The sequence below is a fragment of the Enoplosus armatus genome, chromosome 14, assembly GCF_043641665.1.
Source record: "Enoplosus armatus isolate fEnoArm2 chromosome 14, fEnoArm2.hap1, whole genome shotgun sequence".
NCBI classification, from domain to species: Eukaryota; Metazoa; Chordata; class Actinopteri; order Centrarchiformes; family Enoplosidae; genus Enoplosus; species Enoplosus armatus.
This window is the reverse complement of record NC_092193.1, coordinates 3,850,909-4,117,500: the sequence shown is the minus strand read 5'-3', so window position 1 is coordinate 4,117,500 and position 266,592 is coordinate 3,850,909. Positions and strand designations below refer to the sequence as shown.

General features: G+C 41.2%; 6 protein-coding genes across 14 annotated transcripts in view; 2 read left to right on the top strand and 4 right to left on the bottom strand.

Moving 5' to 3' along the window:
- LOC139296758 (contactin-associated protein-like 4) overlaps positions 1 to 25,686 on the top strand; it is an 81,497-nt gene extending 55,811 nt beyond the window's left edge. Inside the window, exons 14-24 of the mRNA XM_070919260.1 lie at positions 1,769 to 1,931; positions 3,461 to 3,588; positions 4,253 to 4,423; positions 6,436 to 6,654; positions 12,854 to 13,093; positions 15,112 to 15,336; positions 17,127 to 17,260; positions 19,167 to 19,254; positions 22,286 to 22,504; positions 23,940 to 24,011; positions 25,490 to 25,686. Coding sequence (XP_070775361.1) covers positions 1,769 to 1,931; positions 3,461 to 3,588; positions 4,253 to 4,423; positions 6,436 to 6,654; positions 12,854 to 13,093; positions 15,112 to 15,336; positions 17,127 to 17,260; positions 19,167 to 19,254; positions 22,286 to 22,504; positions 23,940 to 24,011; positions 25,490 to 25,686 — 1,856 coding nt within the window. The remainder of the gene's footprint in view (positions 1 to 1,768; positions 1,932 to 3,460; positions 3,589 to 4,252; positions 4,424 to 6,435; positions 6,655 to 12,853; positions 13,094 to 15,111; positions 15,337 to 17,126; positions 17,261 to 19,166; positions 19,255 to 22,285; positions 22,505 to 23,939; positions 24,012 to 25,489) is intronic.
- A 41,753-nt stretch (positions 25,687 to 67,439) lies between these two features.
- LOC139296330 (nucleolar and coiled-body phosphoprotein 1-like) lies at positions 67,440 to 80,762 on the bottom strand. Its single transcript, XM_070918691.1, has 16 exons — positions 80,759 to 80,762; positions 79,979 to 80,118; positions 78,407 to 78,462; positions 76,082 to 76,251; positions 75,771 to 75,931; positions 73,757 to 73,972; positions 72,927 to 73,052; positions 72,544 to 72,634; positions 71,017 to 71,084; positions 70,750 to 70,825; positions 69,724 to 70,347; positions 69,363 to 69,528; positions 68,673 to 69,073; positions 68,313 to 68,380; positions 67,993 to 68,037; positions 67,440 to 67,577 (listed from the first exon to the last, which is right to left on the bottom strand). Exons 1-15 carry the CDS (start codon positions 80,760 to 80,762, stop codon positions 67,999 to 68,001), a joined length of 2,406 nt encoding a protein of 801 aa, XP_070774792.1. The 3' UTR covers positions 67,440 to 67,577; positions 67,993 to 67,998.
- A 5,097-nt stretch (positions 80,763 to 85,859) lies between these two features.
- On the top strand, positions 85,860 to 93,183 carry LOC139296463 (arylsulfatase I-like). 6 transcript variants are annotated; one of them, XM_070918870.1, is made up of 10 exons: positions 85,860 to 86,033; positions 86,648 to 86,787; positions 87,494 to 87,643; positions 88,104 to 88,178; positions 88,269 to 88,443; positions 89,569 to 89,805; positions 90,159 to 90,305; positions 91,259 to 91,363; positions 92,543 to 92,659; positions 92,761 to 93,183. In XM_070918870.1, exons 1-10 carry the CDS (start codon positions 85,860 to 85,862, stop codon positions 93,181 to 93,183), a joined length of 1,743 nt encoding a protein of 580 aa, XP_070774971.1. The 6 variants fall into 6 exon arrangements, with proteins under 6 accessions (XP_070774971.1, XP_070774969.1, XP_070774968.1 ...); XM_070918868.1 differs by having other exon boundaries at positions 92,525 to 92,659; XM_070918867.1 differs by having other exon boundaries at positions 92,516 to 92,659.
- A 9,258-nt stretch (positions 93,184 to 102,441) lies between these two features.
- Positions 102,442 to 124,147, bottom strand: LOC139296060 (enhancer of polycomb homolog 1-like). Of its 3 annotated transcripts, none has more exons than XM_070918342.1 (14): positions 123,811 to 124,147; positions 116,526 to 116,685; positions 113,832 to 113,977; positions 113,367 to 113,573; positions 112,680 to 112,828; positions 112,217 to 112,364; positions 111,215 to 111,379; positions 110,389 to 110,478; positions 109,845 to 109,993; positions 109,143 to 109,579; positions 106,403 to 106,548; positions 106,204 to 106,342; positions 104,782 to 105,163; positions 102,442 to 104,135 (listed from the first exon to the last, which is right to left on the bottom strand). In XM_070918342.1, the coding sequence occupies exons 1-14, from the start codon at positions 123,961 to 123,963 to the stop codon at positions 104,063 to 104,065; spliced, it is 2,544 nt and encodes an 847-aa protein (XP_070774443.1). In that variant the 5' UTR covers positions 123,964 to 124,147; the 3' UTR covers positions 102,442 to 104,062. The 3 variants fall into 3 exon arrangements, with proteins under 3 accessions (XP_070774443.1, XP_070774444.1, XP_070774445.1); XM_070918343.1 differs by having other exon boundaries at positions 106,427 to 106,548; XM_070918344.1 differs by having other exon boundaries at positions 106,427 to 106,548; positions 109,350 to 109,579.
- Positions 124,148 to 130,782: 6,635 nt separating this feature from the next.
- Positions 130,783 to 151,703, bottom strand: LOC139296890 (integrin beta-1-like). The gene is made up of 16 exons (XM_070919453.1): positions 151,418 to 151,703; positions 141,452 to 141,518; positions 140,876 to 140,961; positions 138,145 to 138,367; positions 137,675 to 137,845; positions 137,349 to 137,587; positions 137,027 to 137,182; positions 136,699 to 136,794; positions 136,447 to 136,536; positions 135,936 to 136,076; positions 135,471 to 135,673; positions 134,898 to 135,136; positions 134,588 to 134,810; positions 133,404 to 133,636; positions 133,011 to 133,177; positions 130,783 to 130,901 (listed from the first exon to the last, which is right to left on the bottom strand). The coding sequence occupies exons 2-16, from the start codon at positions 141,516 to 141,518 to the stop codon at positions 130,836 to 130,838; spliced, it is 2,400 nt and encodes a 799-aa protein (XP_070775554.1). The 5' UTR covers positions 151,418 to 151,703; the 3' UTR covers positions 130,783 to 130,835.
- A 7,673-nt stretch (positions 151,704 to 159,376) lies between these two features.
- On the bottom strand, positions 159,377 to 226,349 carry LOC139296008 (neuropilin-1a-like). 2 transcript variants are annotated; one of them, XM_070918258.1, is made up of 18 exons: positions 226,259 to 226,349; positions 225,174 to 225,348; positions 205,595 to 205,776; positions 198,354 to 198,581; positions 193,395 to 193,565; positions 187,658 to 187,824; positions 179,396 to 179,551; positions 178,255 to 178,399; positions 175,687 to 175,862; positions 175,330 to 175,485; positions 171,777 to 171,921; positions 167,327 to 167,509; positions 166,707 to 166,751; positions 163,698 to 163,835; positions 161,715 to 162,016; positions 160,806 to 160,902; positions 160,518 to 160,562; positions 159,377 to 159,920 (listed from the first exon to the last, which is right to left on the bottom strand). In XM_070918258.1, the coding sequence occupies exons 1-18, from the start codon at positions 226,347 to 226,349 to the stop codon at positions 159,646 to 159,648; spliced, it is 2,877 nt and encodes a 958-aa protein (XP_070774359.1). In that variant the 3' UTR covers positions 159,377 to 159,645. The 2 variants fall into 2 exon arrangements, with proteins under 2 accessions (XP_070774359.1, XP_070774360.1); XM_070918259.1 differs by having other exon boundaries at positions 166,707 to 166,745; positions 226,259 to 226,331.
- Between the last annotated feature and the right edge of the window lie 40,243 nt (positions 226,350 to 266,592).

The window sequence follows — 266,592 nt, the reverse complement described above, 5'->3', positions numbered from 1 at the left end:
CAGGGATTTTCTTCGCTTTCACAAATGACTCAGACATATTGATTATTTGGGATTAGTTTAATACCTTCTCCTTTTGGAATGAGTATTGAGTTAGATCAGTGTTTTCTTTGTTTAGTCGTGTTTTCTTGTGCTTGTATTGACTCAGAGGTGGTGAGTATTAGAAAAAAGAGGGAGAATCACTTTGAATTTCCATTGACTTTGTCTTGGTAGCAGTTAATGCAACCAGCTTACGCTTTCATGCAAAGTCCCCGTACAAGAAAAACAGAGCGTCATTCAGCGTAGTCACGGCCAGACACATCAGGGGCATCTGTTCGTTTGATAACATTCAGTTTTTAGCCATGCTATCAGTATGACTCTAGGTTTGTGGACCACTTTGGTCCAGACTGAAATATCTCTATAACTATAACTACTATAACTATAATAGTTAGATTGGATGGATTCCATGAAATCAGGTCAGGTTTATGACCAAATACTTGCAAAACAAATGCTAATATGCAAATCTAAGATGGTGAGCATGGTAAACATTATACCTGCTAAACCTCAGGATATTAGCATTGACATTGTGAGCGTGTTAGCATGCTGATGTTGAGCATTTAGCTCAAAGCACCGCTGTGTCTTGTTAGTCGTATTTGAGCAGAAAAAAGTGCTGAAACCGTGAGTCAAATAATGGATTAGTCATTTATCAAGCATTCTGTTGATTGTTATCCAGTGGACATTGATTAAACTATTGATTGTAAGGACACATCTTCAGAGTCTCTCTCCTGTGGAACTACAAAGACTATATAAGAGAGACATTTCAGTGGTGAAGCAACTTTTTTTTGGGGGGGGGGGGGGGGGGGGCGGGGGTAGTATGATGGATGAAAATAGTGAAAGTGGTGGAAAAGGAAGAATGGGTCGAGACATAGAAGTTCCATTATAAACTCCCTGCTGCTCTCTGGGAAAATAAAGAAGCGCTGACTCAACAGAGACCTTTCCAATCACCTTCTCTCACTCCTCTCCACCGACACACTCTCACCGTGTGAAATACATTTTTCACTGTGTACTATCATCGTCCTCCATCCAAAAACAATATATTCAGTGTTAGGGGTAGGAGCTGGCGAACATTATGCTTCAAACGCTGCATTCATCTCAAGAGGCCGAGAGGTGGGGGCTCTTTCCATATAGCACTTTCTCACAGCCCAGTTCATTTTTGGACACAATACATCTTATAGTATTTCCAGAAAAAGTGCATCTGTGTAACTTTTGTGTCCTGCAAGCATCTTTTGGTGCATTATGGACAGTAGAAAGAGGGTGTTTTGTGAGTAGGGGTTTCACAAAGTTTTGACCAGTGAAAATAAGCTGCATCCCTCAGATAGATTGTTGTTTTTAGAACCTGAAGTTACTGATTACACCAACAACTGATGAGCCGTTCTCCAAGCTTCATTTTGTTGTAGAGGAATGGGGAATCTTTTATGGCTGTAATCAACTTTTTTGCCAAGAAGAATATCTGCTGGTGAAGCAAAATCACATCCATCAAGGAAATGACAAAACTGTGAGATTTGATCATCCATAAAGCATCAAGCTGAGGTTTCACTAACTTTAACTTAGCTAACGTTTTGACCATCCACGTATGGGTCAGGTGTTTTGGCTCTGTGGGAAATGATTGGACGTCTCGTGACGGTCAGTGTTGTTGCTAAAAGCTGAAATTGACTGAATAAGAGGTGACGATAACACGTTGTCGGACATCAGAGACGTTAAGAATGTGTTTGCTCGTGTGTGTGTGTTTCAGAGGGCTCTCCGTTCAGCTGGTGGCTCGGTGGTCCCGGTCCCGGTCGTGTCCAGGCCTATTGGGGCGGAGCTCAGCCGGGCAGCCAGCAGTGTGCCTGCGGCCTGCAGGGCGACTGTGTGGACCCACAACACTACTGCAACTGTGACGCCGACCGCATGGAGTGGTACTGAACTTTATAAATATGCTTTATAAATGCTCATTTGCTCTTGTTTATGTCTTTATTTAGATTGAGGTAGTCTCAAACTATTCTCTGACACACTGAGCGAAAATACTTACATTATAATGCAATCCAATATTACAGCTTTGCAATAGATGTTATCTTTGTAAAACTGTTGAAGATTGTTGTTGAGGTGATGATTCCACGGGTCATTTTTATGACTAAGTATTGTTGTGTTGGACTGCATTGTTCTCTGTTGCACTTGCTTTCTAGAGGGTTTCTTACAAGTATACTATTTTATTTAAAGTGCTGGTTTGTTTAAAACTGTTTACATTAAACGTTAGTAAAACATGCAACAAATATTTACAGCAAAATTGTAAGAACAATCACAAGAATTAAAAACGATACATCAAATATATAGAGACACGCTAACTATGACACATTTAAATGTTGAAACAGATGCGATTGTCAGTCTTAACTCGATGTAAATCAATGACTTACAAAAACTGTGATTTTGTTTAGAAGAAATTGAATGTGATCTGTTGTTGTGCATGGACACGAACTTAGAGCTTTATATTGTACCACCCTCTTCACACTTCAGTGAATTCAGGCGTTTGCTACCTGTAAGGAGGGAAAACTAGGTCGACTGGGAAGAACAATGTCTTGACTATTTGTTATATTGTGACCGATCCTACTATCTTCTTCACACCTCAGCTCCTTCTTCCTCTCGGACCAAACTGTCAAACTGTTTTTACACCAGGCCATTCATCAGATCCTCGAAGCTGTGAGAATGCGTCCTGGAAAATTCTCACCTGACAGCAAGACACGACACCTTGATTATCAGAAGTGCATAAAGCTGAACATGGGTGTAAATGGACAGAGCTGCTCACTCAACTGTCTGTCTGGAGGGCTCTTTTGGAAAATAGCTGTCACAGAAATTGGCATAGATGGAGTGATGGGCGTCAGGGTGGCTGTGATACGACCGGGCTCCTCCTGGAAAACTGTTGTGATTCAGCAGTACAGTTTGTGTCTGCAGGCAACTGAGCATAATTAAGTTATTTTTTCTTCGATGATTTATTTAATTGTCCTCCTTCTTCTACTCACTCTTCTCCTTCCACTTCCTCTGCTTCTGTTTCCTTCTCTTCTTCCTCTTACTTCCTTTTGTTCTTTTTCCATGTTTCCTTCTTTTGCAACTATTCTCTCTCTCAACTGCTTCTTCTTCTGTTACTCCTCCCTCCTCTTCCCCCTTTTCTCCTCCTCTTCTTCTGCCCATCTCTTTGTCCTGTTCTGCACTCCTCTTCCCTTTGCATTTTTCCTCTCTTCACCTCTTTCTTCTCCTTCTTCTTCGTCTTCTTCTTCCTCTCTTCACCTCCTCCTTATTGTTCTTCTTCTCCTATTTTCTTTTAATCTAATTTTACTTCTTTCTCTGTTACGCCTTCCTCTTCTACCCCTCCATCATCTCCTATGCCTTCTCCTCCTTTTTCTTCTTCATCTCTGTCCACCTCCTCCTCCTCCTCCTCCTCCTCCTCCTCCAGGGCTGAAGACTCAGGCCTGCTCACCCATAAGGAGATCCTCCCCATCAGGTCTCTGGTGCTGGGCGACATCCAGAGGCCGGGGTCAGAGGCCGCCTACAGGGTGGGGCCGCTCCGTTGTCATGGAGACAGTAAGTCCAGCTCTGGTTGCCTGGTTACACACGATGGAGAGATGACAGAAATCTTCTGGTTATGGAAAATACTGTCACCTCTTTCCTGTTTTGTCCAACTGATGTAAGAACTCAAATGGGAAAATAGGTCAAATCTACATTCAGCAAATCAGCCAGTGTTTGTTTGTTTGTTTTTATAAAGCACCAAAGTGAAAATAGTAACTCTTTATTCCTGAGAGACTAATTCCTCTCAGGCCTATTGTTGATATGGAAATGCAGGATTAGGTGTTTAATGTTTCATTCCACATGCCAATTACGTGGTACATGAATTCTTCTGAGTACAGTACCTCAACATCTAGGAGCTAATTATCATTAGCAGAACTGTTGCTAATGCATATTTCCTTTTAAGTTTCCACACTCTGATACTTTCTTCTCATTAAATGCATTACAAGGTAAATCAAAGTAGCACGCTGTTTTTCCTTCTCTCAATTATTCGTAATTACAGCCGTTCTAAATCTACCCGAGCAGATAGATAAATAAATGTTTGGCATGATTAATCAAACAAGACGGCGTAACAGAAATCCTACCCTTGTGTACGCTCATTAGCCGAACGCGTTGCCTCATTTGCTTGCTACGTGATTCCCATTTAAAGATCTTGACGGTGAGGTTTCATTGTGTTTCTCAGAGAACTTCTGGAACGCTGCGTTTTTCGACAAGGAGACGTCGTACCTCCACTTTCCCACCTTCCACGGAGAGCTGAGCGCAGATATCTCCTTCCTGTTTAAAACCACGGCCTCCTCTGGTGTGTTCCTCGAAAACCTGGGCATCAAAGACTTCATCCGGATCGAACTGAGCTGTGAGTAGGAGCTGGAGGGTGAGGATTTAATCTGGATTAGAGGGATGTGTCAGTAAAACCTGGAAGTCAAAGTCTTAAACTGGATCTGTGTAAAACCCAGAGGTTACAGACTTAATCTTTATCAAACTATCCTGGAGGAAAAATATTGTTTATTTTAGGTTGAACTCAGCTGTCTTGACCTTCCTGTTCCAACTTTAACACAAAGTTTAACAGCTTAGTCTCACACTCGACTACATTAACCACTCGACACTTGAACATTACACCCATATGTGACTGTTAAACATGTAATTTCAAATCTGTGTGCGCTAATCTGCTGCTATAACAACCTACACTCTTCTGGGAAGCCACAATATCCACACATTTTTTGGAACCTTTGGAAGATTTGTTCCCATTCAGCCGCAAGAGCTTTAGTGAAGTCGGCCACTGATGTTGGGAGATCAGGCCTGGCTCACACTCAGTGTTCCAGTTCATCCTGAAGGTGTTGGCTGGGGTTGAGATCAGGGCTCTGTGTAAAGCTGTTCCACACCAAACTGGAAAAAACATTTTTTGTGGAGATGGCTTTGCTTCAAGGGTGGTTTAGGTGCTGAGAATGAGAGCGATCAGAGATCAGCTCTTCTTTGCTTTACTTTAGGCTCCTGTCTTCATTGCTTGGACAATATTTTCAGTTTCAGCTCTCTGTTTTCTGCTTAGCTTTCTAGCTGTTGCCTGACGTACATGACAGGACAGCAATAACCAAGAGGGTATTTCTTTACTTTATGGGTACAACAACTTCGTGGCTGGGTAGGTGTTATAACTTTACAGCCCTTCTTGGCGTGTTACCATTTAAAATATGGCAGATATACCCACAAGGGTGTTCTTTACTATGCTTATGGTTGCAGCTAGGTATAAGAATACGTGTTCATGGGCACACAGGGTGTCTGGAGTTTAGTAAATCTTGTATAGATGCCTTGAATCAGTTGTTAGAGTGGTTGCATTTTGAAGCTCAATCAGCCCATTTCACTGGCTTTGTTTGATTTAGTTTGCCGTTTTTGTATCGTGCTGCATTTTGCATTTTCATAGAAGTGGGATTTGAAGAGACACAAACACAGAATCTAATACAGGGACACTGCTGCACCAACAGCCTCTCTCCTCGGGGGAAATCATTGTCAGTGTGGTTGTTCCAGCTGCCTCAGATCGCTCTGTAACACTGAGGCTGAGCCCGAGAACCATTTCTAAATGATGTTACCCGACGATGCTGGGATATTGTTTCATCTTGTATCGCGAGCTGAGCAGACCACTTGAAGTGAAACCCGAAACTTCCAGATTCTGTTGCAGAAGCAAGAAATCATTCATTCAAAATCCCATTAACAGTTGTAACGACACTAATTATTAAAAAATCCAACCTTGGAACAAAACCGTTCTCAACAGTGTGTCGCGGGGCTCGCGTCACATGTGGAGATGAGGAGGATAGAATTTGAAAAACAATCAAATTTTGTTTTCATTCAATATTTATGTCTCAGCTGCCTTTAACAAACACCATTTCCCATAAGCCCCAGACGTTGTAGATGTTTTTAGACAGCAGAGATCACAGATAGAAAGTTGGAAAACTGACTTTAGGGGAGAGTGTTGGTGAATTTTGTGCATATGGACGAAACAAAGTTGTGGTGACGTAGTACCCATGCTGCGGCGCTCATAGTTTTTTCATGGGAGCCCTGTAGTTTTTTTCTATGCTAACAAAGTCAGTCTGAATCTTTAGGTGTGATGTGACTTTTCCCTCTGACAAAAAACACGTATCTCTTGTAACGAGTCGTTTAATTTTAATTATGTTAAAAGTGGTCTACTCATAGTCTACCGGCCTGATGATTTACTCATTCAATCCTGACTCACACCATAATTCTCTTTCGTTCATTGATCCTACCTCTCTATTCTATTTGTTTTCCTCTTTGTTTGCCGTCTTTTCCATAAATCATACCTTTACCTCTGACTCCCCTTTCCTGTCTCGTCTGTCTCCTTTTCTTCTTCCCGTCTATCAGCCTCCACTCGGGTGGTTTTCTCCTTCGATGTGGGTAACGGGCCGCTGGAGGTTCACGTGGAGTCGAGCGAGGCCCTGAATGACAACCGGTGGCATCGAGTCCGAGCCGAGCGGAACGTCAAGGAGGCGTCGCTTCGATTGGATGAACTTCCTGCCGCCACACAGGAGGCTCCTGCTGACGGACACTTCCACCTGCAGCTCAACAGCCAGCTGTTCATAGGTGAGGATGAGACACATGTGGACAGTTCCCTCATTAGTACATTAGTGTATATATTACATCTTCTCATTCAATATCTTCTTTGTTCTCCATTTCTCCAATTTATTGTGTTCAGTGTTTTTCTGTCTGTTGGTTAGAGTCCAGCTGTGACAGATGTTCCTCTTTCCTACTGCAATTTGCCATTGTTTGGCATATTTCTGTATTTGTGATTGATGCACCAGTAGTTCAGGCAGCAACACTCCATTTTGTGCATAACAATGAAGCCATGTGAAGTTGAATACCAATTAACAGCATGACACATACTGCTTTAATATAGCTCTGACTGTCATTGTTTTGCAGGAAGGCAGCTGTGTGCACGTCGTGTCCTATATTTAGGACCACGTGGAGGGTAACAGATACAGGACAGGATCCGCACACTGGATTAAAGCTCCCAAATCTTTAATGTTTCGATCGTACAGAGTGTTCATCAGGCAAATGGCCAAGATATACTGTATATCGACCAAAGAAAACTGATTACATACTGGTCATGTCACAGTGAAGTGATCAGGCAAAAAATATACATACAATAAACACTTAAAATACGACCCTCCAGATACTATCAAAGACTGAAATACTTAAAGTTATAGGAATATAAAAAAATGATATATACAAAATATTTTTATATATACATACACACATTTCTTAAAAATAATGCATACATGATAACATGAACGACTTTTAGATTTAATATCAGCCGAAACGTCTATCTAACCATTGGATATACTCTTTAGTTATACTTCTGTATCGTCATTTCAGGTAAAGAGAAAGTGCTGCTGTGGCTTTACAGAGGAGAAAAGGTAGAAAGCCCAACTCCTCTGCTTTGAAACAGCTGTTTCACACATGCTAAGCTGTTATTGACTAAATGCCACCAAGTGGTGCTAAATATGGAAGATGCCAATCTGGCACATTTATCAATACGGGGTTTGGCACTGCACCTCTCCGTGAAAGCTCAGCTAAACCTACGAGGCAAGTAAAGTTAAGAAATCAGTAGCACGTAGTACAGGATGTCATCCTCCAGACTGTATCCTCAGAAAAACGCAAAAAATATTATCTATTTTTTCACACATGCTAATCTATTATCGACTGAATCCTGTTGTTTAATCAGCAGTATTGGATGTGAAAGGTCCTTAGTGTGTATGTCTAATCAATAGGGCTTCTACTTCCTCTTCTTCCAAAGCCCTGCAGTGTAAACTCCCAACAGACTGGAATCCAAACACAGTACGGTTCATACAGTCCTATATACTTTAAAAGGAAGAGAAATATTCTGTTTTAAGGTGCTGAACTGCTTTTGGTCAAATGCCATCAGCTGCTCAGCACTACTGGATATGAAAGTGCTGAGTCGACGGTTTCTGACCACTGATCAATAATCACATTTAATAAATAAGCACGCATCAGAGAGTACTAGTGTAGTGTATGATGTGATTTCTTGCTGTGAGGGTCTTTAAATACTGTGTAAATGAAGCTGAACCTCTTAGTGGTTCATTAAGCAGTCATGTAATTAACCCTCTTTAATACGAACTCAATCAATACTGCAGCCCTGTTTATCTCAACTCTTCATCAGTTCACTTCTATTATTCAGATTCTCAGGAGAAAACACACGGCTATTATCAGGTTTTATCGTCCTGCAAATATTGTGCATGTCGCTTCATATCAGTAAACACACACTGTGGAGGGAAAACAAACCGACAAACGCTGATGAGACTGGACGAAGGTAGAAGCAGCAGGGAAATCAAGGTGAACATTGATTGGCTGAATGTGTTTAGCCAATAATCCGCTCTGAGGTCACCGCCATCAGCCTAAACCCGTATGTGTTTACCTCTGAATTATCAGTGCAGTACACTGGAATAAGTCTGCTAGATTTGTGTGTTTGAATGGAGATGTGCTGGTATTTATCCCCAGATTGGTTTGGTAATGGATGTTTGTAGTACGATGTTCTGACTTGTCTTGTTTTGAGTGGAGCGGTGACTTGAGCAGCATCGAGATCAGAACTGTTTGGAGAAAGCAAAAGGTAGATTCCTGTGACTGCTAACGTGTACCCAGCATGCTGTTGGGCGGTGTAACAGTTACAGTAATAGGGGTCCCCTCTCTACACACTACACAGTAGTGTGTACTACACAGTGTGTACTTCACAGAGCTGTTTTTCCTCTAGCATCAAAATTGTAAATGTTCCAATACTGTTATACGTTTTATGATCATCTTCCCTTCAACCTCAGCTGTACTTTGTGTTTTGTGTTAATTTCCACATGTTTCTTTGACATGCTAAAGCACTAAACTAAGGTGGCAAACATGCTGAACATTACCTGCTGAACATCAGCATCGTTAGCATTGTCATTGTGAGCATGTTAGCATTTCTCTCAGTACAGCCTCAAGACACAAGACGAGATACTCAGGTAATTTTCTTAAACAGAAGATTTATTATTATTATTTTATTATTATATTATGAGTAGTATCCTCGTGACTAGCATAAAATCTTGATGTGTAAAATTGGTGGAGAGCTGAAGGAGATGTTTTCATTTCTGTGTTTGGGGCTCGTTGTGTGACTGTTGGCTCTGCAGGATTACTATGTACATAAAAAATATCTTACTGTGTACAATTCACAATTTATTCATGAGCACACAATCCCTCCCCGTAGACATACAGTATTTTAGGCAAAAATATTTAAGTTATTTGGATTCAGCATTGGCTTGTTTAAATTCATGAACCATCGTACCACATGCATTGTGTATACACCAGTCTTGATTTATAAAGCAAACTGTTCCATTGTTTGACTCATAAGCCGCTGTGTTGGTTTGTATAAATTCATAAGCCATATTTCAATGTACACTGTATTTACGAGCCATAATCCTGCCTTGCTTTATACGACAGTGAATTCCATCGTTTTGATTAATAAGCCGTGTTATTGCCTCGCATGGATTTATAATCCACGGCATCGCTCATTTTCCAATTCCTTTATTGCTGTTTGTATTGTAGGTGCTAGAAATCCACACGCAGCAATTTTGAGTGAGCTCAGCAATGAAAGCAGAAATCGCTTCCTTTGTGAAGGTTTATAAGCTATTATTTTGTCCTGTTTGGATTGTTAAGCCTTTGTATATTTGTGCTGCATTGCTGTCTACCAACTGACGTGCTCGACACAGCGTTTTCTTGCTCTCTGCCGCCGTGTGCAGACGGAGCACCCTCCTGCACGAGGATTTTGAGGATTCCTTTGATCTCCGCTTCACATATCCCTCGAAATGCGGCAGTATTGACGTCAGATCATCCTGTAGTGATGTAGTGCGAGTCGACGTTAGCTGTTGTTCTTTTGTGTTTCATTCTGATCCTCTTTGCAGTGGCATCAAACACAGTTTAGTCACGGAGTTTAGTTGAAAACCTGCCTGTGTCGAGATATCTTTTGATTTCAACATCACGAATCCTTCACATGACAGTGAAGCGACATCAACACCAGAGAAAACTGGTATCATTGTTATCGACGACAGAGGTTTCCAACCCTTGGACCGTGGACAACTATATGATTTAACATCAAAAGCTGAATATTAATTAAATCATTTAACTCTATAGGCTATTATATTTTATTTTTGTTGTAATTTCCTTGAACTTGGTGCATTCAGCAGTGCACAAAATCTGCGTGTGAAAACTACCTGAGTGTTTTTGAAAGGTCTGTCTGATTCTTTTTAATTTAGTAAGTAACCACAAAAACACGGACCTGTTTAGTTTCTTTTTATGCTCGCCAATTTCTTTCTCTGTGTCTCTCTCTCTGTTCCTCTCTTCCTCTGTCATTTTCTAACTTATATCAAGGCTTATTATTGTGTGTTGTGAGGATCATGTCTGAGCCAAAACCTGCATAATTTGTGAACACGGGTGCAAACCTGCAAAACAGATTTGGAGCGCCCAAGTCTAACTTGATCTTACAGTGTGCACACTGATGGAGTGTAATGACCCCTTGTTCACAACGACATTGTCAATATATAAACAATCTGTGGTGCAAAAGAGGGTTGAGAACTACCGCTGGAGCATGTTATTTTCCTGTGAACAGCATCAGCAGATGAAGTTTTGGATTCGTTCTGTCTACGTTTTTCTTTCCAAACTTGATGTTGAGGCTTGAAGACTTTGATCTCCATTCCACTAATTGTTGTGTCCTCATGTGCTTTAGTACACTCATCTCACGTTGAGACACTAGAGGTTGTACTGCTTGATACGAGGTTGAAATGCTCTTGAGGGTCCCACTGATCTGCTCGCTTGGTCAGAGGTGGAGTTTGTCTGCATTTGGAGTCTTTGATCCTTTGATCTCCACGTCACAAAAATCCCTCATTATGCTCTTTTAAGTGTTTGCTGTAAGCAGTGTGTCCATTTGATGTGGAGAGAGTGTAATCCATGCTGGAGCTGAAGAGCAGCAGGATGTGCGGTTAAAACCCTCACCACTCTGACAGCCTCCCTGTTAGGAGGGTTTGTTCTCTGATTTGTTCTCTGAGGTGGTGGTCTGCAGGGATCTGTCTCTGGTCCCTGCTGGAATCACAACTTTTACACACATAATGCCATGTTAACCCTTCTAGCAATGCAATTTCTGCATAGATGGCAGTCGGTGCACTCCCAAGGCTCTGATGGGACTGAGACTCTCCGGGTTAAATCAACATGAAATATCTAATATCTAGAAAATATCTTTTTCTTTGATAAAAAAGTTAAAGTTACAGCTGATAGCCGTAACACAAACCTACAGTACCGTTAAATTATCCAGACTCCTGTGTCTGCATGTTGAGGAACACTGAGGATATCATTTAAAGAACACTTTGAAGTAGTAAAAAAATACTTCTGGTCAGAGGTATTAACTCTTTTAGTTGGTGTCTTTACATTTTGAGAAGAAAGTGTTCACATGTAGAAAGTGAGTGTTCAAGTCGAAGATTACTTACTATTGTTACTGCGCACAGTAATTTAAGGTCAATAACTTGAGTATCTTAAGGTTGTTGTTCACACTAGCATCAAAAAGCAGAATTCTTGTTTCAGCTTCATGTTTCTAGGAGTGGTGCTATCAAAGTGGTTCAAAGTGTGGTGATTTGTGGGTAACTGTCTGATCACATTTACATTTTAAAAAGGTGTTTTTATGATGAAACAAACTGAATTATTATGCAGAAAACTAACTAAGTGTGTTACACTTGATGTGATTATGACACTGATTAACATACAACAAGCATTTACATAAGAAGTGCAGCCATAATCAAGTACGGCCATATTACTAGAGTGCATGTGAGGGCCGTCAGTGTGCCACCCCCATGAAGGATTATTTAAAGATTACCTGTTCCAAGGAGGACAGTTTGTCAGTCTCCTGAATCTTAATACCTAAATGTTGGACAATGATTTTCAGTGGACTTAATAAGGATTCATAGTTTTGTGTCAGAGGAAATGTTGAGGCAGGTTTCATATCCTGTGTTGCTTCGCTGGCTCAATAATTCATACGAGTCAAATCAGAGCGGAGCGAGGAGGCCGAGAGGAGAGTCTAAACGAAGCTCAGTGATTTATTGGTGTGAAAAGCTGCTGCTGCTGAACAATAGGACGTTGTCAGCTTCAAACTCTGAGAGCAAAGAGCTGCCAAGTTTGTGCTCTGAGCACAATAAGAGTTTCAATCTGTGATCTTTGCAGAAATGGGAGGTTGTCATGTTTGAACTATGCGAACAATAGGGGACTGTGTTACATCTCAGAGGGGAATGTGCAATGTTGAAAACGGAGTTTGATTTTTGAAGAATGAAGTGAGCACATGCAGCATGTCCTGTTAGACAGGCAGACAGACAATCAGCCTCTCATCCAATGAGCAGCCAGCGTGAGATCAGGCAGACGGACAGCTGATGAAAGTTAAAACTGTTTTCCACCTACAGCTTGTTGCCTCATTGTTGTGTCACTTCATCAGAAGAGTGTTGACAGTTTGGAGCTTCTGGCGGAGCAGAGCGACATGTGGATCTGCTGTAGATGACAGAAGGAGGAGAAGTGAAAAACTAGTGAGAAAGAAAACATACGGCCTTGTCAACACACAAAGAAATAAAAGAAAGGCTGGGACAAAGAGGACAGAGTGTGCTGGTGTGTTGGAGTAGATCCTTAGCTGTCACCTCTTTGGTCTGGGAACGAATGTCTAAAATGTAAATGCTCGTGCTGACGTCCTTCCTGTTTCCTGTGTTGTCAGGAGGCACAGCGTCCAGGCAGAAGGGCTTTCGGGGCTGTATTCGCTCCCTGCAGCTGAACGGCGTCACCCTGGACCTGGAGGAGAGGGCGAGGATCACACCCGGGGTTCGACCCGGCTGCCCGGGTCACTGCAGCAGCTACGGCTCGTTCTGCCAGAACCAAGGCCGCTGTGTGGAGAGAGTCAACGGCTTCCACTGCGACTGCGGCTTGTCAGCCTACACTGGAGTCTTCTGCCATACAGGTGCACACATATGAAGACACGCTGAAGTAAACAGTAAATGTGCCACCAAAACAGTTAAAAGAGGCTAAAAAGCTCTGCAGAGCTGCAGGGTTTGTGATAAGTCCCTGCAGGTTCCTGAGTACTAAAATCACTTCATATTAAACATTTGGATTCATTTTTAATATAAAATATATTGCTTAGTAGATTTTTTAAGTAATCTCAGTTTTTAAGTTTTTCTTGTAATGTGGATGAATATCAGTAACCCACGTCTCCACGACTTCCATTTGAATCCAGTGTGTCTGTATGTTCGAACACGGGCCTCCTGGTCCTAACCTGTCTGTCCGCGGTCAGTCATTGGCTAGCCTGACGAACCCACTGCTGTCTTTGTAGTCTTTGTGACCATGAATCCAAGCTACAAACTTGGCCAAAGGGACTTTTTAAAGTATTTGATATTCAAAAGTTGGGATTGTGGGTGGAGCATGCCTTCAGTGGTGCCTTGACCTCCCTGTAGTAGACGTGTCCAACCACTTTGTAACATGCTGCTCAGTGTCACTTCATGCCTCTGTCCCCGCCTTCTGCTTTGCATGCACTGCAGTTTGCTCATATATCTTCACAGCCAAGGTTAAAGCTGTTTGGATGTCTTGTGTCAGCTTGTAGTTCTTTTAGGAGAAACATTTTCTGAGTCTCAGTAAAGATGATAACTCTTTTAGAGCATATAGGAGGTTATAATTGGATGAATTACCTCAAACTTCTATGGAAATACAAATGAAACTATGAGGAAAGACAAACTCCACGTGTGGGCGTTTATCTGCTGTTGTCTAAAGGTTAAGGATCTGTATTATTTCACAGAACCTTTTATTGCTTTTACTGCACTTCAAGAAACACATGAAACCACATGACATCAAAGGTTATGTCAAATAGTGTCTGTTTGATGTGTTGGAGTCTATTTTAGCAGTTTGTTTGGTGTTAAGTCATCACATTGACCTTCATGCCTTCCATGAGTTCAATAACTTAAGTGAGATCAGCCATTTCAACTTCTTTAAAAGGTCTCTCTTAACCCTCCTCCCACTGAATATCGATATCTACTGTACCTACTTATCTGCTGAGTCGCGCTGAGTCAGAAAGCCACTTTGTATTTGATGCCTTTGTGAGTCACAGTGACGCACTCTAGCTGTGTTTGATATTTTAGAAGTTCCTCTCTGTTTCCTGTTTGAGAATTAAAGCAAAGACTCAACAGTTCTAAAGTTTTCTGTAATTAGTTTCAACCCTCTGCAGATACTGAGAACATCTTTTTATTCTCCTGCTAACTAATCAGACGTGCAGAGTCGTTCCGACGCCTCCCTTGGAGGTTCATTAAAGTTTGCAAACTCTGTAAACACAGTCTAAATATATGTGTTGTAACATCCCCTTGAAATTGATAAGTTTACTGGCAAAAAATTTAGCACCTTGTGGAACGCAGGAAAAAAAAAAGGTTTGAAAGTAGAACGTGTTCATGTAGGATTAAAAACTTAACTGAACTCCAACACTGAATAATGCTGAAACAATTGCACAGTTGACAAAAAGTTAATCTATAATAACTTTGATAATCAAATAATTGTTGATGTGATTCAACAAAAAAGGAAATTAAATAAGAATACATTTGCCGATTAAGCTTCTCAAATGTGAGGATTTTCCTGCGTTTCGGTTTCTTGAAGTGTTTTTCAGATAAAGCGATCGTTTTGAAGCTTTGGGTTCTGCTAACTACTGATGGGTATTTGTCATTAGTTTTTACATTTTATAGACCAGGCAGTGACATGAGTAACTGAAAGAAAACAGCTCGGGGTGACGTGTTTAATTGGTTAACGATATTTATTAATGTACAATTTCTCAGTCAAATAAACTATTAAAGCTGCAGTGAAGGCTGGAACATGTTTATCTGTGCTGCTCGTAAACAGACGTGCGTGGTGGATCCCAGTCAGGAGCTCATGAGTTTTATTTTCACAACACCAAGGTGTATATCAACAAACAACAACAAAAACAACCTCTCGCTCTTCCTCCAGAGGTGTCGGCCAGCTTCAAGTCTGGGACGTCCGTCAGCTACACCTTCAAGGAGCCGTACGAGTTGAGCAGGAACAGCAGCGCCCTGCCGTCCTCCATCTACTCTGACATGACGCTGAGAGGAGAGAACGTCTCCCTGAGCTTCAGGACGAACCAGAGTCCTGCTGTGCTGTTCTACGTCAGCTCCTACTACAGAGAGTACCTGGCCCTGCTCATCAACAAGCACGGTGAGCAGGCTTTTATTTTGAAGGGGTTTGTTTATGTGGCGGATGTTCGAGCTTGAGGTGGAGCGTCTCATCTTGATTTAATTCTTCTTCCTTTTTAATGGCCTCCTCCCCTTTTTTGTGGGTTTCATTCATTTGAATACTGTTTGAACACGATTATTTAACTGGAGGACGTTTGTACTGTCGTTTCTTCTCCTCATCGTTCTCTGCAAGTTTCTCGCTCCTTCGTTCACCTTCAAGACAATAATGTTCCTCAAATCTTCTTTTGAGTCTTTTCTCATTCTTCCCTGTAATTACTCCCCTTTGCTTTGCCTCATTTTCTCCTTTTTTGTTCTCTCCTCGTCTTTGTCGACAGTTTTCAAACCTCAGAGGTTACGAGTCTATTCAAGAGAGTTTCCTTTTCGCCCCTCTTCGTCTTCCTCCCTCAACTTTTTTCAATTACTTTTCTCTCTTCCTCAGCTCCTCCCAGCGTCTCATCTTACCTCTCCTCCCCTCTTCCTCACATACTCTCTCTCATTCCTGTCATCTTCTCCTGATATCGACCTCTCCTCGTTTCCTTCTTCCTCTCTCCTCCTCCTCCTCATCCTCTCCTCTGCTCTGCAGCTTTACCAGATCTGTCAGGATCTGTCAGGATCTTTCCTCTCTCTGGATTCACCCTGTCAGCCTCTACTGCCTTTTAATCCGTCCAGCCGGGCCGGTTATTATGTTTTGTCTCAGGCTGGGAAAAAAGGTGTTCTCTGGTCTTATCACTGAGACCTGATGAGTGATGCTGAGGGAATAAAGGTCTGCTGGGCTGCTAATGGGTGGCGGGTCAGTGTGCCGCTGAATAAAACAGCAGAAAACTTGCAGATGTGTTTTATAAACTTTGAAATAATCATGTTGGGAGTTTGGCTTTTAAGAGTAGTCGGAGGCACTTTGAATTTAAAATGACATTTTCAGCATCCAGGAGTCTAATAAAATCAGCACTTTGCTGCTAGATTAGCTGTAAATGGATTTCTCCTGGTGTTAATGAGTCAGAGAAAGCTGATGGACAGCAGGGCATTAAGGTCTCATTTTGACCGTGGAGTCGTCAGGTAGATGCACTTAAACTGAAATGTCCAATTAAATCCCAGAGAGCTTTCTCTTGTTTGCCCTGAGATGGCTCATTTCTTTTTACCCTCGACTGCAGTTACACCTCTTCAACCCAAACACAAACTTTCTACTTAAGGCATCTTTTCAAGAATGAATTTGTTATCAGCGCGGCAGCAGGTAGCTGGAGGTCCTCCTACAATAACTAATAAGTACTTCACATTCACTCATAGGAAAGACTTTAATATATAGCCTTTAATATATTAATTATTATGTTTATGTACACTAATATAATACATGCTATAAAAAACGATGTTTTGGAAGACGAACTGTAATTTCATAGCCCTCTCTAAAGACATCAGAGGCCTTTTGTTAAATCGGCACTTAATGTTCTGAATATTAGGAGAATTAATTAGATTTAATTCGATTAGTTCTGTTATTGAAAGGGAATTAGCTCTCTTATCCTCATAACATAGAAATGTTAATTATTAGAGCAGCCTCTTCTTTAAGATATCCAGATTTTTCTTTGAAGGATTAAATGTGTGTTTACCCTGTTGGCCAAGATTACGGGACATGATGAGGCCTATTTCAGGAAAAGATCATCATCAACTTATCACGTTTGAAATGATGATGATGTTTTATTCGTAAATCTCGCTCTTTCAAACGTTGCTTCCCTTTGTTGTGAGATCTAACATGTAACCCCACGGTTTGATGTGTGTGTGAAGATATGCTGGAGGTGAGATACAAGCTGGACGGCAGCAGAGATGCTGAAGTGTTGAGGAGCAGAGTGAAGAGTCTGGCCAACGGACAGCTGCACACCGTCACCATCAGCAGACTGACAGACTCTGTGTCTGTGCAGGTAAAACCACCTCATCACTTCATCACGCTCTTGTAGCTAACACCTCAGCAAACACTTGCTCACGTACACAGACACAGCTTGCTTTGGTTTGGTCTCCATCAACTCATTAAAATGTCTCGCTTTTTAGCTGCTGTTCAACACGTTCCACTTTCTTCTCCAGCCGCCCACTAGCTTTGTCTGTCGGCTGATTGGTGCTGGACACGTAGCATAAACTCAGATTGACGGAACTAATTGGCAGGAAACAGGCAGTGTTACACATGGACTCAACCACACATTAAATGTACTGTAAAGGAAAAACAATGAGCCAAAAGACACTTAAAATCTCTGTAAAGCTGCAGAGTGGGATGTTAATTCTCAGCGGTTTCTACGTGCAACTGTTTCACATTACATAGAGTCAATTTATTCAGTTACAATATCAGAAATATTACTTAATGCACGTTTAAGGAAATGCACAATCTCCATTACATAGCTTCTCTGGGGTCGACTATAGAGATTTCTCGGCATGTTGGCCTTTTTGGATAAGAAATGAATCCTGTTAGTCACCAACAGTCTCTTTGTGACACTTTCATTTAAGTTCCCCTATTTGGCATTTATAAGCAGTATACGAACAGCACTGTATATACGCAAATATAAGGACATTTTTGTGTGTTTATTAATCTATATTATTTGTCAGAAATGATATGAAGACATACATTATTACATCTGCATTTCACTATATTGTCATTAATTATCTGTTTACACACCAGCTTCCACTTATGGGTGCCCACAGAAGGAGTTATAGTTGTTTACAGATACACAAATGAACATTTAGCGTGTCTGCAGGTACATTATAGTGTATTCTAAACAATTTATTAAATCTTTATATACTGCTTATAGATGCTAAATAGGGTGACTTGAAGTGTTTCCGCATCTTTTTGGCCTTCAAGTCTGTTTTCTTTTGACTTATGTACACAAGTGCGTACGCTGTGTGTTGGACTGCAAGTGCAAAAGTAAAAGATGCAGCTGCTGCTTTTGTGTTGCTGATGTGCTGCTTTCACTTCGCTGTCGGAGTAGACAAAGTGTAAGGCTGCCAAATATCAACCTTTTTCCATCTTTGTCAAATGAGGCGCCGATCTCAAGGGCAACTACAGTGACACGCATACAGATGCACACACAGGCTGTCCCATCTACTCCCTGTGTGCACTGTGGTGCACTATTGTGATATTCCTCTATGTGCTAAAGCCCAGTCAGCAGTTCAGCCACCAGCAGCTGCTGTCCTGGACGTCGGTACGGCAGGGCAGCAGGGACAAACTACACATTAGAAAACATTTCAGATGAAATATGAAGCATTGTAATCGTATCTGGATCTACTGAATCTCTTGTTAACAACAGCCCCGGATGATATATGAGGTAAACTTCATCTGACCAGGAGCCAGCAGCCTGAGTGTCTGTATAATTGTCAACACCCTGAGATGAAACACAAGGTGACCTCGTCTTGCAGCCTCCTGATTCACTGTGTTGCGAGGCTCCACAGTATGAAATATGAGGTGCATCTCATCTTATCAGTTTCCATCATGTTGAATCATTATATCTTACTCTAAAGGCATACGGGGGCACTTTGGTCTGGAGAAAGGTATCTCAACAAGTATTTACAACAGATTTACATAAAATTGGGTGTATTTTGACTCCCAAAAGATACGTCTTAATGTTTCTGGAGCACGTTTACGCTCCCCACGGGTTGAACCCTTCCCATCTTGGACTCTTTTTTTTTTTTTTCTTCTGTCATCCTCAGGCCAACATTAAGACATCATAAGATATCTACTGCAAGGAGTCTGCAAAATTAGACATTTTCAGATGCTACACTTTGGGGCTTTAACATTAGAACTTTTTCCCAAAATTAATTTAGAAAATAATTCTCCTCTTTCAGCTCGACCAAAACGCCAGAGAAGAATTCAATCTGACATCTGACGGAGAATTCAACACCATCAAGTCGCTGGAGTTGGGCAGAGTGCACGGTAAGTGAGGAGGCAATAAAAGCAGAGAAAAGGCCTTTTTAGTTAGAAAGCGCTGATTTACACTTATTTGAATAACAGCTTTAAGATGTTTGGCTTCGTCTGACGCAGGGACATTTATAGAAATAAATGTAGCTGCAGCTGTTTGCTCCAAATGGAAATATTATTCAAGTTATCTGAAGAAGTGTGAGGCAAAATGTAAGAACTCCTTTAGTCTGAAGGTGAGTCTTCTATTATGTCTGTATTTAATTTCATGAGAGTTCAGGATTCTGAGCCGGACAGTTCAGGAGGTCATATAGCTGCTGCAGGAACAGAAGTTTAGCTACTTCGAGTATCTCTAATCTTAACTAGACCTCACAGTTAACTGCTGCAAAAGGCCTGAAGATGGCTAAATATTATAGCCAGCTACAAAACATAAGCAAGCTAACATGGTAGGTGTATTGTTGCTAATAGGCCTTACACTCATTCAGTGGCTATGTTAGCATGTCTATGTTAAGTAAGTTATCGACTTGTGGCAAAGGCTGCGCCCAGATTCCTTCATTTTTAACTGGTAGTCCATTATTTAGTGTATCTGCCATTAATAACATAATGTAACTACATTGTATTCATCAGTGTTAATATTTTTAAAATGGGTGAACATCAGATAAATCAATAAGGTAAAACATAATAATGCAAACCCACAATCTCACTATGAAATGCTCGTTTGCTTCCTCATCTTTGTGCATAGTTCACTCCAATTATGCTGGATGGATCTATGCTGGTTTCCAGTTAGCTGTCAAAACAAATCTAGAAGAGCTTGATGCATAATTGATTAGTTGCTGTGAATATCATGTGCAGCACCTTTCACGTTCTATTATAACCAGGAGAGATAAAAGGAGAGACAGCGTTTAGAGGCAAGTACAGATATGTTTAGCATCAGTAAATGAGGGTCAAGTTAAACTTTTTAAGCCTGCAAGAAAAACTCACGCTCTGGGAGGGTTAAACCACATCCTCACTGAGCCCCTGTGTGTAGTCCCAGACAGGGACCTGTAACAGTCGGGGTGAGGCAGTAATTGCCTGCGTCATGACTTATTCATGTTCTCTTTGAGCGGCTCCATCAGAGACGGACTGAGATATAAGCTGTTAATAACATGAGGGGCTGAGAGGCCGCCGGCTGCAGGCTCGGCGCTCCAATGAGACGGAGACACAGCAATTTAGAAGGAAACGCACTCAAACACACTCACTATTACAAGTAAAACATGAGGCTGCTACTAAATAGCTTTCATCAGACGCATGCATCAGGTAACACCAAATAATGACCTAAAGAAAATGATTAATTTTGCACAGATACAAAATATCTATAAGTGTTCTGTTCATGAGTTCTGTGAGTATTTGTTTTATTCAAGAGGCCCTTTACTAGAATATTTAAAGCAATGTGTGTATTGTGGTACTCTAAATAAAGAAAGAATGGCTTCATTTATTTGTTTGTTTATGTTTTAGGAGATTTCAGAAGATTTGGATTGATTTGCACACACGCATGCATGAATACGTGTTATGTGGGTGTATTCTTTATTTATTTATTTTATTATTTCCAGTGCCTCTGCCAGTGCTAAAAAGTGTAATTACTTGGGAAAAGAAAACCAAAAACATATATATTTTGAGCAAAATGGTCATTGGTTTCTGCTTTTAAACATTCTGTTGTTAAATAATTCATAACCACTAAATGTACAATATAAAATCCATGTGTGGTAGCAAACATGGACAGCGCATATCTTATCAGCTCGGTGTGTTTTAACCCCGTCATGTCAGCATGTGACCGGTCCTCCCCTCTGTCAAACCAGAGGCGGCAGAGAGTCAGATCAGGATCAGAAAAGCAGCAGGAAAGTGGATTTTCTGTCGTTTCCTGCCAACCCTGTCATCCATCAGCCTTACTAATGGACCCGGAAGGAATACAGAGAGACAGAGAGGGGGCAAGAGGTGATGGAGTGAAGAGTGTATCAGCTGAGAGGAGCTTACAGGCTGCAGCAATGTTTCCTGCTGCTCTCATCAACATGCAGATGTGTTCTGGTAAAACCACAGTCCCCTCTCTGTCATCTGAACAGACACTGATGCAGCTGTTTACAGCGGTGATGTCGGCTTTCACAGCTGCTGTTTACACTGCTGAATGATGAAGGGGTTTAAGTCAATAAAGTGAACAGATAGAGGTGAGAGTGCACATCTGTGGAGTGATACATGCAGACTGGAAGCTGAGTCATTGGCAGTCTGTCTACTGTAATGAGGGCGTGTGTGCGTGAGGTTGTGTGTGTGTGTGTGTGTGTGTGTGTGTGTGTGTGTGTGCTAATCATTAGAGTCGATGTGCTGCCACTATTGTTCCGCTCTGATAACAAGGGAATGTGAAGCAGAGTCAATGAAGCTGTCAGTGTGTGTCGTGGATTATAGGGCGAGCCATCCTATTGGTTGACGAAAGGTTAAAAGTTCAATCACTGGTACAAATAAATAATACGTTTTATTTCTGAGCTCTTTGTTTAACAGTCAAGGGTTCCAGTTAGTTCATGTGTTCTAAAAACCACGTTGCAAAAAACACTCACTGGATGAAATATCTCCACTTTAATTAAACAAATGAGATGTGGACATGTTCATTTTTAGAGGCATATTTTATTACCGTTTTCCCCTGTTTCCAATATTTGTGCCAAGTTAAGCTAAAGCAGTTGTATCAATCTTCTCGGCAAGAAAGCAAACTTCCCAAAAAGTCTTCTTTTAAGAAATTGTCACATGATTCATGACATGACTTCTAGAAAATCATAGAAACAAATTGAGTTTCATGGGAAACAATTGACAGCCACTTTAGTTTTATTATTATTATTATTATTATTATTGTAATAATTCCTTCTTCCAGAGCAGTTTTGTATTGTCTCTTGGAACACATGGCAAAAAATTCATTTTTAAATCTGATGAAGAAATCTGATTGATGTTATGGATCCAATTCAAGACAGAAGCCGTTGCTTTTGCTTCTGCTGGATTGTTCAAAGCCTCCGTCTCCTCCTTCTCCCTCCAGAGTCTGACGAGATGGATCCAGACCTGGCCAGGCTGGCGTCTCTCGGTTTTACCGGCTGTCTGTCGGTGGTCCACTTTAACTCCATCAGCCCTCTGAAAGCTGCCCTGCTCCACCCGGACACCAGCCCCGTCATCATCACCGGACCTTTAGTCCAGTCCAACTGCGGCTCCTCGGCTCCGGCCAATCCCTACGCAGCAGAGAACACACACCACCTGTCAGGTAAGAGGGCAGGTTTGTAGGTTAGGTTAGCTTAACATTTGCAGTATTGTGGGAGAGAGTTCATGTATGATTGGTTGTTTCTAGGTTATTTAGGGTGAGAGGAGATCTGTTTTGGGTTTAAAAGCATTCAGTTGTCAGGAATTTTAATTTTCTTTGGCTGTCGGCAGGTGAGTGGTAAAAAAAAAATCATTCTTAGGATTTTCTGTAAGGTGATATTTTTTTACTGTCTAGGTTACATTTTCCGTTCTGGGATTCTTCCAGTCTTCCACGACACCGCGTCTTGACCTTTCTTATGTATTCATTGCTATTTTTTGCTGATGCAGTGGTCTGTGTTGGTTGCCAGTTTCTTGAACTGTTGTCTGTGCTGAACCAACATGTTCTCACCATAAACAAGGCTGGATTACCAACCGGGCAAAGCTGGCAACTGCCCTGAGGCAGCAGACACCCAGGGACCCTACACGTCCCAGGTTCACAGTGTGTCTGTTGGTTTCTGGTTATTTAATAAATTACAACTAGACTAGAGTATCGATTAAGGTGGGCGCTGCATTTTTACCCAGTAATGTGCCCATCGATAACTCGAAATGAGTTATTTCAGTTTTTATTGTGCGTACATGCTGCATGTTCCCAAATACTATAATAAATTGTGATTATTCAAATTACCACAAACTTACACCTGCAATAACACCTTTTTTTTGGCCACTTGGGGGCAGCAGAAACAACTTGTGAACACAACACTGACAAATCACCAATCACAAAGTTGATACTGCGAACTTGTTAGCATACAGTTGCTTATTTACACATCCAGCAGTTATGGAGTTACGGTACACCTTGCCTGTAATGTTCGTGATGGATCAGGTTGGCTGAAAGACAAAAATAAAATTTACATGTTGAACTGTGCCACTGAAATTATATATGTATGCATAGAAATGTGTGAGGGTGTTTTCCGTTTCCTTCGCTCACCCTTTGTTTCTCTGTGTGTATCTGTTCTTGGTAGGAGCTGCTATTTCAAACTGTATAATGAGCTCATTAAGTATGTACACCTTGTTGCGGAGACTCATGACAATGTGCTTGATGAGATAATTAATCGGGACCACAGAGGGGAGTTTCCACGAGCGCTTCTTTCCTCTGGTCTTGTTTTCATCCAGCTTGATGTTGCCTTAATAGAGTCCTTTGGAGAGCTGCTGCTGTGTTCGCTGTGTCTGCTCTGAATGATGATACTGTGATGTTTCTGTCCTTGGCTCTCTCTCTTTCTATTCTGACCCGTATATATTTTTTTTATTATATTTTTTCGTCTCCACATCATTTCTACTTTTCCGTTATTCTTCTCAACACCTCCTCTTCTGATTCTCGGTGCCCTTTGGTTTTCTCATTTTCTTTTCTTTCTTCTATCTTCCCAACTTTTAACTTCTTCAACCTTTCTCTTTCTCTGCTGTAGACCAGTCCGGTTCAGTGGGTTCAGGTCAACCTTTAGTCAATGCCATCAGGACTGACTCGGCTCTGATTGGAGGTACTGTCACCTGTTTCACCTCTTTTTATTATGTTTGTATTGGACTGTCGGAGTCAGAGATTGCGCTCAATATTTAATTGATAAGCAATATTCTGCCGGAAGCCAGCAAAGGTGATGTGATGGGCAAAAGATTTAATCAAAAGTAAAACGTTTTTGCTAAATTTTTGCTCTTCTGCCCGTCAGATTGATTCAAAGTGCAGATTAAATGGTTGCTATAAGCGTGTAGATAGAAAAAAAGTGAGAGAGTCAAAAGTCATTTAAAAGTGTCCATTAAATCTGGGTGCACAAAGGACGGCTGAACTAATTAAACCTCCGCTGAAATTACTTGCTGATGGAGAAACTTTCACACTCTCTTAAAATGCAAACTAAAGTAATACAGTGAAAAATTGATTTCAGCTGTATTTTGGAATTCCAATTAGATTAAACTTTCTCTGGATAATGAAATGTGCTGAACAGAAGAATCCAAATATGTGAAATTATGCTCACTGTGTGTTGAAGTTAGATTAGTAGAACAACCAGAGTGCAGCAGGAAAGTACTGTCATACCCAGGGGAGGCAGAGATGGGCAGAAATCATGTTTCGACTTCACAGTAGTTTCACAAAGCTCTGTGACCGAAGTCCACGGTGATGGATTTACTTTAGCCAGTGTGTCAGTCACAAAAGCAACAAGGCTTTGCAGGATTCAGAGAGATGAACACACAGATGTTTTGTAGAATTGTGTTTTCCCATCTTCCACACATCTTTAAGGTTCAGTTCATTTCACTGTACAAGATCTAATTTTAGAGATTTAAAATCAGTATAAGTCAGATAATACATATTGTTGTCAAATGTATGTTATTCTTGTCTGATAAAGTAACAAAGTGTTGCAGCTCAAAGTGATTTGAAAACCTTACGATGCATTACCACAGCACCATTATGTAATGTGGCAAAATATCAAGTGTCATTAATTAATTCATGTTTTTAATTCAGTGATATCAAGGAATTTATGTCCTAAAGACATGCGTTAAATATACTTAAAGTAGCTAGCTTAGCCCAAAGTAGAAATACACCTCTCCAAAAGTATCTTGTGTAGTGTCTTGTTAGCTAGCAAGCTAGCCACTAATACTTCCAACAGTCAACCTGAGTTTTGATTAAGAAAGGCTGCAACTTCTTGGGACTGTGTGCAGTCACTGCGTCCAGCTACTTCTGAGAAATAGCTCACAGGCTAAGCTAACTGCTTGTTAAATCAACATGTGTTGTCTCCACGTGTTAAATGCTCACGATACAACGTGAAAGCTTTTTAGTTGTTGGGAAAGCACTTTTTATGGATGTAGGCTAGCCTTTTCCCACTGCTTTCAGTATTTGTGCTAAGCTAGGCTAAACACGTCCCAGAGCTACCTGTGCTAAACTCACACAGATGAAATTAATATCAGTCTTCTCATCTAATACATTTTCCCAAAATGTCTGAACATGCCAGAGTAAATGTCCTCTACCTTGCAGGTGTCATTGCAGTGGTGATCTTTGTGATTGTGACTGTCCTGGCGATAACTGCCAGATTCCTCTACCGGCGGAAAGAGACGTATCGAAACCAGGAAGTGAAGGGGGCCAAACAGGAGGACAGCCCAGATTTCCCTTTCAACAACCAGACTGACTCCCAGAATGTCTCCGGTGAAAACCCAAAGGAGTATTTCATTTAACTGGAGGCCTGATGACCTGATGAACTGGCGGTTTTTGGAGCAGAGGTTGCAGACGGGGGGCATCCTGCCACGCCTCAGGGCTTTACACTGAACTCGGAGCCCCTCAGACACTTCGCTGGAGGCTGTGGCTCCACAGAATATGGAAAGCAGAAAAGGAACAATGTGCACAGTTTTGTCTTTTACTGTATATAATGTACATACTGATTCAAACAGGCGACCGTGTTGGACTTATAAGGTGTTGATATCCTTGTTTCAAAAACTGTAAATATTCAAAAACATAAATGTGGAAGTAACGTCTACAGCAATCTCTAACTAATGTCACTCAGTCATATTGAAAGGCTGCAAAAGCTCTTGCTGATTTTTGTTTTTATGGGTTGATTTAGTTTTCAAACACAACTATTTTTCAGAGAATGAGGGTGCTTGGAATCGTGACTGGATCCATGTGGCTGATGCTCTTCTCTATGAGGATAATGAATGGATGTTTGCTTAACTGGAAGTGGAAATGTTTGTAATTAGGCCCTCAGGAAGAGTACTTCCATAAGAGTTTGTGTTCGGTGGTTTGTTCATGTGTAATGCCTTTTTGTTGTGTGCAGTGCTTTGGGGGAGTAACAGTATGCACTCTTTAGAGGCTGTGGAGCCTCAAAGCAGTACACTTGGAATATTTGCCCGCATTGTCAGAGTCCTTGCAGCCTGTATACACCCACCGAACACCAGGACATTGATGATATTCTAACACCATTCGGCACATGAATTAAACATTTTCACCAGTGATTTTCTTCCAGCAACATTGAGCTACCACAGAATTTTGGTGTTAACAAGTGGCATCTTCAAAGTCGACGTAGTTTTACTCTGTCCAATCACGCACATCGCCACGAGCACATAGCGCATTTGTACCGTTCGAGAAATGACACACTGTGGTCTGGCAGCTACTGGTCAAAAGACTTGGAGACTTTTTATACAGTAGGGATTCATTTTCCACTTTATGTCCTTTTTTTGCTCGTTTCTCTCTTTTTATACTTAGTTCTTTCTTTCCTCTCGTTGATTTTTTACATTTTCACAACAATAGCAGGGAACAAAAAACATCCATGAGCGTTGAACATTGTCAGTTTCCTATAGTTTGCAGGCTTTTCATAAGAGGCTTGTACAGGTCGTTCACTCTATTATAAAAGTTTTCTCCTCCCTGCTGTATGCTGCCTGCTGGGAGCTTCCTCTCCCAGCTCTCTAAATGTCTCTGAACAGTAAAGCTTTTAACAGTGACAGCGGCACAGACTTTATAACGCTGTGGCTGTCTGTCACCTCGTTCACTGCACGCAGCGACGGTTAATGTGTTTTTTTGAAATGCTAATCTGCTTCGGTCTGACAGGTGGATTGTGACCGGATGGAAAGCAGAGAGATGATCAGGAGGAGACAGACAGATAATCCGAGAGACTGAGTCAAGCAGACGTGGGCATAAAGAAAACAGCCATTCTGATATTAACACTGAAAATGAAGGATATCCCTCCATGTGTTAATTCAGCTCATGTGTAAAGAGTGCTGCTGATAGAGGGAGGATGAGGAGCAGAAAGAGGATCGACAGCAGCTGTTTATCAAAACACACACCGCCGTCTCTCTGCAAGACCCCACAGCACAGATGGGATTTTAATGACAAAAGTTACTAAAACTTCAAAGTGCATTATTCATCTCTTTGTTTTCCTTTTTTTTGTTCCCCACCTCACAACAGCTGAGGCCAAGCATTGTTGTTTGCCACATCTTTGCTTCCAGAGAGACGTAGTGACTGTCCTCCATCCGGCAGCAGAACTGACTGCAGTGCAGCACTTGATTGCTGAGAGGAACTCAACAGGTAACCTTGACAGCCTGATAATCTCAGCAGACTGAGCGCAGCTGGAGGACGCTGCACAAGAGTACAGCAAATTTAAATGTTTAACAAGATCCAGAGGAGAACATTTTACTTTTTCAGACGGTGTCCACTGACAGGGAGGTGTTAACGTGAGCAGCGACTGTTGCGTACAAACTACTGGTTTGATCTTCAGCCTCAGTATAGTGTCATTGTGAACTTTTCTGTTTTGTCAAACCATTTTCAGGAACAGAACATCACAGCAGTTTTACATTTGAACCTCCTTATTCGCTCCTGTATTCTGAACATTTAAAAGATAAAGCCAAATCATCCACACGTCTTCATGAAATATTTGTTTTTAGTGACTCGCTGACGAAGTGACTACTGACATGGTTATGGTTAACTACTGTAACTGGCAAGCTAACCGCTAACACACTAGCCAGTCAGGAACCTGCTAGCACTACTCAGTCACAATAGCTCTCAGAGCTTCTTTCTATTTTCTATGTATTTTGCTGCTTACTACCCGCTAGTATTGTGTTCTCCTGAGTGTAACTACTTTCATTAAATAAAAGAGTTTTTGCTAACTGCTTGCTAACTGTCACTTAGCAAGCTTGTTAGCTCGTTTGTTAACGGGACAATAAGTTCACTCAGTTTATTCAAAAGATTCATTTGTACGTAAACTCCTGTCTCATAACTGTCTGCAAACTAAATAAAACTGGAGGGTGCAACACGGCTAAGCTACAACAGCTTCCACCATTTTCGACTCTCCAGCTCTCCATTCCCAACTACTAACCTACAATTGGTCGAATGCTGGTGAGACCGGGCCTTAAGGCTGGTGATGTTCTGCAATTTTCTTATTGTCTTCAAATCCCACTTGACTCAGTCCCACATAAATATCCTGCTGTTGTAAATACACTGTAGACCTCTAAATGTGTATTAATCCACTGCTGAAAATAGTCCCCAACAAATGCACTATTTCCTGCTGTTGAAGTAACCTTTGCTAAAAACTACAGTGCCCTGCCCTTCTCTTTTTTTAAAGTCAAGCTATATATTTATGACCTGCTTTTATATCTTACATTTACATCTTCAGTAGGAACCAAAGGCCACAGACAGGTTAGGGAAGTCCAATCCTGCATTGTTGAATTTGGGCTTTTCATGGGATTTGTTGACAATATTTAAAATGATATCGAATAACGACAGCCTTAACCTTTAAGGAGTGGTTTTTCTGGACAGACAGTGGTGTAGTTTCCCTCTGACAATGCACTGGTTTGAAGTTTGTTCAGTGTAATTGTAGTGTTGGTAAATAACAGTGATGTGAGTGTGAGTGACATGCCATAGAAATTTACTCTTATATTCTGGTTGTTTGGTTATCAACAAAATCCTGTTTGATGAAAATAAATAACTATATGCCTTTTTCAGAACATCATGTTTTTCATTGTAACTGGAGTTTTTTGATTCATCAAATGACTGAATGTTAACAGGGGACACTAATTGTGCAGTTGGAGCTTGTGAACCAATTTACATGTTTGAAGGCCTCTACAGAAAGTTGGCATGTGTCTCCGCAACAAAATGAAAGAAATTACACATTTGTTGAAGTAGGATTCTTTTAAAAAAAATGAAAACCACTGAGCTCTTTTATTTCTTTGTTAAACCAAACTGACTCACAGCGAAGACTTCCCCCTCAACAACCAGGACAATTTACATACATTTGCATCTTTTATATTTGCTCCTTCAAACCGCGGTGTGGGAGGATACACATCTGTCAGTGCTGGCATTTCTGATGGCTGTTAACAGTCTGCAGACCAGAGATGAGGGAAATATGTAAAGCTGTGAGGAGCAGAGGACGTCAAAGTGATTCTCTGTGAAGAGCCACTTAGCCTCTCTCCCTGTTTAAACACTCAGATGATTCAACTGCCACAGATCAGTGATCCCTGTTTGATCCATTCAAATCTCCTCTTATTGGTTGTGATCAGAGAGAAGATGTGAAGCTGATGGCTGACATCTTCAGCATCATCGGTGATATCAAAGAGTTAGTGAAGAAAACTCCAGCATCATAAGGATCAACTAGTCTGCTGCCAACTGGAATTTAAATGTGATTCAGTCTCATCTGTAGGCACTGCAGTGTACAGTTAATGTCTTTGATAAGGATGATAAATGCCACGGGGATGCAGCTCAATTTCTTCCACAAGTAAACTTTAATATATCGTTCTAGTTTAACCTTTGAAAAACCTTTGATGTGCTGAATCAACAGATTTCATCTGCGGTGGCATTCATGCAGCTCATGAGATCATAAGCAGCTCACTTCTTTTTATTCCGCAGAGCTGCCTCCGTGTTGAAATGACGCTCTACTAACAGTCTTGTCACAATCTCGTCGCCGTCGTGCCATACTGCACCTTACGTGCACCTCTTTGTGCCAGTAGCGTTTGTTGAGTGAAAACCTGAGTGACAACGCTAACTCATGCTAATGCTAGAGGCGAGCTTTGCTCATAGCTCGTCTGTTATTGCTGTGTATCACTCTATCAGCAGATATATGCAAGAGAATGTAGTCAGGTGTAGAATAAATGCACATTAACAGACTACAGCGAAGCCTGATGCTCGCCATGGTGACACAGAAATAGAAAGCGTGCTCAGACCAGATACCTCCATCGTCATTCGTCCTTGATGGATTCTCTTTTCTCCTCCACTTGGCATGTTGACCGTTTTGGTGACTTACTGTAAATCCCTCAATGATTCACCTCTGCCTCCTCTCAGCCACATAAACAGCAGCTTTAAAAGCTGTGATCGCTGCTGTATCCAGCTGTTTTAGTGGCTGTTGGTGATTGTAGCAGGACAGATCTGCATGTTGATGAGAGCAGCTGTGGCTTTGGAAGAGGTTTGTTTTCTTGTAATAAAGTAGGTATGCTGTGATCTCGACATACCCCCAAAACTGTGTTGTTATGATGCTCTGATGTGGTTATCACGTATAAACAGTTATGTTGTAATGTAATGTCCACATGATAACAAAGATAAAAAAGAGAATTTGATGATTACAAGAAAACAAAACGTACAAGTGACGACTCTCTCTGAGTGTCAGAATGACGCTAACACTTCTGTTGTGTGGCTGTTTCATTATTGAACAGCTTGACGTAGATGGTCTTCACCTGCTGACCTGCATTATTTAATGACTCCTGCAAAACCCCAAACTCGCCTTGTACTCTATGTTTTGTTTCTCTCCCTTCTAATCTCTTTCCAGTGGTGGAATATAACGAAGCACTTCCTGACTTATTTGAGTATTTCCATTTTACGCAAAGTTATACTTCCACTTAACTACATCTCAGAGGCAAATATCGTGCTTCTTACATCTCTACATTTGTCTGACAGCTTTATTTACTAGTTACCTTTCCCAAAATGAAAAATAATTCCTCCATCTTCAGCTAAATAAACTATTTAAACCCCCCTTGGATCAGATGGAAAGGGCATCGTCACAAAGCTGAAAACAGTTGGCTTTTTAGAGATGCGTGGTTCTCACAGGACAACAACGCTACAAACACATGATGATCTTAAAGAACATGACACATTGCTGTCGATAAAACTACCCAACAGTATATAAGGTAGTTCAAATGAGCTCAACCTGAAACATCCACAGCATGAAAATGCAACAGACACATTAATGCAGCAGTAATTTGAATCCAGAAACATCTTATATGATATAACACCTTGATGGGAACCATTTTACTGCACAATGAGTACTTTTACATTTCGCTGATAATACTTACACACCTTTAATGGTAGTGGAGTATTTCTACAGTGTGGTATAAGTACTTTTACTTAAGTAAAGGATCTGAATACTTCTTCTTCCCTGGGCCTATTGTCTCTCTCGTCAGTCGGTCCTCCTCCTCTCCCCTCGTGGTCAGCAGCTCTCTATCTCATGATGCAGATGATGTTGTTGTTTACTTTGCAGGAGGAAGTCGAGCTCCTCGTCAGCAGCTTCTCACAGAGGAAACAGGACGACCCCGCAGGATTCATACTGACTGACTCACCCGCCGCTGTTCATCCACAGGTTTCACTTATGAACAATGATTAAGATCCTCTGTCACTTTATTCACTTTGGTAAACGAACACACTCAGTATTAACTGCTGGCTCTGTAGTAATTTTAATAAAAATGTGCTGAATCAAATTTAAAGATTAAGATTAAGATCTGCTCGAGTGTGTTAGAAGGAGAAACGAGATTAGCTGAATAAATAAAATCACCGAGACCGTGAAGAGGTTTGAACTCTTGGCATGCGGCCGCTTGCACTGGTGATGCAATGTCTTACATTTCGTTTCTAGATTAGACTCTTAGATCAAAACTTCATATCGCAACGTCTTCAGGGAAACAGCTCTCAATGGCACTGAATGAAAAACTAAATTGATTCTTTACATGTTTTATTGAATATATTCCCACACATACAGTCTGAACAGAGCAAGCAGACCTCTGTGTATTCACCACATGTTATTGCTCACTGTTGCAGTGATATTACAGTTGAAAATGATTCCCCTCTTTACACCAGCGAGTATTGAAAGTTGTAATATGATTCAGTGCCTGTCTCTGCGCTCAGTCTCTGGCTGATTGAATCGAATCACACTCTGGTGTTCCTCACAGTGTGGGTGGGCTGAATAATCACCTGTGGGCGGACAAACTAACAGGACCACTTAATGGAAAACGCCTTTACTTATAGATAACTACTGGAAACACTGCTGTGTGTGGAGATGGGAAGTGGGAGGAGCAATTTCAGGTGAAAAGTCACAATTATTTTCCCCTCTGACAAAGTTATGTGACTCACAGTTGGAGCTCTGCCGCTGTGTGCAGGGTTTGAAACTCTCCTGGTTGAATCATCAGTGCAAAAGATTAACAAAAGATTTGGTTATTTCATTAAAAAAAGTCATCAAAGGTACAAGCCTGTGTAAATAAAAACTTAGGGGTTGAATGTAACCACAACTCCCATTTTGGCAAATGACCCCCTTTCCATTTCTACACTTTTGGTAAGGTTTAGGCAACAAAACTACTTGGTCAGGTGTTGAAAAAGATCATGGTTTTGGTTAAAAGTTAACGTTGAACTACTACTTTGGTGCCTAAACTTCACCAAACTGAGAACGTTTCACAATGCTAACCCGGTGTTGAAGGCAAACTTCTGCTAATCTACCAGGAATGTGCGCTTGCCAACGCAGCGCCTTGCTGGATGACGTCACTGTGCAGCAAAAGTTTTACCTGGTTCAACGTTTTTGCCGGACGACCCTGCCTTGACTCCCCTGTTGCGTTGAATTGAATGAGATGGCGGTGTTATTTCATGCAGGGCTGAAGCTGGTCTGAACGTGGCTTGTTAAAGAGCCCGTTCACGGCTCTGTTCCTACAGGGTTCGTACAAAGTCTGTAAATTTTGGAAAATGCTTAATTTTAACCGTTACGCTCTCAAGGCAGTTGGAGAGCACAGGTTTTGATCTCCATAGAGACATTATGATACCAAATCCAGTGCCTCACAGTGGTGACAAGACTCCAGGAAGTCACTACACCAAGAAAAAGCTTCAGCACGTAACTCTCCATGAAACCAGACATTGTCATTTCTACCTCTCTGTTTATGTACCAACTAAACAAACAAGATACAACTTATTAAGGAATCATTTAATGAATCAAAGCACTGCAGCAGGACGGGGCTATCCAACAACACCAGGTCCTCCAGCGTCACGTCAGATTAAATTCATCACATTCATCTACGAGGTTCATGAGACATTTAGCAGATAATACTCCTTCGCTGCTTGGCTGTTGTCTGTGGAGACATGAAGACATTAGAGGATCTCGTCTCATTACACAGCAGTAGAGTAATAGTAGAGCTTCTCTCCATGTTTTGTCCTGACGCTCTGCTGGAGGGAAAAGATCTCTCCTCTCATAGCAGGCTGCTCGTAATTATCCAGCCCACCTGCAGTTTACAATCTGAGCGGCTGTGGAGATGTTCCTCACTGTGGAGTTTGAATTCCATCAGATGAGTAATTAGATGGCAGAGTTTGTCCTGCTAATTATCAGCCCACCTACAGCATGTAGGAGAGAGGAGAGTCGGTCCACTATCACTCCCCTCCTCTTCGCTTTCATTCATTTGCTGCAGATCTAATGAACGCACCTCGTTTCATTCATGTGTGGGTTTGTTAATTGAGATCAGACAGTTAACAAAGACGCCTCGACTGAGCGGCTCATTACAATCAATTAGCATGCAAGAATGTGTTCTCTTGAAGGCCCAATCAGTCATTTTCAACCACAAACATCACAGTTTCTAATTCAATCACATCTACAAATACGGTTCAGTTTCAACTTCAACCTCACAAAGCTACTGAACAGTTTGTTTCCAAAGGTCAAGAGTGAACTGACATGATCAAAATTGATGCATTAGATGTAGTTTTTGAAGACCTGTCAATCTATTTGTGCTTTAATCATAATCATAATCTAGTTCAGGGGTGGCAACCGTGCCTGTTTGCCTCGTGAGGCGGCAGGTTACGTTAAATCTCCATCAGCTGATAATGAAGCAGCAGCAGGAGAGGAGATGCCGTGATAAAATTTCATTTAATCTTGCCTTAACCCCTCGGCCCATCAGGCCACCCCACCCCACATGGTGTTTTGTTGTACTTGCTGCACCAGCCAGCGCTCCCCAAAGGTGATATGTGCCGTTTTGTGTTCCTTCAGCCATTGATCACTCCTGTATGAAGAGGGGGAGATGTCATCGCGGAAATCAAACCTGCGCTGCGCCTGCTCTAGTTAAAGCTGCGGTTGAATGAGCAGGATTACAGATGGGTTTCCTGTTTGCCTCGTCGCTCGCTGGCTCTCCTGTTGCAGTTTTACATCTGGAGTGTTTTTCCTCAAAAGTTGAACTATGGCTCAGTGAGACAAAACTCAATGTATTTCAGTGGAGTAATGTGAGTCAAAACTTTCCAGTGGGGCAGAGGAGTGCTGTGACATGGCAGCGTTATATTTTGTCAGGCGAAAAAATGTTAAAAACACTTCAACTTGTAAGACTTTTTGACTTTTTTTACCTTTATTTCTCAGCTAAAATCAATCTGGGAACATTGCGGTTATGCATTTTAACAACTCAACCCCCAGAACTTTTAAGGTCATGCATGTGGTCAAACTTCCTTTCCTTCTTGCGATATCCTGTCGTGCACTTTGCATTTCTCGAAAGCTCCAAATTCCCCAAAGCTACGAGTCACACCTTCCACTCAGATACATGAGTAACGCATTTCTGTGTGGAAAGATTTTTTAACGTCCTGCTTTGCTACTGAATGTAAAAATATGTTGTTGGGGGACATGAGCCATTTATGCAACAGCAATACTACACAGCTACACTACAGCAGTGGCTAGCAGCAGTTTGTTACAGGCGCAGGAGGATGCTGATACAAAAGAAAACTCCATGTTCAGAATGTATTTATGACCTGTCTTTGCTCTCCTTCACACTGAAGACTTTACCTGCTTATCGGAGGGATTTAAAGCTGGCAGGCAAAAGTTTTTTGGAGACAAAAGATCTTAATTAATTGTTGAGGTCGTCTGGATTCTGCTGCGTCGAAGGCCTGCACCCTCTTCCTCTTCCTCACAGCTCTCCAGCTGCCTGATAAGAGCCTTCAGAGGTGAAACTGAAGAAAATCTATTTATTATTGGACAGGGAGGCTGTAAGGTGGCTCGGCCGTGATAACTGATATGTATCGGGATGAACACTGACAGAGAGGAGAAGCTGGAGATGTTTTGGAAAGAGAAGACGATGAGCGTGAGGATAATCCTTTTAAAAGTACACGTCGTCTGCAGGCAGCCATGTTTAAAAAGTTGTCCTCCAATGCTGTTATTTCTCTGTCGCAGATTAGCTCTGTTTCTACAGGGACAGTTATTTTCCCATTAGAGATTAGACCGGTGTTATCTCCTATTAAGGAGGAAAGGTGGGAAGAGTCCAGAGTCAAGCCGAAGCTGTGAGACTGGAGAGCAATCTGATAAATATTCTCTGCAGACCCTCAGAATTTCTGTCTCTCTCTATCTTCCACCTTCCTCTGTCTGTCTTCTTTCCTTTATCTTCCATCCGCCCTCTTCGATCTGTTTTCCTGTCAGGAGTCAATCAGAGACGGCTGACAGCCATCAACGTGTCCCGGAAATTCAAGATTAGCATGTAGGGAAATTCTGTTAAACTCTCTCATCTTCAGCACTTTTCATTCAGACAGTCTGACAAGCAACAACAGCTAGAAGTGTTTATAACTGACTGCGTGGAAAACTCATCCACCACATCTGGTGCTGTCAGAGTTCAAACGGATGATTGGATGTGTGTGAAGAAAGAAAGAAATTAACAGGAATGTACAGCAAACTGTGTAAACTTGAACAGATGTGTAGCCAGCAGCCATGATTCAATATTTTTAATATTATCAACAAATAGCCGGACTGAAACCAAGAATGAATTGATCCAACTAACGAGTATTGCCTGTGCAGCTGCCTGATATAGTCTAAAGGATTTGAGTTGCTTAAAACAAACCAGTTTGTACGAAGAACTGTCCAACCACGCAGGCAAAGATCCCTTCGTCATAAAGAAGAACAAGTATCGAACAAATGGAGATAACAGCAGACACGTTCAGACAAAGGCTTTCACAGCGTTGCACTTTGTGTGAAGAATGTACAAAGAGAGCTTGAGAGAGAAGTTCAAACCTCTGCACACCAGGAGAAAAGCTCAGTAAACTTGTTGGCGGATTATCAGATTGTCGGTTTCGGGAAGGTTACTAAACCTCCCAATTCAGTGCTCAGATGTCGCAGGAGGGAATTTCAGACGCTGTTTGACTCTATTATCACCGACATATGGTAATAATGCATAATGGACTACTAAACACACGAAAGAGCCATGTTGTTGCTTCAGTTCATGTACTGATCTGCGCCTGTATTCAAAGATTAAAGCAAAACCTTGTCAGTTATTCTGGATTCATTCGTCAACTTTACGAACTTAAAAGTATTATGAACATGACGGAAACGCCTCTCTGCTATAAGAAGCACCCATTTCTCGTTCGCAGCCTCGGTTCATTTAAAGCATCAGCTCCCTCAGCTCTGTTATAATAACGTCATTTAGAAAAGATGCCTCCAGCCGCCTAAATGCCAATTTTCTCATGAGCGCCCTAAATGACTTGGACTCCGTCGGCGCGATATGCAACGCGCCCCACCTCAGTTTCAAGTTTTTAAGAAGGTGTTTTCAATCATACGTAATTATCCCAGTAAGCAGCCTCCATTTTCCTCCAGGTGTCACCTAAGCTGCCCCATTATAACGATATCATGAGGCTTTCTCCAGCTAAAGTCGCCCATTTACCCCGTGGCACACCTCCCATTACACTCGGCTACAGGCTGACATTTACAGAAGTCTTCTATTTGTTGTTATCTCACACACAGAGACGGTAAGCTATTTTCTGCTCAGCGGGGGCCTCCATCTCATTCTGTCTCAAATTACTGTCTCTTGTTTTTCTTTCCCTCCATCTTATTTCCCCGTCAGTCTGACTCTCTTCAACTTCTTTTTGTTGTTTTGTTTTTTTGCACACCAATTTCACGAGATTAAAATGATTTCACCAAGTCGGTGTGAAATCACACTCGTAGCGGCAGCGGCAGCATGAATTGATCAATTTAACTTCAATTTACCTTTAATCCAGGTGACATGCAGAGGAACAAAGATGCTTTGACAGCAGCCTGGCATGGCGACAATAGACGCCGTTACATGACGTGTGTTGTGTGTTTTGGTGCCTGATAAGATGCTCAGAAAACACTTTTATTAAACCGAGCTACACAGGAAATAAACTCTGTGAACATGAAGACAAATCTCTGAGGTAAACATGTTTTGTTGTTGAGACAGTGGGATTTATATGTCAAACCTACAGCACAGTAAAGTAGATTATGGTCAAGTGTTGCAGGAATCATTAGTGTCTTCCAAAGCCATGCAGAGCAATGTATTCACCCAACAACAAGGCAAGAGAAATGTTTTCGGTAAATTAAAGCCAGTTAAATGTCTACTAAAAGGAACATGAATAATGTATTTTCCAAAATAGATCTATTTAACCTGAGATGGGTTTTCTGTATTTATTTGTTTGTTCACGCGAGGAGCAGCAGGGCTGAGTTAGAGCTGACAGCTGCAGTTTAATTTCCCCACCGGGCAGATTTTGGTTTCAGAAAGCGTTGCTATCCTTCTTCTTTTTTTTTTTTTTCATTTATTGTTTCATAATGTAGGCGTCGTGGAGCCCTGCGAGACTGTAACCTTGATTAAAGGCAGCACAAATGACTTGTGGAAAAGTATAGAGCGTGTTTAAAGCAGCACCGGACCAGATGGTGAATAGTTTCATCAATACGTACAAAATAACACCAGAAAACAGCCTATATCACAATGAGAAGCATCCCATCCCCACTAACTCACAGCTCCACCTAAACCCCGACTCCCTCGTTGAAATTCAGGAGTCCGTGTGTAGATATTAGTGAGGAATCCTCTCCACATACCAAGTGACAAATTGAAAGTTAAGAGAGAAAAAGCAAACAGCCGTGATTGAACGCTCCGTCCACAGGAAGCTGGAATCACCGGTGTTAATCTTTTTCCCCTTCTCATCCGTTTGGCGTCGTTCAGCGTAAAGCTTCACCGGCAGGCTGAGATTGTAACAACACACAGTTATCTGAGTGGTGACATTAAAACATTTCAGTTTCTGCAAGTTGGAGCTAAAACCAGTGAGATTCGATTCCACTTTAATGTCAAACGTCTTATCTAATATATACATAACAACACACAAACATTCAACCAGACGAAGAGACAAATAGTTACCACAAACACACAAACAAGCAACACTTGCAAATATAATCACAAATCGTTTAATTTATTAAGTGCAACCGTGGAGCTCTAGACATCCTCTGATAACAAAATGAGATTCTTATTAATGTTTTATTGCAGATTTATGCAGAACTGATAAATGACTAGCTTTGTTCATGCATGTGGCTGATTGTTTGGTCTAGCCTTGTGTGTATTGTCTTTGTACAGTACATGAAATAACACTGATGTTACTGATCTGTGTGTTTCACATTGTCTTTGGTTCTTTTATGTCTCGTTAAAAGTAATATTCAGTTAAAAGTCATGTGTGGTGGATAGAAGCAGCCATGATGACTGATTATATGATTTCTTTCTATACATATGGTACATGTGGTCGTGGTAATTTATTTAAAACAACAATAAATATATATATATATAAATGTGTTCTCTTGTTCTCGCTCTTGTTCTCTCGCTTCCATCTAAATCAGTAATGAGCGATTTCATGTAAATATAATAAATATAATTTGCTTGTGATCCTTTATAGTTAAAGTTCAGCAGGTTGCACGTGTTTAAGCAGTTTAAGACACGCAGGCTACATCATTAGCGTCTTTTTAAAACTTTCTTTTATAGGAAATAAAATTATGAATATTTAATATGTTGCTGGGGGTTTTTTCTGTAAAGCTCTTTGTAACCTTGTTAAGAAAAGGTTATTATGATATTAATTATTAATACTGACCTCTTGGGCAGGGCTGGTTTGGGAACAGCGCTTTAATGACATTAACGTCTTAAAATACAAAGATTATAATATCGTGTTTTTATCATCAGGTCCGTAATTATATCCATATTCATTTAATGCTGCACGGCGCGCTGATGGAGAGTTAAAGTCACAGCAGATATGAAGGAATTTATCTTGGTGGCATCAGAGCAACTTAAAACCTGTCGTATCGGTGCATCTACACACCACCCACGCCGTGTTTACATACATCATAATTATATTCACCGCAAACAGCACAATGCCCCCCGTTACACCATATTACACCCTCTCTCTGGGCTGTAATCACATCCATATTCAGAGCCCACCTGGATCGATGTTCTACTCGTCCTCATTGACAGCGGGCAGCGAGCCAGTCGGACTCGGGGTTAAAGGTCCACTGCTCTGTGCCATTATTCACTCTGTGTCCCTGCAGCTCGTCACCGATGCTGTTTATGCCCCAAGGTCAGAGCGCAGTGATGGATTATTAGTTTACAAGACTTTGAACTGCACGAGACAGAGACGGATTTCGGTAAATCAGGAAAAGGCTGTTTTCTCTGGGATCTTTCACGCCGAGAGGCCGAGTGAAAAATGAGCTCAGCGTGCTCCTGAGTGGGACGATGAACCACAATCTGTATCGCTTTGATCATCGTGTTCAACAAACGTGCAGGAATTTTGTCTTCTGGTTGAGACATTGAGACACAGTAAACAACACACTGTACATCGTACAAACAGAACAGCACACACTGACACGGAACAAGACAAATGTAACGTATATATAAATATATGGTTGGGAGGTGTGACGTATCGAGTTATTCGGGGCCTTTCAGAAATATTTGATCCAAAAAATAACAAAGAAACATGAGTATCAAGCGGACGTCGCCTACCTCAGTGGCTCCAGATGTTTTTGGCTTGTTGTGACCCCTTAAAAAAACAAAGTGACGTCTACCTGCAGCTCTTTGTCACAGGTTGCATTCATCCTTCTCAGGTTTATTTGAATCATTTTTAGAGATATGGTGAAAAAAAAGGTAAAATCAGAGAACGACATTCACTTGAACATGTTTTCAAGTGTTTGCTGAAACAACTGATGGTTTTCCTTTTTACTGTCTTCTCCCATTGCATCACGCATTTGCACAGCAGGACTGTCAGAGTTTACTTTAGTTTGCTGTCGCAGAAGATCTTTGCGTGTGAGCTTCGGTTTGGTTTGATGCTGGAATGACGGTTGTTTCTTTATCTGGCTGGATGATGAAGTTAGTGTCAAGCAGCAGCTGAAATACTTGCAGCAGCTTCTCCACCAACTGAGCAGAAAACTCCTTCAGTACCCGTCCTGTCCTGTCCCTCCTGAAGCGAGACGAGATGGAGACTCTCTGTCTGTCATCATCACCAGATGATGATACGACTGTTATCAGCCCTGTCGAACGTTACATAGAAACTATTGCGCTGGTTTGCAAGGGAGACGATTAGTCTGAACATGTGTCTTCACACCCATTCGGTTCTTCTAGAACAACTCAGCCTGTGAGAGTGCTGTTTTACAGTTCTCTTGGTGATCCACTCCTTGGTGTTTGGGTGTTTGGTGTTTGATATTGCAGTTTTGTGAAGTTTGGGTTCTCTTAAGAGTCAGATGAATGATCAGACTGAAACAGCAGAGGCCCAGATATCCTGACTTTTAGTGTCTGATAAGGGTCCAGTTCCAAAAACACTGGATCCTACATTTCCCATAATGCAACTGGATAGTGTATTTTCATTCTACTGAGGCACTCTTTCTGTTAAACCTTCTCTAACTGAGTAGTACTCCTCGTAGTGAGTAGATTGAACTTCATGTGTAAAACTGTTGGATTGCCCCTTTAAAGCATTGAAGTGGAAGATTGTCTTCAGTCTCCTTGGCTGCAAATAGAAATAAGAATATAAAATCCTATTCACATGTGATGGCTGTGTGAGGAGCTCTGTTACTCCTCACCCTCAGAGATTCTCCTCAATGCCGCCCCGTTTTTTTTCATTGCTAAATAACTCATTAATTCAGCCTTGTTTTGCCTCAAAATTCATTTGGTTCTTGTTTACGGCGCTCTTTGCTCTCGACTACGATCATCTGTTTTGTGATTGTTTTGTTTGAAAGGTGCAGGAGAATCTCTGGGGATTCACCTGGGAAGGAAAACAACAACCTGGTTTTGCCGAGGGCTTTTCATGTTCAGTCACGGCTCGACTGAACACACACCCACACAATAAAGCAGCTTGTTACATCAACCCTCAACGTGCCTCCTTGTTTAACGGGGCTGCTGCGGTTTGACTCTTGTTTTCAGCTCCGGTCTTGGGAGGTTTGATAAGAGTTGGCACGGCTCAACGCTCCTCTGGGTTTTCGCAGCTCTAAAAACAGTTTGATATGAACAGGAAAATGACTGCAAGATCAGAATTGGGTTTATAGAAAGAGCAGAAGAGTCGGGAACATCTGCACAACAAAACCTACACCATCCCCTCAGGTTTCACAAAACACAGCACAACAGATACCTGGTGTCAATCTGCGTCCTGAAGCTCCACCCGGGAAGATGACGTGGCGCGGTGACTTTCAAAAGACACTCAGCTGTTAGTCATCGAGCACCAAAAGCCGACCCGGCCCATTAAGCAACATAAGCAGCTGTTTAGGATCCACACCTGCCGCCGAAGGGCCTCTTGAAAGGCGGCATCATGATGCAGACGTTGGAACTAATATGGCCACATGCTGCGCACACCTGAGACTCAAGGAGACAGAGCTCTGTCAGCATCAGCTGTTACCACTCCTGTGTATTCACAGGAAAAATGAAAAATCAGCTGGTAGTTGGAGGGTGAGTGGAGCTTTGATGGATGAGTCATGCAGACAACCTGCACTTCCACAGAGATGTTGGTACAGTTTGTGGTTGTTTCATTATTCTGACTCCATTGTTGTGCTTCCTCCTGCTGCCATGTTTCACTAACCTCTGATTCCAGACCCGGCCGCTCCTCACCCGACCCATCTCCTCCTACAGCACAAACTCCCCCCGTCAGCATTCAGATTGTCGGTATGCTGCGTCATTTCCTTCTCTTTCCATCCTTCTGTTGGTTTTGTTTTGCCTGAGTGAACAACCTCTTGCTTGTATTTTGCAGACGGTGGACTAATCCAGCCACAATGCAGGTTGTGACAGCGGGGATGAGGTTGGGGTGTTGCTCCAGGACTGGGGCCCCATAATGGGTTCACAATGGGTCCAGCGTGACACAATAGGTGTTTTGGGACCAAGCAGGACTCCCTGAGAGGAACTGCCTAATGGGGAGCTCTCCCGAGAACTATAGACCTTTTTTACTGTTCGCATTCGCACCATGTCCATGTTTTGTTCAAATGTTTAAAGCTACCGTTGCAGCTAACGTTTTACACAGGTTTTTAAAAATGGCGGTTTCGGGTGCTGCCTTCACTCGTGTGTTCGACCAATCAACGTACACTCAAGGTTCCTCTTGTGCTGGGAGGAGCTACAAAAGTCTCTCAAAATGCCGTTCTAAGCACTACGATTGCTCCTAGTTCTTGCAGTGCGAACACAATAAAAAAAGGGGGAGGGGGGCAAAACGCCTATTGATACCAGGAAGCTGCACAACTCTCCTACTTCTGGCTCCTTCGCATCCCAAGATGTAAATGTTTACAATTATTTTTACATCATTTACTTTGTTAATCTTCCTTTTAAGAAGAAACTTGTTTCCAGAAACCAAGGCACAGGCCAGCTGCAGTCATATCATCCTGTGCTACAGCAGTATTTTTCATCCACTGGTTCATTTCTGCCTCCTCTGATCCATAAAAACCAGAGAAACCACCAGAGCAGATGGCTCAGATCTGCACATACATTATTTCATAATCACATTCAGCAGGAACATCAGCCGTCTGACACCAAACCACTTTCTCTGCCCAGATAAAAAGTGTCATGTATTTAACACGAAGCTGGAATCTCTTCTCATCACGCGCACACACACACACACACACACACACACACACACGGCTAATTAGAGGGAATAAATCCACGCATGGCTGAAAGAAAACACCTGCAGTCATAATGAGATCCGATCCATATTCATTTCAACATCGTTTGGTTGTTTATTCCCATTCGCAGCAGTCGGAGATGGCGGCTCTCTTCATCATGTGTGAAGACTCATTTCATTACCTGAATATTAGACCTGAGCCGACCGGCCCGTCTGCAGGAGCCACAGATCCTCCGTGTTCGGCTACTTGATTTAATGTCCAGCAGGTCAGTTGATGTGCTAATGGCAGTCCTCTGTGACACCAACATATATCTGTGCAGCAGCGCACTGCAATACCACTTTTCACCTGCACACATTGATTTCTTGACGTATGCCACTTAAAATGATAATATGCTGCAACTGTGTGTTTGGCAGATAACCACTTTTCCCCAGACTATAATGCTGGTGTGCCACTATTGTTTTAGCATCATATGCTAATGGCGGTATGTCGTTGCTGTTCAAGCATATGGCAAACAGGATCTTCCACTTCCACTTCAAACTATCAGCCACGAGAGGCAGCAACGAGCCCGCTTCACACTTGAAAACAAACTCCGACAAGCCGCACAAACGTGGGCTTTGTGTTTTATCGAACATATTTTGTAACTCTGTGTTTCAGGTTTTACAAGAGAAAAGACTGCAAGGATGAAGATTAACTGGTTAGTGTTACAAATGCATGTCTGGTTTACTTTTCCGCCTCCGTTAAAAAGCACAGCTGCTTCAGGACCGTCTCCCACACAGTGACAGGGTCAGACCGGGCCAAAGCAACAGAGCGGTTATAGTCTAACGCACACTGTATAACACCACCGGTAGATCTTTACAGGCCACTTTAAATCCTCCTCCACCCTCTGTTAGTTTACACCGTCGTCGGCTCATTTTTCCATCTGATCCAGACGGCCGGATGAAAGGCAATCACTCTGCGGCCGGCCGGTCTGTGTTTTCAGGTGAGAAGGTTTCATTATGTTGATTTCCCAGGAGCCTCACATCTCCTCGGCATGGCTCTTTGTTGGGTCGTTTCTGTTCAGTTTCTCAGACCCTCATTACTCTGCAGCCTAATACCAAAACATATGGATCAACGAATGATTCTGCAGCTCCATTTATACCCTATAATACCTGTTATTTCTCTTCACTTTTCTATGATATCATTTATTTATTTATTTCTATTCCTCGCTGCTGTAAAAACCACCAGCTGCCATTAATCGTGAGTCTAATCGTGTGTTTTTTTTTCTTCACGCAGCCTGCAGTCTGTCATGGCCGCCTCTTCCCAGAAGGCCGCTGGCTCACAGCTTGATGCTGTGTCAACTCGCCCACCACCCACGACTCTGCATGCCTCGGCCCCAGAGGCTCATGGGTAATCTGTTAGTAAACAGAAGTATCTTGATCCATCGTTTGACATGTCGCCTCACTAGCCAAGACCCCAAATCCACTCCCACTCAGGCTTAATGAACTGTTCACAATCAGAGCAAACAATTACTGCTGATGATTTTGTCTCTATAATTATTATTAAAAAGCTCTTTACAGTCCTGAAGCCTCCGGGATTCAAGAGGGAAGTAATGGTGCTAATGAGGCTCAGTGTAAGTGCAAGTAATCATGTGAAAGACAGATTTAGTAAAATCAAAATGGGCTTTTGAAGGGATTTCAACAAACTGCTGAATGTTAATGTATATTATTTAAACGTCAAATGATTTGAAAAGATGACGTTGTTATTTTTCAGTCCAGTATTGCCACCTCTGCGGTGTGTATGTGTCTGCTTCACGTCTTGACTTTTGAAAAGCACATTACATTTCAGAGGAGACTCTAATCACCGCTCTCCGCTCTCCTGAAGATTGTCTCTTTGTTCCTCTGTGAGTGCGAACGAATCCGAGCAGCTTGAAGTGATCATAATCAATTCGGCCGAGTGTTTTCTGCCAGCGCGTCGTCGTCAGCGCACAATGTGCTGATTAGGATCGACTAAAACACACACGGATATGACAATTATTCCTGTCTTGGGTCAAGGATTTGAAATGAGATTTCTGGAGACGTTGTGTCCTCTCAGTGCTGACATGTAGACGGTGTTCTCGTAACAGGTGGCGACTGACCCAGGAACACTTAAAGGAACAGTTCAACATGTTGGGCAATGTGCTTATTTGAGTTAGATTAGAAGATTGATACCACTTTCACGTCTGTACAATAAATATAAAGCTATAACCAGCAGCTGGTTAGCTTAGCTTAGCATAAAGACTGGAAACGGGGGGATACAGCTAGCCTGACTGTGTGAAGGTTACAAAATCAGCATTTAGCTTAACTCAAAAAATGTGATTAATGTGATTATATTAAAAGGTAAATTCCACATAAATTAGTCTCTTAAGAATGATCTTATAAGGATTTCTGAAAGCAGTAAAAAAAGGTCATGGATGTTTAAAAACATCAACAGATCATCTGCCAATACTACAGAATGTCTCTGTAACGTTTAAATTTGCTTTTTACGTTAAAGTCTCTTTTTTGATTTTCTGTCCTGTTCTGTTTTATTTTTGGTTGTAGATAAACTTTTTCTTTATATGTTGATGTATAACATGCATATATATATATATATATTTGCTTTCATTAGTTTTCTCTTTCTGTGACATGATAGTGTCATGTGTACTTATGTTCTCTAAGAAGTGGCATCGTGGCAAGAACTTTTACTTTTTTGCATATTTTGTTTCACCGCTAAATGATAAAGTGCTTGAGAAGTTAATTGAAAGTCATCAAATGTCAATCAGCTGTTAAGCTCTGTGTGCTCTTGGACACAAACCAAACATAGTTGTCTGAACTAGTCTGATAATTACAATAATACAGCACACCATCTGTGTTCTGGAGCGTCGCATAATGTGGAAACAAATCTATCGAACATGCAGAAAGTCAAAGGCAACTTTTAGATCTGGATCACTCGACTTAATTCACATGTTACATCAGATTGTCATTGCCACAGAGGCTGTAAAAGTACAAAAGATGCGTTTGATGAGTTCAGAGGGTTTCAGGAGCTCGGCGAGGCCCGTCAGTCGACCTGGTCCTGGAGGCTGCCGGTCTGTCCTCGTGCTTCACCTCCTCCTGAGAGGATGATGATGAACAATGATGTTTCTCTGGATGCTTTTTCAGATTTGTTTTGTGTGTGTGTGTGTGTGTGTGTGATTGTGCACATTTCGACTTGACATCATGAGCCACTTTTGGCCTTTTTTTTTTTTTAAATACTGGATTTTCCTCAGTTGTCCTCTGATGTGACCACAACAGGATCACATTTTATCGTCTTCACACATTATTTTCATTTGTGAGCTGAATTTCTTTAAACATAAAGGTGCAGCAAACTCAAAAAGGAAACACTAACAGCAAACTGTCGGAGGCTTTGGGAGCTAAAATTAAATATAAATAATAATAAATAAAAATATCAGCTATGAGCCGGTTGAATCCTAACGTGATGTGTTTCTTCACATTTTGTTGTTTCACATCTCATAACGTCGCATGTCAAAAACTCTCATCTCCTCAAACTCATTTCTACGAAAGTTCCTGCAGGTTTGAAAGAATATGTTTAGTTTTCCGTTCATGAATCCCTCCCACTGCATCATGCCAGCACACTCACTATCCTGCAATTAATTATAATTATTTTACGTGCATTAATATAAAAACCATGTTTTTTCATTCACATCTTTTATCCTAATAATTAGACCGCTTGCAAATCATTCATAGATATGTAGTTGTAGAGAATCCTAATTAGAATTGTAAATCAGCCTTAATGGTTGAAATACTTTCAATATTTATTGCAGTAATTTGCTGTATTCCTACTTTGATTAATACGTGTAGGAAAGTTTTCCAATCTCCAGCTGACCTTTTTTTTTTTTTTTTTACAGTTCACATATTTTCTCTCCCACACATCTACGTTTGTTTTAATAAGCAGAACAATACCCAGACAGCAGCTGTAGAAACTAAATGTATCATCTTAAGGTTAAATTAGCATAATATATATACAGTACAGTGCTGCTTTAGTTTGCCTTAAGCAAACACTGATTATAATTAGAGATTCAAATTATAGTTTCTGCTGGAGAAGAAGAAGATAAAGGGCTTATTATTTGTTTTTGTGTGTTTGGCCTTGAGCTTGCGTGCATGTTAATTTTCATCACAACATATTTACTTTTTAAAAACCCGACAGGAAGCTCTGCAATAAACCTACACGCTGCCTGTTGTGTAACGTTCAGGGAACGGCAGACGAGGAGGAACGCACGGCTGGTCTGATCGCTCTGACCCCGCTGCTCTTTGCTAACCTGATAATGGATCATCTGCACGCTCGCAATGGCCATGAAAGAGAAATTAGACTCGCAGAATGGAGCCATTTTAACTCTGCAATCTGCATAATGGACTTGAAGGTGCTGAAACCTCTGACTGTGACTTCCTCTCTGTCTTGCTTCACTTTCTTTTTTTTCTTTCAGGCTGCAGCCGGCTGATAGCAGGCCTTCAGTCAGAGAGGACGGAGCTGTGATGTTTCTATCAGCAGACAGACGAATGAGTGAACTTCCAACTGTGAGCCTCTGAAGCCACATCAGCCCTCCTCCTCCTCCTCTTCCTCGCCACTCTGCCCTCTCGCCTCCTCATCCCTCCTTCTGTCAGCCCTTGTCTTCTTGTCTCACTCTGACTCCTTCCTGCTCTTATACAAACTGTTGTCACTCCTTGAATGTCTTCTACTTCTCTATCATCCTCTTTAACTTCCTCATTGTGTGTTTCTGGAGCTGTGAAACTTTTTCCCCATTAATCATTTCAGAGTAGATCGCCTTGTCCCGGGTGTCTGAGTTTTGAGTTTTTGGCTGGTGGTTGGCGTTTGGGTGACGCTGCTGTTCAACAGCCTGAAGTTGTTTGTCTGATCATCGGCACACACGTGAACTGCCAGTCAAAACATTTTACTGATTTTACAGCGTTTTGGTTTCAGAAAAGTTGTAAATACACAAACATTAGAACACATATGGAAGGAAAAGGTATAAGAAAACCAAACGGTTTGCTTTTTAATAGGTCATTAATTACAAATGTTTCAATAATCTAAAGATGTCCTCTACTTGCGTTAACACACACTCTGTATAGACACACACACAAAAAGGAACATCTTCAACTTTAACATCAAAGTCTCCTGACGTCGTCAGCTGACGCCGTCTCCTCATCATACATCTATATACGGCTCGTTTTCAACATGTTATATGAGGTTATGGGGAAAGACTGTAGTCGTGGTTAAATATTGAAAAAGTCAAAAAGTGACTTGAAGCACGAGACACAACATGTTTACTGTAGAATTAACATTTAACCAAATCTTTACTTAACCTTAACCAAAGTCCTTCTGTTGCCTAAACCCAACAACACGTCATGACGTAATCCAGGCAGGAGTTTCCTTCAAAACGTATTGTCCACATCTGCAAAACATCTGCTGCTGATGCCAACTAGTCTGGGTTCATCTTTGTGACCGTTCAGTTTGGAGATGAGCTAGGTGGTCTTGATGAGCCTTGGTGGTCTTAATTCTGTTACTGGTCTGAAAAAGTTCAACTCATAAGACATTCGTAAATCTGATTAAAAGCATTTCAAATAAACCAAAGTTGAAACACGACTGAGTGAACAGTCCTCAAACCACAAACATTTTGAAAATGTGCATAAATCAAAAACGTTTATGTAGAAATGCACATCCACAAACAAACCTGGCACACACATTATGTACTGTGACTGTTAGCAACATGGTGAGTGAATCCTCAATAGAACAAGAGCGTACTGCTGGAAAGATGGGAGTTAAAAAGGAGGGGAAGGGAATTTAACTGAGGAAAGGAGGAGGAGGAGGAGGAAGGCAAGGGGGAAAACTAGTGGGTAGGAAGAAGAGTTGATGTGAGAAAGTGGATGTCAGTGTGGAGGAGAGAAAGAGAAAATTGACAGAGGAAGAGGAAGCCGGAGAAAGACTGTCAAGGTGAAGGACAGGAACAGTTTTACTTTTCCCTTTGTGTAGCTCCCCAGAGGATCTCCACTTATCTCCCCTCCCCTCTCTCTCTCTCTTCTCTCAGCATCAAATAAAGATTCCCTGGTGATGTTTCTACCTCCCAGTTCTCTCCAAGTCATTTGACATTTATTTTAAGCCTGAGGAGAAACTGGAAAACGTACAACGTTCACTCCACCCTGAGCTGAGTCTGGATGTGGCGCCGGGTCCGTGTGTTTGAGCTTCCTGTCATCATCCTCCTTCCATCCTTTACGTACTTTCTCTCGCTCACGTGCAACCCAATCAGAGAGACCAATCTGCCAACGTCTGCAGCATTTACGCCCACAGAGAGGTAAAGAAATGGTCCCAGTTTGGAGTGGAAGAACTTGACTGGTCTGCACAGAGACCTCAACCCCCATCCAACTCCTGTGGGATGACCTGGATGAACTGAGCCGGGTCTTATCACCCAATATCAGTGTTGGACTGAAGTATCTGTACAACTGTTGAGTGGATCACCATAACAGGTTGTACAGATATAAATGGTCCCCTATTTCTTCCTCTAGCGCCACCAAGAGGTCATATTTTCACTTTGTCTAATCGTTTATGACTTATGACTTATGACTTACCTGCAGATCTAAAAATAAAACACTTTGTGTTTATTGGTAATCAACAAATGTCTCATAATATGTCACACTCACTGAGTTTACAACTAATTTCTGTTCTTTTCTACCTTCTTAACTCAATCTTGAATCTCTAACACAATTTCAATATCAAGTAGAGAGAAATTCCCTTTTCTACCAATCAGTCATCAGCAAAATTACATTAATTTGTATGGAAATGTTGCAGATTGTTGCTTGATGTTACCTGCTTTCATTTGTTTTTCATGGTTGTTGCTCAGGTGGATTTCTTCTTCTTCTTCTTCTTCTTCTTCTTCTTCTTCTTCTTCTTCTTCTTCTTCTTCTTCTTCTTCCAGTACAAACCTCTTTAAATGATCAAATCCCTCCAGGGCTTTTCTTTGTTAATGGAAAGCTTCAGCAGATCACTGATACAAATTCCATTTAATTACGGGTTTTCCCAACTATTCGAGAAGTGTTTCCCACTTCTCTAATGCTGAGAAAAGACAATGTGATAATGGATACTGTGATATGTTGTTGTTGTTGTTGCCCACATTGTCTTTGTTAAATTGAGACAAACACGTAACAGTCATGCTGTCTTCTCCAGTTGAAGCAATCACGCTAACTACTCCTGTTGTGTTTGCCAAATGGAATCAAAACGTGTGTTTTCTAAATGCCACAGAGCTGAATGCCTCATCAGAGGACAATAAAAGACATGCAAATAAAACAGATACATGCTGCTAAAGGAAATGAACAGTTTCATTTCAGCAGGGTCGTATGTGTCTCGTCTCATCTCAATTTAGGAGGCTCACACAAACTCTGTGAGTGTTACTTCCTCTCTGGGATTTCTTCTGTGTGAAAATTAAGTCAGAAAATGCAAAAAAAATCCTTTCTGGGTGAAGATAAACCACATCAGAGGCTCAAAACAGCCCTTCTGGAAACACAAACAAGGACGAACGGGATCTGATTTGGACAGTCTGGGGACAAATGAATCACAACAACACTGAGGTATCCTGCAGCGTGTCCTCTCTGCCTGACCTGCACTGATGCGGGTCAATGGGCGAGATTGTTTTGTGGTCACAGGGAGAAGAAAATAAAAACAGAGTTTGGAAACTTGGGGAGAAGCTCTGCGGCCGACTGTCAGAGACACTAATTGGTTTTGCTGCCTGAGGTGGAGACGGAGCGACCGGTCAGCTGGATCCACGGCTGCAGCTGCAGGTGATTGACAGTTTAGGGGGAAGAGACGGAGCTCAGGCTGAGGCGGGAGGCCGGGCAGAGGGTGAGGACCGGTGGAGAGGCTTGTTTGGTGGCCAGGACGGTGCAGAGGTCTGGGATCAGGGCTGGAGGTGGGCCAGAGGGCTGATCTGGAGCCAGGAAAGAGTCAGGATTAGGAGCTCAGTCTGTCAGCAAACTTTAATTTCACTTAAAATTTCAGTTTGGAGCTTGAAATGAATGAACGTACTGCTGAGTGTTCACTAAACTCTTCAAATTAGATTTCTGAAGAAACATGATTAGCATATTAGCAGACTTTCCAGGTTTGAACCCTCCAGAGACTTTTGTTTCCAGAGGAAAGTTTACAGGACATGATGGAAGCTTTCTGTGTCTCAGACGTGACATTAAGCCGGTTGTTCCCTCTGACAATAATCAAAACAGCGCTAAGCATTGGTCAGAGGTGGTAAATATAATAAGTACTGATAAGTATGATACGTATTCAGATCTTTTACTTGAGTAAAATAAGCAATACTGCAATATAAAAATACTCCATCACAAGTAAAAGGAAACGTATGTATTATTATAAGTATTCTTAGCTAAATTCATTCTCTGAGATTTCTGCCTCCAAGACAACGGTGAAGACAAGATAAAGACAATAAAGGTTGGGATCATTATAGACTGCAGCAGTCTGTGAGCAAGAATTGAAAGAGGAAGATGCTAAAATGTGTTAATGCATGATGAAACTTAAGGCGAGAGTAGCAGAGACGGCAAGGGAGAGGATATAAAAGGATTGCTGGAAAGAACAAAATGTAAAGTAAGATTTATTTAGGTGTCAGTCATAAGTCATAATGTTTCACACTCCGGTCCAGTAGGTGGCAGCATGCAACTTCACATGGGTTTGTAGCCTGCAATGAAGACAGAGAAGGAAGAAGACGAAGAAGAAGGAGGAAGAGGAAACACCTGCCTGAAAGGACCAAAATCAGAAAACTTCAAATGTATCTTCTACTCAGGTGCAGTGTTTTTGCTTCTCATTGCACTCTTGTGATGAAACTGTTGAAATGTTCATGTGTTGAATTGAAGACGGCTGCATTTTATTATGTCTTCATTTGTTTGAGAAAGCATGTGCACGGGCTTCTGAAGAGAACGAGAATCAAATCCGTTAGAAAAAGGTTGCAACTTTATGGTGGCACCAAACACGCTGGGTTTATTTTTCTTTGTGTCTCTCTTTGAAAACCTTGACATCCAAAGAGTCGAGTGAAAAGGTCTGTGTCCCTCCTCTGGGACAGGTTCACTCTGAGTTTGGGCTTTTAGAAATGTCTTGATGGAAGCTTTCTATCTTTATCCTCGATTTTGTGGGGGTTTGAAAGAGGGCTTGAGAGAGCTTTTTTTTCTCTTATTTGGTGACTGTAGATGTTTTGTAGCTGGTCTGAGGTCAGTCTCCTTCATGTTTGGCCTACAGAGGAGCTTCCTGTCAACTTTCAAAATCGCAGAGGCGTCTGAACTGATGACATTCTGCCAGGTCCTTTCATTTTTATGATTTTCTGTCCATCTGTGGACCACTCATGGAGCTTTTACTTTTACTTTTCTTCTGGTAAATAACCTCCATGTCAGGCTGTGTCTTTGCTCACTCCACTTTTGAAATACCTGTTTCCTAGAATCCAGAAGCTAAAATCTCTGTTCAGTTGGATAGAAAGAGTGAGTTCTGCTAAGTGAACTAAACATTACTGTAACTCCACAACGGCAGCAATCTGTCTTTCTTCCTCTCTTGTCTCCTCTCACCTCAGGCTGCGTTTGTAATATTCAGCTCACTGTACTAAAATCCAAACTTTGCCTCTGGTCAGGATAACACGGTGATTACTTCAATAATTTAATACTCCACCAGCTCACTACAAGTTGAAACAGCAAACTCAGGATTATTTATATTTTTTCCTTCAAGGTACAAGACAGATGACGAGTCTTGGAGAACATTAAAATTATAAATGCAACCTCCAAAGTTCCCTGAAGTTACACGATTAACTGAGACAGGGAACATTAGAATATTTGATTCCTTTTTCATAAAATGAAACCCTGACGGAGAACACCGGCAGCAGGGATTTACTTTGGACCGAGTGACAACAGCAGGACGTTAAAAACAACACTGAGCTGAGTGAACATGAGAAAACAAGAGGCTCTGATCGCAAAGGAGGGAGGAAGAGTCGGTGTGAGGCCACGGGCGAAGGAAATGAGGGATGAAGAGGAAAAGATTACAGAGCTCAGCGAGCGTTTGATCGACTGTGAAAAAAGATGTTTTCAATTTACTAAATGATGCCGGTGTCAACAAACGTGGTGGTCCTATGATGTCACGCATACTCATATTTTAATAAATCCTGATTGGCTGATGGTATGCATAGTTAATGTGTAGTCCTATGTCCACTCACTGTACTTTATCAATACTGCTTTCTAGCGACCCATTACAACAAACAATAACACAACAAAACAAAACAGTCAGCTGGTCTGAAGCGTTCGGTTTGAGAGCCTGTCGACTAGTTTGTTCCCTTGTAGGCTTGTCCAGCTGATAGTGGCTCTATAATGCCGCAGGCTGCTCTTGAATGCAGCATTTTTGGCTGCAGGGATTTCCAGGTGGGTCCCACCTGTTTAGAGCCCTTGTGTACGACCTTGTGGACCTAAACAGTTCTGTTAGGTATGGGGGGGGGAACAGTGTTAGTACAATTAATTCAGTGCTGTCAATATAAGACATGTGCAGAAGTCTTTTTAGCAGTTTTTAAAACAGAAGTTGTGTTACATTGGGGTAGTGTTGCCGCAGTATGTGTCAGAATTGTTAAAATCCTACACATAATCTGGTCTAACATTCATATGTGTTCCTGTATAGCGTGAAAACCCTGTTAGTGATGTTTCAGAGGGAATGTTTTCACCCAAACAGATCGTGATGTCGGTGTCTTAATGCAGTTAGCGCGGTCGGGTCATCATCACCTGTCCTCCCAGGGGAAAATAATGGTGATGATGCAAAGCCTCCCTGTGGTGGCGGGAGTACTCACCTGAGATATTAAAACACTCCCATCGTCACTGCACCACTAGACCACAGCTCAGTCTGCTAAAATAAACCCTGTCTTTAATTAGCTTTTTCTAATTTACCTCCTGGGTTGGGGGGGGGGGGGTTAATACTCCCAAAAGAGCTGTGAGGTGAGACGACACGCTGATCCCAGAAGTATTTTTATGACTGTAAATAAGTTTTCCTCAACATAGTAACACAGAAGTCTCCTTGATTTGAAGTGTCATCTTTAGGCACACAACACAACAGAGTTTTAAACTCTTTTCAAAAAGAGTTTTAAAAAAGTCACCTTATGTTTTAACGTTCACAAACTCTTTGAAAGACAGATATTTTCTAATGCAGTTGCTCATCTTTTGTACCAAAGATTAAAGTTTTATGCCCATCTAAGCTTTCGATGTGCTCTAACTGGCAGACAGACAGTGAACATGGCTTTTACTTTAGAGACACTAGATACCTGAAATAACTGCCCCCGCTTTAAAAAATATGTTGTCATTAGTTTCTACATTATTGCATGATAGACAGTGAAGCCTGCCACGTGTGATAAATCTAAATTTTCTTTTTATATTTCGTTGTTGTTTGGCTTTTCCTCACTCCTTGTAGTCTTCCCCTTCCACTGTCTTCGTTTCTGGTTTTCATCTCCTCTCTCTGCGTGACGAAGCCTTTGACTCTATAACTTAAGTATTAAAGTGTGCAGAAGGGTGACCTGATATCCCACAGTAAATATTCATTCATTATTTCGTCAGAAGCAGCTTTCTGATCCACAGAAAAAAATAAACCTTTGATTCTTCCAGCTATTATTACAGGTCAGTCTCCCTTCCCTTGTTTAATCTCTCCTTCTGCAAAATACAACTGACACGTCCCTTTTTTTAAATTTTTTTTATTTTTTTTTTACTCTTGAGCTCAATTTTTCTACCCTTGTGTCTCCCTTTGATAACATTTACAGGGAAATAAGCCGTTCGCTGCAACACATACTCATAGGATTCACATTTAAAGATGCTTCAAATCATCTTAAAGCATGAAATCTTCCACCGTCTCCTTTTCTGCTTCTGTATTCACAGCCCTGGTTCAAGGGTATTTTTAGACAGCTTGTCAAGGACAATCCCACGACTGTGGCCAAGTAGATAAAGCTCTGCAAACGTTTACACTATTTTATAAAGTAAAAATACTTTTACTTTGTCCTTGGCAAGGACAAAGACGAACCGTCGCTGACAGTGTCGCATGCAGGGTAAAGTCTTTGTGTCACTGCACCATGTTCAACACTATGTCTTCCACTTTGTCTTCCATCCAATCCTCCTGGACAGAAGATTGGTATCGTCTTACTGACGGTGATATTGGATGATTTCTTTTCTTTTTTTTTACAACACAAGGCAATCTGCTGCTGCTTTTACTGTCCTGCTGCAATTGTCGCAAAATTGATTTTAGTCTCTGCTGAACAACAATGCAAAGGCAGGCAAGAAGCAGGCAGACAGGTTGATTAGCTTCCCACAAAGGCAGACAGGCTCCCTGATCTCATCTCGTCCATAAAAGAAAGGACCATTACATTGAAAATGTATAGGAGAGGAGACGCACCACAACAGGCCTGCGAGTCTCACATTGCTGCAGCTCAGGGATTATTCAGAGAGACGGAGGGAAATAAACAGGTTTTATATAGACCGGGCTGTCAGACAATGATCCATATATACAGTAAATGAAATGTCTGGAGGGCTGCGAGGTTCTGATAAAGGGTAATAACATACATACTGTATATATATATATATATATATATATATATATACTCACATTCACACACAGGTACAGATATATGCATAAAACACCCAACACATATTCCCAAACCGGCATGAGTAATCTATCACTCAGGCTCAGGGGAGCGCAGCGTGTTGATATGGCTACTCTACTATCTGCCCATTTGAATAGAGACTGTGCCGAGAATCCCTACACGCATTAGTCTATTTATACAGCAGAACATATAGATCGAGCCGCTCCGCCTTCCTCCACCTCTGCCAGAATGATTCCCACTCAAACCTCAGCTCGTCATAAGATGATTTATAGAATATGGAGAAGTGTTTTCACTCATAATGTTTTTGATGATTATTTGCAGTCTTCTGCTACTGTAGGAAGTAAAATAATCTCAATATGGGTAATCAATTAATGGCAGCAACTGTGAATCAATTGATCTGGTTTTCTTGATTAATCCGTTAATGGTTTAGTATATAAAATGTCTCCCAGAGAGTGTGATGTACGTTCAAAAGACACAAATTGAAAAGTGAGGGCAAAATTTACTTTGACGCTCTGAAGCGATTTTAGCCGAAAAACGGACAAAGAAAAAGTGATGCAGTGTTTTGTCAGATGTTTGTGGACGTTTGATGTATAAATGTCTGTGAAGGAGATCTTTTATTGTAGTTTTTGATCCCTCTTGTGTTTGTCCCTCGCCTTCAAGATTATAGGAACAAGAATGAAATGCTGCTTAGCACTAAGTCACATAAATTGTTGGAGAAAGTTGCTTAGTGTTTGTTGATGAGCCAGCTAGCTCTTTAGCTTGTCAGAAACGACCACAGCAAGAAATGGTGAAGGCAATGTTGCGTGATTTGTTTGCTTCCAGTTGTTCTTTGTCATGAACCGATGATCAAAGTAGTTGTTTGTCCACCAACTCATCGATTAATGGACTTACTGTTTTAGTGCTAACTCAAATGTTCTCCAAACTCAAAAGTAGTATACTTAATCTTTTAATAGGTGACCACCAGAAAAAGTAAAATCTCGTATTCTTGTACATCAAGCTAGAAAGCAGAGGTTCACTGGTTCACTATCCAAAACAAACACTGCAGTCAGATAATGACTTCAACCACTGGAGGTCTACAAAATCAAGATCTGCAGTAGGAAGGGCATGACGAACTGTAATCTGAAAAGTAAATAAAGCTGTCAGACAAATGTAGTGGAGTAAAAAGTGCAATATTTGCCTCTGTGAACTCTTTTCTTATGAGGTTGGAAAAGTAGCAACTCCAGCACTTCTTCTTCCTGTGTTGCAAATATTATGAGCTACTCTGCAAGACAGCATCAGCTAAATGCATGAAATGTAGACGGAGGGGATCCTGTCTGCATCGTGATGGACGAGGCGACTAGAGAGAGACAGACGAAGACAAACACAGACAGATATAGACGGAGGCAGGCGAGAGAGCGAGCCGGGGGGGGGGGGGGGGGGGGGGCTGAACTCAGCGAAGCCGCAGAGGAGCTCGTGACAGACAGACTGTTCCTCCCTGCTTGGCTGCTTTAATGACAGGCAGCAAACTCATTCAGCAGGACAAACAAATCACTGGGACAAACCTCAGCAGGCATCTGCCACCAAGCACACACACACACACACACACACACACACACACACACACACACACACTGCTCCCTGCTGGAAAATCTATAACTCTGCCAGGGTCTTCCAATACGAATAAAACTGCACACATGTAAAAAGTGAAGGGTTAGTCCATCCCTCTGCTTCTGCGGGGAGGACAGGGTTTCATAATAAAAGAATATAGAGAAAAGGCAGAAGAAAAGGAGCAAAAGCCAAAGGCAGATGTGTGTCGACTGCAAACTGTTTTTTTTCTCTTCTTAATGTAAATCCAGTCAATACACCTTTCAGGTCTCTTGCTCGGGGATATAATTCAGCTTTTATGGTTTATTAGACTGCATGAGTTTGACTTTAAAAGAGTATTTGCACCAGATAACTGAATGTTTTGGGAATTACTTCATAATGGTCCATCTGAAAGGGAACCTCTATTTTATAGCACTATGATGTATTGAAATAATTCAAACTACATTACATAAGTAACAATTAACAATTAACTCACAGCTGTTAACTCACATCTTAGAATATTTTTATATACAAAAAATAAAATTCAGATTAAACCCATTATGTTGTCTTTTATTGCTACACTTTCCTGATAAAATGTATGTTGCGACTCAGTTTTTGTGATGGTTAAGGTCACGACTCGTGCACGATTATTGTATTGAAAAAAAATACATAAAGTCAAACTACAGAAATCGTTTGCTAGTTTATGCTAACTACTGCCACAGAAGCAAAGTTTGTCACTGTCTTCACTGCAGCAACAAACTGGAGATAATGCTAAATGCTAGTTAGCAGCTGCGAGCTAATTGGCCTGAAAAGGTAACGTAAAATTAAGGAAACATTAACATAACGTTACGGTGGACGTTAACCAAGCTGACTAATGATAATTTGCTAATGCTAATCATTGAATGTGAGTGCGGATCAACTTAGGATAGTCGCACATTTTAGCTAACTAGCGGTCAAACGCATTAATTCATGGCCAGTTGGCAGCTAACATTAATGTAAGGTTAATTACAGCTGTTGCTAACACGTCAAGCTAACTGGAGATAACTAGCTAGCTTGTGGTAAGTCCTATTATGATTACTCAAATGATTTATCATTTAAAGTACTTATACATCAATACATTACTTAAATAAAAGTAGAGAAGCATTATTAGATTGTCCATACTGATGCTTCAATGCAAAAGCAGATATTTACTGTTGTAGCTGCTACTTTATATACATATATACATACATATATATATATATATATATATATGTCATAAAAATGAAAAAACACAAATATTTTAGAAATCTGTCAAAAACTTGTTTCAAACTAAAAATTGTATTGGTATTTATTAGGCAAACTGGAACAACTAAATAGTCCTTATTCACATATATTAACCAAAAATCTTAATATTTTGTACGACCTCCTTTGGCCCTGATAACAGCTTGCATTCTTGCAACCACAAAACAAATGTTTCTATTCAGGAATGCAAGTAAATAACTGTAATTTGGCATCTCAATCAAAAAATAATAATGTGCTTTACTATTGTTTTTGTTAAACAGTAAATTTGAGAATTCATGGATAACAACAATAATTATATTTTAGCATTAAAGATATCATTTTGATTAAAGAGCTTGGCTTGCACATACTGGTGGATTAACCATTACAGAAACATCAAATATTTTGGTAATCAGCAATACTGTTAATTTAGGGCAGCGGTGACAAACAACTTACACTGGGTGGTGGTCTAATACATTTGTTAAGCACTGTATATGTTGATTTTTTTCTCCGATCATAGACATCTGAAACGTGACAAGGGGTCTCAAACACTGCTTTTATGTCCTGTATTTTGTGTATATATGTTTAAAAATCTTAACCTGAAAAGTAACTAGTAATCTGTCACATACATGTAGTGGAGTAAAAAATATTTCCCTTTTGAAATGGCGTGAAGTAGAATTATAGGGTGGTCTGAAATGGAAACAAGTACCTCAGTACCTGTTTACATTACATGACAGCACCCACACGTCATTCACATTTGTTATTTGTTTCCTGTGTTATAGCTGTTACATGTTAAATTCAAATGTCTGCCGTTTATCCCGCTGGTGGAATATTTGCTAAATGATTGTGCAGGTTTTTGAGATCAACTTGTTATGGAGCCACTACCTCTTTATACCCCCTGTGTCATGTTTCTTTGATAAATTAGATTTTAAAGTGTCAGTTGTCAGCATGTGTGAGCTTATTCCTGTTTATAATTTGCAGGTTGAAGGAGGAAAGAGAGAAAGAGAACAAACCTACAACAACTTAAACTTTGACTCTCACACACTTCCTTTTTAATATGGTGAGAAAATACAGTTAATGTCTTGATGTTTGTTATCATAAGCGTTTACTCAGTTTTTTACATTATATAAACACGTCTAACCATTTGGTTAATTAATAATTTAACGATTATTTCTTCATTAGATGGTTAAAGAGTGAAAACCTGAAAAAACTGCAGTGCTCTCAAAATATTTGTCAAATCAATTCCAAACTTATTTATATAGTTAATTACAAACCCAAATTGCTTGGAAAAATAAATAAATAAAGATAAAAGTTTAATTAGTGTCATGAAAACAACAAACAAACCATCAAACAACTTGTTTTGGCCATACAGCCTTCGTCAGCGTCGGTATTGATTGACAGGTGTGATGTGCTTCTGAGCATCCCAACTAATTTTGACAAATAGCTCCGTGTGTGCGACATCACAAACTGCAGCGGCGTGAAATGAGCTTTAATTACCGCCAGTTATTACAGCTCTGACGTTGTTTGTGCTTTGTTTCGGTCCAGCGGACGCAGACTCGTTTGGTTTGTAGATGAGCTGAATATGTTGTCGTTGTTGCTGAAGGTGAACATCCTCCAAACATCTGTGTACGATGTGCGTAGATGCATCAGTTGTTGTTGAGATCTGTAAGTGCTCCAGCACCTGCTTGACCTTCTTCTCTGAATACGAAGCTGTAAGTGACAGACGAGACGTGATCCGATGAATGGAAGTATGAATAGAACAGGAAACTCTGTCTTTATATTGCTGTTGGATTCAGACTCATAATTATCAGGTTCAGATGTCTGATGTGTGAGTGTAGAGCTCTTTGGTGGGTGCGTTGGGTGGTTTTACCTGCGGTGTAATCAGCCTGCAGCCCCTCTGATCCAAACATGATGAACACTTTGTTAAAGCTTCATTTCATTGTCACTCCGAAACCTCCGTGTAGAAAAGATCCCACCAGGAATCAAGAAAACTATGCTTATTTTCTAATCAATGTTTCCACATTTTTGAAGTTAAACAACAGTCTTTGAACGTGGCAGTAATGATGTCATGCTGCTTGGCTGAACATTACAAACCTAAAACTAAACAGATATAATACTGCTGCAGTATTCAAACATGTCCAGTCTAATATACTGCTGACGGTCTGTCTCTGTTGAATAAGACGCGACAATAAACGTCAATATTTAGTTTAGTCAGATGTTTACTACGAGGTGTCGGGACTTCATTTCATCAATATCTGTATCAGGACAGAACACACTCGGTCATTAGATGAACATGTTGTCTGGCTTTATATTCAGAGAGTGTAACATTAAAGAGAAACTTTACAGTAAATCCTGTGGAAGTCCAGAAAGGTAATAATTATAATTAGACGATAATAATTTATGTTTAAAAAAGTAATTTTTCTGAACTTCAGGCGTGAAAAATCCACTTTTCTGTGTTTGTTGAATTCAACATTGAGGTAACATTATTAGATTATATCAATTAAGGCTGCTAAGTCAGTTAATCAGCCAATCATTTTTTAGATTAATTGATTGCTACAGTTTTTTCATCAGTCGACTAATTGATTCATTATTTCAGCTCTACCATTAATTGATTCTGGTCCCAGTTTATAGTATTTCAGTTGTTTGGTTTGTTTCGTGAAAATGACACTTGAATGCCGGGATGAAAAGCCGGCCTCCACAGAGAAGGAGAGACGCAGTAATCGTTTAAATACGTGGATAACGGCAGATAAGGTCTCTCCTGGAAGGCATCCGTAGCGTTGCAGTATATCTCCTGTCCAGATGATTGTCGGATTGTTTGTTTCTGAAAGTTCGGGGAGAGCTTCAGATGCTGACCCACGTTGGCGCATACTGACACCTTTAGGCTCAGCTATAGCTGTCAGATAGCTGAAGTGATCAAGGACCCTAATCAGAGTTTAGTGTTTTTTTCATAGCAACACTTGAAAGCTTCAAACGTGCAGATGTTCAGAACGGTAACATCCGCTGCAGTCAGCAGCCTGGAGCTTCTTTACTAGTCAAATCCTTCATCTTTATACAATGCAGGTATTCAGGGTCCCACTTGAATGCACATAATGTAGTTTTCTGTGGACAAAGCCATTATGAATATTCCTAATAACTGTAGAAAGGCTTCCACTTGCAGAAAAACCCACCACACTACATATTTATGCCTTCATTGTGCTGCAGTTTGCTTTGAGTAAAAGCAGCATTTGAAAGGTTCATTATGAGCACACAGTTTTATTACCTGGATATTACAGTAGGAGAGTTTTCTTCTCTCTAAAAAATGTCTTTCTTGTCACCAAAGGGAAAACTTACACAGATGAAAAAATAGCTGTCCTAATACTTTGGTCCTTTAGCGCTGATTGAAGCAGGAAGTGTTGTTCAGTGTTCAGCAGTAAAGCTCTCCTCGCTCTGATACAACACTTATCTCTGCTGGCTGCTTCTCACTCTCCCACCTCCCTCTCTCATCAACAGTTTTTCCTGTATTTACACATAATTGCTTTTCTGCACCAAAAATCATTCGTGCGGATAATCTCTCATTTGTCTCGGCGAGAAAAATGAATGTTAGATTACATAGATTTACACTTTAATGGAGCTTGGTGTACTTTACAGCACACGCGAGCCACATCCAGGCTGCTGTGTGTGCTTCTGCAGCGCGGTTTAGTGTTTTCAAATGATCCAAAACTAATCGCATTTCCAATAAATCACCATTTGAAGCAACTAGGGTGATAACAGTGAAGTGAAGAATATTTCATTGTTCCACAGAAAACAAACCTTCCAAACAGTCTCCAGAGATCCAGCTTTACACTGGAGAGACTTTATTTATAACTATCAAAAGTATTAGTGTTACATCTCTGACCAAACTTCAGCCAATTGTCCCACACTGTCCCAAATGCATTTAGTGTAAATAGTATGTAATGTAAATACCATGTGTTTAAAATCACACACTTTAATATTTATACCCACTTTGACTCTTGAGTAGGTGGCATTTGCAGATTTCCAAAGATGTTTCTAGTGTGGTTGATTTTCTTTTCGTATTTTTCATTAACATCACTGCGTCCAGCATGTTCCAGCTTTTACACACATGTTCTTCCTCATCTGAACAGTTTCACACGTGTTACACACAAATAGAGCTGCAGCGATTACTCGATTAATCGATATTTCTATCGAAAGAAAATTAGTTGCCAACTGTTTTGACACTTGATAAAACGCTTCAGTCATTTTAAAATGTAAAACGTTTTGTGGTTCCAGCTTCGTAAATGTGAGGATTTGCTGCTTTGCTGAAGAGTCTTTGGGTTTGGACAGTTGGTTGGACAAAAGAAGCAATTTGAAGGCGTCACTTTGGGCTCTGGGAAATTGTGACAAGCATTTTTCACAATTTTTTGACATTTTATAGAGTAAACGATTAATTAATAATGAAAATAAACTTTGGTTGCAGCCCTAAAGTATTTTGATATATACTATTTGCAGAATATAAGGTCTGAATATAACCTGCACTGCAAAACTGAGTCTTCTGTTCTGGCTCATTTTACATGATATAGCTGGTGACAGAAGCCCCAATATAAGCAGAAAGATATCAGTTGAATCTTTTATTTTAATCTATTGAGGAAAACTCATTAATGAAAGAAAGAGAAGCTGCAAAACTGATTCAATGTCCCGTAACATTGCTCTTTCTGTCATTTTCCGTCCCTTTAATGGAAACATTTGAGAGCTTCGACCTTTGACATGAAATCAAGCAGCAGCTGTCCTTCAAGGAAAGAAGGGGTTAGAAGGAGGTTTTGTTCAGTTATTGAAAAGTGGTGCTGAAGAGGCGATTCACTGTTTGCAGATCTGTGCGCAGGACTGAATGTGCAACATCTGATACACTTAGAGAGGTCGAGTGGTGCTGATTTGCTGCTGTTTTCATATTTTTCAAGAGATCTAAACTGTGGAAAAACTGTATTATATTATCTGCGCAAATAACTGAGAGTTCTGACTGAGTTTGATTTTGTGCTTCCTGCCTTAAAAACAACCCCCCCAAAAAATCATGATGTGAAATATAAACCCTTTTACCCTTCAGTTTATTTCTGTCCATTAACAAGGTCACAACCTTTAAAGCGATCAGGTTCTAACCAAATATCAGTCAAATTCAATATTTTTAAATATACATATGAAAATCAGGTGCAACTAACAATTATCTGTTCATCTGCCGATTATTTTCTCGTTGGGTGTAAAAATGTTAATCACAATTTCCCAAAGCTCAAGGTGACACCTTCAAATGTCTCGTTGTATCTGACCAACAATCCAAAGATGTTCAGGTTACTATCAGAGAAGGCAAACGTACACATTAGAGATTAAACAGTGATGTTTTTACGTGTAATCGATTCTGAAAATAGTTGCTGGGTTTACACGGCCGCCGCATCGGCTCTCTGTAATTGTATATAATCACATCCAAGAACGGCTGTTAGCATTCCTGCATCAGCTCCAGAGCGTCGCTCAGTAACTGTGCTGGACTTTGTGTCTGTGTGGGTGTTTTAATGCGGAGATGCTGTGGAGGGAAAAGAACACAGAAAGTCAGTTTCATAAAAAGTTTTGAGGAGAGGTTTTGTGAATTTATAGAGTTGAAGAGAGGTCACACGTACAGTATGTAAATTCAGTATACATTCAGGTTTAAATGTAGTGGAAAACACAGATTACCCTCCTGAAAATGTCGATGATCAACGGCTTTCTTTCTTTTTAGTAACACGGGAGAAACCATAGCGCTGCACAGTCCAGGAGAGATTACTGAGCGCTGACCAGGAAATCAAACTGAAGGTACTTTTATTCATTTGAAATAATATAATTATAATCTCTGTTTTAGGAAAGTTAATAGTTCAGTCTGTCAAAATGAGCCAGTAGTAATTATTAAATGAACCAGTCGCTCATCCTTTGTGCAGTTTTACTTCACGGTGAATACAAAGCACTGTTGCATGAGCGGCAGAAGCAACAACAATTAAGTGATAAACATTCATTTGAAACTGTTTGTTGGAACAAAGACTTCATGTGGACCAGCTCCTGACAGCAAGAAAAAAACATTTGAATAACTAATGTGAAAATGTTTTAGCGTTAAGTCTTTGTGTGCTGTCGCGTTACAGAGATCACTGTACAGCTATACGATCCTTAGTTAGTGTCAGTGTTTCCAACTGCCTAGACAAATGTCTAAAACCATTGCAATATGATATAAAACTAAGGATATCTTGAACCAAAATATGTACTGTGTTGTTCTCTCATAGTTATTGCCTACTGTGTGGAGGTATGAGGAAACACATATAAAACCAATACTAATTCAACCTTCATGCTGCAGAAGAGATCTATACGAATTGTAAATAAATCAGATTATTATGAACCAACCAACGCGCTATTAATCAAATGACGTGCTTTGAAATTCAGTGATCTAGTAGATCTTAAAATTGCGCAGATAATGTACAAAGTACAGAGCCATTTACTTCCTGACTGTATTCAGAGGCTGTTTAAAATACAAGAGCGCCAGTATAAACGTAGGGGAATAGGTTTGTTTAAAAGATTAAGGGTAAGGACAAATATAAAAAATAGATGTGTCTCTGTTAAAGGGGTAAACTTAATAAGAATGTGTACCTCACTTTGCAAATTAAAGAAAATGTTTCTAAAAAATAAATATGGTGGTAAACAAATTGAGATAAGATAATTGTTGGGTATTTTGTTTTTAGTTTAAGTTTTTTTTTGTATAACTTAAATATAGGAATAAGTTATGTAAAAAGGGTAGGTGAAATAAGCTATAGCTTCAGCCTACACCTTCTCGGTCAACTTTCGGTTTTATATTTATATGTGTATTCATTATGTACTACGACCGAAAAAAACATAAAAAGCAGCTAGCTACAAAATGCCCTCATATGAGTGAGCAAAATAAAAATAGTCGCCAAGCTGCTTTCTCATCAAAATCAGTAACTAGAAATGTTCCCTTAAACATATGAAATTTGACATGTAGACTCTTAAACATGTGTAAATGATTTAGTACCGAAAGAGTTCTGCTACACAGAAAAGAAAGTGTTCCCCTCTACTCTGTAGTCACATGAACTTTATTGTTTAATTTCATGACAAACCAGACTTGAAGACTGTGAGAACAAACTGTTCAACATATTCACATTTCTGTGTTGTGTTTCCGGTGAGAGGCGGTGAATACCACAGGTGCGTCAACAAACCTAATTTCTCCTCAGTGTTGTGAATCAATATCAGCTCTAAACTACTTTTACTTTTCTCTCTTCTGAAGCTCAGAAACTCTCCAGTTCACCAGTGTTTGGTTTCAATATTAATGTACGGGGGGTGTAAAGTTTCAAAATGTTGGTTTCTTACAAGGAGTCTTGTTTTGTTCCAGTTAGAAATGAATCGTTCAGTCAACAGCTTTTCTTTTTTTTTTAAACAATTATAACGGGAACAAAAAAACTTACTAATCTATTTAGATATCTGTATTGGATCTGAAGTCTGTTTCTTTTACAAAAACAACAATTCTGCTGCTTTTTTTCAGGGTAGACTGAATGAATTATCAGTGAATTACTTTGTGGTTTGTGACGTAACTGGTTACAATAATTCAAATTACTTGTTTGACGGCACAAAATCATCCAAATCACTCAGTTCAACCATCAAATCTTAATGTAATAATATAATAATTCATTACAGAAAGCTGTTAAGAGTTTTATTTTCTCTCACGCACGTTGGTCCTGAAGAACAGCAAAACAAAGTAGAGAAAGTTGTTAATATTCCCTCCAACCAACACGATTTAACGAGATGCACAGTTAATAGCTCATGGGATTATAAAGAAAGACCGTGTGTAAACAACAGAACTCTGTAAACAAAACCAAGTCTCCAAATATAAACAGACTTTCACAGCTTTATGACAGAAAAGTAAAAACTAAATCGTCTGTAACTTCTTCCTCAAAACAAAACTGACTAACTACATTTTTTAACTCAAAGCAAAAACACACAGAGACACGTTTAACTATCAATATCAGTAACACTTACTGACAGAAAACTGTTCAGAAACCAACATGACCCGTCTGGAAATGTTTCACTTTCTCAGCTCGTTCCCTTGAAGCTCATTTCAAGCTGAAGTTTGATGTGTGGACTTTCCAGCACAGTGTACCATCAAACCAGCAGAGGTTACGCTACTGATACTGAGACAAAGAGGACGTCCCTTACTGTAATAACACATTCAGTGTTGTTCAATTATGTTTCCGAGAAGACAGATGGGCCTGACTCATTATTTCTATCACTTCTGATGGGATGCAGCTTTGAAAACACAAATATTTCTCAGAGGCAGAGAAGCAGTAATAACTCGGGCTGCTTAACCAGTTTGACATTTCATAAACCAAATAATTAAGAACTTTACTGAAAGAGCAAAGCGACAGATTCAATCAATAAAGTTGTTTGCAGCACTATTTATAATCCTGTTTAGTTCTTCTTTGATTTAAATCAAACATTTAGACTAAAGTTTGGCTTCTGTTCTTGAATAATAGAAGAAATGTTTAGAAAAAATAAAACCCCAACAAATTTGACAAAATGTTTTGTTTGAAAGTTTTTCACACCACTGCGAAAACTAAAGATCATCAGTTATCAGAAGTAGCTCATTGGTTGAATTGAACTTAGTGGGCGGAGCTTCCAGTTAAAAGGGAAAGCTCTTCAAAGGGTAGGAAGTAGTACTAGAGAAGAAATGTCAAAGTTTGAGGTCATATATAAACAGTGTATCCATTGCATAGTTTGTCCGCCAGTGAGACGAGGCCAATATCATCATCATCATCGAGCTACACCAGTTCTCTTTTCCCCCCCAGAGCTGCTCTGCCTCTGAAAACAAACTGTAAAAATAAAAGTCAGCTGAAGGGATTTGAAGTTGTAATCGTGTCCAAACTGCAGGTTTATATACGTTGAGTTGTTTTCACAGTTTTAGAGCAAAAGACAGTGAAACATGAGGGACATCTCTCAGCAGTCAGGAGTAAAGGCACAAACATTAAGCAGATTGTCACGTTGTTTTTGGGGCTTTCAGGTCCGAGATACTGATGTCCACTGATGTCAGATCAGAGAGCACACTGGGGGGGTGAGAAAATCATTAGTCATCACTAAAGCAAAATAGATCTCTGTGCTTAAATTAAAATGAGGAGGACGTAGCATGATGTGCTTATCGTGTACAGAAACTTTTTATTTGACTTTTATCAGTCATGTTTTTCTTTGTTTTACTGTGATTTCATGCATTTCAGTTTTATTGTGAAGAAGTTCCCTGAGGGTGCCGTAAAGTTTGCACAGAACTAAAGCAAATGTGTTTTAAATCACAGGTGAGATGATCCATGAACAGTCTCGCTCCACATAGAAAAATACTCTTATTGCGCTCGAAAATTTGCAGAAGCCATTTTTAAAGGATCCAAGTCATAATATCACAAAAAACCCCTCGAAGAAACAAGCATTTCACTACCTTCATACTTCATTGTTGATGTCGTAGCAACTCACCCAGATTTAATCAGAGGCGATCATCTTTTTGGAGGATTTCTTTTTCTGGAAAATAAATTGCAGAAATGTTAAGTGCTTCCTCGTGCACATTACCGTGTGAGGAAACTTGTTTGACTTTATAGTGCCCTACAGGGTTGTACTCATAAAACATGCTCTAACACTTCAGTGGCAACATGTTTTGTTTCTTGTAAATCTGATGTTTGTTGGTCACATTTTAAACACAGGGATAACAACCCTTCGCGGTCAAAAATGTTTGACTTAAACTTCTAATTATTGTTGTTGAAGTCAGGTTAGTTTGTCGTATTTCAGCTGTTTCTCACCGTAGAAGAAGTTGGAGGAGTGTGTTCGTCTGCAGCGGCTTCCAGTTTCTCCTTTAATCTGTTCTTCTCTGCAAACATCAACATCAGCACATGGTGAACTTATGTGTCATCTTAAATTTCTACATTCAGAAAGAGTCGAAGAGCTGCAGCTTACTTTGACACTTCTTCATGTTAAATTACACTTTCTAAAGATCAAAAGCATGTTTTCGTCAGAGTAAGAAGAGGAAGACGTTTAAAAATGTCTGCTCCCATTTAACGATTATCTCAACGATTAATCAATAATGAAAACAACGGTGAGCTGCAGCCCTGTGAAAAATAAAACTCATTTTTAAAATCGGCAACAATCAGAAAGTCTCCTACTCTTTTTCTTTGCAGATGCATCTTGGCTCTCAGTGATGGGAGTTGAACCTCCTGTCATCTCCTCGCCTTTTCCAGCCTTCATCTTCTTTTTCTTCTTCTTCTTCTTCGCTTCCTTTGAAAGTGGAGACGAGTCAGCTTCAGGAAGCTCAGCACTCTGGCCGCTCTCCACACCGCCTTCATCATCCTCCTCCTCCTCCTCCAATCTCTTCTTTTTCTTCTTCTCTTTCTTTGTCTTTGGCGGTTGGTTTTCCTTCGAGGAACTCTCTTCTTGTTCTGCGTTTATTTTCATCTTTTTCTTCTTCTTCTTTGGTGTCTCGTCCTCCAGGGAAGAATCAGGTTGAGGTCTTTTGGCTGGTTTTGGTCGAGGCGTCTCCTCCGCTGCGTCTTGGATCCGTTTTTGTCTGAAAAACAGTAAACTTTCGCTAAACACACAGCATGCATTTCTTTTCATATTATAACGATTTGAAATTAGTTTCAGTTGTTTAACTCAGTTGTTTGTGTAACTATTTCAGTACTGAAATACATTTTAAGCTCCATGAAGCTTCTATACCTCAACAATCCTTATTGCTGTTATTTCATTAAAATGTCACCTTAACTACGTTCACTTACAACAAATGACGAAGTCGTAACAACTGTGAACATAATGTGAAGTTTTAAGCTTAAAGATGCCGAAGACAAAAACAAACTGACTTCTTGCTTCCTGCTGCAGTGTCAGTCTGTCCTGAAGTGATGCCGCTCTTCTTCCTCTTCTTCATTTTCTCCTCTTTCTTCTGGAGCATCAGTCTCTTCCTCCGGCTCAGTTTCTTCCTGAGACGTTTTTTCTTTTTGGCCGAGGAGCACTGAGAAGAGCTTCCGTCTAAAAAGAGGAGAAAGGAACGAGAAAATGTACAAATCACTGAATTTCTCCGTAACGCCATGACAGACGCAGGCGTGACTCAGTGTGAATAATGTCATTATTCCATCACACTGAACATTTCAATCAACTAACACCAATGATTACGGGTCAAAGCCAGCTTTCTTTGAGATATTAAAGTATATTTTCTGACTCTACCTGTGGCCCCCAGCTTCTTTTCTGCATCTTCGTCGCCCCCTGCTGGTCCTTCGTCACACTGCACCTCCTTTTTCCTCTTTTTCTTCTTCTTCTTTTTCTCCTCTGTTTCTGCCGGACTCACAAGATCCTCCGCCGTCTTCTCCTCCTCCACTCCTTCTGCCTCGATCTGCTCCTCCTCTACATCTTTTACCTCATTCTTTTCGTTTTCTGAAGGAGTGACGGCAGTTCCCTCATCTTTCTCTTCCACTTCATCTCTCTCCCTTTTCCTTTTCTTAGCCTTCTTCTTCATCTCTGATGAAGTGGCCTGAGACGTGTCCTCCTCCTCCTGCTGCTTCTCCTCTTCCACCTCCTCCGGTCTCTTTTTGTCTTTCTTTTTCTTCCTGGCAGTCTTGGTGGAAAGAGGAGTATCACTGGGTGAATCTAAGGTAGATGCGTCTGTACTCAGTGTATCTGCAGCTGGCGTCTCTACATCCTTTTTGCTCTTCTTTTTCTTCTTCTTGGGCGTTTCGGCACCTTTGCTGGACTCTGCAGCCTCCTCGGGGAGCAGTTGGCTGGTTTCTCCCTCAGCTGCATCACTATCTTCGATGTTGAGGATGATGGAGACCTCGGGGTCGACTCGCTCCTCTGCGGCCGCAACAGAACAGAAAAACACATTTAAGATTTCTTTCTTTCCCTTTTTGAAAACGCGCAGCACGTAAAGAAAGAGACACGTTTCTAATGTTGTTGCTGTCGTTCCAATAAAGCAGAAATAGTATCAAGAAAAAGCAGTGAGTCTTATAATCATTGATACTAAGTTTACAAAACAACATTACCATCATCTTTTTACAAGACAAACATGAATGGCCGTAAATACAAGAAATACAATATTACAACCAACTTTTCAAAATAATTTCAAAGTGACAAATCTGTAAGATCAACCGCAGATAAAACTAAAATTAGTTAGAGATGTGAGAACACAGAATAAAGGTCCAACATGGCGTACTAGAGAAGAGTTGTGCAGTGTGTTTTAATTTTTAACTGTGTTACCAGTGATGTGGACGTCATTAGCGTCAACTTGGTCCTCAGGCTTCAGCGGGGCTGTGAGGTCACTGTCCTCTGACCTCTGAGTGAACGAACACACACACACACACACACACACACACACACACACACACACACACAGGAGAGTCAACACATACACTAACTGATAACTAATTATTACTGTACATGCTCTCTGTCCTGGCTCTGTGAGGCCCAACAACACTGTAAAGTCTACATTAGCCCACAACAACAATAAAAAATGTTTTGGGGTACCTCAGTTTTCTCCTCCTCCTTTCCCTCCTCTTCCTCCTCTTCCTCCTTTGGATTTTCAGAGTCAGGGTCTGAAAAAGATGAAAACAGTTTCCATTATAAATACATCCTTTATTAATCCTTCATCCAAACTACTGCTACTCCAACTCACAGCAGACATTTAGACAAAAGCACAGGTGGAACTATTTAATGATGCCTCTGATCTAGCAATAATTGCGATGCAGCGATTAGTAATGTATGTTAGTTACAGCTGAGTTTGACAAGTCAAAATGTTCATTCAACTTTAGTTTCTTCACCAAAGTCATGAATTAATTTCAAACACTTAAACGCACACTCATCGCTCCAGTTTGCTTAACAAGCTGCGACAAGCTTAACTTTGAGAAGTTAAACAAGTGACTGACGTTGTGGAAAACTCCTCTGAACAGAGCTGCCACAGCCGTTTCTCTGAGCTTTGGCAGCAAACCTTCAAAGTCTTCACAGGTTTTGGCGTTGAGTCAGAGTTCCTCCAGGTAAAATCTTCAACTTTATGTCTCACTTTCTTTTCTGTTCCCTTTTGCTGCAAATAAAATTAAACGATCCAAAAGTTCTGCATTTACACAGCTACACACAAAGTACTGCCCACAAAAAGGAAATTTAATACGTTTCTTTTTCTCTTGTATAAAATGGGAAAAATATGTCCGGAGTAAAACAGAGCAACTGCAGCGTGAGCCTGTGCCGAGTAGGAAAACTTAAATCGTGATTCACCTTCGAAATGGCATTTCAAGATGGGTGGATAACTTTTAGAAAAGTCTGTTTATCCAAATTAAATACAAAAAAAAAATGTGCTCATGAACAAACTGTCAGCTTTCACAGTGACTATTTTGTCTGATAAAGGAGCTCCAATAAAAATCGCAGCGAGTTCTGTGAATTATTCACAGTAACTCGGACTTTCTGTCATTGAAGTTGAAAGTTGCACAAATGAATTCCACTCATCTTCACTGTATTGGGGTGAAGGCAGAAATCTCAAACAAATACATCAAATCAAACTGAAACTATCTGCATGTTTACATCCCACATTTATCACACAAACGATTAATCAGGAAAATAATCTGCAAATTAATTGATTGTGAAAATAGTTGTTAGTTGAAGCCTTAAAATATTTACTTGATGTTCAATGTTATTGATTTGATTTTTTGACTTTTATGTGTTTATCTGTGCAACAACAGGAAATACCATTTTAAAATCTATTAAAACCGGAAACACCTGGACACCTGATACTGTCTTGATTGTCGAGCATCGTTTCCGTTTTTATTTTTCCTAATAAATGATGGAAAACGATGATGTACTCCTTCACCAGCAGCTTTGAAACCTGCTGCAGAGGCTGTAAAGAGGAAAACAAAGAGCTGCCACACCGAACCCTCTGAGCCTGTGAGCAGCTTCTTCACAACAGCTTGTGATTCTCGTCAGTGCAGTGAGAGAGAGACAGAAAAGATGCCATACATAACATGTAAAGAACAACCTGGGTAGCGGACGTCCATTGGTTGTGCATACCTGCAGGGGGCGGGGCTTCGCTCTCGGCCGGCTCGTCATTGGTCTCCTGAGCCGTCAGGTCGGACGTGGTGGGCTCAGCCTGGCCGGGCTTCTGCAAGAGGAATCAACAGGTCAACAACAGTCTGCAACACCAGACGAGAAGAGTTTCTCACATGGTTTCTTTACTTCATTTGTTTTTTTTCCTTCCATGAACCAGATTTGATTTCTAGTCAGTGTGAACAACAAAAATCTGCAGTGAGTTGCAGGTTTTCCCAATTCTGATTTAAACGATGTGGAATTTGCTTTATTTAAATCTAATATAGTTATTTAATTTAATAAAATAAATACAGAAGGACAGAAAGGATAAATATTAACAAATATATCACTATTAACCAATACCGCACCGTTGCAGCGCTGCCTTCCTCCTCTTCTGCCTCCTGAGTGGAGGAAGGCGTTTCCTCTGTTTGATTGACAGCTGTCTGTTCGAATACAGAGGTTTCATGTGTGACCTCAGAGGCGGCTTCTGTCTCCTGAGGAAGGAAAACAGACCAATTTAGGCGGGATGATACTGACACCAAATACAAATATGGTATGGTATTTAATCCCAAACCTCAACATGCCAGAATATTCTTAGACAACTTCATGACTCAGCATAGAAGAGCTACATGCAGCGTTTCCTACTGGAAACTAAACAGCCCAAAACGCAATGCACCTCAGCCAGTCGCTAAACTAGTTTCAGATGTGCAGAAGCTGAGCTGGGGGAGCGGAGGCTCGGCTGTGCCAGGAATCAACCAGTACTCCTGTTTTTATGAGTTGTGGTTAAAAGTGATTAACATTTCCGCTCATTTGTGTCCCTTTCAGAGCAGTTTGGACGAGAACATCCAGTACAGGTAGCCATTAAAGACACCAGCAGTTCAGCAGCAGTTATGAATGATAACTATGTGCTTGCTGATGAATAAAGCAACATGAATAAAGTTACAGAAAGGTTGGAGTGATGTCCTCTCCTGTGCGAGGGTAAGTGACAGAAAGCGCAGGTGTTGAGAGCAGATAAATATCTGATCAAGTTTCATTCCTTGGACAGGTTGCTCGACTTCAGTTGGAATTACAAACTGCCAAAACCGATAAAGATATAAAAATGTTGGCAGCGTTTTAAAGTAAAAGTTTTTGGGGTTTGTTTGTTGGGGGAAGGATCTTACACAACCACATACTTTGGATTCAGCCTCAGGTCACTAACCTGTTTTGGCTCATCGTCGTCCTGTTTATGCTCCTGACTGCTCTCGCCATCCAGACCTGAGGCCACGGCTGGATCAGGGGCCCCGAGCTGATCCTCAGCCTGATCAGGGGCAGCTTGTCTGGAGTCGGGTTCAACCTCTTCCTCAGAGTCTGACGAGTCGGAGCTGGAACTTTCTGCCTCGTTAGATGCCTCGGCAGACACTTCAACGGGAGCCGACTGTAAAATATGTATGAGCGGGCGCTTAGCACAGCACATAACAGATGTGTTCGCACGACATTTTCTCCTTTCCCAGTGGTCAGAGAATCCAGGGTGTCTGCTGGTTTCAGAACGCCAAATTCAAGACATTGGAGTGTCTTTTTACAGCTCCCTGTGATGGGATTTAAAAGGACAAGACTGACAATCTGTTTTGCGTTCGTCACTTTCTGACTGCCCTGCCCAGTCAGGGGGTTCCTACTGAACATGTAAATCTTTAAATATGACTGTATACATCCAGTAACAGCTGGGAACTCTTAGCAAACGTTACTCAAACTACAGTAAATGTGCTCTTTTGGACTATTTTCAGTGACTTACTTACAGCAGCAGGACGGTGTGTGTTGGATTTACTCAAAATAAACTACAGTGTGTAATGAAGGAACACACTAATGTGTTTTTAATCGTTTTTTGGACAACAATGGAGCTCTGTGGCACAGAGGAATAAAATATATGAGTGTTTGGAAACACATGATACTCGTTAGTTGGATCAATTCCTTTCCAACTGAACATTGTGAAACTACTAATCAAAATGTACAAGAAAAAGTATCTCAATATGTTTGGCAGATTGTATTACTGTTGTCCTCTGCATGTGGGCCTGAATTAATTTGACCAGCTGGTGGTAGGAGGACAAAAGAGACTAAAACAAAAACTGTGTGTGCTTTTAATTCTGTTCAGTAGGAGCATCTTTATTGCGTTAGATCGCTGCTGTAGTGTGGAGCTGCATTTGTCTTAGCACAGAGAGAGAGAGAGAGAGACAAATCTGTAAAAACCGCAACTCTTCTGCCGTCAGACACAAAGCAAAGTAATCAGGTTTAGTAGCGAGAACCACAAAGAGCCATTAACACACCGACAGAAACACACAGAGTTTCTGTCCAAACAGCATCATTATCTACTGCATCACTGGGCCAACAGAAAAGATCAGAGACAAGACACACACACACACACACACACACACACACACTTGAAATAACAAACGAGCAAACTAACAGATACGGGACAGACAAGTAGACATGAAATGTGCCTGTGAGTATTTCATATAACAACAGTGGAGCTACTGTTCATCTATCAGCACGTTATTACAGTGACTGGACAACAGCTATGTCTGTGTGTGTGTGTCTGTGTGTGTGTGTGTGTGTGTGTGTGTGTGTGTGTGTGTGTGTGAGAGAGAGGGAAGTGGTTTCCTGCTGCTGCAGAAATGTTCAAGACTAGTTACTATGTGCCACTTCTGTTTTACTGTCTTCACCCTCATTTATTCGATCTGGTATATTGTAGATGTTGTGGTCGCTTTTCACTCTGCAGCCTCCTTATCTAGTTTAATTAACTTTCAGATGTTGGATCTTTGGATTATAAATCTCTTTTTCCATGAGATATTTTACTTTTATCTAATTTTCTTTGAGGTCTCCTTTGGAAGATGTGTGTGCTTTATTGTAAAAACTGCGACTTGTTCTTTTCTGTATTTGACAAGCGAGCCTGATGAAGCAGACAGGGACCTTACTATAGTACACAACCGTGCAGAGGTTTTCAGATTTTCATGTAAATATTGATATAATATTGTGAATATACAGATACAATTATTATAGTTATAATCTGATCCAATACTTCTATTTACCTAAACGTTGATTAAATATGTATGAGGTTGAGGGAGGGGACGGCGTGACTCTTTCCTTTCTCCGCCCTCCACCCAAACGTCTGAGACGGTTCAGGGATTCAAAGATCTGTCAAAATACACTGTTATGTGTCAAAGGTGATGCTCTCTGCTCACCTCTTGCTCTGTTTTTGTTTCCTCCTCCTCCTCTTTCTTTTCTTCTTCTTCTTCTTCACTGCCAGACGAGTCGGAGCTCTCACCGTCTGAGTTTGTCGTTTTGGTTTCACCTGCAGGATTCAGCAGCTGCTCAGAGACCTTCTCAGAGTCTGTCGTGGACTCTGAAACAGGGGCACAAACTACATACGGTGGTTTAGGGGAATATGAAAATGGGCAACAAAAAAAAATAAGGCACAATCTTAAAAGAATAATCAGTCAGCGAGGTGAATGAGCCGGTACGACTGTAAAGGAAAAACAAAACAAACACTTACTATGTGGAGGTTTGGCATCCACATTATTTTCTTCTGTGGTGTTGGAGAGTTTGGTGTCTGCGCCCTCTTCTTCTTCACTGGTGGCAGGTTCTGCTTTGATGGTCTTCTTCTTCAAAGTAATGGAGTCTTCTGTCTCTTCTGGCTTGGCATGATGAGCGAGGGAGCACAGCCTACAACACACACACACACACACACTTTATTTAATTTGGAAACACCTCAGGTGATGTCGAGAGACTGGAGAGTGATCATACAGGTAGGACGATTTTCCTATAATCAGGTGTTTATTTTAAATTATAAAATATTGTCCCGATCAAGTGTTTATGGTCCTGATCCAGATCCAAGTCCTTTAATACTGAATATCTGCTGATACTGAATCCGATCCGAGTCCTTCAACATTAAAATTTCTGATACAGTTGTTCCAATATTTCTATTAAATATGTATCTGACACTTTGAAATAAAACAGCCGCTGCCTTCTAAATTTGGCACAACTTTTTTTTTCACGAGCTTCTTGATCCAAATACTGAAGTCCTGATTCAAACCATTAAGTGGATCAGCTTAATTTTTCACATTCACTCTGCTGTTCTCTGGCTGAGTGGAGCCCGGCTCTCATCGAGGAGAGCAGCACTGCGACATCAGCAGGCTGAGGTCAACATCACACAGCAGAGTTCAGTAAAGAAAGGATCGTTTTTTGACTTTCAGCTTTATTGTAGATGATACCGATGCATTAAAGTATGTCCGGATATCCCAAATATTGACTATAAGACTATAAAATATAAAGAAGTGGGGTCGTTTGACACTCAAGGACTAGACATTCGTGTATTCACAGAAGGTGTTCTCCTTGAAAGGAGTGCGCACCGGCTCTGTTGCATTATGGGTTGTTTGTTGCCTTGTTGTTGCTAGGTTTAGTTTGTGTAGCAACGACGTGTCCCAAATCCATACTACATATTAATTCTAAGCAGATTTAATATGTAGTATGTTCAAATTGGAAGAGTGACAAAATAAAAACTACTCAAAGCAGACAGAATTCAATGTAAATATGATTGATCTTTGAGTGGTGTTGATAGATACTATTCTCCCACAATGCAGTGCACAAAGGAAATGGAGGAGCTGCTCACAGCCGCAAAACAAAAATAAATAGTAGAGTTTGTCCTTCAGTAGTGTCTGATGGTTCATGTAAAGTGTTCTGGGGGATATAAACTCCTGAAAACAAGTTGAAAGATGTCTTTACTGCAGAAACTGACCAGAGACCAGATCATCAGTCAGGCAGCAAAGAGTTAAAGATGTCTGTGAAAGTCATGATGGAGGAACTCAAAGAGGAGTGTGAACAATGTGAACAACCAGGGACAATTACTCTGACATGTGTTTGTATGTGGCCGATGAGCAGAAGGAAGAATTAGCTCAACTTGAAAACTCACTTGGACAAGCTACACAAATGTGTCTTAGTTCACTTTTGCCACAGAAAAGGCTTCGGAGATGAGCGCCATCCCCTCCTTGGACTAACTTTTCCAATTTCCAGTTGTTGGAAAACAGGATTTCGTCTTATATCTGGGACGACCAATACGATCGCCATCGACTGGCTTCGGTTTGTTTTTTTTCAGTGTGAGATTCACAGTGAGAAATCACAGACACGAGCTGAGGTCATTCATTCCCGTCATTTATCCGCTGCCCATTTAATCCTTTTCAGGGTGGCGGGGATTTGAAGGCAATCCCAGAATGCACTTGGCAGAATGCCAGGCAGTCATTCACAAGGGGAGACACACACACACACACACACACACACACACACACACACACACACACACACACACACACACACACTGTACTAGTCACATCCGGTTCATACAGACAGTTTGGAGTCTCCAGTCCACCTAAGCTGCGTTACCTGCTGAGTTACTGTGATCCTAAAACAGTGAGGTCATAAAATCCAAAGACAAAAGACGACCGCAGCAGTAACTGATGGTGGCTGAATAAAAAACCATGAAGAGCTGATAGAAGTTCACAGCAAATACAAGATACTAATACTAATATAGATACTTTATGCTCCCATAACAACCACAACCACTTTAGGGTTTTTTTGCTCTGAAAAACTGAATTGGATCTATGGGTCTCGAAAAATAATGATCTTCTATTTTTTAGTTCTAATTCTATATTAAAAATGGGCATCCAACGCCTAATTATATAGTAAACAATACATGCACTTCTAATGTACAGTATTAATACAGTGTATATTCAATACATATTAGAGTTACATATAACATTTGAGATGATTATTCATTTTTAAAAACTGAGGCTAAAATGTATGAAAGAAAAAACAAAAGACTTACTTCATCCAGCCTGTGTAGATATCATGCAGGTTGGAGCTCTCCTCTGGTGTCTCCACCTTCACAAACACGAACAAACAGACACATTAAAACTTTCCCAGTTCTCACCACCTCAAAGCCACAGTTTCTGACTGAGGCCCTGAACGTTGCGTCTCTATTCAAGTGGCTGTACAATATTCCTGTAACGCAACTATACTCTCATAGATAGATGGAAAAAAGAAGAGTCGAAAGGGAAACAGCAAATTTCCTGTGGTTCAGGAATGCGTCCACTTTGATGCCACAAGCTCCTGGAAATGAATCCATGCAGCAGCATAACTTCAAAACGAACAACGTGAGACCTGGGATTCAAAGTTTGGATGGTGAAACAATATTTAAAGAACAGTGCCTCTGATGATGGTGAACGATGGTAGTTGCTGACTATACTGTTGAGACCATTTATCTGTATTGTGGTCTCCCTAAAACTCTGTCAGCAACTTTTAACGATGACATCTTTAGCCTGCGAGCCTGAAACCTGAAACCAAAGCTCAAATTTCACCATAGCAGACAAAAGAAACAGCAAACTTGTAATCTTAGTTCATGTAAATGCAGGAAAAATGGGGTGAAAGTGACATTATGTTGGATACATTATTTAAAAACACAACTATTTTTGTGGCTGAAGAAAACACCGTGAGGTTTCATCATCTAACCAGCCTTTACAGTTCTTATTATAAATTAAGTTCTGATTGACATTTGGCAGAAATGATTGAATTTAACTGGAAAAAAGAATATAAAGACATCAATTGAGCCGTGTGAAGCCTTTTTCACAGCCTCTGAGTGTGCTTGGTTGCATCATGACAATGCATATGCCTTCTGGACTTTTTAGGGTTGCCACTAACAATTTTTGTTATCATCATTGAATCCAACTATTATGTTTTTGATGAATCATTTGATCATTTGATCTATAACACATCAGAAAACAGTGAACAATTTCCATCACAATTTCCTGGAGCCCCAGGTCAAATGTCTGGTTTTGTCCACCCAACAGTGCAAAATCCAGAAAGTATATAATGTATGACACAATCTCACATTTCAGATCCTGGAACTACTTCAATTACTCCAGACTATCAATATAGTTGCTGATTAATTGTATGTCGATAGACTAATCGATTAATCAAGTAATCATTGCAGCTCTAAGACATTTAAATAAAAATTAACAACTTTTCTCACTAAACACGACAAAAATGTAAGGAGGTCTTGAATGGGGTGTCAGTGTGCAGCAGCAGGCCTGCAGCAGGGCTGTTTTTATAGCCACGCAGCTCCTGTAACACAATGTTCTTTTCCTCCAGGAGGCCTGAACAAGGAGCCATGTGCTGAAACACACTCACAGAGCTGACCTGCAGCTTACTGACTTCAACACTGGAGCAAAAAAACATATTGAAATCACATTTATATTGAATTCTGGATCTTATATAACTCAGCTCGGCTCAAGAAATAGCAATCAAAGAATTAACAGAAATTAGCGAAGCAGAATCCAGTCAGGTCGCTTCTAAACTGAATCCGGCTGTAAATATTGAAGAATCGGGCCAAACTTCTTACCTGAGTAACGTGTTTTTGCAGCACCTTGGCAGCTTTTTGGTAGCCGTGCACCTTCAGGTGCTGGTAGATTAGAAGCAGCAGAGCGTCGTCCTCCTCCGAGGCCATGCTGTCCGTCTGGACCGACTGACACGACTGGAAAACTGGACGAAAACCGGAAAATTATTGAGGAGTTATTAACAGTTCAGTTCATGCTCGCTATTCAGCGTGCGGCCATGAGCGGTGACGACGCCCCCCTCGAAGTGCATCATGGGAAGTGGAGTTTTTTTGTAAAGGGCAGCGTGGACATCGACCACAAAGGCATCTTTTGAGATGAGTTGTCTTATTGACATGAAGTAAAATGGACAAATGACACATCCTATAAGAATATTAGGCCTATGGAAATGTCATATAAATATCATAGTTACAACATAGAAAGAATAATATATATATATATATATATATATATATATATATATATATATATATATATATATATTATTAATGCAAGCAATGCAATGCAATGTCTTTGAAAAACATACATTGAAATTAAAGCTTATGAACTAACCCCCTTAAAATGACTTTAGTTTGTTAAACATCCTCTTATCTCATCATTATTACATTAGTTTATTGGTTTAATCGGAGGCTGATGGCCTTTGCTAATGAAGCAAAAAGCAATTGAACACTTTTAATCAGATTTAAATGTAAAAAGAAAAGTAAGTACATCCATTGTACCACCTTTTGTTTTTTACTTTTTAACTGATTTGTAATTTAGCAACCCTCCATGAATAAACCCCTACATACCCATGATAATAATCAGGAATCCTTTTGGCATTTAAATGGACAATTAATATTGGTTCAATAGAGAGATCAAGGACATTAAAGGGGCCAAAATAGTGTGTTTCAAGTATGGGCTAACTACTGTGTCTTTTCTAAAGGAGCTACGACAACATCTGGCAACATTCCTTCATGTATTGCTCACTTCCAGTGAATCAGGCCGTAAGAAATCACACACCACCTCTGTCACTGCATTGTTTGTTGGAAACTTGGAGCTGGATGCACTGCAGGCTGGGGAGGCTCTCCAAGACAGGCAGGGGGTCCCACTGCAGTCCAGACTGTTTTAATTTTTCAAAAAGACAATTTGTTTGAATAAATAACACATGTCAGAAGAAATAGTAAGATCTAAAATGTTGTTAGAAGAAATCCTTCCTCCAGGACAGAAACACGTTTTCCTTCATTCTTTCTGCCTAATTTTAGTTGAGGTGTTTTAAAGAACTGTCAATCATCCATCCATCAATCATCGTTAAAAGAGTCACAATTGGACAACAGGATTTCTGTTCATAACTTTCAAAATAAAAGCACAGACTGAGGAACTAGCTGCAACATGTCTTGAGTTTTTTTCATGTCCTTTGTGCAGCTTGAACCAAGTGGAGAAAATAAGTGTGAATATAAAGCGGTGGATCCTTAATGCTGTGTTTTCTCCTCCAAGCTCTCCTCTGATTACCTTATACCATCTTCTCAACCTAATATAATAATCAGGGAATATAATGTAGGTGTTAACATCAGGGCTGGGTATCACAATACACGACCTGAAAGTAGATTTCTGTTTACCTTACTTTAAGGAATATAAACATGTTTTTCTTAAACCTCTTTTTTTTTGTCCAAAAACAAGCCGCTGTACATAAACTGTCTAAAACTAGCAAATGTTCTGTTTCAATCTGATCAAAGAGCACACAAGATTACAATGCTGAACATAAAGTGCCAACTTTTGGTACTTGACAGTTTTGGACACCTGCTGCTATGTACACATTTCGGCCAACACCAGGTATAAAGGTCTGATACCGAGCTCTACTTCTGACTGAATGTTTGGAGATTTAAACTGTAATGGAGACAATGTTGTTTGCCCTGAACACCCCACTACCTAATCTGTATGTACATTTATACATCTAATATACTTGATTGTGTTAATTGACGCACATCTGCACAGCCACTTCCTGTCCGAATACATGACTTTCTGTGAGAGACTGTTTGATGCCAATGATGTACTTCACGTATTTCATATTCTTAAAAAAAAATGTCTTTCCTTCTGTATGCCTATATAAATATACATTTTAGTGAAAGCTCAATTAACACCATATTTCTAATTCTTTTTCCTTCACTTCTGTGACTTTAACCCCTCATAATGATGCTGACAATATTCTTTTATTTAAACATTTCTAATTGACATGCTCTGAATGTTTACAGTTTGTTAATTAAGCGTGTAGGAATTCATTTTTTGGCACAATTAGAGCTGTCATTTCCTGATTAATCTGGCCTGTTTCCGGTCTCACCCTAGTTTGTCTCTGGACGCCTTGATGCAGTTTAGCATCTGTACAGTAACATTACGTTGCGTAAAGGGAGAAATTCCTGGTTTACTCTGGAGTGCCAGCTGGCTCTTCTGCCTGTTCAACAGTCCAGCCTGCAGTCACACCGCTCGGCTGATGTTCTGTCCGTGGTCACACAACCACAAGCAGGGAAGCGCGTTACGGTGACAGTAATCACAAGACACAAGATATATAAGAAGGTTTATACTATATAACGTATTGCCGTTAAGGCTGAGGGCTTTATTACCGTTTTTCTCCGTGTCAAGTTACACAAATAAAATCTACAACGGCGGATGTTAAGAAATGAATCCTTCAAAATAAACCTGTTACCGCTGTGATTGATTTTACACTAATGAAGTGGGGCTATTGTGCCCTCCTAAGCCAAATTTACATATTTTGCTAGTCAAAATATCATCTGACATGTTGGCGTTTTATTTAAAACACATATGTTATGCTGTAAAAATGCATGATTTCAAAGACAATGTCTTAAACCAAATCAAACAGTCGAAGCAAGCCCAAAACCAGCTAGCAAGTGAGATAGCCACAGCTAACTGATAAGGCTAGATTTACTCCCCTAGACTGAAGTTGTTTTGAGGAAGAATTTCAGTAAACTGATGTTTCTGTTAATCCAGAACAAAGCCATAAAGAATGAAAAAATATATATAAGAGAGAAGTAACTGAGTTTCACACTAACGTTAGCATGCGTTTAGCTGAACTGCGTTTTTCTTTGAATGTTAGCTTCCTAGCCTACAAGGTTACCAGCTAACTTCAGACGATAGCTACCCACCCACCAAGATACGCATCTCATGTAGCCGTAATGTATTTATTATTTCTTACTTTTGCGACTTAAACACAGACTATCAAACGTAAGCAACATCCATGATAAATAAAAATGAAAAAAGCGGATTCTAGAGGCAGAAACTGGGACTAGCCTATGCCGAACTAGCTAGGTAGCTAAGCTAGTTCATTGGCTAGCTAACCTGGTGAGGGGCAATTATATACTAATGGAAGAGAGAGGGGCGTTAAATTCTTTTACATTTTTGATGAAAGAGAACATTAATGCTTGACATTTGTCTAATTTCGGGAACACTTGACTATGTGTCACATAGGTCGTTACTTTTGAAATATGATAACTAACATGAGTGGTTACAGGTCAGCTAACTGTTGTTAACTGTTAATTTGGGACCCTGCATAGTAGCCTACAACTGTGAATGGAGCTTTGTTTGTTTCGTTTTATTGGAAAAAATATATTTACAGCGGGAAAATAATTTCATTTAAAACCAGATTGTTCATAATACACACTGCCCACCTCCAGTTTGGACCCTGCCTTAAAAAGCTGTAACACGTTTCACGTTTTATTTTGACAGGTCCAACCGGTAGTGTCAGCGCGGCACTGTGACTGGTTTGACTTTGGTCGTATTTCATTGGGAGTGTGGACGCTCAGACTGAAGGAAGGAAGGTTTTGTGGAGGAAACTTGAGGACATGCGGCGTCTCCTGCAAACTTTACTCAAACCAAACTTTCCGCGAGCTGAAGAAAGACCCGAAGTGTGAAGAATGAACTGAAGAGTAGCGGAGAGGAAGAGGAGAGGAGGCGGGAGAAGAGCCGTTCACTCCCATTGATCCTGTATCGAGGTATTGATTTGGGCCTGGCTTTGAAATAACACACCTTGTTGTGAGGGATAGATGTGCATTCAATTAGAAATGTGCTGATTTTAAACATAACGTGGAGCTGTCTGGATCATTTGCACCTGGATGAAACTGTGATGTCAGATTTGAAAATCCAAATGAAAACTATGATATTGATAAATACTGCATTCCTAACAGGGTTCAGTCACATTTTTAACTTGATACAGTCTGCAGACTTCATCAAAACAAATTTTATGCAAGACCAGTCTGTGCTTGCATAGTCTGAACTAACACACTCAAGGCTGTCACAGGAAGGGAGTTCATGTCCACCACACACACACACACACACACACACACACACAAAGTAGAGGTGTGTGTCCTGTGCTGTTGCCATGAACACCAGTATCTCATCTAATGGGAAACCAGTTCAGACATCAGTAGTAATGGTCACCATCTTTGTGACCATTCAGAGCTGAGACAGCTGCTTTTAGTCACGTCTTCCAGATTAAATCAACATTGCGTGCTGCTCTTGGCTTTGAAGTTTGTAAACATGTCATAGATTATACAGATATGCACAACCTGCTTTTTTCCATTCCTGTCACAGAATAAAACTAAACTGCAGGTCAAAGTGAAGCGTGCTCTGGGGAAAAAAAGCATTAAAGACTGTAAAAATACTTGTAAAGTCTAATGCAAAGCAGTTCAACGGCCCTGAAACATCCACCATGTTTGAGAAGCTTAATGTTCTGTTGTGGTCTTGTTTTGGCTGTAGGGTAACTGTTAGTATGTTGTGGTGTTGTATTGAATTATAATATAATGTTGAACAGAAGTATGAAACACTTTGTTCTTAAATTTGAACTTTTGTCTTTTTCCTGTTGTCGTAAATTGAATATCTTTGGGTTTTAGACTGTTGGTCAGGCAAAACAAGCTGTTTGAGGTCGTCACCTCAGAACACCTCTCAGAACTTGTGGAGGTTATTTTTATCTAATTCTTTCACATTTATTGACAAATTAATTGACAGAAGAATCAAGAGTGACAGCATCTAATTCATTTATGCCCTAAAATCCATTGCAACACCAGAACAAACTCCGACCTCAACAGAAATGGAGGACAGTCTCAACAAAAAGTAAATATTTTAATACATTTCATAACAACATTATCAGAGAAATATATTGAAGGCGAAGTAGGCAAAACTATGTACATATACATGTGTATGTGTAGTAACACAAGTGACACTTTAACGTAATGCTTCCCAACCTGCATATTGTGTTAAAAAGTGGGAAGCCGGGTTAGTCTACAAACTAGTAACTCTCCCTTTAATCAATGAGCAGAGCTTCTTTATGCCAGTATTGGATTTCACTTGATTTGACCGTCAATGTGATCAAGTAACTTGATGTGTGACAAAAAGAGACATCCGCTCTGGTTATAAACACATTAACTGTTGCAGAAAAATGACTATATCATGGTATTTATCAATATCACCATATACAATGATATATACAGAAATAGAGGATTTTATCCACGTTGCACATTCCTATACTGTGTAGTGTAAGAGGCCACAGTAAAATGCAACAGTCCCGTTCAAAGGGATCTGTTTCTGCTCTCCGAATAACATTTTCATCACTTTTTATTGTCGTGATTCAGTTCCAAAGACTGTAAATGGTTAAAAAGACCTCCTCGTGGTTTTAGCTCGCTCTCTGCACCAGATGGATGTGCTTCAGATCACAGTTACAGCCAAGTTGGCAAGTCCATCTCAAATGTGGTTTTATGATCCACAGTTCGTCCGCCAGTGATGGCATGCTTGTGTGAATTTGTGCCGACTCAAACATTTTTAAGCTCTACTTCCCTGGTGTTTTCTTCATGGAAGTTCTTGCCGCATTGTTACGCTTTGTTTTGTTGCAGGGCCGCTGCAGTAAAGATGCAGGCTGCTGCTGCTCTGACTGTGCTGAGTGTTGTCTTCAGCCTGGACTGTCTGTCCGCTCATCGGTCCAAACCAAACCAGATACAGAAAGACAGAAACACTCAGAGCGATGAGACAGAACCGCAGAAGAAGAACCAGCCGCACATCTTGTTCATCCTCATAGACGACCAGGTGTGTGTGTGTGTGTGTGTGTGTGTGAACGTCTCTTCTTAAATCAATATTCTTGGATGATCACGTCTCTAGCTGCAGTTACCTCTTATACATAACAAGACGCTAATCTGACTACAAGACCTGATAAGTATTCAAAATACAGTGTATTATTGATAACTGTTCATATGAGAATTGATAATTTCCTACATATTTGGTGATGATATTATTCAAATTATGGGTTTCCAAAAAGACTTAATTTGTAATTTAATAGGTTTATAAAGGCATAAAATTGGACAAGTCAAAAGTAAAGTCAATGTATTTATTTATGTAGGAAATTGGGCGTAAATGGAGGCTGGTAGCAGGACGTGATCAAAAACTGTCGGCCTCTCTGATTCCCTCGACCTCCTTAAAGTACGTCTCTATCGGTTATCTCAAAAGAAGGATGCTCTGCGTGGTGGTCGGAGGTGTTGGGTAGGAATCAGAGGGTCTGTAACCTTAGTAACAGTAGAAATACTTGCCCAAGTACTGTTTAAAGCATCCATGTTAAACCCTAACCCTTTGTCACCACAGATTGGTAGGCCACATGTTGTGTGTAAATGATCTAAATCTGAAACATTTCATGTCGTCTAAATCAGGGCTTCAACGACATCGGCTACCACAACCCGACCATCAAGACCCCCACTCTGGACAAACTGGCGGCGGAGGGCGTGAAGCTGGAGAACTATTACGTTCAGCCCATCTGCACGCCGTCACGCAGCCAGCTCATCACCGGCAGGTACAGACGCCTCTTTACTATCCGTTTGTCCATCTGCCACATGAAATACTCCGGACTGCAGTTTGACACCACTTGTTATAATAATGTCTGTCAGTGCTACGTTTTATGGAGCAGCTTCATTCAATTTGAGCACCGCTGAATATGAGTTGGAAGGATTTGTTCTCGGGCTGCAGCTGATTTTCCATTAATTTGTTGATTCAATTTACAGATATAAAACTAAGGAAAATAGCACATCCTCACATTTTAGAGGCTGAAACTGTTTCGCTTAAAAAATGTATTTAAATCATCAACAATTATCTAATCATCAAACTTGTCTGTCGAATGACTAATAGACTAATAGACAAACTGTTTCAGCACTAATTCATTCTCTCTCTCGTCTAATTTTACTCTACTTTTTTTGTCAGATTGTTGGAAATAATTGCTCCAAATCTTTTTACAGCATGCTGTGATTATTAGTTCAAGACAAGGTAAGACTTTATTGATCCTCAGGGGGTTAATTCACATGTTACAGGAGCACCAACAGGCTAAAGAATGAATTAAAATTAAAACTCCGATCTGTCTGACACAAAAGACGAATAATCTGATTATAGGCGACATAACTGCTGTGAGGATGAACGATTCACTGGTTCTTCTGTGAGGCCAAACAGCAGGTCCCGTGTCAGCAGTTAGTCTGGTACAAAGCCAATAACAAGTCCTTTTCTTCCAGATATCAGATCCACACGGGACTACAACACTCCATTATCAGACCGAGCCAGCCGAGCTGTCTGCCGTCACACATGGACACTCTGCCTGAGAGGCTCCGCGAGGCCGGCTACACCACGCACATGGTGGGCAAGTGGCACCTGGGCTTCTACAGGTATTGGATGAATAAGACCAGGAGTTTAATTACTTTAGAGTTATTAAGATTATTTCAAATTCCAAGTCAACCGAGCTCTTCATCTGCTCATGGTGGATATAACTGCTCATTGCCAACTACTTGGAAATATGTGGGGGGGGGGGGGTTCAGATGCTGTTTGATCATCTGACAAGCAGTGTGGTTAAAGCATCCAGACACTGAGTCTGGGTCTGTAACCTCTTACCACCCACTGTCCCGCCTAGAACAGCACCGCTATGTAAAACCTTTACAAACTGCTAGTGCTAGAAAATATGAGCGTGTCATACATACATGTGTATGTACACAGTGTTTGAGTGGAAAAACAATGAAAGTAAATCGAACTAGAGGAAAACGCCTTTATTGCCTGTGTAAGCAGCTTGTGTATAAGAGCATCATAGAAATCTGACGCTCGGTTTACTTCCTTCTTTCTTCTCTCTTCCAGGAAGGCATGCCTGCCCACCAGAAAGGGGTTTGACAGTTTCTTTGGTTCTTTAACAGGAAGTGTGGATTACTACAGGTAAAGGTGTAGGATGAGTATTATTGGAATTAACAAGGATTGATTAGGATGTTTGTCTCCAGTATCTCACATTTCTCCGTCTGTCCACAGTTATGGGTCCTGTGATGGCCCGGGGTTGTGCGGGTATGATCTCCATGACGACGAGGGTGTGGCGTGGGGCCAGGAAGGGAAATACTCCACCACGCTGTTCACACAGAGAGCTCGCAAGATCCTGGAGAGTCACGACCCCACAGACAGGCCTCTCTTCCTGCTGCTCTCCCTCCAGGTATCACGCTGAGGTTGGATATCAGAAAAATGTCAAGGAAAGCATCGGCCTGAAACAGAACAAGGGTTTTTTTTCTAAAGCTGCCATTTTGCTATTGCAATGTCCAACAAACATACAGGGAGACAACTGTTTCATCTACAAAATAAGTCAAACACAACACAGCCTGACATGTGTTTTGATGCTGGTTAGTTTATGCCTGCGTGTTGGGAGTCAGAGATGTTGGAATAACACGGAGGCCACATGAAAGTGTTTGTTTGTCTCTGAGCATCAGAAACGTATTTTAGAGACTGTTTGACTATTTAATGAGAAGCAGGCCACACAGAAACGGTTAAAAGCCTTTAAACTCAAAAGAGTGACATTTGTTGATTGTTGATTTGATCTGTTTTGTTGCAGGGCCGAAGTTTTGGGCTCAGGGGTTTGAGTGAATGTAGCTGACGGCAAAACAAAGGGATGTTTTATTTGATTTTTCACTGGTAGGGAGAAGGAATCCCTGAGTTACAACGTATGCACCATGAGCGAGTGTTGTGGGGCATTCTGGGTAAATGAAGAGGGTGAGGAAAGTGGGTTAACTGAACCAAATTACAGAATTTTATCTCAAAATGTTGGTAGGATTATTTTAAAAGAGTATTATACAGTTTCATATTGTTGGCATATCTAAAAATAAATGTACTCTCCCTTTAAATCAAATCAGAATCAGCTTCGTTAGCCAAGTATGTGCACGCATACAAGGAATTTCACTCCAGTTTGTACTTACACACAGTCCAAAGAGCAATTTACAGGAAGGTAGAAAAAAGACAACCAGCTAAAAACAAGGCTGAACAAGATGAACATAAACACAGACCTGTTATGTAGGTGGTTATATACAGTATATGCATGTATACATGTCTACATACAGTATATACAGCGTGCTTAGATTTATATGTATTTATAAAATGAAGTATAAAGCAGCTGATCATATAATATTAATGCTGATCACACTTTTAACTAGTTTTAACAAGAAATCAATTGTGGAGGGTTGGCCATTTTCATCACCTCTGTGCGTTTTACTTTGAAAAGCGCTCTGTATTTATTTAAAATGTACAAAGTGAACGCGTATAAATACACTGTGTGCATGTTTTCCTCCAGGCAGTTCACACTCCTCTACAGACGCCCAAGTCCTACATCTACCCGTACCGTGACATGGCCAATGTCGCCCGCAGAAAGTTTGCCGCCATGGTGTCCACAGTGGACGAGTCGGTCCGAAATGTCACCTACGCTCTGAGAAAGTACGGATACTACCGGAACAGCGTTATCATCTACTCCACCGACAACGGCGCCCAGCCATTCACAGGAGGGAGCAACTGGCCGCTGCGAGGCCGCAAGGTCGACATGACTTCTAGTATTTATCAGTTTTACTGCTTATAGTCAGACGTCAGTTATCTTCAGTGTTTCATGAGTCAACATATGTAGTTTTGGCACCATAATATAAATGATGCTGTGAACATTAGTAAGTAGGTAAGTGAGCTTTATTTCTATAGCACTTCTTAAAACAGTAGTTCCAAAGTGCCTCACAGTTAATAAAAATGCATAATAGCATGAAAACAGCAAGTAAAATACAATTTATAAAACTGGAACAGACTCAACAACAAAAGCAAAGCATAATAGTACACAGAATAAAACATATATTAGCGGTACATAATGGAGATCTCTGCTGACTATCGTGACCGTGTTTCCAGGGGACGTACTGGGAAGGTGGGGTCCGCGGAGTGGCGTTCGTTCACAGCCCCCTGTTGAGACGCAGGAGACGGGTCTCCAAAGCTCTACTGCACGTCACCGACTGGTTCCCCACTCTGGTGGGCCTCGCCGGGGGAAACATCAGCCATGTCAGTGGAACTCAGTACTTTGAACAACATATGCAGTGAATTTTTGCTATTTCTTTCCCTTTTTAGCACTTTTGACTTTTGATGTGTTTTTGCTTTGTATTTTGTTGCATGTTGTTGGCTCTTATGTTTGTCATTGATGCGGCTCTCTTAGCCAGGCCTTTCTTTTTAGTCTCACAGTGAATACAAAAGTGCATTACTGACCATTTTATCGTGCCGTAAAACAGACCAGATTCAGGAATGCCTTTCTCACCCCGGCCACCCAAGCTACCGATATGAGCGACCACCAGACTATAAGGCTTTTCAGGGGACACTGGATTTAGGTTGTGTATGTTTTACTCTGCTGCTCTGTGGAAACTTGACTCGCTCAGTGTCTCCCACTGATTTCATATTAATGCACAAGTTTATTTGTTGTCACGGTTAGAGCTGAATGTGGAGCTCCATCTACATTAATCCCAATTCTGGCGTCGGACTTTACTAAAGTTCAGATTACAGCGCTACAGTAAAACTGTCTGTATTTAGTATCATAAATAAAGATTAATGTACTGTTGACCTATTATGATAAGTGCACTATTTCCAAACAGTGGCCACATGGACGTTTTGTGTTTTAGTTCAGACATAAATTAATTTTATTGGAAAGTCAGAGCAGTCTGTGTACAGCTCCCAAAGAGCTTTGTTGGCTTCGTATGCAAGTAGGTTCACTGCCAAAGCAGATAAACAAGGCTATCTTGGCTGCAATCAAGACGGTATCTGACTAATCCAGAGACTCGATAGCCTCTATTACCAAAGGAAATATATCATTATTTATTCCTGTGTGGTAAATGTACAAGTAGAAACACGTGGACGGTTACCATGGTTTCACAGTAGCTACTGGCACACATAAGAGGGACCTCTCATTACTCTACATATGACTTTGTATTGTCTGTGATATACATGTGTATTTGTTTCCCTCTCAGAGCCAGGGCCTGGATGGTTTTGATGTTTGGCCCACCATCAGTGAAGGGAAGGAGTCTCCTCGTCAGGAGATCCTTCACAACATTGACCCTCTGCACAAACCTCCTGTTCAAACCATGAGCTGGGACGCCGACACAGAGCGAGCCTCAGGTAGGAACCAAAACAAAAAGAAAAACATCAAAAGTCGTCGTACTCAAAAGCTACGTCAGAGTCTTCAGTCCCACTTGTGAGATTAATTACAAAACTGCACACATATGGCAACAGGTTGTCAACCGGCAAAGGTTTCCGCTGACGGTGGTGAATAGTAGATAGATAGTATTTGTTGTAATGTGTATCTTTAGAGGAAACAGCATGGTGATGCTCAAAAGTGATCAAAAGGGGAGTTCAAAGGCAACTGTTCTTACGTTTGTCACGGAAAAGTACAGTTTTATTTCTAGACCTTTGAAAAAGCTTTCAACCCCATCTCAGGGTCATTTATAAAGTATATTCTGCTTTTAGCCATGCTAACGGTGTGATTCCACGTTGGTGATCCTTTCACTTTTCCTCTAGCGCCATCGTCAGGTCAGATTTTTAATTTATTTCTCTAATTCTTTACTTTGTGACCAAATACCTGCAAAACTGATGATTTTCCCATCATCAAAACTGGAACAATGAAGGAATATAAAAGTCAAAGGAAGTGAAAGGAGGATCTTACACAGCATCAGCAAAGGTTGAAGGAGTGTTTACTTCACATTTCTCACTCGTACTCAAACTTGTGTGTTTTCTTTTTGTCAGTAAGCAAATCGAAAGGCCGAGACCCGGCCTTTAAGAAGCCAAAGAAGAAGAAGATCCTGAAGCAGCAACAGAAGCAGAAGTCAGCGTTCAAGCTGAAGACCACCAAGAAACCTCGGACGTTTTCCCATCATGCTGCTAAGCCTAAACCCAAACCTAAATCCAAGCCCCTTCCCAAACCGAAGCTTAAGCCCCTCCCAAAATCAAAACTCAAGGCCAAAGTCTTACCTCAGAACCAGAGACATTACAAACCACATCTGAAGTCCCACTCCAGTGGTGCTCCATCAGTGTCAGGAACGTCTCGCCCTAAATCTCAGCCTCAGATCCAACCACGTTTAAAGTCAAAATCCAGGCGGACCATATCCCAGAACCTGTCACGGTCAAGACCACCTCAAATAAAATCCAAGACGCAGCTAAAATCGCATTTAAAGTCAAAGTCCAGGCGGACAATATCCCAATACCAGAACATGTCCTGGCCGGGGACGCAGCACCCCAAGTCCCATCCAGCGCCAGAGTTAATACTCCAGTCATCCCAGCCAGTATGGGACACATCAGTCCAGGCTGCCATCAGAGTTGGAGACTGGAAGCTGCTAACAGGAGACCCAGGCCATGGAGACTGGGTCCCCCCACAGGTACTACAACACATTTAGACACATTTTAGTAGGAATATTTCTACTCCTCTGTTTGAAATTGATCATGAAGAACATAAATAAATGCACATTCTGATCCTCAGGTACTTCCCACTCTCCCTGGTCCCTGGTGGAACCTCGAACGCGCCGCCTTGACGCTTCACAAATCCTCCACCCACAAAAACGTCTGGTTGTTCAACATCACAGCCGACCCGTGCGAGCGGCTGGACCTGGCAGACCAGAGACCCGACGTGGTCCAACAGCTGATGGCCCGACTCGCCTACTACAACCAAACGGCCGTGCCGGTTTATTTCCCGCCCGACGACCCTCGAGCCAATCCCAGCCGGCACAGTGGAGCCTGGGTACCCTGGGTGGACGAAGAAGAGGACGAGGAGGGAAAATATCACGGAGTGTACAAGAAAGGTCGGAACAGTAAGAAGAAAAAGAAGAAGAAGAAGTGCCGGCTGTGCAAGCTGCAGTCGTTCTTTCTGAAACTGAATACCAGAATGATGTCCAATCGCATCTGAGGCGATCGAGAGACTTTTTTTAAATGTTGTTTGTTGTTTTTACGTCGTTACATCTTCACTTCTTAAAACCAGAGAAAAAACGTGGTCTACTACATTCAGTCTCAAACATGTCCGTTCACTGGCTTCACTTTCGTTCTTCTAAACGTCAAACTGTTCATTTCTTTTGTTTTCAAAAACATTGTGACGATGTCAGAAATGGACATTATGGCCATCAGTGGTGGAATGTTACTGGAAGTACATTTACTCACTTACTGTACTTAAGTGCAATTTTGAGGTACTTGTACTTTACTTGAGTATTCCCATTTTATTATACTTCTACTCCACCTCATCTCACAGGCAAATATTGTACTTTTTACTTCACTGCATTTGTTTGATAACTTTAGTTACAAGCTGATTTGCAAATTCAGACTATTAATTCAAAATATTATCAACTAATAAATGATGATGTATGATTGTAGATTAAGCTGCCCAGCAGTATATTAAGTAGCTGAAATTAGCTCCACATTTACCAGCTGCAATATTAAAGTGATGAACACATTAATACATCGATAATTAGAATCCAGTAATATAATATATGTACTCTGAAATGGCTCATTCTGCATAATGTGTACTTTTATTTTTGGTACTTTAAGTACATTTTGATGCTAATGCTTTTGTACTTTTACACTAGTGACGTTTTAATATCTCGTCTGCGGTGGCACTGACAGTCCGGCTGGACTCCTACTCGCTTCCTCTTTTCGTTGACTTTTAAAGGATCAGTTCGCTCAAATCGCAACATATTTTCACACTCATTACTCGTGATATCTGCAGTTTCACTTTTATTTAGCTGTTGGTCGTATTTTCACACTGAAAACTGTTGACAGCCTCGTGTATTGTTTTTAGAAAGAGGCTTTGTTGTTGAGATAGATAATCAGTCTGCAGTCAGAATGTGAAACTCTCTGCATGGCAGGATACCACCGAGAGTAAGTTGTGATTGGGGTGAACTGACCCTTTAAATTCCTCACTATTCTGGTGGTAAGGCGGTTTTCAACCCCTGTCCTTTACTGTCGTGACGGCTGTTACAGTTTTTAGCACCATCACCTGATTTATTATGTGATTTTAGAAATAGTGTGTCCACTGTTTCCTCATTATTGTCTGTTAGTCCTTTTTTAATTGTGTGTCGCTCACAAACTGACAGAGTTCTTGACAGAAGGACTGACAAATGTCTTTAAGACACTGTAAGTGGTGCGATTATGTTTTTCTAATATAACTTTATAAATGTAATAATACAACTTTGAGCAGAACGGACCAGAAAGCCAAGACTCTGCGTGAAGTGATATCCACAGGTCTAATGTATGTTTACACCAATAACTGGTACTTAAACATCCCAGATTCTGAATGTGTCATTTTTTTTACAGTGAAAGTGCATGATGATGATGATGATGATGATGATAATTATTTCTATAATTCTGTAACTGTTTTTCTGTCATACGCAACAAAATACGACAAGGAGGTTTAAATACTTTCATGTTTTTAGTTACACTGAATACAGTGATGTTTCTAATGTTTTCAAATACGTGTGATGTGTTAGTTTTCTCTGTATATTACTATGGCTGAAACAGGCCTTTGGATACTGTGGCTGTTTGAATGTATTGCCAATGGCAAATATATTTTGACTATGAATTTATAGTGTTTGTTTTGAATTGAGTACATGCTTCTGTGAACCTATTCAGCCCTATACAGGACTAACATTTTAATGTTTTTATGTTGTAGGAAACCCCCAATACTTGTACTGCATTGGTTTCCTCCTGACACCTGTGTTACGATCCCTCGAGTCCAATGAAAACATACAACGAACCAGTTGAACATAAGTAGTTTCCCTCCTGCTGTCACAGACACTTCACACATGTAAGCGTTATAATAATTTTGTATCATCGATAAAAGCTCACATATTCAGAAAACAGAGAGGAGGAAGTAAAAAGTGTAACGGCAGACGTTTCACCAGCATTAGAAACCTCTTTGAAGTAAGATGTTGGTTTTCTCTCCTTGAACAAGACACCTAACCTCTAAATATTTCAGTGTATTTGCTCAATATCCAACAAACCACGCTCTGCAACAGCGTCCACTTACTAAAGTGCAGCAGAGAGCTCCTGAGAAGCTGTTAAAGTGGACGCTTGATTTCTCCACCCTGAGTAAATAAAGGTTCAATAAAATCATCTGTGACTGTCCTTTTATGTTTCCTGGAAACAGCGTACAATTCATCTCTCTAAGTGAAACAAAATGTTTTTGTATGTTTTTTTAAGTATTTTGAGGCAGGTCCTGGTCCAGGTCCAGGTCAAGTCACAAGTCTTCATAAGAAAACTGCTTTCATGTCTCTGACAGCTGGCTGTTACACATTTAAACACTTTAATATGTCTGAGCAAAGAGTCTTTTATGTGTAATTAAATTTTTATTATGGGGATTTTACCAGATCCAAACATGAGACTATTTCTGTCATTTCAATATCACAGCAGTCCAAAACCAGTTTCAAATCCTATTTTTTTTGTCTGACTCAAGTCAGCTCTGATGCAGAATCTGAGGATTGTTATTAATGGATAGATATTTCAAGGTAAATGTTTAATAGAATTTGTTACATACAGTGTTTAATATTAGAAACTCAATGCACACAATGGGTTTAACCACTAGGTGGTGGCAGATATCAACAATCCCCGCAGATTGGCAGTCCAGACTCTGCTGAGTTTGACACACACACACACACACACACACACACACAAACACACACACACACACACACACACACACACACACACACACACACACACACACATACACACACACACACAAGCCTGGGTTTAAAAAGGATTTTCCACGCTTGCTGTCGCCTTCCTACTTCACACTGTTTCCACAGAGGAATAATTGAATTTATATCTTCTTTTATCCCTGAACACAAATGGGATTATGTAATCCCCCGGGATTAAAATATCATGATTCGGGAGGCAGTTTGGCTACTGATGCTGCCGCGAAGCTGCCGGGTTAATGCCCACCAGCAAAAGTGTCTCTGAACACTTCACAAACATAATGACACGTATGCAGTGAGACGCTGGCTCCAGGAACAGATAAATCCTGTGATTAAAAAAAAATACTTCAGTGCAGATATGTGCAGTTTACTCTGTGTGGCGTGGTGGTTGTAGTGCAGTTTATTGTTGATATCTCTGGGATTGCTGTCCTGAAATCTAACCTCACTGTGGAGGAGATCAATAAAGGATTCTTCTTCTTCTTCTTATTATTATCTTATCACCTGGTCCGGACTGCATCAGACCTCATTTGGAGATCATAAAGAGATGTGTGTGTATGTGCTCAATCTGATAAAGTAAAGATAATCTGATGTGTAAGGACCCACCATAATCCCTTTGTAACAAAAAAGTACCCAAAAAAAGTCACCAGCACGCACACACACACACAGACACAGACACACACAGACACAGACACAGACACAGACACACACACACACACACACACACACACACACACACAGACACAGACACAGACACAGACACAGACACACACACACACACACACCTCACAGCTTGAACAAGCAAGCTCATACATAAATAATGCACTAATGTCACTCACACAGTCCCACTTTCTCACATCTCTCACACCTTGAATTAACAAGTTTACACACCCTTCTCCCCCTCTCTGTCACACACACAGACACACAGACACACAGACACACACACACACACACACACACACACACACACACACACACACACACACACACACACACAGACATAATGCAATCCTGTAACCAATAATCCTGCCTTCATCCTGCTCCCCTCCAGGGAACCAGGGGAATATGAGATCTACAGGACCGGAGCATGTGGGCGGCTGTGGAATTAGGATTCCCTCACCACAGAGCTGCTCTTTGGATGGTTTCTGCTGACACAATCAGAAAGTCATAATTGAGTTCTGTTCTGTGGTCGCATTGACACGGAGTCTCGGTTCGTACTCGAACGCTAGATTTGAAAAAGAAAAAACACAAAAGAAAAGAGGCATAATGTTCCTTCTGTGCGGTCGCCTGCTGAATTATGATGCTTCAAAATGGTACAGAGCCACTTTTTAACTGAAGAGACTGAAGACGCGTTAATGTGACTTAACAACATGAGACACGTGTTGCAGGAGTTCAGTCATGTCTAGTCAGACCAGTCTGACATAAGACTACTACTGGCTCCCTGAAAGTTAACGCCGACACCTCCCCTCCCTCCCCCTGGGCTAAAATAGATTTTTTTTTCTTTTAAACCTGTCACATCTTTTTCACAAAACCCTCCTCTCGTCTTTCACCTCTTCACTCTCAATTCCATCCCTTCCTCAGCTCGCCGCCTTAAGAGTTACAGCTGTTTTCATCACTTCCATGTCGTCTCACTGAGAAGCAGAGAAATAAATGACGCTCGTGATGCTCTTACATTCGGTTTTTAAGTATTTGAAAGGATCACAATAGAAATGGTGTGATGTTTACATTCATTATCATCTAAATCACTTTTTCCTTTTGGTTTGTTTCATTTAAAGGCGCCAGTATACTCCAGAGGAAGTGCATCTTGGATCAAACAGTATTATAGCAGAAACAGACGTCAGTGCAGGTGACAGTGATGACAAACTGCTTCTTCTCTCTGACTTCTTTTAGTTGGACACCAAACTTCCTTTCTGCAAACTTTTAACTATGTATTCAAAGACCTGATGGTGCAAACACATTGAGATTAATCAGGCGTAGTTATTGACTGAGGTATTACAACATGTTGTAAATGTTCCTTTGGTTTACTGATTCAATTATAAAACCTCAGGAGGGTCACAAACAACTAATTTAATTCACGAATGTGCAATGCAAGCCTGCATCTCAAAGTAATGCAGCGTTATTGGAGTGACGGGCGGCTACAGACGGATACCCCACTTTCAAACCAAAGAACAAAGACTGAGAGGCTCTTCACTTGGAGTGGCCTCAGAAACCAGACAGTTATTCGGTCAACGTGATCAGGCCTTTTGCAGACAACCTTGATCATCCCTATTTGCCCTCTGACTCATCAGCCTTAATGAGGCTGCCAGTCCACCATGTCTCCGCCGAGTACGTCTGCTGTTCATTAGGGCCCCTGCTAATTGAAAGCCGCCTCTGTAGATGGCGATATGAAGGTGGCTGGGAGAGATAAAGTAGGTATACATGCAAGCCAAGAGCACAGATAATGAGGCGTCTTTGTTCCCTGCTCTCTTTGGCTGTGATTGCACTCAATAGAAAATAAGCTCGCTCAAAGTCCCTGCCAGCGTCACCAAACTCTCATTTACAGCCGAGCGGTCTCAAAATACACGTTTTTCAGATCAAGAAAAGAGGTAATTATTGTCAAACGACCACCTATTTCTTTTCAATATTACTCCCTTCTGTTAAATGATACGGTTAATTATTATTGTATTTTTCTTATTGTCAACAAATCCCACGAAAAGACCAAAACCGACAACGTGTTAGTTAATCTCTCAATACTTTCTGACTTCCCTGATCTGTCAGTGACACTCAAACTCAGGCCCATTGATTCCTACTAATGTAAATCTTAAAAAGAAAAAACAGCTCACAAATATATCGTTTCATTTTTAAAAAGGCGCAGTTTTAATTTCCTAAAGCAGCTGCTCACTGTAGTTTTTACTCGGAGGATAGTGCATTTGTTGAGGACTACTTTCAGCGGCAGATTAATACACATTTGGTCCTCTAGTGAGTATTAACAGTATGTGGGACTGAGGTAATATAAACTATTCACTGATGTGATTTTATGGCACGTAGAAAATGTTACATGTATTATTGCCATTGTCATTTACTGTATCTAAGAGAGGACGAAAGAAAAAAGACGCAATAGCAAATCTGCCTTTTGTTCCTGGTGCAGTGAAACCCCTCGAGGTCTGGAGGTCAAACGCATGACAAGCTGTTTGATTCTGTTTAACACAAACACCATCTGGGGAAATACGGTCGTGGGTGGTGAACAGCGGTCCACCTGTGTCACAAACCCTGCATGAGGTGTCCACAGATGTTAATAATTTCCTTCTAACAAACTGGTACTTTCTGATAAGTCACCATTTATACACGGGTTAGTTGATGAGTTGTAACTAAATGTTTTTCATGGTTAAACATGATTTACTAGTGCTTTATGGATCGTTATGGAGGCATTAATAATGGGTTTCCAGGATGTTTATGCTCCGCCAGCCGTCTCTTTAGCTCATCGTGTCCGCAGTTACAAATGTTAGTAAGTCATCAATAAAGGCTTATAACAACAATCCAGCAGTAAATCTTAATACGTGGTCACATGGTCTTCCTGGTGAAGACAAACTAAAAAGTCAAAGCCGGAGAAGAGAGAAACGCCAGCCAAATGGATTTTTACACAACTTGGCAACCCAAAAGCTGTACCAATAAATCATCGGCGTGAAGTCATTACCCTGACACATAATGACAAACCCCTGCTTCTTAATGACGTTTTCTCATTAAATCAAAGTAAGACATGAAAACATTACTGTTTTAATGAACACTCAATTTGTGTTACGCTCCCTCCCCCGCAGCTCAGCACAGAAACACTGAGGAAACTCAAAAAACACTTCTGGAAGTTACTCCATTTTTCTAACTCTGGTGTCTGAAAGGTTCATCAGGCTGCTGAAGCCTCATGTTAACTTCAGATGAGCTGACATGCATTTTGTTCCCCATCTCTTACTTTGAAAACACGTCAAGAGGAGATGTTTTACTGGCCAGTACGGTCAGGAGGAATGATGAACGCGTCTTCCAGTTATTGATCAAACAGAATTGAATACAAACGTCTGAAAAACCCAACTCAAAAGGTGTGTGTGGGAAGGTAAGATTGACTGACACACACAATGAAACATCCCTGACATGAAGGTGGAAACACTGAAAGCTGCGACCTCCACAGGAACAAAAGGTGAACAGGATCAACCTCTCAGCTGAAAAGGGTTTTTTTTTTTGTGTCTACTTGACGTCTAACAGATGTACAGCTTACAAGGTAGTGCTGCCATAGTAACAGAAGTCTAGAGCTTTCTACCCCCACGCTCAGCGAGGTGTCCTCAGGTATCACAAGGTCACCTGGGTTTTCTTCCATATTCTTCAAAATGTCAAGCTGAAGTCAGCCTGCTAACATGCAGGTGTTTGGCAGGCACAATATTCACCACGTCCACCTGATAGCATGCTAATGTTTGCTAATTAGCAGCTAGCACACAGTAGGGCTGATGGGACCGTCATTACTCATAAACCAAAGCCACATTTTGAGCTGACGATGTTGCCAGATGAAAAGTTAAAGGATCGCAAAAATCATTAGGATTCATCGTCAGGGGAGCTCGAATGTTTCTACAAAACGTCATGGGAAACTATTTTAATGGTTGTTGATATTTCAGTCTTTTTGCATTGACAGTCTTCCTCTCTTTCTTTTTTGGAACAAGTACATTACAGGCAAAGATCCAAATACGATCAAGCGAGACGCGCAGCAAACGCAATCTCTCTCTCCCTCTGGGAGTTAAGACTCCCCTCTGCTCATTTATTTTCCAACTCTTATCGACTTTCCTCTTTTTCCTCCACCAAGAACTAGAATTTACATTTAAATGTCATCCCTTATCCCACCCAATTTGTGTTTACTGTGAATAAGGTAAACAGCTACAGCGTTCCCGCCGGCTGGCCTTTTTCAGGCGCTGAGAAGAAGCCAGAACAATTTCATGTTTTTGCAAACTTTCATTTAATGGACATTTAAAATTATTTAGTTGCCGCTTCTACATCCGTGCCCTCGTTTAGTCCTGCACCACCTTGATGTCGGCAAACTGTGCATTACAGAAGAACCTATGAAAAATACACTGAACTGTTTTCCTGACCTACATACACTGCTTCATTTATGCAACGAGCATCATATTTTATGAAGAAGTTGAGAAAAGCAACAGAAAGCAGAATAAGTGTGTCTATAAACTGATCTTCTGTATCTCCAGAGGAGCGAGTAAAGAGAAGTGCTCCGGTTAACCTCCGCCTGCAGTTTCTGAATGTTTACTGCTACGACCTACAAACACCGGCTGCTGTGGACTCACGATGTCAACCTTCGTCAGATTTCTGACTGAGGCAGCGTCTCAGTGTCAAACTTGCTAACCACATCCGTCGTCCCATCAGTCTTTTCCTGCACCAACCATGAAAAGACTCAACACGGTGACAGAATCAAGTTATCGCTTAAGAGAGGATACGAATACTCACATCTAAAAGGTTTGAATGAGTATTTTTCATTGTTTCTTGTGAAGATCAATAGTGGGACTTTCTTGTATATAGTTGTAAACGCATGTTATATATTTCCGTGTATCTATTGAGAAAACTCTGATGATGGGCCCTGTGGAAACTTTCCAGTTGCTTTGAGAAGTTCTAGCACGCATACACTTCACTTTAAGAAGCGCTGAGTGTGTTTCTTTACACACATTTTCATAAACAACTTATCTAGTAGCTGCCAACCTACTTCCCATTGCAGCAATTATTTTGCAGTATATACACACACACAGGGGACATTTTGCATGATCTCCGAGGCACATCCCCGAATTTATCAAAAGGCGCCGGATAACAAAACTATCACCACTCAGCAGTTTCACTCATTGATATGACCGACACGTTGCTTCCCCTGCAGATGGTCATAATCTAACACCAGTCATGTAAAAATAAAAGAGCCAGGAAAAGCAGCAGCAGGATGTAGGCAGTTCCCGTCTTTTACGATGTATATGGATCCAAGTCACTGGTGAATGTATATTTAACAGCTCTCATTTTAGAGATGTAATGATTTAGTGCATTTGTTTCGTTTCAAGAACGAGGATGTTCAGCCTTTTTAAATGAAGCTCCAATACACAGACTTGAACAGACGCAAAGCATTGATTTCTTGGACTACAGGTCACAGGAGATAATTAACCCAAAAGGAACCGACCACCTCGACCATTTATAGACGAGACTTTCAAATGATGCATGTTGGTTTGCTGCCAAAACTGCTGGCAGACAGAATTCTGCTCCCTCTCAACATCCAACACTCATTCATGTTTGTACCTGAATAAAAGACGCACATGAAGCAACAAAACCCCCAAATAGATTACAGCATCACAGGTGATGCCTACAAGCCAAAGGGCCCGACAGAGTTATTAGTCAGAGTCGGTGGTTGGAGGTTATTCCCCAACAAGACATTCAGCACTTCACGACACATTGAAGACAAAGAAATGACACACGCTGGTCACAACACATAATGCCCTGGATTTTTATTTCATTTTGTGACAATTCAAGAGGATTCTTAGTCTTTCCCGTGTGTGTGTGTGTGTGTGTGTGTGTGAATGGTGGAAGGGTCTACAAAAACAAAACAAACTCATGAATCAACTGGGCCATTGGAATGGGCATTGGGATTGTGGTACAGACAAAGAAAAACTACAAGTAGCCTTGTTCAGTACCAAACTCTTCACAGAAGAGAGCAATTTTTTTTTTTAGGTTTTTTCTTTTTTTTCCCAAATGAAGGCACCCGATAACTTGTGGTTCATGGCCTTGCAGCCTTCTGGAGAGTTTTTAAAAAGTACAGAAAACTGTTTCTTTTTCCTTTTCAATTAAATACATGTTTTCTTCCTTATTATGTAGAAGCTGGAATGATAATAAATGTCAGTTACTGCATTTTTTTTTTTTTTTTTACTCCCTTAGTTTTTTTTGTGTTTTTTTTTGATCAACAAGTAACAAAAGAATGAAGTCTTTCGTGAGGAAAAAAAAAAAAAAAGTGGAAGATACAAAAATATTTATCTTAAAAAAAATGATCATGGGAGGTGGGCGCTCATCTTTTAGGGAAAACAAAGTGAAATAAGGCCATCTGGTCCAAACCAGAGACCGAAATCATACAAAAGCAGCATCAATCAATTAAAAAACAAAATTATATAGTGCTTAGGTAAGTCAGAAGCAGCAAAGTCTTCTGGGAAAGAGTCTTCATCCCCATTGTTTTGTTACTTGTCTCAGGAATAATATATGTATGGAAGAGCTTTGTGGAAACGGATTAACCCACTGACAAACTGATGCCTACAACAAACAAATTCACACCTGTCGTCGTCTTCTACTGCCCTGCGCCTGAATCTGTATGAATGCACGTCTCCATGGACTCAACATGACACATGGGAACATCATGGAAGGACACCCAACAAAAACGGGCGCGCTCCCGGCCATGTTCACAACATCCAAAAAAATACAGTTGTTTTTTTTAATCTAGCTAAACACTGACTACAGCACGGGGAACCGGTGAGGGGTACAGTGTATAAAAAAAAATAGAATTAAAAAAAAAAAAAAAAAAATCATGAACGGAAAAAAAAACAAACCCTTTTGTAAACACGGCACAATAAATAGATCAAACAGCAGGTTCCGCACCATGCATGTGATGACATACATTTTTCTGTGGTACAACTTTCACACCTCATACTCGCACCAGTTGCAGTTTGTCGTTTTCTCTTTTTAATTTAGATTTTTTTTTTTTTTATATCTCGAGTGCAAAACATCACAAATGAACAATTCTGTATTCAAGTAATGTTATATACAAGAACAGGGGGCTGGGGGGAGGGGGGTATTACAAATATGCAGTACTGTACATATAATTGCCATATTAAGAATTTACAGACGATCTCTTATTAACAGTAACAAATAGGGAAATGGGGGGAGAGAAAAAAAAAAAATGTACGAGACGAGCATTGCAATTAAGTCCCAAAACAGTTACCATGGAAACCCAGCTTTGCCGCGCTCATTCCGCCACCACTTGCTTTCACAACTAACGAACGATGCATAGCACCTAAAAAAAACACAACAACAAAGGAGTTACGGTTCCCCCGCGCTGCGTACGGGAGGCTACGTAACCTCCATGGCCATTGTGTTCTCTGATAGACTGTTCAGTGCTGGCTTGTCTTGTTCGTGGTTCTCCCTGAAGACAAAAAGACAGCAAAACACCGCATGTAGTTAGCATTTAAAATGATTTCATTAATGTACCAATAGTCTTTTTCCACTGCAGAAACTGGTGCGTCTCAACCTGATCTTTTTTTTTTAAGAACCATGTGAGGCTTCACTACGAGGTTGTTGCTTATGTTTCTGTTGTATTTTACAAACTGGGGCACTTTGGATATATGTCGTTAAAAAAGGCAAACGTCTCGACTTACTTACAATAAGTTCATTCAAACTCAAAAAAGGGCTAGATGTCATCAAAAACTGGAAGTGCTACCAAAATAACCTGCTAAAAAGTGTTTGAGCACAACGTCACAAATGTTTTTTGTAAGACGTGAAATTGAAATACTTGCATGGTGTCATGGCAGTAAGCTAAATATAGTGCCATGTGCTCAACATATTCTCTTTGTGTGATATTGTGTCAGAGCCATTTTCAATCCGTCTGTGGTGCATGTAAACAGGATATCTTATTGTATTTGGTACACCTGTGAACACTTAAGGGGGTCTGTTAATCAGACTGATTACATCTGCAGTAATAAACAAGACGGCAGCTATTGTCACTTTGGATAGGTAATATTTCCCATCTAACGCGGACAGAATGGCTGACCCGGTCTCATGTTTTTTCTCACCTGGGCACTATGTCCAGCGGCGAGGCCGAGGCCGTAGTGACCTTGGGTTTCTGACAGTTGGCGGTGGCAGCTGCTGCATGGGCGAGCTTTAAGGCGGATGTTGACATGGTGGCGCTCAGCGTCCGGGGGGCGTGGACGCGCTTGCCGGTGGGAACACCCAGACGGAGGCTGTTGTTGTTTCCCAGCAGGACCTGAGTGGCGGCGGTGCTAGTGGTAGTGGTGTTGGCAGGGTGGGCGGTGCCGTTGTTGTTACTGGTAGCGGAGGTGGAGCTGCTGGTGGTGCAGGGGTGGAGTGAGGCGGGTGTCGGGGTAGTGGTGGGAGGAGCCGGGGCAGCGGGGGAAGGGGATGCTGCACTCGAGAGGTGCAAGCCCTTGTAGACACCTGAGGGGTCAAAAGAGGCCAGGCGGTGGTGGTGGTGGGGGAGGGGGTGACAGGGGTGGGGGATGGTAAGGTTTTAATTAACTGTTTGAGAAAAAATCCTGTTATCTGTATTGGAAACGTGTATAACATACGATGTACTATAATATAACTACTCGAGTACATAAAAAACGTTTCCCTTTTCAACGTGTGAATGGTAATCTAAAGGACGACACGTCTAAGCAGCTCAACACATAACCTGAACTTTGACAACGTGCTCTATTTTAAACATCTACTGCAGGAGGCAGAAGGTCATTTATGAGCTGGATTTATTTCTTTGCACCAGAATCACAAAGAAACTACTAAGTATTACAGACAGATAATCACTGTGAAAGAATTTGTGTTCAAAGTTTAATAGTTTTATCTGTAAGGAACAGATCCTTGGTGCACAGTTTTCATCTGCAGAATAATCTCAAATGGAAATTCATTTTTTTGGTCACTTTTGTCAGTTATCTCCTAAATCCTGCTGCCTGAAATGGCATCGGTTGTTGGGGGTTTACTGCTGCAGGTTTTGTTCAGTCTGCTTTGTGCTGCTATCTACTCTTTCAGTGCTCCATTGTGGGTTTTAGGACTGTAATTACTTAACGCATTGTTTTCTTTGTCTGTACAGTGTCACTGTATTGCAACACTTGGGTGAAGTGCACTTTATTTGAAATGCTTTTCGTTTCTGTAACTGTGCAGTTGCATTCCTTCTCAAGACAAATTATATTTCAGGTGGTGCAAATAATCACACGTTGGGATAGGTGTTGGTATATCCTCAGTAATGAAACATTCCCAGTATTTCTTGAGGTTACAGATTGACCACCTTATTAAATCAAATAATGAGGATAATCACTGAAGTCAGTTACCACCACGCTGATGCATTATTCTTATTATGTTGACTAATGATGACGAGGGTCGCACTCAATGACAAGAAGTCATGGTATTTACGGCCGTTTTCTTGTCATCAATCCACCGACCAGCACGACCAGCCCTACTGGCAGTTGTCTGGAGGGTTGTCATACCTGAGGGGGAGAGGACGCCATTGACTCCGCCTCCCAGGGCTAGCTCCTCCTTGGTTTTGAGAGCCAGCAGTTGGTCGGCGGTGACTAGGGCCGAGGCGGCGAACTGAGCGCTGGCCTGGTCTAACGTATTCGCCAGGCCCTGTCGGGGGAGAAGAAAACCGTCTTAGTCATTGACGAGGAAAAAAACCCCCAAAACAACCTGAAGTGACTGTGGGATACTGACATGTGTGCTGTTTGTAGTGGCGGTGCTGTTGGCTTGCTGTTGCAGCCGGATCTGCTCCAGCTGCTGTTTCTGCATCAGGGCCAGCTGCTCCTGATGCTGCTGGTACTGTTCGGCTGTGAAAGCTGAGAGAGACAAGATACAAGTTTAAAATGCATGGTTTCTACTTATACCCAAATATACATGCAGACAAGTTCATCAAATGCAGAAACAAAATGTGGGCAGATGTGCTTAGTTTGAAAAAACATTTCTCTAACATAAATTCACTTGTTTGTAACAGGTTCTTCAAGTGCCAGACTACTGTTGGAAACTGAAACAACTTTACTGCAGAGACACATGATGGCTTAATGGTGAGGAGGGTTGTATGACACACATTGAGCCAAGACCAATCACACTGTCCGTGTACGTGGCATGCAAGGCTGTGTGTGTGTGTGAGAGATAGGACGTCTTGACCACACCTGCCGTAGCCTCTTGCAGTTTGGCAACCCAGTGGCATCAGCGCCACGTGAAATCCTGGGAAGCTTCAAATCTCATCAGTGATGAAGTTGTTTGAAGCCTCTCTCTCATTTTCAATTTCTTTTTGGTGAATGAAATCACATTTCATTATGCAGCCAGCACCTTTTCCAGCTCTGCCAAATCTTCGAGATGCTGTGGTTCTAAGGCTCTGTGTCTATTTGTAATCTATACAGTAATGCACAGACACAACAGCACTTTAATCAACTCGCACACGCACACACACACACACTTCACTGATCAGCTGCCAAGGAATGACTGACAGGGAAACTGCAACCAAGTTCTCAGACTTCAGTGAGGCAGTTTCTTCAGCTCAGCAGAACCTGAAAGCTCAAACTGTCCTCTTACCAAAAGTCGTGCTGGTGCTCGCCGACCAGTGCGTTTACATGCACATTAGTAACCCGCTTACACTTTAAATCTTCAAGCCTCGGTTCAAAAACACCATACATGCTACCTGGTGACTGAGCTGCATGTGAACACATCTGTTTGACAGTAACCATGTTACTCCAGTGAATGCATACTCAAACGTTCTGCCATAACCTGGTTTCTCCCAGACACCTGCTTTTAGTTCCCCCATGGTCCTATTTGCGTCCCAGTTATTTATCCTGTAAATAACACAGTCTTAAGTCTTTCTTTACTGGCTTTCTATTGATTATGAAGTCCTATACCCACATTTCAAGGTATTACGTGGCCTTGCACCTCAGTGCAATATTGATTGATTTATTCCCTGTGAGCCTTTCAGTTCTCTACTTCACAGGATCCAGGATTCCTCATCATTCTGTGCATTTGAAAGTCACAGCTCGTACTTCGGCACCGCCTCCACCTGGAACACGCTTCATGCTTGTTTCATGCAATCTGACATGTCTTATTTAATCAAAATACCGCACCTTACACTCCCTTCCTCCCTTTACGGCTGCTCTCTGCAGACTTAAGTAACACATCTGTGCAGAGTGACTGCAGTAGCGGTTTAGTTTCTTGTGAAATCTCTTGTTCATTATCTGTGTCCTTCAGTTTCTTTATGGTACTTTGAAGCAGATTAGCTTTTCAAGAAGAAATCAATAGGCAGTTGTTTTTCATGCACATCAAAAACATAAACAACTCCTGTAAACTGCTTGTAGCAACACCAACCATCAAGACACCAACCACCTGACTGCCCTCTCAGTAACACCACCAGGGACCTGTGGCATTTAGTTTGTATTCAACACTCCGTGCCTGTGTCCACACACCCTAACAAATCCTGTGCATCTCATGAATTTATTCATCAAACCCAGTTTTAATTGACACCTTGTGGACTGGGTGGGGTGGGAGGAGACGCTATGTGAATGTCAAGCAACAGCTGTATGTGATGAACAAACAAACCTCTCACAATGACAGGACGGACACTGGTCCTGCAATTTAACACTCCAAACAAAAATATCACCACAATACAGGTAAAAAAAAATGTGGGGGTAAATGGAAGCAATCTGACCTCTGCACCCTGAATAATCTCATGGGTGGATAGTTGCTAATTACCTATCTGAACTAGCATGCCTCTTTAAGGGTCGGCTCAACCAAAGCACAGAGTTCTCTACTCACCCAGAGTAATATCTTGTCACAGTTTTTTTTATGTGCCCAGGTTTTCTCCTCTCAACACAAGAGGAAATGGAATTTTATTTAGGCTGCTAGTATTCAAAAAATACTCAACAGCAACGAGCCTTTCCATAATCCACAGATCTCGCAAACAGTTTTCTTTGAGACTATTCTTTCCAGAAAAAAATCCACGTGACACCTGATTATCCAGAGTAACTGGGAAAGAGACGCTGCTGCGGAATTTTTCTAATGTAATTTTTCTCAACACAATTGTTTTTATTCACCTCCATTGTAGAGGGGAGACAGCAGAAATGTCAGTAGCGGATATCTCAACACCTGAGCAAATAAAACCCAAACTGCTGGCATGGCTAAATACCACCAGGGCTGAGGAATTAAATGTCTTAAGTAAACTGAGGAAACTGAGCCTTTAAAACATGCTCACAGGTAGAAGACAAGTGGTGCTTATGGTGTGTGAATGCATGTCCTGTTTTCAATAAAATAACATTTTTGTGGTTAAATAAGCCACTCAGTCAAAGCAGAGATGGTGGTCTGCAACCCCAAGCTGCAATGAGTGCAAAATAATAAAAACAACACAACGCGTCCACTCTGTGTGTTTGAAGGCAGCCAATCCACTTACCAGCAATGGGTACGGGTGCTGGGACAACCCTCGCCGGGCGTTGAGAGCCATAGGGCTGTCCCCCAGCTGTGGAGGCCGAGACTGGCCGCTTCAGGCCTCGACTCAACTTCCTGAATAGCGGGTGGGCATTGTCCAACTCATGTAGTGGTAGTGTCCGTGGTCTAAAGTGCCTCCATCGGCACGACTTTATATTCAACAGTATCTGACTGAGGTCCGTGGGAGTGGAAAGAGCGGAGTTGAAGGAGGAGGAACTTCTGTCTGAGGTATTTGTTTCTGAGGTACTGGCAAACTTGTCGGTGGCCGGCGAGCGTGAAGTAGTTATAGGAGGAGGAGGAAGAGGAGGAGGAGGAGAGGGTGGAAGAGGCAGGTCGAGCATTTCTGGATCCAGTCCGTGGAAAACATTGTCATAGTCCGTGTATGCCCTGTCCAGCAACACCCTGCGAGAGGAGAGAAGGAGGACAGTGGGTATCAAAGCCAATACTGCCAATTATTGAATTAATCAAGAAAGCAAGCAAGAGTACATGAGAAGACTTAAGCAGCCATTTCTTTCGTGTCGACAAAGAAAAGCTGTCAGCAGCTAAACTATTACCCATCATTGCCTGAGAGTTTTAAAGTCAAACAACGGCATGAGACATGTCCGACAGCGTTTCACAAAGTGAATAGCGTGGCTGAGCAGGTGAAGTGCTAAAATGCTAATCTGACCTGCCGCCTCTTCCCACGCGTCGTCGAGCCATGCCAAGGCAGCGCCGCGGCACAGTGAGCGTGGTGAGACTGTAGCGAAAGCGAGCTTCTGCCAAACCGTCCTCCCAGGGTCCACACCACGGCCAGCTACCCACACGATCCTGATGAGCCTGGAAACAGACAGGATGCTGAATGTCACTCATTGCATTCTTATTGTCGTGCTACAATATCTCCGAGCTCTTTACCAGGTCACTAAAGCAGTGGAGTGTGAACTAAAGGCTTCGAATATTTAGATAAACTTAAAATCTGAAAGCTGTAAACTGAGTTCTAAAAAACACAAAGATGTACAAACACATTACTTCAGCTATGCTACATTACATTTAAATACAATGGAATCCATCTAAAACCTGTCACAGCGTGTTACACTACAACAACTCAATGTGGATAATAGTCCCTGTTCTAATCACTGCTTTTAAAAGCATCTTCAACCTCGGGGCACCACTGCTGGGACGTTATGCCCCCTTAAACCCACCACCATATAACAGTGGATTACCACAGTACTTACAGCGTAGTACTGGCAGCCTGCCTTCCTGCGAAAGGCATAGGCACCATCTGGGTCGTTCTCCTCCTCTGCTTCTGATGAGCCTGAGTGCAGCTGTGGACACAGAGGTCAGAGGTCAGTCTAAGGTCACTGACGGAGCAGAATTTGTAACACCGACGCCAGAGGTTCTGGTTTAAAAGCATTTCCCACCCACTCGTCTCCTGTGGTTTTGCAATTTTGAGTGGATTTATCAGGACAAAGGGCAGAGCGCAGTGACAGAGGTAGAGCTAAAAATCACTAACAGTGGAGGTGTGGAGAGGGCTTGGGTAGGCTGCAGTGCAGTAGGACCGCCAAGTGGTTAGAGACACTCTAAGGTTTCAAGTCCGCGCAATGAACAGTGTTTCCAGCATGTGTTGTGTGCTATGTTGCTGTGTATTAAACAGTTTTATTTTCTTTGCCATATCACATCATCATCTGTTTTAGGCAAAAACATATGCCTTTTCACATAATACCATTTCATTGTTGTTCCTAGTTCCACTTAGGTTTCTACTTAGTTTTAAAAACCTGAATTCTATGAACTGATCTGTCAGCTTACAAACCCAGTGACCGACTAACCAGAGCGTGTTCAAAAACCTTACCTGTTCTGTTCAGCAAGTTCTTTTAGCTTGGTAGTCAACGAATCTTATCAGGATATAACAGCTGTTGCCACTTTGTTAAAAGCATAATTTCAGAATGATGTTTATTAGAAATTGCTATAAACTATAAGCTACTATAAGAATAAATAATGTTTGCAGATAATTCACTTGTCATGTTGGTCTGTGGCCAGTGGTTGAATGAGCTGTGCGTGTACCTGGGAGAAGGGCTCGTCATCCGAGCTGGGGAAGTCGTACTGGTTGAGGTCCTTGGCATTGAAGACAACAGGACCCGGATGGTGGGGTGTGCCCGACGACAGAGGCAACACCTTCTGCTTCTTCACATACGTCCTCTTCTGACGGGGAACTTCCGTCTTCTCGGGCTAAAGGGGGACAGAAGAGATAACTCATGAGACTTTAGAGAACCTTGAAGAGACACCTTTGGAGACGGGCGACTATGGGCAATCTTTAATTTGGCACACAGCTCTCTTAAAATATTCCCAATAGACTGTTGCAGGGATGACGTATTTTTGTAGGCCAACCTGGAAGTTAGCATCTCCCTGGTTCCCTCGACTAAAAGCCAATGGGATTTTGGATTATTGCTGAAAATAAGCTCTGTGGCAAACAAAAGTATATGATACTTAGTTTTGTTCAGTAAGATAATCTTCACTAATGAACACTTGATTTCTGTGTAAGTGTAAATGGAATCGCTAGAAGTAAAAAGCTAACGTCAGTCTATAAACAAACTACACCACAGTCGCCTTACTTCAACGTCACCACCACTAAGCTTAACCTTTGAGAATATAGAGAGACATAGATATATAGACAGATTAGTTTGTGTTTAATGTCCACGACAACCTCTGTAGTCTCATTTAGCCACTTGTTAGCAACCGCCTTTTTTAAAAGACACATAAAAGCTTCGACTCGGGTATCTACTGACGTATTTTATGTCGTAAAACTTCGAGACGAAGGAACTGGATGTGTAAAAATATTAACTAATTCCCGGGTTTTAGGACTCTTTCCTGCAGCACTCTATATCTCCAATTCAAAATGTTTTTTTCTCAAGTTAGATTGAAAATGTGACTCATAATAACCCTTCTCACTCTTCACACCTGCATGTTCCGAGTGTAAATCTCAGATGTTTAGAGACAAACTTTTCACACTTTCTCCAAATCATCCAGTCCAGTGTCAGAATCCTGTTCTTAAATGGTGAGCCTCACCTTGAACTTATAGTCCTTGAGGTCCATGTGGTCCTGGTGTCGGTACTGGTTGGTGAGTGGGACCAGGGGAATGATCTGCGGTCTCACCAGCGCCCGCTCAGCCAGCACCTCTGCCATCACCTCACCACCGTAGTCTGACATGACGTTTCTGGAAGAGAGGAAGGAAAAATAATTAGCCAAAACAGCCTCAGAGATCAGCTATCCACACAAACCATTTCAAACTATTTCATTTGGTATGTTTCCCCCTCAAACTACAGCAATGAAGATTCAGACCCCCTTTACTACAGTTCCAAATAGCACAGTACCCTACAAATGGAAAAAAAGATAAAACGGTTAATCTGAGCAGTCACCCCACTTTTTCCTTTCTCCCTGCTGTCTCCGCCCTGCTAGCCTGCTGTCGAACTATTTTTTGTTATATTTCTGTATTAATGCATTATGTGTGCAGTCCTGGAGGCAGGCTCACCTCTTCTCAAAGATCTCCAGTGTGAGGTGCAGCAGCTCTCTCTTGCTCTTCTCCCTCCTCTTGATCATTTCCAAGATGGTGACAGCTCGGCTGAGATCCCTGCGTAGCTTTAGCATCTTCTCATAGGACGCCTCGTCATTCTTACGGTTCTGAGTGTTGAAGGAAGAAATGGGAATAAGCAACATACAACACGTAAGCTATAATGATCACATGAACACTTATGAAGTTGTTTGGATGACAGCAAAGAGGTTACTAAGATCATAAAACTTAACATCAAGGCTAAATTCTTCTTATGGCCACTTGGTGGCATAGACATCTAAGGGTTGAGAGGAAAATAGAATTTGAAACGTGGTTGTGTTGCCTGTCAGCGTGTCAGGTATTGACAATCTATTCCATCTAAATCACAGGTTAAGCATGTAATGTGACGCAGTGAAACATAATCACAGTGAAAACTATTTCACATGCAAGGAGGAAGTCTGTCCAACACGACAAAGTATTTCCTGCACCATTGCCGTCTCCGAGTCACAGTGCCACTGATGGCACGTCAGAGGATATTCACATTTGTAGTAATTTTACCTTTGAGCAGAAAGAAATCCAACAACCAACCAACCAACACAGGGCTGGATCTGAACCAGGATCACAGCCACATGCAAACTGCTAATAAAACAGAGTGTAAAGACTACTGACCTTCCTGGTTTGCATCTTCTCGGTGCGCCGTCGGAAGGCCACGTAGGGGTCACTGGTGCTGGAGCCGTCCCGTTTCTCCTGCTTGACAGTGGGGATGAGAGAGTTGGCCTTGCTGTTTTTCCTCTTGCGGCTCCAGTAGTCAAAGACCTCCTTGATGAGCTCATCGTCCTCCTTCAGCAGCAGTTTGGCCTCTGGAAGGCTCACCAGCTGAGAAATAGACAGACAGGAGTTACATTTTGAGAAATAAGATGCATTTACACCATGGTGAGGGTGACAAATCTGGTATGACGGACTTTCATCCTGAGGTTGCCTCACCATTAAATTAAATTAAATTAAACCAACTGTTTAATGTAGGCATCATCGTTTCTCAAAAGCTCATTGTACACTAGTCCGTAAGGTTTTTCATTGGACTTTCTTTACAGCTGGCTGCGTTTGGGGGCAGATGGACACACAAACAGAGCAGACCTGCTGTCCACTGCCTTTCTCCAGCCGGTCAATCATCTCCTCAAACTGCAGGAAGCTGATCTCCATCTTCTTCTTCAGCTTGTTCACAAAAGCATCGTCTTCCGAGTCCAGGTCGTAATCGGGCTGCTCTGTGTCCAAGCTGAAAGCTGGAGGGAGGTCGAGAAAAGGAAACAGATGAGTCTCGTAAAACAAACTAACTGGGCTAATAAAACTAAAATGAACTGGGGTATGGGTGTACTTTTTGGCTACATGGATCCATTCAAATGGAGATAAAATTAGGGAGGACAAAAGACATCATGGTGATCCAGTGAACATGACCTCTCTACTCTGACTCCACAGCAAACTGACTGCCGAAAGTCAAAAATTCAGCTTAAATTGGTCTGACTGGTAATGACTGAAGGTCAATTGCATGCGGCATAACAGAATATTATCTAGCCTGTTTCCAGCCAAGTTCACTTAACGTGCAACAATCACTTTGAAATACTAAAAAGGCAGACTTTCTATGAAGCGCAACTTTTAGTTTTTGTTGGAAATGCAGCAGAGAACACCAAAACTCACTTTTATCCATTGAATTACAGAAGGACAAAATTCTCATTTCTGTGCGCAGGCTACAGACGCTAACAAATCTTCACACCACTTTTACCATTTTACAAGTCAGTCAGATTAAAGGAGGAGTTGGGTCCTCTTTGTGCTGAGGTTGTGTGTCCCACATATACAGATGGTTGCTGAGCAATATTACTGTCAAGGCTCCCTGAAGTGCATTTTAAAGTCAGAATCATTCAGTATCCATTCATGTCAGTTTGTGTTTAATGCCAACCGAACAACTTGTCTGCAGCGGCTGCAGTGAATAAGTGGCAGCTGAAAGAAACTGAGGATTCAGAAACAGTTTTACCATATTGCTGGAATAAAGAAGTTTTCATTCAGAGCAACATAACCAGTCATATTATTATAGACTATGTCAAAACAAAAAACATGGTCAAATTCTTTGCTGCACACCAGTCTCTACAAAGCACCCAGCAAACAGAGCGGCAGTATCCCGAGTCATTCATATAAACCCGATGCAGCTCAAACTACACAGCTCTAAGGGCCTACAGTTCACTGGAATAAAAGAAGTGCTTTAAGAGTACAGCCCACACAGCATCTGTTGGACGCTAAGGTTAGGGACACACAAGATGATAATCAGGCATGATTACACCAGATTTGTTGTATTTCAGACAACTGAAAGCATTCAGACTGACTGGACAGTCTACAATATCTGGCTGTTTTGTTGTGGAGAGTTTGGTACATTCAGTACATCACAGACTGACCTGACGCACAATTTAATGGAGTCCGCATTTCTGTGTCTATGAAAGCTAAATAATGCACACTGATTATTTCTGCAGGTCAAAGATACATCAGTATAATTTTGGTTGAAGCGTAAAATATGACTCTCTGCCCTTTCCTAATGGTCTAGTGTGAGTATATTTCTGACGCAGGAGGCAGAAAAATATAAAAAGCTATCCACTCACTTGGTTTAGCTTTAGTCTTCTAGTTCATCTCAAGCCTCAGTGACCGGTGAGACAGTCATGTCAAACCACATCAGGCTAATTCAAATCAACCAATTTCCTTTCTGGTTCTCAACAACTGCCTCTAATCCCACAGCCAGCGGTGTTTTTGTGTTTTATTTCAGCAGCTTCTCGCAGCAAGAACACTGCCACATCTGCTGTCAAATTAATCAGGCTTCCATCAGACATTTGCTAACCTCAGTTCAAATTTAATTAAAGAAAATCACTTTCATATTGAGCTGCCATCAAGTCAACTGGGTACGACAGATGAGATGTATGGTTATTGATGAGCTCTGTCACCAGGGCAATTACATAAGATTTTGACTAGTTTTAGATATTTTGGTAGAAAACAAAACTTTCTAGAACTGGAAGTGCTCAGCTCTGAATTTTCTACGTTTCAGACTGTCTAGACCTCTGAGGAAACCCTGAAATTAGCCCGACAGCAATTTGACAGGACAGAACATTTGTCATTTCAGCCTTCAACTGATAACAGTGTCTTCGTTTGGGGTACAGCAAATTGCTTTCCTTTGAGAAACAATCATGGCAACCACTTGTGACACAGACATGGTTACTGAAGTGAGCAATCTAGCAAACTCATTTTCTTTGATATCATTACTGAAGCAGGCAATCTCGCAAACTCATTTACTTTGACAAACATGTGACAACTCAGTAAAAGCTCATAAAACACATGCCTGATGCCATTAAATGGATAAATAGTTACCAGACACACAGACTCCCTTTACAACGAACGGGATCATGAATCACAGAATGGACTTGCCATTTTACCGTTTCACTTTTTATGCCACACGGGTTATAATTTCATTTCAGGCCACCTTTTCTTTCAGTAATGAGAGTTCTGTAGGAAACTCTTCATACTTTATAGTCAAAAAGTTAATCTAATGAAATAATACAGGTCTAAACTGATGTTTACAAATAAAAAAGCCTCATAAGTACACTAATGTGGGATATTCTACTAATTGCCACTTATAATTTTGATAAACAGCCCTCAAGTGTCATTTAATGCATTCAAAATAATTGAGGGAAACACTATTACAGCCTAATGGAACAACTGAGGTCCCTAATCTGCTACATCAAACTCATTTTCTCTGCTTTCTGCATCACATATTTGCCATTAGAGAAGCCCACTTACGCTGTATGTGAATTAGCTGCTTTGGCATCTTGTAGTCCCCAGGGTAGAGGGATTCGTAGTAGGTGATGTTGCTCTCTGCCTCGGGGACCGGGATGACCATGTTGTCCCGCTTCTCGCCATAAACCTGCTGTGCCGAGATGGCCCGCTGGAGATGGTGTTCCTACAGAAAGACACAGATGGAGGTGAGACACCTGGACCGCTAAGCATGGATGTGCTCTTCCTAGAGATTATGTAAACACTGTGGGGCTAAATACCATACAAACAAAATGACTGGATTAAAAACAGACTTTAAAAACTATTTCAAAACTAAATCTGGAACCAATATGAAAGCAAAAGAATTTAGAACTGATGTGATATGGTCCATTTATAGAAAATGATTATACAGTTGGAAGACGCTGCTCTTTGAGGGAGCTCTCAAAAAATTTCCAACAGCAAAAAGCAGCATAAATCGGCCAGGCTGATATATCAGATTCCAACTCCCAAATACAGATTTAAAATCGGGTATGGACAATGCTTTAGACCTGCATTGATATGATTGGATGACACCAGTCAGCTAAAAGCCACACAGCTGTGAACAGCTGATGCCAATCAGCGAATGCAAGAGGGACCGAACTAACGCTAAGCTCCGTTTATCCATGTGCTGCAGCGATTATCAGGAACCCTTTTCTATTTCAATTGTAATACAGTGAAAGCAAACACCACGACATTTAATTTTACTGTCACGATATCCGCAATCTGAACAAACTGAACAGCTTCGGTCTGTTAAAAAGAAAACAAAATGCATTCACGTGCAACAAACCAAACAATCCAAGAAACGGTTCAAACAGTTCACAAACTTGTGAAGCAATTGTGACAAAAAAACAAAAAAACATTGTTCGACTGAAACATAATAAAGTCTGGTGAACTTTGTCATGCTGAGGGGGAAGTAACACGCTGACTCATGCAGATACCAGCCAAATGTACACCTAACGTGCAAACTCAGTTGCAGGAGGAAACTCACGGTTATCCGGTTACACATTGGGCAACATTTGGCATCCACACAATATGACAATCTATGACAAACATGCTGTATAGCAACAAACAGGACTGCAGAGTGAAACAGAACCACAACAGTTCATAAATCTGCACTGCCAGACAGACTCTTGAATCTTTGAGTTTGTGCTTATATCTAAATATATGCAGTTATAAAGCTATTCATTTATATATGTGAACACGACTGTAATTTTCATGGTCATAAGAGATTACCAAATGGGCCTAGAATGATATGAAGAAGCTGGACAGAGACAAATCTGAACCTGCCAGCCAATCACTATCATCTGCACTAAAACAGAGGGAAACATGACACTGTTTTTGTCTCCAACGCTCCGTCAGTTGGCCTTATCTACCCACCACAAGTGTGACGAGAGCCTGCCGCTGCCAAGCCTGCCGAGGGGTAACGTGCCGCAAGGAAGGCAGACAGGCTGGATGGCTGACTAACTGGCTTGCTGACGGGCTGCTTGTCTGAACCGTCCCAGTCAGTCGTAGTAAAGCCTTTGGCCCAGAGCTGGGCAGTGAGCCACTGGCAGGCAGTCTGTCAACAAGGCAGCGTGCCGCTAGCCTCGTACAGCAGCTCTCAGAGAGAAGGTGTGTGTTTATTGTTTTCCCTGTGGCTGTCAGAAACACAAGGGTATAGACGGGGGGTTCTGTGCCTAGTGAAGGTAGACAGAGTGAATGAATGAGTCAAAAAGAATGTGCGTGCACACTTCAATGAATAAGTGTTGAGCACAACTGTCATGCTATGGTTGCATTTTTCCACGGACAGCAACAGACTTTTCGTATTGCCAAAACAACCACTGTAAGTCAGTCACGGCATAGTCACTGTTGAGTAAAGCAGGTGCAAACACTGAGAGGAAGATGTACTACATCAGCAAGCACCGTGGAAGGGCTTCATTCAGATTCTGCTTTATGCAGTCGACAGTCAGAGGGACAGCAGTCTGAATTCTAAACTTCAGGAGGTTTGCCATGTTCCCGAGGTTGACACCTAATGCTGTTCCACCAGTGAAATCAATTCTGCAACTAACACCAAGTCACTGCTTCTTATTCACAGGTAACGTGAGCATTTATACTGGCTACACCGCAGGCCTTACTGGCTGAGTGCGTTTCTCTTATAAGGATCCATCTGCAACATGCATGCATGCATGGTCAAGCCCAGTGTGCAACTGGCCAGCTTCAAATTATGCCTATAATGACTGCTAGCAGTGTTTCACATAGGTTGAGGATTCATTTGTGGTGGTCACAGGGCTGCATCAAGCTTTGTAAGTCAGCTGCAGCAGTACACTCAATTCACAAGTCGGTTATAAGGCTAAAATCTTTCACTGTGTGTAATTTAATATATAATACAGTCTGTGGAATGTCCAAAAAATCATATATAGATAAGACATCCACATGTGAATGTTTTTGGCTAGTCTGGTCAATTAAACCCCTGTAAGATTAGTCAGCTCACAGTACATATAAAATCCTACAAACCAACGAGCTAACTACTGTACAGCAATGCACATCATAACAATATCTTTATTTAACTGCAACTTCTGTACAATGAACAGTTGTTTGGTGGCCTGGCAGTGCGTGAGTTTAGACTGAGCAGCCCCATTATATCAATATGGAATTTTCTACTTTCAACATTTATGCAAGCTGTTTTTTGTAGGTCGTTTTATCAGCTTAGTGTTAAATGTCAGCTGGATTTTGTTTTACTGTAAGCTTCGCCTGGCACCACATGATGGCCAGAAGGAAAATGCGGACTGCTTATGAGAATGGGAACATAAAAGGACGACAAAACTGTTTCCAGTGGGTTAAATCAGGTAAAGTGTGCAGCATCTCAGACAGACATCATGAAGTTGATCACTGCTGATAACGGGTCAATTGGTGCCTTTATGAACAGCACCAACAGGCACGCTTTTCAATGTTATAAAAAAGGTTTTTAGGGTCCTTGACACTTTCACTGAGGCCTTGTAGACACACAGCAGTATTATACTGCATTCAGTGCAGGCTATACCATTCAATGTGGTCTATAGTCATGTATTATTTCATACAATACACTGCATTCAGGCAAGAAAAACAGCTTCTCCACCGACTAGCCAAGACTGAAAAATGTAGACAAACCACCATGACAAATTACACATAATGTATCCTATCCAACTTGAAATTACGTATTAAATTATCGTGGTAATGCTCATTACACACAATTTTAATACATTTCCAACCACGAGTCCAGAGTTTTGAATGATTTTAAATCAGTGTTTAAAATGTGAAAATATTGGATTATGACTCATTTTGCTACTGGCATAATTAATTGGTGGCCACTAATAATTTCAGGCAGAAACGTTAAACTTTAAAAATGTACTTAATGTGTGACCTTCAGTATACCATCATGTTGTTTGTAGTCATCTAACATTTGCAGTCTACTGTATAAAATCTACTTTATTGTGTCCCAGAGCACTGTGTTCATCAACACCATTTGGACTTTTGGGACTAACGATTTTCTACAGCCTGTTATACCCGAGGCAAATCGTTGCATTTTACATTTATAGCGCCATGTGCTCTGGTGATCTGTTCTGGGTATGTAGCTACTCCCTTAGCTGGAGAAGCCAGGAGTTTTATTCTTCCCTAAGGCGTCTGCATACAGAACTCAAAACTCTTACACATTTAACCTATTCATAGCAGTATGATGCGACCCCCTCTGTGCATGTATGCTTGCATAACCTTCACGTTCCTATCTGATTCCCACTGAATCATTCCCCTGGCGAACGCCTAAACCTCTGCATCAACTTCCTCGGGCCTCTCCACAATGAGGGAAAAACTCATAAAATCAAACGGCCTTGAGCAAAAACATGTTGGCTGCCAAACCTAATCAAGCAATGTGTTTGTTTACTTTCCCGGCCATGGCTATTTGCCTGAGAATAAATAGACTTAGATTGAGGTGAACAGTCAGAATACAGAGCATTAGCTGGTGGCCTCACACACACACACTTTCTCTTGGTCTCGCTTTCTCACACGTACACACAGGAGTCCAGAAATAGCCTTCTAAAATGACCACATCGATCACTGTCACGTCTGCTGAGGCAGCCAGAGCCTCCTCCACCTACACCAGTCTCGCCTCTGACAGCTACTGTCCCAGACACTGTAAATGCCACTTAACATGATGGACAACCGCAGGGGGTGGTCGCATAGGGCTGTCGAGGGATGCATAGCTACAGTACAAAGCAGTTTTATGCACTGCGCGGGAGAGGACTTTTTAACACCCAGCGTAAGTGGAGTGGGAAATTAACAGTAGCCATCAGACTGTACGTTTGGCTGTGGCTGGTAGATTCTAACTCTGCCCCGCAGTTTGTAAAGTAAGTTATCAGGAATTGAGACCCTTTCTGGCCATCAAGTCAATATGGCTGGAAGTAGTGTCTACAAGGAAAAATAAGTTTTATAACTTGGAGCGTAGGCCCACGGTTGCATAATAATGCAGCAAAACCAATTAATCACAACCAGAGAATTGTTTTCCATCCATGGGTCTATGACCGGAAAATTCCTAAAATGACTGGTCATTCTCAGAAGTTGTTCCAGCTGAGGCTTGCTTAGCTGGCAAACTTGCTGTGGCGTTAGAGTCAAGTACCTGCCCAGAGGCTGGTGTTAATTTTCCAAGCTGCCCTCATACACGCCAACACAAAACTGTCAACAGTCAAAGAAAAAAGGAGGGAAACAGCTGACAAAGACAACTTTCAATTTCACAGCATGTAGACGGCAGAGACTTTGGACAGGTGACATGCCCCACATTCCCACCCAGCAAGGTCACCTAGGGAGAAACTGGTGGCCTGCCAGAACGTGTGTCTGTCTGTGTCTGTGTGCGAGTACAAGAACTGTGTCTGGCAAAAACGCAAACACAACAGATGCCTGTGGGTTCCCACCGGGGCCGCAGACGCTGACCTCACTTTCACCCAAACGTAAACACAAGACAAAAGTGTCTGGCCCAAAACAAACAAGCCGCACGTGCCGAGGGAGTTTCTGCGATGACGGCCCTTCAGTCAAGCCACGCTACACACACACACACCGCCTGTAAATTACAAAACCACATGCTGGGCTGAGCAACGATTTTTTTTAAAGACAAGCCCAGCAGCAACAGAGAAAGCCAGCATGTAGTCTTGTGCTCACATAGATGGTTCAAACGAGTAATGCTAAAGTAGCATACAGAAAAGCCTAAAGTTCAACAGTGCACTCTTAAAAGCTCTCTATTAACAGAGAGTCAGGAAGTACAGGGACAACACTCAATGCTAAGTGGTTTGCAGGGTGAATGTGTGGGTAGTCAATGTGGTTGGGGTGGTGACAAGCTCAGTGGGTCGAGCATATCTCCAGAAATGCCAGGAACTATTCCCTGTGTAGATCAATGAGTGAAGAATCAGAGACACAATTCCCAGTGGAGGACCAAAAATAATACATGCACTTTCAGTACAATAGAACACCTTCACCATACCTTATGTGCTGACAGAGTTATATAAAGAGCATGAACAAACGTGTCTAGCAGCAATGACTTCAAAGCATGTTGCAATCTCACACCTGACATAGAAATTCATAACAGCTCTGAGAGGTTGGCATGAAGCAGGCCTTGGCCTACCTCTTATGATAATATGACTGTTACATAACCAAGCACTCCAGCTGAGCAGAGCCTAGACTTTGAACTGACAGTGACAGTGACAGACCCCCCCCCCCCCTGCTGCTGCCCTGACATCCTCCTGAGCTCCACGTGCCGCTGGTCTGCCAGCCTGCTGTGCCATCTGACACACTGAACCCCTGGCCTCCACGAGAGCAGCGAAGCAGAGTGGCTGCAACATACTTTCAGTGAATAATAACAGTATCCACCACAGACGCCTGTAGTGATATTCCCTGTTTACTTGCCCATATATTCAAACATTAGTCAAGACTGCTGGGTCAGCTACAAAACAATACTCTCAGAGAAGCTGACATCTTGCTTGGGGGACCCAGAATAAGGGCTGTAGTCAAATAAATGTGATGATAGGAATAGAAAGACAAAAACTACCACGAGGAGCTAGTTTAAAAACAATCCCCTACATCCTACAGATAACCACTACACCTCTGTGGGAGGCAGCGCAACCGAGAGCATGTAGCAGACTGTTTATCTACCTGCCTCAGTGGCTAAAGCGCATCCCTGAACCTCACCTGAAAATACCACTTTCTCTTGACACCTAAACCGTCTGAACACTTTAAGAGTTCCAAAGGATAGCCAATTGTGCCAAAATAGCTGGTGGAGCTTTTCAAATGATCAATTTCAAAATGTACAAGCACTGGAGGTATTAGGTTTGTGAATGGGATTTAATGTTCTGATCTGGAAAATCAAATGTCAACACTGGGGGAAACCGGTGAGATGATTATTACAGTGACAACAGCTATCCAGGAAAAACCACCGTGTCCCTCCGAGCGAGGATAATTTGAGAAATCTCTCCAGGTTAGACTGAAATTTAATACACATCTCTGACAGCTACACAAGCAGGGTTGACACAGTGCATTTACTGTTCAAATAGGGCTGTTAGTTGTTGCAATAATTGAATTGCAACAGCTGCATTATATAAACAGTGAAGGATCACAACCCACAGCCTCAATACAAATAAACATGAAGGGTTGTATCATATATGTAGACAATTACATGACATGACAAAGTGCTAATAGCCAACTGTACCCAACTGTGACAACCTGCACTAACGCAAAAGATGTCTTGATTTGAAATATGCCAACACACACACACACACACACTGACGTGAGAAAACACAACACTATATCCTGTTCAGGATGAACCAGGCTGAGTTTTTCCTCGATGCATGGCAGCAGTGTTGACATTTCTGTCTGGTAGTAGCATAGATGCCACATATAATCTAAAATCACTAGCTCCCCCTTGCCCTGGTCCTTTGCAATTACGCCAACACAAGGCCCCATCCTGACAGACAAGACAAAATGTCGGAACTGCTGAAGTCACATGACTCCTTTGTACTCAGAAAATCACCTCACGCATAAATACGCCGGTCAAACTGGGTAATTTTATCCTATAATGACACAACGCATCCCCGCTTTTCTCAAACATCCGTCCAAGTCCCACATATGTGTCATCTGCAACAGAAATCCGTCGTGTTTCTCCTGAGAAAATTGGCGGCCATTTTGTGAAAGCTTGCGCAGAAAAAAAGAGGGACGCCTGTGATCATTTAAAAATAAACCAAAGCATATAGTTTCACATTTTCGGACGGTTAAAGCATACCGATTCCTCTTCTTTCTCCATCCCCGTAGGCATCTGCGGCACGGCCCGGTTAATGGATGCATATTCGTGTAGGTCGGGTAAATCCTCACAACGGAAGACGGGTAGTGGCTTGGAAGCGTCCAGCGCCCGTGCCCGAAACGACAATTTACTCATTTTTCACAATTCGAGATGCAATATAAATCTATCGGATCTCCTAATATTCACAACGGTACCGAGTGGAGCTTTCATGGATGTTTCTGTGCGGTTATTCTCTATTCTAACGTTCGAATGGTGGTAGCTTGTATTTAGGGCGTCGCCAACGGAGCCGGGGGAAGGCCCGGATCTTGGTCGCTCTCTCTCGGACTGTTTTTTTCCGACGCTCCGCTCCCTATCGTTGGTTCAGTGCGCCATGGACAACATGGCGGACATTTAAAACTCTTTTGCTGTGTTTCGCTCGGAGCGGTCCAACCCCCAGTTCGCGGACCGACCATTCCCACACGATCCCGAGCGCTTGCGCGTTGCGGGGGTGGGGGGAAGGGGGCATTTCTTGCAAACTAACTCCTCTCCACACATACACATAAATTATTGAAATAAACATTAGGCATGACCGAAACATATATTGCAAAAATGAAATAAATAATGGATTATATATTAATGAAGCATCTAAATAAAATACAATATAAATACACAAATAAGGGGAAAATAGAACTTATTTGTATTCAATTACTAGACGAAAATGAACTATTTAAGCCAAAATAGATATATCAGTTTATAAATGTAAAAAATGATTCACGTGTGTATAACGAAAAAGAAAAATATAATTAATGACAATATTTTGAGATTTGCAGCCATGACCAATGGAATTACTTAATCAATATTAGGTGTTGCCAATTTAGAGGTTTTGACTGCTCAGCCCATATTTGAATATTAAATATACATAACATATCCACGTTTGTTTTTACCAGACCTCAAATCATGACATTAAAGCTCATCTGTCCAAGTTTATTCTGTTGTATAACTTTTCCTTTTAGTCAGGCATTGATAATATAAAGGATGTTAAAGTGGGTGTTGTCTGGTTTAATAAAACATGTTACCCTTGGGAAACACAGTAAAACTACCCTAAAATGCTAGCAGTAAAAGTAAAGTGTCATGAGATGACTTTTGTTGTGATTTGGCGCTATATAAACAAAATTGAATTGAATAGAATTAAAAAAAAAAAAACGCCTCAAACAATTCCCTCAAAGTTCCTAGATTATTATTTTCTTAGTCAAATCTATTCCCAGTTTTAGCAAAATACTACTATACTACTAAGATCTGTGTTATGGTAGTTGGTTTTATGCATTAGTGCAAACCTGGAGGAACAAAATCTTTAATAGGGGTAAGAGTTACAAATTCTGCATTATCCACCACAGGCCAACGCCTAAAGTACCACAGAAGTAACTGCTTCTGCAACTGACCTGGAAGAACTACTCCGATCCACTGAACCTTATCACTGGTGAGTGTATAACAGCCCACTGTAAAAAGAAAATGTTTATTCCAGGTGAAAGGCTTCATAGCAACATGTTCAGCACATGAACAATGTTGCCCTCTTCTGGTCTGACAGGCAAATGATCCGACTTTCAAGTAGTACAGAGACGCTGCACACACCAATTGCTGAATATTTGTGTACAAAACACTCCAGCAGAGTCAAACCTGTAACCCTGACAATGTCAGTACCGTGCTTATCTCACTGTTGGCTGTAACTGAGCTTCCAGGGGGCTTTGACATTCAGTTTTTGCCACAACCCCATGGATTTGGGGAATTGAGAACTGATGGGTCCACACTTAGCATGCTACACAGCAACAGCCAAAGACATCTAGAGTGCTAATAATAATAATGTTTATCAAGGTCAGAGTACTTTTTTACAATCATTAAAACATCTTACCTGTTAATGACATTGGGTTTAGCCAGGGTCCACCCAGGGGAACTGAGGTTTTCTTTTCATCATTATATCCACAGACTGCATCATGAGGACCTGAGGACCAATTGACATGAGCAAACAAGGACATTTAGCCCAAACTCTGGACTTTGTGACAGTGTACGAGAAAAACAAAGCTTTAAAAAAGGAAAGACATTAAGAGGACTCAGTTACAGGGGTAAATAAAACCGAGTGGCATGCAAGACGGTTTAAAAAAGAAACTCAGCTAAGAGTTTTCCCTTGTTAATTTAAGAGAGGTTTTGGAGAGGGTTGTCTGGGCGGAGCAAAGACAAAACATTTGTCCACCACCTGATCATAATTGTCAGCCCCCCCCCCCCCCCCTCACCATTCCTCCTTGACCTTTGTATCATGCAAGTACCACTGTTTTTGTTGTAAAAAGCCATTTGATGCCAATTGAGAAACGAGTTCTGGATGACGCTGATACTTTGTATAAAACAGGTAGACAGGAAATGTGGGGAGAAAAGCTGATTAGACGCAGCAAACCTCCCTAGTGTTACACAATTTAACCCCAGGCCAATGTGACGCCCCAATGCCGTTTTCAATGAAATGTCTTGACAGCTATTGAATGGACTGCCATAAAATTTGGTACAGAATTTTGTATTCCTCCTCAGGATGAATTGTAAGAACTTTGGTGATCTCTCATCTTTTCATCTAGCACCATGTACAGTCAAAATTGTCAAATACCATATTCCTGCAAAACTAATGACATCAACTGCACCTGAATGCCACTAGAGGTCTCTATCTGAGGTTTAAGGTAAACCCAGAGACGCTGCCGACCTGCATTTTCTACCAATTGAACTGTAACCTGTCTCCAAAGGAACCTGTCCTGTCGTACAGTGAGCGCTCACTCTACCACAAGATCAACCAAACATTTATTCTCAGGCAGGAGTTCTATTATGCAAAGCAGCATTGTGGTTATGAGCACTGAGGCAAATGAAATCCCCGGATAAGAACTTGTATTTGAATACTGGTCTGTTGGATATGCATAACTAGCTGTTTTCATTGATGTATAGATACTTTTGTCTATATTTTAATTGATTCCTCAACATTTCTTCCTACTTGTGATACATCATTATTACAGTGTCAGCACACTCTTGCAATATTGAGATGAATACTTTCTTTCGACATTTCACCTGTTCAGTAGGCAGTCGAGTCTGTTGCCATGAGGTTATGGAATATGTGCATGTTCCTGTGTGTTAAAAACGATGCTAAATGCTGTATAACTGGAAGAACTAGGTAATGCCGTGACAATATTGATGCCTGCTTTTTGAAAAATCACCTTCCCATTTTAGAGGTTTGTGTTCCCCTTCAGTTACACTGATATTATGCTGTATTATAGATGAATGCCTTGAAATATTCTGAATTTGCAGATAGTAGCCAGCCAAACTACTAATTAGGAAGAAGGCAGAAATTGGAGTCTGCGCTCAGGGCCTCAGTGTCCTATGATTGTGCAGAGATGACAAAAGCTAGGGTGAAATATTTAGTCTAAGTTGAGTTAAGGTAATGTCAGTGACCTTGACATCCAAGCTTCTAAAACCATAGTAAGTTAGGTGAACATACCAATAGGCCATCTCAACCTAACAAACTGTACAGCCATTCCTCACATAGTTTGTGCTGGCCTACAAATGTCCCATGAGGGTGGGGTTAGTCCCACAATACCCAGAGAGTTTACACAATCACAGGAAACGCAATTTATTATACTTTTCTGATTTACTTCTTACCTGGCTGACCTGATGTGGTAAATCATACCCATCCGGTATCCTAAGCAGGCTTTTATCAATAATTATTAACTGATGATAGTACGACAACCACCGATTGTCACCATGAGGCAGATCTATCCCTGACTGGGAGCAGGTCTTCCAAACTTCATCTTTAAAGGGAAGCCGAACTAGTTACTGAAGTCTTCCCCCCCTTTTTTTAGTCCATGTAGGGAGAGGAGAGGTGGGTGTTTGAGGAGGGGGAACCTACTGTGGGTTACAGTAGATAATGCAGGGGATATGAGGGATCCAGACCCATGCAGGCCAGGGCCAAGCAGTTCCCCGACAGACCACAGGAACTGCCTGGCACTGTTTAGCCACACACCCTGAGCCTATGATCCAACAATGTTACATTCCCAACCAAGATGATGAAAAACCCGAACACGAAATCATGTCAAAATTGAGTTTGGGGCTCTCACCGACTCTTCATCTCCGCCTTCTGCTGATGTTTTCTCTCCCTACTGGCCGGATCAGGTTTCCGACATTCTCGTTTTGCCATAAACGTAACAGCCAGTGAACTACATTTTTGTTTTATACAATTCAAAACATTTCCATTGCCTAAATCGATCGATATCATCTGCTCACTTCGAGAGCTGGCAAAGTGATTAGGAACTTGTGGTTTTAGTGCTGAATTGCATCCAGCTGACCAGCCAGGAATTTGATTGCGTGTATGAAATCATCTGATGCCAGAAACACTATTCACGATGGGGCCTTTTTTTTTTTTTTTTTGGCGACCATCGATTCAAGTTAAACATTACAAGAAAATACTCACCAAGTCGACCATTTAGCACACGTCTGGGGTTTACAGACAGATGGGCAACATTTCTGCAAGTCAGAAGTTAAAAAAAAAAAAAAAAACGCCAGGCAACACGACGCAGCTAGCCAGAGAGGGAGCCAACTAACATGAACGTTAGCCACAGCTACTTCTTCTACTTGGCTTTATGATGGAAGCCAAACGGCGAGCCGCTGTCGGCGTTATGTCCACCTCGTCAACGAGCGTTTTTCGGTCGATGAAAAGTCTGTTTTCCTGTCGATGTAAAGCAGGCTGAAACTAGAGAGGTGGCAACCAAAGTGCTACTGTTGGGGGTTAACAACTTTGCTGTAAAACACGGCCTGTGATTGGACGGCCGAGACCACCAATCACCTGTGGAGAGCCCTGGGCTCGTGGCGTCACGCTCCACGGGGGTTGGAACGAAACGTGATTGGCTGGCAATCTTTTAGCTTCTAGCTGATTTTTGTTTCCCATTACAATCATACTTTTACATCTGTTTGTTCGTCGTTTTTAGCACAGGCTTCGATTTGCACTTGCTCCCCCTTTTCGTGGACTTATCTGACAATTAACTGCGGGCTCTCTGTGAAACGATGCTCTGTTTATGGTGGAAAATAGCAGCGTAACATCCACAGACCACCTCAAAATGTGCGTGGCAAATATTTCACCCCACAGTCCCGCTTTATTTAAGCTCATCTCATGTTTTTCATTAGTCACAGAACAGAGCAGAAATAGCACCCCTGTCAGCTCAATATCTTGTTAGTCTAGTTTTGTTTCTGTAGAGTAAATGGGGGTAAAACATGGCCAAAATAACTTTATTCCACTTTAAGTTTGTTATAAAAAGCACACCACAAAACAGAGCTTTCCAACTTGTTCCTGTTTTGAGATGGACTAATGTAACTACTTAAAGATGCCGTGCTTTCTTCAAAATACTAATACTTACGTGAACATTTAGACAACTTTCTACATCATGGCACTTGTAAACAAAATCATTAAAACTATTACAAGGGATTTAAAAAGTTCCCACTGCTCCCATTCGTCAGGATGAGGAAGGCATGAATCAATAACCTGCCTTATCCTTTTGTCCTGAAGTTTGTTGAAGGACAACTGCAGATGATTTCTTCACATCCCAACTCAGAATTTCCCACCAGGTTCAAACACATGAACAACAGGCCTCCTGGTAAGGTTACTGTATGGAGACACACTGAACACACCAGCAAGAAGAATAACAAATCCACAAAAGAGTAATTGAACAATAATATTTTAACAATATTGGGGTAAATTGTTTTCAATGTTTATTCAATAAATAATTTCAGAAATACAGAATTGCAAATGTGAATGTGTGGAAATTAAAAAAAAGGCACTTAAAAACAATGGTGACAGGTGTAACCTTTTTTTTTTCTTTATAAAACCCAAAACATCTAGAGATCTAGAGTTCATTCCCTTACCACTGATCTTTAAAACTTAATGACATTATCGCCATTTCTTTTTAATAAAAAAAATGTTTGATCGAGGCTCCACAATAGAGTTGGGTGGAATTACTGACAGAGAAAAAAGTGGGACCCTTCCCCAATTTATATCCTACAAATAAAACAAGGCATTTCAAAATAAGCTAATTTAGTTAGCAAATAAGGCAGGTTTGCGTGTATTTGGCATTGCTGTGAAGAATTAAGGACCTGAGTTGGCTTTAAATTAAGCAAGTAAAACCTGGAGCCAAACAGTAATACTACTGTACACCGATGTCCTTTACTCTAGAAAGGCAGCCCAAGAAAATTGTCTTTTTCTAGACAAAGATACATTTCAATTGATTGTTCAGATGGATTAAGTCACACTAACACCTTCAATCCTGTTCTGTGAATACATATATGGCTTAACACAGAAACCAAAACATACTGTACACATTTCATTGCTACCACACACGGCCGACTGGCAATACATTTGAAGAGTTTCAATCCAGAGACATTTAAAAAAAAGAGTGACACCTACTCAGTCAAAAAAAGATTACAGACAGAATAAGACCTTTGCTCAGATGGCATATCAATCTTAAGACCTTATTAAGCTCATTTGGAACATTGACTGATAGATTCCCACCCGCTCAACACTGTATACAAGCTATACATACTTGGACAGGAACTCTTCACTTGTTGCCCATTATCAACATCCAAATCAACCCTCAACAAAACACTGATGGCTTGATGGTTCTATATAAAAAAAGGCACAGCTAGGCTTTCCGTTACCTTGCCAGTCCTGTGGCTGAAAAAACTACAAATCAGTTCAACACATTCTCTCAAAAAAAAAAATTCAAACAAAAACCCCACATTTATACAGACTGTACACATTTCAGATGATGCATAGAAAATAAAAACAAGTTAGTAAAACAAACTGAAATAGTGGCAAAATGCTTTGCTATCATTTGGTGACTACAACAACAACAACAAACACAAACCAACAAACAGTGAGAGCATTATAAAACCCGCCCCTCCCTTCACCCCAGCCCAAATTCTTTTCCATACAGTGTTGTCACAATGAAGGCAACGCTCCATCATTTGCCCTCGTACTTTGGATTGACGACAGTTGTTACGGCACTTTTGTAGATTGGATTCTCACCCTGAGAAACAGAGAACAACAACAACAGTGAGTACAGCAGTTGTGAACTTCATCGGAGTGGTCAGGTTAACGAATCACAGCACTCGTCAATTTTGTGGTGTCACAATAACACAATTTTGATACCAGTAAGTTCAACAGTTTAATATTACGTTATGAGCGTGTTGCCACATCTGGCTCGACGCACCAGTTTGGTCGAACATGTTTTATGAACTGGGGTCCAGCAGCTTGACTCTGACCTCTGCAGTCAAGCGTCAGACTGCCACTCTGTCTATTGTAATCCTTAATTACTAAAGTCTGCACATAGTATTCTAATTATCTGCCCTCTGCAAGTGCAGGTGGGCGACACTGGGGTGACACTGGGGTGGAGTTTGTTGTTGCAGAACACATTTGATTTCAGCCCTGAGTTGGTCGCCCCCCGACTCATTTTAGAATCGGTTGTCGTTTGACGGACAAGTTTAAGGGGGTTTCTGGTTTTAAAATGGTTTATTTAGGTGAAGAAGTAAGAGTTTTCTTAACAGATAAAGGAACATTTAATCCTTCGTTTCACCAAATTTGGAGACATATGGTTGTTTTTCACTGGACAGCGACGTATACGTGTATAAACATGGGGTGGGGGTCTAAATAAGAGAAAATGGTTAAAATAATAGACAATAACAATAAGCTATAAATAAAATTACTTCGTTCGTTACTATTAACTTTTCTTAAAATTTGGTCACTAACATCAAGGAAATATATTACACATTACACGCTGGGTAAGCATGCTAATTTCACAACATGCAGTCACCAAACCTTTCACATCATTACAGGCCTACAGAAAGTCAGTCAAGGCATAAAACTGAACTCAGCACAGAGAAAGTACATGCAAGTTCACACGGCCAGTAGGTGATACAAACTTTGACCTAAAGAGCAGCGCCTTTATTCCCATAGCTGGGATTCTGGAACTGGTTAATAGGACTCTTGTAAATAGGGTTCCCTTGCTAACATGGAGAAGGAAAGGGGGAAGATGAAAGGGAAAACAGAAGAAACAGAAATGAAGAGAAGCAGGGAAAAGCAGTGTAAAAGGACAGACACAAAAGTCTGAAAACGTACAGCACAGAGCAGAAAAGGTCAGAAAGAAATCTCTTATAGTAACTAATCATTGTTGTGTTGTTACGTTATGCACAAACAAGTTTTCCTTCATCCATCTCTACTCAGATTCCTTTTCTGTTGTAAAAGTAAGTTATTTCTTATTTTCTGTAATATGTGATGTGTAACATTTCAGAAGGATATCTATACTCTTCATATTTTTTCAGTTTTGTTAGCAAAAACATAAAAACCTGCAGCATCTCTGGGGGAAAGGTCTATCTAACTAAAACTAAAAACCCTGAAAGCATCCCTGATCCCAGCATGTTTATTAAGAGAGAACACAAAAATGAACAAACGAGATACTTTTTTTTACAGAAAGTAACTTTACTTCTACTTGAGTAATAAAGTAACACTGCTGTGTGCTGACACTCCCAACACAGCCAGCAGTGGTGGAGCTTTCCATCAGTGGTCACCAAGCAGTCCTCCCGCTTTCTGTGCTTCATTGCCTTTTATGGTCGTGCAGTTGTACAATGTGGACAGTGAGAGGCAGCACTGTCAGCTGAGGGGAAGGCCGCTCCCTCAGCAAATAAAGGCTAAACAAATCTGCCTGGAGCTGAGGTTGCTCTGAGTCCACAGAGCTGGAGTTTCTCTCCGAATGTTCAGATCAGGGAGTCTCTACCTTGCTCTGGTTTGAATCTCTTTTCTGTTTTAACACCTTTTGGTAATTTTCTTGATGATTACTTCACATTTGACTATAGAACTGATGCTTCTTCACAGCCATAAATACTCTGGAGAAACCTGCGATGTGGTGCTCAATTTCTTAGTGTTTGATGGTTTTCCATACAGTTCAAGAGCTGTAAAGTCTAAAAATATATAGTTATGGATAACCAGATTATTATTTACCCAAGTAAACGAATCTTATTGCATTATGCTGGAAGGCTTCAGGTAACATTATTTGAACTGTGGAAAAAAAAGAGTAAAGCCTGCGCCATAGTTCAAGTTGCCATGACTTAGTCCCACCAGAGCACCTGGAGCAATGACTCACCGTGTCCCACTTGGCGTTCATCTTCTCCTTCTCAAACTTGGCAAACTCTCTGCGGTCGTGGATGATCATGAGCAGTTTCCAGATGAGCAGCAGGGCGAGGCCGATCAGCACAATGCCTGCTACCACACCTGCTACAATGGGGATGATGTCAGGTCCTGCTGGGCACTCTAAAACAGAGAAAATGAAATCATGTTAAATGATAAGAAAGAGTTTGAAAATACAAAATATGTCTTTGTCTCTGTAAACAACCGACAATAAACTGAGTAAGTTGTCAAAGAATTATTCTTTCCATGATATAGAATGACCATGTGGAAGCTATGATGCTCTATTGGCTTTACCAGTCAAAACTATGTATCTATGCTAAATATATAAAATACAGCAGTCCAATCAAACCTAGTGTCTCCACCACGTAGACCTCCTTGGTGTCGTTCCTGATGGCGTAGGTGTAGTAGAACCAGCAGTCGTTGGCGTCTCGCTCTTTGCAGTGAGTCAGGGGGAAGCTCTGGTCTGTGGGCTGGGGCAGCTTGTCGCGATCCTTCACCTTGATCAGCTGGAAGTAGTTGCACTCGCGCTGACATGCATCCTTCTTCTCACCGGCCTCGAATGCTCGGCACTGCACACAATCTCTGTGAGAACATCGAAGGAGGGTTGATTCACTCTACATGTTGTATTCTCAGCGTACATGAGTAGAAGGCAGAGAAACCTCACATTGAAACCAATGAGCAGTGAAAGTGACTCATCGAAGCGGACTACATGCCTGATGGACGATGAAGAAAACTGATGAACCCGGAGATGTAGCCAAGATTTTAGAAATACTCAGGACATGATACCAAAAATAAAGTCTCAACTGGTAAATTATTTGGTTTTTTCATAAAGTATTTATACAATATTATATTTTCGGTAAATTTCATGTCCCAACATTAAGCCATAAATGCTGTTTCACAGAATTTACACACCAAGGAATAAAAATGTGGTGGGGAATTACTGACTCCATACTTTTTTTTATTTGTTGGCCTTAAAGTAATCAAATTTAAATGTACAAAGTATAAAAAATAGTGGAATCTGTATATACAGTATCTACAGATTAATATCTGATAAACTACCCATAGTCTGATAAAAACATTTTTTTTAAAAACAAACAAAAAAATACTAGGACATGACCTCAGTGTCCTTAATGGTAACTACAGCTCTGCCTGGAGGAAACGCATCGAGAAACACAGGAAGCAGATGCAAACTGAACACTGAGAGGGATCAGACTCAAACCCAAGACTCTTTTCTCAACAGCTCTATTCTCCTTAGAAGACTCCTCTAATTCATTCATACTGAAACAAAACTATGTCTGGCCGCAGTGAGACAGGTGTAGCATGGATTTTGCATAAACAGTGTATAACTACAAAGTCATCCATCTGTAAAATTCCCTGTAATTTTCTGGCCTTTAAGGAGAATTTTATCACAATTCACTCAATGTGGAATAAAACCTTGAAACTTGCATGTTATTTCATAATATTACATTTTTATATACATTTTTAATATCTGAATTTTACATTTCTAGCCAAGCATGCAAGCTTCAGACTCACTTGTGCTCAGCGCAGACGCCGGGGCAGGTGGGACAGATCTCGCAGGTTGGACCCTGGAATTTGGGGTTGGTGCATTTGCAGATTCCACATTCACAAGTACCGCGGCCGTTACAGATCTGCCCGTTCTTGGCGAGGCAGGTGGCCGTCTCCAGGGAGCAGTCGCAGGCACTGCCTGTGTAGTTGGCATCACAGATGCACTTCCTGCATTCGCAGCGCCCATGTCCTGGTAAAACACAGGCAAGGGTTACAACAGAGCTCACAATAAAACCAGTGTCAGTCTTTTAAATCATTTCATTTCAACAATCCTCACCTCCGCAGAGCTTGTTGTTGGAACGGTCACAGTTGAAGTTGTCGCACTCGCAGTACTTGCCGCTGTAGATCTCTGCAGGATTCTCCCGCTTCTTGCATTCGCAGGTGCCGCAGACACAGTCGCCATTGTTGCTGCAGATATCCGTACCGTTGTCTTTTCGGCAGTTGGCATCCAGGTCCTCTGTCCGCACTTCGTCTTTGCTGCACTCGCAAAGACGGCCGATACGTCCGTCATTACACCTGACACAGGAAATAGGAGGTTAACCATTTCAGTAATAATGTGCATACTACATTTTTGGGAAGTAAGTACTTTAAGTGAAGAACACTGGTCTGAACCAATGGGTGTGATTAGTTGGGTAAGCAAAGAAAAAACACATTTCTCCCTCCTCATTTATTGAACCATGTACCATAGAAGCCCAAAATCCAACAACTTTTCAGTCAATTTATCACTGCACCTGGTATTTTTTAATACGTAGTTCCCTTTTCTGGCTAAAGAGGTACAGTTGTGGTCCTGTAAGGCTCTTTGGTCACGGTTCAGCAGCACTGATCTCTAACCTTTTGGCTGAATACTTACTTGCAGGATCCACATTCAAAGGTCCCGTTGCCCTCGTGGCACTTCTCACTGTTGGGCTCTCCATTTGAGGCGCACTGACAGTCGCAGATGAAGTTCAGAACTACCTCCACCTCCTCAGTGAAGCCCAGAGGTTTAATTTTAATGGTCTCAGTCTTGCCATGCGATGGACACTTCTGGGATTCAATGGAAATCTTGAAAGACACCTGGAAACCAGAGGAGGGTTTATTTGACACTGAGCAAGAGGGACAGAGTTGTTTACCAGCTTCACACCCCAGAAACAGGACATCTAGGCGAAGTAGTAACGTGCCAGGGATTGAGCACTTGTACCATTTGTGTTGTGGTGACAATGCTTTTCCCACTGTGCTATCTGGGTTCCCCATGAGTTGAGATGTTTAAAAATCTAATTTTTCACTTGTATAATTTTCACACATGCAAACAAATGGCAACAAAGACTATCGTATCTACCTCGTCTCCGATGGAGATGTTTGAGCACTTCCTGCCGTTCTCCCCTGTTCCCTCCACACCGTTCTTACAGATGGACTTGTAGGTGATGGAAACTCCCTCTGGCAGCCTGCCGTTTTCCAGAATTACCTCAGATGACAAAGACTGACCAAAACAAGAGAGATCAAACGGTCACTACAGGTTCTAGTTTACGGCAATGGTAGGTTTAAGAGAGCCTGGTCTGGACAGCATTCATGTAACCTGAATGTGTGCATATTATTTAACAGCAGGGAGAAGTAGTCACAGGGATAGTGCCACATGATCTTGTGTGGTGATTCTTTGTAATCTTTATTTAGTGAGGTAAAAAGGAAGTAGGACATTTTCCCACAGATTCAATGCAAAATTGTGTGTAAATGTGTAACATTTTAAAATAAAATCAAGTATATATAACAAAAACTAATCAAATTAAAATCACAAGTTATCTCTTCATGCCAGGGACAGACAGATATCTGAGGACAGTGTAGTTTTGACTCACATTGTAAGCGTCAATAATGAGTTTAATCACGTTGCTGGAGTTGGAAGACAGCGTGCCAACAGCTGATTTAGGAATGAGATTTTTCAACTCCTGTAAGAGACACAAGGGCAGAAGGTAAGAACAAATGTTAAATGTGCATTTTACTTATTGTGTGTGTGTGTATATATATATATATATATATATATATATAGAGAGAGAGGGAGAGAAAGATGCTAGTTAAAGTTTACCATGTGCAGAAAACACAAAGTTCACCTTGTAAACGGGCTGGAATTCCTCAGTGACAGCAAAGATGGTCTGGATGTTGTGATCACTCAGTTTCTGAACCAAATGGGCGATGGAGGGGTAGTCCTATCAAAGGATTCATCAACACAGGTAGAAACAAACACATAATTATCAATAAAAGCAAAATTCAGCCACCATTTAAAATCCCAGACTGTGTGGACAAACGTGGGTCTGGAAAGAGACAATCTAACATCAATAAGAAACAGAGAAAAAGAAAGTCAAGCTGTAAACAGCACACACACTCAGTCAACTCTCCTTGGATACATTATGCATATTAAATAAATGATGAACTACGTACATAGTAGTGGCTCATGGTGTACATGTTGTTCTCCAGGTGACACCTCCCATCGTTGGGCAGGACGATGCCGCCCAGTTTGCCATCTCCAGCAAAGTGGAAACCAGCATCGGTGGAAAACACCAGCAGACGAGTCACGTTCCTCCAGCCGATTTGCTCCTGGGAGACAAAAACAAAGAGAGCCTTTGCATTAATATTTTACAACTTTACAATAAACTCTTGCCTACATACTGTTAACGACAGAACAAGTCTAAATTTCCTGACTGCTGACACTACAAGCAACCACTAAAAAGCAGACGGGAAACACTCTTAAGCCCCTTCTTACCTCACAGACCGCCACCTGCATGATGGCATCGAAGCCCCCCTCTGGAGAGTCCAGGTTTCCTGAGATCTGCTGCTGACTGACCAACCGATTGAACTCGTCTCCCTTGTTCGTCAGCTTCAGGACGTTCTTATAGCTGAAGGGGCTGGTGCAGTTCTGGTTCCCTGTGCAGGGGTTGATGAGCCTGGCTGGCGTGGTGCTGATGTAAGGCATGACAGTCTTCTCCACAAATGAGCCGAAACCTTAAAGAAGAATGTATTTTACTTTATTTATCTGTTACACTGCAGCTTTCTGTTCATTATTATGATTTTATTGGGAGTTTTCTTTACCGATCCTGAAATCTGAGGTAATCTCCTGCATTTCCCTCATCAGGTCAGTGCCAAGGTTCTTGACGTTTTCCAAATCATCTTTCATGGAGAAGGAGAGGTCCATAAGGTAATACAGGTCGATGGGATAGTCCTCAGCACGCTTGAATTTCAGCTCAAAAGTCTGGGGCTCACCTTGAGAAAAATAAATTGGAATTGAAGAGATTGTGACGACAGCAAAAACATTACATTTCAACCGTCCCGTAGCGCACCATTTACTGCTACAGGCTACATTTATTGCTACACCAGACTGAGATGGACAATGTGTATCACATGTAAATACAAAAATAATGATTTTATTAGAGTAATCTCTTGAAACTACCATAATTAATTTGAATCTTTTTCTCAATACAACACCACTGGACAACAGTTTCAACTGTACTTTTCTTCTGGCAAAACATTCCAAGATTTGGCTGCAGATGTTGAATATTTACCAGATCTGAGAGTCAGGGTGAGTTTCTGGGGCTGGATCTGGGTGATCTGCTCAGGCTTTAGTTTCTCAGCCACATCCTTCTTGCGGTTCGTGACAGGCTTGTTCTTGTTGATGTTGATGCTTCCGCGTGGGTTCTCAATTTTGGTCACAACACAATTTCTCTTCTTCAGGGACTCCAGATCATCACAGCGAGCAGACTTGGACTCTCCCACAGTGAGGAATTTCTGCAAAATAAGATAAAAGGTTTTTGTGAGGATCATTTTAAATGATTCTGTACCTCAACCTGTGACTTAACAGATAACAAGATGTTCTTATTACTATCAGGCCACACCTACAAGAATTTAAAAGATGTTTTAAAATCAGCCATACAAATGCAGGTGGTGTGATCACAAAAGATATTTTCACCTTGAATGTCTTCACCAACTGATACAAATCCCCATGCACAAATATAAGGTGAACTAATTAGGTGGTGTATGTTCAAAAACATCTGGAAAGGTCCTGTAAATGTACAGGAATATGTTGACAACTAGCACAGCAACACAGTACATACTGACAACAGGACTTTACATTAAAATCTTAATATATCACTTTATAGACTCAGGGAAGATTTGTGTTATTTCAACAAATAAATGCACTAATATTTGGGTTATGAATGCAGCAGATTCAATTTTCAAGACCTCAGACATGAAGTCAAAGAGTATTTTCAACCAACCTCTGGAATCAATCCATTTTAAACTGTTCAACTGTCTGGGTTTTTTTTTGTTAGGTGGGAGGAGACGAGGAGAAACAGATGACTGTGAAGCCTGGCTAAGAATATAGATTGGATGCACATGATGTCCCACAAGGCATAGCGGAGAGAACTTGAAACAATGAACTCAGTCAAAACAAAACTAGTGCTTTGACCTAATTCTTTCAAAACCACATGATCCACAGAGGTCTTTTTTTTTTCTCTCCTCTGCATCTTTTCATACACATCAGATACGATTTATTCGAAAGTTGACCACAGAAAACCACAGAAATACAAGACACCTGTTGTTCACTGAAGAACAGTGAATTCGCGGGGTGAATACAGGAAATCATGTACAAAAGAATAGGTGAGAAACTTTAGTTTAGTTTCTCAGCAGTGGGCAGCAGACACAACATGCATTGTTTTTAGTTCATGCAGTGCAGTCAGATTGTAAGGCCGCCAAGTAATTTGGCTTATGGAGCATTTGCAGCACCTGAGAGTTGTTTTCTGTGATGTGATTCTTTTATAATTTTAGGTTGAGTTTAAACATCAATGTCCTCTGAGCATGAGAAGATTAAGACAAAAAATCCTTCAGTGCTGCATATTTCACCTTATCTGGTAAAAGGGAGAGCTACCACACATGACTGTATTAAAACAATTTCATAAGCTCAAGGATGGATTTCAGTCAGCACTCTGATAGAGAAGTGCAGGCAAGATTTAACTTGAACGCAGCTCGCTCTGTCTTGACAAATGCTAAACTGACAAAAGGCGAGATGTTTTTTTTAGATGTGTCCCAGAGAGTCACCCTGGTGAACAGTTTCAGAGTCAGCACTGACTCACAGGACTGAGCTGACCAATCAAATCTCACTATTTTGGACAAACATCTACATCAGTATAATGAGATGCTATCTGGGGATGACTACTGATGGTTTCAGATAAACACAACATTTCGAGATTGTGACTCATTAGTGATGGAGATACGACAATATAACAGGTGGAGGTGTTCACTGCACATTTCACTCAAGTCAAGTGTGTCATCAAACTGTAAAACAGCTTGTAAGACCAGATTAATGTATTCAGGCCACTGTGTGTTGCATTTACCAATGGATTACAAAGCCTTGTTTCTGGGTGACTCTTTGGTTTCTCACACTGATTAAATTGTTTGAAGTTGCCATGATAGAGGAGGGATCTCAAACTATAATATCACTGTATAAATATGACAAAGAGTTACTGCTCAGTCCTACTGATTCATGTTAACCTCATGTTCCAGAGCTCCAAGTCTTGCAGAGTGAAACTGAAGAACATGTTGCTCACCACAACATTTGTTGCACGGTGTGACATAGTATTCTATAACATTTGCCATTTGTCTGTCCTGCACTTTGTAGCCTCCATACTGAGAAATATATTCTAGCTGTGAAGGAGTGAACAAATATTTCATATCAACCTCAAGCTCCTTTAAATCAGTACTTTCCTGTACTGTGGTCTGTTCGCTCAGTAGCGTATTGTTGCCACAGCAAGAATACTTGCCTTGGGTACAGAAAACCTCTAATTAAACAGGAATATTTAGCCAAAGTTTCCACTGTGAGACAAGAAGCAGCAGCACTCATGTTCACAATTAATGGAGCAGTTGTGGTTTACTTGCCTTTGGTCAAAAGGCAGGAAAGAGCAACTCTCTTGACTCTCCCAGCTCTCTAGTACTACAACAATAAAAAACATCAAGATTTTGTTATTTGATTAACTAAATCATACTGTCTTTGTTTGTATTTGTTTGTTTTCAATAGATCTAACTAGGACTCTGGTCTGTTGTATGCAGACTTTTGGAATTGTGGTTGGAAAGGTGACATTGTTAAAATGTTAAATTATATGTATTAGAGATTGCATTATTTCATGCACAAGATGATGACTACCAGCTGAGTTTGTTAAACCACAGAGGAGACTCTGAACTTACCACACCCACAATTTCATTCATACGATAAAATACTTTGGTTTTAGTGAATCAACTCACTTCATCGGCGCACCATCCACACGTCTCGGCGACCTGGATGCATTCTCCACATGACTGTGCGTTTGCTTTGATGCATATGCTTCCCTCTGAAAGAGACAACACAAGTTCCTTTTAGCCAAGATGACAAAACAGAGTTTCCATTAGTTCACTAACTCAAACCAGCTTCAGCTTTTGGCAGCAAATCACAACCCCTTCCCAGTTCAGAAAACTGAGTCATGCTGAGAAAAGCTGTAAAGCTCTCTCACCAAGTGATGACTTCACCTTGTAAAAAAAAAAAAAGCCTCCCACCACTAGCCAACAGGACCCACACTGTCATTAAACCATGAATAAAGAAATGCAAGATTTAAAGGGGGAAGTGGATAAAAGAACGGCTGTACTGCATTGTGCCCAAAGCACAGAGCACGACAAGATGATAATCAACATACACATGAAGCGTAAAGGTGACTGTATTGCACTGGAGTGTCGGCACACAGAGCTGAAAAACTTGCTAAACGTTGAGTTAGCTAATGTTTAACAGCTAAGATAAGAAAAGCAGAGCAAAACATGAACACCTTTATGACACATCCTTGTTCTTACCTTGCTGTGCCCAGCTGCCACCAAGGACTGCCGATAACGTTGCTATTAAAAGTAACCGCAGATCCATCTGCAACAAGAAAAATAAAATGAGCTGAAACAATCAAGATGAAAGGAATAGATCTACGTTTGATGTTTGACACATTTTTTCAAATCTGTGTCAGTGATAGCTAAAACAGACAAAGTGTATTTTGTGTGTGTAACAGTCACACATATTTTGTTGTGGTTGCAGACGTGTAATGTAAAGTGTGACACAGCTGCTATGCGTGTATAGAGAGGTTTTTAGTAACTGAGTATTGACATTTCTCTATGTGACACAGCTGCACAGTGGACACCTTTGCCTATATAAAAGTTAGTAGAATCTATTCTACTTCCAAGTGTATCATTAACACAGCAGTTTCTTCTTGAAAAAGGTTCTCATGGAGTGTTGACTCTTACAACAATAGTTCTAATCTTAATGAGACCACCAGGATGAATAAACTCAGGTTCAAGACATACTCTGCGATATTGTCTTCCTAACACCTATCATGCAATGTGTTGTAAAGGCTCTATCCTGATGTTGAGGTGAAATACCTCAGTTACCGTTAGGCAGCAGAGGGGAGGAACAATTCTCATTTCACCTATTCCAAATAAGGAGGTATGATGTGCCCCACACAGCTGGCATCAGTGGCCAGTTCATCAGCACTTCCACGAGTCACCATACTACATACTTGCTTTCCGACGGCGGTTTGAAAAATGTAATGCTGTTACAGGCCTGCATAAAAGAGGTAGTTGGTTATCTTGACAGGACCTTTCAGATAAGACTCGACAAAAGAGAGACAGAGAAGCTTGAGGAGTCATAATAAAAAGGCTGCATAAAAGAGACAACAGTCACATTTACACTTGAGGTGTCCCAAAGTGACTCATGATGAGTCTAACAGCAGACTTGTAATGACTGTAACAGAGCAGCAGTAGCTTTAATACTAAGATGGCCGACATTTCAAGCTGCCACAGAATGCAAACTGGAGAGGAATAACTGTGGTTCATTAAGCAGTCCTATGATGCCTCTCTACCACTCTGAGCTGCTAAGCATTAACAAACTGGCCACAACACCAAAAACACTCAAAAGCTCAAGCTAAGGTCTTAACTCAACAAGAAAATAGGGGAATAAGGTAGGTGTGTTCGTGTTCCCATATTTGGTCAGTTTATTTCATGCCTCCTCCTGAATCTCTGCCATTCCCCACAACTCCAGTGACACACTTCCTTGACTGTCTGCCCAATCCTCAACCTCAGACCAACCTTCTGTGTATTTGCCCCAGTAAGATATACATAGGCAGTGCTGACAGTAGCTAAGTCAACAGCTGTGTCCCAAAATAGTCTATCCCTGTTGGATGTTATTTAGCTAAGTCGCAAATTCTAGTATGAGTGGATAAAAGTGCCATTTATAATGTATACTACACAAGAAAATTATATTTTTTACAGTTAACTATGAGTGACATTGAGGTAAAGCTGGTGGCTATACATATCTTCAGTAGATGCTCAGTGGAAAAAAGTGCAATATGTTTGCGGCAGTGCTGTGGGTCTGCAAAACAACTGCATCCTGTGAAATGAGGCCTGATGACCAACTTAGATGCAAGTTTCTCATAAGTGCTTGAACGATAGTTATCTTACTGCTGTGGGGAGTGCTGAAAGAAAAACAGGTCTGATAAAACATGCCACGCTGTAAGATTCTGAGAGCAAAAAGCCTGACATCTGACAGTAACAGCTGAGCCCAATGAGACTTTTATTTGAATTTTTTAGGGCGCCTTTTAACTTCTGGCCATGGGCAACAGATGGAAATGATTTTCTGCAGTTTTTTTTCTCTGTTGATCATTAGTCAATGTCCGATTTAAATATACTTACTAACTAAAACACAAGGAAGAACAGCGAGACGGACAAAATGTTAAACACGCAACATACCCAGCAAGACGCTTAATAAAATTCAAGCAAACACAATTGCAAAGACTTTCTACACTATTAGGGCTCCTCCCCAACATTCCTGAAGACCAGCTTTGTTTACCACTCTGGGGCTCGTCCTGCACAGGGCTGCAAATTGCAGAGAGCTGACAGATTGGGAGGCATTCAGGGTCTCCAACGCCTGTGTGCCACATAATGGAATAAGGGAGGTGCTGCGTTTCTGGTAATGATCTTGGGGCATGATAACTTTGGAAAACAGGCTTGGTTCAGCATCTGCTCAAAATTAAATACTAAGGACACCTCTCACAACAATATCCCCCTGCTTTTCTTTATTTACATCTACTGCTTTGTTATTGCCACAGCTCTCAGGGAAATAAATAAGAAAAGATAATGGTTTTCACGAAGACTCTCACTACCTTTTCAGCTTTGAAGCATTGAGAACAGCTGAGAGCAACTTAATAGTGAGAGCTGAACTATAGTATGACCGGTGGAGGAGGAGACTTCACTGGCACCACAGAAATGGCGGGACGTAAAAGTCAGTGCTGCTTCCTCCCAGTGAGCGTCACAGCTGACGAGAGCTGATAGCAACTTCAGACAGACACAATTCATAACAGACTGTGGTAAAACCGCTGCTAATGTGTGAAACATGATAAAAGAAGGCAGACTGGTATGTGGCAGAGAGAAAGGGGTCAAACACACGTCTCAGTCAGTTCGACTCAGTTAACAAGTATACGTACCACATAGTGTAGCATCTCTAACCAATTTCACAAATTCCTGAACGAACTCTTCTAGCAAAAGTCTGTCTGGGTTCGTCACTCAACCACAGAGACCACATTTCCTCCAATGCAGGACAGTTTACCTGAGATCTTTTGCAAGGGGCTAAAGTGGAAATCCTCATTGTTGTAACTCCTGAACAGAAAGGTGCCGCACCGTCTACCAGCTGTATCTCAATAATGTTCTGTTTTTAATCCAAACTATGAAGCACACAGTCAAAGCTACTGTACCTTTATCTGTCCCACATATCAGTTAAAAAAAAATCAATTGACTACACATGTGAGGATATGCCACTTCCTTGGGTGAATACTGAATAGAGTCTTAGGAAACAACCTCTCAATTAAAAGCTGACTACCAAATGACTGTAAGTGGCAGATGAAGTAAGTGTTAGCCTACACAATGATCAAAAACACAACTGCTGGGCAGACGAGATGTTTAAAAACGTCCTGCCTGTTTAAAAAAATGGTCCTGCTTGCTTTTCTTTCTTAAGTCTTACTCTACTCATCCCTTTTTGGACACCACTGTCTGTCGTCAAGCAGAAACTATGGCCTATGAGTAGTGGCGATGACAGACCTGAGAGCCTAATATTTAGAGTAACTGGAGTACACTGTGTCGATTCATGACTTTGTATGGTCAGGCTGGAGAAGATGGAGACGGCACATGCCTTGTGTTGGTGATGCTGAATATTAGCGTCACAATTTTTCATTTCCAATTCTACCTCTTTCCAGTAACAGACAGTGGTTTTCACTGGAATTTCTCAAATATGGACGTGTGGGACTGTAATAACACAAAGCAGGGTCTTGCTGAGTAAGAGCTTACATACTCCTCTAATTTTCTATAGATGTAATGGGTTTATGGCTGCAGTAGGAAAAGTTTTACTTTTAAATACCCATACTGTCAGTTCCAAAGTGCAGCTGATGTTAGCAATACGAAAACTCTAACTAAAACCTTTCTTGTCATCAAAGATTCTTGTCATCAACCAGATCACCCCCCAATTTGTCCAAATTCCACAAGTCTGTCATGGTCAGGAGGTTAAAATCTGGCTTTACACAAAGTAGTGTGTTCTGGCCTTAAAAGAGACCATCCTTGTGCCAGTGACTAAAATTCTGGTTGTACAGTCACTGGCAAGGCATCATGCTCTTGCAGAATAAATCAATACAATACAATCCAAACATGACGAAATCAAATTTGCCACAGGAGCAGGGACAGACTCAATCCAGTGTGACCCTTTTGAAGCTTTTCTGTTGAGTAGTGTGAATGCGTAAACACTACCTGCATGCTAAAATCCAATACAACAGCCCAGCTTTCAACACAAGCAGTGTTGAAAAAGGCCCAGACAAATGTTTTATCAAGAAATTCTTCCAACAGCTGCTGGGAAGAGCTGACTGAAACTCAATCCTCTGCAGCGCTCGTTGTTGTGGTCCACTGCCTGCCATCAGCCTCAGTCGGGTCAGAGGCGTTTTGATTCAATCTGCAGTCTGAAAGTACGCCTCAGGGACCAGAAAAACTCTGATGTAAATTCACAGAGAGCATTCCTCTGTTCAGACATGTAGCTGTGCTGCAAATAATCGACTCCCTGTGCGACATCTCCGCCTACTTAACAGTGGCATTCCTTTGGTGACGTTTCTGTGGTGAAGGAGAGGAAGACTTTTACATCAATGTGATGAAGTACCTGGATTAGTATTGTATACTTGTATAATACAAGTTTTGCCAGAAACAGAAATCACCATCTTGTTATTTTGTTTACAAAAAGGTTCTAAACTGAATTTTCCAAAAATGTACTACATCACAATATAAACAATATATACCATATACACTTAGTTACCAGTTAATTAGGTACATAACAGGTTATAATGTTCAGATTTTGCTATATAGGCTACATAAAGGAGGAGTTGAACATGAGGGCTTTGACTGGGCAGACATGTGTTATCACTACTTCTTTTTTAACCCCTTCCTCTGTTCATTGACGTGGTGCAGTGCCTTATTGACCGTTATCAACTAGAAAAACTCACTATGTAAAGTCTGGCCCAGGAGACTTCCTCTTGATGGAGCCACTCACTGATAATTCTGAAATACTGCACTGTTAGCTCGAGTACGTGAAAGAGTTGTCTGAGAGCAAAATATGTTTCTAAACTCTGCAGATTATCTGCCTTTCCGACCCTCTGTGACTTGTTGCTGCAGCTCATATGGCTTTGAACAGACAAGTCTGGTGTTGTCTAAAGGTGGAGCAAGACACATCTGTGAATGTTTAGTAATCTTTAACAAAGTCCATGTTTAGACTGTGGATGTCCATAGTTGTCCAACAAATAAGCCTAGTTATTGTTCCTTCATATGGCTGAGTTCATGAAAACTGTGACTTCGGTATAAATCCCAGCTCAAGTTTCACACAAATAAAACATAAATTATACAATTAGAAATAACTTAAAACACTAACATTTTAAATATGACATATCTGCATCTTCCCCTACACCCACCTCTGACAAATGTCTTCCTAACAAGAGCAACTACAAAAAGTGTTTCCTGCTGAATATGTTTTGCTGATGCATAGCTTCCCCTTCTGAACACTGATCGAAAAAAACAATGCACTCCGTTCCTGAGTGCAAATTTTATGGTTTTAAGATGGTGTTGTTGTCAGTACAAAAACATAAACAGTAAGGAGTCATGACTCCTCTTTCTGTGTGCATCAGACAAATTACACTGAACATAACTGCAAAAGCTACCACAGCTCTATCTGGTTTCTCAGTGGTTCCTCGTTTCATGCGATTCGGGGTTAACCACACAGTGCATCACTAACCCTGATGGGTGGCTCATTCTGTGCTCTTGAAAAGAGAAGTGGATATTGGTCCATCTCCTACATACCACTGTAAACTTCCATGTTGTTGTTGGCTACAAATGTCTGTACTTAGATCTGTCTTTGTGCTGCTGTAACACCAAATTTCCACTTAAATACATCAATAAAGTATTATCTTATCTTATAAAATGTCAGAAAATTGTGACAACAATTTCCTAAAGACCAAGATGGGGTCTTTAAATTACTTGTTTTGTGCAACCAACAGTCCACAACAGAAAGATATTATTTTTACACATAAGACAAAGATGCAAATCCTCACAATCAAAAAGGTTATATTTGACATTTAAGCCTGAAAAATGATCTGGTCAACTGAAAATCAAAGGCAGATTCTACATAATGTGTGATCACCTCCTGCTACTGTCTCAACTGGCATTTTAACACTCTGAGTAGTGATTCTAGAAATTGGATTTTGTGATATTACTTGTGTGTCTAAACTACGACCACTTCCATATCTAGTTCAAGGGATCTCACAGCTACATGGTCAACTTTGTCAACTTTGTGTCCCAGATCTGTCACAAAATGCATCCTGGTGTAATCAAATTATGAACGCTGCACTAAAGTCCCAAGAGCGTTTGTGAAAAGTGAAAGGTAGCGTTCAACACAAGTCAGCATTGTTCATGCAGGGTGGGTCATCTGGTAGTCCACAAAACGAGTCGGGTGCCCATCCCCCCCCAGCTATGTTTGCCACCCGGTCAGCCAGCCGGCCCCCACCTGCTGCTGAAAATCACAGTCCACTCTCAGTCCATTAGGTCCCCAAACAACTCAGCATGACTCTGCATCCATTTCCTTAATTAAACCACACCCAGTCATTGCTTTTCTCCCCAACAGGCTGTTGAAGGATCAGGAAGAACACCTCGTTTCTGGCTGCAAACACAGCATGTTTGAAGGAAACCCAGCCTACGTACAGGAATACCTCCTTTACTGAGCTAACATCTGCCATGACGCTTGATACTGAACTTAAACGTGCTGTCAAACTAGATGAGTGTTAACAGGTGAAGTCTGTTTCTTGAGACAAAGCATCAGAAAAGGAAAGTGTTCGATCTGATGTCCACCATCTGATGATAAATAATGGTTGAAAAGATTAATGGAACTGTTTATTCTCCTTTTCCTGCAATTATGCATGTGTTTGGATTGTATTATAATTATGAGAGCTATCAATAAAGATACCATGGACTAGTTAAAGTATTACCAATTGCATTTTTCATACTTGAACCTAATGGAACAGTTTAAGGGGGGCCAGGGGATGAAAAATGCTGTTTACATTTTGTGGGTTAATATAATCTTGATCAAATTATTCAAGGTGATTAATCAACTTAATGACCATCACGAGCATCCCAAAAAAAGAAAGTTGTGTGGTTGGCCCTTTCTAACCTTTCTGTGGCAAAAATAAAGGGTAGAATGATAAATAAGAGCAACTCGAGATGTGACAATTCTGACATGTATAAACATGTTCAACATGTGTTTAACATCTTAAAGCACATATGTACTCAGCTGATATAGCAGCCTGATCCTGGAAAGAGTTAAAGGAAGTCTGCTGTATATTTTGAAGAACGAACTGCAAGACCTGTTTGGGGTTTGTCTGTGCTGTGAAGGAGATCCCGATCTCCCAACCCTCCCCAGAAAGATGAGATAACGCATTCCATCTTAACTAGCTCCATACTATGTCGTGGAAAAACGACGTAACTGAAATATGGGGTGCTTTTTCCACCTCTTTCCGACTTGAACCCAGAGTTCACTCTGTCATTTTGATGTAGAGTGAGTATGATGACAATTTTTTCGCCCTGAAAACTTGTTGAATCCCCTATAGTCAAGTTTTAAGCTGTCCATTAAGAACTTACTGAGGCTGGATTCCATTTCCAACCTTATAAATTAAGTTATTTGCAAAGGCCTTTCAAATTAGATATTTTGTCCCCCTGGGGTGTTTTAAAACTGTTGTTTTTAACATATTTTATCGACGTAACTTGATGAAAATGATGATAAAAAACATAATTTAGAGAATGTATCTGTGACATTTATTGTGAGAGCTGCAACTAACACTTATTATCCTCACTGATTCAACAATGAGTTTAGTCTAAGAAGTCCATCAAATGTCTTGTTTTATCCAACTTTTCTTGTTCAAAAGTCACAGATATTCAGTTTACAGTGATATAAAACAGAAAAGCAGCAACTCCTCACATTTTTTGAAGGCTGAAAAAAGCTAGTTTTGCGTTTTTCTATCAACAAATATGTCGACACTGTACTAATCGATTGCCTGACTAATTGTTTCAGCTCTAGTTACTTGTCGCTCCTTTTTATGAATGTTTTCTTGCACTCTGGTCTCAGGTAGCACCTACCTACCTACCTGATCCTTCATTCCTAGTATTGTACTTTTTTGTAAAAAAGGGTTGTGCTCTTCAGGTAAATTCCCATTACAAGCAATATTCTGTACTTCTAAGAATGACCTAAAGTCTTTCTGTCAACCTTCTTCTGTTTCTTGCAGCATCTTCTCAAGCAGTTTGAGACTTTTCATGTCTCTGCTGTGAGGACTTCCAACATTTTACCACAGAAGCCATGAAGGGATGTTTGAACAATGATCATACATCCTCAAAGATACCCCCCCCCGACATGCTTCGTCTGGCCATCACTGGAAGGCCCGTCATCCATGACTCATATCTGACAAGTCGAGCTAAATGCTTGGTGTTGAGTAATGCTGAATGACCCTTCAGACTGCCCCGGACACTCCTAGCTCCTAGCCGAGCACTGCTCACTGTGTTTAAACATCACAACAATGTAACTAAGGGAAGTGACTCAGTAATCCACAGGGAGCCAGCTCTAGTCTACAGACATGGCTCCCCTCATGTCTACAATTACCAGGCCTGGTGCATATTATGTGCGCCCATGTGATCTGTACACACTGTACGAGATCAAAGACATACGTGTTTTTGCACCTCGATACGATGCTGTTGCTATGTCATTATGATGCGGTCTATAAGCCAAGACAGGCTAGTAATTAACCCGCAGCATTTTATTCCCATCTCACTAAATTGGGCCTTGCAGTAAGAACTTGGTGAGCACAGATTACTAGTCCAACAAATCAAGCTTCTCCCTGAGATTGACATGGGAGAGAGAGAAAAAAACACCCCCTCAGGCTGCAATTCCTGTACAGGAAGTGAATGAGGCAGGCAAGAACAATCTTGTCCAAGTTACAACAGTCCTGAATCACAGCTGAGGGCAAGGCTGAACAAGAGGCTCTGGATTCTGGTTAACCAATCTGGCCTGCTTTAAGACGTCTTGGTCTTAAAGTATCCTCCACCACAGTTTATACAGTCTATACAGCAGTTTGACCAGATATCCTTTCAAGATATTCTTTACAAGTCGACTTGTGGGGTGTTGTTCGATTTTCTTCTTCACGTATGCTTTGCCCAAAGACATGAAACTTCTGACGTAACTCATAAATGCTTCCTTCGTACACGTACAAACACAAATGTTACATCTACAAAGTTTCTTTTTATGACAATTTGAGAAATGCCTGGTTGGACAAATCGACCTAAGTGCTTTAACTGCATTCTGAAAAGGATACCAGGTGGCTCTGAAATACAATCTTGACTTTCCAAGGAAAGGAAAAAAATATCCTGATTGATGATTTTGAAGGCATTAGTTGGTATCTCAGACTACTTCAGACTCATTCTCTCATAAATAGTGTCAGTTGTTGAGCTCTCTTTTCGATTTAAAAGCTGTTCAATTAAAAAGAGAAAGACCCACAGAAATCCTTCAAAATGTCTGTACAAAACTTTAAAAAAGAAAAAAAGACAAAGACAAACCACACAACTAAAACTACAAATGTATCCTTTAGGTACTACCATATACCTCACTGTAGGACCATTGTTTTAATATGACAACTATGCCAAAAGTGTAAAACAAACAAAATACTTTTAGGCAGAAAAGTCATTACATGCGTTTTAAGAAATGTTACATATATCTGTAAGGTTTAAAGACCAAGTAAGATGTGTGAAAGCCTCTGAGGTAGTTTAGGCTGATAGTTAAAATGACTTTAAAATGGTGTTAATAGTTACACCATCTTCTCAGGCTTCAACCACCCATACTGCCCTCTTTGGTCATACAAAGCGGCTCAATGGCCTACTTTCTGTACAAAGCCCAAATTAAGATTTATTGGAGGTGCAGACTTGAGGTTTGGGTTGAAATATGCCAACATTTCACATGTCATGTTGTTAAAAAAAAAACGTATTGTTTAAGGGAATTTATAACTGTCTTTCGACAGCTAGCTAGCTAGTTATCGTTAATCCACACCCAAAGTTCGCCCCTGAATTCCTCGCTTCTCCCCTTTAGTCGTTTACTGTGTGTTTTCAGTCGCCTTAATCAAGGAAGACTGGTTAAATGTGACCAAAGTAGGTTAAAATAACAACACTTACCTTATACCGATGCTATACTGGCGTTTCTGTTGATTTAGAGTAACATTTGATCCCAAAAAGTGTCCTCTTTTAATGAAATAAAAACGGTTGCTGAGGCGAAGACTAGCTAAAACTATTATGAGGGTCCGCTTTGTTTCAGCTAACGTAACGGAAGGACGCAACGTTTCCAATCTCAACACGTTAACGGCTACCTGACTAAAAACGAATATTTACTCATATGGGCAATGTTAAAACTGAGATAAGTGGCGAGGAGTCCCCGGCTCGCCCGAACACGTTACAGACGCTGATCCGGTGCTGCTGCTCAGTCCCTTTTTTTTTTTTTAATGCCCCCGTTCAACAAACCTCTTCTTCTTATTTAGACCCCGCCCACACAGGACGAGCTGCGGCACGTAGAGGGCAAAGGAACAAACACACCGGAGATCCGTGAACCCGGCCTCACCTCGGATGCGGCGACAGGCGCGCGCACACTGAATATAGGTCAAAATTAACAATACACCTAAACAATTTATAGGATTCTAATAAGTGTTAAAACATATTAAACATGTATAAAATATGACGCATTTACATTTGAACAGTGGTGGAAAGTAACTAACTTTACTTAAGTATTGTACTAAAGTAGAGTTTTGAGGTACTTTACTCGAGTATTTCCATTTCAGGCTACTTTATACTTTTATTTCACTACATTTATCTGATACCTTATTAACACAAAATACAATCAACTAATAAATCATGATGTATTATTACAGATTATTGTAAGCCACCCAGCAGTATATAAAGCATAAAGCCCCACCTTTGCCAGCTGCAACATGAAACTAATGCTTACACACAATGCATCACAATTTATAATCCTATAATATAATATACATTATTGTGAAATCCATCAGTCTGTATAATGAGTACTTTTACCTTTGGTACTTTGCTGCTAGTGATGCTAATACTTTTACTTAAATAATATTTTGAATTCAGTATTTTGTTACAGTATTTTTACGCTGTGGTATTGCTTCTTTTCCTTAAGTAAAAGATCTGAGTACTTCTTCCATCACTGACTTTACTTACGCAAGGCTGGGTTACTTCTCCAGGGCCCAGGACTCCAGGGGCCCCTAAAACTCTACCTTTACTGTGTGTCAATTGAAAATCCAGTATTTACACACATTGTTCAAAAAGTGGAAGGGACAGGGGGGTTAATAGGGGCTCAGCAGGGGCCCTATGAAGTAGTGTTATCCAGCCATGTAATTTCCATTTTGTGCTACTTTATACTTGTACTGCACTGTATTTCAAAGGTAAATATTGTACTTTTTATTGCATTACATTTATCTGACATCTATAGTTACTAGTTACTTTTAAAGTAAACCATATCATCATCTTATCAAATATCAGTGCTGGAAAAAGTATTCAGATATTTTACCGAAGTAAAAGTAGCCATAAAACAATGTAAAAATACTCCATTACAATACAGACGTATTATCAGCAGCATGTACTTTAAGTGAGACTATCTAACCTTTGAAAGAAGAAATACCAATGAATGTACATTCTGTAATATTTTACATTACAGTAAAATGTTGTGCATTCATTGTTATAGATTAAACTACTCAAACTGTATGTAGTTAAAATGAGCTTCCAGCTGCAACGTAATAGTACAAATACAATATTATGATATGTAATAACATAACAGCAACAGACACCATTCTGTCAGCTTGATAAGTACTTTCACTTTTAATATTTTGTGTATATTTTGCTGATAATAATGATGTACAATTTTGAATGCAGAACTTTTACCTGTAATTGAGAATTATTACATTGTGGTACTGCTACTTTTACTTGAGTAAAGGATCTGAATACTTCTGTCACCCAGTGCTTTTCATTTCAGGTGAACAAACGGATGTTCATCCACAGTGTTTTCAGATGTGCCCCATCAACTTTACTTCCTTTCCACCAAACTATTTCAGGTGAACAACCACATGTTGATCTGCTGTGTTTCGGCTGTGCAGCTACCCATCACCATCACTTCCTGTGCAAACCCAGAAAGCGTTCTCTGATGCAGAGTTCACTTTCAGTCAATTTAAATGTCATTCAGAGCTGCCAAATAGTTTTGTCTGGTTTTGAAATAGTTGCTATAGTTACCTACATGCATGATAAAGTGCTGACATGGAGGACTGGAGCAGACATAAGACATCTGCCCAACGACACCTGGTACCTATCAACAGGTGTACAGGCCTAGAGATCCCAAAATATGCAAAGATCATGCCAGGCTGAATTTTGGGGAAATGTGTACAAAATGATGCTCCTGCATTTCCATTTGATGGAACGGTGGAGCCATATAATACATCTTGGGTTTTAATATTTCACTCAGGGTAAATGTCATATATCTTCAATGAAGAGCGGGAACAAGCTGATTATTGTATATATGATACTGTAAGGAAGTGTGGAATAAGATGATTTTGACAACCTTAAAGCTGCTTTAAGGGGAAATAAAAGGGGAAAAATACATTTTAAAGTGTTTAAAGGTGGCCTCACCCACATAAAAATGTTTCAGAAGTAAAATAAAATAACTATATGATATATTTAAGGTTTTATACAGTGCAATAAAATGAGTATATTCAAATATCTCTTGTTAAATTAAACATTATGGCAAAATAAATTAAGTAAAAGGACAAAGTGAATAATCAAAGACATGCTGTAATTAAATATTAACTTAATGCAATTTGGTAGAAAAACAAAAGGAGAAGCATAAAGCTACATGGGAAATGTAACCTTAATATAGTAACATTAAATGAAAAGCACCAAACTAGACACCTCTTTCAGAGTGAAGCAGCGGAGGAACTAAAGGTTCCCACATTTAGCCTCTGTAACTGTAACAACTGTAAAATGTGTGATGAGTATGTAGCAGCTGATGCAGCCAGCTGGCCATATAACACATGAAGTCACCATCTCCATTACACATCTTTACATCACCGCACCATCATCCTGCCACATACCTCTGGTAATCCGTCCAGGGAGAGTCTGCTGAGCGCTTCTCTTCAGTGTCAATTTCACACACATTGTTAGATGGGAATAAAAACCCCAGACGCTACCGCAGGCCTCTGATGACCGCTGCTTTCGTTCAGGGCACATCAGAGAGAAATGCTCAGGCACAGGACAGAGTTTACTGTTTTACTTTCCCCTTTAACGTATTCTGAAATTGTAATTAATCAACTTACCACAAACCGATTGACACACATGTGAATAGTGCCCAGGCGATTTGATGTTTGAGTTATTAAGAATATTGTTTTTCAAAATTGAAAACTGATGACGCAATTTGAGAGAGTCAGGGGCAGCAGAGGTGAATGGTAGAAGCAAGTTTCATGTACATTTACAATGTAGGCATGACACCGTGTTTGCACTACTTTGTGCCACGTAGCTTATGTTCTAAATGTTCAATAGCTCAAGTAATAATAGGTTTTCATACCTCAAGTATTGCTTCATACACTACAACTTCTTGGACTCTGCTGTGCAGCCCGGAGCGACTGCACTGACACTCTTTGCAACACAGAAATGAGACAGCAAAGAAGTGCAACTGCAGACACTGAAACCAGCAGGGTATGTGAAAGTGGTACAGGGGCGCCGACTTGGGCTGGAAACCTCACCTCACAAGAGATCCGACTGAGCCGAGCTGAATGTTAACGTGGCTCATAAAACATGTTCACCGAGCTGAGGCTGACGGTTTCATCAGAGATGTAATGCATTTGGTTTTTGTCTCTGACTCGTTCTGCTGATATACATAAATATTTTGAGAGGCAACGCTGCCACTCTGTGGTCAAAGCGTGAGACGGCCCACAGGCGATGATGCTTACAGTAATTAATACACACATTATATGAATGCCAATCCACAGACATTAAATCTTTGTGTATCGTATGAAGGTTTTACTCATCACTTAAAATTCTACAGGTAATAATACATATTTAACTTCACCACCAGCTCAAAGTGTACCTTCAGTTCCTCTAATGTTCTTAAGTTTAACTTTGATTCCTCACGAGTGTAATGATTAAAATGGGCATGAGGATTTCTGTTTGCCATTTTTGCTTTTGTTGCAGCTTTACAAAAATGCAAATCTTCATTAAATCTCCAAGGAAAGTTACGCCTTGTGTTTATTGGAGGACTTCACGCTGTTAGCTGGCTCTCTTAGCTTTGTATAAGGGAAGCTCAATGCGAGGACAGTACACAAAATGTACTGTTTTTATACTAGTAGGCTGATTTTGTTCACTATGGACAGAGCAAGGCTAGCTGTTTCACCCTGCGTGAACCGCTAAGCTAAGCTAACCATCTCCTGACTGTAGCTTCACATTAAGCGTACAGATGTGAGAGTGGTATCAATCAACTCCCGGCAAGAAAGCGAATCAGTCTGATTATAACCTTAATTTCCTTATGCCTGATCTTTAGAGGCTTGAATCAGCCAAATTATGATTATGTGATGAAACCCACACCAGAAATCTTTCTTCAATAATGGAGTTCCAATAAAAATTAAACACCAGTAACACCAGTAAAGGTTTGTAATTTAGCCGAAACCAACCTTTCTCTCAGAGGTAGGAAAGAAACAGTAGAGCAGCTTTTACTTAAAACATTTATTTGATCCAATTCTTTGGAATGTAATAGTCAATGATCAGAGTCTGAGACAACAGAGACGGATGAGTCTGGGTGCTGACCAGAAAGTCAAAGTACAAACAATACTTTTAGTCACTTAAGGCCTCACTGCTTTTCCATTTTTTTTTACTTCCTTATTTCCTTTCTTGTTTTTTTTTTTTCTGGATCTGAGACAGCAAAAAATTACAGAAGCAGTATTGAAAATAAAACATTTTTTCTTGTCATACAAAGAAAGAAATAATAAAACAATGGCACGTACATCAGTGGCAAAAACACAAGGTGATATTATACCAAGTAAATAAAATTGTTACGTTTCAAAGAGACGCGTATAAGCTTTTTCCAGAATGAAAAACATCTCTGTAAATTGTACTTTTCAGAATTCTAACGTTGTCATCTGAAACCGTGTTAAAAAGAAGCAACAATAACACTGTCATCTCCGTCCTTCTCTCTCTTTTCATAAATCAACATCATAAACACAGATTTTTTTTTTAAATATATCAGTGCAACATTTGTTTTCACATCTAGTGCTGCAGCATCCTTTCTTGTTTAAAGGGGAAGGAGCTTTTTTTTTTTATTGATGTCTGGCTGAAACATTAGAAACACATTTTAGACTATTTCAGAATTATGTTTTGATACCCATAATCTTGTCTGGTCCTTTTGCTGTAAACATACAGGTATGTAGTTGATGTTTTACTGAGAAAAAAAACACAATTGAACCAGCGGGATGTTGAAGAGCCGATAAAGAACATCTCAACAGTCAGAGCACCTTAGTTTGATTGGAAATGTTCCTTCAGTCGTTACTGAAACCAGACGGTGATTTGATGTGAACTGAACCGATTGAGGAGGTGGATTTCCTTTACAACAAAAACTAAAGAACTTAAGAGCGTCTCTAAAGCCTCATCTTACAGGAAAGCATTGAGAACTGACGCTATATCGACTACTGACAAACAGTCTCACTTCACATTTTGAGCTCACATGATGCCACATAATGCTACATTAACAATGGGCAGATTTAACGTCCACAGTGCAGTGCAACATGAACCACACTGGAACAAACATTGTTCTCCTGGTTGCCAGTGGCAATATGTCGAACTATCATACCTGCTTAATGGCTTTTTAATCTTTCTCAGTAAAGTATGTGTCAGTTTTGATCGGCATAAACAGACATCGAGTGAGAACTGTCCTGTATTTTATCACAGAGTGAACATAAAACATCTGTTGGAGGTTGACGAGGTTGTTCATCGATACCAATGAGTTAGTGATGTCCGGCTTTCAAGACTCAGTCCTCCCACCTTTACAGTGCTATGAACAAGTGACCAGTATCACAACACACTTAGCTACAAAAGCTAAAACACAACAAAGCAGTATTATCAGTACAGTATTTATAAGGCTTGTTGTTGTCAGTTTTCAAAGGAATCAGTTTAAACTGACTTTCATCCAGGAGTTTATGTCCTCACAGACTCTTAAGTTGTTAAGAGGGTCACTGATCACTGTCTATTACAGGAAATAAGGCCCCTTTGCAGTGTTGATAGCTTAGGAAATGCTCCTGCAAATAGAGAGTAAAATGGGGATAAATGCAGCAGAATCCCACAGGAAAAAAGCAAAGAGACATCAAAAAACAAAGACACAGTGCTTTCACTGCAAGTTTCCTTTTTTAAAATCCAATTTTCATGATTTTTTAAAAATATAAAACTGAAAATGATGAGCCCTGCGGTTTTACAAGGCATTTCTGTGGGGTTGCTGCTCTGATTCGCTAGTAAACTCTTTCGTCTTTGTTGTGAAAATGTGAATTAACTGTGTGTGTTATTTCCAGGACACTGTATCTCAACGGAAATGGACAAGTGAAGCGAGAATTAGACAGGATGAGCCGCTGCAATTAGTCACCTGTTGGGGTTGTTAAACATTGTTTTGCTCCATTAAAGTTCCTTCAAAGATTTCTCCTCTGATAGTCAACACAGGAAAAACACCGACAGAGAGTACAGCATTGTCACGGCAGACATTAACTCTTGCTTTTTCAATCAAGACAGTCAGCATTCAGAGCCTCCACATCCCGTCAGCTCAATAAAAGATGCTGATGGACCCGAAGAGAGACACTTGAAGTTTTTCTGAAGGCTCCCAGACTGCTGGACACACTTCTGCTTAAAGTTTGAACAGTCATTTTGTGTGCCAGTGAGAAACCGTTAGCAGTGATATAAAATATTTCAATCCCGATGAGCCATCCTCGACGTGCTGTCATCATCTTAGCGGTACTGAGGTTGTCCGTTTTTACCCTGTACATAAACATCACTTCCCATGAGGCATCTCTGAGGCATTCCTCCATAATCTCAAAGCCATTTCCATCGTTGTAGAAACCTTCCTGTTCCTTCCAGAGCACAAACAGAAACCTAACAACGACAAAATTCACAAAATGGCAACCAGATCGTATTTGTAAAAGAAACACAAACAACAGGTTTTGTTCAAATTGATATTTTCTGTACATTTTCTGACTTTTGGAGATTAGGGCGAGTTTGATTCCAACACAGAAAGGATACTGCGGCACTGGTGTCTTTTTCTATAGAAAGGGCGCTCAAATATATTAAAACCTATGTACAATATGTTGGATGTGTCATGTGCCATGAAAACGAGGCATTCAGGGCTCCTACACATTTTCCATTCTGAAATAGTTTTTCCAAAGCTTTCCAAAACCTAAACGTTAACTTGGATTTTATCATTTGTGTGTGAGTACTGACTGTCATCAAGGCCAGAAGATCTTCGGATCTACACCAACACATGTGATATGTGACAGTGCACTACAACACGAAACATTTGGAGGTGTATAATCACAATCTGGAAAAGTACAAAATTAAGTTTTCCGGACTTTTCCACACGTTTGTGTAGGAACCCTGGACCGGAACGAAAACAACCAGCTGAAAAAAAGGCAACAGAAAAAATTGGAGGAAAGAAAAAAAAGGCACTGTCGGAACTAGACACAGGTCACGATGGTACCCGCCTTCACACACACACACACACACACACACACACACTTCATGTACACAGATAAACATGAGTGTAACGTACACATACATGCCTAGCTAGACACATACACACCTTAAATGCAGATGTATGAATGTGACACACTTTCTCTCACACACACACACACACACACTTCATGTACACATATGTGGCCAGCTAAAGAGCCAGATATCAGAACAGCGATTTCTCACATCCTCTCACACTCTTTCTGTGAAACTATGACATCTGAAAAAAGAAAAACAAGAAAAACAAACAAACAAAAAAAAATCTAATCTTTCCAGAAAAGTACACAAACGATACTTTCATCTAAATTGGTCTCAACACCAGCATGTGATTACATGAAATCAACAAAGCACGCCGAAAAACAAATAGAATCCTTAGTTTTCTTCTTTTTTTTTTTTGCTGTACAGATTCTTTATACACAGTGCCCCCTACAGGTCAGTCCCTTCCACTGCCGCTCCTGAGAAAAAAATTACATTGGCTCACTTTCAGCCCACCCTGCCGTCCCACTGGTGGCTTCAGCCCTGTGTTCCTCTCGCTTGATTGGCTGCATCACGTGTCCACGCGGAGCAATCGCAGCTCCGTCTCTCTTTTCCCCTCACGCCTCTGAATAGTTAGTCTGTCCGTTCATCTTGTCCTTCTTTAGCTTCACGCCGTCCACCAGCTCAAAGTTATAGTTTTCCAGGGCAGATAAGTTTCTGTCCGTCATGCTGCCCTGCGAGCAGGCGCAGTACAGCACGACGCCGCAGATGGCGCCCAGGAAGACGCCCAGCGCTGACATGGCGATGATGGTGATGAGGATGGGGTCCAGGGTCTTCAGCATGTTGCCCGGGCCGCCCAGCTCGCTGGTCTCCTGTGAGAGGGAGTCCATCGCTGCAAGAGAGAGAGAGAGAGAGAGGCTTAAAGGACCATACTGGTGGTTTTGCATGTTCTGAATCATAAAGTACAAAAGGCAGCCACCTGCTTTAACTTAACTCATAGAGAAAAATAAACAAGTTCAGGTCAACTGTTTCTTGTAACAGACTGTCTATCTCAGTATTGAAGCGTATGGAAATAACGACTGGCTGGACAGCAAATCAATACAAAATCTGTGGTACACTTTGGAAAAATGGTCAGGAGTAATGTTAAGTATATGTAAGTATGTGTTCCTTAAACATAGAAATACACTGATGTGGTCCTTTAAGATGTCAAAAAACAGATTGTGTGCGACTCAGAGATTTTATGAGGACAAACAGCATAAACATTTTTACTTTTGGAGAAGATCACGTCTTATTTTGGAATCAATTTAATGTGTTTCATTTGTCATCCTAAGGACTATTTGTCTCACTGTTTTTGCTCAGGACTGGTCAGTAACAATCCTGGACATCCTTAATGAGCGGCTGCGCTTGTGAAAGAAATCACTGTGTATGTGCAACCAAAATGAACATAATGACACTGTAATGACAAAATTGGAGTCAGTGATGTACTCACGTAGGATGAAGATCTCAGTTGGCGGAGACGTAGGAGCTTCTGGATCTGGAGGGAAAAAACAGCCTCCATTAGATTAAAGCACAGCGGCACAATACACACAACGCAGAACTAAACTAAGAAGAGCAGGTGAGAGAAGTTAAACAAAACAAAGAAGAGCAACTTAATGACCTGTGAAACCAGAAAGACTCATTTGAGAATTCATCTCCTGCCCTGAGAATCGTTTTGGGGAAGTACAACAGTATCACAGTATACATTTGGTAAACTAAGTTATAACAATACAGTACACACCCTTGCAGTCCTCAGCACCGAGTCCATCAATGATCTGGATGTTGTCCACAGCTATGTGACCTGCACTGCGTCTGTCTGCGACGCCTTCCACAACCACCTGCAGATATACAACAGCACGCGGTCAGATGGATCGACACACAGCTAACAGTCACTCTGACAGCTAAGATGCTGCGTGCTCAAGTTCTTCACCTGAAACCCTTCAACAAACCACCCAAACCGAATCTTTAAAGGTGCAACATGCAACTTGTTGTACATCCCTGGTGAAATGACAACATACAATAAGAAGAAAATATCTTTTTGCATAATTACTGCCTTTCTCTTGATATGAATAGCTTTACTTCGATAAAACAATAAAAGAAAAGAAAATCCCTGGTTTGACTGCGGCCGGGGACCTTTGTTTCATAATGATATTAATAAAAATGTTTATTTATGGAGCACTTTTCAAAAACCCAAGTAGCAAACAAGGCAGCAAAATAAACAAACTCTAAATTCATTACATTTTATGTGAGTAATGTGAGATAAAGACAAATATAAGCTTTAAGAAGATTTAAAAGAAAACAAATCTGTTTTGATCGATCTACATAGTTCTGCTTATTTACCTGAAAGCAGATTCATGCTTTTTTTGTCACATTTAGAAAGAAAAACTAAACTAAGCAAATCTTAAAACAACAGGGTGAGGATCTGTCATTACTCGTAGGTCAGATAACAGCACATCAACACGATTTGAGACAAATGGAGAGAGAAGGCTCTATAAATAATAAGCTTTGATGTCTCAGATTGAAAGCTACAAATAGTCATCTTTAAGAATCCTTTACAGTCACTTTTATCCTTTAAAAAGACAAAAAAACCACATGATACATGATAAGCTCTCATATGAAGCATTTCTGACACATCCAGGATGTGTGTTACCTGATATGAGACACTGGAGTGTGGCAGTAAAAGCCGCCCCTCCCTCCACCGGCTGCCCTGGTGACCGCTGACCGTCCACAGGATCTGCCCCCCCTCCGCCTCCCTCCTCTGCTTGATGTGAAGAGCTCCGGCGTGTTCACCGAACATGTGATACCAGAAGGACATGCACAGGTCGGCGTCCGGTGCGGTGATGGGCAGGCTGACCAACCTCGCCGCCTTCTCCTCTTCATCATCATCTTCGCCGGTTTTACTTGGTGCGTCTGCGTCACTCAGCTGCATGTAGATGAAGTTTCCCGGTCCGCCTGCGGGGGGCAGCAAAAGGCAAGGTAAGAAAAGGCTGTGGGCTGCGTTTAAGGCCTCCTGACAGCGCGGAAAACACATTACTGCAGATGTGCTGACTCTTTCAAATACTCGATTTTTACCATCATTTCAAAATAAGACCGTAAATACAGCCTGTAGTGCTGTTTTCTGAACATTATGAAGCTTTATTGTGACAATAAGGGTTCATTATGCATTCACTTTATTGCATTCAGTTGATTGCTTCCTGTAAATATCTGTCTGTTGTGGTCTTTTCATAAAGTAATACTTCGTAATATCTGTGTAAAGTTTTAGTATTGAGCTTCGCACACTCCCAAAGACATCACATTCAAGGACTTTGCAGTTTTTGACAAGGACTCAATATCAGCATGCGTCAGGAGCAGATTTGACTCGACATCACAAAGGGCTCATTTTTTACTTGTGATCTGGTCAAGTCAAGAAATCAAGGTGAAACCATTCATTTTAGAGCTGCTGCCGTCTCCATAAAAACATCCATCACAGGAGGTTTGAATGGCGAGAAGGACGGAGAGCTGAGGCATACTGATAAATCTGAGGGCTGTATTCCTTAAAAAGTCAAGTTTTTCAAGGCCGTCCATTAATTTTCAAAGAGTTCTGCTCTGGTCTATTCACCAGTGCTGATTATACATCGCATTCATAGACAGTTGTGAAAAGAGTTCTGTTTCTTTGCATTTCTTTACATTTAGAGTCACCATGTGTTAGCCTCATTAATGTATTGTTTTGGACAGCTCTTCGTGTCTTAAGATGCCATTTAGGTTATTTTTACTATTGTATTCGACATCTTATTCATGACGTTGTGATTGCTTTTCTGTTTAATTTAGATTTTCTCTGTCATATATCCAATGAGGTTCTCGTAGTTAAATAAAGAATAAACTTAAAGTTATTGTTGTTCTTGCTTCTCAGTGCCGAGACAATGTCGCGTATGAAGTTCAGTCAAAGGTTCAATTTATTCATCCATAAAAAAACATGGAAATTACAGTTCTCCCATTCTTATCAACCAAAGCACAGAAAATAAAACCCCATGAAACTTTCTTTACTGTCTAAAACTTTCTATTGTTAAAAACTGTTAAAAAGAACCATCCAAACAACAACAACAGTCTGAACTCTCGTTCCTATAAAAACACTATTTTGGGAACGGATGTCTCATTATTATCCGAGGATGTCCGAGATTTTAATCTCGTCTCCGTTTGTCCTGTGAGACCTATTGACCTTTATTTACTCTGGTAGCTATCGCAGTCTGAAATAATTTCACCTGTGTATCTTTAGTGTGTTCACATCAATATGGACCCACTTATGGAATTATCTGCCTCTGTCTTTGGTCTGTCTCACAATACAGAACCAAAGGAGCGGCTCCAGGCTGAGCATAACACCATAAGCTCATGATAGTTTTCCATGTTCACAAACTTTCCTCAGAGTATGAATAAGGTTATTGTGTCCAACGGGAATTTCTGTCTGACTGTAGCGCGTTATTTAAAGCGTACAGTAGTTAAAAATATTCCATCTTCTAGCAAAAGAGGTTCAGGCAGGCTGCTTTCAACAGCTGCCTGGTAACATGGAGAGCCACAGAGTGCTCTCGCAAAGCATCTGTCGAGTGGTGCTGGTTGGAAAGAAACCCTCAAACGCAAAGGTGAACGCACATCTACCTACCTGTGTGGTCGAGGGTCGGCCCTCTGTGGACGGCAGGAGCCCCGTTGGTCTGGATGAGCCACTCAGCCCCCGTACCGGCCTCTCTGTTCCAGCCGCAGAGCGACGAGAAGTCAAAGTTACAGGCGAACCACACGTACGCTGCAGCAAAGAGAGAAGGGCAGTTGGAGGTTTTCGGTTAAGATGTTTCATGGTTGTTTATATGAGTCGTACTGTTGGGAACTTGACAATTAATATATCTATTCCTTTTTCAAATAGAAGATTCATTGCTTGGTAACAAGATGCCAGAGTTCAGTTTCATATTATATATAAAAACCCAGAGTGATTCAGCTTATAATGACGTGAGACAAGAGAAGCTATATTTTCCTCATAATGAAGAAGCTGGAAACGACACATATTTGTTGTTCTGTTGATTGACTGATTGATTAACTGACTAATCGTTTCAGGGCTAGTTTGCACTAACTGTAAGTTTCAAAGACTTTCAAAAACCAACCATAGAGGAATGAGTGTCCTTGAAATTGAATCATATCCCAAGCACTTATCAATTATCAGTAACCTTATTTCTAGCTGTCACAGTAAAGACCTCACTGTGCTTAAAAGGAAGCACTTGACTGCACCTGAAGACCTCTTTCTGACCTCAAAATCATCATCATCTGAACCGAGTATACAGGATTTCTTCTCTCTTTTTTCATCCTTTACACAACTTTTCCTTCGTACAACTGAGCACAACACCACGGATGCCTTCGAGGGGAGACTGTAAAGTCCGCTACGTTATCCTAATTTGTATTATTCATTGTGCCAAGATTACAAAAACTTGGTGATCAAGGAGGCAGCGTGATGGAGCCAGGAGGAGGCTATGATGGCAGGCTTTTGGAGTGTGGCTATTTGGAACAGCAACGCTTTAGCCTCTGGACGTGGTGTTTGTTTCAAGCACACTGAGCCCTTAATCAGCCCTCAAATGTTCCTAGAAGTATTAGCTGCTGGACTCAGTTCTGTGTGACAACCAATCCTCTGTTTTACAGGCTACAAACTGCGATCACGTACGGTGTTCACACACTAAATTGGCTCCAGTTTAGAGGGGGAGAGGAGACAGCCTGAAGAAGTAACCGCACGTCTTGTAACATCAATATTAGAGAGCTGTTCCTGCTGTATTATAAATTGCATTGCTTGTGGAAAAACATATCGCACGCAACCAAACAAAAGGCTCGTGCAGATGAAGTGGGGTGAGAAAGACAGAGAGACAGCTGTAATTGTACACTTTCCCTCCGCACAGAACGCAGGAACTAAGACGTCACCACTGACAGAAAACAGCGCCAACACGTACATATGTTTGGGATCAGGACATCAAGAGAAAGAGAGACGGAGAGGAATGGAGGGAAAGGCGTGGTGCCACCAACATGCGGATGTGGCCCCCGGAAAAAACCCAAAACAGACCCCAAAAAAAAAAAAAAACGACATTTCTCTCCTTCCTTTCTGCCTGTGCCAGCAGTCGACTGGCGGCAGCGGTTCACCACAGCATCCAAGTGAACGCAGAAATCTCTGAACACTGGACATGTTTCTGAGAGGCTAATAGGATGCAGAGATGACCGTGGAGCTGGTAGCCCCCCCTCCAACCCCAAGCTGTCTTCACGCGATGCTTCGACTCGGCTAATTGAGACCCAAGAGGCCTTTATTCTCTCTCTCTCTCTCTCTCTCTGGCTCTCACTATACCTTCACTCTCCCTTTCTCTTTTTGCCTCCACCTCTGCATCCTTCCCTTGTCTCATCTCTATTCGCTGCTCCTGTTTTGCTACCTTTCGGCCGATTCACCGCTCTCCTTCTTCGTTTGGCAGTTTACTCCAAATGAACTGAATGTGGTGCATTCACAAGGGATGATAAACTCTGACACGCTGCAGAAAATAAGGCTAGGTGACAAAAACTAAGCACTGCTTTCGGTTTGAAATGCAGAGCGTACGTGGACTCACCAACCTCGATGTCTCTCTATACAATCACACCCTTTTTGTGCCTAATGTTTTCCCACCATGTGTCCCAGTTTTCCCTCTGCTGCTGAACCCACTTCCATACGATACAGTTTGAACCTCAAATGTCCTGAGCCGGTTTCAACTTGTTCCTTGATCACTATAATGTGCTGGTTCCCAAACTTCAATCTGAAGAGGTCACAAGATGACTTTTCTAAATAAGTTCCTTGCTTTCTTCTGGTGAAATAGTAGATATCTTCACCTCTTTAGGCCTAATGCGCACAACCAAGGCCATAACCTGGGAATAGGAGTTACAGGCGGACATTGCTTTGCCAAAAAGATCCGTAACCACTGCTATAGTTCAGTCTCACATGAGCATTTGCTGCTACGTTTCAAGCCATTGCCATGTAGAACACGAGGTAAATAAAACAACCATTATGTCACAAATAGCCATTTGTCTTTATTGCTTTAACTGTGTTGTGCTGCTTTTTGTTTCTTTCTCTTCACGTCATTCTTTTTCTGAATCGCTGATCGCTTTCTCATCCTCTCCGTTCCATCTGTCTTCCCCTCGCAGTTCAATTCAACTCAGTTAGATTTACTGGCATGACCGATGAAAAAACGTTATCAAAAACAATGCAGATGTATTTTAGAGCGAATCCATCAAGGTTTCTCTCTGCAGTCCAGTCGTGTCAGGGCTGAGCAGTGTCGGGCTAAAGTCTCATTTGTGAACTGGGGCAATGAAAAAGCCATTTACTCCCATGGAAGTCAGTTTCATTGTTCTCTGTGACTGCGGTCAGTACTCTTGGTGACACTGAATGATGGGACCGTTGGCTGAATTAATGAAGTGATCTGGCAACCCTGAACTGGCACATTTATTTGTACATCTGCCGGTAAAATTGTTCACCTCCACTTTAAAGTTACTGTACAGTTTAGAGAGGAGAAGAGAGGAGAGATGAAGAAATAGAAGAGATGAAGACAAAAGAAGAGGAGAGGAGAGGAATAAATGAAAGATGAGAAGAGTAAACATGGAAGCAGATTGTGGCGGACATCCTCACCTGGTATGAAGTCTATGATGGGGTCAGCCACGGTGGTGCCTGCTGCTATAGACAGATGGGACAGTCAGAGAGGGGTCAAAGGTCAGGTGTTTCGGTCCCACCCACACAGATGCCGACACATACTCAACACACCTCAGTATACGAGGAATCAATACTAAGCTTTTATGCACTCAAAGGATGCAGTTTTTGTTTTTGGATACGAATGTTTTTCAGAGAAATCTTTACTTTCCCCGTCCAAGTCCTCAAAAGTGATAATGAAGTTTTATTGCGTACGACAGTAAAAGGGAAGATAAAGGAGAATTTTAAAACTTAGATGGGCCTTTTTATCTTTTGCTCTACTTAAAAAACGTGACATAAAATTAAAGTTAAAGAGAGTTTCCTTTCTGTCAAAATGGAGGAGCACCATCGCAGTAGACATGAAAGAGATGACTGAAGAGTTTAATCTCATTTCGCTTCTTAAAACAGACTCTATAAGCAGACTTATACAAATTATTCAAATGCAAAATGCCTTCGTTTTTAAAATGTCAAATGTTTCATATTTAGCATTTTTAGTTTTTATTGTTTTGCGTCTTGGAGCTACATGAATAAAAGCATACACTCAGCGATGGAGGAGGCTTTACCCGTCACAGTGTCGTAGTCGTCGGGTGCCTCGGTCTCGCCGGCACAGTCCGGTCGTCCTTCCTCACAGTCTGGAGCCAGGGTCGTGCCGGGGACGGTGATCGGTGCTGTGGTGGTCGCTCCAAACGTGGTCATGGGAAGTGTGGAGGCGATGGCCGTGGTGGGGGGTGCTGTAGTTGTAATGTCTAAATAGGGAGGTGTATGAAAGACAAGTACGTTAGATTTCCTGCTCCGTTCTTCAGTCACTTAAAAATAAAGAAACATCAACAGAGGAAATGAAAAAAGTGGAAACGTTTAACATTAAAAGACATAAAGGCCGGACTGCAACACATTCATTTATCATATAAAAGATATACCCAGTGGTTTACACGCAGAGTGTGTGTTAAAGTGGGTGGCCATGCACTTTGTTATAGTGGCTCAGTTAAGATGTTTATCTACAAGGTTTATTGCACATGGCCTTTTCCCACTGCAAGGACTTTTCCAGGAACCCCCCCAAATAAGTCCCTGCTGAGGGAGCACTACTTTCCGATGGCCTAAGAACTGTAAGGGCAGAGATTGCAGCATTAAATGTTGCTGACTGAGCAAAGACAAACACAACTTGACTTCATTTGCCAACTGTTGCCAACGGTTACATACTTGAAGAGAAAAATGCAGTTAAACACTACAACAGAAAAATGAACTGAAGTTTTCAGTGTGATCCTTCTGTGTTGCCGCCCGAGGAAACAGTTGCTATATAATCTGTTATCAGTCTAATGAACCTGATCTTCATGGTTCCTGTGTTACGGTAGAAATGACAGCAGGAACGTTTATTTATCAGATGGGACTCAAAAATAACAAGCAGCTGAGTGGATCAACGCTACTTTTGAGACAAAGTGCTGTTGCTCGTTGCTTGCAAAAGCAAAAAAGCATCTAAAACAAAGCTGTTGCTGCTTTTGAATATATTATCAGTCTAATCAACCTCCTAAGACGTGGCAGAAACGCAAACAGGACTGTGCAAAAAGGGACTTCTGGTTGGCTTTTTGGTCGAAATGGGCCAATATGTGCCACTTATATGACAAATAAATCTTAAAACCGGGACATAATTCCTTAAAGATACTAAAGATGCTAAAAAAAAAAAGGGACTTGGACAAGATCTGATGAAACTGATGTTCACCAGATTGGAAGAAGCACTGAAATTAAAGGGGAGAGAGAGGGAATCATGTATCACCACAGCACGACATGTACCAGTTACATTTAGGAGGATTTAAGGACATCTATGCATTGTAATAACATCTGAAGCTTTGGCATTACATCATTAATGCACGGGGATTGTGACTCATTTGGTGAAAGAGATATTAGGTTGAACGGCAGACACTCTCATTGACAATCCTGCAAAAAAATACTGTCTCGATTTTTCTGGAGATTGAAGAGCCGGCAATCTCGTTTCTCATCAAGGACCAAAGCGATAACGACAGAAACTCTTGTATCTTGTTAGGCTCTGCCGTGCAGTCGATGTCTGGTGGTGTGTTTTTATGGAAATGAAGCAAATTGAACTGGAATTAGCATATGTAGGCTGTGTAAAAATCACAGATGGTCTGCATGTAATTAAACTTATTAAGGAAACGTGTCTGCGACGTTTTGAGTGGGATGGAGGTTCGCTCTCTCAACAGGATGTAAGTACATGATTTAACTCAAAGCTTGAAGCAGCAATGAACTGATCTGCAGGCGTGTTGTGGGCTTGTTAGCTTCTCTGCTGTTTTTGCTTCAGTTGCAGTGGAGGAGGAATGTAAGTACATTTACTCAAGGTTTTACGTGTAGTGGAGTGTTTTTACAGTGTGGTATTAGTACTTTTACTTAAGTAAAGGATCTGAATACTTCTTCCACTGCTGTTCAGCTGGCCTCTTGATGTCTTTGTGGAAACAGGAAGACACTCTTAGATGAATCAACAGAAACACTTCTTGAGGAGTTATTCAATAAATCCAAATGAACTGCTAGTTAAGTGATCCTACATCCAGCACCTAATGTTAAAAAGGCTTTTAATATTAACTGTAGTACAATTTGGTTATTTAATAGAATGAAATCAGCTTGTTTAGCTGTTGAGAGCCCTTGAGGTCAAAGCTTTATCATTATGTGCATTAATGCCTCAGTGAGCATCAAGGTACTGAGAAGGCTGTGATTCAGATCATTGATACTTGATTGCTAATGTGTGTGTTTGAGTGTGCGGGAAGATGTGTGTGTGGGCTTGTCTGTATCTTTAAGTGTCTTTATATGCATCTGTGTGCATTTTCCAGTGTTCACATGTGGTTTGCATCCATTTGAGTGTGTACAAATGTGTGTGGGTGCGTGCTTTTAGCAGTCAGATTAAAGCGCCTCTTATGTCTCCTGTGTGTGTGTGTGTGTGTGTGTGTGTGTGTGTGTGTGTGTGTGTTGTCTTTGTTCCCCTAAAAAAGTAAAACTCTTCATGCTGCTTCAAATACCACACTCTGTTTTTCCTCTCTCTTTTCTTTTGCTCTCACTCCTTTCACACCCTTCTCCATATGTAAACACACACACACACACACACACACACACACACACACACACACACACACACACACACACAGTACAGTTGCGTAAGTTCATTTCTTAGTTCAGTTTGTTTGTTTAATGACATAACGAGTGTTTAAGGACTTTTTCGTATGTTTTCCTTTTGAATAACTTTTTAGTTTTCATGTGGACGAGTTTATTCTTATTGGACTTCAGGGTTACATTTATTTAAATATCTAAAGCTTGCACAAAACTTGTGTGCGGGTGGTGTTGCAGCGTGTCACAGCAGCCGCGCAGTACATTAGCTGCCCGTCTACTGTCACCTTTCAAATAAACTTTACAGTACTTGATACTTGATAAGTAGAAAAAGTAATAGCTGCTTTTGAATTTTTCAGACCCCCCCCAAAAACTTTGAGGTTTTCAGGGGTTCTTAGGAGTTAATTAACGGGCCCAGGACCTCCTTAAATCCCCGGTATCTCGCAAAGTTGAAGTTTATCTCCTGTCTCCATTACTCCTCTCATCTTTCTCATGTTCTTGTCTCCTTATTCCATCCTCTTCTCTCTCTCTCTCTCTCTCTCTCACACACACTCACACACACTCACACACACACACACTCACACACACTCACACACACACTCACACACACACACACACACACACACACCTCTCATCGTCTACTCTGCAATCTCGCCTGCTTTGGCTGATCCTTATCGTTCTCCCTACAGGGCAACCAGATACTCCAGAGAGCCTCCCTCCTCCTTTCATCTGTTCCTCCCTCACCTACTGTGGGAGGTCGAGCCCTCTCCTCTCTCTCCTACACAGACACACACACACACACACACACACACACACACACACACACACAGCATCCAGCTGACCACGGCTGCAGTAGAGATAGGAGCCTCCATGGCATGAGTCAGCCCTTCAAGTACTCGCTCTCCTTACTCTCTGACTCTCATTAGAGTGCAGATAAGCAGCCTGAAGTGTAAGCAGTTCACTGTTTAATGACGGGTTGGTTGGCTGACACATTAATGCAAATGCATCAGTGCTGTATGCACGCTGGACATTTTCCCTGCTGGAGTTTTGCCTTCTTATGTCATGTAGCGTCATCATTTGACCTCTGTAGCTCACAAAGGGAAGTTTAGACGGAGGAAGCAGTGAAGGCAGCTGAGATGTTCCAGACTGGTTGCTTTAATGTTGGGGAAATTGAACAGTGGCAACGCGTATCAACCCGTGACGACGTGTACTTTGAAGCTGCCGGTCTGTGTTGGCTTTTAAGGCGGTTACGGTTTAAGCATTAGATACAGAGTCTGGTCTTGAGATGTGCTAGTTAAGATTTGTGTAAAGTGTTGACAGGTGCTTAAACTTTTATGCTCAGATTAGGCGTGAGGTCTACTCTCGTGCTATTGTGGCATAAAATTAAATATTAAAAGTGTTCTTGGTCAACATTAAGACTGACTGAAACTGAAAAACTGCATCCTTGAGCTGAGCACTATTCTCAACAAAGATCATCAACTCGGCCAAACCCAGAAACCACAGGAGGGTTCTGCTTTAATATCAACATGTAATATTGTAATATTAAAATGTAATATGATGAGACAAATCGCCATGGGGATGACAGTTTATACTTGCTCTACTTGCTGTGTGTGATGTATGTTGGCAATAAATAAAGGTTTTAGATACATAAAGCAGGCCTGTGATTCACTTTAAGATGCTCTTTCTTTCATTAGATATTATTATCACATTAGATAAGTTAATAAATGATATAAATAATGCAGATACTTAAATTATGGATATTACAAGAATCCTGGAATATATGATGCACCATTCAGGACATATAAAATCTCACCTGCTGTACTTTAAAGACAATTATTGATACATCTTTTCAACCAGGATGGATAAGTGTTGGCTTCAAGGTTTTATTTTCACCACATTTTATATCCTCACCGTCCAGTTCGCAGCCCAGCAGCTCCAGTCGGAGGCCCAGGCCCTCGTTGGTGGCTCTCTCTGGGTAGATCCTGATGAAGCGGGTCAGGAGGGGACTCACTGACCTCAGCTCTGGGGTGTCGTGGTTCATATTCCCGGTAAATATCTGCGGCAGAAGAAAGAGGGACATGTCAGGGACTTTACTTGAGTAAAGAGAGAGAATAAGCCAATTAAACAATAATTTACTGTTAAATTAACTGTATGATGTGGGGGGGTTTAAGGGAGAGAAGCCCTAAACTAAAGTTAAATAGTCATTTGTGTTGATTTTACGCAGCTCAGAGTATCAGAAATGTCATAAAAGCACAAAGTCCAAAGACCTTCCTAGTGTGAGTCAGCATTACTCTTGAGACCAGTTTTGCTAATTAAACTAACGTAAAAAAGTATTCTTCTATCAGAAGAGAGATCAGTAAAGCTCTACAATGTAATTTTAGCTTACAAAAGAAGGGAAGAAGGTACCGGATACACCAAGGCAGCACTGAGTGGCTCCGGAAGAACGAATAAACTTGATTAATTGATTGATTTCATTGAAGAACAGGAAGCCCTCAAGCCTTGAAATGTGTTTTTTTTTCTCCAGGAATTGTAGAGAATCTGTTCTTCTTTTTAAGGATGAATCAGAGAGTGTCATCAGGCAAATGATAAACTGGTAAATCACAGACAAATGGACAAATTTGACTGGTCCTTTCCTGCTATGGTTAAAACTCTGCAGCACTCATTGCACTGTAAATCCCATCTGCAGTGCCAAACAAGAATAAAACAAACAGCAACGTAAACTGTTCTAACGTCAGTCTGCTTGTGATCACGCATCGGTCAGCTCGAAGCTGAAAGCTGAAAGCTATAAAGAGGAAATCAGAAGCAGAGGCCATCCTTTCACGTGTCCAACATGGACGCAGCACACATGAAAATGGTTTCTGTCATGCTGGGAGCCAAGTGGTGGGACATCAATCACTGCTGAGGTTTTCTTTTGCCTGATGACAGGCTGCAGTGTGGCATTGTGGGTGTATCTATAGGGACGTGATCGTTTGAACAGAGACAGAAGTTTAAAGAAAACACTGCGTGAGTCTGTATGGGAAGCTGTTCTCTTTGCTAAGCTAAACACTCTTTAACATTAATCTTTGTTGAGAAAATGAAATCTGCAGCGGTTTTTGGCATTTTGTTAAATTATCACTTTTTCTGTTAACGGGAAATAAACAAAGAAAGATAGTGGCTTTAAAAATGATGCTGTCTCTCGGGTCAGTGCTACATGCTAACACTATGACAAATACAGTTGTGTTGTTGTTGCATTATTCATTGGTGCGTGTGTTTACTGTACTGCTCTGTCTTGTGCATGATGTTTGTTTTTTTAATGCTCCTTTGAACTTCATACAGTATATTGTTTTATTCTATTTTGAGGGTTTTATTTTTTTTTTTTATATCTTTGTGTCATCTTTGCCTTCCACATCACAGAATTACCGGTGATTGGATGTTTTTATGTACACAAGCTTGTACCTTCGAGTTTTTATTAGTTATATAAAGTTATTTTTATAATATAGTTATTTTTGAATGTTAATGCACTTCATAGCCCAAACATATTAGAATTAACGTATAGCTGACAGACCTTCTGTTGGGGGATAAATAATAAAATAAATATTATAAATAATACAATTAAATTCACCTCCCAAATCTTTAGGCTTAGGTAAGAGAACAGGCCAGTCTCCCACTGAATATATGCAGTCATGTTTATGCATGAGCATGTACAGTATATACACAGTGTGTCCACGTATGTACCAGCCGAGCCTTCCTGCCTCGTCTTTTGAAGAGGTTTTATAAAAAGACACAGGAAACAGAGCAGAGAGGCAGGGTGAGGGGACAGAGGAGCATCTAGATCTCCGTCTGCACTAAATCAGCAGGAGTCTGATGGCCAACCTCGTCCTCCGCCCTGCCATCTGGAACACATAGAGGAGGATGTCGCACCGACGGGGCCAGCCCGAGGAGAGGAAGTCGGGTCTTGAAAGCAACGACATGAATTTCCTCTTGAGGGTCAAAATCACTCAAATCGCCAAGAAGGGTTAGAAACTGAGACTGAGACTGAACAAATACAAATATCAGTTCCCATTTTTTTTAAATATTTTTCTATAATCTGTGACAGTCAGACTTTTGATCTTGTCTCCTTCTTTCATACCGAGCACTCGTTTTGTCTGTTTGGCTGTTTTCACCTGTCAATCACACAAAGCAGTACTGAAATGTCTTCTTTACATTTTCTGGTGAAGTTTGAGTGCCTGTAGGTGGCGCTCTTTTTCTCATTGTGGCCATTACTACTCATTTCTTCTTCTGTTTATGCTGAACAAACCAGATGTCGCATATTTCCGTCTTTACTATGAAACCTACTGTGTTTTAAATGCCTTACCTTTGATTGATGGTCTCTAATATCAACTGTATTTTCATTTTTTTCCTCCAGAAAAACACACAGAGAAAGTGTGCTTTTAGCCCTGGGTAGCACCTGCAGGCTTCCTCTCAGGCTGCATAAAGCCCTAACAACCTCCAACAATAAGACAACCTCCTGATGCCTGAGAGGTGAAACCCGGGGCGATACAAGTTGGAAAATTGCTCCAGGTGCTCGAGAAGCATAACTGTAATAACTGAAGGCGACTCAGATAAACTCAGTTCCCCTCTTCTCTTATCTGGATCATGACAGCTGGACAGAGTGTAGTGAGCAAATCCAGTTAATTCAGTTAATTCAGGTGCAGACTTTTACATATTATAGCAGGATATGATAGGAACAAATCAATCAGCAGGTGAGGCGATGAATAAATAAATGTAAAGGTCTGGTAGTAAATCCTGCTGTAAATCCTACCTCTTAAACCTTTGATTTTTCATTTTCCAGTCTGTATTTCTTTCTCCTTGAAAGCTTTAACTTTCCTTATATCAAAGTTTTGATGAGTGCGTCGGACAAAAGCATCCAACAAACAGCAGTCAGAGCTCGTATGAATAGCAGTCTATAATTTGGGGCGCTAAACATTTCATTCCAGGAGCGGCGTTGCGGCCAGTCGAGCGTCTGTCTGATGGCTTCCAGGAATTACAGTAAGAGGAGGTTTATTTCCCGTCAACAACCTTTTATCTGTCTCCTGTATAATTTACTTTCTATTAATCTGCGTCAGCCAGCATCACCATACTGACACTGAACGAGACAGAGAGCGTGGATACGGTATGATGAAGAGAGAACGCGAGGGGGAGCCAAAACAACAACTTTCACATCCTATAAGCCTTTTAGCTGCGTTCTTTATTTGCTTAGAAATAAATCTACACCTTAAGGAGCCATGTTTTTGACTTCTAAAAGCGTTACTTTATCTAAAAATGGTCAACACATGTCATCCAACCTGGCAACCCTTGTCTTGACCTGGGTTGAATGTGGGACAGAAACTACCAGATAGTAAATCTCACATCCCTAAATGATCTCTTGTTTTTTTTTTTGTTTTTGTTTTTTTTCCACATCAAACGCAGGTTGAATGCACATTACGTTTACATATGTTGAACCAACCTTGGGCTTGGTGGTGTTGTCCTCCTTGACAATGGTCCAGTCCTCTCCGTCCAGGCTGTGTCCCACCCTAAACTTCTTCATATAGACGTTCCTGTCGCGGTGTTTCCCTCCCTGGATCACCACGCCGCTCACCATCTTGTCCTGGCCCAAATCCACCTGCCAGAAAGGGGAAAGAAAAGGTTGGTTTGACTGACTGGCTCACTGACTTATTGATGAATGTACTGTAACACATGAGGAAAGAAATTAAACAAAACCCAATTACACCATATAAAATACGAGGTATATAGGGATTCAGTATCTGGCTGACAAACCACCATTCCCCATCATTAAACTTTCCAAGTTCAGCATTAAACCCACCTGTAGCCACTCGTTTCTGAAGGGCTGCTTGGTTTGCTGCCCGGTCCAGCCTGATCTCCCAGTCAGTAAGCGGGAGTTTTCAGCCACCCAGCCCCGGTCAGCGTACGACGAGGCGCTGATCTGAGCATCTGAGATCTGACCCGACACCATCCCCAGCATCCCTGAACATGGGTAGTCTGTACACAGAGAGAGAGAGAGAGAGAGAAAGAGGGATACAGTGGTGGATAAGAAACTTTTGAAAGGCGTTACAGTACGATAAGAAAGGCTACTGCCATCCTTATCTAGTCTCTGCTTTAGTCAGCAGGTTTAGTTGATGCCCTCTGGGCGCTGCTGCAGTGTTTAAACTCAAGAGTAAAAACACCAACGACTCATTTATCATCTCTGGGATGAGTTTATTTGAATTGAACATGGAACGATGTAGCTTTTTCTACTGTTATTACTTCCATTAATATCAATAAAACTACTAGCACTGGCATGACTACTCGTGCACGTGGTTCTGTTTATTCTACATAAGGTGTCTGCATACACGGAGGTGTTCACACATGTTTGGCAGCACAGAGTGTTTGCGCTTTGGTATTACTACTTCTTCTACTGTTACAAGGGCTGTGTTCAGACCAACAACAGCACTGAGCCTTCTTAGCGGGTGTTCAGAACGAAAACAGCCCCACGTTTAAGAAAGCATTGCTTCCAGTGAGATGATGAAATATGATCCGGGAAGTCCAGTCCAGTCCAGTCCAGTCCAATCCATCAGTTTTTAGGCTTATCGAATGCTGAAAACACTGTACAACGGTTTATAATACTATGAGGAGGGACTTAACAACTCTGGAAAGTTATCATTTTATCCTTCATTTTTGGGCAAAGCAGCGCCTGATAAGCCAGGGTCAACTCTGATGAACCTGGATGTATAACATGGACTGGACTTCCAGGATCAAGGCAAGAAAAAGCCAATTATTTACATACCCAAAATGAAAAATTAGCCTCAAAGGGTTTTACCAGCTCTACAATGTACGACTCCCTCTATTCTTAGCCCCTTCATGAGGAATGAGGAACAACTTCCCTGGAAAAAAAGGAGGAAAACCTCAGATTTTATCTTCTGACCCTGAAGCAGGGTAAAACATAAACACCACCATTTGGGTTATTTTTAATGCAGGGCTATTTTTGGCGTGAATGCCTGCTACAACTACTGCTACTGTTACAACTGAATATGCTACTAAAATTTGGAATTTGTGCTTTTTGCTCGTCCATCTGAGATTGGCACGAGTACACGCTGTCAGAAGTCAAGAGGCAGCTGGTGGTAGAATCCTTGAAAAATGTTGGAGCTTCAAAGTCTTGTCTCATGGGCACTTGACACTGATAGACTCGCCTGTTGAAGGGGATGCTACACGTGACCTTGAGGCTACAAGACAATCTGTTGAACAACCAGGCCCGTCTGCTTAGTCTAATGTTGGTCAAGTATTAGCAAATATACTGGGATAATTACTGGATAACTGATAGGATTAAGCTGTGCTTTTAGTTGCCTCGGAATAAGAAAACCTAATGAAACTCTAAAATAAGTGGACACAATGGTCTGGTCATTATGAGCCAAGTTAAATCCATTATCCACAACAAGCTAGAACTAATATCCGGGCTCGAACAGTCGTGGTCTCAGTGTGATATCTGTATTTGAGTTATATCTGGCACTTTACAACAGCTCCTGAGGATGTAAATTCCTCCATAATGTGAATTTACAGCTACTCAGTGTTCTTTATGGAAACCCCCTGCAGTACTGTCTGTGTGTGTTCTTGTGTTTCTGTGCTTATTAGTACTAAGTGTCCTCCCAGGGATAGAAAATAATGGGTTAAATGGGCAATGAGCATGTCTTTTATGTCTTTCTTTAAATTGCATGTTTTGAATTAGGAGTCTGGTTTAAGATTAAATATTGACATTGGATTCAATCTAGGTCAAAATGAAGATCAAATTCAATGTTACCGGTTGTGGAGTGAATGAGTTATGTTTCAAGTTCAGTACCTTCACACCGCACACACACACTTTCCCAGTTTCCCAGTTGTGTCGTTATATCTCCTGAATCACCTGTCTAGCACTCCACAGCCTGCTCTCCTGTGAGTAAGAGCCTAATATCTGCTTTATGGAGCTCTCCTACTGAGAGTTGCTTGTAGCACATCAAGGACTGAGGTTTATGTAATGTTAGAGGATGAGTAATGAGGCAGCATGATTTTCCTCTGCTCCTCTGTAATGAATAACGGTGTCCTTCTGTGGGAGTTTGCGTTCGCCTTGGAAGCAGTGATTATTTTAAATCAAGAGAGAGCAGCAGGAGATTCTCATCCGGCAGCCAAAAAGATTCTAGTTTGATTCACGATGTGCAAAAGTGAGAAAATGATATTAAAGGGAGAGTGTATGGGCTGAAAAGAACAGCCGTCCAGTGCCAAAAGCAGGTAAAACTTGTCAAGAAGTGTTCTTGACTGTCACTCAGTCTTTTCACACTAACATTACTTTGTCTGTTCCCTTGGAGGTCAAGCTGGTGGCGTAGCCTCACATCATGTACTGTATGTGTGAGTTTGCTAACGTCACCTGATGTTCTGCAGCCGTAGATCTCAAAGCGCATACAGATGCCTTGCTCCCAGGATATGGGGCGGATGCGGATGTAGCGAGCCAGAGTCTGTTTGGGGAGGAAGGCATGAACCTCGTCCGTCGGGTTGTGGTTGCCCTGGAAGATCTGAAGACGAGAAAATACAGAAAACTTAAGTTACTTCTTCTGCTGAAAACATCAGCGATGCTGCTGTTACTGAAACTGGTACAAATGTTGTTAACTACTAATACAGCGACTACTACTTTAACAACCACTGTCTGATGTGGATGCTGCTACTGCTATACAAGTATTACCACTGCCAGGACTACTACTAGAAGTACAACTGTACTACTACTGCTCCTTCTGCAGTTATTACTACTGCTGCTGCTGCTTTTACCAACTACTGCTTCAACTGTTTGTTTTTTCCACCACTACAACTTGAAATGAGTGCTGGCACTGCTGCTACTAGAGGTATTACCACCACTACTACTACAATGTGACCACTACGGCCACTGGCACCACTACTACTTCAACTTCTACTGATGTGTCATCGGCTGTGGCTACTACTGTCTCCACTGTTACTACTGCAACAGCAAAAACTACACTACCATATTTGTCGCTGCTAACTTACTACAGCAATTACTCCTGCTACTACAATAAACTCCTGGTATGTTGTGGTTTAAGCAGAATCTGGTTTGACTTATACTGAAACTGGCTGTTCAACATGAGGAATTGGAGCCGAATTTAGCTCCCTGGTAAACTCTTCCGGCTCGATTTAACAGTAGTTGAGACTTTGACTTGATTTGTTTGTTGCCAGCGTGTTGTAGCACGTCTATCAATAAGTGGCTTAATGAGAAACTCGGGAAGCTATCCATTTATCTCTGCATCAATGTCACTAAGACAACTTCCAGACCAGTGTTCCTCAGAAGAAATGGATTGTGATTTTGATGAGAGACGTGGGATGTAAAGCAGACTCTCAGCGCGCGCATTTCAGTCAACGCTTGTTGCCAAATGCTGTCAGCCTTAGAAAACATTGAATCAGCCATCCACACTTCCCTCCCCATTGATTAGAGAGCAGAGTCCTCCATTACTCATCAATATTAGATGATGTGGGTTGTTGCAGCATGAATTACTCATCATTACCTTCTGCTTCGAGCCCTCCTTCACGGTGACCCAGTCCTCTCCGGTGGAGCTCAGGTCCACTTTGTACGAGCGAACATAGTAGTGCTTCTTGGTCTCTTTGGAGATCGCTCCCTGCGTCCCGATTGCTGAGACGAATCTGAGAAATCCCAAGTCCACCTGGAAACACAGTAAATACAATAAGGACGGGTACGTGGAAAAATTCATACAGGATGTACAAGCGAAGTACGCCAGGGAGTTCATCCGACAGGGCTGTGTGGGGGTACCAGTTAGGAACCACTGGCCTAGATGTAAAAGAAGTAGATTTGCGATGGAATGGATGGATGGAGAGAGAAAATTAGAAAGGCTTTCCCCTCTCACAACAAGTACTGTCAAAAAGCACTTAAGAAAGGAAATGAAAGCTTGATGACGCAAAGGTTTTGAATTTTAAAGCCTGATTTAACCCCAGTCTGCTCAAGCATAAGGTTGTCTTTGTACTAGGCAGATCTTAAAGTGTCAAAGTGTGTAACAAAAAGAAGTTTTCTTCTTGGACATTACAGACAAAATATAATTTGAACGTTTGTATGCATCACCAACTTATACCTAAAGAGATAAAGTATCATCCTACAAATACAACACTGCCTTGTACCATGTTTCACTTGAAGCATATGAGAAACAAGAGGCTCAGATGTCATTAATTATACTGTGATCCGTTCATAAGCAGACAGTGAAAAATCAGAGCAGGACGCTGGAGATATAGGCAGCCCCATTTGTTAAGACATCCGCCTCTTTACCACATAACGAAGCCCTTTACAGGAACATTATGCAGTAAACTCCACTACTAAACTGCTGACAAGTGTTGTAAGTCATGAGTACTCTCCTTAATCATATTCTCCACAAATATCTACTTAAACCTGCTGAGATGAGAAGCTGACAGCTGAAATAGCTTTTAAAATCTTCTCGATCATGTTAGTTTCCGTTGTGGCGACGGTGTGAAAATCATGCAAGACAGGACATTTCTTAGGTAATTCCCTTTGGACGCACTTATGCATGTACGTACACTGCGTTCTCTCATTATCAACAAAACAATCCTTTTCCAGAAGGGGATGCAGCGCGACATGTGATTGAGGTCATGTGTTTAATTCCGGCCTGTTGGAGTCAGGGGTACAATGAGGTTTGAGCCTCAGGCTGCTGAGCCACAAGGATGTCCAGAAGAGTCTGTTTTCTGAGATACCGAGGAGTGTGTGTGACATCAAACTCATTTAGAGCATAACAGACAGTGTGTGTGTGTGTGTGTGTGTGGGGACCAGCTCAGGATCAATTTTACGGCTGTCCACCCGCATCACTAATGACTAGTGTATGACCCGTGGTGTGTGTGTGTGTGTGTGTGTGTGTGTGTGTGTGTGTTTGTAACCCCTAGGATGTGATAGACCAACAGCAGATTTTGTGAGAGAGACTGAGAGTGAATACGGACAAAATATATAAAAACTTGAAAAGAGTCATCTCCTTAAATGTCAGCATTTCAGGAAATATGCTACTAAAGAGAAGATTTATCATTTTAATCTTGCGTCAAGTACAAAGAGGCCCAGGTTAGCTTAGCTTAGCACAAAAACCATAAGCCAGGGGGAACTGCTAGCCTGGTTTTCTAAGCAACATCCTCATGGCGTGAGCTGGGTTGCCAGGTTGTAACTCTGGATAAAACCCCTTTGATTCTCACTAACTTGATGAAATATGCAACATTAAAAAAGACACAGCTATTGTTTTACTTTTGACAGACAACGCTTGCTTCAAGTCTTTGTGCTAAGCTAGTCTTAACACACACTCTTTGTACTGACAGACAGAGAAGAAACTGTTACCCCCCCCCCCCCCCCCATCATCTGATTTGGGTAGGTTAACAAACAAGCATATTTCCCAAAATGTCAGAGGTCAGGGTCAAAATGTCACGGTTTAACCCGACTCTCTTCGCAAGACTCTACTGACGCAGAACCAGCAGCGGCTGATGGTATTTACATCTTGTGCTAATTATTTAGCACATAAAATGGTCAAAACTATAAAACACAAAAAATTATATATTCTCAGGCAAATAAACCCCCAAAACAAACCAATTAACCAGAACAAACTAACTAAGTTCAGGTTTCCATGTCACACATCTGGAAACTCAAGCTGGACCTGTATGCCTGCCTTAAGGACAGGACCGTCTGTGTTCACATATGCACATGAACTGGTGCTAAATCAGTGCAGACATACAGTTCATAGTATGGAGATTATCTAAAGCAGACGCACAGGTTTTAGGATTATCGTTTTGAGTACTACTTTATTAGTAATCTTTATTCAAACAATGAATATATGTAATTTTAGAATTGAGCTCCTCATTTGCAAGACAGTAACTCATAGAGTTTGCAACTCTATGAGTTACTGTCCTCACTCAACCTCCCACTACCATTCTTCAGCTTGTGTTTGACTCTTAAAAAGACTCTACAGACTCTACAGACCCTGGCAGTTAGCTGTCACAGCTTAAAATAGCCAACATTTCTCTGATGGCTGAGGGTAATTCCCCAGTTTGATTGTATGACTAGACTGACTAAACGTATTGTCTTGTGTCTGATTGAGTTAGAAAACCCAGTGTAGTAAACAAAGCCACAAACAGAGACACAAGTCTCAGGACACACTCGCCAGACATCCTAAGAACAGATTCCACGTCACAGAACCTCCATTTTTGGAAGTTATTTTGTTTTTAATTTGTTTTTGAATAAACAAATATGAACATCCTAATTTCACAAGCAGTTTCATGTGTTCAAAGCAATTCTTAAAATGAGTAACTGCAAGTGAAATTACAGCGACCTTATCGCATCTCGTGGCTATACTTTCTTCCAGTTTTCTCATGAAATTAGGATCTAAGTGCTAAATAGCAGATAAAAAAAAAAGTACTTGTTCAGATGGTCGAGGCTTTTTATCTCAAAGCAGCAAAAAGAGGCGTCCAGAAACAAGTCTTTTCAAAAGATAGTTATCATCAAAGAGAGCAGCAGCGATAACAGAAAGCCTTACAGTAGTCTTTTTAAATCAATGATTCACATACTGTCCATATATCTAACTTTAAGAGAAAGAATGTGTCTCCGTACACAGTTATCGCATCAAGTTCCTCCAAACTGCATTAAAGCATGAAGTGGAATCGATTTACTTCCATAACTGCGTATTAAATGAGGTGACACTCCGTTTGATTTTCATTCCACTTCCTTCAACTAAATGAAATTGCTTGTTTGTTGAGTTTGGAAATTATCCGTTGCATACCAAAATACACAGCGCTTCAGTATGTGGGATGCCTGTAATATATGGTGTGTAATTATGTTACCATAGAGATGTCGCTGCCGTGATACTGTACATGGGAAGCGACCAGAGGCCATTATTTAACTTCTCCCACTGTTGCTTTTTCAGGAAATGGGAGGAAAATAGCTTCTCGTGGGTCTGTGTGGGCTTGGAGACTGACAGGGAGACCCCTGGGAAACTGTGTTTTGTGGGATCGGTCACCGTCGTTCCCAGCTGCGTTCTGATCTACGTTCCCACGAGATGTACCCCCCCCCCCGAACACCACACACACTGTATGCAACAAAGACACTGTGTATCGTAGGTTTTGGTGTGAAATGAAGATAATCAAGCTACTGGTCACAGGTTATGTCTTTGGTGTTGTGAGCAGTACTTGAAGGGTTTTTAGAGGCCTTGAGAAGTGAAAGTATGTCACAAGAAAAAAGTTATCCTTTGAATCATCTTGTGACCCCTCAGATCTCACCTGGTTTGGACAACACTGAAGGGAAAGGCTTCTTTCTAGAGTTGCGATTGTGCACAGACATGCCTCTCAATAGATCAGAATACAATGCAGCCGTAAGAGAGGTCGCTTTTCCTGTAAGGGGAGTGGGCAACTCTTGGAAGGTAAAGGTAAAGGAGGTGAACCAAGAATGAAAATCACATCAGAGAGTAACTCTAAAGCTGAATCAACTACTTGAGTGACATTTTGATAATCCGTTAATCAAGTAAAAATGATAAACACTCACTAACTCCAGCTTCTCGCTTGTGAGGATTTGATGATTTGCTTTGTCTTATTCGACAGTTAACTCAATGTGTTCTCGTGCTGTTGAAACAAAACAATCACCTTTGAGAGCATCACCTTTGTTTTCAACAGTTCTGAAAGTGAAAAAACAGACAGTTTCCCAGAGTTTGAATAAAATAGAATTGTTGATGTTGCCCCAGTTTAAACAGGAAAAGCCTCAGCACTTACAGTAATCCATTGGCCCGCTGTTGCTGTTGTTACATGTTTTCTGTAGCGGCCGGTCAAAGCTCCATTCTCCAGACTTCCTCCATCAAATGACTAAGGCTAATTGCTCCTCCATCTTCTAATTACTCAACACTTGGCAGTGCCTACATTTATGCCACAGAAAATAGTCACACTTAGAGCTTTTTAATGACGGGAACAAAATGCAGGAAGGGGACATAATTCAGTCAAGTGTGGCTAAATGGGATTGAAAAGGAAAAACACTGCTACTTCCTGCCAAAACAGGACACTGCTTTAGCAGTGATAGTAAAAGAAAGGGCCTCAATTACTCAATTCTCATCTTTTTTTTTTGTGTTTACTTAAGAAAGTGCTCTTCTCTGGGGAGGCAGTTTTCAACACATGCACAAGTTTTTCTTTACTTATAAAATGCTCTGGTAATCTATGATGCTCACTAAAGAAATTAACTTAAAGACATGTTGGAAAACCACATGACTGACAATGTTTTTGCGTGTTTACAGGATTATGTGTGCCTAATAAACAGACTCGATTGCCATTTCGTTTTTCATTAATCCAACATGCCATTGTGTTCATGTTAGCCATGAACACACAGCTAATCAAATAGCTAAAACACTGGTATGGTCCTTTAAGCTCTTGGAAAAATCATGCAGTAATGTTTTTGTTTGTAACTTTTGCATAGTTTTGTATCTGCTACGTGACTTTTATAACCACTGGGATCTTAAAACCTCATTACACAATTTCTAAATGACTCATTGGCATTTATGAAGAAGAGGTAATTTAGTTCTCATTTCTGAAATACTTTCTTTTAGAAGCCTCGAGGTTTCCATCAAAAATGAACATCAGACTCATTAGATCTACTTGGCTTTGGGGGCTTTATTTTCTTTGATGAATGACATAACTCCTATTTCATCACTTTTTTGTCTCTCCTCTCTCATTGCTTAAGAAATTAGATTTACGATCAGCACGACGCAGAGACACTCGACTTCTTTCACCACAACCGGCAATGTGCTTAAACAAAACTCAGACGAGGGCTCACGCGTACGTCTCCATGTTAATACGTCTGATTTGTGTTGAGGTTTCTCTCGGTTATTGACATTTCCCGGGTTTTGGAAGATCACTGTGGCATTCCCCCAGAGGTCTGCTCTGGATAGCGAGACCTTTTAATGCTCTCTGGAGGATCTTTTGTCTTCCAGTTTCCCCCTGCCCCGGCTTCGACAACACACCTCCCACAAGGCCCAAATGTGTTCTCCAGATGCACGTCGCTGAGCTCTTCCTGGTGGCGTCAAAGAGATCCTGAAGACAAATGGCAGGGCGTCTATAAATACCTGAAGTCAAGAGGGGAAGGAAGCCTTTCCTTGGCTCACATCATGGTATTCAATAACAAGCGTATTTACTACAACTTGTAACTTGTAAAGAAGCTTGAATGCAGTGTTGAAAGTAACAAATCCCTCTTGTTTTTGTATCTAATCTGATTTCTTTTACCAATTTTAAAGAATAATTTTACTTGTGTATGTTTAAGATGGAGTCAGGTTGCTTGTAACAACAACTTTTTACTTTTCTCATTGCAAATATGGATTTTCACATTAAAAGTTACTTTTAAAGCTCATTTTACTTTGTAAAGTTTCTACTTTGGTAATTTTATTGCCGCAGAAGTAACATTTTAGTATTCTTCTTGAGCATCACAGTTAATTCCTGTCAATCCTGACTTGCAGAAAAATGTGGTTTACAGATATGGAGGATTTCCATTTCATTGCAAACATCCAGGATGCTAATGATATGAGTCACTACTGTGCGAAATATGATTAGAGATTTATCATAAAGCTAGATAATGAGCTCACTGTCTGCCGCCATCCAAATTGCCACCGGGTAACATCACCCCGACAACATTATGAATTGTAACCTGAAAATAGTATCAATAAAATATAAATGCCTTTAAATGAATAATAGAGGTGTTTGCAGTGGAGGAGGCAGGCATGCAAGAATTAACTAAGTCATAATTTTCTTCTCAAGTAAGATGAATGGAAAGCCGTAAGGCAAACCATGCTGCGTGGAGTTGGCCACGCACCACACTTAATCAAATAAAATGGAAAATTCTCCTCACAAAAACAACCAGTCATAACTCAAACGCCTCACGAATACCGGGGGCGAGCAACAGAACTGGTTCTGAGACTATAAATCACTGTGGCGGGGGGATGGTCTGCCGTTTCTTCAGGAGGGACTGCCAACAAAGCTTTACCTGAACACACGCGTATAGAAATCTGTCCACACACCCCGAACTGCTGAGAGCTTCTATCCTCAGGTGTGAGGAGCGACTGGTGAGCTGAACGAGGAGTGTTGTCACCTCCCTCAGTATCTACAGTCAGCGCGTCCTCACGGAAAACTCTGCAGCACCAGCGCAGTGCTGCTGAGGAGGCTCGTCCATGCTCAGCAAACTCTGCCAGGTGTTTTACCTCTCTGTTTTCTATATACGTGAGAAAAGGGCATGTACGTTTTGTGGTCACTTTAATCAAAAGTGTAAAATAAAGTTTTTATTTCAGGCCTCCTAACAAAAAGAGAATTTGAAATCTTCTGTATTGTATCTGCATAGAAGGGCATTTGTCAGTCGTATCATTTGATGTTTAATTTCTTCAACACTGACTATTTCAAGAAACACCTCCTTTTAGAAAATAATTTGTACCGTAAAATACTGAAACATTTCAGAAGGCATTGTTGGTGAATTAAATATTGAAGCGTATTCAGGCTCTCTCCACTGGTGAACCCATTAACTTCCATTCAAACAGAGTCCCCCATATCATTACATCCCAGAGGGCTCAGCTGTGGCCCAGTAGCTAAAAGAAGTCCCCAGACAGACAATAGAGAGCGCTACTACTAATCTGGCACTGAGGCTGTTTCCTGTCTACTTCCTGTTGTAACCCCCACAGGAAGGAAGTGAGGGTCTGTTCTTATTGCGAGGGGCATTGTGAGTCTTCCTCTATGAGTTACTATCCTGGACAATGGGACAGTCCCGGACTCCGGCCGCACCTAATGGGTCTATCGGGGGGGGGGCGATCTCACCTAGAATTGGTTTTCTTTGGTCCAAACCTTATTAGGAGAAGCACATCCTTGTTGCTTACGAAGCCCAGTTATACGTGAGCCAGGACAAGTACCTAAAGTTTTGGTGACCTGTCGTCCTGCCAGGTCTGATAATTTCGCGCCGAGAGGAATCCAAACAAATCAGATTCTGGTTCCTGTAAGTTTAGCTAAGTGTGATGGACTGCATTCTTCCTCAGGGGTGTTCAAGATTTTAGCCTTATCTTGAAGACCATGTTTGGCTTTAGTTTGTTGGTCCTACAAAAGAGTACTCAGGTCCAAATTGAGTTAAGACCTCAAGCTAGGCTAACTACCATACCTACTGTATACTGTAGTGCTAAACCACCCTGTACAGAAAACAATTGTGTATGTCTGACTAAACATTTGGAAAGCTAGCTCTATTGTTTAACAAACTACAATGTAGTATAGCCTATGAACGTGGCTGTGAGTCTTCCTTCTCACACCTGTACAGCAGTTAGTTAATCAAACTGCATCGTCAAGCAGCAAAATATACCAAATATGTTTAAAGAAACTGAACATATTTCCACATTCAATGATTGCAGGCTTCTATGTCACATTTCACAGTGAAGATAAGAAATGTCAACTGTGCTGGAGAGGCAGATTTCAATAAATAATGCATGTTGGCTTCTCCCCCCCCCCCCCTTCCTTCTGTGTCCCTATAACGTGCAGGAAAGTGGTACAAATGAGTGAACGATATTCAGACCAGATGTGAGCAAGATCTCAGCGGTACAGTCAAGTTCAAACTGAGGAACACCGTTTCTCCATGAGAGAGCGAGCATACGCACATTTTGAAATCAGACTCTAAAATGAGGCCCAATGTGACATAATATGAGTTTTTATAATCCAGTGTGACCTCAAGAATTCTCCAGGAAAAAAAGATCCGTTGACTTTTAGTGTAACCAAACATTACTGACCTGTATCCACTCCCTGACGTTGTCGTCTGAGGGCGTCCAGCCATTCTCCTGGTAGTTGAGACGCGAGCGTTCAGGGGACCAGTTGGAGTTATACTGGGAGGAGGCGCTGATCTGCTCTGAGGAGATTTCCCCCGACTCCATGCCCAGTGGCTCCATACAAGCAAAATCTGCCAAAGACATAAAAACTTTTAAATAAATTAAATTTTTTGCAGACTAATAGCAACTGACGTGGAGGTTAAGATGGGTTAAAAATGTTGCTTTATTATCCTAAACACATTCCAGGGTGGCAAGTGAGTTTAAGTGAAATTAAGTTTAAGTGAAGTCGAAAATATCAACAAATGAGGAGGTTATTATCAAGTTACTGTTGTGAGTCAAGAGCTGCATCGTTCCAATACACATGGTCAGACCATAAGGGCAAATGTCTGTTATCAAAACCACTCTAACTGCCTCTTTAATATGAGTTTGAAAAGTTTATTACACACATCATTAGCTGGATGAACTGAATGTTGGTATTTTTTCTCTCCACCTTGTCGTTGCTAATGGCTGAATTTATCATTAAGCTCCAGAACCGGGGTTCTAAAAGAAACACCTCAAGCCAAAGTCATAAATCCGTGTGTGTTGGGGGGGGGGGGGGGGGGGGGGGGAGCTAATTTTGTCTCTGAGTCAGGCAGAAAAACAAGTGAGCATTGTGTCACCCAGACATTGTAAAGTGTCTGTCCCTGCTCCCTGCAGGGCGGTCAGTCACAGTAGTAAAGGAGTCATTTCAAACAGCCTCTGTGGTGGCACTTTAGAGGCCGTTTGGTGACACTGGCTTTTGTACAGTATCAATACATTCACACACTCTGAGCTCTGTGCTGAAACGGCGGAAACTCACTGAAAACTGCACAGTTGTCACTGAATTCCATTTAAATTAAATAAAAAACAACATGCTGTTTGGTTTCAGGGAAGGCCTTGATTGGCTAGTATAATAATATACTAATAATATAGACGTTAACACCCTCGAACACTCTTAAAGCTTGTCATTGTCCAAATCACTGTATGTTTATATTTTGTTAATAATCTAATCAAGAATTACTTGACAGGTGGTGGAACTCACAGCTATCTCATGTTTTTCTCAAAACCACTTCTCTATCTTGATACTGCAAGCAGTCATTATTATACAAATGCCAATCACAGCCTCTCAGAGCCCACGTTGACATCTTAATATTGCCAGTTTTTGTTTTTTTTCCCAACCAAAACCTAAAGATAAATCAATTAACAATTATATAAAAGAGAAAAAAAATAAAAAGAAAAGAAAAATCTTCACATTACAGAAGCTGGAAGCAGAAAATACATTTTAAAGGATTGTCTGATTGCATGCATGCATACACTCAACACACAAACGCCTGTGAAATACACACACATCTACACAGGCAGCACATATCGCTGCTAATGTCATGTGTAGATTTATAATTTTTTCACTCTAACTAAAGGATAATGCACTCCTCTGTGGATGGAGAACAGTATCTCTGAGGCGGCAGTGTCCACTCTGTAACAGCAGGGGAGCATGGGGAAGGAAGAGGGAGGCGGAACAAAAGGAAATGTGAGTGTTTGTGTTTGTGTGGGAGGGCTGTCTGGAGACACAAGGTCTGCCAGACTGACACAAACACACTTACATCATTCCAAGTTCCACAAATAAATTAGGGGGAAAGTTTGCTTGCAACATCAAAAAAAGATGTCAGAAAGTTTTTTTTGTGCTCATCATCGATATTTTTTAACTTGATGATTTTCAGGCCCAAATCCAGTGGAGTAAAAGTAAAACACCACTGGATCTCAGCCAGCTGACACTTCAGTTCATTTCTAAATTCTCTCACTTTTCTGCTTTCCATCAGGCCTCCTAAAACGTCTCCTTTGCTCTTTTCTCATTTCTATTCATGAGACAACCTCCATGCCTCCCTCACAGCAGGCATGAGGAACAAACTTCAACCACATCCCTCTACCTCTCCATCCGAAAAGAAAGAAAGGACGCAAACTGACGCCCCCGAAGATCGTTCAGCTCATCAAAGGCCCGGCCGGAGGTCGTTTCTGATGGTGATGGCCGAGACAGAGCGAGAGAAAACCGTAAATTCACAGCATGATGTCGGAGTTTGATTCCTCAGAGGCTGTTAGCAAAGATCCTGCATGAATGGAAGTTCTTTCTGAATATTTTAAGAGGACGAAGGCACAGCATTGGCATAAAAGTCAGTATAAATACAAGATAAAAGGTTTATAGGAGTGGTTCCCAATCTGTTTTGTCAGATATACACCCCCCCACCCCAGCCTTGTCAGATGAACTCATGTACCCCTTCATCAACACCACCCATCATGTTCCAAATGTGTTCTTTTGAATGGCTTTTAAAATGGCTGTTTTAACACTATTAAAACATTAATCATTTCATAAAATGTAACTAATGTTTAAGTGTTGTACGCCTACTACCACTTGGAGTGGCCGACGCTGGACATTTCAACCATTTAGCTATTTCAACAGTTTCAACTTTTATTTATTGTTATATTCGAAGCATTTATCATTACTTTAAGCTAGCTATTTCAACTGTTTACCTTTAAATTATATTCCAACTATTTATCCATTACTTTTAGCTATTTTAAGTGTTTAGCATTCATTTAGCTATTTCAACTTTTTAGCTTTCATTAGTTATCTGTTTCAACCAGTTATCCATTACTTTTAGCTACCTATTTTGACTGTTTAGCATTCATTTAACTATTTCAACTTTTTAGCTTTCATTAGCTATCTGTTTCAACCAGTTATCCATTACCATTAGCTACCTATTTTGACTGTTAGCATTCATTTAGCTATTTCAACTGTTTAGCTTTCATTAGCTATCTGTTTCAACCAGTTATCCATTACTTTTAGCTACCTATTTTAAGTGTTTAGCATTCATTTAGCTATTTCAACTGTTTAGCTTTCATTAGCTATCTGTTTCAACCAGTTATCCATTACTTTTAGCTACCTATTTTAACCGTTTAGCATTCATTTAGCTATTTCAACTGTTTAGCTTTCATTAGCTATCTGTTTCAACCAGTTATCCATTACCATTAGCTACCTATTTTGACTGTTAGCATTCATTTAGCTATTTCAACTGTTTAGCTTTCATTAGCTATCTGTTTCAACCAGTTATCCATTACCATTAGCTACCTATTTTAACTGTTTAACATTCATTTAGCTATTTCAACTGTTTAGCTTTCATTAGCTATCTGTTTCAACCTACCCTTTACTTTTAGCTACCTATTTCAACTGTTTAACCATTACTTTACTTTACCATTACGTTACCTTCCTACTTTTAGCTATCTATTTCAGTCATTTCTGCATTACTTTTAGCTAACAGCTTACCTTTCTCTGCTAGCTTACTAACTATTCACACATCTCAATCACAAGTGGCGTTCAAGTGTTGCGGCTAACTCAATATGTTATGATGTTATGATATATTTTTTTCTAATCAAAGCAAAATTTTTATTTTTATTTTTAGTTGAGCTAAAATCTTTCCATGTACCCCCTGGCAACCGCTGAAGTACCCCATGGGGCACTAGTACCGTTGGTTTATAGCATCAGAGTGGTTGTAGAATTTGGAGAAAAGACAATGTGATTTGGTTTGGCGAGAGGCTTTAATTCAATCTGCTGAGCTTAGCTGGGGGGTCTGTAGGCAAAGTAATTGTGTGTGTGTGTATGTGCGTGTGTGTGTGTTTGTGTGTGTGAGTGAGAGAGTGTGTTACTTAAGCTAATATAATTAGAGCTCTGTCTAACACCAGTGCTGCTCTCAGCCATCCCAGTTAAGACTTTAGAGACAGAGTTATCTCTCACACACACACACATACATACAGTACAGACGTATTTAGTGCATGTAGGCTACATCCAAGTATTATCACCTTGTCATGAACACTCTCCATCAACACAACAGCACACACACATACAACCCAACAACACCCACATCGTCTGCCCATGGCAAAAACAAACAAGACAACTGAAAAAAAAAGCTGAAGATAATTACTTTGACCCCTCTGGTGAAATGTCTACATACATTTGTGATTCGGGAACACTTTCCAGCTCAGTGCATTGTGTGGAGATTGAATATAATGTACAAATTACATCAAATTTTTCTAATTAAAATGTTAAAAAAAGAAGCTTTACAATATGCTGATCCTGACTTGGAAAAATGTTGTCAATATTTTTACATGAATACATTTATATTTACATGGATTTTGAAATTTTAAATATCAAAATTTGCATCTTAACTGGATATCTGAACCTCAATTTTAAGGCAAGTCACTGAAATGCTGTCAATCATATATTTATTGCCGTGTTTTTGCCATTTTAAATGAGGAAAATAAATTATTTAACAGCTTCAGAAATCTTCAGATAAAGGACATTCCTGACCCAAACACAAAACACATACACAGTCAACTGATTTTAAGTTTTTACATATCAATTTAGTGATTTCAGCCACCGCGGGACCTTACGTAAACTCACCTCTGTACACACACTCACATTCCTTAACAGGGGTGACTGAGCCTGAGGTTACAAGAGTGCACGAACCATACGGGCCAACATAACTTAAGTCTCTACAGACATTCCAACAAGGTCATACTGATGCAGGCAAAGTGCTTAAGAACATGTGGACGCCAACAAACACAACACATGAAAAAAGGACTGGATCTATAGCTCTTCATCGTAACAACATCCTGATGCGTGAAATCGGCCTAATGCGTTGTTCAACAGGAGAAGATACCAGTTAAAAGTAGGTCAAACTGAAACTGAAAATACAAGCTGTTTTTATCAGAATCTAATCACATCTTAAATTCAAAGTTACAGCTGTGAGATAAGATCACATTTACACTGTTTTGTGCAGTCAAATTCAGATCCTGATTCTGATATTTAAAGTTCAAGCAGACTTGAATCAAACAGTTTAGCTGCAAGCGACACCACATGGGCGGGATTCATTTTAACTACAAAAATAGTCTTAGCTACAAAAAAGTTAGGAAACAGTGGTTTTGAGTTTGCTCAAATTTAACCAGAACAACTGGACTCTAAACCATTTAAATTAGCTAACTGTAGCAACGATTAGTTGATCTCTATAAAATTAATTTACAACAATAATAATAATTTTATTATTCATTATCGATTGTTTCTTCTCAGCTTCTCAGATGTGAGGTATTGCCTGTTTTCTCGGCCAATTTTTCATTATTTACTGGCATTTTATAAATGAAATGATGCATATAAAATAATTGATGAATTCATCAATGAATATAATCATGAACTGCAGCCCTAGTGGGAAGAACTTCTGAAATGAGGTGGGGTATTACGTCCTCTTATTCCCCTTTAATCACGAACTCAGTACACAGCTGATCACATGAAGAAATCATATACCGATGAAGTTATAAAAAGCCACATTTTTTCTTTGCTGGATGGTTTTAAACCCTGAAGGAGAAATTCTCTCTCTGCTTTCCTGCCTTCCAACATGGAGGTCAGAGGTCAAAGATCACACACAGGCCAGCTTGAAACACTTGAGCTGATGGACTTCCTGTTTACTGAGAGGGGTTATCAACATTTATACATCTGTAGAAGTATTATTTCATACTGTACGAGGTAAATGAGACACAGAAACATCCTGGAGATGAACCCTGGTTCCTCCTAATGCCAGTTGACATCTCCACCCTCCACACCACCCTCTCCCCTCCCGTTCTCATCAGTAATCCAGCTGCTCACCCTCATCTTCGTGTCCCGGGGGGAGGTTCCTCTCTCGGATGGTGTAGTTGGCGGAGAATCCCTCTCTGGCGATGGCGTTGTCAGTGGTGATGGTCATGGACAGGATGCCAGTGTAGGAGATCACACGGCCCGGGGACGTCTGGCCACAGTACCGGCCAATGTGGGGACCCACTGGGGGAGGAAGAAGGGGGATGGAGAGGAGGGGGTAAGAGAGAGGTAGAAAGGAGGGAGGAAATAAGGAGGGAGGAGAGGAAAATAAGGAAAGAGGAAGAGGAGGAGAGGCCAGTGGGGAAAAGAGAAGCGCAGAAAATGAGCGATGAGACAAAGGGAGAGAGAGATGGAGCAGAGGAGGTGAAGAAAAAGGAGAACGTCAGCTTCATCACTCATCAACAGCAGAGTGCTTTTATTATTCACTCTGTCCTTTTCTGCCCTCACTGTCCTGGGAAATGTTTCGTGACTTCGGGCAAAAACACACAAGCTTGAGACTTGTTAATCTGTTATATTCTATCTACACAGAACTCAAGTCAAAAAATGCCCAATTTAGATTTAAAAAGCCCCCCAAAACTCAAAAGTCAGTTTGTTTAATCTGCTGGGTTCAGAGTCTTCAGACAAACACAATGAGCAGCTGATCTCGTGTCAGCTCCAGTCTCTCACTTCTCATGAGTGATGTGGCACCTTTGAGACAGGAATAAAGGTGAGATGACAGGTGGCAGAAACACTCATTTCCACAACATATTGCATTGACACTTATTATCCCAACACTATGTGTATATATATATATATATATATATATCAGGTACAGCAAAAATAACATTTTTAACTCATTGCTGAGATTTGGTACTAATTATAGGAAAAACTTATATATTTATACATTTTTTAAAGAAAGCGTCTATTTAAACCAAAATTAATTCATTATAGGAAACTGTATTTTCCATCTGTTGAATCGTATGCTTGCCTGTAGACAAATTTCACATTTTTTAAATGCACAGTTGACCTGCACTGATTTATGCTAGTAATTGGAATTAGTTAATTGGAAGTGTACCAATTAAATCAGCTGTCTCTATTTTCCCTATAAGTAATAAAATTATATACTTCTTTTCAGAGAAATCCTTGGAAATAATACTGAAATTGTGGATCATGGAACATTTTAAATACTGTTTACCAACCCTAAAAAGATCGTAGGCTGAAGTGACATCTCCTTGCTTAATCTGCATGACAAGTAATGGACAATAATATTGATATGATATGAATATGACCGATACGGTTTAAGCTAAAGTCGAGCTTTGTAAGAATTGTGCAGGATTCTGTGATAATTGTTGTCAGCTGACCGTCGGCGTTGTTGGAAGACTGCTGGAGATTTCAGAAAAAGAGACGCTGGTGATAAAACATGAGAGGCACACAGTGGGGCTAACATCCTGTAACTGTAACAACATGATCCTCTTGTATGCAGCACACAGCGACAGCCTGTCTCATGTCTTAACACTGTGAGTGCTGACGTCGCCGCCTGCCCACAGTTTGCTGGCCATTTCATCCTGTTCTTATCTGTGAGAAACAACGCCAGGCTTGTGGTGCCTCCTGTTTTGTAGCGATACTGTATCTGCAGCCTCTCGAGGACTCGCGGAGGGAACATTCAGTCCAGAGTGAAGTCATACATGTTACAAAAATTATACTTCTCCTTCAGCTTGGAGGCGAAATAACCAAGAAATAACACAAAGCAATCGCGTTGGAATGCCGAGTTTTGTTTATCAGTTGCAGTTTAAAGCAGCTCGTAGATAATCTGTGACGGATTACATTTTGAATTATTTCAGCCTTATCGGAGGTAGTGTAAAATGGTTTAGCCGTGAGGCTGTCTGCTGTCGATGCAATCAGCTATAAGACGGGAAAATCCTTCGAGCAACATGGCTGCATTTACATTTATTAAGGAAACGGTCATATGTGAAATAGAAACAACACGGGGAAGAAGATTAAATTCCAGCATTTAAACATAATAAACAATCACTACGTAGGAGTTTAAGACATATTCTGACAACCGAGCAAACCCTGTTCAAGGCATGAAATGTCTCCGAAAGCTTCGGAAAAACCAAATAAGTGAACCTCATGATAAGAATGTTCTGAAGAAGCCAAAAAATTCCATTTAGGATATTCATAAAGCTCTTTTTTAATTTTTTTTTTTTTACAATTTTATTTGTGAAACATTGTGTAAAATATTAATTTCCTGAAGAAATGATTTGATTGTCTGAAGAATAAATCCAAAACTAATGAGCCCTTGATGCTTGTTTGTCTGATAAAATCCCACCAGAACAAAACATTTCCTTTTGAAGAACAGATTTAAAGCTCTGAAAGAAAAGAAAAAACAAAAACAACAGTGCATGATGGGAATGTTTGGCGTTCGTGCGAACACTGCAAATGCGTTTGATGGGATGAAAAACTACATCCTGGTCTTCACCCTGCTGCAGAGATGCTTTGTTATCTGCGCTGACACACGTGTTCATGCAACAAACACACACCAACATAGTTCATTCACACACACACTCACACACACATTCATGCAAACACCTGAATGCGCACACACACACACACACACACACACACACACACACACACACACACAGATCATTTGACAGGAAAGACCCTGGCATGTTATGTATGCTGGCTCGGCTTTAAAGTGTATGTCACTGTCTGTATACCTGTGCCAGCCTTTGTGTCCCTCATGTTCCCATGCCAGTCTCCTCCCTGGCAATAATCAGGCAAAGCTTTGGGCACAGCAGCGAGTATTGTGGGCATCCTGGCAGCCTACTCAGGCCTGTCCAAGGTATGTAGCTCTCACCATTATCTGCACACTGTACGGCTAATTAGACAACAATGGAAGCTGACAAACGCTGTCCAAACGGAGGGACGGAGTGTGAACAGAGGGTAGAGCAGGATGCGTCTCCGTCATTCACGTGCAGGGAGCTGATTTTCCAAAATGTGGTTGGTGGGGGAACAATGAGCAAGCTGTGAAGGAGTCTCTTTCAGTACATCCAGCCTCCATGTGTGCACAGGAGGTTGAGTTTCAAGTAAAAGACTGAGTAACAGCTGAGCGCTTAATGATTATTATAAGCTTCTGCATGTCACTAATATTTCTGTATGTTAAAGGCATTTTGGGCGATATGTTTATTCCCCTCCTAGGGAGCTTTAAAGGTGCTTTAAAGGTAGTAGGTGGCTCTTTGGTCAGAGCCAGGCTAGCTGGTTCCCTGTGTTTCCAGTCTTTATGCTAAGCTAAGCTGTAGCTTCACATCTACCATAGAGACATGAGAGTGGTATTGATCTTCTATTCTAACTATTACTTTAATGCGTAATATTATATCCTGATTGGGCTTGTTTTATCATTTGTGGTGTTTTCATGCTCATTCACACATGAGATGTGTTGCTCAGGCAAAAAACACTTCTGAACTTAATTTCAGTGGGAGATTTGGTGAGGAGCCGAGTCCTTGTAATGTTATGTTGCTGTGGAGCACGTGGTGAAAACAGTTCACACAGCAGAAACCATTGAGTAGGAAGGGATTTTTCTTTTTTCGTATTTGGGATATTTCAAGTTTAAGAACTTTCTAAGTGACTTTTAAGGTTTTGTTTGGTGGAATTAGAATTGAAAGGTAAGACTAGAGTTAGACATTATACAGAGAGAGCTGACATGCTGACTACCTTCAGAGTTTTGAAGATCAAGTTCTTCTAAAGACATTACTGTGTTTTCAGAAACCTCTGAAACTCTTTTTATCCAATCCACATTTTTAAAAGGGTTTTAAAGATCCATGAGAAACTATTTTCACATACGACACACTATGTACCGAAGCGGCCAAAAAATAACAGTAAAAATCCCCTTCTAATAACAAAAAGAGTGAACCTCTGGTATTTCCAGCCAATCAGGTCAAGGAGATACAGCATTATCCTCCTGTGCCAAATTCCTGAGACAGCCTGCGAATCCTTTTGTAAAGGAGGAATGCTCCACTATGACTCGAAAAACAAGAATCCTGAAGACGCCAGGCTCTTAAATGTTGTGATAAAATGTCAGTTTAAAGATTCATCCTGTTGTTGCTGATATATTCACAAAAAGTTGCCTTCCAAAAACAAAAGAGTAAAAACACGTATCCCTTCCCGCTTTCCCTTCTCCCCTGCTTCAGCCCCCATCTTCACCTCGTCTTTCGCCTCTGCCTTCGCCTCCATTGCTCAATCCTCCCTCGTCTCACCTGCAGGGAAGTCATCCATCCTTTGTTTTCCTCCCTCCTCATCCTCCACATGTCTCTGTCTGTATCTCTGTCTGTTTTCTGTCAACATCTGCAGGGGGAAGCCGTCCTCAGCGCTTCTCATCCTTCTCTTCTCTCTGCTGCTTCACAGCTCCGCATATTTATCCTCAGCATCTGCATCCCATTTTCTTTCCCTCCACCTATGGAGAACCAGCCCCGTTGTTTCTCCTTCTATTTTTTCACCTTTATCTTTTTTCTGTCTGACATTGTCAGTTTCATCTCACTGCTCTATCTTGGTAGTGCATCCATTTTTATAGCTTAGTTTGTATTTTTTTTCCCTTTAGCTATAAGAGTCTGTTTATGAGGGGGGCTCAAGCAGGTAGAAATACCCCTTTAGCACTTTTTATAGCATGTTTTGACCTGGTTTTGTATTGTTTTATCTCAGCCTTTAGAGTTTGTTTCCTTGAAAGTTCATAAAAAGCTTCAAAAATACGCTTTTTTATGTCTTTTTAGCTAGTTGAAGAAATTTTCCATAATCGCCATCTTGCATGTGGATGTTTAAGTTACACCAGTCAAAACATGAACAATTTCAAGTTGTAGCATCATTACTCCAGCTTTGTTTTTGTCTTTCTTTAAGACTTGATTAGAAATATTTCCTTTACTAGTTAGCTTGAGCTCACTTTTACCCTCTCAGACTTCACCCATCATCCATCTCAGCCCGAGCAAAGCCTCTCCTCACCTGCGGGGAAGCCGTCCCAGATCTCCAGCCAGTCGTATCGGCAGAGGGCGCCCGGCGGCGGCGTGGTGTCGGGCTCCATGTCGAAGCTGTCGAACTCCACCACGATCTCAGACATCTTGGGGGCGAAGATCATGAAGGTGCAGTCCAGGTTGTTGGGGTACTTCTCGGGGAAGCCCGGCGTCTTGATGATGCCTCTGGGAGCCGTAAAGTTTCTGGAACATTCTGGACCTGCAGGGGGAGAAGATACTGATGAGTTTTTAAAGTGTCAAGACGTGTTTGGACAGAAGTGTGAACTCCCAGGAGTCCTGCTCATTATTACTAGTATTTTTTGCAGTCTTGAGTGAGGCGTTTGTGGTACTTTGAAACAAAGGAAAAGGAAAAAAGGTATTTAAAGCAAACACTTGTAAAACTAAAACTGCAAGACGTTGATACAAAATGAATGTTGAATCTGCCAGAATATCCTTAAAGAAACGTTTGAGCCTGTGTCTGCCCTGCTGCAAAAATAAGGATATAGACATTTGGAAATGCACATAAACTGAAATACTTTGTGTTACAAACGTTTTTGACCTTTCTGTACGTATAAAACTTTGGCAGCGCTGAAATACTTCTTCAGCTGTGACTTCACTGGAATAAAGATTTACTTTAACTGAGTCTTAAAACTAGATTTTCTCCTGAACAATGAGGGAATTCAGGGAAAAATCTCTCAGTGAGACAGGAAATTTCCCTTTTTGTCAATAACAGTATCACATGATTGAATCATAAAATAAGAAAAACCACTTAACTGGTTCCAGAAAAAGTGACAAATTGTTAAAAAGGACCCCAGTTCAATTTGTCAGACCCAGTTACAGATCCAGTGACTGGCTAACATTTCCTTCAAACATGGCTTTTGTTTTATTGACTAAACTCATGTCATCTCCAGCCGATCAGACAAATTGGTCCCCTCCCCTGTCGGAGCCGCCTGTGTCTGTGTTGTGACGGGGGGGGGGGGGGTTATTGACAGTCCCAGACACTGAGAGGCTGTTTACAGAGACAGATCATGGCCAACAAACAACAACAACATGCACAGATACACTCACAGACAGACAAATACAGCCCTATTAGCTCATTAGACACACACACCCTACCCCACATAACCATTCAACCAAGTGCTCTTTTGTACTTTATGGGTTCACTGTGTGTTACTGTGTCCTGGTTTGTGTTCCAATATTATCTATAAGGCCTATTTTTTAATACTGAACTGATTTGTTCTTGCTACTCTTTGATTGATATATTTTCTTTGATATCTACTCATCATCAATAATTATATTGCTTTAACCAGGAACTGCATAAATAAATAAATAAATAAATAAAGTTTTACTTGCTCACTTACACAAAAGAAAATCCCCACAAACATCGCCTGCTGTTATTTTGCACCCTCTGACGATGATGTTTCATTTCTCACACTTTCATTCATGCGTTTGCACGTAACACCTTCTGGTGATAAAATCGTCGGCTGTGTTGTGTTTACACATCTCCCATTTTTAATATTCATCTCACCATTGTTGCGTAGTGGTGTGATGTTGTTCAGCTAGATTATGAACGAGGCATTGTGAACTATGTCGAATAACAGAAGACGGAGGTATATAACGGGGTATATTTTCACATCGAATTTGATCACCTTCTCATTAAGTTAATGTTTTACTTCTTCTCTTGGCTCTGGATTTTTCCTGAGAAGGTTTACACGACTTTCAACGGACTGTATGTGACATAAAGATGAGTCGATGATAGGGGGACAGTTTGTTGAAGCATGTATGTGCCAAGGTTGTCACGTAGCTTGTGACGATAAGAGTGAGACCATGTCGGCACTTTGGGACTTTGCTCATGATGTGACACAGACACAGAGAGCATTATGATGCAAGAGAGACTCTGTAAATGCTTTGTTTCACAACCACTGCAGTCGCAGATGATGCTGCCTGTTGAGAGACAGTCCAGGGAAGTGTGATCCTTTCCTTCTATACAACACAAAACAGACTTACACCCACTGTGGTTGCATGAAAACCTCACAATTCCTCATAAGCATCGCAGGCTCCTCTGGATCGTAGGATAAAGAAATAAAACAATCACTGAGCAGAAACAACGCGTGACAACGTGTGAATGTCTCCTGATAAAAGTGCAAACAGCGCGGCAGCTCTCACGTCATTGTCGTTTCTTGTACACGAGCTCATGAAAATCTCTGCCTCGGCTCGCATCAGTCAACTGGCGGCCGGCAGGTCACACCTCTCCTGTCGTAAAGTGACATGAGCGAGTTTACAAGACAGTGACTGATCTCTGTGGGGAGACGACGCGAGGCGTGGGCCAGGGTCAAACATCTCTTGGAGGCACGAGTGGTGTGTGTGTGTGTGTTGGGGGTGGGGGTTCCTATGTTGCCAGAGCAGATGTGACCTGCACGTTATCTGAGCATGCCTCTAAACATGAATCCACACACACGGAAACACAAAGAGACACACACACACACACACACACACACTCCACTGGACCCCTTGCAGTTGACACAGGTGGTGTCATTAAAAGGGCGACATGATAAATGATGTGGAGGGGACGAGGCAGGCTTCGATCCTGCTCAGCTGGCACACTTTCCTGTGTGTGTGTGTGTGTGTGTGTGCGTGTGTGTGTGCGTGTGTCAAATGTGCAGATGGGTCGAGTAAATCTATGCTTCATGAGAAATATTTGCTGCTGTATGTCTATCAAGGTCAGACATTCATGTGATTTCAGTGCAGAAATATCCTTGAAAGCTCCTATAATGCAAAATAACAAATAACGGACAATGTTTTTTTTTTCTATCATGCGTTAATGTGAGAACTGAACCTCATGGGCCACTGTAGGTCATTTTTTGAGCCCATCACCAGCTGCTTCTTTTCAGAGCGTTGTGAGTGAGTGCAACAGAGCACCTTTTGATCTGACGACAAGCAAGTAAACATCTAAGAAGTGGAATAAACGGCTGACTTCCTACAAACCGCTGCATCAACAGAAGATGAAACAAATGTTGTTGTGAACTAGAGAAGCATTCAGAGCCGCCGTACCTGCAACCAAGCTTTGCTTTGTTTTAATAAGTCCTGAATACACACCAATATTCTCTCTGTTTAAATGTCTCAAAAAGACCAAGTGAGCCATAAAGTCCTTGTGCCGGATGTGTGTTTGCATATATATTGTGTGTTCAACCATATCTGTTATTGTGTCATTTCACTAACACGATCGAGCTCTTTCCTCAAACAGCACGGTACACTGCTCTCATCTCTCATCGGTTCGTTCTCTCTTTCTTTCTTTCATCTTTTTTATCAATGACCCTTCAATCAACTGTGACACCCCCCCCCCCCCCCCACCCCGTCGACTAAACCGCTGAGACATGTGTTTCTGGTTTGAAAACCTGCAATAAAACCAGAGAGTTGGGGCAAATATAGTTCCAGGACGAAGAGGAAGAGGGCTCACTCGGCTATCATTTATAAATGATATGTATTCTGTGGTCAGCGGAGGGTGGAGTCATGGTTATGGTTATGGCTGCGAGAGGCGGATGTGCCGGAGCTTTACGGCGCAACGCTCATTAGACAGAGATTTACCGACTTCAGCCGAGCGCCATCTTTAAGGCCAAACAGAGCCTGTCATCTAAACCAGGGTTTCTGCTTTTCGTGGTGGTGTTTCGGGGGGTTTCTCATCGTAATGACAAGACGTGGAAGAGAGAGAGAGGGACAAAAGGGAGGAGAGGTAACGAAAGAGGGATGAGGCCACGGACAGATAAAAGGTATGAAAGACACATGTCAAAATCAATCAGACTTTAAAGTAACTCAAAAACTTCTCAATGCGTTACAAAGATAACTCAGGACTAAAACAACTTACATTATGTTTATCAATCTAACTCTTCAGTTCATCGGTCTACTGTTTCAAAGATCTCTTCACAAGAATATAATCCTGCTGAATACTCAATCCCATCATTTCATTTTAATTAAACATACTTGATTTGCATAAAAACAGCCACATTTAATGATATTGAATCAGAAAAAGCCTTAAATAAAATCCACCATGTGTCCCCCACATTAAATCCCCCAAATTCACAGAAATACAGGGGACATGATGTCAGTGTCCTCAGTGGTAGCTGTGGCTCTGGCTATGGTCGTCATGGTTACGAGAAGCCAACGGTTGGTAGGAGCAACTTCAGTTTTTGGTGTTAAAGTCAAGTCTGTAGTCACTTTTTACTTTTATCAAATGTGTTTTATTGTTTTGTTGGCGTGCAAAGTTAAAATGTCTGATATCTAAAATGTATATCGAATAAATCAAAGGACAAAAAGAGAGAGAGAGAGAGAAAGAGAGAGGGAGAGAGAGAGAGAGAGAGGGAGAGAGAGAGAAAGAGAGAGGGAGAGAGAGCGACAAAGATGGAGGTCTGTTTGAGTGAAGCCTGTTTGTAACCAGAGCAGCAGCTCCGTTTAGCAGCCAGTTTCAATGTGCTGCTCTGACTGTAATGGAAGGCAGCAACATGGGAGGGAGGATTACCTGAGTGAGTACAAGTGTTGTTTTTAACTTGTTAGAGGGTAGAGGACCCATATTGAGGCCAACACACGCATACACACACGCATACACACACACACACACACACACACTCCCCCACACATGCTGTCCTAGTTTCCAAGCCCCTCTTCTATGCCAGAGCATCCATCTCATCTGCAGGTCACCCCTGTTGCCTCCAAGGACAAACAGCCCATTAGCTAAATGAGCCTGGGGTCCCATGCACCTGTCTGCTGCACACACACACACACACACACACACACACACACACGAAAAGGAAGCCAGATACATACACTGAATTGCAAAGATGGACAGAAATAGGCACATAGCAACACGAGACAAACAAAAAATCATCTGAGTAAACATACAAAAAAGGTCGATCAAGGCCCATTCACACACACACACACACACACACGCACACACACACGCACACGCGCACACACACACACACAGAAACACCCACCCACACAGTAAAGCGAAGCGTCCGTCCTGTAGCTGAACTGTAGCCGGTAGTGAGGAGACAGACGTGCTTAACAACAGGAAGACAGTCGCTCTGTTTCTCAAACACAAGGAGGCACAGCAGCAGCAGCAGCAGCAGCAGAGACACACACACATCTGGCATCTCCGCCTCGCTCATACCCTGCAGCTTCACACCAGCAGACCTGACGACATAACAGAATCAAACTCGCTCGCTTTATTCATCCACTAACCGCATTAATATAAGACAGTCCGAGCGGTGATCGATTTAGATTTAAATATCTCAGCGCTCTCGTGGTCAAACCGCCTCACAACAAGGTCACTGTCGTAGCTGCTGTGGAGCTTTTTATCGTATCACATGATCCTCAGTTTGCCTCGTAAAAGGTTTAGCAATGTTTAAAAAAAAAAAAGAAACAAAACAAAATCTATAATTCCATGAAAACTGGGCAAACTGCTAAGGATGAGGTCTTCTGATCGACGACTGACACTTATTTTACATTTTAGTATTTTCTCACTTGGCTCCAGCTTTGCAGATCACTTGGTTTGATTAAGTTTTCAGGTTTTTAGATAAATGCTTGGCTCTATCTTCCCACCAGGAAAATGTTCAGGACCAATGTTCCTTCTAAGCTGATACTCTGTTGACCTACTTTTAAAGATTTATTACACTGACTCTCTAATAACATCCTGTCATTCACCACTTTGCACCCTGAAATTGCAGTCAGTACAAGCAGATTTGAAAGGCGTATCAGAAGTAGGGCCATACTTTGTAGCTTGGAGAGAACAGACCCTGCTTGTATTACTGCCTTACTCCTCATTTAAGTACAAAAAGAGCACTCGCCGATCCATTTTTCATATTACAATACAGTACTCTTAAACATAGGTCCACCTGGGGATTTTTATTCCTGGATCCTGTGATTCTGTGAATGGTTATTGCTCTCAGGGGTGCAAACAAAAAAAAGAAAAGAAGAAGAGGAATCTCACGTAAACTGCATGTTCCCTTTTTATCTGATTTATCTCCAGTCCCCATTGGTGGAAACTGAAGTGGCCACAGGAGACTCGCCGTTTGGCAGCCACTCAAGTGGACCCAAGAGGGAAGAGCAAATACAAATGTAGGACACGGGAGCAAGGTTCCTTCCCCGACAGGCAGTGTTTATGTAGGTCTATCCTGCTAGCATCCTGCCCCAGCCGGGACTCGCTGTTCCTCCAATGGAATTCTGGGTCTTTGAGTTTATTTAACTTGCAGCTTAGAGGTCAGTGTACCAGAGGTTCAGCTCAGGCTGTTTGGACAACCTTGGACATGAGTGTGGACACATTTTTGACGATGTTCTCTGAGGTTATTTTAGGATGCTGGTCACTAGTTTGATCAAACATGTAAGTAAAAAGAATTATTTGGATTTTTTTTTGGGTTTGGGCTCTCATCTCTATTACGATAATATTGCTAGAAAATCCGGGCAAAGGGGGCACCCCAGTGGCTCACCAGTGGCCCGGGTTTGATATCACTATCCAATAAAGGCAAAAAATGACCCAAAAATATATTTAAAAAAAAAGAAAATCCATGCAAGAAACAAGCAGCTGATCAGACAGCTTGTTAACTAGCCAAAAATGTATCCAGATTATCTCAAACGCTTTGTTTGGAGATAAAACTGACATCATCTAAAATGTCAGGAATAATCCCTTATTTCCCACAGGCCTATATATCTGAGTATTGTCACGGTCACATCTCATCATTTGTTATTGTTGATTGGTTGTCAATCTCTAGAGGGTTTTACCTAAAACACCTGAGGGCCGTGTTCCCAGATCTCATCAGTTAACTTGGTGAGTACAATGCCAAACCTCTGCATATGACAGCCAGGCTGTATGACACCAGATTTCCCTTTTAAGTCACAGAGGAATTATCAAAACTTTAGTCTGTTTGACGTGTTATCATCCCTTGAACAGCCTGCCAGCCTCCTGAAATATGTAAAATGGCAAAAGAAAGTATTTATTGCTGGTTAACGTGATGCATGCCATTGATCCAAAAGCTACAGAACAAACCCGTGGAAACTAAACTACAATTGAATTTAAATTGGCTGTTTTCCATGAGGCGATTCATCACATTCAGTGTGAGTGTGCAGAAAACTGCAGAACAATTGCAACTCTTCCTCAAGCTTTTAGCTGATGTTGCTCTCCAACACAAGCAGCAAACAACAGGGACATTTCAGTTCTATTTGAAACCACAGACCACTACGCACCTGTCTTGAAGACCTCGTAGCGAACAGAGAATCCCGCCCCGTGCGTCTCATAGTCAGACACGAACTTGATGAGGAGCTGGCTGTCGCTGGAGATGATCGGAGACGGTGCGATCTTCCCGCAAAACTTTCCCAACATGGGTGAAAGCTCCTCCCCGCCGTTGTAAACCTCCACATAGTCGTACCTGTAGGAGGAGAGAGGAGATCCAGGTTCAGGTTTTACGCTGTTTTACATGAACCTGTCCCAGTGGATTATCGGGCACTGGTGTTTGTTGTTCCTTCTAGAGTCTTATTCATCTTTGCTTTGATGCAAACAGCTGCTGAATAAAGAATAAAAGTTAGGATATCTAAGCTGCCTTTTCTGAATCTGTCTCTTGTCCCTCAACCAGCTGGAGTTCTTTGATTTCTTAGTAAACTTAAAAAGGCATATCAACAAAAACTGTCATCATGTAAGAACATATGTACTGAACATTTAAATAACTGTTAATATCTGCTCTTGAGTGTAACCTAACCTATACACTTTCTTACAAACTGCCAGTGAAGCTAAAAAGACACACCCACACTATGACATCAAAACAAAGGATGTTGTGGTTTCCGGATTTTGACTGAATTGAGGCGTTTCTTCCAAATACCGATGTGGTCATCTGATTGGCTTCGTTTGCAGTGTTTTGTCTTCTTTTTCCTTATAGCTGATGCCGCTGTGGGACCCTAAATAATGACAGCTGTCTCAAGTGAATGATGGACGCAGCAAATTCACAGTGAAGAATATTCTCAGACACAGCAGCTGTAGACTGAATTATTCAATGTTGGGGGAATGGCAACATCTGCTCATCTACTTTATTACTTACATGGTGAAAAGATCAATATCTACAGTCACATCATCTCAACAGACGACAGTGTGTCAAGGACAGTTTGTGAGGCACCGTGATGTCGGTACATTTACTCTCAAAGAACAACAAATGTAGATGTAGTGTAAGGAACATGTGAGGGGAACTTTAAGATATCCGATCGCACGTTTTGTTCCATGTATCCTCTGAGCTACGTCTGCTGTTCACACTGATGAGAAAACTTTCTCCGTCTAAAGTATTTGTAGGGAAAGCGCAGCGTGAACGGAGTCAGAGAGGCAGAGAGAGAAAGCGAGGCCGCGACAGAAATATGAAGACATGGCAGCGTGCGGCACTGGGAGGCTCTGAGGATCCCACTGAGCGCAATGAGAGGCTTCATCAGTCTCTGCTGTCTGCGGACCTCCCACCGCCGCTGCAGCACCTCATCCTTCACCAGCAGACTCCCCTCTGTCCACCCACTGTCCGCTTCACAACATCTCAAGTGACTTCTGTAAAACATGCGCCTCGCTTACCATACCGTACTTGATGTGTTTGTGCAATATATGGACTGTATACATGTTCTGCAAAGTATTCGCACAAGTCTAAGTGCAGTTTTAAGTGCGCAAGTAGCTTGAAAGTGCGTGTTTGTGTTTATATGAGTGTGTGTGACTTGATAAACAGAGTTTGATAATATGAAATGTAATTAACATGCTGCATTTTAAGTCCAAAAACTTTTCTTAAGTAGAACAAATCTTATGCTGCTGTCACTATCATGCAGAACAACACAAAAATAATCCCCAGATAAGAGATTCAAGCTCAAGGTCCATCTCTGAGGTTTGCTGAAAGTCATTCTGGGAAATGTAGGAAATGACCCTCAGGGATATTTTCTATATATACAGTTGAATAAAATAGATTTCTGTTTTATCCACAGAAAAAATACGGACCAAAAGCAGTAGCATGCTGACTGCCGTAACATCACTGTTGTCTGGATAACAAATCATACGGCAGACACACTTCTCTGTAAACTCTCCTCATTGGTCGTCTGTTTTCCCTTCTCACTGCAGGATTTTTCCACACCAGGTCACACATGTCAGACATGTTTGACATTATCAGGACAGATAAACAGAGAATCTGTGCTAACCATCAGAGCTGACCCAGCCTCAGATGTCCCTGACTGTCAGGACGGGAAAACCGAGGGGAAATCGGTTAGATGTGGTCCGTGACGCCTCAGACATGAAGACTGTGGAACATGTACATCAACATTTACAGCAAACCACTTCTAAAACTGTTTTCACAGTCTTCATATAGCTGCTTTCACATCTGACATTCTTCTTGATCAGACATTTGTCTTTTATTATTCACATTCAGTCTGAAAGCACTTTAGGACTGTTTTGTTAAGTGCTATACAAATAAAGGACATTATACAGAACTTGTTATATGATATAACGAGCTTCTTCCTCTTGCAGCCAGCTGTGGAAACAACTTTGCCTGGCGAGTATCTAAAGCTGAAAAGGGAACAACAGAGAACCTGGACCCGAGTGTCCATATCAGCTGTGGTGTCCTTGAGAGAGACAGAAAATCCACACCAGCTTTGGGGTCTCTGTGTTGAAGCCGAGCCTGACCTCTGACCCCTCTGACAAGAGAACAGAGTTTACCGAAGGAAGCTGGGTAGAATATCAAAATATTCTTGCTGGTCAGCAGTAAAAGCTCTCAGGTAAGAATGTGTGGAATCATAGGAATGTGTGTCTAATGAGATCCTTTCCTACAGAAATACAGATTCAAAAACAAGACCTCAGAGAGATAACCACGCTAGCTTTAACATTTGAAAAGAAACTTCATCAGCAGGTCTGAAGCTCAGACAGTCAGCTCGTCTCAGACTCCAGGAATTCAGCTGTTGACTGCTGATTCACCGCACGGCTAACAACATTAGCGTGCAGACAGAAAGCTTGTTAGGTGGTGGTCTCTTCATGTGATTGACGTGGGAAATGTGTTTTTTACCCTCAAATCTCTCACAGAATCTCTTGATTTAAAGGTTTTGGTCTCACTATGTAAACAAGGGAGAACAGGTAGACTGACAGAGCCACAGTTTATCACAACACAAATATATATATCAGGTTTCTTTCTTTCTTTTGCCTTTATTACAGCGGAGACGCAGACGTAGGACACATGGCATACAGAGAGGGGACATGCAATAAAAGTCCCCGGCCTGAATTGAACCAGACGCGTTGCTGTTACGTGGTTTTCCTCTTGGACCACTGGAGCCCACCAGAACACCCCTAAATAAGCCAAACTAAACATTTCCCTTTGAGAGAGACCTGATGCGTACAGCAGAAGAGAAGTTGCAGGCAGCAGAGACCTGGTGTAAACTAACAAACTGCTGCAGCTACAGCCTCTAAACACAATGAATATCAAATTAAATTAATAAACAACATCAACATTTACAAAAACAAACAATTCTCAGGCAAGTCTGTTTACGCATTATGTATCGGCAGTGCTGACCGCTGAGGGCATAAACAATGTTTTCCGTGTTTAAATCGAGGTGTTTGAGCCGGAGGTGTACGAGATCTGTTCTTTCCCTCTCTCCGTCTCTGACTTTCTTGTTCTCCGTGTCTCTCAGTCTTCTTCTCCGCGTGTTCGCAGACGGCTTTACACGCCCGGCGAGAAACGGTCTTAAGTGCTCACTTGTAAAGTCTTAGTGCCGACGGTGATGTTTAGGTGATGGCATTTTTATTCATAGCATCACACTTCCACCTCGCTCCCCCCGCCCGCCCGCCCCCACCCACCCAGCCGTGTCGTACAGAAGCTCATAAAATAAGAGCCATAGGGAGAGAAACAATGTGTGTGTGTCTGCATGCAGATGGCGACACTCACTCACTCACTCACTCACTCACTCACTCACTCCAGTCCTGGAGGCAGTCAATGTTTACCGAGACAGGCCGTTTAATGAAGTGGGTCTGTCTCTCCACACTCTAGTTAAGGAGAGTCTCTCAGTCTGCAGCCCTGGAGCCTCCTCTCCATCCCCTCACATCACTGATTAACCGCACCGGCTACCCCTGCCCTCCAAATGCAGCTGTCCGTAACAAATGCCTTGCTCAGGGGCAAAACAAGTGCCAGCGCATCAGGGGGTCCGACAGCGGATGTTTAAATTAACATTTTATCCTATTATCTGGCCGTCTTACCCACAGTGATGTACAGAACCGTAAGTGTAAGGGGACTAAATGTCACACTTAATAAGCGGCCAGTAGCAGGAAGTGCAAGAGAAGGTCAAGAGATGTAGAGTGAGTGTTGGTTAAAATAGAAAGAAATGTGGGTTGTACAACTCCAATGACTGATTATGTGGAAGCTTTTAAATGTGCTGTTTTTACTGAGGAAAACCTCTTGAACATAAAACCTAATGATGTTCTATATCAGAGGGTGAAATTCCCGCCGGGGATGGAGGGGATATGTGCTGCTCACTTCTCAAAATTCTAGTTTTGTCCCCGCAGCTTTTACTACTATCTCACTAAACTGTATCCTCTTACTGTCCATCCACAATAATCCAGATGAAAAAAGCTCAGAGTTGATAAAAATGCAGGGATGCTCATCAAGGTCAACCCTCAATTGTTTGCCTCTCAGGCCATCTGTCACAGCCATGTGACTGTTGTGGCCGTATTCAGCCTGACAGGAATCTACTCAAAGCTGAAAAACTACAGGTGACAAACTGTGACTGTTATATTCCTCCTAACTAGATGCTAGAATTGTAATAATAATGAACAGAAATGTACACTATACTTAAAGGACGCACAATGACGAATATCATCATGATCTGTTATTTGTAGGTTGATAGAAATGTATATGAATGCAGAAATGAAAAGTTTAAACATCTTCAGTTCTATGACAACTGGACAAAAACTCCATCTGGTGATGAAGACTGTGATATAGTTAAAAGCTGCAGAACAAGTGAGTAAGCAGACTTTGTCACTAGCGTTTACATAGTTTCAGTTCTCCCCCACCTCTGAAACCAACAACTACGCCCTCGACTTAACCCTTCAAGCAGCAGAAATAATGCTTTATGTAAAATGATAAGAAGTGGGGGGTTAGCATCATTTCCACAAAGAAAAGAAAAGAGTAACACCTACAGAAACAATTAACAATAACAATAAACAATAAAATTAATTAAGCTGTCTCATTATCACCCACACTGTTTGATAAGTGACACAGAAAGAACAAAGCAAACTGACCACAGCAGTGACCGCTTGGCACCGACGATGTTGCCAAATTTAAAACAAATGAGGATGTGGCTGATGACCTCTTTAAATAAATAAGATCCAGACGGAGAGGGGGAATTTTCACACAGCCCTGCGTTCCTTCCCGCCTTCTTCCCAAGCTACTGGAGCACTGAGCTATAAGCAGACACCCTCATACACTACAGCTCATTAACATGCTCACTGTGTTGTGCTGTGTTGTGTTGCCCCCCCCCCCCCCGGCTAACTTCTTACCACACATCTGGAAGGTATCATGGGAGCATTTATGGGGCGAAGTTGGAGCTGTCGTTACGTTCACCTCCTGCAAAGCGAAGCTGAAGCTGGAGTGACTCAGTGTTTCTCAGCGTCCCTCCTCTCTGTCGTTCACTTATTCCATCCACATCTCTTTCCCTTCATCTGGATCTGTCTGCGCAAACACTGTCTGCTCTCCACCTTCCTCCCCAGACGTTAAAATAATCTTCCAAACACTTGCACCTCTATATAAACCACGTGGCTTTGAAGGAAACATTCCACTTTTGATACACCCAAACCAAATATTGAGCAGTTAAAGTCTGATCGAGTATCGTAATAAACTTTCTGGCACGCACACTTTTCCCCAACAGGCCTCATCTACTCCTATTTCATATAGTTATTTCCTTCATTACCCAGAATGGCTTTCAACAACTTCAGGAAAAAGCTGCGAACTTGTTGCACTCGGTTGCTGACAGAGAGAGCGACTGTGGCGATAAAGTCTCATAAGAAGAGTCATTTCCTTGTCCAATCTTTGTCCATTGAGGCCGGTGTACCTGCGGACTTGAGACACCTACACCTCTAAATCTCTGAAACACTGTCTGCTGTCACACTGCATGCCCAGGACGCTGCCACTTTCTTCATGTAAAGAAGAAACTGCACTAAATGAAAAAAAAAATAGGCTCAGAAATGCAGGAAACATAACCGACAACCTGGCAGAGCTTTCACACCGGATGCTAAAGCACATTTCACAGGAGTTTACTAAAGTGACATGAATCATTTGATCCTAAACTTAAATTAAATTTATCATCTCAGACTTTTGATTGCAACATTGCACATTATAAAGCATACTGGGACTTTTTAAACACTTTTTAAGTGTACAGTGATTAAAGGTAAAAAGAGAATTCAGTTGATCTCTGGGCTCAACGTCCAGAACATGGAGACCATAACCACTACATGTCTAACACTAACCTCCAGTTTCTTGTTTCCTATTGGGAGGGAAGTCCCGAAAATGTGACTGAACAGATTCATGTCCTCACAATGTGAGTAATACAAGTGCACACACACACACACACACACACACACACACACACACAGGAGAAGCTGCAGGCTACAATGTTCAGCTTTTGTAATACATGAGTGGTTTTTGTGTTTTAGAGCTGATAAACTCAGTCTGACCAGTCGTTCTGAGCTCTGCTGGGAGGCTACAGATGGCACATGTGTGTGTGTGTGTGTGTGTGTGTGTGTGTGTGTGTGTTGTATGCGGGTGTGTGAGCAGAAAACACACTACGACGCCACCTGCCATCACACACACCAGTCCATCCCTCCCCGTTTCTCACCTCCCCCGTGTTCACCCAAAAAATTGACATCATCTCCCTCTCTCACACACACACACACACACACACACACACACACACACACACACTTGAGTACTCTCTACAGCTCATGTCATCTCTCCACGAATAATACTCTTAGTCAGTTTCCTGCCTTCTCTCGCTCTCTCTCACACACACACACACAAATATTTGCAGAAACACTCACTTGTATTCATAGCTCACCCACAAGCTCTATACTTGTGACAAACTACATCCCTAACAGTGTTATTATGGGATATCAGGTGGTGTGGGATTGAGCTCAGACACAAGAAAAGAGAAAGGTCGAATGTTGACAAATTAACTATGCAAATAAGGGAGAAAGTTCTGTAAAAAGTGGCTAAAAAATGTTCCTCTTGTGTGACGCTAGCCTCCATGTTTACAGGTACAAACGAATATAAAGTCATGCAAATGGCTAATGAGCAATACTTTCTAGGCTTGTACAAACCTGTCTCCTCAAAGTTAAGTTTATTTAACATTTGTTTTCCAAATTACGCAGAGATTACATGGTAATTGTGGCCTGGATTATGTTCGCAGCAACAGAAATGTGCTACGTCTTTGAACACCGGAGACCTGAGTTGGCACCCTGTGTCCTGTGTGTGGTTTAGTTTAGGCGACAGAAGCTCTCAGGTTAGACAAAGATAGCTTTTGTGTTTAAATGTTGACAAATTAAAAACACACTGTGTGTGCTTTAATTCACTGTTGACTTTTGCAATATTTAACCAAGACCGCCATCTTTCCTGAAACCTGCCAAAACATAACCACAAAAAAATGTTTAATCATGCTTTAGTTGCTATGAGCAGATGTTTTATTGCAGGAACACATGAAATACGTTGACTGTGAACATTTTACTGACACGTTCAGTATCAACTTTTTCTGTCTTTCTAACTTGTTGACAAAAAAACGTACTCTGGGTGGCCTTACGTCTCCATTTATACGTATATAAACGTAAAACAATATAAACGTCAATTCAAGGAGACAGTGTTGTTGAGATAAGAAAGAAGCCAGAATTTGTGGCCTGAATTTTTGCACTCCCAGTGGGTCTTCACCATGACCCAGTTCTTAAAATGAACCTAATTCTAACCCTGAAATAACCCTTTGGATAAGTGTCTAAACTCTAAACATCAAAATGATGGTCCTCATAAAGATAACAGAACTCGAGCAGACACACTTAGTAATGTTTGCAGAAATACTCATTAGAGCTACAGTATGAGATCTCACTTGATGCCATCACACACATAAAGTACACACACTCACAACGCACACTCATAACCACTCGTGCCACCCGTCCACCCACACATTTAATTTTATGACCGTGACTGCCATGAACACGCATTTCAAAACAAACAAAACATCCAAATTAGATGATAAAATATTTGGTGAATCCAGCATTTACAGTACGATGATGGAGAACACTTCCAAAAATTGAGAAAATATATTCAAGTAAATCCAGTAACATCAAACACACACACACACACACACACACAAACTCCCTCCTCTGCCCAAAAAAATAAATTGGGCCAAGCAGCCAAAGTATGAATATCCTCATCCTTCACCTCGGCCGTGCAGATCCAAAGCCACGGCAGCACAATCCTGCTGGGAAATTAAAACGGAGAGGAGGAGGAGGTGGAATTTGTTCTCATTTAGGAAGCCTTAATCTGACAGAGGAGGGAAGGAGAACACCCCCCCCCCCCCTCCCCCTTCTCTCCCCCCTCTCTCTTAGACAGACTGTTTAGGGACCCTGAAGGATGAAATGAGATTTGGTGCAAACTCAGATGGGGTTTCATATGAAAAAGTTGAAAAGAACGAAAGTCAAAGTCGACATTTTGGGGGGAGTAGACAAGTTTCTCTGAGGGTCAAAGTGTTGCAGCATTGTGTGTGTTTCGTGGAAAACAACGTGAGCTGGTTACTACATCCGGAGTCTGTCTGGCTAACTTTAGACTTAAACAAACACAGAAGGGCGTTTCTGACTCTGAATACACAGAAAGGCCAAACGTCTCCGTCTGTACCTGAGAGATTCGGGAGGAAAAAGGCCCTTTGTCAACCGACACTCAATCCACACCTCTCGAAAGTGAGTTAGGGGCGAAGCAATAAACACTGTGTCACTTCCACTGCACTTTGACATGTGTTAGCCCTCGACAAGTTCATCTGCATTCACAGAGAGGCCTGGCTGACTATACGCTCACCCCTCTTGTTCCCGAAAACATGTGACATTAATTAGCTAGCTCTATTCAGACTCACATATAGAAACCCCAGCAGGGACTGCTTCGGTTTGGCAATGAGAGTCTAGTTGACAGACAGACGGGGAGGCAGATACAAAGATAAAGAGCTAACAGTTGGACGTTGTGAAATAGCCTTAATTTCGGAGAATGATGTTATTAAGCAGAAATGCCTGCTGGTGTTGTGACTGAACAAGTTGCATTTGAGAAATAAACCAAGTTAAAAGAGGATGAGCACATTCGCCAAATTAGCTTTTCAGTCACGCAAACACACAAACACCAAAATGATTCTTCTGTTCTTCGTGGGTCACTGCTCCTGGAGCTCCGGGCTAACACTTTAGCATGATGAGTGATAGAGAGAAGCTAACATTATCACAGAGAGACTGCAGCAGCGTCTGAAAGGTTTTTCACTGTCAAGTTAAAATTAAATGAATCACAAAGATAACACCACCTGTTTTTACATGAAATGAAGGTGTCTAGTAAAGAAGACCGTCGCCAACAGTGAGCTAAACCCGGCTATGTCTAATATATTAAGCTAATATTGCACTTTTAACATTAGTAAATGTACAGGCAATGTAAACAAAACATTACAACATCACTTTCTTAATGATGGCAGGTCAGTTTTTTATAAACGCTTGTACTTTACCATTTTGAAGTGTTTATATGTGAGTATTTCTATTTCTATCCCTTCACTAGATTTCACAGAGAAAGCATATAATGAATTCAATGCTATGGTACATTTTCATGGCTTTTACCACCAAGTTACCATGTAATGTTGGGTATAGCCTATCATTGTTGCTTATACATAAATCATTGACAGTTTCTCATAATAAAGACCCTTACTTACAAAACCTTTTTGATGCTAATATAGAAAACGATCTAAACACCACCACTACTACTGCTACTACTGCTACTACTGCTGCTGGTTAAAGTCTGCTGGTCTGAAGTCACTCATCTTATACTAAAGTGTTGGCATATAATACCAGAATAAATGGTTTTCTGGTGACACAGTGATGATTTTGCGCTCAACACTTGACTAACAGGCCCATTTCCTGTTTCCTTCAGTCAGCAGTCTGATTCAAAATAACTCAGAGCTCATGACACAGATGAACGCTGAGTCACTCCAGTGTTCTCTGAAATCTTCAAAGTACCTCAAAGTTAATAAAATAAAGCTGAACAGACCATCACGCGACCGCGCCCACAAACTCACTTATTTTAGAGTATCAAAATAAAAGCCCCAGGTCATGTTCAGTGTGTAGAGCTGACCTGAAAGATGTGGGTCGTCAGACTGAACACATTCACGTCTGTTACATCCATGTATGTATGCATATCTCTGTGTGTGCCTCCCACACACTTTAATCTGTTTGTCGTCTGCCCACAAGAGATGTGTGTGTGTGTGTGTGTGTGTGTGTGTCTTCTACCTACATGTCTCAATGGGAGGTCACCCTGAGGCGTTTCTACCCAGACAGATACAACACATTCCTCTACAAGCTGAGAAAGAAAAAGACTTTATTGTTCACGCTGCTACTGAACAACCACTTAGGCTCAAAAGGGGGCAGGTTTCCCGTCGCGCGTGTTTAAAATGACAAAGCGTCCCAGGCCGCTCATCCTCCCTGGGGAAGGTCAAAACACAGTTTGACCCGCTGACTGACCCCTGACCCCTGTCTCCCGACGCTGACCTGTCCCAAGCGTGATATCGAGTTTTCACGGGTCTTTTAAATTCACAAGGAGGCAGATGTACGAATCGGATGAATGAAGTCACAGTCATTTATATTTCGTGGTTTATTGGAATTTTTAATGGTGTCTTGTGACTTTTAGGAGTCTCGGAAACATGTAGGTCAGTTTAATTTCAGTTTCACAGAGAAAGAAATAGGTCAAGGCTTGTCTGTAAATCCACCCAACTATCTACACTAAAAACTGACAAAGACATGTTTAATTCCTATAATACAGTCAGTTTAGAGATATTTTAAATCACTCCAAAGTTCAAGTAAGGCCATTTTCACACTTGAGCCAATTGGACAGGTTTTCCTGGACCTGAGGCTGTTTTCCCTCAGAGCTTTGCTGAGGTGTGAAAGCTGCTGTAGCAGACTCATGGAGTCCACACCAAATGTGAGTCCTTCACAAAGTGAAGTTGGATAACATCACTGGTGTCGCATTAGTGTCATTTGTCATCGAGTAAATTGAAAATACAGCATGCATAAGTATAAAAACGTATTATCCTGAGAACGCGCTTCACATCTGGTGAACGCCTGCATTGTTACGTCTTTCTCCCTCGAAGGTGCTGCTGCATTATAACATGCCATGCACCAGGGCAGGACGGGTGGTGCTTGCTTTTATATGGTATCAGGAACCAAAGTAACGGTAAAATAAAAAGAAATGTCTTCTATGTTCACCAGAAAATTGTACAATTTTCAGGGATGTGATGAGTTCGGTCTCTGAAGGATTCTCGTCTGCGAAAAAAAAAGGGACTTGCTTGAGCCTGAAAGACTTGAAGATTTAAAAGTAGTCATGTCCAGCCATCAGATGCCTACGCCTCTTTGGATAAATCCTCCAAAGTTATTAAACCAGCCAACCCACCAAACCGTTTACTGATCCAGTGTTCGAAGCGGATTTAAATATGTTGAGCTTTAATTCAAAAATAGTTCAAAACAAGCTTCATCGTCTCTGTTTGCTGTGATAGATGCCCCTCTATCGAGTGTGTAAGTGACATCTGGAGTGTATCAGCGACTGCATCCTGTAAATCCTGCGATTGCAGCTGTGCGTGTGTGACGTTGCTCGCTGGGCCCCCCCCCCCGCCGACCTCTTTCCCCGTTAATCTGCTCGTTAAGGATCTAATCTGACATGTGTTTTCATTTGTGTGTGTGAAAGCGTGAGTGTGTGTGTGTGTGTAAGTATGAGTGTTCGCTCACTGATGAGCAGGGAATCCACAATCGGTCTGATTACATTTACGGCAATTTGTTAGTTTTATTGTAAGTGTGTGCGTTTTAGTGTGCATTTTCTTTTACTTGTATGTGTTATTTATGTGTGAGCTGATTCATATGAGACACATAGTTTGGGTCTATAGTTGTTTAGAAAAGCAAATCCAAACAATGTACAGTTGCATAAGAGAAACAATAGCAGGATTCAAAGTTCACCCTTCCTTCCATTACACAAATATTTGCTGCTGAGAGACGAGAGCCAGCTGGTGAAAGTCAGCCAACGTTCGTACTCTATTCTTACTTCTCACTGATCTACACATGGCGGACACCATTTCTTTTCATCGATAGGTTCTGAACTTCAGGTTGAACGCCGTGAAAAGTTCACCATCATTTATCCAAATGGAGGAGAAGGAGACAGAGAGCATGCGGCAAACAGAGGAAGAAATGGGATGAAAACATGACGCGAGTGCACATGGAGTTCAGGGAGAGTGAAGAGGAGGAGGAGGAGAGTGTGAGGAGAGACAGAGAGAGAGAGAGAAAGTGATGGTGCAGGACGTGACGGGACAGAACAGCCTGAGGGTGGAGGAGGAGGAGGAGGAGGAGGAGGAGGAGGAGAGACAACAAGAGGTCTGTCACCGAGGTCAGGATTAGACTGACCATGCCAACCAGCCTGAAGCCTCTCTGAGTCTATCTGTGTCCTTCTGCTCTCTCTTCCCCTCTTTCCCCTTTGCTTACTCTTCATCTCAGAGATCACATTCTCTTCACAGATTTCCTCCTGGTTTTCCACTGCTACTTTCCTTTCCTCTCTTCTCGTTCTGGGAGGATCACACGAAATGACCAGGAGGGATTTAATGATTAAACTCAAAGCTCAGCAGGAGGGAATCCAAGACTGAGACCCCACAGCAACGTGGGACATTTAGTCATTTTTGGAAAGCAGAGATGGCATGAGAAAAGGGGGAGCTATGTTGATCTGTAGATCTTTCTTGCTCAAATGGGTAAAACCTCTAATTTCTTAAATCACTGTGGAACTAAACTAACAAAACGTCCCAATAAAAACCTAAAATTGTCAAGGTTTTGTGAATATTCTCTGGTTCAACAAATCAGACTACAAACAGGAAAACAAAACAAATATCCATCTTTCATTGACCTAATTCTCACGGCTCTTTTGTACTTCAAAGCAACAAACAGAAGAAACATATTGCTGCAAAACACAGAACAAACAACCAAATCATTTTTTGGAGGTTCACGCCTCAACTTTCCTTGGAAGCGATCCACAGGCTAACCATTCTGTGACGGCAGCACTTTTAGTCTTCCTGTTTTGCGTGGCCGTTGTGGAACTGAAAAATACAACCATCTGGAAGGGACGCTTTTGTTTTCTTTGAAACTGGCAAAGTCAGACTGAAGGCTGAGCACAGGGCCGCTGGTGAAACAACGTCTCGGTCTGAAGCCACATAAAAAAGGCTGAGATTCAACAGAATATTTGTGTTGTGGCACAAACACTAGGCTAAACAACGGACGGCAGAGTCGCTGACCAGCGTTGTTTTGCACTTTCACACGAAGAGGTCATCAAGAATATACTCGGGGACTAAAGTTGATCCAACTGTGTATCCATCCATTCGGCACCATCCATCTTCGTTTCATTGATTTGTCCATCCAAAATCCTTCCAGCCATCTGATGATTCTTACATCTGTCATTGAACAATACATCCATCCTTCCATCCATTCATCCATCCATCTGTCTCTGTGAGTCATCCCATCCACTCGGGCATCTTTCTACCTATATCTTCTACCCACATAACGATTAATTCATCCATCCGTCCATTATCATCCAACAATCTACCAATCATACATCCATCCTTCCATCCATTCATCCATCCGTCCATTATCATCCAACAATCTACCAATCATACATCCGTCCTTCCATTCATTCATCCATCCGTCCATTATCATCCAACAATCTACCAATCATACATCCATCCTTCCATCCATTCACCCATCGATCTGTCTCTTTGAGTCATCACATCCATTCCACATAACGATTAATTCATCCATTCATCCATCCGTCCATTATCATCCAACAATCTACCAATCATACATCCATCCTGCTATCGGTTGATTCATTTATCTGTCCTACCATAGCTCCACCTATCAATCCATCCATCCTTCCATCCATCCACCCATCATCTTTCTATTCATCATCCAGAAATTCATTCATCAGTTGTCCAGCAATTTAATCCATCAATCAATATATCCATTCACCCCAAAATCCTTCTGTCCATGGTCCAACAATTGATTTCATCCTTCATCCATCCATTCGCAGATTCCTCCACTGATTCATTCATATTCTGCCATCTCTTCATCCGTCTGTTGATTCATCCATCATCCTGCCATCCTTATAGCCATCATCCATCCATTCATCTGCTAATCAGGCAATCCATCCATCCATCTATTTCTCCATCCTTCTTCTATTACCATCCAGCAATCCATTCATCCACCTGGCGCTTCTTTCATCAATCCTGCCGCTCCTCCATCTATCATCCATCCATCAGATTCTTCCTTCCTTCTATTAAACAAGCCTTTACCCATTGTTCAGAAATCTATACATTGATTCATCCATCCACCATCTATCCATCAGTGCAGCCTGCCATCCTTTCATCCAATTAGCAATCAATTGATCCATCTATCCATTATCATCCAAACATCCATTCATATTTCATCCCTCCGTCCATCTGCCCATCCATCTATCTTTCACTAGAATACTTTGAGAACGCTTGATTTGTTCTTTACAGTCGTCATGATCAGCCGAGTAAGATCAACTGTGAAAACAAGAAGTGACTGAAAAACAAAATCCAGACGCATAGACACACAAATGCCTTCCATGTGTGTGTCTCCGTTCATGTGACGACTCCAGGCTGTGGGATGTCGGTCCTGTGACTGTGTCTCTGCTTGAGGAAACTTTTTTTTTTTTGACTAATCATGGAGCACTTTGCCTCGGGACATACCATAAGGAACAACTGCTGAATTTAGAGCTTCTAACTCTATTTCTCTCTCTATCTCTTTCTTTATCTGTCTCTCACTCCACGAGCTGTTATTTATCATCACGGGACGGTCAAGACATTGCAGTTATTCTGTGATGAAGTGCTGTAATTAACTTATTTTCCTCAACGTGCCCCGTCTACCTCTGTTTATGGTCTGAACTCATTTGAGGGGTTTATGCTGTCAGTTTATTAGGTCCACCAATACAATAAAATCTTCCTTCATAAAGGAATTTGTAAGTTTTGTCCACGGACAAAAATGGATGAACACATTCTTTCAAAAGTTATTCGCTCATTTGGGGTTTTGATGGTTGTGGTGGAGCAACACATCGCATCAAAACCTCCCATGCGTGCCCATTTGGGTTGAGATCTGGAGACTATGAAGGCCTACGCTTATGATTCTCATCATTTTCATACTTATCAAAACACTCAGTTACCCTTGGTGACCCGTATGAATGTGTAAATCCAACATGCGACATCAACAGTAGGTACATGCAGTGGATCTTCCCTGTGTGCGTCCCTGTGTGCACAAAACTGCACAAGAAAGTGTGTTAGAGAATTTGCAGAGCATGCACACAGTAGCTGTGTTTGCACCACAGAGTGCACATGAAGCATACTGTAAGTGACAGAAAGTTTGGTTGCCTGTGTGTGTGTTATATGTGTGAGTGTTGTGTATGTGTGAGGTGCAGACTGTGCCAGTACAGCCTCGTGTAGGAGGAAACAGTTCAGCCAACTCCTTAAAAGATGTCCCAAATTATCCCGCCACCGACGCATGTTCCTTACCCATGCCTCTGCTCTATTTTACCGCGCTCCGCAGGGATTCACTTTGTCGGCCACGCTATTTCAGACGTGGACGTGAGACAAGACTTGTTCTGGTGCCTCTCCAGATTGGCTACGGAGGCAGAGCCGATGCATCTTAGCGTGTCTGAACAAAAGTGTTACTGGTTCTCGTCTACACCAACGTCTGTTCACCGAGCGCAGATTGTGTCACTTGAGAGTTTGTGGAAGTAAAAGGTTGTCGTTGGAAAAACCCAGACTGACTGTTTTACAGAAGCTCATGAAGGTCTAGTGAACCACAAATGAATCTATTTAACCTGTAAGTTCATCTTGAAAGATGCTACAGTACATTTTTTTTTGGGGGGGGGGGGGGGGGGGATTTCAGCAAGTTTATGATCCAGTGCATTTGTGATTACATTTGTGTTATATTTCTGAAAATATAAAGCTAAATATAAAGCGTTTAAATATAGTTGTTTCTTTCGTGATAAGTTATTGTTTCCAAACTGGTGGATCATCTAATTTTAGTGCAAAACTCTCAAAATTTCAGTTTCCTTCTTTACGGATCACATAGCAGAAAACATTTCCCGGCTGACAAATATGTATTTTTTAAAAACGCTGTAATTAGGGATCATAATTACAAACCCTGGGTCATGAGGGTGCACGGCAAAGACATTTTGTAACACAGATGTCGGAAATGTAGCCTGCATTTGCTTGTGGACGCCAGAGCTATGGCTTCTCTGTTTGGCTTGTTGCAGTGCAGACATGTTTCACAGGACTAGAACGTGCTTGTTCCTTTCTGGTCCAGAAATTTAATTATGGGACTGGGAGAAATGGGCAAGCAGCGACAGGCTTCATCTGATGAGGGAGGAGGGGGTGTCAACCCAATAATAAATGGAGGGTATTTTGAACTAAAACTGTGAGATAGTAGAGTGTTATAAATTGAGGGTTTTGGACTGTGGCTTGTAAAACAGATGTCACCTTGTGCTCTGGGAAATTCTGATGGGCATTTTTCATTATTTTCTGACATTTTATAGACAAAACATTTAATTAACTAATCAAAAATGAACCTAGTGAAAACAATTGTTTGTTGCAGCTCCAGTTTTATTACTAATCCTTCATGTTTCACCACTGTCCAAACTAACCTAACATTTTACACACTAGACATTAAGATTTAGCTTCTGTATAAATAAAGGGCGGCAGCTAATGATTATTTTCATCATCAATTAAGATGCTGATTACGTTCTTGATTGTTTGATTAATCGTTTTTGCCTATGTCAAATGAAAAATGTCAATAAAAGCACTTTTATAAATCCCAAATGTCTTGTTTTGTCCAAAACCCGAAGACGTTTGTTTACAGAGAAATGAAGAAAATCAAAGAATGTTTTGAATATTTTGGCTTAAAAAATGATTTACATGATTAATTGTCAGAATTGTTGCAGATTCATTTTCTGTTGATTGACTGATTGATTAATTTCAGCTCTACTATGCATTCATACATTTGATTCTTGAAGAACAAAGGAACCCAGTTCTATCACTCCTCTCTTCTCAGAGGTCAAGGGTCAGATCTGGAACTGAGGGGGAATCGGTATCTTGCTCATGGACACTTCAGCAGAGCAGATGCTTGCCGTCCCACGTGTCTCCCGAGAGGTTAATGCACAACCTTTAAGACTTCAAATTCATGGCGAAAGTTTATATCCTTTTGCTGTTTCCAATCGTGGCCTCACTGAGCTCGATGGCATGAAATAAAACTCCGGAATATCATCTCAGGAAATTTTTAAGTGGGACTGCGGTCTCGCCAAAGGCTTAAGGCCCAGCTCAATGGGCATATTTCGAACATTTGACTCGTTCCCAAAAACAACACTGCTTCTGCCAAGTCAGAGAGCTATGTGCTACACCCCATCATCATCCAACATAAACTCACACAACAAATAATGAAACCAATCGAGCAAAACGGACGCCCCTAAGAAAACAGCCAAATGACACGTTGAGGTGGCTGCAGGGTGGCCAGGATGTTGAACAGGTCACAGGTTTGAATCCTGTAGCCGTAAATGGGTCTCATTCCTGATGTGGAAATGTTTGCTGTCTTGTCCGCAGGCTTACCAAGAAGTGGAATCAGGTGTGTGGAGCCAAAGTCAACAGTCCCATCACATAGAAAAAGAGCCTGGACACAGACAAAGAGCTCGAACAACCTCTTCAGACGCATGACAAGATCATATTGGACCTAAACTTTCTTTATTCTCGCATTTTTCACACTTTTTTTGTACCTGATATCCTCCTTCTGGTTCTTTGTCAGATGCAAGAAGCCTGTCTGCTCTCTCATTGGATACGAACATATTCCTAAAATGTTTAGCACATGTTAAACCCTGATGAAACCGTAATATTTTACTTTACAACTGCCTTATTTCAGCACATTAACCTACGGAAAAGTAATTTAGGCGGACAATGATACTCTGTTGGCGGTGTACTACAGTGCCAACCACTGACTAAAATTTTATCACCACGATTTATTACATTTCATTAAGTACTTAAACAGCATTATTACATACTTACACTCCTCCCTGGGTTATCACACAAAATAAAGTCATTACAGAATCAGGTTTTCCAGAAGAAAGCTCTCCTGAATATTAGCTAACACCGAGGAAGGTGCGTAATCCACTGAAAGACACACAATATCCACTATCTGCCCAGAACGCTAATGGTTTATTAGTCCCTTGGTGGTGAAACATGATCCAATAGTATTGGAGGACCCCATCTGTGAGACGGCGCTGGACAGCCAGTCGTGATTTACACAGGAGCCGTTTATGGAGCTTTTAAAAAGACAGAGGAGCCGACATAAAAACAGGCTTATTTATGGAAGAGAGCAACACATGGGCTGTTGTGTGGATGCACACAATCGGGTGTGTGTCTCTGGGTCAAAGAGAGGGCGGATAGGGGTTGTGTTTGTTTACATGTTTTGTAGGGTAAAGCTCAGAAAAGCACCTTCAGACGTGCAGGAATGAATCTGTGTGGAAAATACATGTCGAGAACGCTCTTAAGGTGGTTTTAACCAAACCTACGCCTTGCCAGGCCAGTTCAGGGACGCTGACACTGAGGAAACAGGGCTGCATTAACATTTACTTTCATTATCGATTAATCTGGCAATTCATTTCTCAATCGTTTGTCTAAGAAACATCAGAAAACAGACAAAAATGTCCCTTTCCGGAGCCCAAGATCATCAAATCACTTGTTTAGTTCAACCAGTCAAACAGTCCCAAAAATGACCTAAACGATTAACCAATTACCAAAATCGTTGCCAGTTTTCTGGTGATCGACTAAGCGATTAATAGATTTATCGTAGCAACTGTAATTGGAAATATAAAGATGGATGAATGAGCACAAGGTGAGAAAACATAACTGTAGACAAGCTTCAGCTTATGTTTGTGTCTTTTTTTTTTAACAAACTTCCAAAAACCTGAAGGCAGCACTTCCAACAATTTGTAAAGTTAAATTAGATCCTTGAGGTTCTATTTCTGCAAACAAAAGAGCCAGACAAACTCAAATCCTCCTCCAAACACAAACAGGTAAACTCTGCCTCAAAATGAAAAGCAAACACCATTTCTCGATTCCTGCAATGAGCAAACTGAACTCCATCAATAAAAAAAAGCTGGTGCTGGGTTTACTCTCCTCTAAATTTCTGCCAGAAAAAGCAAGCAGAGACACATGCCATAAGGCACCCTCCCTCCTTATCAAGTATGAATTACAAAAACCCATCAAACCCTATTTCCTCTGAAGTAATTGCCAGTAGCCTCAGTGCCATATCTCATCCTCGCACCTCCAGTTCTCTGGGAGCAGATGTACTCTCCTTGACCAATAGGTGGCAGAGTTTCACCCTGTATCCAGGCAGGATTGAGGAGAGAGCAAAGGAGGGTGGTAGAAGGTGAAGAGAGAGAGAGAGAGAGGGAGAGAGTGAGGAGTGAACTCTTACTTGCAGTCTCTGTCCTCCAGATCAAAATGCGGATTGAAGTTGATTAGGATCTTCTGACCGGGCTCAGGGGCTGTTATCACCCACACGCACTGCTGGGAGGGCGGGTAGGCGCCGGGATAGCCCGGGGAGGTCAGGTAGTCCGCGGCGTGTATCTCTATATTCCCCCCGCATTTATCTGCACCGCAAGAGAAGGCAGAAAGTTGTTCAGTTAGTGGAGAGAAATGGACTTCCTGGGCTCTGAGCTGCACTCAGATCAGTTGACTGATAGCACATCTCAGTGTAAAAGATTAAAGTGCATCAGCAGGGATGGGAGCGAGGACACAAAGACCTCCAGCTGGGGATCATCATAAATCCAAATATCCACCAGCAGAGTAAAAATGATGTTGACAGAAAAGCCCCCATCCACGCATTTTAACTATAAATTCACACCATGGGAAATTCTGCCGGCCTCAAGGAGGTGATAAACTCTGCTGTTACAGTCTTTTAGAAAAGGTGTGGTGTAAAGTGCTTCCTTTGCATCCCTGCCATAAGGTGTGATTATACGCCCATGGAGGTGAGACGGGCTGGCTGCTGCTTCCTGCAAACAGGCAGGATGATTGAATTGAATTTTCTCAATGAATGATTTATTAAATTGCTTGTAGCCCGCATCAAGCTTCAGTGGCAACACGCGCAAAGCCTCCAAAGAGCGTCTTTGAACGGCTGAACCTTCACGAAACATGTGGAATATTTCTATTGTAATTAAGAAATCTTACCATAGGGACTTCGTGTGTGTCTGTGATAATATGTGGTCAGTTTGCAGTGATTGTGGGGTACTTTGTGCGTCTTTTGGTACCGCTAAATATGTCTACAATAATCCGGTTTTGGTGTATTTTGTATAATATCCTTAACATTTTCACCTATAAGGCTAATTACAGTAAAAAACAGTATTTACATGGTGTACACTGAAGCCCTGCAGACGTGCTCTCACAGGGAGGCAATAACAGGTGAGGGGCAACAATGGTGCAAAATGATGAAAAAGGGATCAATGTTCCGCCAGGCTGCCTGTTGTCAAGCCACATGTATTCATACAACCAGTCAACACCTACCAGTCTGAGTCAACGAAGCAACCGAGACGACTTGGGTGAAAAGGAACAATAGCAATCCACTACGCATCCTTAGATTGTACAACACAGACATTCTGTAACAGAAAAGAAAGACAAACGGAAGAGGGGAAACGTCCAAGGGGGAGGTTTACGTCCAAAACAGAAAAATCACCAAAAGATTGTCTCAAAGTAAGAGATCTGGTTGCTGTAGGGTCCCCAGCATCCTGCGAGCTTCAGCACCAGATCCCCGCGTCTGTCAGGGAACAACTTGCCATCTCCTGGAAAAAAAAATAATAATCCAAGTGCAGAAAATAAGAGGAAGAATCAAAAAGGAAAAATCCGTTCGACAAAAGTGGCAGCAGCGCGCCCTCGATTCTTTCTCAAGCCGTCACTTCTGGTGCCAAACAGCAGCGAGAGACGTACTTCCAAGTGGAGGATTCAAAAAAAACGAGGAATCAGTAGTTAACCGGCATTCAGTGAAAACCAACCGCGAGGAACACCGGAGCGCTCCTTGTTTCAGCTCAGCTCTCTCCGCCTCTCTCCGCCTCTCTCCGCACGCAGCGACTGGCTGACCGGCACAGCAGAAATGTCAGGAATACGAGGCGAGCCGTGGAAGTAACCGCGGGATTTCCACTCCCCAAATTCCTGCTTCTAGACGCCACCGCGCGCAACCAGCAGCGAGCGACCGACCGCTTCAAGGGGCTGGAGCACACTGACACCGGTGCGCCCTCTGTGCGCTCCTGACGCATGCGAGCGAGAAAACTGCGCACGCAAACTCCCGCTGGCATGTGAGTGCGGTACAAGGTGTGGGCAGCGTCCACCGAGCAGCGAGTGAGTCCGCGTCTGATCTTTGTTAAAGCAGGAGCCAAGGATTCCGGACAGATGCACAGTGACCCACATCTGATAGCTCGTCCCACTGACCGAATATGTTCATCGGTCTAATTGCAGGTTGGTTCTCTGGTTCCGCTGCTGATGTAAATGCAGAGAATTGGCCAAAATATTCAGACTTGGAGGTGCATGCTGGGCCCTTTTTGTTAAAAATAAAACTTAAACAATGTGTAACTTTGAAGGAATAACTCTTCCTGACTGGACCTTGTGTGTTTTAGAGATACTGAAAATGGATTTATTATGGAGAGCACTGGTGATCTTTGGATTCTCATCATAGGCTGATCATGGACAGAGAGGCAACAGCTGACTGCAAAGGAAGAAAGATCACTTATTGTACTGTGAAGGACTATTCACAAAAAATAAGCATTTCATGTACTTAATTGATACATAAAATACACATTATGAATAGGGATATATTTAGTATAATATTTAGTTCCTAAATTGGCCTCATTTAGTGGAAGTACCAATGATTTTCTGCATTTCCCAGAATGCTTTTCAGCAACTCCCCCCAGAGAACATGCCTGAACTTGTTGCACACTGTTGTGTTGTCTTATATGTGAAGAAAGCAATACTGATAGAGGTGAAAAAGCAAAAGTTACACAAAACACAACATGTTTCTTCACGACATTACATTCTGGTCGTCTGGGACCGATGAAGGCGGAGGAAGAGGGAATTATTGGATCCTCTGTGATGGATCTCTCGCTGTATGATTGTTGGCTTTGGTGCAAAATGGCTGCTCTGACAACAGAAGGTAATTTTTGCAGTTGGTGTTTTAGATCTCTGAAATACTAAATCTTAAACTGAACACAGAACGCCAGCAGCCAGAAGAAAGTTGGATTTGGTATCCAAAGCTGCTGGTTCAAAACCTCAAAGAGCCGAGACAATCCGGTCCAGGACAGTCGAAGACTACGGAGCAGGTGTCCTCGGGCATAGCATAAAGGTTCTCAAGTTTAGACCAGCCAGAGAAAGAGTTTATATTCTCATATATATAATATTCATTTTGATCATTTTTTGTCACAGTTTTTAGGGAAAAATTAAAATATGATAAAGAAATGTTGTATTTCTCCACCAGAATGGTATCCTGTTAGTGTGGGGACAGAATTTAGATCATCATTTAGAAACAAATACACTTGAAAGATCAAATGAATGAATAAAAACTGTCACAGGTTCTTTGGTGGCCTGTTGTCAGAGGGAAGTGACCTCATGACCTCAGTATTTCTACAATCCTCTCTGTGTATAAACAGCAGAAAACTATCTCCCAGGTGTAACTGGATGTAATTAATTAGAGCTTGCTTGCTCAGCACACCTTTCCCGGCTAAATAAAGATAAAAATGTGATTATCAGACACTTAAAGAAGCTGCAAATGGCTCCACACTGCAATAATGCAGTGCTGCAGGCTCTGAGAAAACTGTCGTTGTGTCTCAGCAAACTGGAGCCGTTCAGTTTGTGAATGTCAGCGTTCGCATCCTCACTGAGGATCTGCTGCCTGCAGTTTAATCACTTCAGCAGTTATTCAGATTAAGGCCGCTGTCTCAGGAGACGATTTAAACTAGAAAATAATGATAGCGGTAAATTGCATTTCAAACACATGTTATGTATACCAAAATATCTTAGCAGAAATATGCTTAGCGCCGCTGTCCGCTGAAAACCATACATCTCTAAATTTGTTTGTTTTGGTGTTTTCGATTCTTCGAGAAAATGATGTTACTTCTTCAAACAAACCATTTTAAAAGTCATTGTGTTATTTGTAAAAAGCATTGTCCCAAAGCTGAAAACAGACCTGTTTTATTAACTAGTAGTAGTACTAGTACAGTACTAGTTCGTAGTACAGGGACAACAGAAGGGTGTGCATCTGTGGTACCTGCGACGCGCAAAACTTCACAAAAAGCACAAACTACTCACTTACCCAGTACTTTATATACACACTAAGTGCACAAAGCATGAATGAACCGAGAGGACTAGTTTCCATGACATTCATACCCACAAAAGTAATTGCAACAAATCCTCAGAAGCTTAGTTACACTGATCACCAGGGTGAATTCATTCGGGTGTTTTGGGAAAGTGAGTGTGAATGTTAGCAGTGTAGTGAGGGTGTGGTGAGCAGAGACGCTGATGTTCTTCAGATCCAGAAACTCAGGGGAAGCATCCAGCCTGCCGAACAGGAAAAAGCTGACAAATGTTGGTTTGTCAGTGTAAAAGAGTAGTTCCCGAACTGCAGCACCCCGTCAAAGTGTTCTTCTTCACGAATCCCGTCAGCTGAGGTCATCTCAGATGTGTCAACGTTTGCTTGAGATCTATTTTACAGTGACAAATCTTTCAGGCGATTGCTCTGCCAGTCCTGTGCCACAAAGTGTGTCTGCGTTGCCATGACAACAAGCAACGGAGAGCTGTCATGTCACCCATCTTGGCTACGGCATAACTACATAATTAACAGGGTTTTGTAATATGGTGATTGTAATGTTTATTGCTTGTTTCTGTTTGAACATGTAATAAAGAAAGATAGCTAATGTACGTAAGCATGGTGAAACGTTATGTGCTAGCCTAAGAAAAAATGGAAATGAACAAGTTCTTGGGGCACCCTCGGCACATCCTTGAGGGACCCCAGGGTGTCACGGCACCCACGTTGGAAACCGCTGGTTTAAAAAAAGGAGCTTTTTGAGCTTTCAGATTGTCCTAACAGAACTTCGATCTGAGTATAAACCAGTTTAAAGTCCATCTAAGCAGTGGAGAAGTCCTGTAAACAATGCAACTACAAAAAAGTTTACATGAGCAATGTGTTGTGAAAAAATGTAAACTACAAGAAGAATCAAACAGCAGCAAGGGGAGCAGTCGCTAACTGACAGGCCAGCAGCTGCTCTATAAAAGTTAATGCCACTGGAATTTCAGACAGACATCAACAAACCTACTTCAGCTCTTACGGTGTGCAACTATTCGAATCAGTTGACTCCTTTGTAAGAGTTTTTTTTTCTTTTCTAAATCAAAGACTGAAATGGCCGTGAACTGTGAGATTTCATAACATATTGGAAATGCTCCTAATATGATTCCTGCAGAAACTACATTAACTTTTATCAGCTTGAACACAATCACATGGTGCTTGAAAGAAAGACACAAATGTGAGAATACGAATGTAAACAGAGAGAGAGAGAGAGCGATTGAGTGACATGAAAACAGAGTAAGAGATCAGCAAATGAGCTGCTGAGTGGGTCTGGCAGAGAGCGAGGAGACACACGACTCACTTCTCAGAAACAGTTTGTTTTACAATCCAAAGATCACAACAGACTTATATGTTTCCAGCCAGAGTAGAAATGGGATTCTCACTGAGATTTGGTCTTCGGAAAATATTTACTGCGCTCGTATGTGTCGGAGTGGAGACAATAAAACATCTTTGGCTGCACAACAGACTCATAACACTGCCAAGCATGACTGAAATAGCATCAGTGGCAAAGTACATGTTAGTGACGCAAATTCAAGAGCGAGAACAGAACTCGGTGTGTGTCCGCGTTGTGATAAACAGATCTGAGCTTTTATTAGCTGATATTTTGTGCTTATATTCGACATCTTGATACTTTTTCCAGTTTTATGCAAAGCGCTTCCAAGTATTCAGAGCCATTAATCAGGATTTAATAAAAGGCCAATAACAGCTCAATAAATCACTTTAATGCAAGTTCATGTTCATTAATCACGGGGAGTGTGTTTGCGTTGAGGCGAGCTTTAGCATGTGATTGAGTGCGAGGGGATGTGAGTGAGATATAGAGAGTGTGGTATGTGTTGAGTGGGCTTTTTAAAACAGCTGCTGTTTGTGTGGCAAAGGGAATGAATGTTAATAAAAAGGATATTTTTCTATATTCTTAATATATCAACATTTCCAGACAAGAGCTATTTTTCTCCGTAACTCTTCAACACCGTCAGCTGGTGTTTGATTTTCATCATCGGTTTTCCTTTATTTAGATATTTGACACATGTTAAGCATGAAGTGGAAGGAGTCCAGGGCTCCAGAAGTAAAAGTCCTGTTCATTTTACTCACAGACAATATTAGGTGATCGTCAGCTGGAGTTCTTCCAAAGCTTGGGTGGATTTAAACCTCTCCTGGCTGAATCATCAGCACAAAAGGTGAGAAACTGTGTTGGAAAATATCTCATTCTTTGGAAAAACACTCCAAGGTAAGAAGCCGTGCGTATAAAAATGCAAGAAGAGAAGTCAACTATGATGACGAATGAGCATTTCAGTATGAAGTATCAAATTAATTAGCTTATAATCCTAAAATCCAATTAGCGTTTGGCGGTAATGTTGAGTAAAAGCTACAGATTATTATTTGGAGAAACGTAATAAAACATTCAGCTGCTTAAATAAGTTCACTTTACAATTTTGGATGAATTCAACAACTATAGTGTGATGTTTTATTCCCAGTTGTAGCAACAGAGAAAAACAGAGAATTCACTACAGCTGAGATATCTGAGGTATCATAGTCTATAGATCCATCTGCCGTACCGTCATGATGGAGAAAGACATTTGGCCATAAAATAAAGAATTGTCAAGTTATTCAAGAGACCATCCTGTTTCTAGGTTAAGCAACATAAAATAAAACTTATTCTTGAAGTAATACTACTTTTTTCATCCTTTCTAATCAATTTTATATGAAAGGGTTTCCTGTTTAGATTCCTTGATTATTTTGTTAGCATTCAGCAGCCATGAATCTTAGCCACCGGCACACTGTCAAACACTCATGGGAGCCGTAGTTGTTGAATGCTAATGAAATTATAATTAAATAATTGTATAATTCTAAAATAAAGGGGTGTTCAAGTTGTGCGGTCCAGTACACAGTGTTGAAGCATAGTGAGCTAGCCTATAGTAGCTACATTCCCCAGTAGCTTTCAGAGAGCAAAACTATTTTCAAAATCATGTAGCGTTTCCAGTAGCATGCTAGCGCTATCAAAATGCTGCATCGCTACATTTCATTTCCTCCCAAAGTAAAAGAAAAGCTCATTACAGATTCTGATTCAAGCCGCCTGAAATACGCACCTGGCAGGTAAACTGGTCAGCAGGGTGGGAACTGGTTTGGTGCCAGTCCTTCCAGTAACAGTAGCTTGTAGCTTCACTAGCTACTAGCTTCAAAGTAGCTTTCCCAACACTTCCAGTACAATAGTAGATAAATGTCTTATTTCGTGGACAGAAAACTCCACAAATGCTTCAACGTTTCAGGATGACTTTGGAGAAAACCTGTTGAGTTACAGACGCTGCGACGCAGGTGGGTCTTCGGCTCTCTTCACCCGACAGCAGCGCAGCTCCAAAAAGGTTGAACGTATTAACAGTGATAATGGCCTTTACATTGTACAGCCTGGCACAAACACGTGCAGTTACACATAAACACTTACAGCTTAACGTGTGTGTACCTCCTCGAGCAGAAGCACCCACACGCATGCACACACATGCACACACATGCACACACATGCATATGATGGAGGAGGGGCAGTCTTTTTGTATAATGACACAGTCTTGCCTCAGTAATTACAGGAGACACTGACAGTGATCCATTAGCCTGCTGTGGAGGGCTGAGACCAACAGCAGCAACGTGCTGGCTAACGCCGAGCCTCTGGTGCACACACAAACCTACAGACGACTGTATCCTATTATTATGCACCTACACATGCACATGTACGGCAACATACATGTTTAAGGGCACACGTCAGTCTGTGAAGCTACTCTCTCGGTGCTGACTATTATCATGCATTGCTGTCATGTACAAACTCAATCCACTGCTGTTATTTCTGTTGTTTTTTTTAGCACATCTGCTACTGCTACAACTGATGCACCACTCTTTACAGTTTGTTCATTACTTATAAGTCAAGACACATACGGACCAATCAATCCAGACTGGACCGTGTGCCACTTATTATGTCATGTAAGGATATTTTCTAGTGTTTGAGGGTTGCTACTACATGATTGATTGTACCCATAAAGTTATTAGTGCATGCGTGTGCAGTATGTGACGCACATTGCAACAGCAAAGCTGCACAGAGCCACGCTGTGTGTTAGCATGTGTGCACCCGTCGTCACCTTGCACGTTCTCTGCGATCCAATCACAGGAAGCATAACGCATTAGTCCGTGATATGTGAACGTCATCGCTAATGCTGGCAGCAAGATAATGTTCTGTACGTTCATTATTTCGCGGTCCAGCACTGAACCTCTGTGTGTTCGCACCACAGCTGCTTGACCAATCAACACCTGGATCACTCAACCGTCTGGCAGTTACACCTTTTGTTCCCAGGCTCTCGTTAGCTTGTTAGCTTGTTGAATGTGTGTAGTTTAAGTTAAATTATACACATGAAATTTTAATCATGCTATGGACAACTTATTGACTTGCTTATGGACCCCTGGCGTGTTATTATTTATAACATGGTAACCAGCACCCTGCACTTTCATTCATGCGTTGCATTTTTTCTTCTTTAAATTTAATTTACTGTGATATGTATATATTTATTTGACCATGTATACTGAGCATCTTTGGCACAAAATTGCCTGTAAGAGTGCACACATACAGTACGATAAAAACAAAAGACCAACATGTAAACAAAGAGATACACATGTAATGAAACATGTGGGTGTATACATGTATGTGTGAATGCATACAAGATCATCAGAAAACATGCATTAATGTGCGTAGGTACGTATCACAGCTGCATACACCCCTCAGCTCTACTCCCCTTCATAAAATAATCCGCAAAACCTGAAACACTCTCATAGCTCTAAACCATATTTGTCAAACCCCTCTTAATACACACTTGTATATGCAGACACATGCACGGATACACACAAAATACACACATTCTGGAAAGATATTTCAACACAACATGAGGTCATGGCACCGCCGATAAGATCTCACCGCCTGGCACTGCTCCAGACTGCCTCTGGTTCAGGCTCTGGGACCCAGACCAAGCTTTTGTGTTCTCTCTGTCTCTCTCTCTCACACACACACACACACACACACACACTTTAACACACACTCATAGTGCCTGGCTCCGCAGTGGCCTTGCCAGTTACACCTCCCAAAGGACCTAATGATGAGGCTCTGGATTGGGGAGTGAAATAGACGATGCCGGCCAACAACGCCTTGTTTGAGGACTGGGATTGGGATAATTACTGTCATTACCAAGGAGGCGATTTGAAAAAGGACGATGTAACCGTCGTCCAGCTGTAGTGGTAAATAAAAGAGTGCTAGCTCATCTCAGCTACTGCGTCGCGGGCCAGGCCAATAGCTTTTTAGATTGCTGGAAATTGCTGCAAAGCGACAAGTTGCCAAATACACAGGGGAGCTGCTCTCTGTTATACTGCTTTATGGGACAGATAGCTCCCATAGATCACTGATCACTCATCCATAGCTACATATTTAAAACAAGTACATGTTTTTGAGCTTGTACAGAAAGAACCATGAGAACTAAGTATGAGCCCACATCCCCTGGCAGCCATATTGGAGGTCATTTTTTCATTTTGGATAGTCATTAGACACGTTTAATATACAGTATGTAATGATGTTGCCTGGTAACTAGTCATCACTGTCTTTTGTAAATATAAATGTAAACTTTATAGAAAACAATCAATCAAACAATATGCAAAAGTAATAATTTTGAAAAACTAACTTCAACGAAAATTACTGTTGAAGTTATTTGCTAAAAATAATGTAATATATATATGTATTCTTCTTTACCAGTAGTTTTAGTTATATAATGGAGAAGTGGTCACAGGGCCACTGAAGTTAAAGGTTTCTTTCTGAAACCAAACTAATAAATGGAGAATATTATCATTCATGAACAGAAATAAACTATAACAATATGATATACTTCACAGAGTTACAAAGTTACAGCAACAAGAGTTTTTGATCACTCGTTATGTCCAAGTATTACACATCATGAGGATAAAAGAGGACATAAAGAACATTGTCAGCTAGTTTAATGGGTATAGCACAGCTGTTTGCAGCAGCGCTAGCAGTGGCCTATGGTAATTATTAGCATGATTTGGCTTGGCTGAAAATCTGAAATCTGTTCAGACATCAGGGATTGAACACGGCACAAACTCTGAAAGTTCAGAACAAGTTCAGGACTCACCATCAACATTTCCCATCGCAGAACAAATCTGAGAATTTCAAGGCTGTTGAAAAAAATCTGATTTCCATCAAGTTGTTCCTTATCTAAAGAGCCGTGACATTAGATGCTGAGTCATATCTGAGTCACGGACAGCTGAAAGTCATACCTTTTCTGCCTGTCAGTAGGATTTGAGCTCCATTACTCAGTAGGCCCACGGTGCAACACGTACAAGGTTTCTATCCAACAACAGCAGCATTGCAGTGAGTCAGTATTTATCAGATCAAGGCAGGCCAAATACATTAAGCAACGGTTACGGTAAACCAGGCTCACTGCAAAGTTATCCACCACGCAACTGCAGGCAAACATTTATTAAAAGGCGGTAAAACATGTACATTTTGATCTGATATTTGTGCCCACACACTGTGTTTTCATCCACCATATTTCCTCCAGTGTGTTTGTTAAAATGACAAGGTATGGTATGCCTTTTCTTACACACTTTGATTGTCTGCAGATTTCACTTCACCTTACACCTGAATCTAATTCACGTTCTTCTATTCATGTTTCTAAAATGTCACCTTTTTCTGATGACATTAACGGTTAAGTAATGGTTAGAAATGTGTGAAAAATGAATGGGTATTGGTGAGAGTCACAAAATATACATCAAATACAGATGCAACTCCAGCCTCACAGAGAAGATATAGTAAGTGCAAAGTTATCACTGAACAGTAAGTGCTCCCAGTGTATTTAATACACTTTAAGGTGTTCATTTTAAGATAAACATTCCAGGAGTTAGACAGTACCTCCTTCCATACACTCGCTTTAAACTTGAAAGTCTTTGATTGACATTTTTGCCTATATTTTGAAAAAGATGTTAAAAATGATTTCCACTTTTTCTTTATATGATATATATCTTGTTTTGGAACAAACTTTATTTCCAACAGTGGGATGTAAAGTTGTCCTTTAAGTAGTACTTGGCTGAGAATTTGATCCTTTTACAGAATCCAGATCAGGTTTTCAAGTGAAAATACACACTTCTGCACAGAATGATGTTTGCCTCTTTTATTTTTAGGGACAGCTGTTTGAAATTTCCCCTTTCATTCTCTCTCTTGGCGCAGTCATCATCGATTTAGCCTAAGCCCTTGCTTGGCACTGAGCGGCTACGACGGAAGGCTTAAGTGTAAGTGCCAAAATGTGACACTTCTGGAAGCCCTGATACTTTGTCAAGTGATTCGAAGAGCTGCTTGTCAAGAAAGAAACACTGTACGTCTCTGTCGGTGTGTGTGCATGTGTGTGTGAGAGGGAGGGCAGCGCAGTTTGTGGCGTTTCATTAAATATGTTAAATATGTTGTAAAATGGAGACCCGACGATACATTATACAGTACATTCCACAATATATATTTAGTTAGTAATATTTATTTAGGACTGAAAACATGTAATAAAGCAATGAACATAAAATAATTTTCAAAACTGTGAATCAATAGAGAAGCTACATAACAACAGCCAAAAAAAAACAAAAACAGATAAGGAGGACAAGAGCCTAGAGTTTCTAATATTACAACTATGACGTGTGAACTGTTTCCAGGAGTGTCTCTTTCGCTGTTCTTGGCAAAGCTTTCTTAAAACTTCTCTTTTATAACTACTCAGTTAGTTCATTTCTCTGAACTATTACTCGTGAGCGATGGAATCCGACAAAATGTTCTGCCAAGAATTGTGCTGTTTTTCGTTATTTACCCAAAACAAGAGTGTTGTTGTATCTCTGGTTTCTGTCCCTTTTCTCAAACAAGAAACACCAAAAACTAACAAACAAAGTTAATTGTATTATTTTGGGCGATTCTCAGCCTCAAATTCTCTCGTCTGAGCTTCTGTTGAGAAGTGCCAGCAGCTCCACTTCCATTGTTCACTTTTGCCAGTGAGATTCACTTTCCAGACTTGACGATATACGCCATATTGTCATGATGTGCTAAAAATTCAAGCTGAAGCTGCTTTTGAAATAGTTTAAAAAAGAGATTCAAGTCAACCAAACACAGAAAAGGGAATCTAATAATAATAAACGGATCTAATAACATGAAAGCAGATGGCAAGTGAAAGTATCCTGGCCTAAAGGTCACAGAGAGTGTGATCAGTGACCCAGAGCTGCAGTCAGGGGGCTGTTACTCATTTAAGGAGGGTGTGTGTGTGTGTGTGTGTGTGTGTGTGTGTGTGTGACTGTTGGTGTCATTACAATAGAGATAAACTAAGATAAGAGAGGTGGTGAGACGTGTGGGAGTTTGTGCACTCTGTGTTTGCAAACGGGAATGCAGGAAAGAGGGTGGCGAGAAGATGTGAATCTGCGTGGTGTGTGTGTGCGTGTGTGTGTGTGTGTGTGTGTGTGTGTGTGTGTTGAAGCTTGCATCATGTTTGGAGAGAAAGTGTGAGAGAAAGGTGTTTGACAGATAATACACTATCACTGTCCTCTTCAAACGTGCCCCAACCAGCCTGAGACGCCGACACGACAATTACAGCATTGCGGCTATCGGGGGTCAAAGGTCGGCCCAGAGCAGCCTTGGTTGACTTCTGACGACCTGAGCAGTTAATAAGTGAGGGAGAGCGAGCAGCGGCCACCGGCTGTTGTTTTATTAGACATTCCAGCAGAACGTTTACTCCTGTTCTACAGAGGTTATTTACTTTCCTTTAATGTTTGACATTTATATGTGAGAAAAAACGCCTACACCCCCCCCCCCCCACACACACACACACACACCTGCTTCTTACATGATTTTTGCTAACTATTTCACATCTGTAAAGAACACACAGGCTGTAAGCTTCTGTTTGTTGATTTCTTGTATCTGGGAACAGGCTTTTGAACGTTCATTTGTTTCCTCCTGTTAAACAAAGACGCAAAACCAAGATAATAAATAAATAATGAAAGATTGCGCCAGCCGCTCCACGTTCAAGCCACCGTATTAAGATAATCTGCTGATACAGATGAGGAGGATTAATGTGACTTGATTACGGTAAAAACCTTAAACATTATTCTGTATTTTTGCCTCATGCTGCTTCAAAACAGTTCAGAGGTAATACTTGAGGAAATACTTCAAGTGGAAGCAAAACTAAGAAAGATATAATTCACTTTATGGCTTATATGAGCAAGGCACCAACACTGCTAGAGTTACAGGTTTAATTTCCACTGACACCATCTATGACGGAAATGTATGCACTCCAGGGACCACAGCACAACTTGGCTGAAATCATAAAACAAAAAGTGGCAGACGTGAACTGCACTTTCTCCTTGTATATATGGTTATATTTCAGAATGCTACATGGTAATAATCCTCCCAATCTATATGTGGAAAACCCATTGACCGCCATTTTAAAAAATACCACACGGTAACACTCCCATTACCAATAACCTCAGCAACCATTCCCCTTCTTCACATGACCAACCCCCATATCACTGTATTTACATTACCCAAAATGAATGACCCTAATCGAGTGCGGCTTACAGTTCCTAAATCACCGAAAACAGCCATTGCGGCCTGACAACATGTTCAATTTTCCAGCCGCCTCACCTCATTTTTATTCTACGTGTGATGCCCAGTGTCATGGAGCAGCGGTTTCAAGCCCGAGCACGAGGAATGGAAAGAAAGGGGGGGGGGGGGGGGGGGTATTGGGGTGGGGAGCAGAGGCCTGCAATGGTTTAAAGCACCATGCATCTTTTCTATCTGAAGGACTCTGCTGGTTACCGAGTCAATGGTTCACTGGGCCATGAAGGAGCCGATTTGTTCTCCTCCCCGAGACAGGCTTTGGATTCAGTTTGCCACCACACTGCAGAGGAAAAAAAAAAATCCATCTTAACAAGTCGTTTAAACTGGTATCGTTTATATTTGTTGAAAAATATCCCTGCAGATGCAGATTTCTCCAGAAGATTTGCTTTGAACATGAAAGATCACTCCACAAGATTCTGAAAACATGGTGAGCTGAATTAGTTTAAGTAGGTAATCAAGTATTTTCCTGGAGACGAGATTTGCACAGGCTTCTTGTGCAATTCTAATTAAAATAGGATCCAGGATTCAACAGTGGACGGCCTGCTGACATGTTTTGCAGTGCAGAGAGGTGCCACATGTGGATACATGGGAAACAGAGGTGAGGGTGGTAGGGGTGGACAGAGAGCACTATCAATCACTGGACACCTCCTTCTGAAAAGAATCCGAAGGCAGCGGGGGAGTTTCTTAGAAAGTACAAACAAGTATAGGAAACTATCTCAGACATCAAATCCAGATGTCCTTGCAAAACAGAAAATAAAAGAAAAAAAAGAATACCGTGTTTTGCACATCTGTTTCTCAAAAGACGTGCAATGAGAAGGTAATTTAAGGACTTCAATTCCGAAAAGGACTGCGGCATCATTTTATCTGCACTGTACAAAAGCCGAGGTGATGAAGTCTTCAAACAAGTTACATCTGAGCGGAGCCACCGTCGCCCAAAATCAACTCCAAATCCACTTCCATAACTGTTAAGACAATAAACCAACGTTGACTAATATAATGTTATGTAACTAACAAATGTTGTGTTTTTGGGCATTTTCACAAACAACCGATGCTGTCGTTTTTCTTGGAGGACAGTCTCCATTGAACATAACAGAAGAATCCAGAAATCTGCTGCGCAAGAAAGACAATTTGCTTCCGATCCACTTGTCAACAACTGTAACTTTAACTCACCATATCATCTAATGTGGATAGTTTTCTTTTTTTTAAAGATATTTTTTGAGCTTTTGTTTTTGCCTTTATTGGATAGGGACAGCTGAAGGTGTGACAGGAAATGTGCCTATGTGGTACACGTTCTACCCAGTGAGCTGCCGGGGCGCCCTTGTTGTTGTTGTTAAGAGAAGTTTTAGGATCTAATCTCTTCCTCACAGCCTTAATTGACCTACACTACAATCATATCCATCCACCATGACAAACCCTAGTGACGGGGGAAACAAGGAGACAAATGATGTGTTATCTTTGGGTTCTGCGGCCTGAACAGGCACAAAATGACTCATTGAGAAAGTAGCTGGTCTGTCGGCAGAGACACTGTCACTCCATCACATTGATTATTTGGTCAGACCAGACGATTGTTTACAGGCCAATCAATAGTTAGTGCAAATTGTAATCACAACTAACACACACACACAAATGAATGAAGGCAGCCATTCATTCTGTTTAGTCAGGGGAGTTTAGGAAGTGCGGCCGCATGCAAACACACACACAAATCTATACATCATACATCCTAAACAGGTCAGCTTGTGTGTGGGTGTACAAATAAATAAAAAACACATGTGCACACTTACAGCCCACATTACCTCTGCTCAAAATGTGCAAATACTGCCTGAGCATGTGTTGCTACAGTTTGTAAGATCACCAGCATGGCCTCTCTGTGAATTGCGTTTACATCAGATGAATCTACGGTTTCACAATTTATATTCAGCGCCAATTTTCAATGCCAATGTTGGGAGTAGTGAGCCCTTCATGAAGCAAAAAGCAGGAGTGTGGAGGCCAGTATTATCCTGAAATATGAGTCTGTATACAAGCTAAAATATCTGCCCAAGTTGCTGTATGTATTCCGTATTTACAAGACAGGATATACATGTAAATCTCATCTTTATTTGGTGCTAAAGTTTACAAACTACCTCACATCTCTCATTTAAATCTGCAATTATGGTACACAATCATCCAATAATTACTGACTTTATTACTTCTTCTTTTTTTTTGCACTAATCTTGGCAGGACTGCATTCATGCATCATTTAAACGGAATGAACTGTAAGCAGCTCTCAAGGCTGATTCTTTAATTCCCTTTGGAGATATTAAAGCTTTATTAGCAGAGGTCTTTTAATGACTCTCGCAATAGTTGTTATTAATTCTTGTTGCTGCTTCTGTTGGTGGTCTGACTTTATATTTGTTTAACTGTTGCTCTGGTTGCCTGGCAGTGTTCAAGGACTGACTATAAATGTATTTTTTCTTCTCAGATCTTCACAAAGGGATGTTAATGAACAAAAATAAATAAAGAATGTATGGTATGAACATTTACTGCCAACATTTTCAAAAGCATTTATTACAACAGTATCCTCATATCGCATCTACATCATGGATAAAGTATAGTTAAAGTAAGGCAACTAAAACCACTTGGTTCACATATCAGACTAATGCAAACATGACTTCTTTCGAGACGCAGAGAATAAATAAATCGACAAAAGCAGGCTTCTCATTTCTACCCGGTGGCAGTGGATTTTGTTGCCTGAAATGACGGCAGTCGTCACTGTGTCATTTTAATAAGCTGTAAATAGCTTTCTAGTTTCTGAGCTAATGCTAAAACTCCACAAGTTGATGATCCATACAGGACATGGATATGAAAAAGCAGCATCGTTTGTGTATTGCAGGGTGGAAAATTAGCCCTAGTGTTACTGAAACTGTAATTAAAGTTATTAATTTTCAACCCTTGGATGGTTTGAAAGCTTACTATGGAAAAACAAAGTTTGACAAGCAACACAGTGGTTAGATTGATGCTTTAGTGTTTTTCAATACGCTTCACTTTTACAAGAGAAGAGGATACGAAGACGAGGAATAACCGTCGAGTTTGGCGAATGTAGCCGTCTGAGCGAGTTTGGCTGAAGTTGCTGGAGTGTAAACTTTCCCAAACCAAATAAAGAGCAGGATGCAGCTGCCATTGTTACTCTCGACTGTGATATATGAGAATCTTGGCTAATCCACTAATGTAACCTCTAACCCTACTTAAAAATATGATTAATGACATGCTAGTTAGCCGGGCATGCTAACGCTGACAACTTACTTTAACGCAGATAAACACACAGTTTTCATTTCTTACATCTCTGCTCTTGTGTTTTGGTTTTGAGTGATTTTAAAAAGGACACCACCATCCAAACTGTTTGGATACTGAGTCCCGGTCTCATTAGAGCCTCATACACAACAACAACAACAACAACAACAACAACATATTCTGGATTCTGGATACAAAATGAAATCTAACGAACGAACCTGCATGAACACAAACACATTTTCTTCGTGCTTCAGACCGTCACCCTCGGCCATTGTCTCTCTTTGAAGTACATTGGTGAGTGAATTTCATAAGTGTGGCTGAATTGGAAACAGAAGCCTGCAGATCAATATTTGAATACAAGTACTTTGGTTTACTCCCATGTGAGTGTGTTCACATGCATATATGTGTGTGTGTGTGTGTGTGTGTGTGTGTGTGTGTGTGTGCGTGTCAGGCTGCCTTGGGCGGTGCTAGTGGGACTGATGCCAGACAGTTTACTGTCTGGAATTTGATGGGGTCTGGTAATGTTTTATATGCACTCGCCGCCATGATACATTATGAATGAAACACACCTCCCATCAAAGAGACAAAATAACAGAGACCGAGACATTAGATGGACGGACACAAACTCACGTGTGCATGCATGCTTTTATGAAAGTGTGAGTCTTTCATTGAAACATCCGATTCTTATTTTTCTCTCTCTCTCTCACACACACACACACACACACACACACACACACACACACACTGCAGTACATTTTTTTTTATCCATCTCTCAGTTTGACAGTTTTGGCTCACATCGTAACGCAGACAGAGTCACACACACACACACACATACACACAGCAGTAAAATTTTTATCTCATCTCTTATTGAGGCAGTTTATGGCTCACCATGACACACACACACACACACACACACACACACACACACACACACACACACAGTAACCTAGTGGGAGACAGAGAGAGGGACAGACTTCATTTGAGGATCCAGCAGCCCAGCCTCTCTCCTCTCTCGACCCTGAGGTCTCCTATTTCCTCACTTTCCCACAGATGTCTCCTTCAATGATACACTATTGATTTATTGTCCACCACATGACAGAGGGACAGAAAGATATTGAGCCGGTGAGAACGAGAGGAAGAGAGACAGAAAGTGAAGGATATTATTAATGTTACTGAACTGTTTGCTGTTGTTGTTGTTGTTGTTGTTGTTGTCACACTGTCATCAGCTGAACTCGGCCATTTGTTGATCGACCGTATATAGAGTCTACCAACAACACGGGATGAAACGGTCTCTTCTTCTGCGCTGAAAGTAAAGCAGTTTGGAAGTCAAATGATGAGCCGGGACACTGAGTCACTTCCACCACTCAAGAGTTTCCAAGGTCGTTTGTTAATGAGTATAAAGCAAATGAATTATTGAGTGTGGGAGATGAGACACTGGGCAGTGCATTACTGTCTCCTCTGCAACATATTGACTCTTCCGAAAATTAAATTAGGCTGGCATATTTCAGCCAGTCTTTTTTACTTCTTAGGACAAAAATGTGACGAAGGCTATACTGTTCACTGTTCGCTCAGTACGTTTACACAGCAGTTTCCTGAATCTGAGAACGTATTTATGTTTACATATAGAGAAAACACATCCCTGTTATGATGATGATGAGTATTGTTCAGGTTCCTGGTTGTCTACGTTGGTGCAGACTTCATCAAAATATATCAGAATTAAAAGTACTCGTTATGCAGAATGGCCCATTTTCAAATAATGTGGATTATGTTGTTGTTGCATTAAAGTGTCACTAACGCTGCAGCTGATAAGGTAGAACTGACTTTTAACTGCTTTATATACACATAATAATACATCTTAATTTATTAGCTGATTTTATTTTGTATTATCAATCCGAATCTGCAAAGTAACTAATAACCCATTTTATCAAATAAATGTCGTGGAGAGACATTTTATTAAGTAGCACAAAATGGAAATAAGTACAAGTACCTAAAATGTGTACTTTTAGTTCAGAAACCTAAATAAGCTGTTTACGTAGCATATTCTGTTTTCTCAGGCTAAGAACTAATCCAGGTTTCTGAAGCCATACACAACCCGCATACAAGAAAAACCTGATCATTTCTGTGATTTTGTCATGCATGTCAACATACTCATTGATTCATTTCAACCCTGTATAGCTCTTTAGTAAAACAAATGCATTGTTCTGTCATGATGTTAGCTGTTGAAATATTTTAAGGGGTTTTGTTAAACCACACACGGACATGTGACAACTGCTTGCACCAGAAAAGAAGCAATTTTATCACATTCGCTCCCCAATTTGGCACATCCCAGCTACCGTACAATGGCCTTTTCTGTCTGTATGACACATCTGACATGTGACATGATGCTCTGCAACGTGACTCAAGAAGACTCCAGAATACATCCACTGAGAGGACACTGTCTCAAACTGTCCACTCATTTTGCATTTGCATCTACTGTACACTGTAGGCCCATTTACAGTTTCAGTTTTATGAATTTCTACATTGGAGAATTGGGGTTAATTAATTTCTAATTCATTCGAATGTAAACAGGATTTTGTTCAAAATCCCAAAGCATTTGGTATCAAAGCTACAAACTAATTAAACTGAGAATGAAGCCTGAGTCAATAAAACAGCAGAAGCAGCAAATTGCAGGAAGTAGAGTAACTGACTGACTGATCAGGCTAATTGACAAACTTCCCTGAAGCCAGCCCACTGACCTCTGACCTCCTAGTGGAAGATTGCACACAAAAAGATAGATAGAATATCATGCACATTTCATACATATTATTTATACTTTTAGCAGCTAAATGAGTTAAATCCACCGCAGACTGTCGTCTCCGCCACTCACTTTATATTTCCTTTCTGAACACAAACATACATGTTCAGCCCTCCTCAACACGCTCAACAGCTCATCTGTCTCAGGGAGTCCAACACAAAATTAGGGCCACTCTCTGCTCCTAGTTGCCAAGGCAACCACTCAGAAATATAGAGGCTTTTCTGCACAGGGACTAGCAGCATGGCCGCATTATTTACCACTGGCTGAGGCTGTAATCCCTGTCACCTACCCGCTATGTCGCCAACTATACCTCTGGAAAAGAACATCCAACCCCCACAAGCAACAGCCCCCCCCCCTCTCTCTCACACACACACACACAAACACACACACACACACACTCGCGCATTGTGGGTCGCCGGGAACAGCAGGGCGACAGTTACCATGGCAATATCGATAGTTATCTCTTTCGCCACCCCCCCTGCACGTCAACAGGTGAGCTCTGTAATGTAAATTTGTCACACTGTCACACACAGATGAGGAAGTCCGTGCACATGTGCACACACACACACACACACACACACAAAGTCCTCTCTGCACCCTTTTACAATGAATATATACGTGTGAATTAATACATATGTATGCATGTGTGTTGCATTTACATAAACACACACATTCATGAAGGAAGGCAACATAAACACACACATATTAAGCCTTCTACGTGAAAAATACATATATGAATATAAATGTGACAGAAATGAACACACAAACACATCCTGTGTCTACATACAAGCACACAGAGCATGTACAGTATCTATGACTGTGTCTATACATGTGCATTCATAGATACATGTTTTTTATAAAAATTCAGACATGCACGTCTCTCTCACAAGCACACAAACGCAGCAAACCCCCCTCTGCTCGCCCCATCAGTCAAATCCATAATTGGCCGTCCATTATGCCAGAGTTCATTTGCATGGTTCCAGCTGAAGTGTTTACCAGATGTCTGTGGGTATCGCTAACATGATTAGGCTGCCGTTCCGCTAATTTATTGGGTTGATCCTCTGGGTACTCGTCCATCATCCGTTGCTTTCAGGAAATACTGTGAAAATGATGGTTTTCCATGGAAAATCACGTTTGTCATAGGAATAGTTGAATGTCCACAGTGTATGTACTGCTTGTGACACCTTGTCGTCCTCGCAGAATGTGAAACTCTCTAAGCATGTTGCTGTAACAACACGACTTTGACAAAGTCCCGTGTATTTTTCATGGTTAGGGATTTAAGTGAGACTGATTCAGAATTTTGCTGCAGGTCTGATTTACTTTGATGCTTTAGAAGAGAGTACAGGAATGTAAAGTTTGAGAAGGGAGTAGGTGCCTGGTCTTAAATATCCAGTGCTTACCCACTGGGGGGCCCTTCCTATAGGCCCCTAAAATGGAGGGGAAGATTGTTGGGCACCGAATGTGCTAGGTCCGGCCCTGCTCACCCATCCATGGTGTTAACACTTCCAGGAGCAGCTTTGAGATCACTTTGAGACAAAACTGGGTGCAGCTATGAAGGTGTGGTGGCTGTTTTACCATATTCCAACTTCTAAGGCCACTTAGTCATTCTCTAATATCTATAATAACAGTTTTGATATCATATGAATATCAGAACAGCTGCATCACCAACGTTACATCTCAGATCAGTTCATTATAAGCTCGAGGTAGTGTTCTGAAATACACTGTCAAAGTTTAAACAACTTTATCACCTGATGCCAATAAATGACAGAATACATTATTTTAATAACTATTAATCCGTTATCAGAGCAGGAACTGTGTGAAAATGTTGTTAATGCTTCTGCCAGGTGACAAAATGTTGATAATGAACATATCAGGAACATGTTCACTGGCTTTAGTTCGTTTTCCCTACAATATCCACTCGTAGCAACTAAGGCACATTCATTATGCTTATGTTTGGCACTCAAAGCAAGGCTGGGGAAAGATTGTGATCCTGGATAATATAGAAAAGGATAACAATGACCTAAACTGAAGTTCTTGGCTTTGTTTGTCCTTAAAAACAAATATATATAATATATACTGTACGTAATATCTAGGAGACAGGGTTGCCCATTCCAGTAATAAATGACTGACTGCACAAGATTATAATTTAGTAAACAAGAGAGGTTGTTTGCTGTCCGTCATTCAGAGAAGAGACGCTTCCATTTGTTAGACAGTGATCGACGTTTGAACACAGAATAAGCTCAAACATGTTTCCAATGATTTGTTATGACACATACATATAAACACAAATAAAGACGTGTGATAACACACAAACATCTGCAAAAACGTGGACGCAGCTTGCACACACACACACACACACACACACACTTACACTAATCTAATCACACAAAAGTGCACACATACATGATCTACTCTCACACATACGGGCTCTCATTTGCAACCGACTCCCCACTGTCACAACATTACATGTAATGGACGCGTCAGTCTGCCAGGCAGCGTCACTGCACATTTTCTCAACTCCATCTAGAAAAGGAGAGCGGAAATTTCAACAGTAATCACAATCCGCTATCCAAATGACATCTAAATAACATGCTGGGTGTCACGTCTATCTGAAATAGCAATCACCGGACGCAAATGTCAACGGGAATTCAACTCGAGGGTGTTTTAAGAGCGAAGTTCTGATCCTGAGATTTAAATCCAATATAAAAAAAAAAAGTGACTAATCTGATTCCTCTACGTCCTGCATGACAACGACGTGGAGGTGGATTCAAATGCCAAGCAAATGTCACAGGTATTACAAAAATACACACATTTTCTTATGAGATATGAATGTCAAGTATAATATGTTGATGTATTTTTGCTCCAAACTGTGAATTGCTTGGAAGAATATCGGTGCATATACACACATATGTGGATTCAGTACTGAAAGCATTCAGCACATCTGGGCATTGTGAACGCTGATACATTTGTATATGTGGTATAAGTATAAAGACAGAAATGTTTTGACATGGAGGGAATTTGAAATGGGCAAAGCTGAAGGTATTTGCAAACATGCTTCATGAATGCATGCATTGTACACTGGAATCTCTTCCTGAAATGCTGTTTCACACTCGTGGGATGTGGAAATGTGGTGTAAATATGTGAAAAATATGCTTTCAAGGTTCCTGCTTACAAGCTTTTCACATGACCCCCCCCCCCCCCACACACACACACACACACACACACACACACACACACACACACACACACACACACACACAACATTTGGTAGTGTGCTTCAGGTGGACTTTAACATCTAATCTTTTAATTACCGGTAGACTGTAAGGCCGCTTAATTGAAATAACTGTTACAGACCTACTTCCTGTAGACCATTTAACCACGACTTAGAAAGCACTAAAAACTAAGCTGTCTGACAGCGGACTGACAGCTGAGCCGTGATGTGGTAAGAGATAAGAGGGACAGAAACGTGGAGCTTTAATCTGGACCTGACTGAAACTCATATTCATATTGGTAGTTTTTGTGTGTTAGCTTAGATGGTCAGGTTTATTTATATGGCCTAAGATCCTATTATCTCTATTGTATCCAATCCAATAAAGGCAACAATGCCCAGTTTCTTCAAAATGACAGTATGTGTGAATAATCAGCATGGATGTTACTGACTAGACTGAACATGTTTGGAATACGGAATATAATTTGCTTTGTCTTGTTTCAATTAAAAGGAGTACTAAGAGGTTGCTAAGCTCTTGGAATGAAACCAATTATGTTTAAACAAGTAACAAGTCAGTAGAAGAACTTACCAGTGAGACCTACACACACACACACACACACAGGCCAGACATCATTACTATTCTCAGCGAGTAGACATGGAGACTTTACAACCTCAAGGTCGGAACCTCTGAGTCTGGTTTCAGACTTCGGCCTTGATCCTGGTCTTTATTCACTGCTCACGGTAGCAGGCAGGGATATTCGTGGTCCCCATCCTGCACTCTGAGTGGTTTATTAGTAAGCTGAGCAGCACTATGGTCGGATTAGAATTCACTTCCACCTGCAACGAGCGAGGGGAGTCCATTCAACATTTCATTCAACTCGCCCCAGTCATTGGCCATGCCCTGCATCAAGTCTCAGAATTAATATACCGTGACTTGGCTACACTGACCCATAAATTACACTTGTTGTCGAAGATCATCGGCCTCTTTGAAATACTCTCCTTTGAAGGATGATTTTACAGTAAGAGGGCAACCCTGTGACCTGAAAGTTCAAACTCTGCCACCCTAAATGTGTCCATCAACATCCCTGAAAGATCCGAAGCTACGCTCTCACATACTCAGAGCGAGTGTTCTTGAACTGAAGGCCTGAAATGTAAATGATGGTGCAAATAGAATAGAATAGGATAGTGATATTTGATCCCTGATTTATAAACACAGAGACACGTGCTCCAAATGAAGCTGGTTCATCTATTAAAACGCCTTGCATCAGTGCTATTGATATGCTGATCTACTGTATGACTGAAATCTGAATGGAAGTTTTCATTAGTTTTCATTAGCCAGCGGAATTAAAATCCCATCTCATAAATTAAACAAAAAAAGAGATTTAATTGATTTCCCTGGTGGGGGTGAAGATCCATTCAACACATAATTATAGGTTTCATGAGGATTATCAACATAATAATAAAAAAGCGTGAATGTCAAAACCAGGAAAAGAAAAGCTTCTGCACAAGAGATAACAATGACATAACATTTACTTTTTACATCTTCGCTATTATCCAGAGAGGTTTGCTCCAGAGTGTGATGATTGATAACACAGGAAACTGTGCATCATATAAATGCTCAGTAAGCACAATGTGAGCAAATGTGACTTCACATCTTGCAGTAATTTTAAGAATAAGCCTTTTGTGTGGAGAATATTCCAGCTGTCACATGAGTGCTGCATGCATTTACATTCCCCCCCAAGAACAGCACATGCATAGGAAAAAGAACAACTTCCTCACCATTTCTAATGGGACCGTGGCAAATGTTGTTTTTGTCATTTTGCACCCCCACCTAACCCTTCAGCAATATATCCAACAGTCTTCCAGGAGCAAGTTTTACGAATGACTGAAATGTTCAGGTCCCCTCTGATATCTGGGACAGTTATAACAATAAACATTAAGTCAGGAAAGATACACAGAAATAAAATCTCCAGAGGACATTAAGTTTGTCCTGCCAGTGTTGATGGAGCTCAGGACGGCTGCTATAACTGCTAATGATTACGCTCTGTCTGTATCTGCATCGCTAAATACCACAAGGGGAAGAATTAGTATTTTTAAATTTGGTGAAACTTTCAGGTTTACACGTTTGTTCCTGTATGGGGGAAGAACATTTTGCCTTTTGGATTCTGAATCCCTTTAAAAACAAAACGTTTTGGCTGAATTTTTTCAAAGGCCTCAAAGGCTGTCGATGTAGATTTTACTTAAAAGCAGCGACATGCTCTCAACACTTCGGGTAATCCGAGTAGGCTACACCAACAGCGGCACACAACAGCTAGCATTTCACTTGTAATCCTGTTATATGCCGCATAATCCCACCCACCCTCATGGTATGTCACTCACCGACTCTGACTTGGACATCTGTTAGCTATCTGCAGAGACAGACAGAGAGCGATAGTGACAGACACTTGATAGAGAAGTCCTTGAGTTGACAGGAGGAGAGTCTCAGACAGACAGCCCGGTGTACAGGGTGAAGAGAGGAGGGCCTGCCAGAAAACCTGCCCTCCTACCCACAACCCTCCAACCCCCCGGAGGGCAAGAGCTGGTGTGTGTTCATGCCAGCAGATGATAGCAGCCGGTGAGCAGACGGTGTGTGTGTGTGTGTGTGTGTGTGTGTGTGTAGGAGTGTGTGGTTAAGATGAGGCCAGCAGACTACATACAGGCTGGAGCTACATGTAGCCAAGCGGGGAGATGATGCGAACAAGCACAATGCAAGAGCAAACATGTTTTTTTAAACTTATGAGCACCTTTGTTGACCACATTAACGTTACATATTCCCACATAGGCATCACTCAGACCCTCCTTGTCTCAGGACATAAATATTTGCATGCATACAGCTGACCAGTAAAATATAATCAGTGAGACAAATTTGCTTGAAAAATGTGTTCATCTAACTTGCTGAAACGTGTCACCGATTATCTAACAGCTACATTTGCATTCCATAAATCTGGCTGTAGTTTTTGTTTGACATTATGTGGTCGGCCGCATTAGGCTGAATTCACGTCAACATCAAATCAGTCCTCCCGTTCACTTGAGCGTGCCGGTGCTGCGGCGAAACGTTTAAACACAATCAACTTTTGGAGAAACTTGACGTCAGAGCTCCAGAACACCCACACCACCGCACAACGCTGTGCTAATTGCAGCAATGCCTGAGTTGGTCTTAGTGTGGCAAACAGATGCTAACATGTGTCCAGGTCAGGATTTTGCATACCAAAGGACTACAAACCTCGACATACCCTTAATATCAAGTGACCCTCGCTCATTGCTGACTCACACACTCCCTAAATCATGTTGACAACAAGGGTAAACACGTTGTCAACACACACATGCAAACCCTCAGGTGTGTTGACGATGTGTAAAGACAGACACACCCACACGTAAATAGCACACTTGAGGAAAAATCAAAGATTGACAGGCACTACACAGGCTGGAAGAGAAAACAAGATGAAGGAAATATCAAGCATCATAACTGCACGCTGGTGAAGCGTTTGATATCATCACAAACCGCTGATTACAGCTGACAAGTGGAAATGTTTTCTCTTTTGTGTTTCTTTCCCCTGAGTGATAAGTCTGGCATTTGCACTTAATAGCATATGTTTTTAATAATTCTGAAGTACCTTCAAACATTGTGTGAATCGTGGCTACGCAGCTTGAATATTTCATTAATTGATATTCTCTGGTCAAAGTTCAAAAGTTTCAAAAATGTGTTTATGGGTCAAAGCCAAATTAATAAAATATTCATATATAACGAAAATACACTGCACTTGCTGTGCTAAAATCTCTGAAATGGGCAACATACATAATGATATGCTGTTTGGTGAATGTTTGAACCAAAGCACATTTAGAGCGTATTTAGCATAAGTGTAACGAGTCCCCGACCCAACATGTTATTTTAATGCTTTACCCACTGAGCTACAAGGAACTATGAATAGAAAGCATGTAGGGGCATGTACTCGTGAGATAACCTGTACTGTGTAATTATCAGGCAAACAGCTTTTAATATTAACAGCTTAACACTATTTTAATGGAATACTATATTGGAATCATTGTGTTTTCTGTTGATTGTATCCTGTCACATGAGTCAGTCAGTTCAAAGTAGAGTCAGTGTTAATTCTCAGAAAACAACTCAAAATAGTGATACTGTGATTCATAAGAGATCTCTTTTGGGAAATTTGCTCTTGTCTTGCTGCTGACCTTTACAGTGAGAGGAGTCCGTCATCTTAATCCACCATGTAGATCCACTTTGTACCACAATAAATGCTTTAAAACCACATGGATTTGCCACAAGTGAACATTTTATATCACCCAAGATGCTCCAATAGTAAAGCTCACAGCTAGTAGAAACTTCGGACTGTCTTTTCCTCCATCCGCCGGCCACTTCACACCAAAACAGAGCAACTTCTATTTTGATTGTTTACATTTTCACGCTCTTATTGCCTTTAATGAGGAGTTTAATGTGTGAAAATATGAGCAAAAACACAAGAGATTTTGCAACTGAGCCAAAATGACAAAGCGACTGACAGGAGGGAACAGGTCATAGATGTTATTTATTATTATTCTATTTAGCTTTTTATTTTTTTTATTTCTAAAAACAAACATTGAGCATCAAGGAGTATTTCTAGTTAAAGGCTACACAGCCTCATATGTCCATTTTTCATGATGTCTCAGTGTCTGCTGTCATTTAGATTCCTGCAAAATATAGATTAGAAGCTAAATTCTCTTTTCCCCACCATGACCTTTCTTTAAAAAGAGGTACAAGTGTGCACCTGACTTTTTTTTTCCTCTCACAAAATTGACGACCACAACGTTAGTAAACCGCACTTTTCATATCTCCTCCCATAATTAGCTCAATCTGAATATGCATGAAAGAGAGAGAGGAGCGCTTCACTGATTACAGGCTAGGTGTGCTTCACATGACAGGCAAACTGTGCTTCCAGTCTGGTGTACCTGTTTGATGAATATCACGTACGTCTCCAGCAGCAGAATGCATCTGAAACAAGGCACAGAAACAGCTTGGGGGTGGATACTTGCCAACATGGGAACGTACACCCTGGTCCTCTGCACGAAGGACGTTCTCTCAAATCATACTCCACATCGTCGTGGATTGGTAATCCCAAAAATGTGCAATTCACATGAATATACAATTGTTTTTATTAATGATAAATTACTTATGGGTTGGACATAAAAAACGCCAATCAATATCCTCAAATTAGTGAACTGAACACTGAATAGATAAACTGTCACCTTCTGTATCTATTTCATCTATTTTGGACATAAAATAAATACGTTAAATCCATTTATTCCCAGAAACACATTTTTCAAGACACAAAAGCAAGTGACAGAGAACATCGCAGCATGCAGGCCTTCCTCCTCTCATTTCTCCAGGCTATATATAGCTGGACTGAAGGTTTCCGTACATCTCTGGTTGATGCCAAATGTCCCCGATCTGCAGGTGTCCTTATCTGTGGCTAATATAAGCCCAGAACATTGCCAGATCCACCAGTAGCCTCTTTGGGGAGAGGAGGGAGGCCGATGGCGATGCTTTGCGGGTCCCCCAGGACCATCTGTCTTAGCTGGGTCCACAGCACGGGATAATGGCATCATGTACTGCTGTTGCTCACATCAGGGGGATCCTTCGATGTAGTTGCAGATTTCCTCATCAGCTCTCGTGACCTGGCCAAGGAAATTTCCTAGTATTTAATAGCTGCTTTTGTGTGGCTTGCATACAGAAGAGTACACCGTTGACCCTCATTTGAATGAGGAGGGTATTAGTGCGAACAGGATGTCAGTAATTAGTGTCTTTTCTTCTCTTGGCGGGCACTTGTTGAGTCGAGGGTGACACCGGTCACCCCACTGTCAAAAGGAACAAAACTGTGACCTTTACAAAGCCCAAAGGACTTTCCGCTGAATCTTATTCATCCAAACACCAACCAGAGATCAGATGCGCTGCCATCATAGAAGCCTTGTAGCCAATGAGAGCCAGCAAACTAAACTAACAACCCCTCCCTCCTTTGTCGTCATTCACAGCCACGCTAATCCAGAGAGCAAATCTCCATATGCCTGGACAAACCTAATTAACACCCATCACATATTAACACACCCAGCAGTGAGCCTTTCTTCTCTAATTAGATGGCTTTTTCACGAGCGATGGCTCGACAATGTTCCGTGGCCTTGGACACGTCACAGAACATTGCGGGGTCTTTGTTTTCAACCCACTCCCCTTTCTCATCTTTTGATCAGCCACATTTATGCGAGTCGAGTGCCAGGCTATTAATCACCAAGTCATTAGCTATGCATCAATTACTCAAGATGCCCACCACGCTTTTTGATTAGAGGCTGGGCAAACTCTGGAACACTGATTTGGTGAATATTTAACAATTATCTGTTAAATGCTTGCCAGTCCTGTTCCTCCGACACCCCCTCACATCAAAAACCTAGAACGCATCTGGCCAGATCAGAAGCTCCAAAAGCAAATGCCTATTAATCCAAATTGCTCAATGATAAACCTGACTCATAGTATCAGATTTGTTAGCTGCGCCACAAATTCAAAAAACTGATTTTCTTAGTTAGGTTTGGTGCTGAGTACAGAAGGTATTTATCATGGTTAATGGCAGCCTTCACACTCCATGGCAGCAAGCTACTACGACTATGACCATCAGGAGCAATTTGGGGTTCAGCATCTTGCCCAAGGACATTTCAACATGTGGGGGGGTTGTCATTATTGGGGGACCCTCTCTGCCTGCTGAACCCCATCCAATTAATATACTTTATAGGCCAGTCGTGCACAATCTGCTGTACAGACTCATTGGATTACCTCAATGTAAGTCATGTTTTAGAGTGCATTTTCCCTTGAAATCACACCCATAAATTTTGTTTTGAACAAAACAAGTGACAGCATAGTTGAAATGTGTCTTTGATTATTAAAAGTATTATTAGTATTAATAGTATTAGTATAGTATTAAAAGCCTATTTACCAGTGGCGTGTGGTCCATTAAGGGCATTGGTGCGCCTCCCCTCCTGCAATTCCAATTGTGAAATACATATTTGAATGAAAAATTGTTCATGTTATTGTTGTGTTGTGTGTGTGTGTGTGTACATTTAAGTTGTTATTCTCACATAAATCATATGTTATAACAGAAACGTGTGATGATTAATAAAAGTCTTTGTCTGTGTGCCAAAGGGCACACTTATCTCCGCTCGACAGCGGCATGGGTGTAATATGTTCGGCTGGTGGCCCCTGATTGGTTGACACGGCACCAGAAAATAACTGGATGTGGGGCGGAAAAATTGCTTGCTTTCCATAATCGTAAATTGTCTGCGCGTGTGTGTCTCAATGACACTCTCATGGGACTCTCAGCATCGTATTTTTACATGACAGTTTGGCAGATAGCATGCCAAGATTTAGTAGCCCCACCTAGTGGAAAAGTCACGCCACGCCACTGCTATTTACGACATCCGACTGGATATTGACAGACAGCATAACTAGTCAACTGGCAACAAAACCTGCTATATTAAGTATGGGTTGCAAACTTCCTTTTAACTGGATCCCTCAAAACATAGTGGCAGATATTTTGAAGGACACCCGTCTTCACCACAGCTGGTGTTTGTTTTGTCTCTGCAGCTTATAAAGCCCGTGGCTACACTCAGTGGAGTTGCATTAGCCTTGATGTAACAAAAAAAGGATTTGCGACCATAGGGCTGCAGCTACCTGGCAACAAGAATCTGGGCTGGAAAAGTGAAGCAGTAACACCCAGAAGTGAGTGGATGTAACTATACAGACCAAACAAACCAGGGCCCAAACTGGGTCCAGATAGTATTAAGACCGATATCAAATAAGAGTGCTCCATTCAGGACTTAACCAAAGATGCCATGCAATTAACAGTGTAAGCTTTTCCTCATAACACAGAGTATCCTGACCAATATAGGCAAGTTTGAGAACCTTTGGGGTTATAGAAGGTTTGTCCTGCCATCAGCAACAAACCCTCCATCCATTCATCGATTATCTGCACCTGCTTATCCTTTGCTGGGTTTTGAGGGTCTGGAGACTGTCCCAGCTCACAGGACAAGTCACCAGTCAGTCGCAGGGCGAAAATAAACCAGACATCAGTCTCTGATGTTTTTGACACATTTTTATATATATATGTATTAGATGAGCAGAGTTTGACACTAGAAGGCTGTTTTCACATGAATCTGCTGAAGGGGGAACGTTTCTGTGATCACCTTATATCAGAGTTTAAGAACTGTAAGTTTGTGATATGCAATGTGCAACTTACACAAGTGTGATGTGGAAACTAGAAGCTTCCAGTGAACATACTGAGAATGGACTTTCATAATGAAGGAGGAGACATCACATGCATAGAAGTTAAACTTCATTTCTTCTGGATTTTTCAGTTAGGTAGAGGGAGTAAATCTAATATTTAATGAGGTATTTTAACTGTTGCGTAGATCAGAAACAAATTATCATTCAAAGTATGAGTATTTTTATTTGTACAAATACATGTCTGGAGGTCTTTTAACAGATCATTCCTTAAACTTTTCTTATATACACCAAGAAAAAAAAAAAGGATTTCTGCTCAAAGTCAACTTCCACCAACCCTGTCATTTAGCACAATCTGTTGCCAGGCTGTGTTTCCAGCACCTTGCTTCCCTCTGGAGACACTGAATTAGTGAGCTGTGTGCTGCAGTGCTCATAATCTCACGGCTCCCCGGGGTATTGTGGGAATAATTGTTCAGCCAGATGCTGTGATGTCAGTGCTTATCACTGGAGCCATAAATAAAAACAGACAATACATGAACTTGACAGCATGTGCGCAGACATGAAATGTCATGACTGTAGGTTCACTACAGCTGACTATCATTCTGAAGTTAATGAGCGGACCTGTTCTAGGACAACCTGCTGTGTCCTAGTTCTTCCCTTTACCCTCAAACTCAACCCACATGTTTGATAGGGAGGGCGCTTCACATGTAGCAGTGTCCCGAAACAAGACTCTGATAAAACAGCCAGTGTTCTTGTTTTTCTGCAAACAGCTTACAACGCCCAACGTCCAGTACCAAAGCAGGAAGTCACGGGACAGTCTTGTAGCCCAGCAACAAGTTACAGGGAGGAAGTTGAGGTTAATGTATGAGCGTACAAAGTGCTGTGACGTACGTTTTCCTACCAACAGTCCACATAGGTTTCCTCTAAACCTGAAAGCAATCTTTAACCTAATGTAACCTGAACTAAGAACGTGTTGATGCCTTGTCTAAATGTCTAAATAGATTATTTTTGGGATACAGTAATAAACTAATCTTAACTCAAAAGGTCCACTTACCAGCATTTTTGGTGCTTTCAACTGTCTTCATCAAAAAAAAAAAAAAAAGCTTGAAAAGCTTTTTAGTGAGTTACGATTATTTTGTAAGGAATTAACTTTTATTCTCAAGACCTACTTTGTTGTTTAGGTATGAGAAGTTTTGTATTGGGCCAAGTTCTTCTTCCACTGCCCATCACTACTTTGCGGTTCATGGTGCTCCAGTCAAAACTAAACCTCTAAAGTTACTAAAACAGTATAAATTTGCCAAAAACTGCTTTACAGAGGAATTATACAAATGCAAACTAAGATATAATAGGTGAAGTATAAAGTCGGATGTAGTAGTTTTCTATAACACTGACTGACACTGACAAAAGATTATTTGGGAAATGAAATCCAGTTTTCTTTTGATTACATCTTTGTTCAAGGCAGGAATATCAGAAGTGGTCTAATTTGATAAAAGCTTGTTCCAATATACCAAAGCCTTGTCTGAAGCAGTGAAGTCAAACCAGATTTGGGTCCAAAGTCAGAGTGATGGAGGTCTGGCACCCTCAGTCTAATCACAACAGGACGTGGGTTATTGAAATGCCTCGGAAGGCTGTTCATTTCAAAAGCAGAGGCTCGGGGTAAGTGCTTTTTAATAAAACCTGGGCTAGTGGACATGAAAAGAAAGCACAATGAAAAGCTTTTCTACATTAATTGACACTCGTGGGTCCATTAAATACTCGCAATAGCCTGGTGTAATTTCTCTCGATCAGAGCACTCGATGCAGCGAGGTTCAAAAGCGATCATGGGAGTTAATTACGTTCAAAAGAGTGCGGCAGTTTCATCACATGAGACTGTGGTGAGGATTAATGGCAGGCGTCACAGAAAAATCCAATAGAAGAGTGATTAGCATTCCTTGGAGATAGTCGAAGATTCGGTGCATTGCTTGATAATCAGAGCGTATTACTCTGCCTCAGCTTGACACACAACATGTAATTTCATCCCAAAGGGAGAGTAGATTCATCATGGTACAAGGGGGTGAATCATTTTTAGGAACATTATTATGAAAAGGTCCCGTTGTCCTTGAACCACATGTGTCGGTGCTGTGAAACAAGGGGATACTGATATATCCCTGTAACAAATGTCACCTAGACTATTCTTGTGAATTGATTGTGCTTGTTTAATGTGACCTTAAACATAGTGAGCTGACTATCATGGCCAAATAATGACGTTAATAGCTATCTATCCCTGATGTGGTTGCTTTATTAAAATGATTGATAGCATGCAGCAAGCCTGAGGTCAGTGACACTTCGGAGTCATTCTGAAACATGAGCATATGACACATTCATATAAGAAATGTCACTCAAAATCTACCAGCAAAGTGTGTTTGTTAGGAATGAGATTATGCTCTGATTTGAAGCAACGCTTATTGATTTTTTTGGCCATTGTAGGGGCAGTGGAAACAGTTTATTTACACATACACCGAGCAAAATTTGAATTCATTTGGAGTCTTTCCTTCTTTCCCCTGGATGTTTCCTGTGGAGTTTTTGACCCCTCGTAGCGCTATGGCGCTGTTGTATGAGCGGGTCACAGTTTAGTTTATATATCACACACAAAGACTCATATGTACGCGTACACATTCTTGCCAGTGGTTTCCGACTGATCATTGATCAGCCGTTGATCTTAAGGTGGCGGTAACAAGCCAAGATATGCAGCAATGCACCAGCAAAGACAGGGAAGAAGAAGAAGACTGCTAGCTAGTACATGGATGAACATGGATGTAAAAAACTTCGCCTTTGCAAATGTTTTATGTGGAAGGAAATTCAACACATTTGTTGTAGCTCAAGGATACACACAATGCGTTTTTGTGAGTAAACAGAACTTTCTGTTTGTTTATAAGAAAACTCCACAGGACACCTTTAAGCTGCTAAATGCTCCACTGTGTTCACCTGTTAGTCACTAACTTTTCTGTCTGCCATTTGGTGCAGGGCTGAAAACACCTGCACCTATAGAGAACAACCTGCTAAACACAGATATTGACTTCTGATCACCTGTGATTCCTCCGGCTTCGAAAGCCTGTTTTCATGTCAGGTAGAGTAAATCAAGTTTAAACCGTTTACACCCCTAGTGCATATAGTTATACCACTGTTCTCACTGAGGAGTTTGTTTTTGTAACTCCTTACTTCATAAGCCAACCACCATCCGAATTGGTTTGCCTTGAGTGCAATTCTTAACTTAGAAATTGCTTGCATTAGCGCATCTGCATACAAAGTAGAAATTTATCATCTTCTTTGCTCCGAACTCCAATTTACACTCAGATGAGGCAACAACAACAACACTCGAGGAAGGCGCTGCACGTCTGTTTCAGCAGACCTTTGGCTTGGAGCAAAGTCATGACACCTCACTTGTCTTGTCGTCTCTGCCAAGCATCATCTCGCTCATATATGCAAGCAAGCACACACACACACACACACACACACACACGCATTGCCTTACAGAAGATACTGATGCTATACATCCAATCCTCCAAGTTTATTTCTAGATAATATCAGTTAAATTATCTTGCTGCACTGGTGGACAATTGTTCCCCCGATGAAACTGAGGGGAGGGATTATGGATCAGCCTCAGTCTGTCTGTTTATCAGCTAAATGTTGTTGATTGGATTTTAATGAAAATTTGCGGAGTGATGCAGAAATGCTCAGCTCTGGCTCCTTCTAACTTATGATTATTGGCCTGAGGGACAGTTTGTTTAAATCTCTGTGTGACATACAATATTTCAGATGCCACTTTTTGCGTTGCAGCTAGCTTAGTACCATGTGTCTCCTTGCTGTGTCCCCCAGTGTTGAAGTGAGTCGTCCTATTCAAAGAAAATAGAACAATGATGTTTCTCATATCTGGTCCACATGAACGTTGTTATTGTTGTAACTGAGCTGCGATGGCCCAGATCTGGCCCACATGTGTGTGTGCTATCTGGGACATAATAGAACATCCACTCGTGCAAACAAACATCCTCCAACACAGAAACGTATCCTACACACTCCATCCACTAGCGAGTTCAGGTCTCCAGAGTGATGGTGTTTTTGGATGCACCGGGCGTCGCTGACAGCGCTCGAGCATCCAGCCTGCCCCTCCCATTGGGTGTTGAAGCATTCCATTGCTCCGCCCCATCTAAAGCTTCAGGCTCATTTTATTTCAATTAATTAGCATAAATGTATGTGTGTGAGTCTCCAGCACCCCGTCTCCCCTCCTCTCAGGCACCCCCCGATGATCTAGTATGCAAATGTTAATTAGAAATTGATGTATTGCAGGAGGGTTTAAAGTAATGACATCCCAGGGGGGAACTTTCACCATAAAATACGGTAATCCTCACTGACAGTGTAGCTTCTGTAACACAATGTGCCTAGAAATGCTCCTCCAAGCCAAAATTGTCTGCCACACAACACACATCAACTGTTGAGATAAACAGGAGGAGGATGTTAAGGATTCATCAGCGTGAATTTGGAGGGGAACATATTCTGAATTACTGCCTTATTTCTCTGATTTTAAAAGGGCTGCAAACACACTTGTGTGAAGGAGCCACGGAGCCAAGTGAATTAGTGTTTTCTTTATAGGCTATATTGAGGATGTGTGAATGTAAATATTGTTTTGCTGCCTACAAATAACTTGTTTAGACTTATTTTTGGAAGAGGAGTGGGGGAAACGTATTGTAAACATGACTAATTCTGGCAGCTTTGCACTGCGTTTATCATTATGCACCAACAGGTTGCATGCTGGATGACGTTATATCATCATGTGGGACTACTTTATGTAGGTATGCGTGACAAAGTTAACTTCCAGCGTCGCCTTAAAGCCAAGAAGAAAACCTTTGACTGAAATCCGCTCCGGGAGTTGTGTGTAGAAAGCAACAAGTTCATGGGAGATATTGTAGAAACAGATGCTGTAATACCTGCACATACTGTGATAACTGCAGATAATTAATGAATTAATTCATAATTTATTACATTTGGACTCCTAAAACTGTAGTAGCGTCAACAGGGCCCACAACAACAGAGACCTGGTTCAGGTCCCGGCTGCAGGGCTTCAACAAACACAGCTGTTGGTGGGTGGGATCATGTCTTGCACTACAAACTCCAAATAGTTGTAAGAAAGGGTCTAGGTGAGTTAGTGTGGTTTAGGTTTTAAAAACGTTTGTTAACTGATGCCCCCAAAATCTGCTGTCGTCTTTATTGGACAATACTGACTGTTTAAGCAGGAAAGCATTTTTTACATTTAAAATCTTATTATCTGCTGTTGTTACATTAGCTTCTACAGATGTCTTGACGCCCAACAGATTAAAGGCTACTGCCAGTCATATTTTACAGTGTTTACATCATTGATAATATAATATATTTACAATTAAAAGGCTATATTAACCACTTTAAAGAAACTGGGTGATATCATCTGAGTTAGGAGCAAAACACAGGATATAGTGATCAACAATATAATCATCACATCACATGATAGCGACTGTGGAGGAGGCTGAATGTACAGAGAAATATGTTGTTATGTTGGCTAATAATATAAGAAAAGGGCTCTTTTGTTGGGCAATGTCACTTGAGGGGCTAAACTTGATTATATGGCGCTGGGACATTGAAAATGAATAGTTAAAAGGGAGCAACGTATGATCACAATAAGGCACGGATGGTTAGTTGCTTTCATTCTTGCAAAGACCCAAGTCTAATTAGAAACGATAGAGAACTGAGTCGAAGTAATGACAGAAGAAATGAATTGCCATGAAATAAGAACTCGTCAGGGGAAAACCAATGAAAGCGACGAACAAAGACTGGGCACGGCGATGATGAACACTGAACTGAAGGACAGTGTAAACAAACAAAGCACTGACTCTGCTCTTCATCCCTCATCTATAAAGTGATGCCCTCCTCAAGTCGAGTCACATTGCTTTAATATGGAGCACCAAATGTCTCACGCTGCATTTCGTGCCCAAAATCTCCCCGACACAAAATGTATATTTCAAGGCACGGAATGCATTATGTGCACAAAATGCACCTTGGGGCGCCAAATATCACTTTCCGTGCCATGCCATGAATTTCTTTCATCAAAATGAAGAAAATGAACGGGTAATGATTATAATATAATTACCATATCATTATCATAGTAATTTGCAATGCACTTTGATGACACTTCATGCCAAGTATTGTACTATATGCAAAAGAATGCTGCATGTGACACTTGGCACCACATAACCTGGTTCTCCATACAGCAGAGATGGCGGCCACAGTGATATTTCCACTTTGCCTGAAATGTGGTGTTATAAAATCTGGAGCAAGCCGCAAGAAGTTAGCTCAGCATGAAATAGAAAATCCTATACTCAAGTAGCTTGATAATCAGGCTGAATTGCCATTTTGTTTTACTTCATTCATTAAGCCTGACATCGTGTTCTATGTCCATTGTCCAATGTACAGTGAGATATAGACATCTCTGTCCCCCCGACGCCACTTTAAGGAGCAGTTAACGTTTTTCACGTGGATCAAACTAATATGGCGATTTAATTTCAATTTACACCTTATACAGCTGCATCGATGTCCGTCATGCTTGTGTTCATTTTTCTGTCACCATTTTTAATGATGGACTCAACAACAACATGTCTTTCCAGAAGCATCTCCCTTTACCTACTAGAAACTGTCCAGAGTCAGATTATCCAAAGTAACCGGGACGTAGTTTCTGGAAAGGCAAGCTGCTTCAATTCAGGTGTATTGGAACAGCGACAAAATGTCCAGAGGCCAACCATATTTAACCAAAAGAATCCATTTCTTAAAGCTATAAATTACTTAAGAGTATGTTAGCCACGTGTGTGTGTGTGTGTGTGTGTGTGGGTGTGTGTGTGAGCATGTCCACAGTATTCCCACACAGGTTAGTGATATGTAGTGTGGGCATATTTTTGGACTTCTTGACAACATATGTTGTGCATTTTGGCAGCATGCATGTCTCTGTCTCTGCAAATGCATCTATCAACAGCATGCATGTCCATGTGCAAGTCCACTTATCGGACTGCGTGTGTGCGTGTGCACATAAATGTATGTGTCAATATGCCTTTGTCTTTTGGTCGGCAGCAAACACGATCCACTCCTCTCTTCCTCGGTGCATCTGACACGACAGCCTCTGGTGCTTTCAAGACCAAAGGACCTTGAAATGGTTTTACTGTCAACAGACAGCGAGTGAGTGAAAGAAAGAGTATAAGACAGAGACAAAGGGTGCAGGAGGGTGAACAAAAAGACAGAAGAAAGCATCAAATAAAATGACAAAGAGAGAAAGAGAGGGATGAGTGAAAGAGCATAGCTATGTCTTTTTCATGTTTGCATGTGCATGTGTCAGAGTGTGACAGGTAGACAGACAAATCGAGCCATGGAGGAAAGACAGCACAATCGATGATTGAGAGGGCTTTACTCATTTTCTCATCCCAGAATGCAACAGCATCAGAGCGTTCAGCATCAACCCCAGCCTTTATATAGATAGATTAAAGCATAACTATTTGTAAATGCAGTGAAAAGCTGGTACACATACAGCAGAGTTCACAGAGGCATCAGAGCAATGGCGAGAGTCCTTCAAAAGCTCGACGACTTACGAGACAATAAGATGTAGAGACGTAGCATCTCTACACTGCCGCACAGCTGGAGACGGCAGCATGTGTCTCATCCATCAGTAAGTGTCATTGTTCGAAGTAAATGTCATGTCGCCAGTTTCTGCAGAAGCAACAACACGAGCCAATTATCAAATTATTGATGGGAAGAAGAGTGACAATACATGAGACGGCTGAAACATCGACTGTGGACAAGGGAGTGCTTTTAAATGTTCAGGAGAGAGTCCTGTGCCTTTTGTAGGCTCAAGAAATAAAAACTGACTCCTAAACAGCAGCTTGCAAGCACTTTGTCTAGAGAATCCAAAGCTGGACATTTAAAGGATTTTGCCTCTACTGTCCCAGCACGAACAGGTTGCTCTATGACGTTAATACCCATTTACACTTAGCCACCGTGAGCATTATGAGTGGATCAGATAGCTAACGGATATCAAAAAGGTTTAAATGCAACCAAGAAGAAGTAGAGACTGATTCAAAAGAGAATTGCTCACAGAGGACACATTCAGGCATCCGAGCCAGACGTTGAAATGGTGTAAATGCATCCATCTCTTCAAGAAGCATATGAAATCTTTACTTCTCCAGTGTGTGTGCTGTGGAAAGTGCCTCTACATGTTCTTAAGGGCACTAAAATGTCACAGAAATTAACCGTATTTCTCAAAAGAAATTGGATCCGGCGATTTCAACACATATGTTCACACAAAAGGAAAAAAAACATGCTGTTGTAGCCTTTTTCTGATCCCAGATCAGTGCAGCCATTGAAGGATTTGTGTGGGAGACGGAGCCCAAGAGGACGAGTAAAAACGCTGCCTTTAAATACATTCCAGCCATCCATTTGTTTGTGTTAGCTTATCGATAGTTTTTAGCTAGCTAGCTATACTATAATTGTTGTAACTGCTGAAACCATAACTGTGCAAACCTCTTTTTTTTTGGCAGTTACCAAACAGTTTCAGGTGCATGACCACCACCATGCTTTCTATCAGAGAAGCAGCTATGAGGACATTTTTAAGTGTCTGTCCATGTACAGTATTTGACAGCAATTATATCTTCTCTTATGAAGACATATTTCAGATGATCACAACTGTATTTTACTGTATTACCATCTTTTTACACACCAGACATACATTAATAAATACTTATATCTGCTTTCAACCACATTATAGCGTATTAGACTCAATATATTAAATGCTTATATACTGCTAATAAATGCTAAATAGGGGGATGTATTTACATTGTAGTTGCCATGAATTTCAAGAATGTGCGTCACTGTTAAAAATGCAATTTGTCTGCTCAAGATAAAGTGATTACAGGCCTCCACCCGATATGAAATTCTACTCCACTTTTTGCCAGCCAATCTCCACGTTCTTGGCTTGCACCCCCAATCATCCGACTAAAGCTAATAAAGATTTAAGAAAACATCTGTCGCATATCCCACTGTCAGGCCAGTGTCATTACACGCTTATTAGTGCATTTATCACCAAGGAAAATACACGGTCGGTCCATTGGCAGCGACATCAAAGGTCCGAGCCCCGCTATCCTTCATTCTCTAGAGATGGATCACAGTCTCAAAAAGCAGTCCTGATTAAGTCCCCATTTGGCAGAGAAATGTTCCCTTCCTTGATCTGTGTCTCTCAAATGACCTGATTCCCTCCCCGTGGACATGTCCTCTGTGAGAAAATCTCTCATGCTCCTCTGCGAAGATTTCATGCAATTTAGTCACATTTGAAAACTATCCTGCCACACTGGAGTTTGTTGGACTTTTAATGCTTCTGTTTCACAAAGTTTTTACAGTATACGGTGCTCTTGGCGTGACCTTATAAGTTGGTGATGACTTAAAAAAAAAAAAAGTCAGTTTTGATGTGGAAGAAATGTCAAACTTCTGAAGGAAACATCGTGCCAGATAAAAGTTTTGGAGTAAAGGACACTCACAAGGGAGACGATAAAAATGTATGACCTTTATATGTGAAAGGTGTGTTTGTACATGTGTTCAATACCTTTCACTTATAAGGTCATAGATTCAGTCTCTATTGAAAACGTGTACGATTCCATGGTAGCCTCTTCATGTAGATATACACATATGAATACATTTTAAGTACAAATATTTGCTATATGAGAACGAGAAAGGGAATGCTTTGAGCCAGAGAAGAATCCGTACAGATGAAATGGGCTTTGTGCTTGATATCACACCATTAATGAGGACACATCATATTCATTTTCTTAGCCGTTTCTAACTTTTCTGTCGTGCCGACTGGAGTTCTATCCAAACACGATGCATCTTTCTCTCAATGAAGCGTCCATTTATTTGCATCAGCTATCCAATGCAAGTGAACATCTGGACTCTTTATCTGTTTCTCTGAAGCCAAAATGACTTCAGTTGCTTGATTTTAGTCTTCGTCAAATATGTCATGAGTTGTGTTCAAATGTTATGTGAGATTTCAGCAAAATAAAGAGTATCAGTGCGTTTTCCAACAACTGCACTGATGTGGCTAGATTACATAAATAATCAAGCATAAAAAAAGTACAGCATGCTCATGTATGAATTTTAAGGGGGGGGGGGATTTGTTTGCTCAGCAGAATCCCATTGCTGATCCTTTTATGACTGAAGTAGATTTAACAGAGAAAATGATTTGATGCTCAC

Bases quoted from the DNA above. Each gene is read 5' to 3' on its own strand.
- LOC139296008 (XM_070918258.1), bottom strand. From the start codon at position 226,349: ATGTCTGTGTTGTACAATCTAAGGATGCGTAGTGGATTGCTATTGTTC. The intron at 175,486-175,686 runs GTGGGTTTAATG...CCTTTCTGGCAG, and splicing joins TCAGAAACGAGTGGCTACAG to GTGGATTTGGGCCAGGACAA. The intron at 163,836-166,706 runs GTGAGGATGTCC...TCTTTGCTGCAG, and splicing joins CATCATAGACTTCATACCAG to CGTACGTGTGGTTCGCCTGT.
- LOC139296890 (XM_070919453.1), bottom strand. From the start codon at position 141,518: ATGGATCTGCGGTTACTTTTAATAGCAACGTTATCGGCAGTCCTTGGT. The intron at 140,962-141,451 runs GTAAGAACAAGG...TGTCTCTTTCAG, and splicing joins TGGCAGCTGGGCACAGCAAG to AGGGAAGCATATGCATCAAA. The intron at 136,795-137,026 runs GTACGTAGTTCA...ATCCTTTGATAG, and splicing joins ACACCATGAGCCACTACTAT to GACTACCCCTCCATCGCCCA.
- LOC139296060 (XM_070918342.1), bottom strand. From the start codon at position 123,963: ATGAGTAAATTGTCGTTTCGGGCACGGGCGCTGGACGCTTCCAAGCCA. The intron at 113,574-113,831 runs GTCTGCTCTGTT...TCTATTTCTCAG, and splicing joins AGAAAGGCAGTGGACAGCAG to CTGGTGAGCCTTCCAGAGGC. The intron at 105,164-106,203 runs GTATGACAACCC...TTGACCCCTCAG, and splicing joins TGGCGTCCTCTCCCCCTCAG to GTGTCTACAAGGGCTTGCAC.
- LOC139296330 (XM_070918691.1), bottom strand. The intron at 73,053-73,756 runs GTTAGTGACCTG...TTCCTTCCTCAG, and splicing joins ACGACGATGAGCCAAAACAG to GAGACAGAAGCCGCCTCTGA. The intron at 72,635-72,926 runs GTGCGGTATTGG...TTCCTCTTGCAG, and splicing joins AGGAAGGCAGCGCTGCAACG to AAGCCCGGCCAGGCTGAGCC.
- LOC139296463 (XM_070918865.1), top strand. From the start codon at position 85,860: ATGCAGGCTGCTGCTGCTCTGACTGTGCTGAGTGTTGTCTTCAGCCTG. The intron at 87,644-88,103 runs GTATTGGATGAA...TCTCTCTTCCAG, and splicing joins TGGCACCTGGGCTTCTACAG to GAAGGCATGCCTGCCCACCA. The intron at 92,660-92,760 runs GTACTACAACAC...TCTGATCCTCAG, and splicing joins GAGACTGGGTCCCCCCACAG to GTACTTCCCACTCTCCCTGG.